The sequence below is a fragment of the Dipodomys merriami genome, unplaced genomic scaffold (genome assembly GCF_024711535.1).
Source record: "Dipodomys merriami isolate MVZ:Mamm:240054 unplaced genomic scaffold, mDipMer1.0.p SCAF_1, whole genome shotgun sequence".
Classification (NCBI taxonomy): Eukaryota; Metazoa; Chordata; class Mammalia; order Rodentia; family Heteromyidae; genus Dipodomys; species Dipodomys merriami.
Genome location: NW_027202270.1, coordinates 114,970,310 through 115,222,094, shown reverse-complemented (window position 1 = coordinate 115,222,094; position 251,785 = coordinate 114,970,310). Strand labels below are relative to the sequence as shown.

The 251,785-nt window shown below is 38.6% G+C and overlaps 3 protein-coding genes and 1 pseudogene across 6 annotated transcripts; 2 read left to right on the top strand and 2 right to left on the bottom strand.

Moving 5' to 3' along the window:
- The first annotated feature begins 19,237 nt into the window (after positions 1 to 19,237).
- Positions 19,238 to 42,002, top strand: Sav1 (salvador family WW domain containing protein 1). The gene is made up of 5 exons (XM_070027935.1): positions 19,238 to 19,625; positions 22,420 to 22,863; positions 33,687 to 33,957; positions 37,286 to 37,429; positions 40,717 to 42,002. Exons 1-5 carry the CDS (start codon positions 19,532 to 19,534, stop codon positions 40,916 to 40,918), a joined length of 1,155 nt encoding a protein of 384 aa, XP_069884036.1. The 5' UTR covers positions 19,238 to 19,531; the 3' UTR covers positions 40,919 to 42,002.
- Positions 42,003 to 43,629: 1,627 nt separating this feature from the next.
- Positions 43,630 to 121,544, bottom strand: Atl1 (atlastin GTPase 1). Of its 3 annotated transcripts, none has more exons than XM_070027912.1 (16): positions 121,488 to 121,544; positions 110,707 to 110,765; positions 107,604 to 107,768; positions 86,700 to 86,947; positions 81,686 to 81,820; positions 81,140 to 81,244; positions 78,075 to 78,125; positions 75,194 to 75,250; positions 62,909 to 63,001; positions 61,469 to 61,607; positions 55,172 to 55,299; positions 53,108 to 53,164; positions 50,808 to 50,879; positions 48,392 to 48,823; positions 47,029 to 47,043; positions 43,630 to 44,454 (listed from the first exon to the last, which is right to left on the bottom strand). In XM_070027912.1, the coding sequence occupies exons 3-16, from the start codon at positions 107,635 to 107,637 to the stop codon at positions 44,344 to 44,346; spliced, it is 1,677 nt and encodes a 558-aa protein (XP_069884013.1). In that variant the 5' UTR covers positions 107,638 to 107,768; positions 110,707 to 110,765; positions 121,488 to 121,544; the 3' UTR covers positions 43,630 to 44,343. The 3 variants fall into 3 exon arrangements, with proteins under 3 accessions (XP_069884013.1, XP_069884002.1, XP_069884023.1); XM_070027901.1 differs by having other exon boundaries at positions 121,479 to 121,497; XM_070027922.1 differs by lacking the exon at positions 47,029 to 47,043 and having other exon boundaries at positions 121,479 to 121,497.
- Positions 121,545 to 121,731: 187 nt separating this feature from the next.
- Map4k5 (mitogen-activated protein kinase kinase kinase kinase 5) lies at positions 121,732 to 228,952 on the top strand. Of its 2 annotated transcripts, none has more exons than XM_070027888.1 (32): positions 121,732 to 121,941; positions 122,176 to 122,394; positions 140,577 to 140,634; positions 154,103 to 154,193; positions 154,600 to 154,664; positions 159,992 to 160,047; positions 160,931 to 160,978; positions 161,067 to 161,109; positions 161,833 to 161,905; positions 165,086 to 165,217; positions 166,898 to 166,960; positions 170,107 to 170,188; positions 171,423 to 171,539; positions 177,544 to 177,622; positions 180,764 to 180,822; positions 182,452 to 182,519; positions 184,899 to 184,941; positions 185,437 to 185,590; positions 186,888 to 186,985; positions 187,267 to 187,308; positions 188,267 to 188,351; positions 191,072 to 191,151; positions 191,479 to 191,539; positions 197,175 to 197,289; positions 197,647 to 197,705; positions 207,317 to 207,420; positions 208,386 to 208,563; positions 213,579 to 213,647; positions 215,036 to 215,128; positions 218,789 to 218,859; positions 221,056 to 221,111; positions 223,916 to 228,952. In XM_070027888.1, exons 2-32 carry the CDS (start codon positions 122,287 to 122,289, stop codon positions 224,001 to 224,003), a joined length of 2,538 nt encoding a protein of 845 aa, XP_069883989.1. In that variant the 5' UTR covers positions 121,732 to 121,941; positions 122,176 to 122,286; the 3' UTR covers positions 224,004 to 228,952. The 2 variants fall into 2 exon arrangements, with proteins under 2 accessions (XP_069883989.1, XP_069883981.1); XM_070027880.1 differs by having other exon boundaries at positions 185,437 to 185,647.
- On the bottom strand, positions 196,371 to 196,668 carry LOC138804507 (cytochrome c-like; annotated as a pseudogene).
- Positions 228,953 to 251,785: the final 22,833 nt, after the last annotated feature.

Genomic DNA, 251,785 nt, shown 5'->3' with positions numbered 1-251,785 from the left:
AACTGGGCTATTATCTGAACTTGAACAGCTTTAGGGGTCAGAAAACTGCACATTCCAGTCTCTGGTACTCCACAGATATTCCACTACACTGGTTTGTAGTAGAAAGGGTACTTGCTTTGCAAACCAAACTTGGAACAGCAGAATGACTATGATCTAAACTTGCTAGGTGTCCTTGCAGGGGACAGGTCTTGTAACATGAAGAGAACAGCAGCACAACACTTTCAAGAACCGGGATCCCGATCAAGGGACTTGCCCTCTGAGACCAGTGGCATTTTCAATCATGTGTGGACTTGCACCAGTGCCAGGACTGAAGACCAGTAACCATTCAGTTCCACTGCTCACCCCCCTCCCCCACCCGCAGTTAAGGCACTTACTATGGACGCAGTGGAGAGGGATACCTGCTGCTCCCCTGCATTCAGGAGATGCTGAACTCTGTGACACTGGCCCAGTATGTGGCATAACTGAAGGAATGTGGAGGGGAAAAAGGGCCTCAGCCCCAGCCACTGCCTCACTCCTGGAGGCACATGGCCAGGGCTTTTAGATTTGCCTAGGAATATGAAAAATGAGAAGTTATGGGGGGACTTAGGCACTTGGCAGAAGAGAGATAAAAGTCAAACAGGAAGTACCAAAGAGATGGTCCATAAAGTGAAGGAATGAGCTAAGGAGAGCCACACAGGTGAATGAGACCACACAGAGGTCCAGTTTGGGGCTCAGGGTATTTCTAGTAAGCAGAAAATCCCCTATACTTCTATAGTTGATAATACACCATTATTAGTTTTTCTTAAGTAAAGCATGCTTTCTCCATGTCTACAACCTTTTTTTTGGGGGGGGGGCCTGTTAATGTTGGTTCCAAGAAACAGAATCTTCTTTGGGTTATTAAGTTCAGCTGGAGGGGAGGAGGGGGGCAGTAGCTGGAAAGGCGGAAGGGGGCGGGATTGGAGTCCTTTAAGATATTTGTTTCAAAGGGCAAAGGGTAGGAAATGCAGACTTTCACAAGGAATTGAAGCAGAGACCTTTGGTGCTGCCTCTTACCCTAGCTGTCCCTACCTATCATCACATTGTTCCCCTTTTTTCTACTTCTGTCTCTGCACCTGCTTCTTAGGCAGTATTTGTCTTTTCCTGCTTTTTATCGACTTCCTGTTCAAATACCAAGTAAGGCCCAACAATTACTTCCAAATTTCCACTCTTAAATTCTTTAAACATCTGACTGACCAGGCAGGGTTTTAATCCAATCAACTGTGGCCCTCCAGGGTCAGTCTTAGGGTGCAAGAAGGAAGAGCATAGGGGCTGGGAAGGTGGCTCAGTGGTAGAGCGCTTGCCTTGCATGCCTGAGGCCCTGGGTTCCATTCCTCAGCACCACATAAGCAAAAAGAAAAAAGCCGGAAGTGGCGCTGTGGCTCGAGTGGTAGAGCGCTAGCCTTGAGCTGAAGAGCTGAGGGACAGCGCCCAGGCCCCACAACCGGACCCCCCCCCCCAAAAAAAGAAGGAAGCGCATAATCCAGTAGCAATTTATTAAAGGTATCTGCAGGCAAAACCTAACAATCCAAACTTGATTTTTATATTAACCCCATGATCAAATCAGAGATGTTCTTTGATTTGTGAGATATCTTCCTTCCTCCTTGGGGCCTGTTATAGGGCCCCTTCTTTGTGCTCACAGAGGTACCTTGAGCATCCCAGGTAAAGTAGAAACACTCTGAAATTGCCCAATAGCTTACCCAAATCTCTGTTTGGCTTGTGTTGAGATCTGACTGAGGATAAAATGTTGTGATCAAGCCGGGCGCTGGTGGCTCACGCCTATAATCCTAGCTACTCAGACGACTGAGATCTGAGAATTGTGGTTCAAATCCAGCCCGGGCAGGAAAGTCTATGAGACTCTTATCTCCAATAAACCACCAGAAAACCAGAAGTGGTGCTGTGGCTCAAGGGGTAGCCTAGAGCTGAAGAGCTGAGGGACAGTGCTCAGGCCTGGAGTTCAAACCCCACAACCAACAAAATAAAAATAAAAAATAAAAACTGTTGTGATCTAACAGCTATCTTGTCATGAGGTTGAGGGTCTCATCCTAACATAGTAGAAGACAGGACTGAAAGCCCTCTGAGACCAGAGGTATTTTCAGCCATGTGTGGACTTGCACTAACTTGGCAGGACTGAAGGCCAGTAACCATTCAGTTCCTCATGCCCCCCTGCCTCATTCGGGTGTCTATTACCACCAGGGTGGGAGCGAACACCTGCTGCTTCCCTTTTTGTGCTCACTGTTTCTAAAATGGGGTCTCTTAGCAAACTGAGTCCCTTCTTATAGCCTAGTCCATTCCATCCCTTCTCCACAGCTTAGCATGCTCCCTTCCTAGGCAGCGCTAGGCCTGTGTAGTAAAGGCAATAAATAATCAACTTCCAACCCCCTTTACCTTGGGATGGCACTTCTCTGAGGCAGAAGGCAACAAGAGCCCCTTAGCGTGACCTTCAGGTCTGGGCAGTTGCAGGACCCTTATCTACTATTTAGATAGTAGACATAAATCCTAGGCTGATATGAAGCCCCTGGCCCGCACATCCACACCAGGGTCTCCGCCTCCTAGCCCTTTGTAGCCCCTCCTAAGCCTCCTAGATTATATAGGTCTCTCCAGACAATAGCTGGTGCTTCTTCTCATTCCTCCCTGGTGAGGAGTCTTGCTGGCCCTCTTTCCCCAGCAATAAACCTTTCTTTGTTCTCTGTACCTGGATGTCTGCATGGTTCTCTGGCAAAGTCTATTAATCTTAATTTTGCTAAGAGTCTCATTTCTCATAGATGTGTACTAGGACTGCAATGTATATTTTAGGCTCCCCATCATTAATGGAATCACAATGGTGTGCCATTTCATCCAGCCTCTCTCCTTTGAAATGGAGTCACATAAGCTTTTCTGTCATGGCTGGTCTAAAACTATGATTCTACCAATCTTGGCCTCCCATGTAACTTGCAATGACAGGTGTAAGCCTGTAAGTACCTGGCTTCCTTCTGGATTTTTGTGTTTGTGTGTGTGTGCATGCATGCGTGCACGCATGTGCACATATGTGTGCATGTGTGCAAGCCAGTACTGGGGTTTGAACTCAAGGTATCACACTCTTGCTTAGTTTCTACCACCTGAACCACACTTCCACTTGTGGATTTTTACTTGTTTATTTAGAGATAAGAATTTCAGGGGCTGGGAAGGTGGCTCAGTGGTAGAGTGCTTGCCTTGCATGCTCAAGGCCCTGGGTTCGATTCCTCAGCACCACATAAACAAAAAAAGAAAAAAGCCGGAAGTGGCACTGTGGCTCAAGTGGTAGAGCGCTAGCCTTGAGCTGAAGAGCTGAGGGACAGCGCCCAGGCCCAGAGTTCAGGCCCCACGACCGGACCCCCAAAAAAAAAGAATTTCACAGGCTTTTCTGCCCATGAGAAACAGGGGTGGACTGGAACCTCAACTCTCAGGTCTTAGTCTCTTGAGTAACTATGATTACAGGCATGAGCCACCAGTGCCCAGCTTCTTCTGGACATACCCTACATGGGAAAAGAAGATTTTTGTTTTAGCCACTCTTCTTGTGGGGTTTTCTTCTCATTTGCAGCCAAGCTTAATCCTAATGGAGAACAAGATTTAGTTGAATAGTGGGGTAGGATAGAGTTCTCTCGATCATCCAGATTCAAGAGAAGATGCTGCACACATGCCACTCAGGGAAGATGGGAAAACCCAAAAAAGGTAGAATTTAGTTCTGTATCTAGTTACCTGGAGATAAAAGGTAAACTTTTATACCTAAGGGGGATTGCTAGATCCAGCAGGGCAAGAAATGAAAGAATGCTGAGAGGAGCAAACAGCAACCTGCAGAGATAAAAATCTCATCAGAGGCACCAGTTTTTGTGTTTTATTTTTACATTACATTCGATGCTCTGGCCCCTGGAGTCTGTTTTTTCAAGCACTAGCAAATTGGCTGTGCTTTGATCCTGAAATAACATTTGTCTTGAGCAATAGAGCTGGACAAGTAGATATGTATTAGGAAAGTGACCTTTTATAACTGTACCAAACTGCAGTGGGTATTTGAAACTACAGGCTTTAGAAGAGAAGCCACAAAGGAAAGAGTATGATCAGGACAGAAGCACTAGATGGTTTTCTTCAGATTTACATTTTGTTCTTTACTTGGAATAGTCATTCACATTGGGATCTATTACCAGGAAGAAGTTATAGATCCCAAGAGGTTATATATCTCTCACCTTTGAGGTGAGAACACCTTTGGCTTACACCAGTAATCTCGGCAGGAGATTAATTAATTAATCTCAGGGAGACAGAGATAGGAGGATCGTGGATAAAGCACATACCAGGCAAAAGGCAAGACCCTATCTCAATGAAAATGACAGGCTTGGTTAATCATGCTTGTAATTTCAGTTATTTAGGGCAGGTTTATAAGGCTGGCTCCATGCAAAAAGACTGAGGCTCCATCTGAAAAAGAACTAAAGCAAAATGGTTTGGAAATATAACTCAAGTGGTAGAGTATTTGCCAAATGGGAGGCCCGGTACACACACACACACACACACACACACAGAACATCTTTGAAGATGTACTTTGAAAATATAGTTTAAGCATCATAAATTCTAAAGGCAAAAAATTGGTCAAAAATAACTAGTGGGTTTTCACTTTACTCCACTTCCCCTATTCAGCATCTTTTCCCATGTATTTCCTATAAGGATGAAGGATGACACTTCATTGGCTGAGAAGTTATCCCCAGAAATCTCTAAATGAGTTAAGAATGCTCTGGATTATTTGGGGTGTGTTTGTTGTTTTTGTTTTGCCTAGACTCTCCTTTCCTAACTATGAAGCCATACAACTTCACCTCACCACTACTAATTTGCCCAAGGGACTAATGGCAAGCAGGAGGCTACAGTTAGATCAGCCCAGCTGCTAGTTGTTGTTATTTACTTCTGGGTTGTACCCCTCACTGATATCCACTTCAGTCACTGTGCTCCTCCCACTACTCTTCCCTAAAGCTTTCAGTCCCACGTAATTGGTATATCCACAACATGGCAGCCTCATTTTTTCCTCCATCCTATATTGTCATCAATGATTTCACCATTTCTGAAGTCTTTATTTCAAAGATCTAGGTCTTTGCCTACCTGTCTTTCTCCACTTCTAAAACTCCTTTTCCTTCACTGAGGATCTTACTGTTTTCTTATCTGTCACCAATCCTCACACTTACTTCGTACCCTCATCTCTCTTTACTCAATTCACATTCTATCATCCGTCAGCAGAACCTCTGCCTTCAGTATAGTCCCTTGGGGCACACTCAATCCTGGCTAAACTTAAGTTTGAATTAAACCTAAACAATTGAAAATAGCTAGCAAAAACAAAAACAAAAAAGAAAAAAACTATCAGCTCTTCTGACTGGCTCACTTTAAATTTACAAACACATACCAAGTTCACCTTCAACAGAGGTCTGCTCCAGCCACGCAGGCCCCATGCAGATACCTCCCTACCTCTTGGCTAGGTTTTCACCCAGTATCTGTGTTACCTAGACAAGTAACTGGCAACCCTGGAAGCAGTCACCTCCCCTCCTGCTAGATCACATCCTGGGCTCCCCCTGGTCACACCTCCCATCTGACTGGAGGGTCCCAGGCCCTGAGGTCACGTCCAGATACAGTGCGGCCACACCTTTCTCCCATCTTGGCCACACCTCTTCCTGTCCCTGGACTAGGTAAGTCCTGCAGGGGAAGGGGCAGCAGTTCAGTAAATAAGCTTCTTTTCCTGCCTGAACACCACGTTGTGTTCTCTTCATCTGCTGCCTTATGAAACCTACCTATACGATAGAACTTACACCCATTATCCAAGATAATACATTATTCCCATTAAAAATCTCCTATAAGTCCATTTGTCTTGTTTGCTCTCAATATCTTGATTCCTTTCTCAGAAGTTACCTCCATTATCCATCACTAATTCTACCTACTTCCTTCATACCATATTTCTACTGATAACTTATAAGAACTAAGATCCAAAAGTTCCTGGACTGAGTAATTTCATCCACAAAGTCTATTACTATAAAACTGGCTTTGTATTAGGCAGACATAGTTATTTATTAGACTAGCTTTAAGAGTTCATATAATTCTACTCTCCTGCCTATACAAAGGCTTCTTTTTTGTATCATGAAATGTAACTTTCAAGTTTTCCATCTATATGAATTATACATTATTATTACATTTTTTGGCATGTATAGAGAAGGCTGTATATATCCCCTATTTCCAGTCTGATTATAAAGATGCATATGTCCAAATGGGACTAAATTAAATATGAAACAAGAAAGGCAAAACTGTAACACTAATCTCATGGTATAGACTCTAAGAGAAAAAAAATCACAGAAATACACAGAGTGGCAAGAAGGAATATTTAGTTGGAATTCAGAGTTCTCTTCAACTGAAAAGAACTTTGTGTTTTGTTCTGTGTTTAAGGATGAATATGAACTTTGTGTAATTGAAATTCCCCCTTTTGTCAACAGGGGTTTCTTTGTACAGCTCATCCATTCCTTATGTATAGAGTAGTGTTCACCTATAGTTGTCAGCAGATTTCTCAGGTAACCCTCATGAATGGTACCAGTTACTTAATCCTCAAAGCAAGCAAAAGCATTTTCAGGATCTGTACTATTTAACTTCTCACCAAACATGATGAAGAGCATGGTGAAACTGATGGGACCCAGATACTTATAGTATCTAGATATTTATCAGTAGGGTTTTTTTCCTAGTTTATCATGTAAATGTCCAGTCATGCTGTCTGGGCTCTAGTCAGTCATATTGAAGGGTTCTTTGAACTCCTGGATCTGTGACCAAATACAGCAAACACATTAGATATTGCATACTGAGGTACATCTTAGTAGTCTCGGCTTTTTGCCCTTTTGCTGGACGTGATGATGGTTAAATCCTGTTCTTCACTGTAAATCTCCTTGCCCCAGTAAGCATTATGTCCACCTTTGGTCCTTAGCTCCACCCAGACCTGAGCCCCTCCCTGCCCTGGAATTCCCACCTTACAGCTGGCCCCTCCCTCTCTCCACCCAGACCCACCTGAACTCCCATCTACCTCACTTCCTATCCCAGACCCTGCTGCTACCTAGATAGCGGAGGTCGCCTTGTGCTCTCTCTCTCCCAGGGAAATATGGCTCCTCTAATAAACCTTGTTTGTTTATTTATTTTTGGGTCCGGTCATGGGGCCTGAACTCTGGGCCTGGATGCTGTCCCTCAGCTCTTCAGTTCAAGGCTAGCGTTCTACCACTTGAGCCATAGCACCACTTCCGGCTTTTTTCTTTTTGCTTATGTGGTGCTGAGGAATCGAACCCAGGGCCTCATGCATGCAAGGCAAGTAATCTACCACTGAGCCACCTTCCCAGCCCTCTCTAACAATCTTTCTCCTGTGCCTGCCTGCCTCCGCATGGTCCCCTGGCATGGATGTGACAGATCCTTTCATTGATCCTTTCAGCCCTCAGAATATACAAGCACTGTGAGTACAGCTTTGCATTTGAGGGTACTAACTCTAAACTTAAGACAAAGAAAAACTGAGCTCAAATGTTGGCTTTGTGACTACTTAAGCTATGTAAATTTACAAAGTTAAGAGTTAACTTCTCTGACCTTGCTTTGCTGCATTTGTGTAACTGCTAGAGGTGGTTAGGGAGTCTAGTTTCACTTAAGAATTTCCTGATACCTGATAAAGCAGTAAAAATTGTTGACTTTAAACAGTCTTCACCTTCCTGTCCATATCTCCTTAATAGAAAGTACACATAAAGCACTTTTGCTCTTTAATGAAATATGGTTGTCTCAAGCAAAAGCTTTTTCATCATGGCATGCCCTTTTTAGAGTGATAGAAATATAAATTATAGTTATTCAAACAAGACCTAAGTATATTGTTTTGCCAATAACCAAATTCAAAGTCTTTAAGAAAATATTAGAATTTAATTCAAAGAAATGTTCAGAGGGTTTCACCTATAAAGATATTCATGTTTAGAATCATTTATTTAATCTTGCAAGAAGGAAATTTTCCAGTGTCCATAAAAACTTTATAGAATTTGAGCTGGGAAGGTGGCTTAGTGGTTGAGTGCCTGCCTTGCATGCATGAGGCCCTGGGTTCGGTTCCTCAGTATCACATAAGCAGAAAAAGCCAGAAGTGGCACTGTGGCTTAAGTGGTAGAGCACTTGTCTGGAACTGAAGAGCTGAGGTACAGCGCGCCCTGGCCGAGTTCAAGCCCAGCAATCAAAAAAAAAAAAAAACAAACAAACCGAAACCTATAGCATTTGCTCTTTTATTTGTACTATTCTAATTGTGGATTTTCAAATTATACTCAGTAGTGTTGGTAGTTAAAGTATTAGTTATTAATATAATCTAGTATGGCTTGGCATTTGGACAAGAGCAGTGGAATATTTATATGAAAGACATATGTGTTGGGGCTGGGAAGGTGGCTCAGTGGTAGAGGGCTTGCTTTGCATGCATGAGGCCCTAGGTTCAATTCCTCAGCACCACATAAGCAGGGGGAAAAAAAGCCGGAAGTGGTGCTATGACTCAAGTGGTAGCGCGCTAGCCTTGAGCTGAAGAGCTGAGGGACAGCACCCAGGCCCAGAGTTCAGGCCCCACAACCAGACCCCCCACCCCCCAAAAAAGAAAGACATATGTGTTACAGGTTGAAAGAAAAGAGACAGTAAAGAGAGTAGGTTGAAATTCCTTTTCTTTTCTTCTCTGTATTTTTAGTCAATGTAATCCTAAATCATAATTACCACTGAAGTTGTCACTGAAAAGATGATGATACTAGAGTTTAGAAAATTGTCCCTATTGGCAGAAATGACATTCATTTCTATGAACTAATTAATCATGGCTGAGATAATCAGGTTTTGCCTGGCAAGCAAGTCTCAACATGCTCTAAATTCAGATGAAGCTATTGTGAAAGTTTTGAACATTAAATTGTCTGGAGGCGTTAGGCTTCTGATAGAACTGTGAGTTGAAGAGAAAAGCACATCCGTGCAATACTATACTTAAATAAATATTACTACTAAGAATTTTGAATTCTCAGTATTCTATGAATTCAGAGTCTTTCAAAACATGTCATAAGGAAGATACCCATTATTTGGTTTTGGTTATGGTTTTGCTAGTCCTGGGGCTTGAACTCAGGGCCTGGACACTGTTCCTGAGCTTCTTTTGCTCAAGGACAGTGCTATACCACTGAAGCCACAGGGCCACTTTTGGCTTTTTCTGCTTATGTGGTACTGAGGAATCGAACCCCGGGCTTCATGCATGCTAGGTGTAAGGTCCACTCCTGGATGGCAACCAGACTCCACCTTCCTCGCAGCAAACTCTTCACCGAGTACCTGAGTTACCTAGGCAACTGGCACACCTGGAAGAGGTCAGATCTGCATCCGCTGAGGTCACATCTGAATTTGATGTGGCCACACCTTTCTCCGCCCATACCCTAGATCAGGCCTAGCCCAGGCCCAGAAGCCCTCTTTTCTAGCTCTTTTCTCTCTCTTTCCCAGCAATCCCAGCTCTCTTTCCCAGGCCTTTCCCCACCGCGTGGAGGACCAAGATAGCCTGGTGCCAGCCAGAACGATGAATAAACCTACCCCTTACCTGAATACCACGTGCGTGGTGCTGTTCTTACTCATTTACCTCTTTTTAAAAACCTAACACTAGGCAAGCACACCACTAAGCTACATTCCCAGCCCTCCATAGTTTTTAACTCCTTTTATTTACATTATGCTTTCCTCTTTCTTCTCTGCTAATTTCTAGGGCATTCTCTTCATCCTTTTGCAATGGTTCAGAGCTTGTTTCTGCCATGTTTCATTTTTCCTAGCAGGCTGTATTCACATTCCTTATTGTTCTCAATTTCTTTACTTCTTCCTGTACTGCAACTACAGTTTGGTCATACTTGATAATTGCTAGCGAACACATCAAACTGAAATTCCCTCTGACCACAGAATCCTGTTACTACCCTCCCATTTCCTCACTCCACTGAATTTGCTCTTTGTCTACTTTGTTATTTCTTGTTCCTGAATCTTGAACAGCAAGAGATAAATAGCATCACCAGCCAAAGGCAAAGGATTTGATATTTACTGTCCTGTTCAGACCTGCCTTGACCGAATGCATGATTCTATTTACATTTTAAAAGATACTTAGTTCTTTAATGTTAAAAGTTTGATGTGCAAGACTAGAGTATTGAATTATAATTGTGGTTAATATTTGAACTGCTGACATTACTAAGTTGAGAATCCATAATTTAAAATTCTAAGGTCAGTTTAGTCTTTTTTCTATTTAAATATATCCAATGCTTACTCATAGTTCATTTTCACTTATCTGATCAAGAGTTGTTTCATATTTTTCATGTGGTGTTAGGGAAGGAAGCTGATTTAGTGTTTACCTGGTGGTGAGCAACTAAGCTGAATGAGCCTTTGAGTGCAAGCCCTGGCATCAGCAAATAGTAAATCTAATTAATTCAAGTTTGAGTATCATATAAGCCATGCTCCCAACCCTCCAAGTTTTAGCTTTAAACTTTATTTCTTTGTTAGGGTCTGGTTTTTTGTTTGTTTTTCATGTATCTCTTTTTAGTAAGGTCCACAATGCTGTCCTCCTTGCAAATTTACCTGTTTCATTACCTGGTGTTCCCCTAGAATCTTTGTTTTCATCATCTTAAATTGTCCCAAATTGTGTAGAATTTTTTGGATCCCATCTTTTCCTAGTACCTTCCAGTGGCCTTTTGGTTCCTCTCTAGAATGACTTGGGGTCTAGGCTCACTGTATAGATATGATTCTCAAACTTTAAATAATTTGCCAGGACTTGAACTCAAAGGCTCATTCAGTTAGTTGCTCACTGCTGGCACTGAGCCACTTGAGCCAACCTTCTTGATAGGGTAAATTAGACGTTGCCAGAGAACCATGCATAGAGAACAAAGAAAGGTTTATTGCCAGGAAAGGGGCCAGCAAGACCCCTGCTCACAAGGGAGAAGTGAGAAGAAGCACGGGCTATTGTCTGAGGTGACCTATATAACCTGGAAGGTTTAGGAGGGGCTGGAAGGGCTAGGAGGTGGAGACCCTGGTGTATATGCGAGGGCCAGGGGCTCCATCATGGTGGACTAGGATTTATGGCTGCTGTCCAAATAGTAGATAAGGGGTCCTACAGCTGCCCAGACCTGAAGGTACTCTAAGGGGCTCTTGTTGCCTTATATGGTAGTAGCTGCCCCAGAGAAATGCCATCCCAAGGTAAAGGGGATTGCAGGCTGATTATTTACTGCCTTTATTAAATGGGCCTAGTGTTGCCTAGGAAGGGAACATGCCAAGCTGTGGAGAGGGGAACGAGTGTGCTACGCTATGGGTAGGAAGTTCATTTCACTAACACCTCTAGTCTTGCTTTTTGCTGGTTGTTTTAGAGATAGTCTCATAGGCTTTTTTGCCTTCCTGAGTAGCTGCTAAGATTATAGCTAGCACCCAGTTAGATTTACCACTTCTTGAGTTTTCTTTGTTCTGGTTGATTTGATTCTATGTATGTGAGAACATTATTCTCTAATTTTCTTGGAAGTATCTTCTTAATAGCTTCGTAACTCCAAGTACCTTGGATGGAATTCCAAATCAGAATTACCACCAAAGTTGTCACTGTAAAGATGAATGATACTAGAGATAAGAAATTGTAGAATATAAGGAAAATATACTGTTTGAGCCACTTCATCTTCCCATATCTTTATTTTCTGCTTGCTTTGGTTGGAATTTTAGATGGATATGGAAATTATAAAGTGGAACTAAATTTCCCTCACTTCTTGAAGGTATTCCTTGATTGTCTTATGGCAATCCATTAGATGCTACCGATGAAAAATCTGACACTTGAGCCGGGCGCTGGTGGCTCACGCCTGTAATCCTAGCTACTCAGGAGGCTGAGATCTGAGGATCGCGGTTCAAAGCCAGCCCGGGCAGGAGAGACCGTGAGACTCCTATCTCCAATAAAACCACCAGAAAACCGGAAGTGGTGCTGTAGCTCAAGTGGTAGAGCGCTCGCCTTGAGCTGAAGAGCTAAGGGACAACGCCCAGGCCCAGAGTTCAAGCCCCACGACCGACAAAAAAAAAAAAAAAAAAAAAAAAGAAAAATCTGACACTTGTATAATTTTTATTCCTTTGTAATTGCCCTTTGTTTTCATGGAAAGGTTTTAAGAACTTCCCTTGATCTTCAGGCTTCTGAAATTTCACAATGATTTAATGAGAGAAAGATCTTTTTTCCATTCATTTTGAAGGGTACTTGGGATGTTCTTTCAATTGGGAAATTCTTTTCATTTCTAGAAAAACATCTTGTAATATTTGATGAAGTCATCTCTATTTTCTGTTATTAGATCTCTTGTAAAAAGCTTATTTCTCTTACCTTTTCCTTCATCTATTTCTCATCTCATTATTTTGTTTTCAGTTGAGGTTTACTCAGTTTTAGCTTCATAATTTTATCCTGAATTTTATTTTGACGCCCTGTCTTTAATTTCCAAGAGCTCTGCATTGTTTGGTGAATTTTTTTCATAGCACCTGGATATTTTCTGGATCCAATGTTCTCTTTTAAACCTCTCTGTTGATGGTAATAAGCATTGCTATTTAAAGTACTCATCTGTACTTTGAATTATTTGTTTTCTTTGGGGGGGGTTGTTTGTTGTTTTTTCTGTCTATCTTCCTATCACTTGTGTTGTAAACTTTGTAATTTCTGGAGAATCCTTGATTGCATATTTGTATTTAAGAATGACTCAGTAAAGAGTGCATTTGCACATACTTGGGAGCGCTGGCTAAGGAAGCAGAACCTATTGCTTAGATAATTTCTCTATGACATGACTTGGCTATTTCATTGTGGAATGTGTAAAGGAATGTCAAGACATTTGCTCTAGGGCCATTTGACTTCTCCAGAAAAGAACACGATCTCTTTCCTTGAGGATAGTTGCTCAGCACCTGAGATACTCCAGACACGAGTTAAAGGTTTGAGTTTTAATTAATGCCTCTGTGCAGCTTTACTATCGTCCTTTATTGAACAGATACATAGGGGTCCTCGACCTTTCCCAGACCCTTTGCTATGCTTATCTTTACTTAAAACACAACTGTGGCCTCCTCAGTCTGGCCATGCTTTCATCTTCTGCCCACTTCACCTCACCCTTATTTCTCCTCATTTTAAAGCAGACGCTGTCTTAGCCCTTACATTTTCAATAGCCCATCTTGTGTTCTTACAATAATATGAATTTGTCCCTTCTATGTGATTTCACTATCAATTAAGCGTGATTCCTGGAGAGAGAAGAGATGGAGTTGTGTGGCTTAACTCCCATGGAAAAGGACATTTCCATTTGTTTTCCCAGATCCTTTGCATTTTCATTATATAGCTACCTTTATTTTTTTACTCTCTCATTCTTCACAATCATGTTTGCTTTAAAGCCTAACTTTTTAGCTAAGCAAGGTTAAAGTTTATTGCCTTAGAGAAAAGGGTCAAGAGAACCTTCCACAAAGCAATCAGCAACATAAGTAAGTGTGAATAAGTATCTATGAGAAATAAATAAAAGTAGACTATTATTTCAGAGACAAGAAAGATTGAGGGAAAAAAGCATAGGTTCCACCCTCAAGTAAAAGCTAGGGATGTCCCCAAAGGTCTTGAAGATGGAAGAATGTTTTTCATAGACGCAACCTGGATCTCTTGGAGATGATATTTACCAACCCCCTGAATCAGCAGGGAGTGACTACAGCAAAAGAGAAATAGTGGTGTAGTTCACTTAGCAGATTGGGTGTTGCCATGGTATTTCTGAAGATCACTTGGCTCCTGTGAGCTATAGGACTGATGCTTGTGTTTTCACATACAAATTATAGTAACACTTTTACTGAGTTCTCAAAAAAAATCTTACTGTAAGATAAGCAAAAACTGAGAATTACAAAGAACACTGAAGTTGAAAGTGATTGAAAATAAGGCCTAGCTTTGGAAGAAATATAATTCTAGGCCCTGAGAGGCAGAAACATGAAAAAATGTATAAGGACTGACTACTGAAGCCAAAAGCCAGGATTGCTACAAGTAAGGTACATCCTAGGTAGCTGTCAGGGTTTCTGAGATTCCCAAATCCAGGCAATAACATTACTAAAATCACCTTAGGCAACTAACTTACAAAGAGAAAAGACTTATTTGGCTCAGACTTTTGGAAGTGCAAAGGCACAGCCCCATATCAGCTCAATTCAGGTGAGGGAAATGGATGACAGCATGGCTTCGTTCAATGCATGTAGGAGCCAGTGCTCCTATCTCTAGCCAGATAACAAAGGAGGAGAGTACAGATGAGCAGTGTTCCACAATTCCTTCAACTCTCACAACCCCAAGGACCAAAGGACTTCCTAGTAGGCTCACCTACTAAAGGTCCCACCTTCCCATTAGCATCCCTCTACAGACCAAATTTTCAGTCATAGATCTTTGGAGGATTCTCAAACTAACGTCTAAACCACAGCAAGTACACAAGAACAAAAGCTAAACTTAGGGACAACAAATCTCCATACCTGACTTCTGTGAATCAGAACTGTGATACTAATACGTTGTTAAAATTTAGGATATGATTCATTAGATAGGAAAGGAATTTGGAAACACACATCTTAGTTGATAATATTAAGCAAACAATTTTGAGAGTGGTCTACCTTAATCCTTCTCTTGAATTACAGTTTCCACCTGAAGGTCACTGGGGAATTTACACTGTCAGGTACTAAGAGCAAAACTTTGGAGTCTTAATGAGCCAAAGAGAAATGCCTCTCCCACACCAAACTCTTTCTTAAGAGGTCCATATATATGGTTTATTTCCATTTTGGTTGACTCTCTCTTATAGTACCCTTTATTGGATAAGTCACCCTTTCCAACTCACATGCTTTTTATTTTTTCTTGGTAGTCCTGAGGTTTTGATCTCAGGGCTTAAAATAATAGGTTGTACTTTTTCATGTTTCTTCCACTTATATGGCACAAAACTCTAGGGTTAAAAGATACTTTACAATCAAATGGCCCAGAGTCTTCATTTGTAGATGAGAAAGACAGAGCTAGAAGGTAATCTGGGGTCATTCCTCTAAGAGAAATTTTGATGCTAAATTAAAATTTAAAACTAGGTGTTAACCAGGTGCTGGTGGCCCACACCTGTAATCCTAGCTACTCAGGAGGCTGAGATCTGAGGATCATGGTTCAAAGCCAGTCCAGGCAGGAAAGTCTATGAGACTCTTTTTGTGTGTGTGTGTGTGGGGGGTCCGGTCATGGGGCCTGAACTATGGGCCTGGGCACTGCCCATCAGCTCTTCAGCTCAAGGCTAGCACTCTACCACTTGAACCACAGTGCCACTTCTGGCTTTTTTCTTTTTGTTTATGTGGTGCTGAGGAATCAAACCCAGGGCTTCATGCATTCAAGGCAAGTGCTCTACCACTGAGCCACCTTCCCTTTATATTGAATAAACCTTTATATTGAATAAACCACCAGGAAACTGGAAGTGGTGCTGTGGCTCAAGTGGTAGAGCACTAGCCTTGAGCTGAAGAGCTGAGGGACAGCACCCAGGCTGAGAGTTCAAGCCCCAGGACCAACAAAAACAAAAAACCCCAACAAAACAAAAAACTAGCTGTTAAAATATAGGTCTAATAGCTCTTTTTCTCACTGAAAGTACAACTGCAAGGGGAAAAAAAAATCTCTATTATGTAATTAACATTGTTGAGGTACTGCTTGGAGACTCATAATTGCAAAATCTTAATGACTTAAAAATTCCCAAGAGTCTAGAAATTCTTAGAAAATAGATGTAAATTCAAAAGCACTAGATGTTAGGATTTGAATCCAAAGTTTTTACATTTGCTATACATTGGTATTGCTACCACTGCCTGCAGGTTGATTCTGAAATGCACATTCCTTGATAAAAAATGCAAATTATAATTGGGTGGATCACGCCTGTAATCCTAGCTACTCAGGAGGCTGAAATCTGAAGTTCAAAGCCAGCCTGAGCTGAAGAGCTGAAGGACAGCTCCCAAGCCCTAAGTTCAAGCCCCCAAACAGACTGAAAAAAAAAAAAGCAAATTATAGGTCTTTCCTTTGCTGTAATTCAAAGAATTGAAATAGCATTGAGAAAGGGAGTACTTTGTGGGGAACATGGCTGGGTATCAAAATAACTGTGTCAGGAACAGCCTAGACTCACCTTAGTGAGACTCATAATGTGCTATAGAAGAAAAACTCCCAAAATGGAAATCGAAAACTTCGGTTCTGACACTGCTCTGTTACTAACTAGGAGGGAATCTAGGGCGAAACATTTTATTTTGTGAGGTTACTACAGGTTACCCCTGAGTTCTTAGCCAGTTATATAAAAATTTTAGGATTACTTTCTTTATGAATATGAAAAGTGTCCTGTATTTCAGCCCCTAGAAAAGGCCCAGATGTGAACAGTTGTCTCCCTTAACAAGGTCCTAATATCCTCCTTTTGTTCTCTTCTGAGGTCAGCTCAGGGCAGAAATATGGCAAGCAGAAACCTGGCAGTTCTTTTGCAACCCCTTCCCTCCATCTCCTACCTTCATACGCTACCTGAAACAAAACCCCATTGTCTCTTCATTTATGTCTCCTCACTGTTCCTTCTCCATCTATACTACTAACGCTTTAGTACTTGGCTTTTACCTGAACCACCAGAGCAAATAACTGCTTTTCTAACTGTCCTCTCAGACCACAGTCTGCTTCTACTAAGCAACTTTTTTGTTTAAGATTTATACAGGGTGTGATTTCTCTTATTCTCACTCTGTAAGAGGTTTTTAAACTCATTTTAGCTGAAGAACACTAATTTAAAGCAGGATAAATGCTAGGTACACAGCCACCTTTTTTTTTTTTTGGGTCTGGTTGTGGGGTCTGAACTCTGGGCCTGGGCGCTGTCCCTCAGCTCTTCAGCTCAAGGCTAGTGCTCTACCACTTGAGCCACAATGCCACTTCTTGCTTTTTTTTTTGCTTATTTGGTGCTGAGGAATCGAACTCAGGGCCTCAGGCATGCAAGGCAAGCACTCTACCACTGAGCCACCTTCCCAGCCCCACAGCCACCCTTTTTTATCTGAACCCTTTAAATCATTCTCTCCTGCACTCACTTGGCAGTCATCTCGGGTTCCAAGAAGAACAGGAATTATCATTTATAACAAGTTTACAGAAGAGATGAAGGAAACTGTCCCAGAGGAAGAAAACAGCCAAAAGCTCAGAATAGACTACCTACCAGACAACAGTGACTTGTTCCCTCCCCTCAGGTGATAACAGTGACTTATTCCTTTCAAATGATGACAGCAATAACAACTTCCAATGATTTTTCCAGAACCTCAGCTGGCCCACTGTGATTGCTTATGTATACCTTTCTTCCCTTGTCTCCTGGTTCTTTGTCTATTTAAATCTATAACTCATGTCTCTACTCTGATGATGAAGAGGGGTTGAAGTGTTATTTGCCAACGGCATGTGTGTCACAAAATAAACCTTTCTTTGTTCTGCCCCATGTGTATTTGGCATATGAGGCAAGTGGCCAGACCCGAAAAGTGGAAGCCTTCTGGTTTTATCTCTACTGCTTTTATCCAGATCCATGCCACTGATCTCCCTGCTTTTGTCTTAGCACTTTCTTCTCAAACATCTAACATGATTGCCTTTAAACATTCAATCAACTATGTCACTCTTCTACTCCAAGTGAAATTCCTTATAATGCCCGAGGCAACTTTGCTGTTGTTACCACTGTCCTTTCCCACATCTTCCATCCTATGCTCCTTTCCCTGTTCTTCCTATCTGACATAAACACAACCCACTGCAGTGACTTTGCACTCACTTTTCTCTTTGTCTGGGACGCTCCAACTTCCTCACATGGTCACTTAACTCCTATATCACCTTCTCATGGGCCTTCACTGGCCAGGCCATTCTATGACAGACACTTCATAAAACTGTGGGCTCTGTTTTGCTTATTTTTTCCCCCGTTGGCAATTGAGAGCTCCTGTGTGTGTGTGTGTGTGTGTGTGTGTGTGTGTGTGTGTGTGTGTGAGAGAGAGAGAGAGAGACACACACACATACACACACACACGAGAGAGCTCCTGTGTGTGTGTGTGCAGTGCCTTATATAGCGGGTGCTCTATAAACATCACTGAATGAACTGTGGGAGACTTGCAGGGGGAGGGGTTGGCATCACACCTTGGGCAAAGATGGAACCAGACCACAGGAAAAACTACCTTGTTTATGGCAAAACAAAACTTGATCATTCTCCTAATCTAAGAATACACAGCTCCAGTCTTTATTAATGTGAGTTTTTTTTTTTTCTTCTCTCTTGTACTTTTTATGTCAGGAAAACATTCTTCACTAAGTCCTTCACTGGGTCACTAAGGGATAAATCACAGTTTACCAAATGTTATCTTGGGTGCCCGACATAATTTTTTGTTATCTTGGGTGCCCAACATAATTTTTTTGTTATTATTATTTTTTTTTTTCCGGTCGTGGGGCCTGAACTCTGGGCCTGGGCACTGTCCCTCAGCTCTTCAGCTCAAGGCTAGTGCTCTACCACTTGAGCCACAGCACCACTTCCGGCTTTTTTTTCTGCTTATGTGGTGCTGAGGAATCGAACCCAGAGCCTCATGCATGCAAGGCAAGCGCTCTACCACTGAGCCACCTTCCCAGCCCCTGACATAATTTTTAAAGGACAAAGTAGGGTCTGCCAGTTTTAGAGAGGACAGGACAGGAAAGTCCTCAACACTCTGCGATGGTCCCGGGGTGACAACAGGCTAACATCGTTCATCTTGAATAAACGGTGTGTCCCCCTTGTCTTCCCCTTGGTCAGAAAGGTGTGGTCCGCAGCTCCCGGGAGAGAACCGGAGGTTTCCCCAGGAGCGGCCCGGAGTCTCGGAGGTCCGGAGGAGCAGCAGCCCGGGGGGGGGGGGTCCCGGTCCTTCCAATCTATTGCCATCGGCGTTGTTCGAGACCCGCGTCCGCCCGCTCAGGGAGCGTAGAGGCCGACCTGGCCGGCCCGCCCGCACCGCGGGCAGCGGGACCCCGCCGCCTCCGCCCCAACGTCCCCCAGCAGGGAAGCCCGCGGCGGGACCCGCCGCCCCGCACTCGGGTGCTAGCTGCCCACCCCGGGACGCGCGCGCGCGCGCCGGGATCTGGGTCGGGGGAGGGGCGGCGCCCGGCGCAGCGTCGAGTTTCCCAGAATTCCCAGCGGCGCGGGGAAAGTTTACGGGACGTAGGCGGCGGCGGCGGCGGCGGCAGTAGCGGTTACTCCGCGGCCCGCGGCGCACCATGGCCCTGGCCGGATGTGTTCGGCCTCGCCTCACCGCGTCCCAGGGCACCGTCGCGGAGCGAGCCGACTTTCGGGACGGAACGGACGTGCGACCGAGTAGCGGCCGGCGCGCTTAGCGCCTTGAACATGCGGCTGTCCCTGCGGGCGACCCCGAGCTGCGGAGAAGCGGCGGCGGCGGCGGCGGCGGCGGCTCGGGAGCGAAGGCGGCGCCGGCGGAAGGTGGCGGCGGCGGCCGGCGCCTGGCGCGGAGCCCTGAGGAGGCCCCCTCGGTGCGGCCTCGGGCCTCGTCGGGAAGGATGCTGTCCCGCAAGAAGACCAAAACCGAGGTGTCCAAGCCGGCCGAGGTGCAGGGCAAATACGTGAAGAAGGAGACGTCGCCGCTGCTGCGGAGTGAGTGTCGCGCGGCGGGGCGCGCCCGCACCTGGGACGGCGCCGGGGGGTTGGGGGGGGCGGCGGGGACCCCGTCGGTGGGAGGGAGGGCGGAGGGGGGGGGCTGGGGAGCGTCTTCCTCCTGGGTTCCTGGGAAGTAGGTGTTCTTTGCTTCTTCCTGTGCTCACAAGTGTCGTTTGATCAAGCGCAAGTGGAAAGGGCGTAGGAAACGGGGTAGCACCCTTCCGCTTCACCCCTAAAAATAACAGCCACCACGGCCCCAAGTGTTCACGCCCGGCCAGACTGCGAGTAAAGGAGTCCGGGGACTCGATGGCATCCCCACTCCCCGGTGCCGCAGGAGTAAACCGCGAGGCCCGGGCACAGCCCCGGGTTCTCCGGGCCGCTCCTGACGTTCGCAAACACTGCGGGCGTCCCTCGCCCGGTGCCCCGGGGAGGGGGAAGCACGCACCGAACTCCTCGTCCGGCCGCGCACGCCGATCTGAGACCGAGACCAGCGGTGGCAGCCGACCCGAAGCCCGGGGACGCCCGTAGCTCCCAGACCGCGGGAACCCGAACCCGAACCCGAACCCAGGGTAGATTCCAGCCAGGCAGAGGATTCAACCTCGGGCTGTCTTTGCCAACTTCTGGGAAGTTACCCAGAAGTCCGTCCCCCCCCCCCCCCCCTTCACATCCCAATCAGGCGTTTACTACTTCTTCCTCCGCCAGCCTTTCGAAATGTTTTTGACTCTTGATTTTCGACCCAGATTTCTTGTCATTTTAATGTTGTAAGCGTTCGGGGTATGTGGGACGGGGAGAGCCTGATGTTTTGGTCTTGGTTCCTGCGAGCTGGGCTCTTTGTGTAAGTTTCCTTCTTGGAAGCAAGTCGTAACCTTGTGACTTAAGCATTACCTCATTTTGTAATTGGGAAGGCTGCTCGCAGAAGTTCTAGTCTTTGCCCAAGATCGCACAGAAAAAGGGGTGGAGAGCATAGTTTCCCATTATCACCACATCCTCAGCCTTCTAGGTTTATTGTAGTTTTAGTGTTTTCAACAAAGTGTATCAGACCCGTTCTGTCAGAAACTTAAAACTTTTTAAAACACTGTTTTTAACAGCTTGTTTTCTTTCTGCCCCGCATGGTTTGTTTTTTTTTAGGCATTTTTAAGTGGTAGTTGTTTTTCTGCTGCAAATAAAGTTAGTTGAAGCCATGATTGATAAATTGAATTCCTGAAAAAACATCAAATTGTTAAATTAACTGATGCATTATTTTATGTCAAGTGTTGAGTTATATTTATTCCAGTACTGTTGTTTAGTGTTGGCTGCTGAAGCTTATTATTGAGTGCCTATAGCATTACTTAAGTAAATTAATACCTATAATCTATTGTATCTGAGTTCAGTACTGCTATATCCAGAAAGCTGTTACCTTCTGTTTTGAATTGTGTGTGTGTGTGTGTGTGTGTGTGTGTGTGTGTGTGTGTGTGTGTGCATGCATGCTCATGTGTGCTTGCCTACCAATTCTGGGGCTTGAAGTCAGGCCAGGGTACTGATCCTTTGCTCTTTACGTGAAGGTTTGCATTCTACCACTTGATCCACAGCTCCACTCTCAGCTTTTTGGTATTTAATTGGAGGTAAGAGTCTCATGGGCTCTGAACTGGCTTTGAACTGTGATCCTCAGATCTTAGCTTATGGAGTAGCTAATATTACAGATATGAGCCATTGGCACCCAGTAATAATTTGTTTTTAGAGAAGCCATAGTCACAGATTTGTCATTTAAAAAAAAATCTCATTCAGTATTCATGTGCCTCTTTGAAATGAGATCTCTTAATTTTAAATTTTCATAACTAAATATTAGGCTTTCCAGTTTTTTTTTTTTGGGGGGGGGTCCGGTCGTGGGGCCTGGGCGCTGTCCCTCAACTCTTCAACTCAAGGCTAGCACTCTACCACTCGAGCCACAGTGCCACTTCTGGCTTTTTTCTTTTTGCATTATGTGGTGCTGAGGAATCGAACCCAGGACCTCGTGCATGCAAGGCAAGCGCTCTACCACTGAGCCACCTTCCCAGCCCAGGCTTTCCAGTTTTGATTACTGTATCAATGCTAGTAATTAATCCCAAAAAGTCAATTACTAACTTTAAAATCTTTTCAAAGAAATATACCTTTACATATTTAGGAAGAAGTATTTTCTATTTGAAGTTGTGTTTGTATGAAGAAGGATTTGGGGGCACTTTCTAAAGTAAAGTGAAAACAACAAAACTATTCTATATTATTGCTGATTACTATGAATTGATGTATTAGATTATTTTCACACATTAGTGTCAGGCGCTTGGGGCTTGTGCTTGTAATCCTAGAGCTACTCAGGAGGCTGAGATCTGAAGACTGCAGTTGGAAGCCAGCTTAGAAAGAAAAGTCTTTGAGACTTCTATCTTTAGTTAACCAGAAAAAAGCTATAAGTGGACATGTGGTTCAAATGGTAGAGTGAGCACAAAAACCAAGCCAGGTTCTGAAGTTCAAGTTCTAGTGTCCAGGCATGCACATACATGCACACATGCCTACACATTAATTGATGTAGTTCATTTATAAATAAGCTAATTGACGTTTCATCATATTGATTCTGGTTGAGCTTACATATAGCACATTTGTGCAAATTGTAAATTTATTTGGGAAAATCTTATTCAAAATCCTCTCTTAAATGAAAATTTGTAAGTATGTTTTCTTCAGTCCATTAGATATTTTAATTTTGGTGTGGCAGATATAAGTGAGCAACTTTAGAGAAGTATATTTAGTATTTATTAAAATGTGACTTTACTGTGTTTTATTACAGATCTCATGCCATCATTCATTCGACATGGCCCAACAATTCCAAGACGAACTGATATCTGTCTTCCAGATTCAAACTCTAATGCCTTTTCAGCTTCTGGAGATGGACTAGTATCAAGAAATCAGAGTTTCCTAAGAACTCCCATTCAAAGAACACCTCATGAAATAATGAGAAGAGAAAGCAACAGATTATCTGCACCTTCCTATCTTGCCAGGAGTCTAGCAGATGTCCCTCGGGAGTATGGCTCCTCTCAATCATTTTTAACAGAAGTTAATTTTGCTGTTGAAAATGGAGACTCCAGTTCTCGGTATTATTATTCAGATAGTTTTTTTGATGGTCAAAGAAGGCGGCCACTTGGTGATCGTGCACATGAAGACTACAGATATTATGAGTACAATCATGATCTTTTCCAAAGACTGCCACAGAATCAGGGGAGGCATGCCTCAGGTAACTTGACATTATAACTGATACCTTAGTTTATATTTATTGATTTATACATAAAAATAGTTTATACATTTATTGATAATACTTTTTCTTGGGAAACCAACAAATAATGCTAGAGTTTTTTTTTTTCTATTTTACCAGTCTTGTGTAAGCCTTTTTGTAAGTAGTTATACTGAATGACAGAATTCTTCCATTAACTCAGGTTACATAAAGTTGTCACCTACCTTAATGACATCTAGACTATTAACATTATGAGCCTTAAATGCATGGAGATTTAGTGTCTCTAATTGGATTGAATTTAGATTTAGGTTTGTTAGAATGGGAAGGTTCTTCAGAGGATTGGACTTAAACTTGGGAAAGGAAGAAAGAACAGGAAGAATTGGGTAAGCACGGTATGCTTTGGGCAACTACATTACTTAGTAATCTTGCACTATTTCTCTAAATGTAACTTTTCAGTCAGATTGATTATCAAGTGGCTAATTATGTATTGAATATGTCTTATTGGTTCTCGTAATAGACAAATGTATTAATCATCTAATTTAAAATCTGCTTTTCTGTCTGGGAAGGTGGCTCAGTGATAGAGCGCTTGCCTTGCATGCATGAGGCCCTGGGTTTGATTCCTCAGCACCACATAAGCAAAAAGAAAAAAGCCGGAAGTGGCGCTGTGACTCAAGTGTAGAGCGCTAGCCTTGAGCTGAAGAGCTGAGGGACAGCGCCCAGGCCCAGAGTTCAGGCCCCATGACTGGACCCCCCCCCCCAAAAAAAAAAAAAATCTGCTTTTCTGATCTTTTGACTTAGAGACAATTCTATGAGGAGGAGAAGAGATTAGAGGAATGTTACAGTTATGCTCTATTCCTTAAGTACTGCATTATATTAGATAAATTAACACAAACTGAAAATTAAACTTTCTTATCTGATTTTTTCTACCTATTCAATTGTAGGGTTTAAATTTGACAAGATAAATATTTCTCAAAAAGTGAGCTAGATGTCCCTTTTAGCTCATCTGATTGCAAGTAGGAACATGAGGTTTTTGACTACAAAAAACTTGAATTCATTTAGTATTGTGTCTATTATTTTCTTGGAATACTTATGTATCTAATCACAAAACCAGTATATACACAATGATCACAGGATGTCTAATGGTGGAAATTGTGGTACTAATTGTAACTATGAGAGCGAATCAGGAGAGAGATCTGTGTAAAGAGTTATTCATTCAGGAGGTAGGACTTGAACTGTGATTTGAGCTTGGAATTTAGATTACAGGGTAAAAGAAAGACATTTTAGATGGAAAATTGGGAATAGCCTGGTGAAAATAAATTAAGGACTGTGTAATGACCTAGCTTGAAGAAATAAGATGTAAGATAAAAATGGAGATTTGTGGTCCAACAACAAGCTGAAGCTTGACTTAAGCAGAAGCATTGTTGCATTTTAAGAAGGCAAGTGATTTTATGAAAGTGTTTAGAGATTCTAGCAATATTTAATATAGATAGATCCTTAGAGAAAGGAGGATTGCAGATACCTGATGATGGAGATGAAAAGGCATATCTAAGATGGTTTTTGAAAGGAAAATGACATTTATGGGTTTGGTAACAAATGCATCACTGAAGTTTTGGAATTTGGAGAATAGTGTGGAGGAGCATCTTATTTTATAAAAACTGACCTTGTGTCTTGGGACATTGAAGTAGGAAGGTTTTTGTTTTTGTTTTTTGCCATGTAGAAATACTGTAATGAAGCAGGGTGCTGGTGGCTCATGCCTGTAATCCTAGCTACTCAGGAGGCTGAGATCTGAGGATGCGATTCAAAGCCGCCCAGGCAGGAAAGGCTGTAAGGCTCTTATCTCCAATTACCTATCTGAAAGTCAGAAGTGGCAATTTTAAGTAACAATATTATTTAAAGATTATGAAAGAAAACATAAAAATCAAAATGGGAAGTATCTTGGTTTTACAAACAATACTGGATTTCTGCTTACTGTAGTAAATGCATAAATTAATTTTTGAAGAGAAGTTGGTCATCTCTGGAGAAACACAGCTTTATCTATATTTGGCAGAGGAAGAGGAAAAAACAGTTGGCTTGGTTCAATACTTAGTTCCCTTTGTCAACATCCTGATTATAACAAAGGCTGTGATGCTTAGTATCTATTACTTCAATAGAGTTCTAGGCTCTTTATCCTGTGTAAGCAGTTTAAACCTTGGAAAACATAATTTTTGAGCTTTATTTACAAATATAGAGCCCATTGCCTAGATATATGAGATTAAGTTCTTTGAAGTCCTATATTTAGTGAAAACTTGGTAGAAACAAAGTAATACTTTATCTATCTTTGAGAAATGTAGTTAATTAGCTTGTGAATGTTTTAATATATTCACAGAGATAAATAATGAAAATGGATATTTTAAGGATTGTGTTTGAATGCCATTTAATCTTTTCTGGGAGTAATTGAAATTATGGGAATGTTTTTTTTTATTATAGTTTAGAAATTAAAGTTTTTATTTTTCCATACTCATTTAGTTCAAGATTGGTAGGTTATTTGCTGTTATTGTTGGTGGTCCTAGTTTTCTTTAAAAGTTACAGTTGATCTGGTCTTCATATTACATGGTTAGTAATATACTTGTTCTTTACTCTCATACTATCTATGTGGCCTTTGGTAAAATGACTGAAACCTTTTTTTCCTTATCTCTGAATTGGTAGTGATAATACTGCTTCATAGAACCTTTTTGCTGAAAAGAACTTGAGAGGTGGTATGTGCATTTTATTGCATCATTTCTGGTGACATATGACTGATTTCTCGATGTTAAGATTGATTGGATGTATCATGTCAGCCCATCAAGTTCTCCATCAGCCCTTTGTTATTGGTTTTGGCAATGATCATTGACTAGATGATTTCATTAGGTGTTGAAAATTGTGTTACTTGAATTCGGTCATTCCTCCTCCTCCTCCTCCTCCTCCTTCTCCTCCTCCTCCTCCTCCTCCTCCTCCTCCTCCTCCTCCTCCTCCTCCTCCTCCTCCTCCTCCTCCCCCTCCCCCTCCCCCCCCTCCCCCCCTCCTCCCCCTCCTCCTCCCCCTCCCCCTCCCCCTCCCCCTCCCCCTCCTCCTCCTCCTCCTCCGTCCCCCTCCTCCTCCTTCTTTTCTCCCTCCCTCCCCTCTTTTCCTCCTCCTCCCTTCCCTCTTTCCCTCCCTCCCTCCTCCCCCACCCTCTCCTCCTCTCTCTTTCCTCTCTCTCTCTTTCTCTCTTTCTTTTCTTTTCTTTTTTTGGCTGTGGGGCCTGAACTCTGGGCCTGGGCACCGTCCCTCAACTCTTCAGCTCAAGGCTAGGGCTGTACCACTTGAGCCACAGCGCCACTTTCAGCTTTTTCTGCTTATGTGGTGCTGCAGAATTGAACCCAGGGCCTCATGCATGCAAGACAAGCACTCTACCGCTGAGCCATCATCTCTCTCTCTCACTCTCTCTCTTCCCTCTCTCTCTCTCTCTTTCTCTCTGTCTCTCTCCTCTCTCCTCTCTCTCTCTTTTCATGAGGCTTGAACTCGGGTCTTGGCACTGTCCCTGAGCTCTTTTGCTCAAGGCTAGCACCCTGTCACTTTGAGCTACAGTTCCACTTCTGGTTTCTCAGTAGTTAATTAGAGATAAGAGTCTTTGCAGGGACTTTCCTGCCTGGGCTGGCTTTTAACCATGATCCTCAGGGCTGGGAAGGTGGCTCAGTGGTAGAGCACTTGCCTTGCATGCTCGAGGCCCTGGGTTCGATTCCTCAGCACCACATAAGAAAAAAGAAGAAAGCCGGAAGTGGCGCTGTGGCTCAAGTGGTAGAGCACTAGCCTTGAGCTGCAGAGCTGAGGGACAGCACCCAGGTCCAGAGTTCAGGCCCCACGACCGGACCCCCCCCCCCCCCCCAAAAAAAAAAAAAAAAAGAACCACGATCCTCAGATCTCAGCTCCCTGAATAGATAGGATTACAGGATTGAGCCACTGGCACCCAGCATGTAACTTCTTCTTATTGGAATTATGAAAACAGTTATCTAACTAATGTAGTTAGTTTTTTTCCCCTTTATTTGCTATTTTTCAGTATAATAAAGTAGTGTCTTAGCCACTTCTAAAGGTAAGTGATGAGCTTTGTTTTGTCTGATTTTTTTGTTTTGTTTTGTTCCCAGTGCTGGTGTTTGAACTCTGAGCTTCATACATGCTCTGCTTGCTTACCAGGCTGGTGCTCTACCATTGAGCCTCCAGCCCTCCTTTTTTTTTGTCGGTCGTGGGGCTTCAACTCTGGGCCTGGGCACTGTCCCTCAGCTCTTCAGCTCAAGGCTCTATTGCTTGAGCCACAGCACCACTTCTGGTTTTCTAGTGGTTTATTGGAGATAAGAGTCTGGTCACAAAGTTTCCTCCCCGGGCTGGCTTTGAACTGTGATCCTCAGAACTCAGCCTCCTGAGTAGCTAGGATTATAGGAATGAGCCACTGGCGCCCAGCCCAGTCCTACTTTTGCTGGTTGTTTTTTGGAGATAGTCTCACAGGTATTTTTGCCCAGACTGGTTTTGAATTTTGGTCCTGTGAATTTCAGCTTTCTGAATAGCTAGGATTGATTACAGGTGGGTCCCACCAGTCCTCTGTTAGTAATGAATCTTTGTTTTGAGATAGCTTTATGTTTTGTTTTTAACTTGAAGTTTTATTTGAACTTAATCTTTTTGCTAATACCCACTTTCTGTTTTAGGATCCAGTCCAGAATACCGTATTTTATTTATCATATTTCCATAGTCTTCCTGGTCTAGGCTAATTTCTCAAGTGTTTAAAAAAATTTTTTATGACAGAGATGGTTATTATATCATTAAACATTACTATTTTCCCCTTTCCACACACTGTTCTTTGGAATGGAATTACAAACTTAACTGTAAAGAAGGACAGGTGGATTTTGCTTTACCTGCTAGAAGAGGGAATACCTATATATGTGGAATTCTTTTATGAATATCTACATATTGAGACGGTTTCCCAAGGTAAACTTGTAGATCTTAGGATTTATGTTTCAGTCAATTGCTATGGCAGTTCATTTTGATGCTTAAACTGTTCCTTTGGATATTGGAACCTCATTTTTTTTTTTTGGAACCTCATTATAATTGGCTGGTTCACTTTGATCTTTGTTTTCTAATGTGACTCAGTGATTAGAGGGTCTAGATTCCTTTTATGTATTTCTGGTTGTCAAACCTGGAATTAACCATTTATTCAAGGACCAGTGGTCCTTGAATATATGTGTACTTTTACTAAGCCTAGGTAGATTAATGCTTTCAGTCAACATGTTATCTAAGATACCAGTTTTACTTTTTGGAAACATTAATTGTGAATTTATAGTGTGATTTAAATGTAAGATTCACAGGCTTCTATTTTGTGTTCTTTGTTTTTGTGAAAACCTAAGTATAAGATATATGTGTACATAAAATTTACCATCTTAAGCTGTGTGTATGTGGTGGGGTGGGGTGAGTGGATTTGGATGTGTATCTCTGTGCATGTGCAGATACTGGGGCTTGAACTCAGGGTCCAGGTGCTGTACCTTAACCTTTTCCACTCAAGGCTGGCACTCTAGCACTTGAGACACAGCTTCACTCTGGATTTTTGGTAGTTAGCTAGAGATACGAGTCTCATGGATTATCTTGCTCAGGCTGGCTTCGAACCTCAATCCCCAGATCTCTGCCTCCTAAGTAGTTAAGATAACAGGAGAGAGCTACCAACTTTGCCCTTGAACCTGCTGCCCTCCTGCCTCTGTGTCCCAAGTAGCTGGGATTACAGGCATGAGTCTCAACACATCCAGCTTGGGTCAAGTTTTTAAAAATGTTATTACAAAAATTTGTGTTATAAAATCATGTAAGTAAAGGTTCTTGTTCTGTTGATTACTAATATGCATATAGTCATTGGTATCTAAATGTGTTACTTAATACATTCTGGCTTGTATATTCTCTTAATTTATCTCAGATTTTTTTTTTCTGCTTATGTGGTGCTGAGGATTCAAACCCAGGGCCTCATGCTTTCAAGGCAAGTGCTCTACCATTGAGCCACCTTCCCAGCCTCAGATTTCTTTACATATAGAATTATCTCAGTTCTTTCTCCTAAATTGTTTTTTAAATGGCTGTGTGGGAATTTATAATAATTTTTCTCCTTTTGTGCTAATGCTGAACTCTGGGCCTTGTGCTCTCCCTTTGCTTTTTACTGAAGGCTGGTGCTCTACCACTTAAGCTATATGTCCACTACCTCAAATATTTTAAAGTCAGTTTTCTGATAAATTAATAGATGGTTTCTAGTTTATGTGTCAGACAGATGGTATAGATTTTTTTGTGTGTCTGTGTGAGATTGTTTCTTGTTTGTGTCTTTGCTGAACTATCACCATAGGGAAAATAAAGTAAGTAGAATCTGGGGAGGTATAGCTTGGCATACGTAGTAAGAATAAATCTTGTTGAGACATTTGATAAAAGACTTAATGAGGAAGAAAGAATGAGCCAAACAGCTACCTGAAGGGAAGAATGTTTGGGGGAGGCTGAATAGAGCCAGTGACTGTAGGACTTGAGAACATCAGGAATTGGATGTGGCTGGATCAGGATGCACAAGGCCTAGAAAAATAACTTCCTTCAGGGAAGGCAATGGAAGCTCATTACAGTAAGGCTTCATATGAGAAATAAATTTTACCAAGTAATGATACAATAAAGATATCACACAAAGTGACAAGGAAAACGTTACTGGGCACAGCCTTTGTCACTAATCTATACCCTTAGTAACTAAGTAAGTGGCTTTTTTAAAGCCACTGATTGTGTTACCCTAATATTCTTGTGTGGGAGTAACCTTATATAGACTATTTCTTAAAATTAAATAAAGTAAACATAACATTTAAAAAAGATACATACATGGGGCTAGGAAGTTGGCTCAGTGGTAGAGTGCTTACCTTGCATGCATGAGGCCCTGGGTTCAATTCCTAAGCACCACATAAGTGAAAAGAAAAAAGCCGGAAGTGGCGCTGTGGCTCAAGTGGTAGAGAGCTAGCCTTGAGCTGAAGAGCTGAGGGACAGCGCCCAGGCCCAGAGTTCAGGCCCCACGACCAGACCCAAAAAACAAAACAAAACAAAACAAAAGATACATACATGGTTCTAAGTTTTGGCATACATACATACACAAATACATACATATGAACGTAATGCCAAGCAGTGTCAGAATTTGAACCCTTTGATGCTGATACTGGAGCTTGAATTCAGGCCTGGATACCATCCCTTAGCTTTCTTGCTTGGTGCTAGTGCTGTGTACCAACCACTTTAACCACAACTTCATTTCCAGCCTTTTTTGTGGCTAATTGGAGATAAGAATCTGAAACCTGCCGGGCGCTGGTGGCTCACGCCTGTAATCCTAGCTACTCAGGAGGCTGAGATCTGAGGATCGCGGTTCAAAGCCAGCCCGGGCAGGAAAGACCGTGAGACTCCTATCTCCAATAAACCACCAGAAAATCGGAAGTGGCGCTGTAGCTCAAGTGGTAGAGCGCTCGCCTTGAGCTGGAGAGCTGAGGGACAGCGCCCAGGCCCAGAGTTCAAGCCCCACGACCGACAAAAAAAAAAAAAAAAAAAGAATCTGAAACCTTTCCTGCTTTGGCTGGCTTTGAACCATGATCCTTAGATCTCAGGCTCCTGAGTAGCTAGGATTACAGGTAGGAGCTGAAACCACAAGCACCTGGCAGTTTGAACATTTTTATCAATGCCAAAAACTTGCCCTAGGCTAGCTTCTAAGCCACCCTTGGCTTCTCTTAGCCAGGGATTGTTTTTAAGTTTTGTCTTCCCAACTGTTTCATATAAATGTAATCATACATTTAAATAGCCATCTGAGCTATTTATATATACTCAGCTATTCATAGGAGGCTGAGATCTGAGAATCTTAGTTTGAAGCCAGTTCAGGCAGGAAATCCATGAGAGACTTTTATCACCAATTAACCACCAGAAAACTGGAATGGGAGCTGTAGCTTGAAGTGATAGAGTGTTAGACTTGAGCAGAAAAGTTCAAGGATCATGCCCAGGCCCTGAGTTCAAGCCCTATTACTGAGAGGAAAAAAAAAGCCATTTGAGACTGTCTTTTTTTATAAATAGCCTTTGAAATTCATCTATGTAATAATAATAAATTTGTTTTTTCCTGAAAAGATTTCTCTGTGTAGTTGTACTATAGCTTGTTTATATGTTTTGTTGAAGGCTTATTGGGTTGGCAATTAGATAATCACTACAAATATCCACATGAATTTTCATTTCTCTATGGTAATCATTTAGGAACAGGATTGCTATGCCCCTATTGCCATGTATGAGAGTTCTCAGCTCCTGTGCCTCAGAACTTAAATTGTCAGGTTTTGTTGGCTATTTTCAGAGATATATGTTGTTATTTCATATCTTAATTTTAATTTTCCTCTGAGCTAATATATCTTCTTTGCGCGGGGGGGGGGGGGGGGAGCCCTGTTAAAATATTTTGCCCATTAAAAAAGCTGTTACGCCAGTCCCAGAGTTCAAGCCCCACTACCAACCAAAAAAAAAAAAAAAGCTACTATGAAGAGGAGAAGGGGTGAGAATGCTGTGAAAAATCAATGTATAGCCTATAAAATTAAGAAAAATGAGGGGAGGGCTGGGCTGGGAGGGATGGGTGAGAAGGTTGAAAAGGGGAGGCATTGTATTCATAAACTGCTTTGTTAAATGGCAACTCTGTACAACTACTTAAAGATAATAATAGAAAAAGAAAAAGCTATTCTTCATGTTGAGTTCTGAAAATTCCTTCTACAGCCTAGATTAAAGCTCTTTCTTTAACATGTGATCTGAAGATATTTTCTCCCAATTTTAGCTCTTCTTTCTCTTTATGATATCTTTCACAGGGAAAATGATTTACATTTTGATGAAGTCCAGATTATCAATATTTTTCCTTCATGAATTTAACATTTAGCGTTGTAGTTAACATCTTTTTGACTACTCAGTAGGCTGAGGCAGAAGGATTATGAGTTCAGTCAGCCTGGGCTAAATAATGAGGCCTTGTCTCAAAAACGAATCAACCCCCACAAAAAATGCACTGCACAGGGCTGGGAAGGTGGCTCAGTGGTGGAGTGCTTGCCTTGCATGCCTGAGGCCCTGGGTTTGATTCCTCAGCACCACATAAGCAAAAAGAAGAAAGCCAGAAGTGGCGCTGTGGCTCAAGTGGTAGAGCACTAGCCTTGAGCTGAAGAGCTGAGGGACAGCGCCCAGGCCCCAGAGTTCAGGCCCCACGACTGGACCCCCCCCCCCCAAAAAAAAAAAAAAAAGCATTGCACAATCTAAGGACATAAAAGGTGTCTGTTTTATCTTTTAAAAGTTTTGCATTTAGCCGGGCGCCAGTGGCTCACACCTGTAATCCTAGCTACTCAGGAGGCTGAGATCTGAGGATGGCGGTTTGAAGCAAGCCCCAGCAAGAAACTCCATGAGACTCTTGTCTCCAAATAAACCTGAAGTGGCACTGTGGTTCAAGTGGTAGAGTGCTTGCCTTGAGCTAAAACGCTGATAGACAGCACCTAGGCCCAGAGTTCAAGCCCCGTGACCTACCAAAAAAAAAAAAGTTTCGCATTTAGATTATGACCTATTTTGAATTACTTGTATAAGAATGAAGGATGTGCTGGGCGCTGGTGGCTCACGCCTGTAATCCTAGCTACTCAGGAGGCTGAGATCTGAGGATCGCGGTTCAAAGCCAGCCCGGGCAAGAAAGACCATGAGACTCCTATCTCCAATAAACCACCAGAAAACCGGAAGTGGCGCTGTAGCTCAAGTGATTAGAGCGCTCGCCTTGAGCTGAAGAGCTGAGGGACAACGCCCAGGCCCAGAGTTCAAGCCCCACTACCAACAAAAAAAAAAAAAAAAAAGAATGAGGGATGTGAAAGTTGTGATTAAGTTTTTTGAATATAGATGTCCAATTGTTCTAATACCATTCGCTGAAAAATTGTCCTTCACCAATTTCTTTTTTCACCTTTGCAGAAATGTTTACTTCATATGTTGTGTGTTCCTGGTTTTCTTTTCCATTGATCTATTTGTCTATACCATACTAACTTGATTACTGTAGTTTAACAGGAAGCTGTGAAGTCAACTTTATTCTTTTTAAAAGAACTCGAGTTCTATTGTGTCTTGGTATACAATTTAGAGTCTGCTTGTTTATTAAAATCTAAGTCAACAAAAAGTCGTGTAATTTTGATTGAAGTTAAACCTTAAACATTAAAGATCTTTTCAGGGAAATTGACAAGTTCCCTATGTTGGGTCTTCATTCTTTTACCAGTGTTCTGTCATTTTCAGCATGTAGTTCCCTCACATTTTGTTAGATTTATATGTAAATATTTTTGGAGCTGATATGAATGGCTTATTTCAACAACTTGTTATGCCAATAACTTATTTCCAGTTGATTGATAGTATATAGCTACTTGATAATTTTTATATGTTGAGTTTATAACCTGCTATGTTGATAAGCTTACCTTGATAAACTAGGGCAAAGCCAGTTACTTTTAAAGAGATTATCAACTGGGAATCGTTTTACAAATTCATTTTTGCTTTTTTTTTAGATGAAATGTCAAATCTTAAATCTTGAATGAGGTGAGAGTTTCAGTTTTCCTTTTAGCAGTATACATAATTAAGTAGCTTTACTACTAAGTAAGTGTTTGTGTGGCCTGGTGATGGAAGTTTAAACAAACCCAAACCAACACTAATTTGAAAGTCTAGATTTCCCCTCTTTTTGTAATTAAATAAAAATAATTTTATGGGATGTTTTATCATAACCTAACAACTTTTCAGAAGAGACAACTGAATACTTGTTCTCTTTCCCTTTTTTTTCTCATTAGGTATTGGAAGAGTTGCTGCTACATCTTTAGGGAATTTAACTAGCCATGGATCTGAAGATTTACCTCTTCCTCCTGGCTGGTCTGTGGACTGGACAATGAGAGGGAGAAAATATTATATTGATCACAACACAAATACAACTCACTGGAGCCATCCTCTTGAACGAGAAGGACTCCCTCCTGGATGGGAAAGAGTTGAGTCATCAGAGTTTGGAACCTATTATGTAGATCACACGAATAAAAAGGCTCAATACAGGCATCCCTGTGCTCCTAGGTAGAATATTGACTTTATTTTCAACTTTTGTTTTGAGAGTATCTTGTGTTAAGTTTTGGACTAGTATTTTTCTTCAAAAAGAAAAGTATTTTGATCTTGGGATTTTGAATCCTTATTTCTCAAAATTTGTAACACTTACGTTCGGCTTTACTTTTAGTAATGAATGACCTCAATAATTTAAAAGCTTGAAAAGTATTTATTTCTCAATAACCTGACAAGATCATTGTCCTTATGATCAGATTCTATATTCCAAAGAATCCTTTTGTTATTGATACCCAGAAATTGAAATAAGTGAAATATTTGCCGCTTCATATTAATTCCTATAAATAATTTATGTCCACCTTCTACAAACTCAAAATATATTTATAACTATAAATCTTGGTGTTTTTATTCATCTTCAGACATGATTTCGTGTTCTCTTGCTTAGTGTCCCAGATAAGAAAGTGAAATTTGGAACTTGAACAAAAATTTGTAGAACTGTTTAATAAATATGCAGTGATTCTTTGGGCTGTTTTGATTGATAGTAGGCTTACCTGTAGATCTGGTTTGTGCTAATACTATAACAAGTTGTCATAAAAGGGTATTGAGCATTTGAAATATGAATGAAATGCTGTTAATGCTGGGCTGGGAATGTGGCTTAGTGATAGAGTGCTTGCCTAACATGCATGAAGCCCTGGGTTTGATTCCTCAGTACCACAGAAACAGCAAAAGCCTCAAGTGGCCCTGTGGCTTAAGTAATAGAGTGCTAGCCTTGAGCAAAAGAAGCTCAGGGACAGTGCCTAGGCCCTGAGTTCAAGCCCAAGCGCTGGCAAAAAAAAAGTCTAAAATATATATATTGGATTTCAAAGTAATGTAAAATTAACATAATTTAGTAATAAAGTGACAACTATTTCATGTTAACTGTATTTGGGCTTAACTGAGCTGTCAGATTAAAAATGGAAAAAATATAATCAGCATGTTGATAGATACTGCTTTGTATCAGCTATCATGCAGATTTTCATTCTAGTGAATAATTTTTCAGAATCATGAAAAAAATTAGAATTATTACCTAGAAGATTAAGCTTGATCATGATTATTTTATATATTTGGATTTATTGATTCAACACTGAAAATCAGTTTTGTCGGATGAGTCTGTGTAGTGGCACTCAATGTTCATGAACAACTGAGATTATCCTGCCTTTAAAAGAAACAAATCTCTTGTTTATGGTTTGCTGTCACCAGATAGCAGAAATCTTTGTGGTTCTAATAGCTAGATTTGAGAGTTTATTTTTCTGTTTATCATCATTAACCTTACATCATTATAGCATTTTTTTGGGGGGGGGGTGTCCAGTTGTGGGGACTGAACTCTGGGCCTGGGCTCTGTCCCTCAGCTCTTCAGCTCAAGGCTAGCGCTCTACCACTTGAGCCACAGTGCCACTTCCGGCTTTTTTCTTTTTGCTTATGTGGTGCTGAGGAATCGAGCCCAGGGCCTCAGGCATGCAAGGCAAGCGCTCTACCATTGAGCCACATTCCCAGCCCCCATTATAGCATTTTTTATGGTGTGCAAAGCACTTTTATAATTAATTTGTTTCAGCAACTGTAGGAGTTGTATATAACATAATAGCTATTTGTGTATATTATGCAGTACTTACACAGAATTCCTCTCTCTCTTCCCCTTTCTCCTTCCCATTCCCTACCTTTCCTAAACCCTTTCTCCCCCTTTTCCCCCCTTTCTCCCTCTCCCTCTGCCTGTCCCTCCTCTCTTCTTGTTCTTCCCTCTTGTTTTTTGGGTTTTTTTTGGAGCCTGTCTTGGCTTGCCTAGGTCCTGTCACTGAGCTTTTTTGCTCAAGCCTCTTGAGCCACAGCTCCTTTTCCCACTTTTTTTGGTGGTGAATTGGAGATAAGAGTCTCATGGACTTTCTTACCCAGACTGGCTTCAAGCCATGATCCTCAGATCTCAGCCTCCTGAATAGCTAGGATTATAGGCATGAATTACCTGGTAGTTATGTAGAAGTTTTGATTTAAATTAACTCTTTCAGTCCTGAGAGCCACCATTTATGGTACGAATTTATTATCCCACTTTTATAAATATGGAGTGAGGCTTAGAAAGGCAGTTTTGTTCACATTCATACAAATGCAGGCACATTGACTCCAGAGCCTCAATTTTTTTTCATCACCCTCAATTGTAGAATCAGTGATTTATTTGCCTTTGAACATAATTTAGAAAGAAAAGTGGAAGGTACAATTCAGAGCTATTGCACATTATCTTTAAATTATTCATCAGAGTAATCTAACCCTTATTTTATCCTGATTAGAAAGCAGTGATTTTTTTTTTCAGATACACCCCTTTCAGTTTTATCTTTTCAGTCTGAAATGGATCAGTTTTGCTCACCCAGAATTCAGTCTTTAACCTGTAGGTGGCTCAGTGCTTTCCTTAGTACTTTTCTGCCTCCTCCCTAAAGTCTGTTTTAAAATAGGTTCTAGTCAATTGTAGGACATCCCATTCATTCTTCTAAGCTGGTGTAGTAGTCACCCCCAGCACTTCACAATCTAGCTCCCTTTTTCAGCCAGTTAGAGGAAGAAAACATTTATTTTTTGTTTTGAGAAAATTGATCAATCTCTCCAGTCTAAACTTTCAGCTAATTACTGCCTACTGCAGAGATTCATTCTTCTAAGATTTAAGCTTCTATGAAAGGTTACAAACTAGTTTAAGCTTGAAAAGAATCGTCTAACTAATATAAGTACGTTTCAAATATGTAATCATTTAGACTTATATCTGTTATAACAACATACAAATTCTGAAGAGAAAGTAAGTAGGTTTTCCTTCTATATAGTTGACATTTTCTGGGGGGAGGAGGAAGAGTTCTGGGGTTTGAACCCAGAGCTTCTGTTCTCTAGGCAGGCTGTCTAGCATACCAGTCATGTTCCCAGCCCTTCTTTTTTTTTTTTTTTTTTCTTTTATTTTTTGAAAAAGGTTTTGCTTATTTTGAGCCCGGATTGGAGCACAATCCTATTTATACCTTTTGGATAGCTAGAATGATAGGCATACAACACCAAGCTCAACTTACTGGCTAATATGAGGTCTCTTGCTGACTTTTTTTCCCAAGCAGGTTTCACTCTATAACCTTCCTGATATCTCTCCCAAATAGCTAACATTTCAGGCATGATTCACCTGGCTCTACTTACTTTCGTACAGTAGTTTTAGGAAACCCAGGCCTTTATCATTAAAAGCTGTCTTTTAGGGGTTGAAGATGATCAATTTGGGCAAGAAGTACATTGAAAAATGTTCAAATGTTCTTCCTAATTTGCTAAGAGTTTTTTCTTACTGTGTGTCAATTCTCTCTCTTAGTGTACCTCGGTATGATCAACCACCTCCTGTCACATACCAGCCACAGCAAACTGAAAGAAACCAGTCCCTTCTGGTTCCTGCAAATCCTTACCATACTGCAGAAATACCTGACTGGCTTCAGGTTTATGCTCGAGCCCCTGTGAAGTAAGTGAACACACAGTACAAAAATTTTTAAGAGTCTCTGAACTGCCTAAGCTGAACTTAACCTTCCTTGATTATTGAAAACTTTTATGGCATACAAAGAGCATTTTCATAATTTTCTCTCAGCAACTTTATAGAAGTTACCAAGGAAGCCAACCTTGGCTTGTAGAACTGTGCTTTTCTTGTAATATTGGGCTTCTGATTAATATTTTATTTGAAGAAAGGATACCAGAGCTTATAAGATTTGAAAATTACTCATCAGAATTACTAATTCTTCAAATATCTTGTGAGCCTTCACTGTATGTGCAGGCCTCTGCTATTAGGGATATATAATAAGCTTGACCTCAAAGTGATAAAAGAATTAACTAGGTTAAGTGCTAAATATGTGGTAAAAGCAAGACACTCTAAGAGTCTAAGATGTTTTAGTTAAGAATTATTTCAAATGAATAATCAGCAATTTCAAATGAATAATAAGTAAAATCTTAAGCTATGTGAAGGATGGGTTCTGAAAAGAGTTCATATGTAACTGTTTTATCATTCTGGCTCACTTGAGTATTTTATCTCTCTATTTTCACAAGTGGAAAAATAAAGCTTTCTACAAAGTCAGCATCTACTAGTAAATTTGCAGTTATCAAGTAATTGGATAAAATTGGGAGTCCAACAGAATATGTTTACCTTGTGGTTCCATATTATGTTCTTGGTACACATATGAAGTTGGGAAGAAGAGTGTATGCCAAAGTACTAAGCCTGGTTTACACACACACACACACACACACACGCACGCACGCACGCGCGCGCGCACACACACTCTCTCTCCTCTCTCCTCTCTCTCTCTCTCTCTCTCTCTCTCTCTCTTACTTTGTTACATAGATGATCCTTTTGGAAAAATGATAAATGAATTACAAAAAGACCCATTGGGTAGGACATTATATGATCTAAAGTTTCTTATCTGCTTTGCAAATGATTTTAGGACTGTCTAGTTCTAATAGATATTAGCATAGAAAACATTTTTTTTCCCTTGACAGTACTAGGGCTTAAACTTATGGCCTTGTGTTTGTTAGCCAGATTCTCTACCTCTTAAGCCATATCCTTAGCCCTTTTTTATTTTTCTAGTCAAATCTCACATTTATGCCTGGGCAGGCTTGGGCCATAATCTTTTTTTTTTTTTTTTTTTGGTTGGTTATGGGGCTTGAACTCTGGGCTTGGGCGCTGTCCCTCAGCTCTTCAGCTCAAGGCGAGTGCTCTACCACTTCCGGTTTTTTGGTGGTTTATTAGAGATAGGAGTCTCACGGTCTCTCCTGCCCGGGCTGGCTTTGAACCGCGATCCTCAGATCTCAGCCTCCTGAGTAGCTAGGATTACAGGCGTGAGCCACCAGCACCCGGCCCATAATCTTATCTGTACTTCCAACATAGCTAGAATGACAGGCATATAACATGCCCAGATATTTTAGTTGAGATAGGTCTTGTGAACTTTTTGCTGGGCTGGCCTCAAACAGTGATCCTCCTGATCCATCACCTCCTTAAGAGCTAGATTTACAGACATAAGACACAATGCCTGAATAGAAAATTACTGAAGCTTTCTTCTTGATCCATAGTTCTGTTTTTGAATCTTTTGTTATTAACACTATCTGTGTGTTACCAGTACTTGAACTCAGGGCCTCAGGTCTCAGCTTTCTTGCTCATAGCTGATGCTTTACCATACCTCCTGTCAGGTATTTTTTAAATTGGAGATGGAACCTTGCAGTCTTCTGCCTGGAGTGGCTTTGTACAGAGATTCTCTAGGTCTCACCCTCCTAAGTAGGAATACCTATAGGCATGAGCCACCAGTACTTGACTACTGAACACTTGCAGCAGCTGCTTTAAAATTCTATTTTTATGTTTAAGCAGAAAAATTGACTTGAGAATACAGTCTTCAAATCTCTTTCATTTCAAAGGATAAGTTATTTCTGAGGTTGGTTGCCTAATCCCATTTCAACATGTGATCCACTAAGCATTGAAGGAGGACTGGAGAGGCCTTCCATGATAAATATAATCTCATGCCAGCTGCTGGTGGCTCCTGCCTTTCATCCTAGCTACTCAGGAGGCTAAGATCTGAGGATCGTGGTTCAAAGCCAGCCTGGGCAAGAAGACTCTTATCTCCACCAAACTACCAAAAACCCCAGAAATGGCACTGTGGCTTAAGTGGTAGAGAGGTAGCCTTAAGCAGAACAAACTCAGAGACAGGATCTAGGCTCAAACCTCAGGTTTTGTGTGTGCGTGTGTGTGCACAGGAGCAGAGACATACACACACACGCTCTGATTGTGAAATGTTTCATTCTCTATTCTTGTTCTTCTGGGATTTTTAATGCTAGGTACTCATCTAAGGAATGGTTAGCCTACAAATAATGTTTTCTCTTCCTTGCTTCTCCTTTTGGTTTCCTTGTTTGCAATAGTGAACATCATTCCTCAAACAGATCAGCACTAATGACACACATGACTTCATCTGTTTTCATACCTTCTCATGTGTAGGCACAGTATGTTCTGTTCTTCAGTTCCTGAAAGCGTTTATGAACCTATGAATAGCAATGAATGTTTTTCACAAATTATAGAAATTGATGTTTTATTTTCTAGCACATTAAAATAACTGATACTAAAGAGAAATAGGTACACTTGAATGATAACAGTTGTCTTCCTTCCCTAAAATACAATGTGTTTAAATCTGGGCGTGATAGTACAAACTTGTAGTCTCAGCTGCTCAGATGCACATAGCATCATCTGAGTACAGAGGTTCAAATCTAGTCTGGACAATATAGTGGAACACTAGTTTAAAAGAAGAAAGAAAAAGAGGGAAAAGTATATCAAATACCAACTTAATAAATATCTTATTTTTTTTGTTTGTCTTGAACAGTAATGGGGATTGAACTCAGCCTCTTTCTTGCTGAGCAGGCATTTTACTACTTGAGCCCCTTTTTGCATTGGCTATTTTCTCGGTAGAGTCTCAAAATTTTATGCTCAGGACAGTCTGAGCTGTGATCTTCATACTTATGCTTCACTGTGTTGTTAGGGATGACAAGTATGTGCCACTGTATCACCCACTGGTTGAGATGGACTCTAACAAGCACGGACTAGTTTCAATCCTGGACCTCCAGTTTCTGCCTCACTAGGATTATAGCCTTGACCCATCCTATATGACAATTAAGAAATACCTTAGTGATTTACTTGTACAAATTAATATTTAAAAAAGTAGATTAGTTTATTGTTATAAATATACATGCTGATGTATATGTTATGAACATTGTATTTTCAAATAGATATGACCACATTCTGAAGTGGGAACTCTTCCAGCTGGCTGACTTGGATAAATACCAGGGACTGCTAAAGTTGCTCTTCATGAAAGAACTAGAACAGATTGTTAAAATGTATGAAGCCTACAGACAGGCTCTTCTCACTGAGTTGGAAAACCGCAAACAGAGACAGCAGTGGTATGCTCAGCAACATGGCAAGAATTTTTAAGTTAACTTTTTTAAACAATTTAAAGTTTTATAAGAGCTTTAAAAGATTTTCAAATAAGCTGCAAACAAGAACTTTGTTAATAAAGGCAGCTGACTTTTTGGTAATGATAAAATTAAAAATTTACATGTTATTTTGTTATTAGAAATTTTCTTTTATTAAACAACAAATGGGTTTATCATTTTAAGAACTTTCAAATGCTGTATATTAGGAAACTGCTTTGAATTGTTTGATTAAAAATGCAGCAAGATAAGGTCATCAGATGTTCAATAGGAAATGATCACTCACAGCAGCAGTAACTTTCTAAAAAAGGAAGAATCTATGCAGTATTTTAAAATGTTTTTCATGCTTTCAAGTGGAATTACCATGGTGTAATTCAAATGCAAAACAGGATTCGGAACCTCTCTTGTGATGAATTTCTAAATGATATATGTGGGTGGCGTCCGTCTCTTCCCACTCCTCAAATTTCAGGAACCTTTGGAAGCATGTTGAGAAACTCTTTCAGGAGTGAATTTAAACATCAGGTCTTAACCTGTGTGGAGAGGTGTGTACATAACCTGTGTGGAAAGGTGTGTGCAATACTAAAGCATTGCTAACATGTCTTCCTTACTGCCAGAGCTCTTACTGAATTTCACCTGACTCTGGTGAGACAGTTCAGGGTTCCTGCTAACAGCACACTGCCTTCTGACAGACTGGGTTAAGATGCCAAAAATGACAATCAGGGAATCAATAAGAAATCTTGGTTATTAAATCAATTTTATATTGCTTTTTTATCTTAAAGAATGTCAAAAAACTTTTAAAACTATATCCTTCCTTCCCATTCTCCCCCATTTGGTTTATGCTTGCAAAGGTATTGCTTGTAATTAGCACAAATTTATACTTCTGGCCTGTAAATCTCTAGAATCCTGTGAATTTCATAGCTGTTCATTTATCTTACATATGTTGTAAATATGTAAACATACTTTTAAACTTAGTCTTCCAAAATTCAAAGCACTCCCAGTTAGATATGAGCTTGGATTATTGATAAAATGTTAAATGTTTGGTTTTATATAACAAGTTTATTAAATATATTTTTGTGGAAACTGCATGTGTGGTGTTTGAATCTATGTTTTAGACGTATTACTTTGGTTTTCCTGTTCAGAAGGCCAATCGGCCAAGGAAGCAATACAGTGAAAGAAACTAAAAATTGAGAGTGTGGTTAATGGAATTTTAGCAGTGGGAAATGGTAATTTACTGAGCTTGTGATCAAACATTTGTAAGAGGTAAGCTGCTATTTCTCAGCAACTTAAACATACTCTTCTCAATTATTTGCTCTTAGCCATTTCCTGAGAATTTAAAATGTCTGTTTTGGGCCTCTCAAGAAAGAAGCATTACTCTGTGTGTGTGTGTGTGGGGGGGTGTGTGTGTGTGTGCGTGTGCGTGTGTGTGTGTGCATGTGCGTGTGTGTGTGTGCATGTGCGCGCGCACGTGTGTGTGTGTGTGTGTGTGTGTGTGTGTGTGTAAGTCTGTGTGTGCCTGTGCAGGCAGGCGCACACCCACTAGAGCTTTAAACATAGTGCCTCCCACTTTGCTACCCACAACTGGTACTCTTAGCACTTGGCCATGCCTTCAAGTCCTACTTTTCTGTTTTCATTACCACAAACCCAGGCTTCTCTAAGAATTTTGCTTAATGAAACTTCACTAGAGATTTTAGTCACTGGAAATACGTTAAGAAGCCAGAAATAGTTCACACTTATAAGCAAGAGGCAGAGAGTATTTGGTTTGAAGCCAGCATGGGTCAAAACTTCAAGAGACCCCTGCCCCCATGTCAACCAATAAGCCAACTGTGGTGGGCAAACCTGTGGTCCTAGGTATGGTAAAAAGATTGAGGCCTCTAATGGCCCAGGATCCTAAGAAAATAACCTAAAAGCAAACTGCTGGAGATGTGGCTAATGTTGTAGAGTGTTTGCTTAGTAAGCAAAAGTCCTGAGTTCAAACTCAGTACTAGCCACTTAAAAAAGAGAGAGAAAGAGAAAGAAATACAGTATAGAATCATTGGTCTAAAAGAACTGAAGTGAGGGGGTGGAGCCAAAATGGTCTGGTTGCAGGACATCGTAGCTCAGATCATTTTTTGTGTATTAATCTGTTTATTCATCTTTTATTCTCTTTAGCTTTCTCCAATACATAATTAAGTAGATCTTTTCGACTTATGACATTCCAGTCTCTCATCACTCTTTTGGGGAGCAGATACTAGTGTGTGTGGGAAAGCCAATGGAGAGGGTGAATGATGATGAAAATGGTCAAAGTACATTATATGCTGTATAAAAATAGAATAGTGAAACCTGATGAAATTGTAGGCATGTATGGAAATGACACAGTGAAACTCTCCTTGTACAACTAATGAACACTAATAAGAGTCTTTAAAAATAAAAAGAACTGCTAGGATGCCAGGCATGGTGATGTATATCTGTAATCCTAGCAATATGAAGACTTTAAGGCTATCTTGGACTATATATAGCTAGGTTTAGGCCAGCAAGACTCTTATTTAAAAAAATAAGACCAACAACCTGGAATACATTAAAATGAGATTAGTGTGTGTTTCTTAAATGGAAACTGAAATTTGTAATGGTATCTAACGCAAATAAAATGCATCTGGAATTTTTAGAGACAAACCTTCATTATTGTGTTATCAGTACCTCCCAGACAGTTCCAAATTCAGTAAGCGTTTGTTTTAGTGTTAGGAACCAGAGTATTTTTAATAGTTCACATGTTAAAAGAATAAACTATGAGGAATACATTTCTTGTGTACGAAATGAAAAAATATACAATGCAGTGGAACTCAAATACATATACAAAATGATTTTTTGTGCATTTTATCAAGAGGTTTACATTCTATATTAAGCTATAATATAAAAGAAACTATAGAGTTTTTGGTTAAGCAACAGAAAAGCTCTTAAATGTATTTACAAATAAGAGTTTGTGTTATGTGTAAGATTATATTGATTAAATCAAGCCCCGCTGAATTGATGCTGTGCTTTAAGAAATAGTTATGTGAAATAATTTAAATTTTTTTCTGTATCTATTAAGTGAGCATATCCAAACATGGAGTTATATCACTGCATGGTTTAATTTTAACCCAGTAATAGAATTTAGTAAATCCAAGCAGATCACATGTATTGTCATCATAAATATACAAATACCTTAACTTATAACAGTATATTTAAAGACAAAGTCAGGAAAACTGTACATGTTAACAAAGATATAACCATGCACACAATCATCTGCTTATTAAACACTGAAGTAACAGAGCTAAACCATTTTGCAGTCTTCAGAGGTGTTTGGTATTTTTTTTTCTCCATTATGCTGGAAGCACTTTGAATTTTGAATGGAAACATAAATGCATATTTAACAGACAAATGGTCATGCACCTGTATTTTAAAATTTTGGGGTTAAGTTTTCTTCTTTTCTGATTGTTCAGTAGGTTCTGACTTTGGTGCAGGAAAAGCTTGATGATACAGATGTCTGTGGGTTGCTGCTGCACTGTAAAGCTTGTATAAAGCCTGAAATGTACAAAACAATGCATTAGACATAGATGTACAAATTGGTACTAGGTAAAATTGAGCATGCTGAATTTGGAATCTTTATATCATTACTCTATTTAGTAAGACATACTAATAACTATTTTCAACTCTCCAGTACATGATACCACTTTTATGGATGAATGATTTTCATGGTAAATGTTTTATTCTCAGACTGTCTCCTTTTACTTTGTATACCTTTTGGTATTGTGCCCTAAAGGGTGTGTGGACAACTCATTGTATTACCAGTTTTGATGATTTATTAAAACTGATAACTTTTTTTTTTGGGGGGGGGGGCCCGGTCGTGGGGCCTGAACTCTGGGCCTGGGCACTGTCCCTCAGTTCTTCAGCTCAAGGCTAGCGCTCTACCACTTGAGCCACAGCACTACTTCCGGCTTTTTTCTTATGTGGTGCTGAGGAATCAAACCCAGGGCCTCATGCATGCAAGGCAAGTGCTCTACCACTGGGCCACCTTCCCAGCCCGTAGAACTGATAACTTCTTTATGTCACTAGGTTCTCATGAACGGGACTGATTTTATTTTCCCTTCTTAAACCTGATGCACTTGGTTGTGCAGCTAGGTATGGGGGCTTCTATTCCCACCCGGGACCCCTTCACTGTGCATGCTTCTTGGTTTGGTGCCACTGCTTCCTTCAGATTTTCTTCACCAGAAAAACTGCTTCACAAAGCCTTTTCTTAATAAAATTATCTCTGTTTGTATCACTTTAAATGTTTGAACCATAGGAAATTTTACATCTTACTTATTGTTTAAGTGGCCAAATATATCCAAACCCCTCCCCACTGGCTAGTGTGTAAGGCTCATTCTCTCCTCTGACTTCTGCATTCTGGACATTAGTTATGATTCAGTTGTTCTGGAGTCTGTGAAAAGTCTTTGAATATATTTAAGATCTGGGCAAAAAGTTGATAGCCTATTAATAGTAATTATTCCAAGAAATTTTATGATTTTTTTCATTTGTGAGTTTGTGAAGATATCTTTTAGATATTTTTATTTGAGTATTTTTTATTGTAAAGATAGTGTAGATAGGGGTTTGTTACATGAGTACTAGTTACATGAGTAATGAGTACATTTCCCCTACTATTTTCCCCTACTATCCCTTCCCTCCCTAACTCCTCCCCCCTCCTCAAGTTGTAAAGTTCATTTTCAACATAGTGTCTTGTATGTCTCATTGTTACAGTGGGTTAATCTGTATCCTTGTTGTGAAGCTATTTTTGTGGTTTTCTTTATGCTGTTAGTACAGGTGTTACTATTCAGTTCTATGAATGCCTAGCATAATAACACTGTGGCATGCTGGTCTCGAAAGTGTTCATATCCTAATTTAATTCCAGTTCTCTTAAAGATATATTCATAAGGTTTGATTTCCAAAGTTAAAATTCACTTTTGTTTGTTCATTTATTTTTGGTGGTACTAGGGACTGAACTCAAGGTCTTGCTCTTGCGCTACTTGGTTGAGCTGCTTCTCCAACCCTTCTTTCTTTAGCTTCTCCCCCACCCCCATACCTGTCTCAGAATGCTATCATCCTGATTTGTGCCTGACCATTAGCTAGAATTACAGGTATAAGCGACCACACCTGGCCTCATTTGCTTTTTTTTTTTAATTTTTTTTAAAATTTGTTTATTTTTATTTTTTGGTCCGGTCGTGGGGCCTGAACTCTGGGCCTGGGTGCTGTCCCTCAGCTCTTCAGCTCAAGGCGAGCGCTCTACCACTTTAACCACAACGCCACTTCCGGCTTTTTTCTTTTTGCTTATGTGGTACTGAGGAATTGAACCCAGGGCCTCGAGCATGCAAGGCAAGCGCTCTACCACTGAGCCACCTTCCCAGCCCCTCATTTACTTTATAATTATAGTGAATCTGTTTTATGAGTTTTCCATGAATAACGTCTTATTGACTTATAAATATTAAATGTGTAAGTGAACATAATTCTGTTATGTGTTGCTGAGGAAAGCTGCAGAAGACCAGCTTTGTTCCCTGAAGAAAATGACTTGCATAAGATAATTTTTATCAATGTAAACAGTGATTTTCCCCTGGAAATACAGTGTGTGTCTGCACATATATAGTTGTATACATACGGGATTATGTACAGAACCTAATGACCTATTTCCCAAAGCCAGGTCTGAGGTATGTGAGAAAGTCAGAAGTCATACTGTGTGGAACCTGCATAAAGTGGTATGGGTAACTGCCACCAAAGTTCTAAACATTACAGTTATATTTAAATGCCCTTTGCAATCAAACTTTATAACTACTGGCTCTTCTCTGAAGGAGAACAGTGTATCATATCAGAGCCAAGTAATTGTGAAATTTTCTACATATTCAGGAAAAATAGTCCTTTATTATGTTCAGGTCTTCTGTATGCAGATAAATCCTTTATAATGTTTGGAATGTGTTAAGAGCCTACAATTAATTAAAATGCTAAATAGAAATAGTAGTTCCTAAAAGTTTTTAAAATCTGTATTAAGTAATCCTTAATCAGACTGCTTAGTCAGTTTGTAAAATATAGTGTTTACAAATACAGTTCTTAATTTAAAAAAATTTAACTTACCTCATTTGTACTTCCCTGTGGCAGAGGCAATTTTAAAAGGAGAAAAGAAAAGTATATATCTTGCTTTAATAATAACATTGATATTCAACTTCGTTTATAATATTAACTTGTGAACATTTAAGAACAGATACTCCTGCAGATTTTCCAGTTTAGATTATATACTTTATAAGAATTTTTTGAAGAACCTAATTCTATATTTCTGATAGGTCAGCATCATATTCTAAGAGGGATTTGAGATTTACCTTAAAGTCTGTCTTTATCCTTTTATGAGTAAAAGACTATTTCAGACAGTGAGTGGCTCAGAGAATTGTTTATACTTTGTTGCCCATGATTCTCACACTAACTTATCTCAACTGTATTTTTCAAAGGCACACGTTAAATATGTTACTTACAATTTTATTATAGCGTACATAAAAGTAGGCTTTTAATGCTGGGAGAATTATAGCAACTATTATTTGCTACTTAATGGATCAAAAAGTTCACAGGTCTTAAATCCAAAGTTCTGTGGAGAATCTCAATTTTAATTTCACTAAATTTCCCTAAATATTCATAAGTAACTCTAAACACTTCCAGAATAATGAGTTAATTATTGTTCTAGGTATAGTTATAACTGTCATTCCTATCTCTGATTGGTTATTTAAATAACATACCATACATAGTGGCCCTGACTACCTAGGATGTAACTAATTGAACCTGAGCAAGGCAGAAAACTTCCCAATGAGCAGCTCCATCCAGAAGTTGGCCACTGGCCCATGCAAAAGTCTAGCTCAAGTTTTCATGATATATACTAACATTGAGATAATGATTTAATGGTAGTAGTTCAGGTGTGGCCTGAACATAGACATAACCAGCTACATAAAAAACTCACGCTAGTAGCATTAACATTCTTAGAATAAATAGAATTAACATTCTTAGAATAAGAAAATGCACTATGCATGTCTTTTTTTTTTTTTGGTCGGTCTGGGCTTGGGCGCGCTCCCTGTGCTCTGCGGCTCAAGGCAAGCACTCTACTGCTTGAGCCACAGTGCCACTTGGAGATAAGAGTCTCACGGACTTTCCTGCCTGGGCTGGCTTTGAACCTTGATCCTCAGATCTCAGCCTCCTGAGTAGTTAGGATTACAGGTGTGAGCCACCGGTGCCCGGCTGAATGTCTTTTTTAAACATTGAAATGTTATCTAGAAAGCAGTTATGCAGGACTTTACATACTATACTGTAGCTAATTGTTCATATCTTGCTATCTTGTAAAGTCTTGACAGGGGCCTAAATCATGTTCATCTATATATTCTCAACATCTAACACAGTGCTTATTACACAGATTATGCTCAAATGTGTGCTAAAATTGAAGAAAATGAAAAGCTCCTACCTGGTCCCACAAAGCGGCGGCCACCTGGTCTATTACAGCACCCAGCTCTCGGTACTCTCCAGAGTACCGGATGTATGCCCAGGTGCACAAGGTGATCAGGGTCAGTCCCATGATCATATTACACAGGCTAGCTATGATGTCCAAACCAATGAAGCCAGTCACACCAGCAACCACATATGTGATAAAGATCACAACAAACAGTGTGGCTGGGGTGCGAGCTGCGTGGAAGATATTTTTGCTATCATTGTGCTTAATGTACTGGATGTAAAGTTCATCTATTTCACTCTCCAACTGCTGCAGGTAACGCCGGCTAAATTCTTCCCCACCCATCTTCTTCACCCCTCGGAACAGCTTCACAGATTCTTCTTTGAGCTGCAGGTGTTTGGTCTGCAGGTCAGTAGGGGCCAGAAATGGCTTGTCACCACCACAAATCTATATCAGATAAAAAAGCATTTGTTTATGCCGTGCAGAGTAAATTAACAACTGTGTGTGTGTGTGTGAGACAGACTGGCCTTGAACTCAGGGTATTCTTCCCTCAGTCTCCGAAATGCTGGGATTGCGGGGTGTGCCATCTTGCCAGGATAGCTAATTGAGTTTGGTTAGAACACATTAATAGACATAGCTACATAAGAATGCCTAACCGACTTTTCCTCTTTCTTTTTGGCAGTACCGAGATTTTGAACATAGTCCTTCCTGCTCACTAGGCAGGTGCTCATAAGAGTTTTATATTTTGCCTGAGCTAGCCTGGGCCACAATTCTACTATTTATACTTCTTGTGTAGCTGGGACAAGAAGTATGAACTGGTATGCTCAGCTTTTTTTTTTTTTTTTATATGGGGGTCTGCTAGCTTTTTGCCCAGACTGGCATGGAACTGCAGCAGGTCTTCCAATCTCTGCCTTCCAAGTAGCGAGGATTATAGGTATAAACCATCACCATACTCAGCCTCATTTTGGCCATGTAGTCATTGAAATATCTGTAGTGTAACCCATCACTCACTATTCATGTTTTTACATGATGCTTTAGAGTCTGTTTCTTTTTACAAAATGTTTAAAACAGTAAGTACGCTATGCAATACTGGCAACAGTCTTACACATCTTGTGTTTCTGCATTGCCACAGTGAGTGATTGACATGTGACTATAATGAGAAAGGAGACTGCAGGTTTGGTCAGTTGACTCCTATTACCTCCATATCTATATTAAGTGGTGGCTGGTATATTATAAGTGACTTATTAATTATTTGAATAATAAAGCCACTCTTAAATTTTTACTCCCTATTTGAAAAGGGAACAAATACTTAATCCAAATCTGCCAAGATAAGATGGGATAATATGAAGCACATATTGAGTTTCTTCACACAATTGAGTCCAAACCTAAGGAAATGTCTTATATCCCAATTTATCTAGGAAATAGTCACTGAAGTAATTTATACCAACTGAGTTTAATTTAAGACAATAATAAGTTTAAAACATTCTCAAGGCTGAGTGCTGGTGGCTCATGCCTGTAATCCCAGTTACTCAGAAGGCTGAGGTCTGAGGATCACTGTTAGAAGCCAACCCAGACAGGAAAAGTCCATGAAACTTATCTCCAATTAAGCAGCAAAAAGCTGGAAGTGGAGCTGTGGCTCAAGTGGTAAAGCACTAGCCTGAGCAGAAAAGCTCAGGGACAGCACCCAGGCTCTTGGGTTCAAGCCCCAGGCCTAGCACCAGGAAACAAAAGTTCTCAATATGAAACTGTGAAAAATATTTTTTTAGCAGCTTCACTGATTCTTCTTTGAATAGAGTCTTAAGTATTTTTTTTTCTAGAAACTACATAGAAGCAAATGTTCTTGAACCATATTTCAATCATATCATTCGCTTTGGTTGTCTGAGTTTTATATGGAGAATACTTATTGTCCTTTATATCATAAATACTATTCCATATACTATAATTTTTAGATTCTGTGACTCCATGAACTTTGGGTATAATTTTTACTTTATAACATTTTAGGTAAAAATAAAAACTACCACATTAATTAAACTTAAGGAAATGACATGGAAACATTGGGTCTTGACATTGGGCTTCTTTTATGAGGAGGTAGTGGGTGCTGTAGACTGTAAGGCGGCATGCTGAATAAAGAAGCACATTACATTACTTTAGCCACTATATCTCATAAATCCTGAGAAGAAGAATGTATTATAAATATATAAGTACAGGTAACTTATTTAAAATACCCCTAAACTTATCTATTTAATATTCTTGTTTTGAAACTATTTTAGGAACCAAAAAACATGCCTGTGATAAGTATGGGTGGAGAAAAAATAGCTCAAAGCTACCTCTGCATAAGTACATAGTGTGACCTGAAGACAGAACAAATGAGTTCCATGAAGAAATACTGGTTTTATTTAAAACATCACTTAAAGTACTATTTAATTCTTACCTCCTCCATCTTTCTGTTATATGTGTCCTTGGCAGTTGCAACAGCTGCTAAATTGTTAGCTTCTGCTGTGGCCTTTGAACAAAGTACAAATTATGTGAAATGAAGTTGTATTTACTGAAGTTCCACAGACAGTTCACATTTCACAGCATCATGTACAAGAAATGTGCAAGAAACCAGGGTCATCAAAAAAATTGAAAATGATGAGATATTTCCACTACATTTTTAAAATTAGTAAAATTTAAATTTCAAGATATATAAGCTACATATTTTGTCAAACCATAATTATTTTTTAACAAACCATCACTCTAAAATGAATTTTCATTTGTTAGACTTTTCCTAACCAAACATATTTTAGGCCTCCTCAAATACCATGTGTTGGAGGGAGTAACAAATAGAACATTTACAATATAGTGCATTTAATATATAAAAATATATCTAAGATTGTGCTAACAGAACCAATGTATCAATAATGACAAAGAACTATAAAAGTATTATAATTAGTAGTGCATATGAGAACATACCCAGGACAGAAATGCTGAGTATAATAAATGTAGATAAATTTTTAGAAGGCTCATCTCTACAGGTATCAGAGATCTAGAGACATGACAGAATCTCTGGAAATGTAAACACTGGAGAAGTCTTTCAACCAGAAGTCAACTTTCAGCCATCATTAGACCATTCACACAGGAAAGAAACCCAATGTAGGAAAATATTTTTCAGAAACCTCTGTAAATATACAGAGAAATCCTTCATGGCAAAAGTAAGCTAGGTATAATGGGAAACATTCTTCACTCTTGGGCCCTCACTGAGCCAACATTTCTCATCCTCTCATTGTGTTGAGTGGGGATGATGTACCTGAATATTGTCCAAAGGATCTGGACATTAATTACTTCCAGGCTTGACAAGTAATTAAGAGAGTGAAGTTATCGACTTATACCTGTTATAATTAGGAATGGTTTGTCAATGTAATTTTATAAACTCTTCTCAGAAATAAGAGCTCTGGCTCTTGGAGTCACAAATCCTGACAGTCTTGATTTGAGCCAAGGACATAAGAGCATTGATTTCTCCACTGAACCCCTGAAGTGTCCCACTGTATGGTCTATGCATTATAACACAAATGACTTACTATTTCCAGGTCAGGTTGAATGGAAGATCTGATGGAAGATACCACTCCTTGATTATTACAAAATGTGCACAGTAATAAAATCTTTCTCATCACCTTTTGTCCCCAAATTAGTTCGTGAAACATTCAGAGGACACACATTTAGGGATATATTTTCTTTGTAGGTGGGTACCAGTCCTCCTGCTTGAACTCTGAGCCAAGGCACTGTCCTTAAGCAGTTTTGCTCAAGGCTAAAACTCTACCACTTGAGGCACAGTTCCATTTCTTGTTTCTTTGGTGCATAAATAGAGACAAGCGATTTGAGCATTTGGTTTTGGATGAGTAGCCCCAAAATGACTTTAGTGCTTGCTGTTTTATATTGAATTAATCACTTGTGATTGATCACTCTTTGCTCATTCTGTTTTTCTTTCTTCTTCTTCCTTCTTCTTCTTCTGCTTCTGCTTCTGCTTCTTCTTCTGCTGCTTCTTCTGCTGCTTCTTCTGCTGCTTCTTCTGCTGCTTCTGCTTCTTCTGCTTCTTCTTCTTCTTTTTGGTCCGTTCGTGGGGCCTGAACTCTGGACCTGGGCACTGTCTCTCAGCTCTTCAGCTCAAGGCTAGCACTCTACCACTTGAGCCACAGCGCCACTTCTGGCTTTTTTCCTTTTGCTTATGTGGTGCTGAGGAATCGAACCCAGGGCCTCAGGCATGCAAGGCAAGCGCTCTACCACTGAGCCACCTTCCCAGCCCACATTCTGTTTTTCTGCTGAGTTATAATAAGTTTAACTATATAAGGAAAATGTTTCTCCTTTTTCAAAGCACTTCATTGTCAAATATACTTGCTTAAAATTTGGACCTGCTTTTGTTTTTTCTAATACGGTGGATCCTAATCACATTGTGTTTTTATTTTCTAAGCAAATTTAGTACCAAGAGAACAAAAAATGCTTTGGTACAAAGTGTTTGTATCGCAGCATAAGGCTTCCATGTATGTATGTGCAAAAGCATTAGATAAACACATATGGGTAAAGTTATTATGCAAATAATCTTCCAAATATTTGCATAATGATTCTAATCATTCTAATATTTTAATTTAGTAATCTATGTTGGCCAGAAGGATACATATGTGAATACAAGCAGAAAAACTCAGGTTTTGTGACAAATATAGTCTCTAAAACATCACGTCTCTTGATTACTAAATTTACCTGTAACATTGATTTAGGATGTGGTAATTCTTCACCTTGATAGATCTTTATATAGGCCTGAAAAATAAAGAAAAAGACAGTCAAGCATTCTATTAAGCATTCCTCTAATTAAGTTGTACTGTAATGTCTTGTCATTTACAAAATATCTTCAGTAACTTATCTCTTGTGTTCATGCTGTTCCCACTTCTTGAAGTGATCTTTTCTACATGGCAACTCTATCCTTCTTAAGAAAGGTTAACATAATTTCCTTTTAAACTTCCTCACGGTGGAGGGGGGAGGGGAAGGAAGGGATAGTAGGAAAAAAACAAAGGAGGGGGTAACAATGTTTGACAAGAAATGGACTCATTATCTTACTCATGTAACTGTAACCCCTCTGTACAGCATCTTTTCAATAAAATAATTTTTAAAAAAACACAACTTTTTCACATTCACCAAGTGTGCCAGTAATACTACCTACTTGGGAGGTGGAGACGGGGGTGCTGCAGTGCCAAGTCAGCCCAGGCCAAAAAAAAAAAAAAAAGACTACATCTCAACTAATGGATAGGTACAAGGGCATATACTTGTCCCAGGCTATGAAGGAAACACAGTTAATGCTGGTCTGAGCATAAAATGAGACTCCATCTTAAAAATAAAGCAATACAAAAAAAGGGCTGGTAGATATCACTCTTCTGGAAATAATCACTCTTTTTAGTTACAAAAATTTGAGCCTTGTGGATATCATAAGCTTTAAGGAACAGATTTATGTAATGGTCATGAACCCCCAATTTGTAAATTCATCTGGCATTAAAAATTCAAACTTTAGATTAATGTATCATTTGTTGATGAAGGACATGAAGATAACTGCATCACACTGAAAAATGTAAGGACAGCATTTTAAATGATACAATGTGGGGTTTTAAAAATTGATATTTTAGCTGGGTGTTGGTAGCTCACATCTGTAATCCTACTTACTCAGGAGGCTGAAATCTGAAGGTTGAGGTTCAAAGCCAGTCTGGAGAGGGAATTCCATGAGACTCTAATCTCCAATTAACCCCCAGAAAACCAGAAGTGGCACTCTGGTTCCAAGTGGTAGAACACTATAGCCTTGAGTGAAAAAGCTCAGGGACAGTGTCCAGGCCCTACGGTCAATCCTCATGACTGACTGACTAAATAAATAAATAAATAAATAAATAAATAAATAAATAAATAAGACTGCTATTTTAGTTTTACAATATTAGTTCACAAATTAAATTGAAATTCTCTGCTAAATGTGTATGTTGGTAAAAAGTGTTTGATGATAATTAAGGCTGACAGGTAAATGCAAATTTAAAATAATTATCTTGCAGATTTGCTTTTGGTAAAGAGAACAGAAAATGTAGAAGAATTTTCTTCATTAAGAAAGTATAGATGCCAGGCACTGGTGGCTCACACCTGTAATCCTAGCTACTCAGAGGGCTGAGATCTGAGGATCTCAGTTCAAAGCCAGGCCAGGCTTTGTGAGACTCTTATCTCCAATTAACCATTCAAAAACCAGAAGTGGAGCTATGGCTCAAAGAGATGATGCACTAGCCTTGAACAAAAGAGCTCAGGGACAGTGTCCAGGCCCTGAGTTCAAGCCCCACAAGCAACCAAAACAAAAAATATAGTCACTGAGTGGGATATAACTCATGCCTATAATTCCAGATACTTGGAAGGTAGAGATAGTATCACTGTCTGATTCTGGCCTGGGCAAAAAACAAGGTCCTATATGAAAAACTAATGTAAAAAGGGCTTATGACATGGCTCAAGACATGAGAGTGCTTGCCTAGCAAGTAGAAGACCCTGAGCACAAAACCTCCATTCCCTCCAAAAAATAACAAAGAATGTAGGTCATCTATGAAACACTCCTTCCTCCGGACAAAACATTTTTCCCAACTCTTACATGACATTTGACATTAAAAAATACATGTAAAATGGGACACAAATGTTACCTCTAAGGGATTTCCTCAAAAAAAATTTTTCAAACAATAAGCTTCTCTTGGGCATTTCATAACATTTAATGTCAAATCCAAGTACTCACAAGTGCTCTAGAAATAAGAGTGATACCTTAAAGTACTCCACCAGACCTCGGCAGGTGATTTTATTCCCATTGATCTCTTTAATATCTAGGCTTTCAGGACTAAGCAGCCAAGGAATGAGTATTTTCAAGTTTTTGATGAATTCATCATCTATTTCTACAAGTAAAAGAAATCCATTATTATTTTTAGAATCCTTTCCAGCCCTTCACTCTATAGAATGAAACAGCCTTAGGCCTCCTCCATTCTTCCCCAGTAGTAATGGCCACCACTTACTTTCCCATCAAGCAACTCCTGAAACCTGCCTTCCCTCAGGGTTAATAATTATCCTAGCTTCAACATCCAATTAAAGTCTCATTTCTACTCGAATTATTTATGTTGTCTTCCACCTGTACAATAGCTTTCTTGATCTCACACGTTAAACATATATTTTATAACCTTTCATATTAGCATTTCATGTAGTATGATGCCTTTAGGTTTATGGTATAAGGCAAGGAGCAAAAATGGGGAAGCCAGACATGGTGGCATACACCTGTAGTCTTAGCTACTTCGAGGCTGAAGTAGAAAAATAACATTCGACATTTCAAAATACATTTGCCTTGGGCTGGGAATGTGGCTCAATGGTAGAGTGCCTGCCTAGCAAGCACGAAGCCCTGGGTTCGATTCCTCAGTACCACATAAACAGAAAAGGCCAGAAGTAGTGCTGTGACTCAAGTGGTAGAACACTAGCCTTGAGCTGAAGAGCTGAGGGACAATGCCCAGGCCCTGAGTTTAAGCCCCAAGACTGGCAAAAAAAAAAATACAGGGCTGGGAAGGTGGCTCAGTGGTAGAGTGCTTGCCTTGCATGCATGAGGCCCTGGGTTCGATTCCTCAGCACCACATAAGCAGAAAAAGCCAGAAATGACGCTATGAGTCGAGTGCTAGAGCACTAGCCTTGAGCTGAAGAGCTGAGGGACAGTGCCCAGGCCCAGAGTTCAGGCTCCATGACCGGCCAAAACAAACAAACAAAAAAAATACATTGGCCTCAAGTAAAATGGGTCCAAGAATTCAGGGCCAGCCTGGTTAACCTAGACCCTAAATTAAAAAAAGGTGGCGGGGGGGTGGGATGGGGGAAGTGGTGGGAAATAGCTCGCTATTTACTGGCTTATAAATACATTTCCTCCAGAAAAATGTATTTAAAAAAAAGAGAAAAATGATGTTTCCTCCAGTGGTAGAACTGAGCAACATAAAATAAGAAGAAAAGTTAGTAGACAAGTACCATATTTGATGGGTATCCAGCATTATCCTCATGCAGGTCACAAAAGTAGCAGGTGAATAACATGTGAATTCAAATATAGACTGGGGTATCAGTATACAGTTGGGCCATAATGGCAGGTATCTTACAGCAAGAAAAGGCCAAAGACGCCTTATAACAAATCAGAGGCAGTTTGACTTATTTATCTGTTAATAGGTTCAAGCTTAACACTACAGACTTGGGAGAGTAACATAAAAATTTTGACACAATGATAGTTTCTTCAGGTAGTATATCAAATATATGAAAACTGCAATATATATATATGTGTATGTGTATATATATGTATGTATATATGGAAGATATGCTCAGTGAGTTGGTGTATGCAAATGTAATTATTGACTGTAATTTTTTTTAAACCTAGGTTTCAGCAAAGTTACTGAATTTTCAGACTTTGGGGTTGGTGATTTTCAAAAATCTTAAGGATAAAGATCCAAATTTAAGATTGTATTGGCATTTGCCTACCATTATGGCCCCAGTGTGCACTGATACACCAGTTTTTATTAGAGCATTCACATTTTATTCACCTGCTGCTTTTGTGACCTGCATAGGGATGATGTTGGATATTCTTCACATTTTGTTTCATGTTTGATACCAATGTGAAATTCAGTGATCAAGATTTATGGGTGGGTATTTGTCTAGCAGTTAATTCAAATTGCTTGGGTTGTTTGCATTGCTCCAACTTCCACTGGTTATTCTGCTTAGTATTGCATATAGGTTTAGTCAACCGTACTTATTATCATGGTTTGATTTTTTTTAGCCCTCCACTCCATAGAATGAAGCATCCTTAGACTTCCTCCATTCTTCCCTAGTGATAAAATGCCACCATACTTGCTGAAATGCAATGCTGGTATTTGTATTTATGTTGCCCTGTGTTCTGTTGTCTAACATGTATCTGAATTTACTGATACTAACAAGTTTGTTTTGCTGTATAATTTTATTCTTCTTTCAGAGTTAGTAGACAATTACTATCTATCTACAATGTATGAATTCTTCTTGAATTTCTGCACAAAACAATTTCTTCTTATAAGCCCACTTTAAGATCACTTTCGGGCTGGGAATGTGGCTCAGTGGTAGAGTGTTTGCCTTGCATGCATGAAGCCCTGGGTTCGATTCTTCAGTACCACATAAGCAGAAAAAAAAAGCCGGAGTGGCGCTGTGGCTCAAGTGGTAGAGTACTAGCCTTGAGCTGAAGAGCTGAGGGACAATGCCCAGGCCCAGAATTCAGGCCCCACAACCAGAAAAAAAAAAAAAAAAGATCACTTTCAAAGCATATATTTAAATCCCCCACACCTTTCCACCAGATTTCCTTATAAAATTTGAAAAGTAAGATGCACTTGAATATCTAGTCAGGCAGTAAGTAAGGTAATTATTCTTTATCTCACCAACCTATAACCATACTAGAGGTCACTGACCTCTTGCAAATATTAGTTGACCACAGTAAATGCCTGACCCATAATATCTGTAAAGAAGGTCAGCTCAATGTCCAGAGATTTGTATTAAGCAAGCTGGCCTCTGCAAGTGTTCAATAATAAAATGTGTGAGTGGATGATTATTCAGGATGATGTTATACTTTCACTACCTCCTCAATTATAATTTCCTCAAGAATAAAAGTGCTAAGCCAGTCATACAGTTACTTGTCACAATAACATTGGTACACATGCTGTTTATAAATAACTCTACAGAGCAGGTGCACTGGTGGAGTATTTCTGTGTAAGGAATTTCTCAGGATTACTCTGACAAATCATTAAAAATATGTTTTATAAATAATCACCTAGAATAGTATCTGACTATTCTACTGAAGTCTAACAAGCTGCTAAGGAAGCAGCCTCACATTTATGATGTAATTATCTGGTAGTTCTTCATGTGCACATTCTTTTTTTTTTTTTTTTGTCGGTCGTGGGGCTTGAACTCTGGGCCTGGGCGCTGTCCCTCAGCTCTTCAGCTCAAGGCGAGCGCTCTACCACTTGAGCTACAGCGCCACTTCCGGTTTTCTGGTGGTTTATTGGAGATAGGAGTCTCACGGTCTCTGCTGCCCGGGCTGGCTTTGAACCGCGATCCTCAGATCTCAGCCTCCTACTCAAGCTAGGATTACAGGCGTGAGCCACCAGCGCCCGGCTAGTGTGCACATTCTTTATATCTGCTAAGCTAGGAGAGGGTTCAATAGGCACTTGGTAAGAGCTGATTAAATATAGCATGAATGAATGTGACTTAATACTTCTGATCCTCTGGATTTCCAGTGTGTGACGCTCCTATTTTAACTGCAATTAAATTTACTCATAATGTTATAGTTTTTAGTAACACTGGAAATAATAATATAATAATTTAAATACTCTGAAGGATCACAGGCAAATTATTATTGATAATGAGCTAGAAAGTTATTTTTGTAAGTGTGTAAAGTAAATAGTATGTGAGATCCTGTTTTGTGCAATTGTTTCTTTTCGAGAGAACACCACTCAGATGCCAGTCCTTTGGAAAACAGCATGGCCAACTAATAAGACATCTTGGGTAAAAATTATATAATAAGATTCAAGGCAGGATGGAAAAACTGAGGCAAAGTAGTACATGTCTGTACACAAGACTGAATTAGCAACATATCTTACAAGGTTAAAAAGTCTTATTAAAAATGGAACTTTTAGGGCAACTGAAGCCCACTATCATTCTTCTTTCTCTCAGGCTAGCTACTTTGGCAAAACCAGAACTTGTAAGTAGCTGTAGCCAACTATGCAAGTGAATGCATGTGTAGACATGTGCGTATGTTTAGATAGAGAACAAATTAATTAAAAAACAGGATTCTATATTTGCATGATTTGTCCTAAATGTTTTGTCTGAGTTCATTCTTTGCAAAATGTCTGAGTTAATTTAAGAACTGAAGCTGTATTCTACAGTGACAGAACAAGCCAGGAGTACTTTGCTGTCCCAATAAAGAGCTATTGTTCAGGCTTGCCCCTCCTCTGCCTGTTTACAGCTTCCAATTTCAGAGAAGAGAGGCTTTATAGAAGCCCTTTCTATGTAATTTATTCAAACATCATTGAAACCTTTAGGTAATTGATAATAGCAAGGGTTCACCAGTGGGTCAGAATTCATAAGTGATAACGAAGTTGTAAGCTCTTGGCATCCATGTGTTAATATGTGCTTACTGCTATTTGTTCTGTGGGAGAAAAGACTGGAATTTTAAATGTGTAGAAGAAAAATGCTAGTGATTTCAGATAATTGGAATTCTATTTATGGTATGACTACCAGAATTAAATATATGGATATATGAAAGAAAATGACAGGGACACAGAGGAAAAACACTTTTGTTTTTCAAATCTGCAAATTGGATTTTTTTTTGTCGGTCGTGGAGCTTGAACTCAGCCTGGGCGCTATCCCTGCACTCTTCAGCTCAAGGCAAATGCTCTACTGCTTGAGCCACAGGGCCACTTCCGGTTTTCTAGTGGTTTATTGGAGATAAGAGTCTCATGGACTTTCCTGCCCGGGCTGGCTTTGAAGCATGATCCTCAGATCTCAGCCTCCTAAGTAGCTAGGATTACAGGCGTGAGCCACCAGTGCCCAGCTTAAAATTGGATATGTTATATTCTATTTCTTCCCCTCCTCCCCACTCTGCCCCTGCATCATGGGGTTAAACTCAGGGCCTGGATGCTGTCTCTGAGCTGTTTTGCTTAAGGCTGGTGCTCTACCACTTAGAGCAGAGCTCCACTTCTGATTTTCTGGTGGTTAACTGGTGTTAACAGTCTCATGGACTTTCCTGCTGGGGCTGGTTTCAAACCACAATCCTCAGATCTCAGCTTCCCGAACAGCTAGGATTATAAGCATGAGCCACCAGCACCCAGCTTACATTGTTTATTTTTAAGAGTAATTTTAGTATCTTTTGACAACAATTGTGCTTGGAATCTTGCAAAGTCACCTCCTCCCCTGACACAATGCAAAAAGGCTTGAATTTGATGGTATACTTCAGTGGTAAGCTTACAACTGAAAAATGTCTTTGTACTACTCCTATTAAGTACAGAGCACACATCTAGAGATGGGTCACTGTCTCTTAAGAAAGATTAACTTGTTTCTATAGACTCAGTTCTTTTTAAAAACAAATTGAGCTGCTTTGGATCCATGAAAGTCAACCTCTGCTAAAGAGAAATTAATGTAGTTTAAGTAGCTACTATTTGAAAAAGTTCCAATTTTTTTTGTTTTGTTTTGAGAAACTGCAACTCATCCAGAGAGTATTTCATTGTAGTGATGTTTGTAATAATTTATAATTTTTTTGTGTGTGTACTAGTCATGGGCTTTGAACTCAGTACCTAGGCACTGTCCCTGGGCTTTTGTGCTCAAGGCTAATGTAGTAATACTTGTACCACAAGCTCTACTTCTGACTCCTTGGGGGCTTAATTGGAGGTAGGAGTTTCATAGATTTTCCTGTCCTGGCTGGCTTTGAACATGATCCTCAGATCTCAGCCTACTGAGTAGGATCACAGGCATGAGCCAACAGCACCCAGCTATAATTAATTCGTTATTAGATTTATTTTTGTTCTGAGCATGAGGCATGGGCATTGTCCCCCCGAGATTCTTTTGCTCAAGGCTAGCACTCTACCACATTAGCTACAGCTCTGCTTTTGGGAAGTTTAGTAAAGTCTCACAGATGTTAAAGAACCTGAATTCAGTACTAAACTAAGTCTCTTTCAGCCTCTTGTTACACAATTCAATAAATGACATTCCAATAACACAGGCCTGTGTTATTAATATAAATAAGGAAAATTAAGCACACAGACATTAAGGAACATTGATCAACACGGGGCAAGAGGGTGAGGGGTATTGCGGGTAGGTGGACACAGGATTTGGTGTATTTTTGCAATACATATTCAATTTTCATAGACTCCCATAGTTGACTGAGGAGGAGTTCTAGCACCAACACAGAATTCTCAATTCAGACAATGTCTAACCATCAGCCTCACACCAACAGACTAACAGCCCCCCATAAGCTAAGTGGAAAAAATGATATTTGTAAAATCAGACTAAGTAATAATCATTAAAAGGCAGACGAACCTTTTAATTTTCCATCAAAGTTTGGGTTGGTAGCTACTTTTAAGCCAGGATGAGGTAGCAGAAAACAGGAAATGTTGGTGAAGCAGGAATGGATGTGCTTCCTCACATTTTGCAGTTCTTCATGCTGGTTCCCTGAGACCTGAAGTGAGCCATTCTCAAGTTGTAACATAAACTGAACAAAAGGATTCTGTAGCACATTATAAATATAATGTCCCTCAGATCTTGTAAAGATTAATAACAACAACAACATGATGGAGTGCTGTTAAAGAAAAGAATATGGCCAGGTACCAGTAGCTCATGCCTATAATCCTAGCTGTGCAGGAAACTGGATCTGAGGATCTTGCCTAAGTAAGGAAGTCCTTGGGACTCTTAATTACAATTAACCATGATGCAAAAAGGCTCAGGGATAGCACTGAAGCCCTGAGTTTAAGCCCTAGAATTGGCAGAAAGAAAGAAAAAGAAAGAAGGAAAGAAAGGAAGAAAGAAAGAAAGAAAGAAAAAAAGAGAGAAAGAAAGAAAGAGAGAGAGAGAAAGAGAGAAAGGAAGGGAGGAAGGAAGAAGAGAGAGAAAGAGAGAAAGAGAGAGAAAGGGGGGAGAGAGGGAGGGAGAGAGAGAGAAAATATCTTGGGTAAAGTTTTCTGGATAGCAGTACTTAAATATAACAAACACATGCGACACATTAAAATTAACAAGTGTCTACCTTTAAATGATGGCCTGATATTTCATAAAAATTAGTGAAGTGAATTCAAATTCAAAGCACCACGAGACACAAAGAGGTCATACAATATTCTAACTTTATTTCAAACAGCTTCCTGTCACCTGGCAGGAGCACATGTAAACTAGAAAAGCATCTGAATAGTGGGTGGTACAAGCCAAAATGCCTCCTACTCCTTTTTAGACCTGTTATTTTCAACTCTGCAGAGCAGATAAAATACTCTTAAAAGATTACGAATTTAAAAAGAGATCTCAAGAAATTTTTTAGTTCCATTTTTAAAACTTCTTAGCAGTCATTATTTGTGATACCTGTTCACTGTAAACACTTTACATATTATTGCATTATCAAATTACTATATTTTCATTAGAAAATGTTCTAAAACTAACTTAGGGGATTTCAAAATTTGTTATTTCTTTAATCCTCTTCTAAAATATGAATCTAGATATTTACATTGTTTTGAAGTGATTTAATTCTTCAAAATAAAAAGGTTTTCTTTAGGAATAGTTGGTTTTTATATATCTAACAAAAGAATGCTTTATATCACACTCACTGATATTTACAATTACATCTCTGAAAGTAATTTATTAAATACTAATCTCAGTTTGTTCATAGAGATATTACATAGATCAAATGAAATTGTGGCTATTGAATATTCAGTAACTCATCCAACAAAAAACATTTCAAATTAGTACCTGGAAATTTATGTACCTAAATATCTAACAAACCTTAAGGCGTTTTTCCAAGAATTTGGCACCACCATCAGCTCCATATGAAAATTCGTATGGAAAACTCCAGTCTCGAACCAGAAATATCAAACTCTAAAAGATAAGAAAGGAACCATAAGAGTACTTCAAAGTGCCTCCTTCTGCTTGTTATTGAAGCTAATTACCATTATCACTAGCTCTGAGTTTCACTTTATCTAAATAGCATCATTGTTCCTTAATGTGCTCACCATACAGTGGGAGGAAAAATCAAACATAATGCCTTTGATGAAAGCCCTTTGAACAATTAGCATATACTTAAAAAAAAAAAAAAAAACAAGTTCTGTCCAAAACCAGGGTAATAATGGAAGCAGAAAGTACGAAAGGAGAATGTGAAGGGGGTGAAAATGGTAGAAGTATTTTATGTATATGTGTGAAAATAGAACAACAAAGCTTGCTTTTTTTTGGTCAGTCATGGGGCTTGATCTCAGGGCCTGGGCATTGTCCCTGAGGTCTGTTGCTCAAGGCTAGCACTCTACCACTTTGAGCCACAGACCCACTTCCGGTTGTTGAGTTGTTAAATGGAGATGAATTCTCACCAGGCAATTTTCTTCCTGGGCTGGCTCTGAACTGCGATCCTCAGATCTCAGCCTCCTGAGTAGCTAGGCTCACAATGAAGCTTTCTGAGATAGATTTGGGAATGGGAGATGAGGGAGAGAAACCCAGAGCTGAGTCTGATCAAGGTACACATATGCATTTGTGGGCATGTATAACAGACTGATGCTAATTAAAAAAAATGGGGGGAATAAAAAACCTTTGATAATTTCTAAGTACTTTTCTCTATCAGATCATCCTATATCTTTAGTAAGTGCCAATAGAGAGCTGCATATGAACTGCCAAGATGAATGCACCCTCCTGAGTAATGAGAGACTTAGAAATGAGCAGCTGGCTGAATGGACCTATATAAATGTAATGAGATTTTATATGGTGTGTTCCTATGAGTCTTCCTTTTTTGTGTGCCGGTCCAGGGACTCAAACTTAGGGTCTGGGAGCTATCCCTGAAGTTTTTGTTTTGCTCAAGACTACAGCCACAACTCGCTTCTGGCTTTTTGTTGTTTATTTGGAGATAAGAGTCTCTCAAACTTTTCTGCCCAGGCTGGCTTCCAACTGTGATCCTCAGATATCAGCCTCCTGAGTAGCTAGGCTTATAGCTACTCCACTAGATAACTGAGTAGCTAAGCCACTGGTAACCAGCAAGCCTTCCCTTTTGATGACTATAACAGAAAGTATGCCTAACATACAAGATCAGCTTTGTTTCTTTTTTCTTTTTTTGCTGGTCATGGGGCCTGAACTCAGGGCCTGGGTGCTGTCCCTCAGCAATTCAGGTCAAGGATTGCACTCTACCACTTGTGCCACAGCGCCACTTCCAGCTTTTTCTGCTTATGTGGTGCTGAGGAATTGAACCCAGGGCCTCACGCATGCAAGGCAAGCACTCTAGCACTGAGCCACCTTCCCAGCCCTCAACTTTTTTTCTTGAGTTATTTGTAATTTTTTTTAGAAATGGCTCTCATATACTATTACAAAATCTTCAAATTATATAGCAAAATGCAGAGAAAAAATTTTTTTAATGTACCCAATGTCATCTGAATGCAACCAGAGATAACATTTGGCAAACAGTATGTGCACAATTGAGTAGGGCTACAGCTGAAAAAAGATTTTATAAAAATGACATTGTTTTGTCACAAAACAATTCCTCCCTGTTTAACTAGTGTCTGACCACAATAAAATGACTGTTTTTATTGTATTTGAAATAAAAAATATTACATTAACATATACTTGAAAGCTGGGTGACTGTGGCTCAAGCCTATAATCCTAGCTACTTGGGAGGGCTAAGATCAGGAGGACTGAATTATGAGACCAGTCCGAGCATACATATAAGATCCTTTTCAACCAATATCTGGGCACAGAGGTGATGATTAAATTGTAATGTCTCAGATACCCATTTTGTGAGAATTTCAGTAAAAATATAATAACTTTTTACATTTGAAAGATTTCTATTTTGAAAAAAAATGTTTCCTATAAAACAACTCTTGCAAAATAGTGGTTGATGAACCAAGATAAATGAGGCTATGTAGATTTTGCATTTTTCTTGAGACATTTTAATCTCCTTTCCATTTCAAGGAACATTTTCACTGTTTGAAGTAATAAGGACCATGTATAGAATACAAGCAAATCTGAAGTCTGACTTTTTCAAGTTAGCAACCTATAAACAGTAATCAGTAAGGTAATGCCATGTTTGCCTTTATGACCCACAAAAGTTGGAAATAAGTGAAAAGTTGGAAGTTGAAGAGTGGCGGAAGTGACTAAGCACCAGCCTTGACCAAAAAAGCCAAGCAAGAATGAGTTCCTGAGTTTTAGCCACCAATACTGGCATTGGCACACACACACACACACACACACACACACACACACACAATCTAATACACTAACCCATTCTTGCCTCTGTGACCCATAAAACTTGAAAATAATAAGTCCCAAAGGTCTGTAATTATCAGTTTGCTTTGCTTAATGAGACTACACCTTATCAGCATAGTTCTACTTAAATAAGCAATAAATCCAGCTTTGGTGTTTAATATCGGATTTTGACAGCTTTGACAATTCTGGAAGTCCCACTGAGGTATTTTTCTAATGCCCTCATTGGTAGCAATCTTTGTGCACCTAGACTGACAGATGCACTCCACCTGTCCTATTTGTCCTGTTTCTAAACTCCTGCTGTCCTTGGAGTCTGCCTCCAATCATTACCACAGCAACAATCTGACTTGGTAATTTGTTTCACTGAGTTCTGGTTAGTGATTAGTTTAGTAATCCTATGATTTTATAAACCCAACAGATCTTTCATAAGGTCACTAGGTCTAAGTCTTTGTATAGAGTAATTTGACCTTTAGTTTTAGAAATGTACTCATTTGATTAATATTGGGCTTAAATTTTGTATGAGTTTATCAGTAAATATTCCCACCATTAAAGAAAGGAGACTGTTAGGTAGATAGAAATAGAAATGAAGACGAAACACTTAGTGGACAACATGTGGTTCAAGATAATGTTTCTTGTTCTTACAGTACCCTGGACTCAAGCCCGAAATAGTACTTCTTCCCATAATGTTTAGTGTCCTATCTCAATAGTGAGGTAGTGCTTCAGGCATGACCAATCAGATCTTCTCTGTATACTCAAGCTGAGGCTGGGAAACCAACAAAAGAGCCAGGATAGCTCATACACAAGTCCTCAGGGAATCACAAAGCCTATGAAAGGAAGGTCACCTGTGGGGAACACAGGCAGCAAAAATGGCGCTGAGAGGGAGTTGAGTGGGCACAGCCCAATTTACTGTAGAGCACATGGGCAGCAAAGATGACACTGGGAGAGAGTAGAGTGGGCAGAGCCCAATTTGCCTTACAATCAGTGCGTGCTTAACTAGCTTAGGTGCATGATAGGGTGTGACCTTGACAGTGTTTGGTTCCTCTTCTTCCTTTGCCATTCCACCTGCCCTTTTTGGCTTTAAAAAGGGCTGCTCTCTGTTAATAAACGAGTTTTCTACCTGCTTCATTTGGCTCCCTGCTGTGTCTGATTGTCTTGGGGCTGAGGAAGGGTGAGGAATGAGCCAGCGCCGTACTTAACTTTCCTCAGACCCTGTCGTCTTTCGTGGGACGGAGGAAGACCCAACAGTCACCCAGGAGAAGAGATATAGAAGGAGCCTCCATACTTTAACAAACTGTGCTCCAAGCATTATTCTTCCAGCACCTGGAAGGTGCTGGAAGTGCACCCACTGTTAGCCACAGCACCACTTTTGTTTTCTGGTGGTTAATTGGATATAGGAGTCACAGGGACTTTCTTGCCCAGGCTGGCATCAAACCTCCAGTCTCCCTCTCTAGGGAGACTGCTCTCACTTTCAATAAACTTGCTGCTCTATTGCTTTACTAGCTTTACTATTCCTTGGTCTCTCAATTCTTTACGTGGCAGAGAAATGGACCCATACCCCTACATAGCATCATTTATATTTGCTGCTGGTTTTAGTTTCTCTTATTTGGCCATGAGTTCGCCCTAGCATGCATTCTCTCTCTCTCTCTCTCTCTCTCACACACACACACACACACACACACACACACGAGAGAGAGAGAGAGAGAGAGAGAGAGAGAGAGAGAGAGAGAGAGAGAGAGAGAGAGAGAAAGAAAGAGAGAGAGAGAGAGAGAGAGAGAGAGAGCGCTGGAAGTGCAGCTCAGTGGGAGAATGCTTGCTTGCTTAGCATACAACAAGGCCCTGAGTTCATTCCTTAATGCTGCAAATAGTAATAACAATCTTTTGGAGAAAAACTCACAGGGAGGAAATTAAAAACAAAAAACCTAGAAGAGGACAGATTAATCCTTTCTTATTTTTTTGGCTGGTCCTGGGGCTTGAACTCAGAGGCTGGATGCTGTCCCTGAGCTCCTTTTGCTCAAGGCTAGCACTCTACCACTTGAGCCACAATACTACTTCATGCTTTTTCTGTGATTAATTGGAGATGGACTTTCATGGACTTTCCTGCCTAGGCTGGCTTTGAACCAGATCCTCGGCTCTCAGCCTCCTGAGCAGCTGGGTTTATAGGCATGAACCACCAGCATAGACTATGGGTCCATGTCTTTAAAAGATAATACTAGAGTGAATATATAATAGCTGCACCAGCCTTTGATATACATCTTTCAAATTTGAGTTTGAAGAGTTTTCTTATGTAAATTACATGAAATTCCAAATATGTACATAACACTACTGGTGAGTATCTGTTGACCATTCACTGTTTGAAAAGCTCTGTAGAAGGTGTTCTGGGCTAAAAAATAAACTACAAAGCTGCTTTCTTTACTCTTTCTTCCCTCCCTCTCCCTCCCTCCTTTGTCCTTCCTTCCTTCTTCGCTTTCTCTTTCTCCTGCCTTCCTTCTTTCCTTCTTTCTTTCCTTCCTTCCTTCCTTCCTTCCATCTTCCTTCCCTCCCTCTCTCTCTCCCTCCCTCCCTCCCTCTTGGGGATTGAACTCCCTCCTTGGGGATTGAACTGAGGATCTGGGTGCTGTCCCTGAGGTTTTTCACTCAAGGCTAGCACCCACTGTTAGCCACAGCATCACTTTTGTTTTCTGGTGGTTAATGGGATATAGGAGTCACAGGGACTTTCTTGCCCAGGCTGGCATCAAACCTCAGTCCTTTGATCTCAGCCTCTTGAGTAGCTAGGATTACAGGCAGGAGCCACCAGTGCCTGACAATGCTACTATTTTTAAGGCTTTTATAATTAGTGAGACAGGATATGCTCATTCAAATATAAGATCACAAAATATAGTTCAGTAAGTGCCTAGGATCACACATGGGAAGCGAGGCACTGACAAGAGGCTGTGGCCTGAGTTGAGGTCAGCTCTGCAACTTCATCACGTATGACTCACTGAGCCTCAGTGGTTTAGCATGAGGAAAGCAAAAGGACGGAATAAAGGAGTAATTGTGCCAGAGTAATGAACAGCACTTAAATGATGGATATACAACATGCTTATTAGCACAGTGCCTGGCATAATGTAAGTGCTTCATAAATTGTTACTGTCACAAGTATTTCATGTCCCTCAATGTAGAAACCAAAAGAATCTTGGTCTATACCACTGATCTAATGACCATAGCCAGAGGATCATTTCTGCTTTCATACAGATCCCACATCACCTAAATTGCTCTGTGGATGGGTAGGGTAGGTGGCTTTCTCAGATCTTTGTCCTTTAATTTTTTTCTTTAATTTTCAGCCCTAGCAGGCAGTCAGTAGGCTCTCTTTTTCTCCTGGAGGTCATGTATTTCTCTGGTAATTCTTGGCAGTTCCAACTGTCACATAGATTTGCCCAAGGACATTTTTTTTCAAAGTGGCTTCAATCACTACCAAAGAATTCTGCAAGTGAGTGTTCTTAAATCATGGGAAATAATAAAGGGTCTAAAATATAACCTTAAAAAGAAACTAGAATAAATGAATTTCTAATTTTCCATATAGAAGCAGAGCCTCAATGGGAAACTGCGAGAAACAGGCATTTGACCTTATTATAGGCTGGATTATATTGCTTTCCAGCAACCTTCCCCTTTCATTTAAGGCTGACATGGACTGATTTGCTCCCTAGTAATCACATCTTCACTGAGGTGAATGTGAAGAACTGAGTTGTTACTTTTATCTCACAACGTGGATTCAAATATTTTTCCAAGTTCTAAGGTGTTGGTGGGACTGTACATGTATGAAGGTGGTTAATGAGAATGCTATGGGAGAAGAGGGGTGTAGCTCAGCAGTTTAAAAAAAATACTATGGGGGAAAACTAAGGCAAATAAACTAATGTTTAAAGTGGAATAGTATGGAGGAGAAGAAAGAGAATAACTGTAAATAGTCATCAAATACATGTTCAAGAAAGAAACTAGGCTACCAAGAAAAAGAAGTCAAGTTTGTGTGCAGGCAATTTTTTTTTGTTTCTACTTATACTTATTTCCCTATTATAGGCAAACCTTAACTTCCTAACCATCTCTACAGAGAAATTCATCTCTGCTAGCAGAACCACCACTGCTACCGATGCCTTCACCCAAGGGTGTGTGCAATGGTTCAATGAGTCTGATGTTATTCCAAGATGAACTGAAGACTTAAGATCCTTTATTCTGATTTCGTAGAACTGTTGTATGGCTCTCAAATGATGGGTATTTTAAAAAACCTTGCTCTGTATTTATCATGAAGGCCACAGATAGCAAACAACTTCAACTCGTTATTTTGTTTGTCAAACAATCTAAGTTCTGCCAGCAGTTGCATCTATCTCAGGGCTCCAGGCTCAGAGAGGTCCAAGAATTATTGGATATATTCAGACCTCTGGCTTAAAGGCCTGAGGGTTCAGGAATACTGTGGCTACTCTTTAAGTTTATGTAACAATGCACTGAGAAAAAAGTTGCTGTCTAAATAATTGACTTCAGTGAATCTTAGACTATAATATTTTAATAAGTTGGAAAATGTTTCTATTTCTGTGGCCTGTAGAATGATATGAAATGGCTGCTAGTATAGCTCATGGGAGCATTTAATGGTATAACAGAAGGACTATCTTAGAGTCTATACTCCAGCTGGGACCCAATAATAAACTTTTTGCTTATTACATGATAGAGTAAAAATCACTTCCACCACCATAGCCCAGCCTGAAGACCCAAGGGGACTTAAGTGACAAGAACCCAAGACCATACAAATGGAATATGAGCCTCTCCTGGGTCACAGATAACTTATGATGGAGTGTTAGAGGAAGACATCGTTGCTTGCAGCTGATAAAGATGTTGTATTTAAACTTCAAATAACATCTGACAATCTAAATAATACCCACAATTATTAAGAAGGATATGGAACTCAGGATGCGATTATCCAGTTCAGAGCAATGTGGGGCCAGGTATGGTTTATGAGACTCCAAATAACCAAGGAGGAAAAACTCAAAGCAGATCAAAACAGAAATAAATCTATTATGCCTGACAAGATAGTTTCATAGGTTCTTAGATCACACTAGAAATTATTATTAAGAATCCTCATAAAATTTGCTTAGCTGTTACATACAACTTTCCTCAAGCCTGTTGAAATCCTAAGGTTCCGCTAATATAAACAACCTATATTACAGAGTAGATATGTAGATGAAGGATCTTGTTCTGGATTATTACACTTAAGATTCCAGTGCTCATAATGAGCAAAACAAGTAAGAAAAGAAGTAACGATTCCCAGAGAACTCTGCATTATACCTTCAAATATATTATACTTCATAACATGCCACATTATTTAGAGCTATTTTATAAGGGCTTTCAAAGAACAATTATGCCTTGTGCTGTGACTCACACTTGTAATCCTAGCTACTCAGGAGGCTGAGATCTAAGGATCATACTTCAAGGCCAGCTTGGACAGGAAAGTCCATGAGACTCTTATCTCCAGTTAAGCACCAGAAAACTGGAAGTGGCTCTGTGGCTCAAGTGTTAGAGCTAAAGAGCTCAGGGACAGCACCCAGGCCCAGAATTCAAACCCCTCAACCATCAAACAAAACAAAAACTTGAAGAAATCTTCAGGTTCGTTGATACCAAGAAAGGAAGTAGATTTAGGAAGTAAGGTGAAGCATGACATTTTTAAGTATTAATTTTATACTAAAATTAAGTGAATTTTAATAACTTTAAAAGAATCCTTATCTTGGAAATAAAATAAAATTATAAGTAGGAACTAACAAGAAAATAAATAACTGGATTAACAGATTAATTTTAGTCTCAAAAAATTAAAAACCATGGAAAAAGGTTTTAGCACAGACTTCAATAAATGCTATAAATCAGGCCCACCTGCTCCCTTCTTTTGAGTCAGCTATAAACATTTAACAGCATACTACTGGTTTAACATATATTTTACCAATGCTCAGTATCACCAAAAGCAAAAGCAAAAATAAAAAACTCCAAAACTCTGCACACTGATAATGCTTTTAAGCTGAATTTCCTTAGCTTTTAGTTCCTTTTTATCAAACCATGACTTTAAAATACACTAACATCATTTTTTTCTCAAAATATTTATTAAGTGGCTACATAAATTTCATAGTACTGTGGCATAGTTACATTTTGCTGAAGTCACAAACACATTTTAACATTCACAACACTAACATCATTTTGTTTGCCTTTGAGTTTGGTTAAAAAAAGAATTTAACTATTCATTTGCTTGGCTAATTTCCTTTACATTTGCTATTTATTATAAACCTTGTCAGTTGTGGGGCCTGGACTCTGGGCCTGGGCGCTGTCCCTCAGTTCTTCAGCTTAAGGCTAGCATTCTACCACTTGAGTCACAGCACCATTTCCAACTTTTTCTGCTTATGTGGTGCTGAGGAATCGAACCCAGGGCCTCATGCATGTAAGGCAAGCATTCTATCACTGAGCCACCTTCCCAGCCATCATTATTATTATTATTATTATTATTATTATTATTATTATTATTATTATTATTTGTGTTGGTCCGGGGTTTAAATTTGGGACCTGGGCACTGTTCCTGAACTTTTGTGCTCAAGGGTAGGGCACGATCACTTTGAGCCACAGCAGTATTTCTGGATTTTTGGTAGTTAATTGGAGATAAGAGTCTCACAGATTTTCCTGTCCAGGCTGGTTCTGAACTGTGATCCTCAGATCTCAGCCTCTGCTTTGCCAAGCACTGTTTAAAATTTCCTCATAATTTTATCCAAATGAATATTCTTATCTTCCCAGAGAAAGGAATATAAGTGGTAACTGTTAAAAGAAAAGAAAAGCTTATCATTTAAATTTTTTCTATTATTAGTTTTTAAGATATAAGATTTTTTTAAAAAACCAAAGGTAGTATCTTTCTATCATTTATCTATGTTAACTATTTTTTCAAGAGCACTAGTTAGGCTTTTGATCTGGGTTGTCAATGTGTAAGAAGTAGTGACCCCTGCTGGTAAGAAAGTTACTTCTAGAATTTACAATGGACTTCTCAGTCTACATATGCCACTAGTCCTGGGAGTAACAGGTTACAAGAAAAATAAAAGCAGTAGCTCAACTGCAATACACCACTCCAACTATTGGCCTATGAAATAATTTAAAAAGAAAGACAACAAAGTATTATGAACCATATAGCAGATTGTAAACCAGGACTCGCTTAATTCTACCTCACTTCCACCCCTGTCCCCTTCCCTGGGGCACATGGGAGAAATTTATGATCCTTTTTGTATCACACACCATCATCTCTCTAGGAAAAGGAACCTTTCTTGCCTTACCTTATCATGTTTCTAAGGTCTCCACTCTTCATGCTTCATCTGTCCTCTCCTAGCCACCCCCACTCTAATATGTTACTCTACTCTCATTATGTAGAGGATTTTAAATAATCACAAATAGTATTGAGCTATATATTTCATACTTCTGCTTCATTTAGTATGGATTTTAGCACTATGTTCATAGTACTCCATGTACTTTTGGTTCACTGCCTTTCCAGAGTATTTTTTCACCATATTTTACATATCTGCTTTCTAGTAGCCACCACTTACCTTGCATCCAGTTTCCTGCTACTACTTAGAAATTAGTATTTAATAGATGGCAATGTGTATTTATGCTTTATACATATTCATCAATACAGCTGTTCAAAATTCATTCTTACATTGTTAATAGTCATTTATCTCAAATAATACTATTTTCTTGAAGCCTACTTCACTTAATATACCCAAACTACCTGTTTATTGTTTTTCCTTTCCTGGGCCCCTATTTTCCATTAGGAATCCACACAAATTTTTAATTTTCTGTGGAGGTGGGTGTTTTTGTTTTTTGGGTTTTTTGTGTTTTTTTTGTCAGTCATGGGGCTTGAACTCTGGGCTTGGGCGCTGTCTATGCGCTCTTCAGCTCAAGGTGAGCACTCTACCGCTTGAGCCACAGCACCACTTCTGGTTTTCTAGTGGTTTATTGGAGATAAGAGTCTCACAGTTTCCTGCCCAGGCTGACTTTGAACCATGATCCTCAGATCTCAGTCTCCTGAGTAGCTAGGATTACAGGCGTGAGCCACCAGTGCCCTGCTGATTGTTTTGGTTTTTGGTACCTGTTCTTAGGTGTGATCTCAGGGCTTGGTCACTGTCCTTGAGCTTCTTTGCTTAAAGCTAGCACTCTAGCACTTGAGCCACATCTTTTTACTTTTGGCTTTTTAATAGGTTTACTGGAGATAACAATCTCACAGTCTGCTGCCCAGGCTGGGTTTGAACTGTTCTCAGATCTCAGCTTCTTGAGTAGCTAGGATTACAGGCTTGAGCCATCAGTGCCCAGATTCTGTGGAGGTTTCTTATTGCCAATAAGGAAGTTAATGCAAGTTGCCTAACCTTGAATTATTGAAGGCATAAGACATCCGTCTTCATTTCTTTAATAATAATGTGTGTATAGTAGCCAGTTAAATAAGAAGGCCCCCCAAACTCCCTGCCTCCTGGTGTTCACATGCTTGTTTAGAACCCTTCCACACTATGTCAGAATTAGTTTACATGACTGACTGATAAAAGATGGCAGAACTGAAGATATGTTACTTCTAAAGTTTGAGACTTTTCTCCTGGTCAGTCTCTCATAACTGGATGACTTGCTCTGAAAAGAACATCCTGTGGAAGGTCCAATGTGGTACAGAGTTAAAAGGACCCATTAGAAACAGGTCCTCATTTAAGCCTTCAGAGAACTTGCCCCTGAACATCAGGAAATATTTGGAACCCAAAGCACACAAGATTCAAAACCCCAAGCTCCAGATTCTTGAGCCTCAAAAACTGTGTTTGTCACTTGATAACAACGTGTAAACAACAGAGAATTAGCAAAGCTTTTTCAAACAGTGGTATGTCAATCTGTACCTCTTCCAGGTACTGCTTTCAAGGGCTGTTAAAAGTAGTTATAGCCGGGTGCTGGTGGCTCACGCCTGTAATCCTAGCTACTCAGGAGGCTGAGATCTGAGGATCTCGATTCAAAGCCAGCCTGGGCAGGAAAGTCCATGAGACTCTTATCTCCAATAAACCACCAGAAAACTTGAAGTGGTGCTGTAGCTCAAGTGATAGAGCACTAGCTTTGAACTGAAGAGCTGAGGGACAGCGCTCAGGCCCAGAGTTCAAGCCCCACGACCGACAAAAAAAAAAAAAAAGCAGTTATATATATGTATGATTACATACATATATGTATATAATTATATAAATATACATATATAACTATGTAACTATATATATGTATATGTATATCTATTTTTGTAGTTACATCTTTGTCCTTGGTGTGCCAAGGACAGGATTACAAGCAAGCATAAAAGGGCCCAACAAGACTCAATTCAAACTCAAATGGTGCTCTGATGTTGCTTGCTGGCCCAGCAGGACTTAGCTTGTTGTTAGATTTTGTGGCAATGGAAGAGGCTAACATATTTTTTAAAAATGGGTTGCCTTCAACCACATCCCTATATCCTCTAGGTGCTCAGCTTTTGTTGGTTTGCAACCAATTTTTGTGTAGTAGGAGTCTTTGTCTTTAGCTTTCATGTTTGACAAACTCATCAATTTTCTTCTGGCTCCTATAACATCTCTAGAGTTAAGTTCATGGAAGAAAAGCTGATACTCTTACAGGAACTAGAATATCTAATATCTTTTTATTTCTCCATTTCTAATTTCTTTCCTCATCAAATTACATTAGAAAGACATTAAAATCTTCTTGAATGAAATAAAAAAACATGACCTTAACTAATTAATATCTTGGTTATAGCCTTCAGGGAAAAAAACAAACAAATAATAAAAATTTACCCTCACTCACCTGAAATGGCTTCAGAAATGTTTCTTCCATTGCCAGCCTGCCATATTCGGTGAAAAGCTGGAAGGAAAATCACACACACACACACACACACACACACACACACACACACACACACACACACACACACACACACACACACACACACACACACACACACACACACACACACACACACACACACACACACACACACACACACACACACACACACACACACACACACACACGAGCGGGGAGAAAAAAAAGAAGGTAGGAGGAAAGGAGAAAGAAGCTTTAGTATTTGTAAACTTTTACTTCTCAGCTTTATTCCATTCATTTTTCCCCTAGTTGTAACAGAATACTACATTATTAAAATTAAAATAGCCCAGGAAATTCGTATCAGATAGATAATTCAGAGTTACAGTAATTTTTTTGTCAGTTATGGGGTTTGAACTCAAGGTCTGGGCACTGTCCTTGAGCTTTTTTCACACAAGGCTAGTGTTCTACCACTTTAAGCCATGCTGCCACTTCCAATTTTCTAGTGAGTAATTGGAGGCAAGAGTCTCACAGACTTTTTCCTGGGTTGGCTTTGAACTGTGATCCTCAGATCTCAGCCTCCTGAGTAACTAGGATTACAGGCATGAGCCACCTGTGCCTGGTTTTATAGTAATTATTTTAAAATTAAGGACAGTAAGAACATATATATATATATATATATATATATATATATATATATATATAATGTTTAAATGAATACTTTCTTTGTACATGATCTATCACTAAGTTATGGCCTACCCCCTAAAATGAGTACCTTTTTTTTTTGCCAGTCCTGGGCTTGAACTAAGGGCCTGGGCACTATTCGTGAGTTTCTTTTGCTCAAGGTTAGCATTCTACCACTTGAGAGCCACAGCAGTACATCCAGCTTTTTCTGTTTGTGTGGTACTGAGGAATCAAACGAAGGGCTTCAGGCATGCTAGGCAAGCATTCTACCACTAAGCCACATGCCCAGCCCAAAAATGAGTACATTTTAAATCTAGAATGTAGGGCAATGTTTTGGTAGGGAAGAAGGAAACATTTTAAATGACCTTTCAAAGTACAACTTGCATAATACTAGAAAGCATAACTTCTTGTAAGGTATACTTACAAAGCTGTGGCCTATGAAACTTTAAAAGCCCAATAGTCTGGATTACTATAAAAGCACTAGTCATTTGGCTTGTAAAATGGAGAATCAAATATACTAACTTATTTTTTTGTTTCCAATTAAAATTATGATACACCATGAGTGTTGTGTTACCAGAAATATAAAATTTTGGAGAACACAGGCCTGAGGATGTACTGTGAAGGAGTCTCTGATCAGAATTTATCTAGACTTACTGAATGTAGTTTCCTTCAAAAACATAGGAAATGCTACTTCATGTAGAAGACTGACAAGCCACATGGCTTCTTAGAGCTGGGGAACAATGCTGGCATGTAAGAGTCCCATTGTTCTATTTCCTTTAGAATAGCACCTCTAGCACTACACCACCTTTCCTAGGGGAGCACTGGGAGTCTAGAAAGCAAAAGACAAATTGCTCAGCACCTGATTAGTGATGAAATAAAAAGTTCGGGATATGTCTAAAAGACAGCCACTCTAGTGATTAGACACCTTCATTAGAATCACATGCAAACAAAATTTGAATTTACAATCACATCTGAGAAAGGCTGGATTATTATGTGTAGGAAGATAACCTTTAAAAAAGATTGATTATTCAATATCAAAGTCCAAAATGAGTCCTTTTGTAGAAATTCCTGAACTGGCATTGAATAATGCCATGTCATTAATTTAGATAGTAGTTTGCTAGATTATGACACATGCTCAAAGAATTACTCTTACTATGGGGAAAAAACAATTATTTAGTGTATTTCCTATTTGTCGTAATAGTTAGTATGATGTACCAGAAACATATTTGTTAGCAATGCAGGATATAGACTTCAAAACATATTCCTAATATCATACATTACTGTACACTATCATTTACATTTTTTCACATTTTGTTACTTGGCTCTGATTGTTAAAATAATATTGAAAGTAAAATTTTCTATAAAATAAACAGGGGACCTATCAGAGAAACAACAGCTTTATGATTTACCCAAGAATAAGAACTATCTCTAGGAAACATCTAACTTTACTTACTTGAGACCCAAATTCTGCTTGGAGAGTGGAAAAAGCACCAAGACCAGCCAGATGACCTCATCTGAATACCTACTCTCCCATTAATTAATTATATGAGCTTTAGTAAGTCATTTATTTCTTTCATCTTTTTTTCTCATTTACAAAATATGAGGAACAAATTAGGTGACACTGAAGGCTCTTTCAGATCTAATACAGAATTCTTGGGAGATATCATCAGGTAGCCTCTGATAGTTCTTTTTTTTAATTTTTATTTTTTATTGTGAACATACTGTACAGAGGGGTTACAATTACATGGGCAAGATAATGAGTTGATAGTTCTTAGTTATAAAGTGGTCCATGGGGGGGAAGGGAAATCTACATATTACAGATACCATGGTAACCCTTAAGTTAGTTAAGTTTAAGAAAGACTTAAAGACTTCAGCATTATTTTGGTGGGCATTCCTTTTCTACTTTGATTTATCATGTACTACAAACACAGACACACAGACACACACACAGACACACACACACACACACACACACACACACACACACACACACACGACTGGTAGCAAGCAGAAACAAAGGAACATAAAACTGCATTAGAAAGACTATGTCTATATGAGACTTAAACAAGAAGCCTGAAAACAGGATAATACTAATTTGATTATATTTCTAAAATTTCCCCAAATTTCTCCTGCTTATGTTAAAAAAACTTCCAGATATACAAAATAGTGCACATATCATTACCTGGAGGTGCTGAAGATCATCCTCCTGGACATTTTGGGATAAGTTATATACCTTGATGATGAAATAAAAAGTCAAAATGTGATATTCAGCATCATCCTAAGCACTTCCTTTGTGATTCATTACCATTACCATTATTATTATTATTTACTTATTTATTTGTTTTGGTGCCCATCATAAGGTTTAAACTCAGGACCTGGGCACTGTCCCTGAGCTTTTGTGCTCAAGGCTAGTGCCCTACCATCTTGAGCCACAGCACCATTTCTGGTTTTCTGGTAGTTAATTGGAGATCAGAGTCTCACAGACTTTCTTGCCTCATCTGGCTTTGAACAGTGATCCTCAGATCTCAGCCCTTTGAGTAGCTAGGATTACAGACATGAGCTACAGACTCCTGACTCATTATTTTTATAAATATCAATTATTGTACAAATGATCTCTTTTATGTATATCTTTACAAAATGACATGTGTCTCAAGTAAAGAAAACTTGAGAGATAATAATTGTACAATGATCATTAAGTTTCAGAAATGTCAGTGCCCTGATTTGTAGTCGGATATTAAATTTATTTTACAAAACTAATTTAAAAATTACTCAGTAGAAACTTGGCACCAGTGACTCATGCCTGTAAACCTAGCTACTAAGGAGGCTGAGATGTGACATTGCAGTTGGAAGCCAGCCTATGCAGGAAAGTTCATGACACTATCTCCAATTAACCACCAAAAAGCTAGAAACAGAGCTGGGGAGTAAGAAGTTAGAACATTAGTCTTGAGAAAAACAAACAAACAAACAGAGTCAGTACCTATACCCTGACTTCAAGCCCCAGGATCAGCACAAAAAAATTAGTTAGTAAGCTCAGTGCCTGCCTAGGAAGTTTGGGAAGGCTCTGAGTTTAAACCCCAGTATCAGCCCTCTAAAAAAATTAGTCAGTGAAATGAACACTGCTCCAAGCCTACCAAAATTACACCAATCTAGATCTGAACAACCCATATGGAAAACTGGTTGTTGCTTTGGTTGTTGATTTTGTTTTTGTAGCACTGGAGATCAAACACAGGGTCTTGCATATATGAACCAAGCCCTATACCACTAAACTACATCTCTAGTCCTAATTTTTTTTTAATTTCGAGACAGGATCTTGCTAAATTGCCCAAGCTGCCCTCAAATTTGTGATCCTCCTGCCTCAATCTCATGAGAAGCTGAGATTACAGAACTGTGCCAACATAGCCAAATAGAAAACTGTGCTCTGAAAATTACCGAATTTTCACACTTCATAATTTTATCTAGGTTTATACAAAGTCCTACACCACATGGAAATTAAATAAAAATAATTTCTTAAATAATAAAATATTCATTCCTAAGAAGATTTTTTTCTTTGAAAAGATTCAATGTCACTGGGGCGCCAGTGGCTCATGCCTGTAATTCTAGCTACTCAGTAGGCTGAGATCTGAGAATTGCAGTTCAAAGCCAGCCTAGGCAAAAAGTCCCTGTGAGACTCTTACCCTCAATTAATCACTTAAAAACTGGAAGGGCACTGTGGCTCAGAATGGAAGAATGCTAGCTTTGAGCAAAAGTACCCAGGCCTTGAATTCAAGCACTATGATTGGCAAAAAAAAAACAAAAAAAAAAGAAGAAGAAGAAAAGAAAAGAAAAAAAGAAAGAAAAGAAAAAGAAAAAGATTCAATGTGTTCAGATCAAATATAAATAGTAAGTATTTATAAGCACAAATAATCTAATTCTAACTGGCATTTGTAAACGGGTTTTACTGCTAATATAAAAAAAATAGATATTAAGTCTATAAAGATTCATTCAAAAAGGTTGTTAAAAAGCATCATTCTATATAGCATTATGATTCATTTTTAAGATCCTTTAAATTTTTTTTTGTTTACTCTCCTCCTTCTATTGACCCTCAGCTGTTGTCTAACCATATGGTGCCCTGCTTCCAGCTGGCTGCTCCATTCTCAGTACTTGCAGTATCTCAGCTTTGACTTGCTCATCATGACTCCTTTGCCCTTCCTGCTCATTTAAGCCAGTTGATCAATTTAGTTTGTTCAACTGATCTGTGCTGTGTATTCCCTGACACCTCTTCCAGTTCTCTCTAGTGAACAGAAAATAGCAAAAAACAGTATTTAAAAATATTTTCTACATTCATTCCATGTTTATACTAAAAATCTCCAGGGACTTCAAGGACAATGTAAAAAGCACAGAGTAACCAAAAAAATGGTACTTTAAAGGAGGAAATAAAGGAAAACGTTACTTTCTGTACTTTATAAAAAAATTATGTGACATTTACTTTTCTAAATGTGAGAGTTCTTTAAAAATCTGAACACACACTGGGCACTGGTGGCTCACACTTGTAATCCTAGCTATTCAGGAGGCTGAGATCTGAGGATCATGGTTCAAAGCCAGCCTGGGTAGGAAAGTCTATGAGATTCTTATCTCCCCTAAACTACCAAAAAAGCCAGAAGTGGGAAGGGCTTACATTGTCCAAATAGAAATGTACTCATAGACCTGACTTACCTAATTGTAACCCCTCTGTACATCACCTTTATAATAACAATAAAAAAGAACAAAAAAAAGGCCAAAAATGGAGCTGCAGTTCAGGTGATAAGAGTGCTAACCTTGAGCAAAAGCAGCTCAGGGACAGTGCCACCGGTTCAAGCCCTAGGACTGACACATGCACAATATAACCTGAACGCACACTGTTTTTACATTGAGAAACATTTCCAGTGAATATGTAAAATTTTGTATTTGTAAATCTTGTTTCATTAAGCTTAACATATTTATCTTCATCTAGGACTCAATATTACTGAATTTATTGCAGGCTTTATTCTGCAAAAATAGCAATAATAAAACCTTTTCTGACTAAAGCAATGTGAAAATAGATCAGTAATTAGACTACAATGACAGAACCAATTCTGTTATTATACCAACACAAAAAATAGTTACATTAGGTAAGCCAAATAACATATATCTTATCATTCCTATTGTCTCATGCACTGTCACATATATGCAGAAACACATATGTTCATGAATTTAAAGAAACATCCCTGGAAACAGTTATTTTTGCCATACCTGTATTGAGCTGATCATTGTGCTAAGGGCAAACACTGTGGCCGAATCTCTCAAAGTTGATTGACTATCAAAGGTTCCCTGAGTATCCATCAATAACACTGCAACCTATAAGCAAGTACATTATTGATATTACACAGAACATCCAGAGCATTTGGGTTACCATGACATTAACACTATAGGACCTAAAGAAAACTATTATCAATGAATATTTAATAGGTTATTCCTTAAACATGCTATGAATGGCACAGAAAATATAAATATTAATGGTTACAATAATGATTTTTCACTGGTAATCCAATATAAAAAATATTGTCTTTAAAAAGAGTACAAATGTTTGCTTACTATCTGCTATTCTATTTTCTTTATGGCTGCCTACTGTGACCACAAGAATTGTAAACAGGGCTCATGCAATTGGCTGCTCCCCTCCTTTTAAGTTCCAATGTTAGATGTCCACAACTAGTCTTCAAAGAATATTTTCAAGGTAGCTGATGCAAATGAAAACTCAATTTCACTTTTAAATCACAATTTAAAAAGTTAATGTCATACCTTTTTACCATCAAGCTTATTGATAAGGAAGACTTCACTCCATATCTGGATTCCTGTGGTCTCTCGTTCAGATCCACCTCTCCATGAAAATCCAGTCAATGGTTCATTGTAATCTCCAACCCAATCAACTGATTCCTATAAATTAATAAAATCTATGATATAGAACTGAATATGTGTGAATAAGATTTTATTCATACTTTACAATTCTTATCTCTAACTCTAGTCAAAACGAAGCAATTTGATTCATTCTAAAAACACAAAGGAGTAATCATTTATTACATTTATGACATTTCATGCTGGGTCTGGAAATACAAAGATGAAAAGATATTATTCCTAAATTGAGGGAAGGGGTAATAAGGTTGATAAGAATGTACTCATTATCTTACTATGTAACCAAAACCCCTCTGTACGTCACCTTGACAATAAAAAAAGATATTATTCCTGAATATCCTAACAAGGAGATAGATTTGTATTAGCAAGCATAAATCGAGATAATAAGAAACAGAATAACTCTTGATCAAGTAAGACTTCATAGAACTATTCATTGAAGAATATTTGAGAATTTTCTGGGTGAGGAAATTTGGAGAAGACATTTAAAAAGGGAGGGAAAGAAGAAGAGAAGGAAAAATACAGGAGGCTATATCAGGATACATCCAAACGCTTTGGTTATGGGTTTGAGGGTAGCTAGTCAGGCAGCCAGATTTTAAAAAGCTTAGTAAGGTGCCTATGGCAGTTATCCTGCATAGGGAGTTAGCGATAAGTAGAGATAAATTACCGTCACAGTCTTGAACAGAAAGATATTTCTAGAAGACGTGAAGGAAGAGAAATGATAGCTAAGAAGGACAAAGGGGTACCTAATCCAGGGTCACAACAGTGGAGAGGAACAGAGGGGCACATACAAATGGGACTTGAGGGGCTGGGAAGGTGGCTCAGTGGTAGAGTGCTTGCCTTGCATGCATGAGGCCCTGGGTTCGATTCCTCAGCACCACATAAGCAAAAAAAAAAAAAAAAAAGAAAAAAAAAAAAACAAATGGGACTTGAGAAGCTAAAGGAGATGAGAATAGAAGAAATTGACAGTTGTATTGACAATCAAGTCAAACCAGACATAAAAAGTATCCCTTAGATTTAGTAATTACATAATTGTGGCCTTGGTTAATAGTAGACATACTAATTTCCAATATCTGTTACAGAGAATACATCATTAGTTTTTTTGTTTTGTTTTGTTTTGTTTTTGGGTACAGTCATGGGGCCTGAACTCTGGGCCTGGGTGCTGTCCCTCAGCTCTTCAGCTCAAGACTAATGCTCTACCACTTGAGCCACAGCACCACTTCTGGCTTTTTTCTTTTTGCTTATGTGGTGCTGAGGAATCAAACCCAGGGCCTCAGGCATGCAAGGCAAGTGTTCTACCACTGATCCACCTTCCCAGCCCTACGTCACTAGTTTTTGAAAGACCTCATTAGAAAATCCTCAACTATAAAATTTAATATTACTAAATAAAAAACTTTACTATGCAGAAGAATTTGGAAAAGTACTTGAATTAATAAAAAGTCTGTATAAACTATAAAATTCTTTTATTTGATTAATATCCTTTCTCGTTCTAAAAAGCAATTTTAGATACTTATAAAGACCTTGGTTTTGGCTCATCCCTGAATTGGTTCCACTATCTGGCCTATTCAATCTTATTTCTTCATTTCCAATACATAATTTCCACCTCACAAAAGAAGTATATCTGGGGTTGGGAAGGTGGCTCAGTGGTAGAGTGCTTGCCTTGCATGCATGAGGCCCTGAGTTTGATTCCTCAGCACCACATAAGCAGAAAAAGCTGAAAGTGGTGCTGTGGCTCAAGTGGTAGAGTGCTAGCCTTGAGCTGAAGACCTGGGGGACAGTGCCCAGGCCCAGAGTTCAGGCCCCATGACCACCACCTCCACCACCAACAACAAAAAGAAATATATCTTTCACTTAATGCAAATATTGTATAAATTCCTCGAGTCTTAGATGTCACATTCTCCCTCTCTTAATCTAGATCTTGCACATCTTCGAAGTCCATCCTAAGTCCCACTATCTCTAAAAAGCTTTCCCTAATAAATCTGCCTATTCATCTATGTCCCCTCTCTTAACTGCCTGAGAAACATAAAACTAGTATTTATGAGGTCTAAATATCTTACACATCAATTATATCACCTCAGTTATCCCAAATGGGGGTATCTAAGTGAAAAAATCTGTCTTCTTTGGTATTCTCCATATTGCTAAGACAATGCAGAGCATATAGGAAATAGTCAATAAACAGTAATTAATTAATGTAGAAATATAAATTAGTCTAATTAAATGTTCCTTGAAAGAGTCAGATGCATTTTTCAATGACTAAAGTATGATTTTTTTTGTTTGTTTTTGGTTTTTTGTTGGTCGTGGGGCTTGAACTCTGGGCTTGGGCGCTGTCCTTGCACTCTTCAGCTCAAGGCGAGCACTCTACCGCCTAAGCCACAGCGCCACTTCAGGTTTTCTAGTGGTTTCTTGGAGATAAGAGTCTCACGGACTCTCCTGCCTGGGCTGGCTTTGACTGGAGATCCTCAGAGCTCAGCCTCCTGAGTAGCTAGGATTACAGGCATCAGCCACCAGTGCCTGGCAATTATGATGTTTATGAATTGTCATGAAGATAACATTAGCTCAAGTCACAATGATCTATGTAAGATATTTTTTAAACTCTAAGCTTGAAAAATAATTTTGAAAAACAAGGAAAGAATTCACAAATAGTTATTAGTTGCGCAGTTCTAAAACTTAGCTGGCTTAATCATTTAAGCATGCATCATTTAAGCATGTCTTAAAATTACTTATTGTGTTCTTAGTATAGAATAAGCTTGGTAGTAACAATTTTCCTCTAAAAAGTACAGAGATTGTCACATTTAAACTCTAATTTTGTCTTTCTAATATGAATAATACTTATAATAGCAGAAGGAGTAGAGTTTGGTCTGTACAATTCAATGATACATGCCTTTAAGCAAATAGATTGCTTAAAATTCACTCTACGAGGTGCAGAAATAGAAGGGGGAAAAAAGAAAAGCAAATGTGGGACACTTTAATCCAAACACTCTTTAGAAGCAACACAGTATGTGTTACTGAGTATTTCCTTCCAATATTTAAAGTTAAAACTATGGCCAGGAGCTGGTGGCTCATGACTGCAGTGCAAAAACACCTGGTCAAGAAAGTCTATGAGACTCTTACCTCCAATTAGCCACCAGAAAACTGGAAGGAGCACTGTGGCTCAAAGTGGTAGAGCACTATCCTTGAGCAAAAATGCTCAGGGACAGTGCCCAGGCCCTAAGTTCAAGCCCCACAACCAACAAAAAATGTTAAATCTATGAATAAACCTAAAATCAACACTCCAAATTAGTGAAAAGTATATTAATTTTGTTCATTCTATTTTCCCATTCGTGTTGAGTAGCATATTACTGTCAGTATACTAGGAATCAGTTTTACTTATTTCAAAGTCTGCATTATTTTGAGTTCTTAATTTGAGGCTAGATAGATGTTAAAAAAACAAAATTGCTAAAAAATAAAAAAAAAAAACATTCACAAAAGATCTACCTAAAGTGGCTATCTATGATATAAATACAGAATCCAAAATGCTTTTTTTCGTAGTTTGATTTTGCAGCAGGTTCTTAGCATGTAGCTCAGGGTAGCCTCCAACTCTAAATCCTCCTGCCTCAACCTCCCAAGTAATGGATAATTGAAGTTTTAGGGGCAATGTTCAAATTTACATCTGAATTGCTCTGGGTAAAAGGACAGAAACAAATACCAAAAGTTCTCCATTCCCAACTTTTTGTTCCTCCACTCTATATTCTCCAATTTAGCTTTGTGCTTTTGGTTTATTTAGGTCCTTTAAAGTCTCATTTCTGTGTCACACTGTTTTCTCAAACACTGTGATACTTCATTTGCTCGGGCAGTAGGGTAAGGTAAGAACGGACTGGCAAAGGCTAAGAGGGAGATTCCATATCTTGATGAGGCTTGGAACTACAAAAGAACATGCATTTGTCAAAAGTCAGCAAATGTACATCTACGATTGGTGTTTCACTGTATGTAAATTCTACCTCAAAATAAACAACTAAAACTATAGATAAAATATGATCTATATTGAAATATGGGGAAATGTATTGATATCAGCAATTTATCAGCAATTTATCAAAACCCACGACAGAATGATGGATAGCTAGAAAGAAGAATGAACAGATGAGAATTATATTGTAAAGCAAGGATGCTAACATTAATGGAAGAATTTAGGTGATGGGTTCCTAGTGGTGCACTGCAAAGTTCTTTTAACATTGCTGAATATGTGGAAATTTTCACAGTAAATGTTGGAAAAAAGTTATTAAAATTAAAAACTTATGACAAAAGTTACTTGATATTTTAAACATGATAACATGCAAAGACCTTTATCATTAGGCAGGTGTATATTTTTAAGAGTGAAAAATTAAGTTATATTCTCAGTGAAATGAATTGGCTTCAGAAAAAAATTGTTCTCAAAACACTGTGACTGGAATAGTTAAATCATAACATTTATATTTAGGGCTTATAATAATAAAAATAGAAATATTAAACACTACTAAATGAAAACATAGGTGGAAGAAGTATAGAAACCAAGCCGGTTGGTAAGAAATGTACGCATTATCCTGCCCATGTAATTGTAACCCCTCTGTACAGTATGTTCACAAATAAAGTAAAAAAAAAAAAAAAAAAGAAACCAAGCCGGGCGCTGGTGGCTCACGCCTGTAATCCTAGCTACTCAGGAGGCTGAGATCTGAGGATCGCGGTTCAAAGCCAGCCCGGGCAGGAGAGACCATGAGACTCCTATTTCCAATAAACCACCAGAAAACCGGAAGTGGCGCTGTAGCTCAAGTGGTAGAGCGCTCGCCTTGAGCTGAGGGACAGCGCCCAGGCCCAGAGTTCAAGCCCCACGACCGACCAAAAAAAAAAAAAGAAGTATAGAAACCAGAAAAACTTTTCAGTACTTCTTACCTACCTGGTTATACATGTAACGCAGCATGAAGTCCATCAGGAATGACTTTCCTTTCCTAAAGGCTCCAGCAACAGATACCGCAACTACCTCCTTGTCCCTGACAGCCTCAGAGAGAAGGATCCGATTCAGTGCACTTTCATCCAACTCAAAGGAATGGTCATCTTTGACAATAAGGACCTGCACAGGTCCTGCCTTTTTCACTGGCTCTTCCTCTTCTGAGCTCCATTCATTTGTCTTTTCTGAAAATCCACCTGTTAAATAAAGCATTAACTGGTTCAGTTACTCATTCCCAAATAACATAAAATAGGTACCTCTTAACTCTCAAATGTCCAATACACTCCAGAATTGGAAATGTTTGTTCTCATATTTTAATGTCACCCACACTATATTCCACAATGGTCTCTGTGATTATATGATTGGTTTAAAGAGAATTTTCTTCTCAAGAAACTTGCTAATGCAAAGTTCTCTCTTCACTAAATGAAAAATATACAAGCAAAGAACTCTACTTTTGGAGCAAATGAACAACACAGTTTTAGTTTACACTTTCTCCATGTCCTAAAAATAAGCTTAGTTATTTTTATATAGGCTCTTTGCAATGTTCCTTTTCTTTATTGGCATATGTGAAATTGTACATAGCCAGGGGCTATATCATGACATTTCCATATGCGCATAGAATGTACTTTGATCATATTACTGCTTCATATACCCCCCTCCTCCTTATTGCTTTCCTTTTCCTTTCCACTTCCCTAACAGTCCACTTTTTACCCTTTTTTTTTTTTTTTTTTTTTTTGGTTGTGGAGTCCTTGAGCACAGCTCTAATTCCAGTTTTCTGGTGGTGGTTAATTGGAGATAAGATTCTCACAGATTTTTCCCGCTGGAGCTTGATCTGGCTTTGAACCATTTCCCTTGCATCTCAGCCTTCTGAGAAGTTAGGACTACAAGCATGAGCTACTAGTGCGTGGCCCATCTTTTATTTTTACGAACTTGCTTTGTTTTGCTTCTTTCAGCTTGACATACATCATAGAGTACAATGGAAGCACTCAGAAACCACAGGTTTTCCACTATATCAATATAGATGTGGAAATTAACATCAGTGATGGAATTTTCAACCAAGAGTTCTACCAGGGATGCTTTCTTATGTTTTTGATTTGATCTTTTCAACAAAACCTTTTATTGTTATGCATTTTTGACACACCGGGAAATTAACAAACTAATGATATATACATACATCTTGCTTTACATTATTTAGACTACTGAATTATTTATTACACACCCAAAATGTAATTGTAGTTTTTCATTATGGAAATACATGCCCATCAATACTTTCTGAATAATAATATAAAACATTCTGTGTCAAGAGACCATTGCTCTAACCATGAATCAGAGTGGCTCTTGCTGCAAAGAGAAACTGATTTTGTAAATGAAAAGTAATGGATTGTGTATTGCCATGCCACAAATGGAGGAGAAGCACCTTTGCTTACATCCCAGCTTTCCAATTTGCAAGCTATATGAGATTACTTGAGCTCCCATGGCTCACTATCTGCCATCTAACAAATGAGATTGGACTGAGAGGATAGGTCAGTGGTAGGGCACATGCTGAGTACATACAAGGCCTGGGTTCAATCCCTAGTGTATACACACACACACACACACACACTAGATACACTTAATAAACAGTGAGTGCAATTAATGTTATTGTTAGTATTTATTCATCCTTTAGTACTAGCTGTCCACCCTATTTTCAGCCACAACAAGAAGACCATTCTTTTTATCTTTTTTGTTTTGGTTTGGTTTTTGCCAGTATTGGGGCTTGAACTCAGGGCCTAGGCAATGTTCCTGAGCTTCTTTTGCTCAAGGCTAGCACTCTACCACTTAGCCACAGCACTACGTACAGCTTTATTTGTGTATGGGGTACTGAGGAATCGAACTTAGGGCTTCATGCAGGCTAGGCAAACACTCTACCACTAAGCCACATTCCCAGCCCCCTCTTTTTATCTTTGAATTACCACATTTCACTGTGATAATTCCATAGATGTGTACAGTGTACTTTGAAACAGTTCACCACCTCCATTATATTTGCATACTCCCTTCCTCCCTTCTTGAAGACTGTTGAAGCTCCCTGCCTATGGGTTAGCTCTAAATAGGTTCACATTTGATGTCAATCATAAGCCCTCGATAAATATTATTTTGCTTAGAATAATATCTTTGGAACACAAAGTTAAATCACAACTTTTTACAGGCAGAAATAATTTTTTAAGTTGGCAAAATATACATATGCAAGAATTATTCTTGAGAATATATGTAGAAATGGAACCTTTGGGTTCTCCTTCCCACCCAGAAAAGAAAAAAAAAGGTCCAATGGGTCCTCTGGAATTTATATATTCAAGAATAATAATTTTTCCTTCATACAACACATATTCATATGGAACCTGGTGCTAAGTCATCTGTAAAAAAACTGTTTCTGGGTCAGAGTTTCATATATATATATATATCAGAGAAGCTCCTTTACTGAGACTGATTGAAAGAATTTATATAAAAAAGTAAGCAAAATAAAGGAAGGAAAAATAAATGACTAAAAGCAAAATTTTAAAAATAATTATTAATTTGTGTAAAAAATGATCACTACATTCACACATTAAGAAAAAGAAGAATCTATAAAGTTTCCTGCAACTTCGTATGTTGAGTTGCTTTTAAACACTGCCTTTATTATAACAATTTGCTTTTATTATAGTAATTCTCAATTGCATCTGGGATGCATGAGAAAACACGAGGCTCTTTTCCGCTGTGGTTCAAAGAATTCCAGTGGAACTGGAAGTATGGCCATATCACTGTGGGAACATGAAATTTTCTTGAAAATATTTCCATTAACATGAGCAGTTAAGAGGCTTAATATTTTTAACCGAAGGCAGCAAAGATCTTCTCTTAGAGAATTAAAAAATATTCTAAGTCCCACTTTTCTCCTACTGAGAACCTTTTTATTTTATTTTATTTTATTTTTGGGGGGGTTTGGTCGTGGGGCCTGAACTCTGGGCCTGGGCACTATCCCTCAGCTCTTCAGCTCAAGGCTAGCGCTCTACCACCTGAGCCACAGTGCCACTTCCGGCTTATTTTTCTTTTTGCTTATGTGGTGCTGAGGAATCAAACCCAGGGCCTCAGGCATGCAAGGCCAGTGCTCTACCACTGAGCCACCTTCCCAGCCCCAGAGAAACTTTTTAAAGCATAGCTATGACTTTAAGGGTGCTCAGAAAACATCAATAGTTTTCATAAAGTTTCAATAAATACCCCAATGTACAAGTGCTTAGAACAGCATGCTCACTAAAATGCCACTGCCTTGGTACTTTTGGAGACACTGCAATTCTGACTTTATTCCTAGTTAAGATCACCAGGCACTGAGCTGGGATGAAGTGCTGTCTTCTCACAGCTTCCAGTGTGGCATAATAAACATCCCTTCTCACTGGCGGCAAACCTCTATAATCCTAGTTATTCAGAAGGCTAAGATCTGAGGATCTCAGTTCAGGGCCACCCCAGCAAGACAAATCCACTTAAGCAGAAAAACAAAAGAAGCTGGAAGTGAAGGTGTGGTTCAAGTTGAGTCACAACTGTGACCTCTCAGGCTCTAAGTTCAAATCCCAGTTCTAGCACTTACATGTACACACACATACACACACACACACACACATAAAATCAACTAATTAAAAAAAATCATGCCTATCGTGTATGTAGGGCAAGTGGCTATCTAAACCTGCAATGTGGGATTCCTGGAGTTCAGTGCTGGGTTCTAGTATGGGGTGAATTAGGTTAAAATTTCTGAAAGAAGAAACAGAATCACTTCATCAGCAGCAGACTCTACTTTGCTAGTAACTCATACTTTGATGACTTTTCTTTGTTAATAGAAAACTAAGACTAAGATGAAGCTGGCTGGTCAGACCCAGAAAAACAAAGATTTTGGCAGCTGCAGTCACTAAGTTCATAAACGTGATTATCTGTTGAAAAGCTGCTTGACTACTCTAGCAAATCCACTTCTTCACATCTGTACAAGAGTTAGATATAACCACTTTCTTTACAGTTTGCATAAAGGCAAGTTGCAAGGAGCCCATGGTAGTCTGGAGGAAAGTTAGTTTCTCTAGATAGTAAATTAAGAAATACTTTCTGGGCCTCCTTTGTAAGTAGCTACTTCCAAAAATATCTTAGAAGATATTTAGCCAAGATCAAGTAGACGGTGTTAAGGACACCAGGAAGTGGTTATGAGGCCTTTAAGATTTGTTTGTCAATTCTGTCCTTGGCACTAGGCACTTCCTTGGGAATTCCTTCTTTGTTGAGTCTGATGAACCACTCTGACAAGGAACTATTCCTTATGACTTGGAAGGAATCAACAGGTCTAGCAGGAACCATTGCCTCTGGTGCATTAACTGGTTCTGTTGCCTCTTTTCTGGAAGTATACAACTACATATTCTTAGACTAAGATTTGACATCCATAGGCATCCATTTTCATCCTTTCCTTCTTTATTTAGAAGCTATTTATACAAAGCTTCCTTCTCTTGATTCTCACCACACACACACACACACACACACACACACACACTCCCCACAAAGCTGTGCAGTGCAGGCTCGTTGGCTTTGCATTCTTTATCTTTTTTTTTTGTCGGTCAAGGAGCCTGAACTCTGGGCCTGGGCACTGTCCCTCAGCTCTTCAGCTCAAGACTAGTGCTCTACCACTTGAGCCACAGCACTGCTTCCAGCTTTTCCTGCTTATGTGGTGCTGAGGAATCGAACTCAGGGCCTCATACATGCAAGACAAGCACTCTGCCACTGAGCCACCTTCCCAGCCCAGTTTATCTTCTTTATACGAGTTCTGATGGTTCCGGACAAGACAATCCTCCTCAGTAATTATGCCAGTGGTTTCCTGGCCTCCAAAGGTCATTCAGGCATGCAGATTGCCTAAGTTTTCAGTTTCAACACCTCTGAGCTGGTTAGCCCAACATTTGGTTCAGGAATCAGGCTCAATAAGCCTGACTGGTACTTTTGGAGATGCTACAACAATGCTGACTTTATTCCTAGTTAAGATCACCAGGCACTGAGCTGGGATGAAGTGCTGTCTTCTCACAGCTTCCAGTGTGGCATAATAAACACCCCTTCTCACTGTCGGCAAACCTCTATAATCCTAGTTATTCAGAAGGCTAAGATCTGAGGATCTCAGTTCAGGGCCACCCCAGCAAGACAAATCTACTTAAGCAGAAAAACAAAAGAAGCTGGAAGTGAAGGTGTGTTTAAGCTGAGTTACAACTGTTACCTCTCGGGCTTTATGTTCTAGCACTTACATGTGCAAATACACACACACACACATACACACACACACACAATCAGGCTCAATAAGCCTAACTCCTGGAACACCAGGAATAGGAGTTTAAACTTCTATTCCTTCTTCTATCTCATTCCTAGTAATATAAATGGCAGCCAGTGAAGTACTGATAAAGCCATTTTGGATCATCCACTTATGAAATACAGTGTAATTGCAAAAAATGAGGATGCTCATTTAGAACAATTGCCCCTATCTATGATGAAAAACATCACAGTATATACAATATAATTCTGAAAAATTTTGTGACTATTTGGTATATTTGAGGAATATCAAGGAGTACAATACAAACAGCAGGTTAGAAGGTATGAGGGCTCAGAGTAGGCAAAGCAAGGGAGTTCAGATCTGAGAGGATTTGAGTCATTGTGGATATCTACAGATGCAAGAAAGACAACTTCACAGCTGCCAGGTGCTGGTGGCTTGCACCTGTAATCCTAGCTACTCAGGAGGCTGAGATCTGAGGATGCTCAAAGCCAGCCTGGGTAGGAAATCTGTGACACTTTTATCTTTAATTAACCACCAGAAAAACTGGAAGTGGGACTGTGGCTCAAAATGATAGAGCCCTAGCCTTGAGCAGAAAGCTTAGTGACAGTACCCAGGCCCTGAGTTCAATGAATGATATCCCCCTTGCCACCACCCCCCCAAAAAAGAAAGAAAACAACTTCAGTAAACATCTGGATTTGATTATCTACATTTACATATTGAGAGTGAGTTAAAAACCATGGAACATTGTTTATTTGTTTTTTTGTTTTGTTTTTCTGTGGTGTTGAAGACTGAATCCAGAGCCTCCTACATACTAGGGAAGTGCTCTACCACTAAACCACACCCCAAACACTGAACTCTCAATATTTTTCGTTTTGTTTTGTTTGTTTTGGTGATTGCACCAGGAATTGAACTCAAGAGCCTCTCATTCTCACTCAGTTCTTTAGCTCATAGCTTTTGAGCCACACCTCTAGCTAGCATTTTTTGTTGGTTAATTGGGGATAAAGTCTCTTAAACTTTTCTGCCCAGGCTGGTTTTAAATTGCTCTCCTAGATAACAGCCTCCTGAGTAGCTAGGATTACAGGTGTGAGCCACTATTAACAGCCCATATAAACTGGTAAATGAATAAATGAAATGTGGTCTACTTATATAATTAAATATTATTCAGAAGCAAAAACAAATGCAGTAGCAATACATCCTACAATGTGGATGAGTCATGTAAAAAGCCAGTCATTAAGGACTGCCTATTGTAAGACCCCACTTATATTAAAATGTTCATATTAGGCAAATACAAAGACAGAGAGTAGATTGGTGGTTATCTTGGCTGGGGGGAGGGAGAGGGATTGGGATCTCAAGGTTAAATGGCACAAAGTTTTTCTGATAATTTTAAAAATTATGATAATGGATATACAACTGAATATACTAAAATCCATTCAATTACTCACTGTACTCAGGTAAATTGTATGGAATATGAATTATACTTTGATAAAGCTGTTAAAAACTACTCAGAAAACTACTTTTGTGTTTGTATGTGTCAGTACTAAGACTTGCCCTGAGAGCCTGGGCACTAACCCTTAGCTTTTTGTTTTTTTGCTGAAGACTGGTGTTCTACCACTTGAGCCATAGCTCCACCTCCAGCTCTTTTGGAAATAGGAGTGTCATGGACTTTCTTGCTCACACTGGCTTTGAACCATCATCCTCATATCCTAGCTTCCTGAGTAGCTAGGATTACAGCATGAGTCACCAATGCCTGGTTAGAAAACTACTTTCTATAAAAGATCAAAATTAGAAATATCCATTAAAATTATCTCAAGAGCACAGACTGTTTTACTTGAAAACCTCTAATAGCAGTGGTACTCACTAGATACTATGTTGAAAATAAACTATACAATTTGTGGGTGGGTGCAGGAGGGAAAATTGGGAGAGGGTGAGGGAAGGGGTGACACTGTCTAAAAAGAAATGTACTCTTTACCTGACTTATGTAACTGCAGCCCCTCTGTACATCATCTTTATAATAATAATAAAAAAGAAAGAAAAAAATCTATAATGAAGTCCATATTTAGTACATGCTCAATAAGTACATAAATTTATTTAAAATAAATTTTAAAGCATTAAATTCCTTGGTATTATTAAGAACAAGTGTTGTGTACTTGATTCATCATTCATAACTACATAATATCTAAATAACAAGTATTATTCTTATTCATCTAACACAATAAAAAATCCTTTGGAATTTGTACCGAAAGTTTTCTGAGCATCAGTTTTATACCTTCTTAACTATGCACTGCTAAACTAAATTTAAGTTCATTTCCTGAACGTTATTCAAATCTTAAAAAGGGAAGAAGAAGGAAACATGTCAGAAGCAAGACAGAGATGGATGGAGGTTTTACTACAGATGATGCAGATGTGTGGTTCTCAGGTCAGAACCAATTTGTCCCCTCTGAGACTCGTGTTTAAATTTGATCCCCAATGTAATGTTATTAAGACATTGTGGGATATGTAAGAGGTAATTAGTTGCTCTGTATAATTAATATATGCTAAAAATAAAAATAAAATAAAAAGAAGTGGTTAGGCAATTGGTCTCTGCCCTCATGAATAGATTAATACCTTTCTGGAAGGACTGAGTTAATTCTCAGGGGAATGAGTGAACTGAGTTTGTGCTCTTGAAGGACTAATGAAAAGATTAGTTACCAAGAGAGAACATTTTTACACAGCAAAGCTGCCCCTGGTATGCTCGCCCTTTAACACAAGCTCCTTTGCCCCTCAGTTCTAATATGTTATAATACAACATCAAATGCAGACACTTGATCTTGGAAAAATATCTACTCTTCATAAATCACTCAATCTCTATGCTCTGTTCTCAGCCACTGCAAAATGGTATTCAGCTACTGAATGGAGATATGTAGAAAGGAAATCTTTAAAAGTTTAGAAGGGGGCTGGGAAGATGGCTCAGTGGTAGAGCGCTTGCCTTGCATGCCTGAGGCCCTGGGTTCGATTCCTTAGCACCACATAAAGCAAAATGAAAAAAGCCGGAAGTGGCGCTGTGGCTCAAGTGGTAGAGCGCTAGCCTTGAGCTGAAGAGCTGATTGACAGCGCCCAGGCCCAGAGTTCAGGCCCCACAACCGGAAAAAAAAAAAAAATTTAGAAGGTAAAGAACATTTTTTATATACTAGAAATGCTATAGAATGTACTGCTAATCTTCCTAAGTGTAAACTTTGTAAAAAAAAAAACTACATTCCATCATAGCATAATCTTCCTAAGTGTAAACTTTGTAAAAAAAAAAAACTACATTCCATCATAGCAAAAATTAAACCAAGAGATAATAAACTCTGAGTATATAAAAGCCACATAGAGAAAAGACGTTTTTTGTTTGGTTTTGTTGGTCGTGGGGCTTGAACTCTGGGTCTGGGCATTGTTCCTGGGTTTCTTTTGCTCAAGGATAGCAATCTACCACTTAAGCCACAGTGCCACTTCTGCCCTTTTCTGTTTATGTGTTACTGAGGAATTGAACCCAGGGCTTCATGCATGCTAGGCAAGCACTCTACCACTAAGCCATATTCCCAGCCCAGGCAGAAACTTTTTGAAGAGTCTCAGGGGTACAGCAGATACAGATTTGACAAAAGGGATTGCATCAAAATAAAACATTTCTTTCACAGCTAAAGACATACTTACTAAACTAGAAAGACAGCCAACTGATTGGGAGATCTTTATCAGCAATACATACAACAAAGCCTAATAGCCAAAATACACAAGGAGCTCAAGAAAGCAACCTCTCCCAAAGCCAATAAACCAATGGGCAAAGGAGCTAAGGAGAGACTTCTCAGAAGATTTAAGAATGGCAAAGAAACACGAGGAAATGATTAACATTCCTGGCCATAAGGGAATTGCAAATCAAAACAACTAGGAGATTCCATCTCACCCAGGTTAGATTGGCCAGTATCATGAGTTTGGACAAATGCTAATGGAGATATAAGGAAAAAGGATTCCTACTGCACTGGTAGTGGGAATGTAAACTAGTACAATCACTCTGGAAGAAGTCTGCAGGTTCCTCAAAAAACAAAACATAGACCTTCCCTATGACCCAGCCATACCACTCCTGAGCATCTACCCCATTGCAAGCCAGAATATTGCAAATTCACTTGCACATTCATCTTCACGATTCACAATAGCCAAGATAGGGAAACAGCTCAGATGCCCTACAATAGATGAGTGGATCCAAAAAATGTTGCACCTATACACAGTGGAATTTTTCATAGCCATTAGAAAGAGTAACACTATGTCATTTGTTGGAAAACGGATGGACCTAGAACAAATCATTTTAAGTGAGGTAAACCAACTTCAGAGAAACCAGTGGTCTTATATGCAGAAGCCAGAGCTAAAATACTCTAGGACTTGATAAATTATATAGGACTCTAGGCATTCACACACAGTGAGACTAAAGGGGGTACTCTTTTTTTTTTTTTAATTAGTATCTTAGATTGACAAAGAATTGAAAGACATCTGGAGTTCTTTAGCTTTTATATGAGTTGGGGGAGAAAATCACACATTTAGGACAGCAATAAGTAAAAGTGATATTAATAAATTCTTTTTTTAATTGTGAAAATACCGTACAGAGGGGTTACAATTACATGGGCAAGGTAATGAGTACATTTCTTATCAAGCATTGTTGCCTCCTCCTTTGTTTAATAAATGCTTACTTTTACATAGCACTATCAGAGTAACAGCATTCTTACACATACTTGTTCTTCTATATAGTCTTGAACTTGGCTTTCTTTGACATATAACTGAGATTCAAAGATTATAGTGCTAACTCAATAATAAGCATTTTTTAATCTGTTGATAATTTTCTTTTTTCTTTTTTCTAATTTTTTTATTGTAAAGATACTATACAGAGGGTTACAGTTACATGAGTGAGGTAATGAGTACACTTCCTCTTGAACATTGTTACCCCCTCCATTGTTTTCCCCCTACCATCCCCTCCCTCCCTCCCTTCCCCAAGGTTCTTTTTTTTTTTTGTGATTAAGTGATTACTTAATTTCCGGTAATTCACAGTATTGTGGAATAATGATGCTCGTTTAAAGTCACAAGTTCATTCTAGCTTTCCTGGAGCAAATTGTCTATCACAGTTAAAGGGGGTACTCTTGAGGGAAGTACACAAAGGCACAATGCCTATGTGCCTCTAATGTAAAATAATATTTAATGAAATTAACTCCAGGAAATGGAAAAAGAGGGTTTTTGTTGTTGTTTGTGTTTTTTCTTTTTGTCTTGTTTGTTCATTTATCTGTCTTTGGGAGGGTAAGGGGGACACAGAAATGGAGGAATAAAGGGAGAACAAATGCAGCAGTGGTAGACACTATGTTGAAAATGAACTGCACAACTTGTGGGTGGGGATGGGAAGGAAAAACTGGGAAAGGGTGACACTGTCCAAAAGAAATATACTCTTTACCTGACTTTTGTAACTGTAACCCCTCAGTGTATCACCTTCATGATAACTATTAAAATAATGATACTAATGAAGAAGAGGATTAAAAAGGACAATTCAGGTCTTGTCACAACAGTCCTGGGAGAAAGAAATCATTCAACATGATGCTTATTTATTTGAAAGAAAAAAAATCCATAAAGCATCCAATTGATATCAGGGATGTGTTTGTTTTCTTATGGCATCATGACAGCAGAGTGTGTGTGTGTGTGTGTGTGTGTGTGTGTGTAAAAAACCAACATTAATGAAAAAATACTGGAAACAATGAAAAAATTAAACACTTCTATTTCTCGCAGTTTATCCTAAGGAAACTATCAGTGCACATGTATTTATCTAAGTAAAGGTTCCTAACAAAATTATACAGTGACAAATTAGAACTAATCTAAATACCTAACATAGGATACTATAAATTGTTATAGCTATAATTATGCAAAAATATGCAGTCTCTTCATGAGGTAATGTTATAGAAAAATAACTAATGATAAGAAAATATGTTCACATATTTTAAGAAAACAAGCAGATGAAGCAGATGGAGAATATAATTCCCACTAAGAAAAACAAATAAATTTTATACATTTACAGTCACTGAAAAACATCAGTTGTTTTTTTTTTGTTTTGTTTTGTTTTTGGGTCTGGTCATAGGGCCTGAACTCTGGGCCTGGGTGCTGTCCCTCAGCTCTTCAGCTCAAGGCTAGCGCTCTACCACTTGAGCCACAGCGCCACTTCCGGCTTTTTTCTTTTTGCTTATGTGTGCTGAGGAATCGAACCCAGGGTCTCAGGCATGCAAGGCAAGTGCTCTACCACTGAGCCATTTTCCCAGCCCCCAAAACATCAGTTTTTGAAGTACCTAATTACTAAAGAATTAGTTTTTTTTTTTTTATCATATCTGAATCAGTTAATCTGAAAATGGACAGTTACTTTTCTCCTGAGTATTGTATGTATTGTGCTCAGTTCTACCTCTACCATTCTAAGCAATTCTCTGTATCACAGAGATTGGAACCACTACAGAGAACTATAGTTTATTTTCTCATAGTGAAGTTTTGGCTGAGATTTTAAAGAAAGATACTTAAGGCATTTGGAAGGCAGAGAGAGGGAAAAAAATCATTGTCTTCCAAAAGAAAAAAAAGATTTGTAAGCATATAGTGGCCATGAGGCTTGTTGCAAATAATTTAACAGAAGGACAGCAACTCATAGAACCAGATTCAGATAGTAACAAGAAGTTGTGGAAGGACTTCTGAAATGAGCACACAGTATAAGGATTTTCAGTCTCACATGAATGCTTACCATGAACATTTACTGATGAGAAAGCTTTTGAAATCAGGAGAACAAAATGACTCATTTTGTAGGTAGCACTCAGCCTCTTCCCATCCACAGCAGGCCCATAAACGAAAAGAGGCATTTTTAGACATATAAGGATGAAAGAGGTTAAATACAGTCTAAATAAATTGTATGCAACTAAGAAAATAAGACAATGGGACCTTTTGAAATTGTTCGGGAAGTCGGGATGGGAGCAAGAAGAGTGACAGAGAGAGTGAGATTGATTGGAATATATTATAAACATAGGTGGAAAAAAAATAGGTGGAAATTTAACAATAAAAATCCCTCCCTGTATAACTAAACTAATACTCAATATTGTCAAAGAAAAAGAAATAGGTATTTTCTTTTATTCATGAGTATCATTGTGGATATTTAAAATAATTAAAACTGAATAAGAAAAAAGCTACTATATATCAACATATACAGAGTATAGCAAAACAGATAGAGAAAAACCATAGCCTTAAATTCAAATATTAAAAAAGAAGAAAAACTGAAAACTTTATGAGTGTAGTATTCAACTTTTTTTTTTTTTTTTTTGTCCGTCATGGGGCTTGAACTCTGGGCTTGGGCGCTGTCCCTGTGCTCTTCAGCTCACGACAAGCACTCTACTGCTTGGGCCACAGAGCCACTTCCGGTTTACTAGTGGTTTATTGAGATGAGAGTGTCATGGACTTTCCTGCCTGGGCTGGCTTTGAACTGCGATCCTCAGATCTCAGCCTCTTGTGTAGCTAGGATTACAGGCATGAGCCACTGGTGCCCGGTGTCAACTTTAAGCTAATAGAAACACAAAATAAGACTGAAGAAAATAATAGAGATGCACAGAAACTAACAGAAAAGCAAAAGATTAAACAATAAAAATATAGGAAATGGAGTTGTGGCTCAAGTGGTAGAGTGCTAGCCTTGAGCAAAAGAGCTCTGAGTTTAAGGCCCTGAGTTCAAGCCGTTGGACTAGCATAAAATAAATAATAAATAAAACAAACAACAAAACCCCCATAAAAATATAAGGAATAAACAAATAAGAGTAGAAAATGTAAATTAGTTTTCTGAAGCTGATGAAATGAACAGATTCCAAGAAAGTTGTAAATTACTAAAGCTAACTCTATAAAAAGTAAAAACTTTTCATTGTTCTGTAACCAATACAAAAATCAAATCAACAGTTTTAGAACTCATTATCTTATATAAGCTTACACAAAGAATAGAAGAGACACCTACTCACTTTATAAATTTAATGTATTCTTGATACTTGGATGCCAAAGTCAGACAAAGTTCAAGAAAAGAATTTTACTTATAAATCTATTTTCCAGTATATTAAAAGACTAGCAGACTTAGCATTGTATTTAAAAATAAAATCTAGTATAATGATCCCAAGCTAATTCCAGGAATAAAAGATCACTTCAACATAGGAGATCTATTAATTAAACATATTAATAAATAAAAACTATCATTTCAATAAATGTAGGACGTCTGTTTAAAAGTCAATACATGCATTAAAATTCAATATCCAGTGATTATTTAAAAATATTATTCAGGAATAGAGGAGAGTAATCTTAATCTGTGGAAATATAACAACAACAAAAACCCTTATGAATTCTAGTATAGCTTGGAAGAAAACTACAGTTAATTTCAACTCAACTAGTGGAATGCCAGCAAAAGAATGGAAGAAATATTCCATGAAATGATACCGAAAAAAACACCAGAAGTAGCTAAAGTAGAATAGATTTTGAGTAAAATAGATTTTGAGTTTAAAGTGTTATAAGAAACAAAGAAGGACCTATTTTAATGAAATATATTTGTTTAAATACAATATATTCTCTTGGTATATGTGTTAGTACTGAGGTTGGAACTAAGGGCCAAGGTATTCTCCCTTAACTTTTTCACTCAAAGCTAGTATACTACCACCTGAGACACACTTCCAATACTGACTTTTTGTGGTTAATTAGATATAATTAGATATAATTAACCACAAAAAAAGGTCCATCTTATGGATTGACCTTTCTGCTTGGGCTGGCTTTGAACCAGGATCCTCAGATCTCAGCTTCCTGAGGAGCTAGGATTAGAGTCATGAGCCATTACTGCCCAAATATATAACATATATTCTTTTTTTTTTTTTTTGTCGGTCGTGGGGCTTGAACTCTGGGCCTGGATGCTGTCCCTCAGCTCTTCAGCTCAAGGCGAGCGCTCTACCACTTGAGCTACAGCGCCACTTCCGGTTTTCTGGTGGTTTATTGGAGATAGGAGTCTCACGGTCTCTCCTGCCCGGGCTGGCTTTGAACCGCGATCCTCAGATCTCAGCCTCCTGAGTAGCTAGGATTACAGGCGTGAGCCACCGGCGCCCGGCTTATAACATATATTCTTAACACAATAAGAATACATAACAATTACAAACATCAGACCATCAAAACACATGAAATAAAAATTGATAGAATTGAAAGAAGACAGACAATTCTCCAACAATAGTTAGTGATTTCAACACCCTACTTTCAATAGTGGCTAGAACAAAACTGAAGATAAGCTGTGAAACAGAGCAATACTATATATATATATATATATAAAATCATATACTAGGGCTGGGAAGGTGACTCAGTGGTAGAGTGCTTGCCTTGCATGCCTGAGGCCCTGGGTTCGATTCCTCAGCACCACATAAGCAAAAAGAAAAAAGCTGGAAGTGGCACTGTGGCTCAAATGGTAAAGCGCTAGCCTTGAGCTAAAGAGCTGAGGGACAGCGCCCTGGCCCAGAGTTCAGGCCCCACGACTAGACCCCCCCCCCAAAAAATGAAAAAATCATATATTATATATAATTATATATTATATTTATATACAATTATATTATATATATAAATATAATATATTTACACATTATGCATAATTATATATTATATAATATATGATTATATGTTATATATAATATATAATATATAGTAATATATATTATATATAATATATAATCATATATAATATATAATATATGATTATATATTATATAATATATATAATTATATAGTGTTCAATATATATATATTGAACAACACAGTCTAACCAAGCAAATGTAACAGAATTCATACATTCTACCCAACAATATAATGCTCATTCTTCTCAGCATAAATGATACTTTCTCAAGCAGATCAAATTCTGGACCACAAATTAAAGTGCAATATATCTGGAAAGAAATATTATGAAATTTATCTTCAAAATATAACAAGATAAAATTAGAAATTGGTAATAAAAAAGTCTTGAAAAAAATCACAAATTGGCCGGGCATTGGTGGCTCATGCCTATAATCCTAGCTACTCAGGAGGCTGAGATCTGAGGATTGTAGTTCAAAGCCAGCCCAGGCAGGAAAGTCCACGAGACTCTTTATCTTCAATAAACCACTCAGAAAACTGGAAGTGGCACTGTGGCTCAAGTGGGAGAGTGCTCATCTTGAGCTGAAGAGCTGAGGCATAGTGCCCAGGCCCAGAGTTCAAGCCCCACAACCAACAATAAATAAATCAATAAATCAATCAATCACAAGTTGAACAGCCAATAGAGCAAAGTAGAAAGCACAAAGGAAATCAGAAAATTAAATGCAAATCAAAACCACTATAAGACACCACACATAGCACACTCTCCTGAGTAGCTATCAGAATATTGGCAAGAGTGTTGAAAAACTGAAAAGAAAGACAAAAAGAACACTGAAAAATTGGAACCTGAGTATACTGTTGGTGAGAATGTAGAGCAATACAGATGCTGTGATAAAAAAGGCAGTTCTTCAAAAAATTAAAAATAGATTTTCCTAAATGATCCAGAAATCTACTTCTGCTTATATACTCAAAAGAATTAAAAGCAGGATTTCAAAGAGATATTTGTGTACTCATGTTCACAAAAAGACCATTTGTAATAGCTAAAATGTAAAAGCAACCTAAGTGTCCACTGACACATGAATGGGCAAGCAAAAAGTAGTATATACATATAATGATATTGTTATTTAGCTTATAAAGAAGGAAATTCTACTTTGTGATATGGCACATCTTTTTTTACAACTACATAAAGGTTAAAAAAGAAAAACCTTCAAAGAAAGAAATTCTATCTGAGCACTGGTAACTCACATCTGTAACACTAGCTACTCATGAGGCTGAGATCTGAAGATCAAGGTTCAAAGCAAGCCTGGGCAGGAAAGTCTGTGAGACTCTTATCTCCAATTAACCACCAGAAAACCAAAAGTGGCACTGCGGCTCAAATGCTAGAACACTCACCTTGAGCTGAAGAGCTCAAGGATAGCACCCAGGCCCAGCGTTCAAGCCACACTACTGATAAAAGAAGGAGGAGGAGGAGGAAGGGGGGGGCGGAGGAAATTCTGACATGTTATAATATGTATAAACCTGTAGACAATATACCAGGTGAATAAACCAATCACAAAAAGGCAAAGGCTATATCATTGCACTTATAAAACATACCTAGATTAGTCAAATCAAAGAGCAATATTAAGATAGTAAATTTTATATGTATTTTGCCAAACATTTAAACTAGGTAAGAGGATAGTTTACAATCTGGAAGGATAGTGGAAAATTTCTTAAAATACAAAAAGCACAAACCACAATGGAAACTGCAAATTAAATTAACTATATTTAAATATGTGTTTGTTAAAATATACCACAAAGAGGGCAAAGTTATGTCACACACACACACACACACACACACACACACACACACACAACGCAAAGAACTCATAAGAACAAGAAGAAAGCACTAATAAAAATAGGGAAGAGGCTGGGAATGTGGTTTAGTGGTAGAATGTTTACCTTACATGCATGAAGCCCTGGGTTCGATTCCTCAGTACCACATAAACAGAAAAAGCTGGAAGTGGAGCTGTGGTAAAATGCTAGCCTTGAGCAAAAAAAACTCAGAGACCATGCCCAGGCTTTGAGTTCAAGCCTCACAACTGGCAAAAAAGTAGGGAGGGGGAGTGGGGAAACAGCAAATAAGAATAGAGTAGGAAGTATGAACAATTAATAAATATATGCATGTGTGTTCCTACCTTACTGATAGTCAGCAAAAAGCAGGTTAAAAAGCAATGAGATATCATTTCATACATATTATAACACCAAGTATAGGTTAATCAATATTTGTTTTGGAAAAGTGAATCCTCTAGCTCTTATTTATTTCATTGTATTATAACATATAGTATTTTATTATTTAACTTTGTGTCAGTACTGGGTTTTAACCCAGGACCTTATGCTTGGTAGGCAGGCACTTTAACACCTGAGGTATACTTGTCCTTTTTTTGCGTTATTTTTTGAGATAATGTCTTACTTTTACCCGTAGGCTGGCCAGGGCTGTGATCCTCCTACTTATACTTTTCTGAGTGTAAGTTAGGTGGCTCCCAGTGGGAGAGTGCGTGCCTTGCATGCATGAGGCCCTGGGTTCGATTCCTCAGCACCACATAAGCAGAAAAAGCTGGAAGTGGCACTTTGGCTCAAGTGGTAGGGCACTAGCCTTGAGCTGAAGAGCTGAGGGACAGTGCTCAGGCCCAGAGTTCAGGCCCCATGACCGGAAAAAAAAAAACCAACAAAAAACCAAGAAAACTGTGGTCAAGGCCTAATGAAAGTACAAGACCAAATAAACTGAAAAGGACTGGGAATGATGTTCAAGTGGTAGAAAACTAGTAAGTACAAGGCCCAGAGTTTAGACACCTGCACCAAAACCCAAAAGTTTTAAACTATATATTATTTAAAAATGTATATTAAGCTGGGCACCGGTGGCTCATGCCTGTAATCCTAACCACTCAGGAGGCTGAGGATCATGGTTCAAAGCTAGCCTGGGCCAGAAAGTCTGTGAGACTCTTGTTTGCAATAAACCAATAGAAAACTGGAAGTGGTGCTGTGGCTCAAGTAGTAGCCTTAAGCTGAAGAGCTGAGGGACAGCGCCCAGACCCAGAGTTCAAGCCCCACAACCAACCAAAAACAAAAAAGTATATTAGTTTATAGAAAAATTATAAAAATGATCAGGAGAGTGAAAATACCAAACATGAAAGGAGTGAGGAGAGTGAGGAGTGGTTATCATTAAGGAAGGGCACAAAAGAATGACAGAATGTCAATAAAGTTCTATTTCTTCAGCTAGGAAATATAATGTTTTTATATGCTCTTTTGTATATAGATATGTTTCATAAGAATTTTTATGTCAAAGAAAGAACACTTTCAAACCTAAAGCCTTTTTATGAGTGTGAGTTTCTTACAATGATCACTTCTGCAATGACCACAGATCTAGTCTGGTCCTAAAGACAATAAAGCTACACAGTTTGAGAATGGGGCCAAGTTGTTACTCAGGAGTCATCAAGTAAAGCATAAGCAGATGCTGAGGCTACTTGCAGATACACAAGAATTAAATAATGTATCTGGGAAAAATATGGGGAGGCAAATGAGAAAACGTGGAGGAGTTAAATCTATAGTATATGTCATATCCTACATTAGGACCCAGGGAAATTTCATCATTAGGAGGATGAAGTATGCCAAAAATGAGGCAGTAAAAAGGGACAAGTAGTCTCATTTTAAGAAAGTGTGATGATACAGAGTGCTTGTGTAGCATGTATAAGATGTTGTGTGCACATGTATCTACACACACACACACACACACTCACACAAAAGGAAAAGAGGGAGGTAATACAAGCAATTAGAAAAGAAAAAAGAACTATTATTTTTCCAGATCGTTTTTGATCTTTCCTCAAAAACAAAGAAACCCCAAACTTCCCAATCTAAAGTTTCCACAACACTTTTTGAACAAATGGACATTATTTAGCCTAATGGTGTTTTTCTTTTCGTTTTTAAGGCAGCAAAGCTGACACTTCAATGAAATCATTATTTCTCTGAGGCATTACTGTACTGTCAATGTCTGTCAAATTGTAGAAAAGTCAAATTCCCACACAGTATCCTAAGTTCCAAGGTTGTGTTTTGAAACAAATTTAATTAACAGAAAACAAAACTTTTGTTTTTGCTAGAATGAAAGCTCCAGCCCAGCCCTGAAAGACTGCTTTCTGGGGTACTGTTTCTGATACTCATCTGTCCCCTTTTTCACACTACCACATTCTTTGCCTATTTTTCTAGTTCAAGGTGATCCAGTTTATAGAGCACTGATTTCTTATACCAGCTTACTTTTAGATAGGCTTGTTGTGACACTTTCTTTGCATGTTATTCTAGTTTCACATCTTCATCACATGGACTGTGGAGGCAATCAGTCCTAAATTTAAATCGTAGAGCTATCAGTTACAAATTACACACAGATCAAGACCAAATAGAGTTGAAGATCTGCACCTTAATTGTAGATCGTTCAAGAAACTCCTATTCCACACTTTAAAAATATTTATCTACATTTCAAAGGAAGCAAAGAAAACAGTGTTGTTAGAGTAAAAATATCTACTAAAATTAGAGTTTGATGATCTCAGAAAATAGAATCCTTTCCCCCACCCCTCTTAAATTCAACTATGACCGACCTCACTGCTCTAACTCCACATCTACAGCAATCTTTGGGTAATCTCTCAAACATTAACATTGCCCACTGGGGGCCAAAATGATCCTGTGACCTGTTATCAGAACCATCGAAGGCAGGGAGCTATGCTATCTTTTGACAAAAAAAAAAGGGGGGGGGGGAACAACCAACTGTATGCCTCATGTATGCCTCATATTCAGATAGACAATTATAGAACAGATCTCACTGACAGAACAGAACCACGCAGTTCTGAACAACTAGTGGGTGTGAGCTTTCAAAATAATAATTCACAGCTAAGGAGCAAATTATCCACCCAGCCTCCGGGCCTGAAGTATGCATGGGTTCATGTAACACAATGCCTTTCAGGGCTTTAGTTCCTGAACTGCTGATGAGTTAAGCACTGACTGCAAGAAATCCAGAACCCAACCTGCCCACACTCTGCAGAATCAGGTCTGGCACAGCGGCTGTGGGGTGGCGATTTCTCCCGCATCGCGCTTTCCCTGCGTGAGCGCCGCCCACCCATTCCCGGGTGAATCCACAGGGCCTTGCCTGCCTCTCCTTTCTCCTCCTGTCGGCCTGGTGCTGAATCATGAGCCCAATGTCTCTGAAAGGTAAAACCGAAGAACAAAGCCACCCTGGGGGCTGGTCAGAATGGGGTTGCAGGTCGGGGTGGGGCAGAAGGCCGAAAACCACAACTTTGTGTTCTCCCCTGATTTTCTCTACCTAACCCCCAAATTAAAGCAAGTATCGCAGCCCCCTCTCCCGGGCGGCCCAGGTCTGCAATGCTGAGCCTGGACTGGGCGCGCTCCGCCCCATTGTTTCGCTGAGCTGCACGCCGCCTGGGGCCCGCGCCCTGCCCGCGCCCTGCTCCGCTGCCGCCGCTGCCGCCGCCGGGCCTGCGCCGGCGGGCTCGCAGCTCCCGAGCACACAGGGCTGGGGGTTCCGCCTGCTCCAGATCCAGATGCCTCACTCTTCTCCACCAGGGCCACCACAGCCCCTTGCTCACCCTCACCGCCATCCTGACAACTGATGGCGAAAGCGGACCACACAGTGCCCACAGGCGCCTGCCGGGTGGGTGCTGTCCAAATGCTGGGCAGAGATGGCGAGGGGGTGGGGGAGAAGCGGGAGGCCCGGCCTGCACCCTGCGGGGACCCTGGCCGCCACCACCAGATTCCGGGATGCGGGTGCCACTGGGCCTTGGTGCCTGCAGTCCAGTGGCAGCTCTCCGCCGCGAACGCTGGCACCACGCAGCTCTCCACCCACTCCCAACTCCAGATTCCCCCGCAGGCTGCAAAGGCTGCCCTTCGCGACTCACCCCAACTGTTTCTGTCCCTGCGGTTCTTGGCCATGGTGGTCCGAGGCGGAGGGCGGCGAGGAGCTGTCACCGGGCTCTGTCTTCTCCAGGCCCGCAGGTGGCGGGCGGTGGGAGGCTCCGTGCCCGCCTGGGCGCAGTTGGCTCACTGAGGATGTTGCTGTGGCGCTGGTGGGAAGGAGTGGGGAGGAGAAGGGAGGAGGAAGCGGATGAACTGAGCTCAGCATCACAGCCCCAGTGCACGCCCTCCGCACCTCAGCCCACCCCCAGAGCGCGAAGACAGTGGCACACACGCACTGCAACAGTTTTGGTGGAAAACACACACAAATAAGCCGCACCCTCCCGCACACGTTCTCTAAGAATCTATCGGCATCATCCAGTGACCGAAATACACAGTCCATGGCCATGACTGCATTATTCTGGATGTCCAAATACCTGTTTCGTAGGACAGTTACACAGCACAAAACATGCTGGCAACAGAGAAACAGCCAAAGTAGTTAAAACAATCTGTATTTACCCACCAGGCATCTTTTTAAAAATACTTTAAAAGCCAGGTCATGTTAGTAAAGAATCATTTTCATCTGTGTATACTGAGTAGGTATGCATTTTTAAACTAAGCAAAATTTACATCAACAAGACTACAATAAGCTGGAGAGTCATCATGGTCTGTGACTAGTTCACTGTCTAGTGAGCAACATTTCCCTGGAGATTTGGAGTTGAGAGTCCCCAAACAAATCATACCACATGGTTTGTCTAGGTGGATTCTGGCAGTTATAAAGGTTAAAGAAAATTCTGAATGAAAAGCAAAAGGCAATACTTTTGAAAAATATTCTGTGTGTGTGTGTGTGTGTGTGTGTGTGTGTGTGTGTGGGTGGGTGGGTGTGTGTGTATGTGTGTGGTTGTGGGGCTTGAACTCTGGGCCAGGGTGCTGTCCCTCAGCTCTTCAGCTCAAGGTGAGCACTTTACCACTTGAGCCACAGCACCACTTCCGGTTTTCTGGAGTTGAGTCTCATGGACTTTTCCTGCCTGGGCTGGCTTTGAACTATGATCCTCAGATCTCAGCCTCCTGAGTAGCTAGGATTATAGGCGTGAGCCACTGGCACCCATCGATATTCTTTTTTTCTGATATCTTCCTCTCCCTGCAAACTTGGGTCTTGTCAGCTTCCTAACTTCATGCTACCCCATCTATAGATAGCTTCCCATTCTTCGTCTCACATTCCTCCTGTCACATTCCTCCTGTCCACACGCTCTACTGACCAGTTCTCCTAAGAAGATCACTGCTAGCCCCTCCTCCCTCTTTTTCTTTCTCTGTGAGGCATAAACTCGGAGCATGGGCATTTACCTTAACTTTTTCACTCAGAGCTGATACTCTACCATTTGAATCACAGCTCCACTTGTGGTTTTTTGCTGGTCAACTGGAGATAAGAGTCTTGTGGACTTTTGTGCTGGTTGGCTTTGAACTTTGACCTTCAGATCTCAGCCTCCTGCCCAGCTAGGTTTACAGGCATGAGCCACTGGTGCCAGGCTGATGACTAGCCTCTTAACCATTAGACTCACAGTCTCTGCTTATGACTCAGGGCAAGCACCTCCTCACTCTAAACTCAATGCAGTTCACTGTGATTACTTCACCATGATTCCCAAAGTCTCAACATTCAGATTCTCTCCCTCCCTCCTCCCCCCCCCCCATCAGTCATGGGGCTTGAACTCTGGGCCTGGGTACTGTCCCTCAGCCCTTCAGCTCAAGGCTAACACTCTACCACTTGAGCCACAGTGCCACTTCTGGTTTTCTGGTGGTTTATTGGAGGTAAGAGTTTCATGGACTTTCCTGTTTTGAACTGCAATCCTCAGATCTCAGCCTCCAGAGTAGCTAGGATTACAGGCATGAGCCACGGGTGTCTAGCCAGACTTATGCTCTCTTGAGAATTACCCTCCCACCAAAGATGAGAAAACCACCCCCACCAGAGATGCCTAAGGTTATCATGGTTTTCTTACTGATGCTTCAACACCAACATATTGGAAGCCAAACCCTTTCACTCAAATGCTGCCAGTTCTTATAAGTTTCATATTTCAAATTGTGGGTCTAATGACAACAGAGCTGTGAACACTGTAAATCGTTTACATTTATACTATGGTTTTAAAAGAGGCTATTTCTACCAGCAGTGTGTTGCCCAAATGCTAATGAAAGTATATACAAAGACAGAAATTATCTCACCTCTGTACCTAAAAAATACATTCATAAGACAAAACATAATGTGTGTTGCTTTCCATCTTGTATTTCTTTAACTGTGTTGTTCAGCTCAAAGTGCAGTCTTAACAATCCCATTAAAATAAAGTGAAAAGGTTCTTAAAAAGAAAAAAGGAAGAAAAGAAACAACAGAAACTTATACAGTTCAATATATAGCCCCAATTGAAAAAAAGTAAACACGCTTTATTTTGTAATTAATAAGTAGTCTGCTAATACCTTGAGACTGTAATTTTTTTAAGTAAAAACTTTAGTAAAGAACCGTACATATGGTGTTTTTATCCTATTGGCCAAGAAATGTCATCTAATCATTTTAGTATCCCTTAGTATCCTTGTGCAAATCCATTTTACATTAATGATTTTTGAAAAGATTTAAAAATAATTCAAAGTGGGCATTGCTGGCTCACATTTGTAATCCTAGTTACTTAAGAGGCTGAGATCCGAGGAACGCAGTTTGAAACTAGCCCAAGCAGGAAAGTCCATGAGATTCTTTTTTTTGGGGGGGGGGGTCTGGTTATGGGGCCTGAACTCTGGGCCTGGGCGCTGTCCCTCAGCTTTTCAGCTCAAGGCTTGCGCTCTACCACTTGAGCCATAGCACCACTTCTGGCTTTTTTTCCCCTGCTTATGTGGTGCTGAGGAATCAAATCCAGGGCCTCATCCATGCAAGGCAAGTGCTGTACCACTGAGCCACCTTCCCAGCCCCCCATGAGATTCTTATGTCCAATAAACTTCTCAGAAAAAGCCAGAAGTGGGGCACATGCTAGTCTTGAGCAAAGAAACTCAGGACAACAACCAGGCCAAGTTCAAGCCTTAGGACTGGCAAAATAATAATAATTCTATAATTTTACATTTTATAGTTAGTACCTGGCATTCTGTCTTCACACCTTTCTTTTGGAGTATCACTATGAGGTTTCATGGAATCTCTAAAAAAAATAAAAATAGTGTTGGTATTGGCCAGGTGCCTGATGGCTTATACCTAATAATCCTAGCTATTCAGCAGGCTGAGATCTGAGGATCTTGGTTGGAAACCAGCCAGGACAGGAAAGTCCATGAGACTCTTATCTCTAGTAAAAGCTATCAAAAAAAAAAAAAAAAAAACCAGAAGTGGAGCTGTGGCTCAAGGGGTAAAGTGTAGCTTTGAGCTATAAAGCTCACAGGCAGTGCCCAGGCCTTTAGTTCAAGCCCCAGGATTGGCACCAAAAAAAGAAAAAGTGTTGAGAATATTTATAAAATGATACCTGTAAAGTATGTTTCTTGTGTCAAAATATAGTGTGAGCTTAAAATGAAAAAAAAGTATTTTTTACCCTCTTCCTCCTCCTCCTTCTTTTTGTAGTACTGTACTAAAGTTTGAACTCAAGGCTTCACCCTTGCTAGGCCCGCACACTACTGCCAAGCCACACTGCTGGCTGCATTTTGTTCTGGTTATTTTAGAGGTAGTGTGTCTTCCTGCCCAACCACTCATCTGGACCTTAATCTATCACAGGTGTCCAGTGATAGCTGGGATGGTAAGTGCAGTCATCCTGGCCTAGCTACTTTTCTTGAGATGGAATCAGGTCTTTTCTGCCCAGGTTTGCCTGAAAATGCAATCAATCTTACCCATCTCCGTCTCCCATGTAGGTGTATGCCATCATGCTCAGCTATTAGTTGAAAAGGGATCTTGCAAAGGTTTCTATCTGGACTGGTTTAGAACTTTGATTCTCTCAATCTGAGGTTCTCAAGTATCAACATGTGAGCCACCAGCACCCATCCTCATTTTGTTTTTCAATTCTCAGAATCCATTTAACTAACAGGAACACCTTTGTGTCAGCTCCTGTGTCATTCTAATATGTACTAATTTGTATCTAAGCATTTCCTTGGTTTCTAGTACAAAGAAATGTTTCAGGTTTCTGAAATATTTTCCCTGCCTTCTCAAAACTAGAGTTAGCCATTTCTTCAAGAAGTTCTGGTGCCTTCTAATGAGAAAGGGATATTTAGAAACTAAGATGTGCATATTGGTTGTTCTCACTGCTGGCTGAGGTGTTGTTGTCTCTAGATTTTGTTGTTGTTGTTGGTGGTGGTCGTGGGGCTTGAACTCTGGGCCTGGGCACTGTCCCTGCGCTCTTCAGCTCAAGGCGAGCACTCTACCACTTGAGCCACTGCGCCACTTCCGGCTCTAGATTTTTTAATAAACATTACTAGAGTATATATATTTTCTTACATATACATACATTTATATACACACATAATAATATATGTATAAATGAATGCATACATATATACATATATTATTGTGTATTAAATATGTATATATTTATTTTTGAGACAGAGCATCACTGTGTGACCAAGCTGTCTTTCAAACTCAGGCATCTTCCACTTCAGCCTCCTGAGTTCTGGGATTACACACATGAATCATTATATCAGGTCCCTTTTTTTACTTTCAAGGGTATGAAATACAAATATAATGTTATTTGTTACAGATTTTTTTTACAGAATATTTTTATAGAATATTTTTGTTATTGTAAAATACTATAAATAAGCTAAATGCCATACATAAAAGAGTAGTTGAATACACTGCAATGTATATACATAATGGAATACCATTTATCTATACAGTAAGAATACAGAAGAGTTTTATGAACTGATAAAGTAATTACCATCCTATCAAATGGGGAAAATAAATCAAAGAGCTCACTAATAATACATCTTGGATATAAAAAAGAAAAATATGAGAATGAAAATATAAATATTTCTATTGATCTGTAAAAAATAAATACAGGAAGAATAAACCAGAAGCCAATGAGATTGGCTGTTAACAAAAACAACCAAACAAACAACAGCTGGAGAGTGAAAAAAACAGCTGAGGGTAGAATGGACTGTGGGTACTGATACATCCCGAAATATAACCTAACCTTTTCTTTTCTTTCTTTTCTTTTCTTTTCTTTTCCAGTCCTGGGGCTTGAACTGTAGGCCTGGGCACTGTGCCTGAACTTCTTTTGCCCAAGGCTAGTGCTCTACCACTTGGGCCACAGTGCCACTTCCAGCTTTTTCTGTTGATGTGGTACTGAGAAATCATACCCAGGGCTTCATGCATGCCAGAAGCACTCTACCACTAAGCCACATTTCCAGCCCCCATATAACCATTTTATATAACCCTGACTCAGATCTAATTGAGGTTCCCCCCAATTAGAAGTTTCTCTACAGCTTCTCCCCAACCTGCTCCTTCCCTGTATAAATAGCAATTTTGAAAAAATATATCAATTAGAATGCTTTTGGATATATCTGAAAATGGTGCAAACACAGTAAGTACACTATCCATCTAGCAATTTATTTGAAGGTATTGATTCTTTGGCGGCTAATTTATCAGCTCAACATCATCATGGACTGAGGTAGTCAGGAAGCAGATTTGGCTGTTATAAAAATTATGGTAGCTTAAGTAAGAAATATATTCATTTCTCTTTCATGCAATAATCTGAGCATAAGACATTCAAGGCTAATGTTGCTTTAAAACATCAAGAAACCTAAGTTCTTCCTGACCTTCCATCATACGATCCAAATGTCTGCTCTACCTTAGCACTAACATTTTCATATCAGCCAGATGGAAGAAGAGAAAGGGAAGAAGAGAACATACATATTTTCTCTTATGGTACAACTCAAGAACATGCACATAACATCTCTATTCAATTACAATCGACGTAACAGGTCCCACTTCATTAATAAACCTACCATGCATGCAACTAAAATTTAGGGAGTCTAATAGTAAGAAAGAAGGGAAGCTGGGTGCTGGTGGCTTACGCCTGTAATCCTAGCTACTCAGGAGGCTGAGATCTGAGGATTGCGGTTCAAAGCCAGCCCGGGCAGGAAAGACCATGAGACTCCTATCTCCAATAAACCACTAGAAAACGGGAAGTGGTAGAGCACTTGCCTTGAGCTGAAGAGCTGAGGGACAGCGCCCAGGCCCAGAGTTCAAGCCCCACGACTGACAAAAAAACAAAAAACAAAAAAAAGAAGGGAAATGGACATTGGAAAATAACCATAGATTTACCATAAGGATCAAGGTTGCACTCTGTCATTCTCAATGTTTTGGCATCTTTCCCATTGCGGGTCCCTTTCAAGGTTCCAAAATGGTATTTGCCACTCTGGTCATTAAAAGCTAAAAGCCATGCCTAGAGACAGAATAAGGTATAGCTATCTTGTGCCACAGTAAAAGCAAAGAAGGTCTACCTGGAAGCACTCCAGCAGACTTCCCCAACATCAAGGGAGAGAGGGTTATACAGATAGATGAGGCTTATAAAATACCAAACAGAAAAGACCAGAGAAGAAACACATATTATAGATAAACACATAGTATAGGTAAAACATTTTTGTTCCAGTACTAAGGCGTAGGAACCATCTCTTAGTGCTTTTACCCAAGGCTGATGCTCTATCACTTGAGCCATAGCTCCATTCACAGTTTTGAGTGGTTAAGAATCTCACACTTTGCTGCCAAGGCTCCTGCATAGCTAGTATCACAGGTGTGAGCCATCAGTGCCTTGCTTAGAGTTAACATATTAAATGTACTGAATAAATAAAGAATTTGAAAGTTTCAAGGGAGAAGATACAAGTTATGGACAATGGCAAGCCCATTAGGAAATCAATAGATTTCCTAAAACAAATTCAAAATGCAAGAAGTGGTTGAAAGGATATAATTCAATCCCTGAAAGGTAATAACTGTCAGTCTAGATTAGAGTGCCCAGCAGCTATCCTTTGTAATTGGAGGAAGAAATAAAAATCTTCCATGATAAACAAAAGCTGAAGGAATTTATGACTAATAAATCAGCACTGCAAAAGATGCTTAAGGAATCCTACACACACAAAAGAAGAAAATAAAAAACAGGAAAATACAAGAAAAAATAAACCCTACCAAAATCTAGATGACAATGGGTAAATTTCTAGATAAAATTGACCTAAAAAAATTGAACCACAGGATGTAAACCACTTAAACTGAACTATAATAAGCAATGAATTTGGCATCAATATGAATAAGAGTCTCCCAATAAAGAACAGCTCAGGGCTAGTGAATTCACTGCAAATTCTATCATACCTTTAAAAAAGAGCTAACACTAATACTCTTCAAATGTCCATGAGATAAAAAGGGAAGGAACTTTATAAAACTCATACTATGAAGTCAGTATTGTACACATTTCAAAACCAGAGACACAACAATAAAGAGAATTATAGACAAAAATAAAAATTCCCAATAAAATTTGCACAAACAAAATTCAGTAACACATTACAAAGATTATACCACACGATCAAGTTGGTTTCATACCAGAGATATAAGAATTATTTAACATACAAAAATCATTAAATGAAATATATCACATAAACAAGATCAAGAAAAATAATCACATGATCATCTCATATGATGCAGAAAAGGCCTTTGACAAAATTTAACATCCTGTTATAATAAGAGCTCTGAAGGAACTAGGAATAGAAGGAATGTAATAAAGGTTATATATGACAAACCCATAATAAACATCATATTAAGCAGGGAAAACAAATCATTTCCCTAAAGTTATGAGTGAGACAAGGTGACCACTCTCTTTACCATGTAACATGAACATGTAATATTATATATGTAATGCTATCTTTGAACCAGAGTTGGTCTCTTCTTAACTAAGAGGACAATTAACTGTACTATTCAATGTTATGCATACTGGGAGAATTTCTCTTCCTAACTATCATTCAAGGCTATACCTCTATAGAGTGGGGACATAATTCACTGGCTGGCAGCTTCAAATTAGTATAGCATATCACATAGACTAGTAATAAACCAGGCTTGAACAATTTCTTTCTCTGGTAAATGGCCATGACTTGGGGTGTGAGGGAAAGATAGCAAAGAAGTAAAGTCAGGTCTTTGTTTCATCCAGATCATCTTGGACTAGTACAGTATATACTATTTCATTTACAACAAATTCTGCAGCCCACGTACAATTTATGATTGAGTAAATTATGTAAAACCCAGTTCCTTAGTATCCTATGGTCTGGTGTTAAGACTTCACAAGGCCAAGGGCAAGCTAAGAGTGGAAAATAGCCATCAGCATATGGGGGCATATTTGTTCAGATTCTAAAACCTTGAGCAGAATTCTCAGCATTATGATTCTCCTATTGGACTTGCAAGAGATCTATTCAGGATCTTTCCTTACCATTTGGTCTGCTGAGTACTACAGCTTAAGTACAGGACAACTTGTGTCATAGCATAGTCCATCAATCAGGATGCTCTCCCCTTTCAGGTCTCATGAAAACAGTAGTTGTAGGTTACAAGGCAAATGGGTCAAAGAGAGCAAATACTGTCTTCAAATTCCCAACAGGCCAACCAAGCATGCTGCATTTTTCTTTGAGGTCAATGATGCAAGATGGAATACCAAAAACTCACTGTGTTGTTAGCAATTTCACTAATGTGGGAGGACTCTGAACTGAATTTATATCACATTTTCTGGTAAAAAGATCTTTTAGTTTTAAGTGATGGGTTCTCTTTGCATTGCCCAGGCTGGTCCTATATTCCTGGCTCAAATGATCTTCCTGCCTTAGCTTCCTAAGTAGCTGGGACTAAAGGTACAAACCAGCACACTTAAGGGCCTTTTTTTTTGGTGGTGGTAGTTGTGCTTAGCACTCTCCCACTGGAGCCACATCTTTGTTGTTGTTGTTTTTGTTTTCTTTAGTTGGTCTTCATATTGGGTCTTAGGCTTCTGGCTGCGCACCACAGTCCTCCTACCTATGCCTCCGACATAGCTAGAATTACAGTGTGAACCACCATATCTAGCTTGTTTATTGAACTAGGGTCTCATTATATTTTTTCCTGGGCTTGCTTTGAACTGCTGATCTCTACCTCCCAAGTAGCTACAATTATAGGCCTGTACCACTATACCTGAATTAAGAGTCTGAAATATCTAGAATGGTTGCTATTTCCTGCTCACCGTGTCCTATTTGTATAATGTCATCAAAATAATAGACTGTTGATTATATGTCAAGGAAACAAAGGTCCCTCCGGAATGCTATCAAAATCACATAAAAGGCAAACTGTTTCTGATTTGTTTGCTAATTGGCTTCAAGTCTGCAGCTACATTCTACATACAAGGGTTGTACTGATGTACTATAGTAGAGATCCCACACGTGGAACTATAAATATAACTAGTGTCAATGGTTAACTTTTTTAATAATCCACCAATATTATCTAAAGCTAATCTGACTACTTTCTTGGGTTTCAATTTATCTCCCAAAGGTCATGTGTTAGAAATTTATTCCCTATTGTGACAACAATGTTGGTTAGGTCACGAGGGCTGGCTCTGCCTCATAAATGGTTCAGTGACAATGTCTTGGGAATGAATGGGTTCCAGATAAAAGGATGAGTTTACCATTCTTTCCTCCTCCCCTTATAACTTTGCTTCTCTGCCTTCTGCTATGGCATGATATAACAAGGTCTCCAGTAGATGCTGACACCTTGACATGAGACTTCCAAGTCTCCAGAAGTGTGAGAAATAAATTTGTTTTCATTTTAAACTGCCCAGTCTGTGGTATTCTGCAACAGCAACACAAAAGGGATTAAGATACTACATTATTAATACTATTGCACAAACCAAACAGCTGAGTTAAAAGAAGTCTTGTGTCTTTCAGATCTTGAATGGCTGCAACTGTCTGTGTAATTGCTCTACAGATAAAATTTGATTTTATACTTGGGTACAGAGAAGGGGTTTGCTAGAGAAGTTATACTTGACCCTATCAATCATAAATGGCCTGAGTAATCTGGTATGTTTCAGTTTACTGTCATATTTGAGTGCAAGGTTTCTTCTATTCAGTGTATCTAGCTTAACATATTTTGGAACTAGGGTGGTGGTGGAAATACCCAGAATATATCTTTAGTTCTACGAGCCCTTTTTCAGTCTCTACTCTGGTCACTGGAATTCTCATAGTATGCAAAGCATGCAGGAGTTATTGTCCAGGGCCACTATCTGTTAAGGCTCCAGAAAGTAGGAGAATTTCACATTCCCTAGTTCACAAACATACAGGTAAAGAGTCATAGGCCCTTCTGGAGATAACCTCAGAGAAGGCTCACACTTTATATATGATCCCACTGAAGTATCTTCATCAAAGAAACTTACTCTGTTTCCCCACTAATTAAGAGCTTCTAGGTTTGTGAATTGGCTTAAGATTAGGATTTGGATACTATGTCTTGAATTTCCATTATATTGACTTTGGGTAGGTTCTGACCATAGGTCCTAGAATTTTTCCAATTACATATGTCAATTAGCATTTAAGTAGATTATTTCATTCATTCCTAGAGATGTGGGGATCAATAGGCCACCATCCTATTCTTGTAGTCACTTTATCCTTTATCACTTCATCTTAGGGTTATCATAGTAATTATGATGATCACATCTTTACAGATATGCCACTTAACCTCTACCAGGAACTCACTATTTTACTGTGATATAATCTCCAATCTGTCGAGGGCAGGTATTGAAGAGTTTTTCAAGAATATCTGTGATGCCTCATGATAAAGAGAAATTCTATAGGCCCTTATAGAGGTTGTATGGATGTATGAAATTGAATATGTGTCAACTTTTCGTTGCTGTGACAAAATACCTGTAAAAACAACTTGCAGGGAGAAAGAATTTATTTTGGCTCATAGTTTCAAAAGTTACACTCTATGATTGGCTGGCTCCATTGTTCTGGCCCGGAGTTAGGCAAGACATTATGGTGGAAGTGTGTGGTGAAGCACATCTGCTCTCCTCAAGGCAACTGAGAAGGAAAGAAACAGAACCAGGGGCCAGACAAAGATACACCCTTCAAAGGCATGCATTTCCTTCAACTAGGCCCCACCTTCCACAGCTGCCAGGAAAGTCCATTCTCTCCAGTTAACCACCAAAAAACCCAAAGTGGAGCTGTGGCTCAAGTCCTTGAGTAAAAGAGCTCAGATAGTTCAACCTTGGAACAGGAGAGAGAGAGAGAGAGATGGGGTGTGTGTGTGTGGTGGGGGAAGCTTAATACCATCTATTTAAAAATCCAAATCATAATTGTGGCAATATCTTCTATCAATTGATTTAAATTAACAAATCTATGTAGGTCAATTCAATCACATAAAGGTACACGATGAAACTAGTTTATTGGAAGAGTCATTGCTTAAACCATCTATTAACATTATTGTCCTTATGCTCTGTCCTGTCACATTTCAAGATTTGGATAATGTACCTTGAATCTAAACTATGCAGAAAATAAAATATTGTATAACCTTATTTTCTTTCCCGCTTAGCCTTGGTTGAAGCAATAGGTGACACTACAGTATAGGCCACAGATTATTACTTAATAATAAGAAAGGGAAATGCTATAAAACACAGGACAAACCCAACAATTTTTACATGGTTAAAAACTGTGCTAAAAACTGTTAAAAGTGCTGAAAATATTTACCTGACAGGTATTAAAATATATTAGACCCTAAAAGTACACTATAATCATTTTGGAATGAAAGACTTATTAAGCCATTTATAATTATTCTTATTCCATATCTTGTCAAATTGGGTAGCTTGTAAGTTTCTTAATAATTGTTTATTATTATATAATCTTCAAACTTGAAATTATCTGCCTAATTGTTTAAAATGTAAATTGTTTACTTGCTGTAAATTTCTTACAAGGAAATTGAATTTCCTTACCAACAAACCTATGTCACTAATCTTGTTGAAAGTAATTCAGCCAGTACTAAAAAAAAAAAAAAAAATCTTCAAATTTTTTTTGGAGTTGGTATAAAGCAAATGTTTTCCTCTTTGCATCATTTGTGGTACAAGTAAAATAATGATTTTAGCAGACACATTTTTTTAAGCCACTACACAGATTCCTGACTTTTTCCATGCTATCTTCTTCTGGGTTGATGGTCAAAGCATATGGATCTGACATTACTGGCAACATAAAACATCTGCACTCCAGGGTCTTGTTGAAGACTATGACCTCAACTTTTTATTGCCTAATTCATTTTAAATGCTGTGTTTCAAGAATAACATAGGATTGTCAGAAGAATATTTATCCTTGCCTCAAACTGGGCATCAGAATTTCCACTTTGTTAAAGGTCATGAGATATTTTTTTTCTGTCTTAGCATCAGGAAGAGATATGCCTCTCTCTTGATCAATTGGTCCATCTTTATCTTTAAAAAACAGCATAAAATCCTCTTCTTTAACCAATTTGTTGCATTGTTCTGGTTTCCTGTTTTCCCTCTTTGCAGCTCCAAAATGGTTTCCTCACTTACCTATTTTTATCTTGTGTAAAAATAATTGTGTTTTATGTATGTGTGTGTACGTGCATGAGCGTGTGCACAGCCTCAAATTCCCCATGGAATAATGCAGGTATAAATAAGAATAAATACATTTCAGACTAGAAAAAGGTCAATGCTTGTAGGCCAGGGAGGGGAAGAAACCAAAATGGATCTATGACAGTAAACAAGTACTAAGATACCAATAGAACATTTGAAGAGATTTTGAGTCATCTAAGCCAAAAGTATGTGCCCACCAAAACAAGTGCCAAGTTGCTTTGAAAGAAGGAACTGTTCTTCAACATTTTTTTTTTTCCAATTCAGCAAACACATAGGCTTTGTCTATAGAGCATGTAAGTCTGGGCTTACTTATGTTCCCTAAATAAGAGCTCTTTGTGCATGCAGTACAAAAAAAATACATATATTCCATGTCTTGGTAAGGTGTGAATTTAAGTCTTTCTATGTAATTGACTGTACTGATTTGACAATAAGGATTCTATTTCCCAAGAAAAGACTTGAATTATAATGTTCAAAGCTCCAGGTCATCTTCTCTAACTTGTTTTTTAGTGGCTCTTCAATCACTAAATGTCATGGCTTAGTGTTATCTGTCTTTTCTGTTAAAAATCTCTACCAGGCTTTAGAAATAACTTTACTAAGTACACATATTAACTGGTTAACTTAATTTCTATCTCCAAAGACCACTGGAAACAAAACTGCAAAATACCTGGTGAAGTATCAACCAAACTATTTCCCTCAACTCCTTCCTGCTTGAGCTTCCGTGTTTAAAACCACCTGTATGTGATCATTCCCTTTACAATCTTGTAAGATGCTTTACAGACGTGTTCTTGGGTGTCAGATGCAAAACCTGACCCTGTTCAAGCTGCAGATAAGGACACAGAGGTTTTACCAAGGTCTGATGTTGTATCCCAGATCACTTACTGGAGCGGTGTTTTTGTTTTTAGCTTCTATAGAACTGTTAGTCCCATTGAAAGTTGTAATACCACAGTCAAGCCCACACAGACAACAACCATGGAAACTGCCTGGGAATTGGGACTTTGAGAAATAGCTCCAAATTAAAAAAAAAAAAAAAAAAAAAAAAAGACCCACACAAGACTGGTTGTGCAGGTGTGCAGTGCAGTCTCAAACTGGTACCACTGGGAATGGTTTGTAAAACAGGAAGGTGCAGTACAGTAGGGTGTGCCCCAGCTTAGTTAACCTGGCACTCCCCCATCTCTTCCCCGGCGCCCCACGGCCAGGTTCCTTCTGGCCCAGTGCCCTCAAGGTCCCCACCCCCTACTTTTTTCCAGGTTGAGCTTAGACGGGCTGCGTTCCCCTCGCCCGCGTGCGCACCCCTCTCTACCCGTCACCCTGCAAGTTTACCTGACGAACCTGGGGGCGGTTTGTGGGGAGTCCGTGGGTCCACGAATACCAGGGAGACGGGTGCCCCCCAATCTCTCCGAGCGAGCGGGCCTAAGCCCGGCAGGCTGTTGGGGGGGGGGGGGGGTAGCCGCGGCGGCAGGACAGGGTGTCGTGCCCTCCGCAGGCCTCAGGGCGGCAGTCTGGTCCCGCGGCCGGCGCGCTCGGGCGGGCCGCTGGGCGCCGACCCACGCTGGCCGGGAACGTATGTCCCGGTGACGCAGCCCCGGGTGGGGAACGTGGTGCGGCGGCGGCGGCGGTGGCGGCAGTGGCGGCGACCTTAAGCGCCTCGGCCGATTGGAGGAGGACGCGCGGTGCAGCGGGACCCCGAACAGCAGGCCGGAGCGGGAGAGACGGACACGGGCGCCGTCGCCGGACGTCGGTTCCGGACTCGGCGCTCCACAAAGAGCGGGGCCGCCCCCCTCAGGTACCGCGGCGGCCCCGGAGAACGCGCGCGCGCGCGCGGGCGGACGAGCGGACGGCGGGCGTGGAGGCCAGACCGGGCCGTTCGCTCGCGGCCGGACGCCCGGACGCCCGGGGAGGGGGAAAGGCTGCGGCCGCCGCCACCACCACCGCGGCCGCCGCCATCCCTTTCCCGCGGGGAGTAGAGCCCGCGCTGCCGCCGACTGACTGCCGGCCTTTGCTTGTAACCCGGTTGCAGGCGGTGCTGAGGGCCGAGGCTCCATGTTGGGAAGCGGCGCCGTTCGCTGTGGTTGAGCGGGAATCGGGGCGCTGTGGGCTGAACCGGCGGGGGGCCGGGCCCGGAGCGAAGATGGAGGCCCCGCTGCGGCCTGCCGCGGACATCCTGAGGCGGAACCCGCAGCAGGACTACGAGCTGGTGCAGAGGGTCGGCAGCGGCACTTACGGCGACGTGTACAAGGTGAGGCGGGCCGGGGTGGGGACCCGAGCGGGACCAGGCTTGGTGGGGTTGTTCCATCTTGGAGGAAGCGGGCCCGGGCGACCGGCTCCCGGTGACTCGGTGTCAAGCACCCTCGGCTCCCGGAGAGCAGAACTAAACACAGTGTTGCAGACCATCGCGGGGAGTGTGTGTGCGTGTGTGTGTGTGTGTGTGTGTGTGTGTGTGTGTGTGTGTGTGTGTGTCTTGCATGGAAAAATGCCTCGTGGAAGGCAACCCAGAAGAAAACCCAGAAGAAAGCAGCAGCTTGACAGACGTTTGCATTACAAGAAAAATCAGTCTCTCCGTCGTGTTCGGATGGGGGGAGTTGGCGTGTTCAAAACGAGCCCCAGGAAACGGAGTCGCTTCACTTTATTGAATCAAACTTCAACGTTGTGTGCGAACATCATTGCCCATAGGAAGATGCGTTGCCCGGCACGACTTGTATCGTTTGTGTCTGGTTGATGATTAGGAATATAGAAGACGAGATTACGAGGGTTTTTTCCCTTCTTAAGCCATTTCCCTCTGAGATTTATGACGTCCTGCGTACGGGTGTGGATAAGAGCTGCTTTCTTTTTTTTCTTTTTGAGATTGAGTTTCTGTGTAAGTAAGTGATGAAGATCAGTTAGTTGTAATTTAGGATTTAAGAAAACATTGTAGAAAAGCAAGCTGATGTCCTAAATCAGCTTGAGTTTTTGAGGGGGTCAAGAAAAAAAGATGATGGTTTGAGGTTGCCTGATGCCTTTTGTTCTTTATTCCAAAAGGGAACATTAATGCAACTCCTATGAGTGGTAGCGAGGGGAGATTTCTTGGCTTTTGTTGTAAAAGCTTTCTGTTTTGGATCTTTAGAAATCGTCTTGTGTCAAATGAGTAATTAACCCGTAAACTCGGGTTGCTTGTAGTTTGGCACAGGTGGTAATATGAAAAGAGAACATCTTTTCTTCCACTTAATTTGCTTTGTTTAATTTCCTTCCTATTAAATATAGTAACTATTCAAGTTATTAGGACAGCTTGAGCACTGTTCGATTTTGAGTGAACTCTAACAGATAGGCTTTTTATTCCTTGAATTTTACACTAGGCACATTTGTTGTAGATGCTGGGATGTAGAATTGTGAGTAAGGGCTTAGCTTTTACTGTTGAACTCAAAATGCATAATTATAAGAGTCTTATTCTTTATGTAAATCAGAAGTAGTTAGGTCTTCATTGTTTAATCATGGATTAGCCATTTTGTGGAATGCTTCTCAAAAAAATTAAAATTCCTGTGTGCCTTCTCAGTCCCATTTTTAGTCATCTTTGTCTTATGATTCATTATGTATTCCACCACTCTAGTTCCATTCATGTAAATTATACAGTGGTCTAAATTCCAGTTCTTGCTAATTTTGTTTTTTCTCCCGCTCTACAGGACAGTTTAAAGAGAGGTTCCCCCCCCTTCTAGAAAGATCCCAGTATCTCCACCTCTTTTCTTTAGATGTGACAAAGCAATTATCTAAGTGGGATTTTTTTGTTGCCAAGGAAAGAAGTGCCTCCCTACTTTGTATACCTCTTCCACACCTCTTCAGCAGACTAGGTTGGGGATTTAGCTCAATGAAAGAGCACTTGCCTAGCAGTTGTAAGGCCCTGAGTTTGGGCCTCAGCTTTAAAAAAAATAAAAATAAAAAACTAAATTCTTCTCACTCCCACTTTTACCCCCTTCCAAAACTCCCTACCTTGGTGATTATGCACACCTACTTATGTGTATAATCATTGTACTCTGCTTCCTAAATGCATTTAAGACATTCAGGCTTCATAGTCTTTTGGTTTCTTTTGTACTAATTATTTGGGACCACCTCCCCCTCTTAATTCCACCTGTTGCTATCATTTCTTTGAAAGTCTTATTCAAATTCTCCAGCAAATCGTAGCCCCTCACTCTTATCCCATACCCTGACAAGCGTGCTATTCATTGAACATAGTAAGCAGCTTCCCACTTTGAAGCCTTTGTTCTTGCTGTTTCCTGTACTCAGAACCTTTTCCCAAACAGCAGTATGTCTTGTTTTCTTCCTCCTCTTACACCTTTCCATCACTTCCCCCTACTTTTTTCCTTTGTATTTATTCTCATCTAACATAATGTTTTACTTATTCTCCCTTAGTCAATTAACATAATGTTTTACTTATTTATCTTGGTCCATTTACTGTACCTCATGGGGACAGGGATTTTTGTCTTTGCTCACTGCTCTATCTCTAACAGCACCTAGAATTATACCTGGCATAAAGTAAGTGCTTTCTGAAAAGTTTTGACTGTGAGCAATTCAGTTCTGTGGGATCAACTTTTGACTTCACAGCAGTTAAATTAACATTTAATACTTTATTCCTGTGATGCCTTTTGTGATACCTTGCAAATATAGTGGTTTGTCTGTGTGTAAGTTTTTCTTTCCTTCTTTTGTTTTTTGGCTGTGGAACTAGGATTTGAAGCTCAGGGCCCTCCGCGTGCCACTTGAGCCATACTGACAGCCCTTTTTGCTTTAATCTTCAGGTAGAGTCTTGAACGTTTTTCCTAGGCCAGCCTCAAACTTTGATATTCCCACCTATGCCTACTGAATAGCTAAAATTACAAGTGCTCACTACCACACCTGGCTTTGTGAGATGATGTGAGGGAGTCTCAATAAATTTTTGCCTTGGCTGGCCTCAAACTGTGATCCTCCCGATCTCTAGTTCCTGAGTAACTAAGATTACAGGCATGAGCCACTGTATCCAGCTACATATGTATTTTTTATTATAAATTTCAATAATTTGCACTCCTTTGGAAAAAATTTCTGAAAACCTATAGCATTTTCATTATCAATCTAGGTCCTCTGGAATTTTGTCAATTTATACTTACTCCTTAATGTGCCTGAAATCATAAAACTTTCAGACTGTGCTGAATTTTTTAAGTTCTAGACAATTGAAGTAATTGTATGAGTGTATGATCCTAATAAGCTGGAAATCCTAGGAAGTTTTAAAGGTATTTTTAATCCACAATATAAACCTAGTGCTATAATTGCATTGAAGAATAATGAGATCATACTACATATCATTGAGGTTTTTTCTTTTAACACCTGAGATATATTACAAAGCAAGACTGTAGTCTTCAGATTCTTGTGAATTTCTATTATACTTGTAAAAACTAAAGCTCCTCTCCAAAGTTCCTGTCTTCCCTGAGAGTCCCCAGGAAAGGTAAATTCAATCTTAAGGTGACTATTCCTTGGTTGAAAAAAGAGGAGAAGTATGAGAATTCTTGTAGGAGAAAAGACTAAACCATCTAGGGCAGAGCAGAAATAGCAAAGGGAAAGAAGCATAAAAGAGAAAAGGAGTAGTAGATGATGGATAAATGACTAAATTTCATCGGAGCAAATTTTATTTATAATTAATGTAAAATTTAAAATCTGCTAACAAGAAGAGAAAACTCTATCTCCAGCAGATTTGTACACACAGAACAATTGCATCATAATAATAGTTCATAATCAATAGCATAAGACATTTGGGCAACCTTTATCCATTTTTATATCAGAAGTTATTTCCAGCCTAAATTCTAGAGAAGTTCTAAGAATTTTTTTTAACTGTTTATGGCAGTGGACAACCTGGTGTATGTTTTTAAACTTTTACTGCTTTTTCTGATTGATTGTGCAAGCATGACATGCTTCATTCCAGGAGGACAAGAATGTCTCTTGTGCAGCACTGTATTACAGCAACCAATAATTGCTTAAAAGTATATGTTGAATGACATTACTGGTAGAAAATTGCCCAGAAATCCTTAAGAATTTGATATATTTTATTTCAGGCTGTTCTTCTATTTCAAATCCAGTGTTTCCAAAATGGCTCTCATGTTTAATTTATTAAAGGTAATTATGAGATAGGACCTTTTCTGCTTGAATGGAATGGCCATTTTTTCCCTAGACATTCAATTCTTTCTAAAAATTCTATTTTTAAAGGTTTCAGTGAATGAATCTTTACTTAATTTACTTGTTTAATTTGACAAATCTAAGTGTCAAATATTTGTTATTTCCAATTTTAAAGATTTTTTTTTGTTACTATAAAATGGCAGTTTGTGTAGAAATCTTTGTCATAGATTTTTGGCATAGATGCTAAATGAGCTGGGTGGGCTGTAATGAATCCTTCCTTTATATGTGTCCTCCTTTCTCTCTCCCAGTCCAACAGTCACAATTCTGGAATGGCTTTAGGATCCCTTTGTAAAGTAACAAAGCTGAATACAGCACAACACATCTGTAACACCGTTCATTTAAGAAATATTTATTGAGTGCTGGGTATGGAGTCACAGTCATGAGAAAGAGAAAGTATACTATCAACAAGAACATATAATTTAGTTGGGAGATAAACCATGTAAACAATCATAATTTGGGAAGTGCTATAGTAAAAGAAATGGTCAGCCTATCTTTATTAGGGATAAGGGAAGGAAGAAGAAAAGAGTAGAGCAGAAAGATTAGCAGAGGAGAAGGGGGTTAAGTAGATTATTAAAAATGCAAGTTGGCTGAGTTCAAATTCCAGTATTGCCAAACAAAAAATGTGAGTTGGTTACTGGGTGGACAAGATGGAAAAAAGTATTCCAGACTGTGAGTAGTGTGTGTGAAAGCCCCTGGAGGCTAGAGAGGCTATGTTGAGTTCTGAGGGATATTTATCTGCATTCCAGGATACATGTGACTGAGCCTGGTGGGGATGTCATACATAGAGAACATAGATGAGATTTTCTGACAGGAAAGGACCAGATAATGGACTTTGTATCTTCCATTAAGGAATGTGGACTTTTTGTGTGTGTGTAGATTGAAGAAACACTTGAGGAAAGTTTGCTTTGAATAGAGAATCGATTATACAAAGTGGCTAGAAAATTGAAGACAGTTACTGGATAATCTAGAGAAGAGTTTATGTAAACCTCAGTTTTGTCAGTAGTAAAGGAGATAAAAGAAGGCATGGGTTTCAAGCATATTTAGAAAATAGTAACACCTGGTTATTGGTGGGAGATAGACAGGTAGTGATGTTATTTAGAATTTCTGGCTTAAGTGACTGCATTTGTGCTATCAATAGACCTAGATAATGTTAAGCTTCGATTGTGATTGCTGAGTAGAGGACAGGTAGATCTATCCCTGAGAGCTTTGGACTGGGAGTTAGGAGCCCTCACCACTTTAATGGAATGGGACTTGTAAAATATAGATGAAGATATTCAGGGGATTGTTTCTGAAGAGCTAAGAAAAGGCTACAGTTTAGAGGAATAGTAGATGAAAATGATATACTAAATGTATCTGAGAAGAAAAAGAGAATCCAAAGTGGTCAAACCTCCCTATCCTCTCCTATCTTTCTTCTTGTTCCTATATGCTCTGATTGAGGAGTATGGATTAATCTTTCAGAACATAAAAACCTGGTCTGTGTCCTTTTTTTTCCCCTGTAGAATGAAGCCTTAGAATCTCATGCCTTGTAAGGCTATGCCCATCCCAACACTAGCCATACTGAACTACTTCCATTGCTTGATATGAACTCTCTTCCTTTCTGTCTTTCAGTTTTTTACAGGTACTATTTCCATCCTCTGAGTTTCTGTTTAAACATTGAGTTTTTAGAGAGGCATTTTTATTGTCCCATGGAGTAGGCCATATCTGCTATATGTTTTCATGGTTCTTTGTACATTTCTTATTATAATATTCAGCATTTATCACTTACTGTTTTTGCATAGCAACCTTCTGCTAGATTCAAACTGCATAAGAAAGAGACCTTTTTTTGGGGGGGGGGCCCGGTTGTGGGGCCTGAACTCTGGGCTTGGGTGCTGTCCCTCAGCTCTTCAGCTCAAGGCTAGCACTCTACCACTTGAGCCACAGCGCCACTTCCGGCTTTTTTCTTTTTGCTTATGTGGTGCTGAGGAATCGAACCCAGGGCCTCATGCATGCAAGGCAAGCACTCTACCACAGAACTACCTTCCCAGCCCAAGAAAGAGAACTTTTAAGTCACTCAAATCAGCCAGAGTGCTCAGTACCTATATCTAAAAGGAATAAGCAACATAATGATCATGAAAGTCAGGAGTAGAACGTGTTTATTAATTCAGTTGTGAGTAGTAAATGAGAAAGTAGAGCAAATGTAGACTGTTCCTTGAAGCAGCTTAGCTATTCAGGAGAAAGAAATGAGGCAGGGAAGAATGTTTCTTCTCATGTTTCTGTTTTTTTCCTTTCAGTGAGACTGGATGATTACAGCATTCAGTTATCATTCCAAGTGACTAAGAGGAGTGCTGTGTTTAGAAAAGGAAACACACACACACACACACACACACACACAATCAAGAAAAAGAATTTAGGAAGAATTTGGAAGGAAGGTAAAAGGCAAAAATGTAGGATATTACTAGGAACAATTGTAGGAAATAAATGTATAATGTTCCCCTCTCTCTAAAGTTGAGCCTCCTTCATTAGTTCTCAGCCCATTTTCTACATATGCATGGTTAGGGTGAGGCACTGAATGGGGACTGATGAAGAAACTAATGTAAAGAGATTTGTATTTGACATCTAGCTTATATTCATAAAGGGTTTCTCAGTGACAGGCACTGGCCTCAATACATTATGTGAACAAAGTGAACAGATTACTGCCATCAAAGAACTAACATTTGGGGGACAGAGGGGACAATGAACGTAACAGATAAGCCATATATTGGAGGTTAATGATGAAGAAAGAAGAAAAAGTTTCATATGTAATAAAGTTGGAATAGAAAAGTGAGTCTGGGACTAAGCACTGGACTTGTTAAATTATAAATACACACACTTTTGAAGTTCAGAAAATTTTGATAAGTGGAAATTTTTAAATAGGTTAGAGGCAGAATTAGGAATTCCTAGATGGAGTTGGGGAGGCAGCGGGGGACTTCATAAGGATGTTCATGATAAGCCAAAAGATAAAGCAGTTAAGCCAAGTAGATATCTGAATAATCAGAAGAAATGTTTAATATTTCTATCTTGTTGAATCACCTGCGCCTGATTCAACAGCGAAATTGTGACCTTAGTGGCAGGCATTTAAGACAGAAGTATTGCTATCATTATGTCTGTTTGGTGGAGAACTCCAGGTCATTGGTTTTGTTTTTGGTTGTTTCTTTCTTTTTTTATTGTCAAGGTGACAGAGGGGTTATAGTTTCATAAGTAAGGTAATAAGTACATTTCTTGCCAAACTTGTTACCCTTTCCTACTTTGGTGGGACTTTTTTTTTTTTTTTTTTTTTTAATACTAGGGCTTGAACTCAGGTCCTCATGCTTTACTAAATGGATACTCTACCACTGAGCCATGACTGTAGCCCTTTTTGCCCTAGTTATGTTTGAGATAGAGTTCTACTTTCTGCCTAGTCATGTTCCTGGACTATAGGACTATAATCTGCCTGTTTATACCACCTACAAAGCTAGAATTACAGGCACATGCTTAGCTTGGAACCTCAACTCTCCCTATATTAGACTCCCAATTAGCTACGATAATAGGCATGAACCACTAGCACTCACTCAGCTGATGAAGTTTGTTTTTTAATGGCAGTACTGGGATTTGAACTCAAGATCTGCTTGTTAAGCAGGTGCTCTACCACTTGAGCCATCTAGGCATTGTAGTTTTTATTAACTTTCTCAGTTGCATATAGATTCCTGAGAGTCCTATGCCATTTTTTTTTTGTTTTTGGTGCTAGTGAGGGTTAAATTCAGAGCCTCATGCTTGAGGCACTTTCTACCACTTGAGTGATACCTTCAGACTTTTTTTGCTTTAGTTAATTTTGAAAGAAAGTTTCCCATTTTGCCCAGACTGGCCTGCATTGCAATCTTATTTATATTTCATACATAATCGGAAAATGCACAGCCTATAAAGTAGCCCCTAATACTTCACCTAGCCTTTTTTTTTTTTTTTTTTTTGTCAGTTGTGGGGCCTAAACTCTGGGCCTGGGAAACTGTCCCTCAGCTCTTCAGCTCAAGGCTAGTGCTCTACCACTTGAGCCACAGCACCACTTCTGGCTTTTTTCTTTTTGTTTATGTGGTGCTGAGGAATCGAACCCAGGGCCTCATGCATACAAGGCAAGCTCTGTACTACTGAGCTACCTTCCCAGCCCTTCACCTAGCTTTTTATTGGTTGAGATGGAGTCTTTTTGTCCAAGCTGGCCTTAAACCATGATCTTCCCAGTCTCCACCTTCTAAGTAATTATAGGCATGAGCCACTATCTAGTACTGTCTTTCTTTAAAGTATAGCTTTGTGAGCAAATGTTACGTAGCTATTTCTTCTGTCTCTCTTGCAGCATCATATGATCTTTATTTTTTATTCATTCATTCATTCATTTGTTTAATGCCAGTGCTGGAGCTTGAACTCAGGATGAAAGCATTATCCCTAACTCTTTCCCTCAAACTTGAAGCTCTGTCACTTGAAGCTACACCTCCACTTTTAGCTTCTTGCTGATTAATTGGAGATAAGAGTCTCAAGAAGTTCTAAATTACATTTGTAAAGCCACTGACTGTCTTTCTGAAAGCTAGAGATTATTTCAATGTCATATGAGATTAATATGAAAATAAAACATTTTATTAAGATGACCATTACTATTACATCTACTTACTGTTTATAAGTCATCTGGCTAACACCTTAGTACCTTTTTTACAATTCAGAAGTAAGCTTACTTTCTGTCTAAAAAGAGAACCTGGTTCTGGTAGTGTATGTGAAGTTCTGGACCATAGTTAGGAGCAAATTATTTTACAACTACTTGCTACTTTTATAGAAATATTGTAAAAATGAAAACAATAGAAAACAGATTTAAAGTACTTTGAGCTCGGTAAAGATAAACATAAAATAGTGTTCTCAGTCGTGTAAATATGCAGATTTTAGCTACAAAACTGCCTTATGGGCCCAGCTGCAACCTTGGACTTATTACTCTATTCCTTTGATAACCTAGGTTCAGCATTTTCACTTTTATCATCACTTCCAGTGGTTTAATGAAGGTAAAAGAATAGAATGTAGATGGGCTTTGCTTTTTTTTCAGTTTTGCTTTAAACATTTAGAAGTTTCACTTCTAAAATTTAAATTGTGCTTCTAGACCAAGAACGCAGAAGAGAAACACGAAACCTGTTAACAAGTGACACTTGTGTTTTCAGAACTTGGTTGTCAATTTGAGAATGTAGTCCAAGATCAGATAAATTGAAGTAGACACTTTACTTGGCAGTGTTGGACTATTTTGAGTATTTGTGTATGTTAGAATATTATTAGAAGGCTTTCACTTTCCAGTTATGTATTAGTTAAGTTAGAGATGAAACTCTCAAAAGGGCAAGATGAATTTAGGCCTAACAAGGTCTTTTTCTCTTGAGTAAGATAATCTCCCATTGAGATTTTGAAATGATGTAGAAAGACGGCGGATGGCCATGTCTATCCTTGTAGGTGTTTGGGCCCATGAGTCATACTGGCCCCAACCTTCCAACATTTTTATAAAAATAAAATCAGATTAAAATGACTAAGAGTGAGTAATGTTTGCATAACCTTCTCATAAGCAGTATATTATTTGTTTCTCACAGTAAGTTTATGAAGTAGGTGGAGCAGATGTATGATCATCCTAATTTTACTCAAGAAGAAACTTGGTATTGCCCTAGATTTTACTGTTAGTAGGTGGCACTACAAGGACTTGGATCCAGATTGCCTGCTGTCACAGCTTCTGCTTTTTCCATCATCTGGACCATGATGCCTTGGGATTACATTTTTCATTATTTAACACTTAAATAGCCCTTCATGTAGTCCTTAGCACATTGTAAACTTTATGCAAATTATGGTCAGATGAGGTCTGGCAGCATTACCCCTCTGCTTAGAGGTTGAAGATTTTATGAGTTCTGTTGAAATTTTGGATATATGATTACTGTTAGTTAGATTAACTGCTACATATAGACTAGATTCTGTATTGCTATTATAAATTAAACAAAATACAAATGATTTCAGGACAACAGAATCATTTCCCTTCTGCAGTTCTAACTAGTTGTGTTTGCCTCTAAGGAAAACAGGACTGCCTGAGCAGGACTTTGACTTTCAGCTGTGTCTTATGAACCCCACTGTATTACTTTGCATACTCATGAACCCCCACTTTAAGTGCCTTATGCCTTCTCCCCTTTTATTCCCTCCTCTCATCAAAATCAAATAATCTACAAGCACAATTTAATATTATTTTAAATTTTGTGAGTTAATTTTTTTTATCAACTATTATCCTTTGAGCTTTTTTAGCTCATAATTGCAGTATGTGGGAAAGATCCTTAGGTTCCTTATCAGTTATTTCTCCAGAAAATTGCCTAGTTTTCGTTCTGCAGTAGCACAGGTTCATGAGTGGAACTCACCTTCTCATGTCTACCTTTCCTTATTTTATGACCTTTTTATTTTTAAATATTTTCCCTCCTCCCACCCCATCCCCTACAAGTTGTACAGATCATTTCCAACATACTGTCTTGTGCATATTGCTGTTGCATTGGTTCCTCTCTTGTCCTTTGTCTCACCATTCTGTTGACAATGCAATTCTTAAATAATATATTGTATCTTTCAGTAAATATACATATTCACTATTTGTGTATTATTTCCTTATATAATTGCATAGCAGGTTTTTTTGGGGGGTTTTTTGGTCTATTTTTTTTTTTTTGTCGGTCATGGGGCTAGAACTCTGAGCCTGGGCGCTGTCCCTCAGCTCTTCAGCTCAAGGCGAGCGCTCTACCACTTGAGCTACAGCGCCACTTCCGGTTTCCTGGTGGTTTATTGGAGATAGGAGTCTCACGGTCTCTCCTGCCCGGGCTGGCTTTGAACCGCGATCCTCAGATCTCAGCCTCCTGAGTAGCTAGGATTACAGGCGTGAGCCACCAGCACCCGGCTGGTCTACTTTTGAAACAATCCTCAAACTCATGATCATCCTTTCTCAGCTTCCCTAGTGTTGGGATTATAGGCACATGCCCACATAGTTAGTTTTTACTCATTATGTATTTCTATACTATAAATAAGTTTGTGATTACCAAACAGATTTTCATAAATATTTAATTATTTAAAATATTTCTGGACTTAAACTTTCTAAGTTGTTTTAAAAGTTTTAGTGAGTTCTGAAAATTATTCTTTAGAAAATTGTACCTATCAGCTATGACAGAAAATTCACATCTCTATTTTTTTTTCCCCCAAAGGAGGAAAGGGCAGTACTGAGGTTTGAACTCAGGGCTCCTGGTTGCTAGGCAGGTGCTCTGTTTCTTGTTCCATGTCTTCCAGTCCTTTGTTCTCTGCTTATTTTTGAGTCTTACTTTTTGCCCAGACTGGCCTGGACCACAGTGGTCTTATCTGTCTTTTCTACTCTATGTGGAATAATAAGTATGCCCCATTATATCCAGTTTTTTTCTGTTGAGATGTTTTTGTCTTTGCTGGCCTAAAACCTTGATTTTCCAAATCTCAGCCTCCTGCACACTCAGCTATTGGTTGAGACAGGACCTCTCAAACTTTTTACTTAGGGTGACCTCAAACCTCTTGATCTTCACCTTGTGAGTGGCTAGAATTACAGATGTCTGGCTATATCTTCCTTATTCTTAAAGCCCACCTTTCCTTTTCTTTGCTTTTAAGCAAACCTCTAAATAATCAGCTCACTAGCTAATCCTTTGGAGGAACTTTTAATCTTATAAACCAAGTATTGGAAAAGAGTCTGGGCAAGTCTTTTCAGAGACAAATGAGTATCCTAACAGACTACTCAGAAGGTTTGAGTGTGACTGGAGATAAAAATCATGTGTACAGATTTTGACTTGAGGCACTGAATTTGCCTGCTTTGGTAGTGGGAGAAACCTTGCAGTACAGACTCCTGTGGGAGAGGGAACACCTGTCTAGACTTGCATAAATAACTGTGTGGAAGTCAGATGGGAAATAACCCAGTCTACCAAAATTAAGGCACTTAATTGATGAGGTGGAGGAATTGCTGAAATGAGAGAGCTAGAATAAGTGAGCTAAAAGTGTTTAAAATAAAGATCTCATAAGCCAAAAGATTGAGAAGTCAGAGTAGATGTGAATGTTGAAGCCCCAGTGAATGGTGCCTGAAGGTGCAGAGAGGAAACTGTGAGCCATGGGTTAAGTCTTAAAAGGATAAGCAAGGATGTCTTAGAGGTTAGTATATAATAACTACAGAAAATAGGGGTGATAACAATCTGTCCTCAGCTTCAAAGGAATCTTATCTTTTACCTTCTCTTCACACTCAATGTTCCTTTAATGGCATGTAATTTTACTTCTTTAATTTACTCAGGTTTTCCCCCACTTATACTTTTGTAGTGTTCTGCCACACATAATCATGTGAAGCTGGTCTCATTTTACATTTACTTTTTTCCAGAAACTTTTCCTCCACCATTTTGACTGTGCTCAGGACCCTCCTATGTTCTATTTATCATCTCTGAGAACATGTCTCACATTATAGTATGTGGCGTATTTACTGCTTACTTCTTTTTTTCTTTTAATTATTTTTATTGTTAAGATGCTGTACAGAGCGGTTACAGTTACATGAGTAAGGCAATGAGTACATTACTTGTCGCTCATTATTACCCTTTCCCTTCCTTGTTGTTGTCCCACTATTCCTTCTCTCCCTACCTCCTACACTCCTCCCCTCCCCGCTTTCCTCCTCTCCCCGGTGCTCAAGTTGTAAAGTTCATTTCCAATATACTGTCCTGTGGGTATCCTTGTTGCAATGGGTCATCCTGTGACCTTGTTTCAGCGTTTTGTTATTCCCTTTCCCCTCCCCAGATTAGACATACGTATATACAAGGTGCAGGATATCAAAATCTAGTATGTTTACAACAGAGAATATGCCATAGGGAAGAGAACATACAAAGGAAATAAGAACAACAAAAAAAAATCACGTGGTACATTTAAAACAATAACAATAAAGACATAGCTCTTGTGTCCATATCTTGGAATTCATTTCACTTAGCATCATCTTATATGGACATTTGTACATGTTTTTTGGGCTTTTTAGCTCAACTGATAAGATTATCGTATATGTATACTAATTATTGCAAATAACGGAAACTATGGGACCCTATTTTCTTCAATTAATAAGGTTTTTTTTCCAAGTCTTTCCATTTCCTAACAAATGGGGCGGTGTTGTTCTTTCTGATGGAAGCACAGAATTCCATTGTATATATGTACCACATTTTTTTGATCCACTCATCTACTGAGGGGCATTTGAAGACAATTATCAACCAAGAATAGTGTACCCAGCTAAACTCTCCCTTATAACGGAGGGAAAAATAAAAACCTTCCACAGCAAAGAAAAACTGAAACAATATGTCTCCACGAAGCCAGCCCTACAAAAGGTACTTAAAGATGTCCTACACATAAAGAACCAACTAGAACATGATGAAGGCAGAGAAACAGCCCCCAAAGAAGGTAGATAACATGACAGGAACTCTCAAACATCTCTCAGTCCTAACTCTCAATATTAATGGTCTTAACTCTCCAATCATGACATAGAATGATATAAAATCTCTAGTTGGATCAACAAAATAGGATCCATCTATCTGCTGTCTTCAAGAGACACACCTTCCCCACAAAACAAACATACTCTGAAAGTGAAAGGCTGTAATAAAATCTACCAAGCAAATGACCCCACAAACAGGCTGGAGTAACGATCTTAATTTCAGATAAAATAGACTTCAAATTAAAATTAGTGAGAAGAGATACAGATGGACACTACATACTAATAAGAGGAACTCTCCTACAGGAGTGTATAACAATTTTAAATATCTATTCACCAAATGGAGCACCACTACTTTCCCTAAAATCACACATAGATCCAAAGACATTGCTTGTTGGTGACTTTAACACACCACTTTCCCCATTGGGTAGTTAAACTTGGCAAAAACTCAACAGAGAAACAGCAGATCTAAACAACTGTTTACTTCTTAATAAACCTATAAATATAAAAGCTCTTGTTTTGTTTCATCCCAATATCAACAACAATGCCTAACATGTAGTCAGTATTCAGTAATATTTACTATCTGAATGAAACAATTGAAATAATGTACCCTCATCAAATATAGAAGGGTTTTGTTTGGTTAGGTTTTTTTGTTTGTTTTTTTGCAGTAGAGGAGTTTGAACTTGAGTCCTGTCCCTTGCTAATCAGCAGGCCAAGCTTCTATCCCTATATTTTGCTGGTTATCTTGTTTTTTTTTTTTTTTTTTTTTTGAGTCTGGTCGGGGGGCCTGAACTCTGGGCCTGGGTGCTGTCCCTCAGCTCTTCAGCTCAAGGCTAGCACTCTACCACTTGAGCCACAGCGCCACTTCCGGCTTTTTTCTTTTTTGCTTATGTGGTGCTGAGGAATCGAACCCAGGGCCTCAGGCATGCAAGGCAAGCACTCTACCACTGAGCCACCTTCCCAGCCCAATTGCTGGTTATCTTGTGATCCAGCTATATTAGGCTCTCTGAGGGTGGCTAGGATATTAAGCTTGTGCCATAGCATCCAGATTGTTATTGAAAAGGTCTTAAACATTTTTCTGCCCAAACTGGTAGTTGCTAATCTCCAAATAGTTAGGATAACTCAGGAGCCACTGGTGCCTAGCAGAATAATAATAATAGAAGTTTCCTAGCCTGGGACATTACTTACTGTTTACTACTTTTGTGGACCGGCTACTTTGCATTTTTTATGTACCATTATATGATTTAATAAACCCTTCACATTTAAAGGGAATATATGCAAAGTTTCTACTGCTCTGTTGCCTCCTGAACAGCAGTAATAGCTATACTTTGATTTGTGACTTTAAGCAGTATGCTCCTATCAATTAAAGTATTGTATGAATCCTTCTGCATAAAGAAACAGTAAAGCACAGCTGTTCTGATAAAGCTGCTTTGCATTTTTTGTTTTAGAAGTGTTATGTTGCTATTTTTGTACTGTAATTACAATTCTTAAACCTGAAAATTCATAATTCTGACCCTAAAACACAGTTTTTGATAACTAAAGATAGCTTGCAACTATTGAGACATCTGGATTTTCTATTATTATGCTAAATAATATTTTGGGAGAAAAGGGAGTTGTAAAACCCATGCCACCCCCAGTTGGCATCATAAAAGGTTTTGTAATCCTAAAAATGAAATTAAGTGGGAGTAGATTGAGGGCCCTAATAAGAAGAAAAGCAAAGTGGAATACACTTTTTTCATTTCTTTTCATGGTGACCATCTTGGCTGTCACAGCTCTTAGATGATTCTCTTTATTTGCCAATGCACTGGTTGTAAAGTTCTCTTCCACCTTCACAGCTACTATGAAGTATTGCACATTGAGTTATATTTACATGCCTGTGTTGAAAATGCACATAAGCTATGTAGACTTGTCTAGTTTTAGTTACATTAAAAACTTTATAGCAGTGAGAAGACTCACAGTTCACAAAATTGCAGCTGTATAATTTGAAATAAAAATGGCTTAATTAGGTAAAAGAAATGTAAATCAAAACAACATTGAGATTCCACCTCACTCCAGTGAGAATGGCTATAATCAGGAATAATAACAGATGCTGGAGGGGATTTGGACAGAAGGGAACCCTACTGCATTGTTGGTGGGAATGTAAACTTGTTCAGCCACTCTGGAAAGCAGTATGGAGGTTCCTCAAAAGACTCCACATAGAGCTCCCCTATGACCCAGCAATCCCACTTCTGGGCATTAATCCAAGTGATCACAAACAAAGGCCATACTAAAGCTAGCAGCACAACTATGTTTATCACAGCATTATTTACCATAGCTAAGATATGGAACCAACCCAGATCCCCTCCAGTAGATGAATGGATCAAGAAAATGTGATATATATATATATATATATATATATATATATATATATATATATATATATATACACATATCTCTATCTCTATCTATCTATCTATCTATCTCTCTATCTCTCTATCTAATGGAATTCTATGCCTCCATTGGAAAGAATGACAGTATACAGATGTACCATATTTTGTCTAACAGTTCATCTACTGAGGGATGCCAGGTTTTGGCAGTGATGCATAGACTGTTACTAGCACTTGTATGCAGACTTTTGTGTAGACATGGTTGCTGAATCGTATGGTTAAACAATGTTAGTTTTTTGTTTTGTTTTGTTTTATGCTGTTACTGGGCCTTGAACTCAGGGTCTTGTGCTCTGACTTTTTTTTTTTTTTTTTTTTTGCTCAAGGCTGGCACTCTTCCACTTGAGCCACAACTCCTTTTCTGGCTTTTTGCTGGTGAGTTGGAGATAAGAATCTTACAGATTTGTCTACCTTGACTGGTTTCCAACTGAGATCCTCTGATCTCAACTTCCCTAGTAGCTAGGATTACAGGTGTGAACCACTGGTACCAGGTCTATGTTTAGTTTTGTAATAGACTGACAAACTGTTAGCACTCTGTATTATAGACATAAGCCACCAATGCTCAGCCAAGCAATTTTTGTTGTTGTTGTTTTTGTTGTTATTAAGGGCAAGAAAGGAAGAGAATATAGAATGATATGAAACTCTGCTGATCTCTATTCCTAATTTCCCTAAATGTGATCTTGGTGGGAAAAGGCCAGTTATGGATGGGAATAGGAGTTAAAATGAATGTTTTCTTTTCTTGAAAACCTTCTCTCTCTTCTTTCCCCTTTTTCCTTCTCCCCATCTGTCATTCACATACAGTCTCATGCATGCATATGAAAGATATAGATGGGAAAAGTACAAATGCTGAAAGGTTAACTTTTATCTTTGGATCTTTAAAATAATTTAATTTTTCTTTCTTTCCTTTTTTTTTTTTTTGGCCAGGTATAGGGCTTGAATCAAGGCCTTGCCCTTTTTCTTGCTCAGCCTTGTAGCCTTCAACCACTAGAGCAACTCCAACCTAGCTTTTTGCTGGTTACTTGAAACTGGAGTCTTAGACTTTTTTACTAAGGCTGGCTTCAAGCCATGATTCTCAGATCATAGCCTCCTGTGATCTGAGCTAAGATTAAAGGTGTGAGCTACCAGCACCCAGCTAGATATTATTTTCCTATGATTAGGTTTATAATACAAATAAAAACTATGGGATTTTTTTTGTCTGTATGGAAATTTTATTTGTTGGCCTTAAACTCAAAGTTGATTTACATATCAGTTTTCAAACTCAAGTGATCCGCCCATCTCAGGAGGTTAGGACTACAAGCTTGTACCACCACACTCTTTTATTTATTTATTTTGTTCCAGTCCTGGGGCTTGAACTCAGGGCCTGAGTACTATCCCTAATATTTTGTGCTTAAGTAGGCTACTGTTCTACTACTTTGAGCCACAGCACCATTTCTGGCTTTTTGGCAGTTAATTGGAGATAAGAGTCTCATGGCTTTTCCTGCCCACATTAGCTTTGAACCTCATCCTCAGATCTTAGTCTTCTGAGTAGGTTTGCAGGTGTGAGCCACCAATGCCCAGACTTCTAATTGATAATGATAATTGTACATATTTATGTACAATATTTATGAAATAACATGATATTTTGATACTGTATATGTTATCTACTGTTTAAGTTAGGGTAAACATATCTACTCAAACATTTGTCATTTTTTGGTTAAAACCAAGTTCAGCCTGCCGTTGCTGCTGGTGGCTCATGCATGTAATCCTAGCTACTTAGGAGACTGAGAACTGACAATCAATGTTCAAAGCCAACATGTGTAGCAAAGTTCCTGAGACTCATACCCAATTAACCATCAAAGAGCCAGAAGTAGAATTGTGGCTCAAGTAGAAACAGCGCTAGCCTCAAGTAGAAACAGAAAACATTCAAGGACAGCACCCAGGCCCTAAGTTCAAGCCCCAGGACTGGTACAAAAAGAAAAGAAGATTCATAGTTAGAGCTTTTTAAAAGATAGATACAACAATTGTACAATAGAACACAAGAGCTTAACGCTCGTCTATCCAGTTATAGGTTCCTCCTATTTTTGTTGAAAAAATAAGTATAAAGAAAGGACTTGTAGAAATTATGCCAAAAAATTTTATCAACAGCTCATCAACCTTAAACTACTGTATAAATTACTCCTAAATACAAGTAGTAGGACTAAAGGTAATTAAAAAATAATAATTTTGTGGCTTGTCTCTTTTCCTTCAGTAGGAAAGTAAATATATTTATTTTATTTAAAATTTTGTTACAAGTTGATAAGTAATTAATACATGATACCAAGTTATATTTCTGTAGTTAACTAACTTAAATTCTTGTTTTTATATTTTTAGGCCAGAAATGTCCATACAGGAGAGTTAGCTGCGATAAAAATCATCAAGTTGGAGCCTGGTATGTATTTGAGGCCGAGTGGGGGGAGTGGGGATAGGCAGGGAGAGGAGGAAGGGATGCTAGGCATCAAACCTTAACCTAGTATGTATTAAAACTGTCAAGACAATTTTTGAACAATTTTCTTGTATCTTAAATACAGGATTTAAGCCAGGTGCCCAGTGGCTCACACCTGTAATTCTAGCTACTCAGGAAGCAGAGATCTGAGGGTCATGGTTCAAAGTCAGCCTGGGCAGTTTGAAAGTCTGTTGAAACTGTTTATCTCCAGTTAACTACCAGAAAACCCTAAGTGGTGGTGTGACTCAAAGTGGTAGAGCACCATCAATGAGCAAAAGAGCTCAGGGACAGCATAGGCCCTGAGGTCAAGCCCCTGACTGACAAATAAATAAATAAATACATAAATACATAAATAAATGCTTTTTCCATCATTCTTCCCTATCCATTTTTCAAATAAGTATTTATATTTTCTTACAGTTGAAATTCCTTCCAAAGTTTAAATGCTTCTCTATCAAGAATCATTTTATGGGGATGGGAGGGAAAAACTGGGAGAGAGCAAGGGAAGGGGAGACATTGTCCAAAAAGAACTATATTTTTTATTTGACTTATGTAACTGTAACCCACTGTACATAAACTTTATAATAACAATGGAAAAAATGTAAAAAAGAATTATTTTAAGGAGTTTGAAAGAGATGTAGGTGTATTCTTTTTCAAATAGTTAGACAGTTTCCCAAAACCATTACTACAAATTACATCTTTTATTAACAGATTTGAAATAGCTTAATTGTCATAACTAAATTTCTGTTTAAACATGGCTTTTGTGTCCTATTCTTAGTGATTCCTCCTCCCTCTCCACACCCCAAGTTCCTAGGTTCAATACTATTCTGGTTTTGATAGCTGTAACTTTTTATCACATATTATGAGTTACCATTGCTTTTATTTATCAGATGTTTGTGCTCATATGATTTTCAGTAGAACATTATTTTTATACACAAAAAAGGCACTTATGAGAGTAATTTAGGTTTTGTTTTGTCCCCCCCCTTTTTTTCAAGCCAAAGTAGATAGTGCTTTTTACTCTTTGGAAAAAAAACTGGAAATGTTTAGGTCAAAAGTACGATGATTTGCCAGTGAACTTTCCCATCATTCAGTTTACTTTTTTTTTTTATAAGTTCATTTTATTTTATTTTTTTATTGTGATTAAGTGATTACATACTTTCCCAAATTTCACAGTATTGTGGAATAATGATGCTCATTTAAAGTCACAAGCTCATCCTAATTTTCCTGGAGCAAATTGTCTATCACGGTCTATAACATATAACAGTGTACACCTATACACCATACATGTGATCAGCAGCATGGGGATATTTAGTAGTGGTTTGACCAGATGAGTAGAAGTTCTTTGTTTCTTAAGTCCTGTTAATTTTGTCGTATCACCTAACATTTTGGATTTAACATCCACTTATCAGGGAGGCCATGTACCATTTGTCTCTTTGCTCTTGGCTTACCTCGCTCAACATGATTTCTTCTAGCTCCATCCATTTCCCTGCAAATGCCATTATTTTGTCATTTCTAATGGCTGCATAATATTCCATTGTGTATAGATACCACAATTTTTGGATCCATTCATCTGTGGTGGGGCATCTGGGTTGTTTCCATATCCTAGCTATTGTGAACAGTGCTGCAATAAACATGGAGGTGCACATGTCCTTCTATATTGGTTCCTGTTGTTCAGGGTAGATGCCTAGAAGTGGTATGACTGGGTCATAAGGGAGGTCAATCTTTAGCTTTCTGAGGACCCGCCAGACTGCTTTCCAAAGTGGTTGTATAAGTGTACATTCCCACCAGCAGTGTAATAGGGTTCCTCTTTCTCCATATCCCCTCCAGCATTTGTCGTTGGCTAATTTGTGGATGTGGGACATTCTGTCTCTGGGGTAAGGTGGTATCTCAGGGTTGTCTTTATTTGCATTTCCTTCACCACCAGGGATGATGAACATTTCCTCATGTGTTTCTTTGCCATTATTATTTCTTCATCTGAGAAGTCCCTCTTTAGTTCCCTTGCCCATTTAGTAATTGGTTTGTTAGGTTTGGGAGGGATTAGTTTCTTGAGTTCCCTGTATATACTGGATGTTAACCCCTTGTCTGATATATTGCTGGTAAATATTTTTTCCCAATTGGTTGTCTTTCTAGCTTGGTTGCAATAGATTTAGCTGTGCAGGAGCTTTTTATTTTAAGGTAGTCCCATTTGTCGAGTCTCTCTCCAATTTGTTGTGACCCTGGGACTCTGTTCAGGAAGTTCCTTCCTGTGCCTATTAGTTCAAGTGTCTCTCCTACTCTGTCCTGCAGTAGTTTCAGAGATTCAGGTTTAATGTTAAGGTCTTTAATCCATTTTGAGTTGATGTTGGTGCATGGTGATAGGCTGGGGTCCACTTTTAGTTTTCTGCATGTGGCTGCCCAGTTTTCCCAGCACCAGCGGTTGAAGAGGCTGTGTTTCTTCCATTGTATGTCTTTGGCTCCTTTGTCGAATATCAGCTGACTGTAGGCCTGTGGATTTATTTCTGGATCTTCTATTCTGTTCCATTGGTCTTCGGGTCTGTTTTTGTGCCAGTACCATGCTGTCTTTGTTATTATAGCTCTGTAGTAGAGTTTGAAGTTCGGCATGGATAGCCCTCCCATGTTGTCTTTATTCCCTAGAATTGTTTTGGCTATTCTAGGTCTTTTGTTGTTCCATACGAATTTTTGGACTGTTTTCTGTATTTCAGTGATGTATGTCATTGGGATTTTAATAGGAATTGCATTGAATTTGTATATTAATTTTGGCAGTATTACCATTTTCACTATATTAAGTCTGCCTATCCAAGAGCATGGGAGGTCTTTCCATTTCCTAGTGTCTTCTGCAATTTCTTTCTTTAACTTTTTATAGTTTTCATTAAATAGTTCTTTTACATCTTTGGTTAGGTTAATTCCTAATATTTTATTTTTGGGGAGGTTATTGTGAATGGGGTTGCTCCCTTTATTTCCCTCTCTTCTTGTACATTGTCAGTTACAGGAAGGCAACTGATTTTTGTGGGTTTATTTTGTATCCTGCTACTTTGCCGAAGTGATTTATGATTTCTAAGAGTTTGGGGATGGAGTTTTTGGGATCATGAAAGTATAGTATCATGTCATCTGCAAAAAGGGATAGTTTAACTTCTTCTTTCCCTATGCGGATCCCTTTACTGTCTTTTTCTTGCCTTATTGCCCTGGCTAAGGGTTCCAGGACTATACTGAAGAGGAGTGGAGACAGTGGGCATCCTTGCCTTGTTCCTGATTTTAGGAGAATTGGTTGTGGTTTTTCCCCATTGAGTATAATATTGGCTATTGGTCTGTCATAAATGACTTTTATTGTTTTAAGAAATGTTCCTTCTATTACTATTTCTCCAGAGCTTTTAGCATGAATGAATGTTGAATTTTGTCAAAGGCCTTTTCTGCATCTGTGGCGATAATCATGTGATTCTTGACCTTGGCTCTGTTGATGTGTTGGATTACATTTATTGGCTTACATATGTTAAACCACCCTGCATCTCTGGGATGAAGCCTACCTGGTCATAGTATATGAGTTTTTTTAATGTGTTTCTGGATTCTGTTAGCTAGGATCTTGTTAAGGATCTTTCCATCTGTGTTCATCAAGGAAATTGGCCTGTAATTCTCTTTTTTGGATGGGTCTTTGCCTAGTTTGGGGATGAGTGTGATAAAGGCTTCGTAGAATGAGTTTGGGATAGCTCCCTCCTTCTCTGTTTCTCTGAAGAGCTTGAGGAGTATGGGTATTAGTTCTTGTTTAAAGGTCTTATAGAATTCTGCTGTGAATCCATCTGGTCCTGGGCTTTTTTTTGTTGGAAGACTTTTGATAGCTTCCTGTATCTCATTATAGGATATTGGCTTATTTAATTGGTTAACTTCTTCTTTGCTCAGTTTGGGCAACTTGTATTTCTCTAAAAATGCATCCATTTCTACCAGGTTTTCTTCCTTTAGAGAGTATAACTTTTGAAAGTAGTCCGTTAAGATTGTTTGGATATCTTGGGTACATGTTGCGATTTTTCCCGTGGCATCCCTAATCCTGTTAGTATGGGTTTCCTCTCTTCTTTTTTTAATTAATCTTGCCAACGGTCCATCAATTTTATTTATTTTTTCAAAGAACCAGCTTTTTGTTTGGTTAATTTTGGCTATAATTTTCTGATTTTCTAATTGGTTAATCTCTGCTCTTAATTTGGTTATCTGGCTCCGTCTAGTAACTTTAGGTTCCATTTTTTCTTGTTTTTCTAGCTGTTTTAATTGTAACATGAGATTATTGACTTGGTCTGTTTCTATTTTCTTGATGTGGGTACTGAGGGCAATAAATTTGCCCCTCAGGCAGTTTAGATACTTTAAGAATATCTGGAGATAGCTGTTTCAGAAGTGATTTCTTACCCACCCTCCCTCTCTCCCATCCTTCTTTCCTTTATTTTGTCATTTCTCTTTTTCTTCTTTTCTTTCTTCTTTCTTTTCTTGGTGATACTAGGGTTTGAAATGAGAGCCTTGCACTTGCTGTTTACTATCTGAGCCACCAGCCCTTTGCGCTGTTTTAGTTATTTTTTGGATAGGATCTTCTATTTATGGTTGCACTTGTCTAGACCACAATCCTGCTCCTTATACCTTCTGAATAACTGGGATACAGGTGCACATCATTATACCTAGCTAATGGACTGAGATGGAGTATCTAACTTTTTTTTTGCCTGGGCTAACCCTGGACCATGATCTTCCCAGTCTCCACATTTCAAGTAGCTAGGATGTGAGCCACTGTACCCAACTCAAAAGTGAATTTTTAAATGTTTTTTATTTTTTTGTCAGTCATGGGGCTTGAACTCTGGAACTGAGCACTGTCCCTGAGCTCTTTATCTCAGGGCTAAGTGCTCTACCACTTTTTGCCACAGCACCACTTTCGGTTTTCTGGTGGTTAACTGGAAATAAGAGTCTCATGGACTTCCCTGCCCAGGCTGGCTTTGAACTGCGATTCTCAGATCTCAGCTTCCTGAGTAGCTACGATAATTATTTGCCAATATGACTTAGAAAATGCCTATGTCTGGCAAAGTATAAACAAGCCTTATTTATTTATTTATTAGTAAATGAAATCCCAGCTATAGACTGAGTACTTTCTCCATTATAGTTAAAATAGGGTTTATGGTCATTTAAATTTTGTTAAAGATACACAACTTGCAGTTTTATGAAATTAGAGACAAAATTTGCTAAAACAGATTGCTTTTAAGGCTCTTCCTAATCCTATTAATACTAAGTAAGCCTTAGGGTTAAGAATAAGAGTAAAAATAGATTGATACATGGATTTAAAAACGGAACTGTAGGGCTGAGAAGGTTGGTAGAGAGCTTGCCTTGCATGCATGAGGCCCTGAGTTCAATTCCTCAGCACCATATAAGCAGAATAAAAAAAGCCGGAAGTGGTGCTGTGGCTCAAGTGGTAGAGTGCTAGCCTTGAGCTGAAGAGCTGAGGGACAGCGCCCAGGCCCGAGTTCAGGACCCACGACTGGAACCCCCCCCCCCAAAATGGAACTGTACAACTTGTAAATGGTGACAGGAGGTAAAACTGGGAGAGCCAGGGAAGGGGTAACATTGTCCAAAAAGAAATATATTCATGACTGACTTACATAACTACTACCCATCTATATATTACCTTTTCTTTGGGGGGGGGGGTCCTGTTGTGGGGCCTGAACTCTGGCCTGGGCCTGGGCCTGGACTCTGTCCCTCAGCTCTTCAGCTCAAGGCTAGTGCTCTACCACTTGAGCCACAGCACCACTTCCGGCTTTTTTCTTTTGCTTATGTGGTGCTGAGGAATCGAACCCAGGGCCTCATGAATGCAAGGCAAGCACTCTACCACTGAACCACCTTCCCAGCCCCGATACATTACCTTTATAATAACAATTAAAATTTTTTTTCAAATGCATGGATTTGGGACCTTTTTTTTTTTTTTGCCAGTCCTGGGGCTTGAACTTAGGGCCTTGGCACTGTCTCTGAGCTTTTTTGCTCAAAGCTAGTGCACTACTACTTGATCCACAACTCCCCTTCTGGCTTTTTGGTGCTTAATTTGAGACAGGAATCTCATGGACTCTCTTTTCTGGGTTGGCTTTTTGTACTGTAATCTTCAGATCTCAGCTTCCTGAATAGCTAGGTTATAGGCATGAGCCACACGCATCCAGCATGGGCTTGGTTTTCTATACACAAAAATAGTTGTAACAGAGAGTGCAATCCAACAGTCTTATATTCTTGTTGTTTTTTTTCTGTATACTGGCAAATACTGTTTTCAGGAATAATTTTACCATTTCTGTTTTATAGTTGATATTTATTAAAGACAGGTAGCAACTTATAAATGGTGACATAAATAGAACATGACTTACTAGTCATCAGCATTGAAAGTAGTTCAGTAATGCTAGCATTGTTGAATTTTAGCCTTATTTTTCATTTTCTTTGGTAGTCCTTAGGAATGTCCTACAAAAATAGGCAGAAACTGTGATGCTGCATGCCACCGAGTTTTTGTTTTATGCCTAAGTTTGGCCTCCTATCTAATTTACAGGTGTTATGGCTCTGGAAATCTAGCTAGTTTATCATCAGAATCTTATTTTCCAGTCTCTTCCTTCATTCTTTATGTGATGGAAGAACACATTATTTTTAATTTAGGCAAGTTACAGTTTGTTAGATGTTGTGAACCTTGCTTATATATAGGGAAACATTGTAATATATTTTTGTTCATTTGCGTATTTTTTAATGCTAAATTGGAAATATTCAGGCTGTAGGCCAGTAGTTTTAAAGAAGTTAAATGTATTTTTCCTAACTTACAGAATTTCAAAATAAGTAGAAATCTTTAAATATCTTTGAATAGATGTTTAAAAGTTTTTTATACTTCCAGGAAATACTATTTCCTGGAACTATAAGCAGAAAAAGTAGAGTAAATGGAAAAAAGTGAAGGAGTATAAGAAGATTTTTTTTTATTGTAAAGGTAATATACAGACGGGTTAGACTTACATATGCTTGTATATAATATATAAAGATTTAACAAAGTTTTCCTTGTATTGACCACTTGGCCAAATAGAAAAAATGTTAGGTGGTATATTCTCACTTTTCAGAAACTATTTAAAAATTGTCTTGATTTTTAAAAACGAATCTATAAAGTGAAATATTTGAACCCTGTCTTCCTTGTTTGAACATTTCAAGTCTGAATTGGTGGGTTAATTTGAGGATACAAATGTACGTCAAAAATTTTATTTTACTGGTTTTAAACAATAGATACAGAAAACTAATGGAAGTTAGATAGAAATTTGTGCAATAAAAATAAATAAAAATTATTTTTAATGGCCAAGGCATTCTATTTCTCAACTTGATTCTGATTTGAAGATACTTTTTGTTACTGTAGTAAAAAGTGATGACCTTTAATGTCAGATTGTAAATTGATGTTCAGCCTCAGATTCTAGATGAGTAAGCTTAAAACTGAAATAAATTTCTGAATTTTTGGAATCTGAGTATCCCAAAGAAAATGATAGAAAAATGAATTTTATTGAAATAATATTTTATTGTAATCTACATTCATTTTTTTCAGTGGAAAATAATCTTTTAAACTAGCGCATTAATTATACAAAGAGGGACGTCATTGTTATATTTCCACACATATTTATAATATAGTCCAACCATTCTCACCCTCTCTACCTCCTCCTCCTTTTTTACCCTTGTAGTACTGAAGAGTGAATCCAACAGCTAGAGCACTTTCTATGCAAGTTCTTTAATAACTTGAGTCACAACCCCCTCAATCCTTAAGTTTTTTTCTTTGTTTTTGAAATATCTTCTTGCCTCTCTGCCTTCTAGGTAGCTAGGATTATAGGTTTGTACTATCACAAACAGATACTCCTATTTCTTCATTACCATTTTCTCAAAACAGTCAAATTCACAGAATTGTGAATAGTGCCACAAAGCAGTGTGGCACTATGTTTTTCATAGATATGTGAAACTTAGCAGATGAAATATTGAGTAGGGTCATTTTAAGTAGGATCATACAGTATCTATGCCTTTCTAAATTTTGTGTGCGTGTATACTGATACTAGATCTTGAACTCTGAGACCTAGCTTTTTTTTCTCAAAGGTGGTGCTCTATCACTTGATCCATAGTTCTCCTTCCAGATTTTTGGTGTTTAATTGGAGAAAAGGGTCTTGTGGACTTTGCTGTGTAGGCTGGCTTTGAATAGAACTCAGACTCCTGAGTAGCTAGAATTACAGATGTGAGCCACTGGTATCCAGCTGAGTATACTTTTTTTTATTGCTTGAGATGGAGTCACAAAGGTTTTGCTGAGGCTGACCTTCAATTTCCCAATCACCACCTCTGGAGTAGTTAGGATTACAGATATCAGTGGCTATTTTGTATATATATAAGTATAGTAGGGGAACCTAATGGTTAAGGCGATAGATACCTCATTGTGGCTTTGGTTTTTTCTCTGATTAGCAACTTTCCATGTGCATATTGGTCATTTGTATATCATCTTTTATGAAATGTATACAAATCCTCTGCCTATTTTAATTTAATTTTTTATAGTAGTGTTCATTGACCTCTGGGTCTTATGGCATATACCCTGTCACTTGAGCCATCCCCCTAGTTCTCTTTGCCTATATTAAAAAAAAATCAAGTTACTTGATTTTTTTAGTTGTTGATTTACATGGGTGTTTTAATTTTTTTAATATATTCCAGATATTAACTCCTATCAGATTTAGTGTTTACAGATATTTTCACCTGTTTCTCAGGTTATTTTTGCATTCTGTTGATTGGTCCTCAGATGAACATAAATTTTAAAATTTGCTGTAGTCTCATTTGTTCATTTTTGCTTTTGTTACATGTACTTTTGGTGTCACATCCAAAAATTTTTTTCAAATGCAACATCAAGATGCTTTTTCTAGAATTTATTCAGAGTTTGAGAGGTTAGGGTCTTACGTGTAGGTTTCTTTTTAACTGACTTTGAGTCAATTTTATATGTGATTTAAGTAAAGTTCTATCTTCATTCTTTTCTATGTGGATATCTACTCTTCTCAACACTATTGTTGTTGCTGCTTTTAATACATTGTCCTTTCTCTATTTTTTTTGTCGGTCATGGGGCCTGAACTCTGGGCCTGAGCACTGTCCCTCAGCTTTTCTGCTCAAGGTTAGCACCTTACCACTTGAGCCAAAGCGCCACTTCCAGCTTTTTCTGCTTATGTGGTTCTGAGGAATCGAACCAGGGCCTCATGCATGCAAGGCAAGCACTCTACCACTGAGCCACCTTCCCAGCCCCACGTTGTCCTTCCTCTAATGGCCTTTTTATTCTTGTTGAAGAGTATTTGATCACATACATGAGGCTTTATTTCTGTGTTTTCTATTCTATTGCCCTGTGTGTCTGTCTTCATGATAGTTGCACCCTGTTCTGATTACTATGGCTTCTAGTAAAATTTGAAATCAGGAAGACTGAGTCCTCTAACTTTGTTCATCTTCAAGATTGTCTTGGCAAATTTCAAAATGATTCTTTTTTGTAGAAACAAAATATGCCATTGGAATTTTGATGGAGATTATGTGAGATTGGAGAATTGACATCTCAATAATATTAAACCTTCTAGTACATGAACATTAAATGTCTCTGTTTACTTGTGTCTTTAATTTCTTTTGACAGTGTCTTATAGTTTTTGATGAACAAGTCTTAAACCTCCTTGGTTCATTTTATTTCTGGGTATTTTATTTCTTTGGTGCAACCATAAATGAAATTTTCTTAATTTTCTTTTCTTGTTGTTCTTTGTTAGTGTGTAGAATATGTTTGATTTTATATACTGATTTTAATCGTCTATAATTTGTTGAGTTTGGATGAAATCTTTAGGATTTTCAACATTTAAGATCATTCACCTATGAGCATAAATTCATTTGTTATTTAGAAATTGGATTCCTTTTAGATTATTTTTAATGGCATTAACAATGAGTACAAACTGTTGTTAACTGAAAATAGTCTGTGAAACTGTGGCATACAAGTCCAGTTTGTATATAGGATACGAGGAATCTAATTTATATACTCACATGATTCACCAACATTTTTATTTTTATTCAGCTTGTCTGCATATGCTAATTGGAGAGTTAATATTATCTACCATTAGGATTATTATTGAAATATAAACCCTTCATTGTAGAGATGTGGTCATTTACTGCAACTGTATTGTTTGATTCTTTGCTAGTTTTTTTTTTTTTATTCTTCTAATGAAATTTATTTTTCTCTGATTATTTTTTTTCTCTTTTGGTGGATAGTAATTTTGAATGGTTTCTGAAGTGCTGATTTTATGGTTATGAATTGCTTTAACTTATGCTTATCATAGGAGATCTTTATTTCTCCTTTGATATTTAAAGTATAGCTTTACTGTATTATGGTAATCTTAGTTGGTAGATGATTTTGTTTTGTTTTGTTTTTGTTGGTCATGGGGCTCGAACTCTGGGCTTGATCCCTGTGCCTGCGCTCCTAAGCTCAAGGCGAGTGCTCTATCATTTGAGCTGTCTGGTCATTATTGGAGATAAGAGTCTCACAGACTTTACTGCCCAGTCTGCCTTTGAACTGCGACCCTCAGAACTCAGCTTGCTGAGTAGCTAGGATTGCAGGCATGAGCCACTGGCGCCTGCAGCAGATAGTTGTTTTTTTTTCTGTTTGGTTTTGGTCCCCCGGCCTTTAGGATTACTGCTACTGCTCTGCTGTTACTCTGATAGGTAACTTGTCATTTTTCTCTTAAGTCTTTCAGTATGCTTTCTTTGTTCTGTTCTCTTTGTATTTATAATTTGATATTAGAACTTCTTTTCTGTTCATGAATATTTGGGGTTCTAAATGCCTCCTGTACTTGGACGTCCATTTCTTTTTTTCAATTTGGAAAATTTTCTGCTATAACTGTACTGAATAGTTTTTTGTAGAGTTGTCTCTCAGTTGTATCCCAGAGTTCAATCTCTTCAGTGAAATTTTCCTCCCAGTTTGCTGAAATTTTTTCTGTCTTCAGTTAATTCCTTTACTTAAATTATCTGTTTATTTGAATCTTGAAATCATTGGTCATTTTAAAAATTAGACTTTTGAATCTGTTGAGGTGGACATCTGTTTTTTTTTGTTTTTTTTTGTCGGTCGTGGGGCTTGAACTCTGGGCTTGGGCGCTGTCCCTCAGCTCTTCAGCTCAAGGCCAGCGCTCTACCACTTGAGCTACAGCGCCACTTGTGGTTTTCTGGTGGTTTATTGGAGATAGGAGTCTCACGGTCTCTCCTGCCCGGGCTGGCTTTGAACTGCGATCCTCAGATCTCAGCCTCCTGAGTAGCTAGGATTACAGGCGTGAGCTACCAGCGCCCAGCTGGACATCTGGTTTTATGTAGGGGTCTTAGTGAGTAGCCTTGTCTTGAAGATTCACTTCCCAATGCCTCTTATAGAGGAGAAAACAACACTGCCATAATAGCAGGTACAGAAATAAAAGTACAGACAACTACTGCACCACCAGTAACAGTACAAAAAGAAATGGTAAAAGGACTATAGAATAAACCATTTAATATTAACTATGGTAAAAGTAATTACAATAATGAATAAAATAAAAAGAGGGCAGGGAAAGGGAGAAACAAAAAAGAAACAAGGTTAAAAAATAGCTTGAATATAGCAGCCCATCTGTAATCCTAATACTTAAGAGGCTGAATTGCGAGGATAACTGTTCTAAACTAGCCCAAGTATACACCAGAGTTGGAGTATTTCCTGCCTTTTTCTGCCTCTATTTTCTGTGAACTGTTTTTTCCCTTCTTTCTTGATTCTTGATGTTCTTCTTTTCCATCCTCAAAATATTGTTTCTCTTTTGTTATTTGCAAAAACCTTTGAATCTACCATTCTGCCCTGGATATCTTTCTGAGCACCACTAATTTTAAATCTTGAGGTGCTTCCCAAAGACTACTATTGGAAACTTTATATATCAGTTATATATCTATACATATATATATATATATAGATAGATAGATAGATAACTTATAATGTTATAAGTACTTATAATTATGTCCTAGTAAAGAAAACCTATTGGTTTCTTAACATATGGTAATGTTGCTATTGTATTTATTCTATCAAATGTTCTAAATGTACTATGGTAATAACCTCTTTCTGCAAACATTTCTAACTGAAAGAATTCACTAGTCAAAAAAAAAATGGGAGTATAAAAATCTGCCACAAAAATAGCCAGCAACTTGATATTACTGAAATATAGGAAATATTTAGAAACAGCAGATAACAAATGAAAGACTTGAATGAATCCAGATACTTAACAGATTAAACTAGGTCACAAGAGTTCAACTGCTGAAATTCCTGTGCATTTCTGCAGCAGGACTCGAATCCATGTTTGTCTAATCAGTGTATTAATATTACTTCTTTTTTCTGAAATAAACACTACTTTGATGTAAAACAGTTGGTGGTAACAGTATCCTTATAATTATCAAAAAACTCACATAAAAATGTTATTTTTATAAAACTTTGTTCTACTTAACTCATTAGTGAAAGACAAATTGAAAGTACAGATTGAAAAAATAATGCAACCACGTGCCAGTGGCTCACAGTTATAATCATAGCTTTTCAAGTGGCTGAGATCTGAGGATCATAGTTTGAAACTTAGCCTGGGCAAGAAAGCCCATGAGACTCTTATCTTCAATTAACTCTTCCCCTCTCCACCCCCGCACCCCTGTCACAAAGACAGAAGCAGAGCTGTGGCACTACTAGTCTTGAGCAACAAAAAGTTCAGGGACAGCACCTAGGCATTACTATTTTTTTTAAAGGTACCCAGTTTAGCTTAGGGCCTTGTTCTTGCTAGGCAAGATTAGCATTAGTTATTTTTCAAATAGTATGGTGTTTTTTTGTCCAGGCTGGCTTTGGACTTCAGTCATCTTCATACCTATGCCTCCCCTGTGGATTGAATAGGCACTACCATATCTAACTTGTTCTTTGAAATACGATCTCTAACTTTTTGCCTAGCTAACCTTGTACCACAGTCCTCTGACCTCTGCCTCCCAAGTAGATGGATTATCACACCCAGCTGCATGTCTTTTGAAATACTCTTTCTATGTACATATGTACCCAAATGATTATATAAAAATCATTTTTCTTAATATACTGTGAACATATTTTCATATCAAAACACATAGCATAAATTATTTATTCTTTCATAAACCATATGGTAGTAAACATCTTATCTCTGTGCATATCTCCTTAAGAAAAAGAAACTTGGAAGCAATTGAGATTCAGAGTTCTGTACATTTTTAAGGTTTTAGGTTTTATAGAAAGAATATATCAATTAATAGTCCCATCTAAGTATTGAGAATGACTAACTTCTCATCTCTAGCTAATAGTTTTCCTTTCTTCTGGTATATCTTGAGTAACATAATAACCAACTTATTTTTTGTTTTTGTTTTTCAGGTGATGATTTTTCTTTGATTCAGCAAGAAATATTTATGGTTAAAGAATGTAAGCATTGCAACATTGTTGCCTACTTTGGGAGCTATCTCAGGTAATAAATAAGAAGCCCCATATGCCCTCTATATTTTTATAATTTCTTTGCTATTATTCTCCTCTTTATATAAGTGTACTTATATTTTGACATAAAGCTTATCCAAAGCTGAATAATATCTGAAGGTTTCTGACAACTGTACATATGTGGTCATACTTTAAATGGCAACCTTAATGAAGCATTATGGATGATTCTAAGGAAGTGTTTAATTTAGACACTGATCTCGTTCTACTCCATTTACAGAGGGGCATGCCAGCTGCTGTGCTTGCATTACTGTGCTTGAATGTGTATTGGAGAGGGCTACTAGATGCTTCCCTTCCACTCTGTAGTGCCAAGAGGAAGCAACAGAATCCCTTCAGCAGTTGAGAACTACCAGCTAACATATTTCCTTTCTCTCTCATGTTAGTCGGGAAAAGCTGTGGATTTGTATGGAATACTGTGGTGGTGGATCACTTCAAGATATTTACCATGGTACTGTGAATTTGGTTTTATAATTTAAAACTTACTTTGATTTTGATGATTGTTGTTTAACATCTTCCAATTAATAGGTAAATTAACAGTTCTGTTGCCAGAGTACTGCGTAATAGAAATATAGGGGGTTGTGGCAAGTGATGGTGGTGATTATTTAATTGTGTTTGTCTTAGCCTAAACTAGGAAACCCCTAAGTATGTCTGAGTCTAAATTATACTTTTTAGATATAGTCTTAAGAATGCTTATCTACAAAGGAAACTGCCTAAACTTTCTTGCAAATAAGAATTGAAATGCAAAGGACTAGCTCACATAAAGGAAATTGTGCAGCTATTTTATCTTAATAATTTAAACAGTAAGCAGAAAGCAGTTTAATTGTGATTTAATAATTTCTCGTAGGCTGGGGCTGGGAAGGTGGCTCAGTGGAAGAGTGCTTGCCTTGCATGCATGAGGCCCTGGGTTCGATTCCTCAGCACCACATAAGCAGAAAAAGCTGGAAGTGGCACTGTGGCTCAAGTGGTAGAGCGCTAGCCTTGAGCTGAAGAGCTGAGGGACAGCGCCCAGGCCAAGTTCAGGCCCCACGACTGGCAAAAAAAAAATAATAATAATAATTTCTCAAAAGAAATTAGAGTATTTTACTTAGCAGTTTATTAATTTAGTCTTTTTTGTTGTTGTTGAATTTGCCTTTTTTTTTTTTTTTTGGTGCCAGTAGTGGGGTATGAACTCAGGGCCTGGGATGTCCCTTAACTGTTTTCTGCTGAAGGCTGGTGCTCACTTCTAGCTTTTTACATTGATTAATTGGATAGGGTGTCTCACGGACTCTCCTGACTAGGCAGGCTTTGAAGTGTGACTCTCAGCTCTCAGCTTCCTATTTAGCTAGGACAGCAGGCATGAACCACCAGCATCCTGCTTCCATTTAACTTTTTATAATATTTAGATTTATTTATTTATTTTTTGGTCTGGTCGTGGGGCCTGAACTCTGGGCCTGGGTGCTATCCCTCAGCTCTTCAGCCCAAGGCTAGCACTCTACCACTTGAACCACAACGCTACTTCCGGCTTTTTCTTTTTGCTTATGTGGTGCTGGGGAATCGAACCCAAGGCCTCAGGCATACAAGGCAAGCGCTCTACCACTGAGCCACCTTCCCAACCCTTTATAGTATTTAGAAATAGTCTTAGTTTAGACTACACAGTTTCGCTTCTAATTTGTTGTGTTGTTGGCAATTTCTAGAATTTATGAGAGTTGAGTATGGATTCCTATAATTTTTCCTTACTCAATATAGATATAGGATAGTAAAATATCCATTGTAACTGTATTATATAGTTTATTAAGAATTATGTAAGTGTTTTAAAAATATTTCTGTGCTGAAATCTTTGTATTGGAAGTAATATCAAATTTTAGTTATGTCACAATAAATGTAAAAACAACTGCTGTTCCAGTTGAAGTATCTTGTATCTTGTAATGATCAGTTTCATACAATTATAGTTAAAACAGCACACTTTACCTAGAATTCAGAATCCAGTGCTGCACTTCCAAAGATGAAGTAGCTTCACGTTTACTTAATTGGATATATCTCCTCAAAAATATGTATAACAAAGCCGGGTGCCGTTGGCTCTCACCTGTAATCCTAGCTACTCAGGAGGCTGAGATCTGAGGATTACAGTGTAAAGCCAGCCCAGGCAGGAATCTCTGTGAGACCCTTATCTCCAGTTAACCACCAGAAAACCTGAAGTGGCGCTGTGGCTCAAGTAGTAGAGTGCTCACCTTGAGCTGAAGAGCTGAGGGACAGCACCCAGGTCCAGAGTTCAAGTCCCATGACTAACTCTCCTCCTACCCCCCCCCAAAAAATGTATAACATAGTTGGTTATACTTAGGATTTTAAAATAATATTTATAAATTTTATTAAATATTTTAAAATATTTTACAAGTATATATATAAATGCATATCAATATAAAAGATATATAACAAATTGATATGTCATTATTTCTTGGGGAAGAAAAGTTGGGCTCAGATGTAAAATTCTGTTATAAAAATGTATTGAGCTGGGTGCTGGTGGCTCACGCCTTTAATCCTAGCTACTCAGAAGGCTGAGATCTGAGGATTGCTTTTCAAAGCCAGCCCAGGCAGGAAAGACCGTGAGACTCCTATCTCCAATAAGCCACCAGAAAACCGGAAGTGGTACTGTAGTTCAATTAGTAGAGCGCTCACCTTGAGCTGAAGATCTGAGGGACAGTGTCCAGGCCCAGAGTTCAAGCCCCATGACTGACCAAAAAAAAAGAAAAAAATGTATTGATAGCTGGACGCCGGTGGCTCTTGCCTGAAATCCGAGCTACTTAGGAGCTTGAGATCTGAGGATCACAGTTCAAAGCCAGCCCAGGCAAGACAGTCCATGGGACTCTTATCTCCAATGAACAACTAGAAAACCAGAAGTGGCACTTTGGCTCAAACTGTAGATTGCTCTCCTTGAGCTGAAGAGTGCCAGGACAGTGCCCAAGCCAAGTTCAAGCCCCAGGACCGACAAAAAGAAAGTATTGATATATCATTCAGTAATATTGCAATTATCTAATTTAGTCAGGACAAATAACCCATAACAGAAAAAGGCCTTATTAATCACTATCTCTTTATTTAAAAGCAATTTTTTTTAGCATATAGATATAACTACTGAGGCTAAGCATGTTAGCATATGCTTGTAATCCTAGCTACTCAGGAGGAATAGTGGCTCAAGGCCTGCCCAATCAAAAAGTTAGTGAGACCCTATCTCAACAAATAAGCTGAGAACAATGGTTTATGTCTATAATTCCAGCTCCATGGAGGTATACTTAGCAGGAGTAAAGTCCAAGGCTGGCCCAGGCAAAAATATAAGATCCAATCTGAAATTCAGAGAATTGGGAGTTTTTATTCAATAGGAGTTTTTTGTTTGTTTTTGTTATTGGTTTAGTAGTACTGGAGAGAGCCTCATGATGCTTGCTAGTCAGATCTTCTGCCCCTTGACCATGCCCTCAGGCTTTAGTTTTATTGGTCATTTTCAGATAGAGTCTTGATTTGTGCCCAGGTTGGCCTGGGCTATGATCTTCCTACTTGTGCTTCCTATCTCTGGAGATAGCAGTCACAGGCTCTGCACTAGGATAATGGGCATACAACATTATGCCCAGTCATTGTTTTAAGTGTGGTTTTGTAAACTTATATGCCCAGGCTGGCCTCAAACCACAGTCTTCGAATATCTGCCTCCCAAGTAGCCAGGATTATTAGCTTCAACTACTGTGCCCAGCGTCAATTATAATTTTTATCCACTTAACATTTTTACAAAATGAGGACTCTTAAAATATAGATAAAATTAAGGCTAGCACTCTTACTAGTTAAACCACAGCTTCATTTCAAGCTTTTCTGGTGTTTAATTGGAGATAAGAGTCCCACAGACTTTCCTGCCTGGGCTGGCTTTGAACTGTGATCCTCAGGTCTCAGCCTCCTGAGTAGTTAGGATTACAGGCATGAGCCATTGGCACCTGCCTAAAACCTGATTTTTTTTTTAGGTAAATCTAAGAAATGTCTATGCCTTTAGTGCATTCAAAAACATAGTAATCATGTAAATTGGATGCTGTTAATAAAGTAACTTCTTTTACTGCTATTCTGATTTCCTAAATCAAAATTTTGTGAGCTGGGATGTAGCATAGCGGCAATGAGCCTGCCTAACAAGGGTAATATCCTAGGTTTTATCTCCAGTATCAGAAAAGAAAAGACAAAAAAAATTGTGTTGATGAGTAGGGTATAGACAGCCAGTGATTAAAACATGAATGAATTTTTTTGTGCATAGGTTACATATTGAGTTTCACTGTCTGCAAACACCACCTAGATTTTCTCTTCAGTCACTAAAGTAATAATTCCAGAGCTTCTTGTTTGGGCACTAGAATATACAGGATTTATAATCAAATTTGGAGATAAATCTGTTTTCCAGAAATAGAGTGATAGATTTCATAAGATGAGGCTTTCAGAAGAAAGCATAATACTGAAAAGAGACTATCTTGACATTTAAAAAAATGTATAATATTTTTCACTATGTTTCAACAGCCAGTCTTTTTATGGTTCCCTGTAAATATATGTTAATTAGTTGCATATTAGCTTTATAGTTCTTGGTTTTCTTTCTGAAAATTATTCAGGATTGAGTTCATGCTTCTTGGTTTCTATAGAATTTCCTGTGGTACTTAGTACTGAGCTTTACACAGAATAGGTTCTTTGTTTTACTTTTTTTAAAATAATTTTTTATTGAGATTAAATGATAACATAAATTTCACAAATTTCATAGCATTGTGGAATAGTGATACTTAAAGTCACAAACACATTTTACACTTCACAAGGCAAATTGTCATTATCATGGTCTATAATGTTTGTGAATTCTTTGAGCTTTGACAGTACAACTATTTCTTCCACATCAGGTGATATGTACATTTCTTTCCTTTTGCTTAGTGTAAGCTGTTCCCTCTTTCCCTTTCATTCCCTCCCTCAGGAGCTTTGTTTTTCAATACTTAAGGTTGCTATGGAATAAATCTCTTTAAAGTTTGGGTTTTTTTTTTTTGGGTCCGGTCGTGGGGCCTGAACTCTGGGCCTGGGCGCTGTCCCTCAGCTCTTCAGCTCAAGGCTAGCGCTCTACCACTTGAGCCACAGCGCCACTTCCGGCTTTTTTTGTTTTTGCTTATGTGGTGCTAAGGAATCGAACCCAGGGCCTCAGGCATGCAAGGCAAGTGCTCTACCACTGAGCCACCTTCCCAGCCCCCTCTTTAAAGTTTTTAAAGTACACTTTGAAATTCTCAGTATATTCTGTTTTTGTTTACTAATATTTGGTTTTTCTTATTGTGGTTGTAGGGATTGAACCCAGTGCCTCATGCAAGCTAGACAAGTGCTTTACCACTTGAGCTATACCTTCAGCTCTTTTATTTTACAAAAATAACATATACTCCTGATCAGAAGGGAAGTTGTCTAATGACACATATAAAGTTGCATATAGTTTGTCATTTAAAAAGTAGATTGTATGCCGGGCGCCGGAGGCTCATGCCTATAATCCTAGCTACTCAGGAGGCTGAGATCTGAGGATCTCGATTCAAAGCCAGCCCGGGCAGGAAAGTTTGTGAGACTCTTATCTCCAATAAACCACTAGAAAACCAGAAGTGGCGCTGTGGCTCAAGCAGTAGAGCGCTCGCCTTTAGCTGAAGAGCGCAGGGACAGCACCCAAGCCCAGAGTTCAAGCCCCATGACTGACCAAAAAAAATTTTTTTTAAAGTAGATTGTATTTTAATTTGTTAGATTCAAACTTAGTATGGTCTTTTTCTTTCTTTCTAGTTACTGGACCCTTATCAGAATTGCAAATAGCCTATGTGTGCAGAGAAACCTTACAGGTACTACAATTGTTTATGTACATAGTCAACCCCATTAGAAAGGCAGTTTCACACTTGATAACTGTAAAATGGTTACTTGCCCAAAAGAGAATAATAAATTCATAACCTTTCTCCTAAGGTCTAGTATTTTAATTCTGTAAAGCTAGTTATTTTTTCATGAATAAGTTATAAGAATCCTTGTAAGCAGATGGTTACACCATGGTATAAGGTGGTCATAAGTGATAGTGTTGATTGCTGATAGACACAGTGATCAAGTGTAATAGTCTATGTCATCTAGTTCTCACTTGCTACAAATGAAGAGAAGTTATGACTATACACTGACAAATAAATACAGTAGAAGGGATATAAACACCTACATACTGCTAGAGAAATTAAAGACCTAAATACTATACTGTATTCATAATTAGAAGATTTCATACTATTAAAGTATTAGTTCTTCCCACATTACAGATTGACTGAAATCCCAATCAGAATCTAAGCAAGCTTTCTTTTTGGTTTGTTTTTTTTTTTAAAGAAATAGACAAGTTGATTATAACTTCCTGTGCAAATGCAAAGCCAAACAAATTTGAAACCTGATGTTTAAGAGAGAAAGCCAATCAGGGCTTCCTGGAAAGAAGAAAAGAATTATAAATGGGCACAAGAGAAGGAAACTTTTGAGGGTGATGAGTTTGTTCATTATCTTAACTATGGGGTTAGTCTTCTAATAAGTGCTTACCAGAAAGTGAATTTAAAAGCTTTGTGATAGAATTAGCATTAATAAAAAGAGACTCATCTTGTTTTACCTAAAAAACACTGTCTAGTTTTTTTCTTATTCAATTAGAACTTATATAGAAATTTTTAAAATTTACAGTTTTTCTAATATATACTATTTTTTAAATTTCAGGGTCTTGCCTATTTGCATACTAAGGGTAAAATGCATAGAGATATCAAAGTAAGTTCATTTTATATTCTTATATTGCTAATTCTTTTGCAAGAAATGTTATGATGCTAGTTTAATAGCATTTGTAATTTTGTTTCAGGGTGCAAATATTTTATTGACAGACCATGGTGATGTAAAATTAGGTATGTTATTTCAAGCTCCTGAAACTTTTTCCAAAAATACTTTATTAAACTGTTAAATGAAAATTAACCTTATGCAGGTTTCATATTTATATTGAATCATGATAATTCTGATCATTGACAGAGTTAATTTTACTACAGTGATTCAACTTAAGGAAATTATTTTAGTTTTATTCATAGAAATATTAACCATATTATAGCACAAAAATACAAACATAAATCTCAATCAACAGCTAAATTCAATAAAAATATCTAGAATATATGCAAATAAAATATTTTAGTGTGTCATGGGCAAAAATGAACTATACGCATTTTAAATTTGTTTATAACTGTGCTTAATAAAAAGCAATGTAAAAGTTTATGCATAATTTTTTAAACTTTGTTTAAAAAAGCACCAAAATATCTAATATTTTGTCAGGATTAAAGGAATTTGGGTATTTTCCCCATGTGTTTTTTTTCCCCCATACTAACTTCAGTGTGCATATAATTAAAATATTTTATTACCTTGTTCCTAATAAAGTACATTTTGATTCTAGTAAAATGTCATGAAGTTCTTTCATTTTAATGAGTATGTTATGAACTAAGCAAGAAGAGATTTGGGTATTTATGCACATTTCTCTGACATTGATATCCGAATTATTAACAATGTTATCCCTAAGTGTGAATCTTAGAAATGCTAGTTGTACTGAAAATAAATATTTTCTGTTCTATTTTTTTCCTCACCAGCGGATTTTGGTGTTGCTGCAAAAATAACAGCTACCATTGCAAAGAGAAAATCTTTCATTGGCACTCCTTACTGGTAAGACATTATCATGATTGACTGGTTCATTTTCATTTCTTCATGCTTAGTGATCAGTCTTGGTATTTGGTAATACAAATGAGCCTTGAAAGCCAAGAGATTTTTGCATTCTCCTTGATAGTATTCTTGTTTTATTTAGATTAAGAAACTGGAGGGGCTGGGAAGGTGACTCAGTGGTAGAGCACTTGCCTTGCATGCATGAGGCCCTGGGTTCGATTCCTCAGCACCACATAAGGAAAAAGAAAAAAGCCAGAAGTGGTGCTGTGGCTCAAGTGGTAGAGCACTTGCCTTGAGCTGAAGAGCTGAGGGACAGCGCCCAGGCCCAGAGTTCAGGCCCCACGACTGGGAAAAAAAAAAAGAAAGAAACTGGAGATTATAGTTTCATTATTCAGTTTCCCATATTAAAGTACTAATAAATTCTATTGTCCTAGGGCTTGCTTAGATTGAGAGGACTCACAGGTATGAAATTTTCAATGGAAAGACTTCTTGACAGATAGGGTTGTGCACCTATCATCCAGCCCTTGGTCTGGGACAGGAGGACCACAAGTTGAAGCCAGTTGAGCTACATACTGAAACTTTATCTGAAAGATTAAAAAAAAAAAAAAAAAAAGAGCCAGGTACTGGTAGCTCACATCTATAATCCTAGCCACTCAAGAGGCTGAGATCTGAAGATTATGGTTCAAAGCCAGCCTGACAGGAAAGTCCATGAGATATCTCCAATTAAACACCAGAAAAGCTTGAAATGAAGCTGTGGCTTAACTAGTAGAGCAAAATAGCTCAAAAGACAGCACCTAGGCCCTAGGTTCAAGCCTCAAGACGGGTCGTCCCCAAAGGATGAAAAGTTGACTTGTAATGCATCCGACCCAGTAATTGACAACACATTCCTTTTAAGATACTGACTTCATTATTGATAGATGGCTGCAATATGATAAAAAGCTTCTTATTAAACTATGTAAAGTAACAGTGAAAAAAAAAGGTGGAATCTAATTTGGGGTGAAGGTTCTTTAATATGGAGTGTTTGAATAATTTATTATTTGGAAAGTATTTTTAAAATAGTAGCCTTATTTCTCATAACTAATGTCAAGATACATTCTGTATGGACGTAGTTAAATAGAAAAGCAAAAAAAAAAATTGATTTCTTAATCACACACTCTGGCTTCATCTATGACAGCCTGACTTGACTGAAGCTCAGGTTCCCACTAAGCTAGAAAACACAGAATAGTTTTAGTCAAGTTCAAGTTCCAATTATTCACCATCTCATTGGAATGGGCAGAAGAAATGAGGTTAATTTGCATTTTCAGTCATCTGACTAACTGGTAATTATTTTCTTCTCTTTATTATTATACCCACTATTGTATATATAGCACTTGAATAGTGTCTGTATATTTACATATTAGCATTTGTAGTAAGCGTATTTTATATCTTCAACTTATACTTAAGTTGAGATGATAGAGACTAAGTGCATATAAAAGCAACTTATGCTATATATGTTTTAATAGAAATGTAAACTAATTAATTTTAGAATAATAAATGTTAAAACAAATTTCCCAAGTGGTATCCTTTGCACCTTATAACTTCAGATGCTATAATTGACTCCCAAATAGATAACACCAACCCTGCTGCTAAGTTCACCTCCTTCTTTGGTGTATTCAACAGTTGACAGCAGATCCCCCTCAGGATTCATATGCATCTCATCTATAGATCAGTATCTTAAATCAGCCCCTTTCTTTCTGTTCACTCTGCTGACTCTGCCCACAGCCTTTGAAAAGCCTTTATTTTTTTTCCTTTAGTTTTTTGTTCATTTGTTTCTGTTTTGTTTGGGTTTAGGAATTTCTTTGAGAAAGACTGTCTGTGTAGCTTCAAACTCAAGGTACTTTATCCTCAACCCTTTGAGTGTAAGGACAACAGACATGTACTATTATACCTTGTATTTTTAAAATAGTCTTCTAATTCTTCTGGCTGCCTAGTTTTACCTCCCCTACATAATAATTCAGATTATTGTTTGCTACCACATTTAAATCTTCTGTTGGTCTACATCATTTTACAAGGAAGAATAGACTTGTTTAATTCAATAAATCAATGATAGTCTAGTCTCTCTGTTTAGGTCATTTACCGCATACATTCTCTAGACCCTCTAAACCATCTATTGTGAAGGATAATTTTACTTTCATTTCCTACTTACAACATTCACATGTTTTAAAATTTTTATTTTATTGTAAAGGTGATGTACAGAGAGGTTACAGTTACATAAGTAACGTAATGAGTACATTTCTTGTCTAACATTTTTACGCCCTCCTCTTTTCTTCCCACTTTACCCCTCTCATCTATCTTCCCCCCCCCCCAAAGCTGTAAAGTTCACACATACACTTTTATAAAACAAAATAAAGTTACTAAAAATTGATCATGCATTTGGACAAAGTGAGCACTTAATCTTTTTGTCACTGCTGGTAGCCCACAGTGTATGACCAGATTGTAGTTTGTGGATCCCACATGAGTAGCATGTTCTCAGTTCCCCACTTGTTCCCCATGTGTTCCTTCTTTCTTCTTTCTTTTCTTCATGTGTACTGATGTCCTCTGAGGCATTCATATTCTTTAATCCCCTCAGCTTCCTGCTGATCTTTCATTATGTGTTATCTCCTTGGGACCTTTTCTTTGAACTTCACAGGGTTTTAGGTGTTCTTGTTCATTCCTATATTGCATTGACTCACCTAACACAAACTAAAGTAAGATAAGATTTTTCTCCAAGTCCCAGTATTCAGAAGAGGAAATTCGAAAAGTTTAATGAGTTTTAAAAGAATGACATGTAACTGGGTACCGGTTGCTCATACCTGTAATCCTAGCTACTCAGAAAGCTGAGATCTGAGGATCATAGTTCGAAGCCAGCCTGAGCAGAAAAGTCCCTGTAAGACTCTTTATCTCCAGTTAACAGCTCAAAAACTGAAAGTAGCACTGTGGCTCAAGTGGAAAGAACGCTAGCCTTGAGCACAAAGAGGCTCAGGGACAGGGCCAAGGCCCTGAGTTTAAGCCCCACAATTGACAAAAAAAAGAAAAAGAGTGGTATGTGATGTTTGTTTTAAGTTTTTCCTAGTGTTCTTTCCTAGTGAACACTCTCTTGCCTCCTTCCCTCCATTGGGAGAATTTTTTAATGGATTATGTATAATTTTCATTTGTTCCTTTTAGGATGGCCCCAGAAGTTGCAGCAGTGGAGAAGAATGGTGGCTACAACCAACTCTGTGATATCTGGGCAGTAGGAATAACAGCAATTGAACTTGGGGAGCTTCAACCACCAATGTTTGATCTTCATCCAATGAGGTGTTCTCATTATTCATGCTTTTGCATTTAAGAATAAACTGGGGGAAAGTGAAATACTGGTAACTCTGGGGTGGCATGTTTTTGAAAAGTATATCAAAATAGTAAACGTGTTAAAATGGATTAGTCTAACCTAAAACCTGCTTAGTTCATATTGGTGCTACTATAAAACATGGAGTGAGTTGTCTATAGTGTTTGCAACTTTCCCTTGAAACAAATATCCCTTAGTAATCATTATTATGCCATTATTATTAAACAAGTCTTTTGAAGTCTTTATATTTATTTTTCCACCAATTGATCTTCTTTATATGAAATTATAAGTGGTAGAACACACTTGCTTTTTAAAAATATTCTTTTCTTTCTTTTACTTTATCTACACCTACCTGTGCTTACTATAATTGTCATTTATGATTTAAAATATGTCTTCCAGAAAAAAATACATTTGAGGGCTTTAGAAAAGATTTCTGATAATTTGAAGGAAAACAGATTGAGTTAAAATTTAAGCTTTAAAATGGTATTTTTTAAAAAATGAAAACCAACAGACTAAAAACAAGGAAACATGCTTTTCTAATGTAAAATTGACCACAAAGAATGTGTACTGAATAGGCAGAAAAGAGATTATTTATAAAGAAACATACAGAAAAGTGGAAGTTGAATCATATCAACTATTATCTGGGATGCTAACAGGTAGACCTTTAGGAAAATAATGTTACTAGTCAGAGGCAGTACAAATGTTTCAGTGATAGCAATATTTATGTACGTATCCTAAGGATTATCCATTTGAGACTCTGGGGGAATTATGTATCTACTAATGGGGTATTCAATTATTTAGCAGTTGGGGCAGCAGTTATATCTGTGTAAGCCAAAGGAACATGGAAAAAACAATTGGTAATAAAAAACAATGCAACATTGCTAAATATAATCATATAATAGTTAATAAGCATTTGGATAAGGCTAAAAAAAGTTTTTTAAACAGTATCTTAAAATGGTAAGAATGGATATTTTTTTCTCTCAATTCATTTTCCTGTGAATTATTTTCTTTTTTAGAAAAAGAAGATGTGTTTGGTATTAAGTATGATGAGAAGGGATTTTGTAACAAATACTGAAATAGAGCATTTTAGAAATTCCTTAATTCTTCCATTTTTCTATCCTGTAGTCCATAGAAAAGTAGGACAAAATTCATAGACAAAGTTACCTCTTCTTGTGGATTGACTTATTTATAGTGAGAGACTATGGAACATTATTGTCCAAATAAAATTAATTAAAAGAAATTAATATTATTTGCCTATATACTCAAAATAATGTTAGAAGCAAGTCTTTAATTAAACATATAACCTAACCTATGTTAGTGTAATATATCATTTCTGTTATAAAATAGTACATAATTTTTTAATGTGTTTCAGATATCATACTACTTACATAGATTATTTATGGTAATAAAACTTTAACATTTGGTAGTTTTATTTTGTGAATACAAACTTGTTTGAAGTTTAAAAATTTGTGTTGCTAGGAAAATTTCCATAGGCCATCAAAACTATAAAAAAATGTAGTTTTATATCAATTTTTTTTCCGGACCTACATTTGAAAAAGTCTTAAAAATTTATTACAGAATATTTATTCTGATTGTAAGGTACAGTAAAATGGTATTTCAGTATTGTCCTTTAACTGAAATTTTTATTTTAGGGCTCTCTTCTTAATGTCAAAAAGTAATTTTCAGCCTCCAAAACTAAAGGACAAAACAAAATGGTGAGTTATAGAAAACATGATTTTACCTGATTTTACAGAATTTTCTGTTAAAAGGGACATAGGGTTCAGTTCCCTTATTTTATAGATAATAAAAATAAAGCACAGATAATAAAAATAAAGCACAGAAACAGTTTGCCCAGTGTTGTTGCCCAGAGATATTTCAAGGATCTAGGTTTTTCTTTTCTTTTCTTTTTGGTGCCAAGGTTTGAACTCAGGGCCTTGCAATTGCTAGGCAGCTACTGTATCACATAAACCACTCTCCTAGCTCTTTAATTCCTATTGGTTATTTTTGAGATAGGGTCTCAGTTTATACCCTAGCTGACTTTAGTCCTCCTATCTGTGCTTTTCTGTGTCACATCATAGTAACAGGTACATGTCACTATGCCCAACCATTGTGCTTTCCAAAGCTAGAAAATGGGTGTATGCCACTGCACCTAGCCATTAATTAGGATGAATTCTCAAGAACTTTATTTGCCCAAATTGTCTTCACTGTAATTCCCTAATTTCTGTCTCCCAAGTAGCTAGGACTGGGCCTTAACACCTGGAAAATCTCAATCATTTCCTTAACTTGGCATTTTCACTGAAGAAATGTTATGAAGGTAGGCTTTGGAATAATACATGAAGATTTTAGAAATTCATCCTTTTTTTCTACATCCTTTTAATTACATAGTGACTTTAATGGGCGCTGATATTTGAAAATATTTTCCAGTTAATCTTTATTAGACTTGAGCCAGTAGCCCACACCTGTAATCTTAACTACACAGGTGATAGAGATGGAGTGGATGGATCATGGTTTGAGGCCAGCCTGGGCAAAAAGTTCTTAAGTCCCCCTTCTTAACCAATAGCTAGGTGTTTCATATAGTGTTTCATGCCCTTCATCCCTGCTACATCAGAGGCTAACATCAAGAAGATCACAGATTTAGGCCAGCCTAGACTTATCTCAATAGTAAAGTTTAGATATGGTGAGTTTGTGCCTGTCATGCTGTTTATTCAGGAAACATAGATAGAAGTGTCTTCCAGGCTAGTCCATGTGAAGAGAGCAACATTCTGTCTCAGAAATAACCAGATCAGAAAGCCCTGAGTTCAGTTGGTTTATTTTTTTAATCTCTATCTTCCTTTTATAGTAATCAAAAGGGTTATTACTTTGATTTTAATATCTTCTCTTCTTCGTCATTATAGTACATAAGGATATCATCAATTGGATGGTAAAAATTGAAATTTATTTTTCTGCTAATACCTTCTCTGTACATTTTACAAAATAAACCACACAAAACATCCAAATTCCTAAATTCTCTTTAGGATATGCAACCCTCCAAACTCTGAATGTGTTACTTTTTTTTTTTTTTTTGGTGAGAAATCTAAGTGGCTCTTCCCCTAAATTGACTCTGAACTGCTTTGAGTGTTGTATGTCTGGGGCTATGTTTTATTTGTAATCTAGGCCATGCTTTGGATGAGGGAGAGAAAAACTACACGAATTATACTCTGGAAACAAAGAAGTTTATATCCTACTGCTAAGTTAAATTGTTTTGTGTTGGCACTAGTCTTTTCATATTCCTTATTGCTCTAAGTTCCTGGCCTTCTGAAACTGGAGGGCTTCATGGCATGAATGGTTGAATATTTATCCAGGAACATGTGACTATTATTCAGTCAGATTCCAGAGCACTTATTAACAGTCAGAGAGTTGTTGCCAGTCTCTGATTTTATCTAACTTTGTGTGATGTCTGTCACAGACCACCAGCTGCATGCAACACAGTTGTTTTTTCTTTAAAATCTGCTATTTTGTCATGCTAATCTCTACGGTTACTTAGTTTATTTGGTTCTTGTCCAGTATCATTCCAATGGAATCTTGGTAATGGGAGAAATATCCCTCTTAATAATCAAAACATGATTCTTTTAATTTATATCTTTTCCTTTTACATTTTAGTTCAGGTAGCAGGAAAGACTTTCCAACTGCCAAAAATCATTCCTCTTACTTGCCTTTTTTACTAAGAAATACAGTAGCTTTTTTAGGATTTAAGCTCTGTACATGAACTCTCTTATATTACCCTCCTTGTCATCTATGCCATCCAACTCTTTTCATATAGCAAAACACAAAAACGCTATATAAATTAGGCAATAAGGAAAGGATGAAAGTATGTTTGACCGGGTGTGGTGGCTGATGCCTACAATCCCAAGTATAGGGGAGGCATTTAGGAGGTTCAGAGACTTAAGGCCAGCCCCAGGCATAGAAGTGTAAGACCTGAGATGGGCTCTGGTGGCTCACACCTGTAATCCTAACTACACTCAGGAGTCTGAAATCTGATCATCAAGGTTTGAAGCCAGCCCAGGTAGAAAAGTCCATGAGACTGTCATCTCCAGTAAACTACTTAGGAAAAGTTGAAAGTGGAGTGCTAGCCTTGAGAGGCTCAGGACAGTGCCCAGGCCCTGAATTCAAGCCCTGTGACCGGTTTAAAAAAAAAAAAAAAAGTTGGGAGGTGTGGCTTATAGCATAGAGCTCTCATGTCTGCCAAACCAAAGGCTCTTGAGTTCAAACCCTGGTAATACCAAAAAAGAAAAGAGAAAAGAAAGACATTTTGACTCCTAGGTAGTAAGTAGAGAAGAAGATCATAAATTGTATAATTGACACTGAAAACCTGTTTCTAATTTTAGTGTAATTTTTTTTTTTTTTTTGTCGGTTGTGGGGCTTGAACTCTGGGCCTGGACACTGTCCCTCAGCTCTTCAGCTCAAGGCGAGCGCTCTACCACTTGAGCTACAGCGCCACTTCCGGTTTTCTGGTGGTTTATTGGAGATAGGAGTCTCACAGTCTCTCCTGCCCGGGCTGGCTTTGAACCGCGATCCTCAGATCTCAGCCTCCTGAGTAGCTAGGATTACAGGCGTGAGCCACCGGCGCCCGGCTTTTAGTGTAATTTTTAAGGTGTCATATTTCTGTTCTGTCATTAATCAGATTTATCTTACAAAGCAATACTGACACAGATGTTTCTAAGGAATATACCATGCTTCAGGTTTCAGTTTTTTTGTTTGTATAAAACTAAGAGTGCTAAGAAAACATTTCAGTCTTTCTAACTGCTCCAAAGTTAATTTTATTTGGTAATACCAAAAAACTAATATTAATGAAATATTTTTGTACATCTCTTTTTGTTTGAAGGTCATCAACATTCCATAATTTTGTCAAAATAGCACTAACTAAAAACCCAAAAAAAAGACCAACTGCGGAAAGACTGCTGACTGTAAGTCATTGGAATTGTAAAGGGATTTCTTGTAGTCACATTGTACTTAGATATATCACTAGAGCGAAAATATTTAGTTGTTTTTTTTTTTTACTATAAAAATGTTAGTAATCTCTTATGATAGCAAATTTTCTGTAAAGTCCACAGAATACATTTTTTTTGCTTTTAAAGACTATACCATCTGTGTGACAGCTACTCTGCCATTGATTGTAGCTCCAACAGAGCCATTGATAATATGCATACTATACCTAGCTGTAATTTTAATACTCAGTAAAACGTACTCACAAAAAAAGAGGCAGTGTACAGATTTTACCAGTGGGCTATAGTTTGGACCTCTGCCATAGAAAAAACTTAAAAAATATTATCTAAAATTAATTGCTTTTCTTCATTTCTTATGTAAATTTGCAGTATGCACTGTATGTGTTATATATGTGTAAAATACCTCTGTGAGAAAAACTTAATGATTACAACAACCTAAGAAAACTTTTCCATTTAACTGTAAATGTATACTAATGTATACATGCCTTTTTTCTTTTTTTTTTGGTCCGGTTGTGGGGCCTGAACTCGGCCTGGGTGCTGTCCCTCAGCTCTTCAGCTCAAGGCTAGCACTCTACCACTTGAGCCACAGTGCCACTTCCGGCTTTTTTTTTCTGCTTATATGGTGCTGAGGAATCAAACCCAGGGCCTCATGCATGCAAGGCAAGTGCTCTACCACTGAGCCAACTTCCCAGCCCCTACATGCCTTTTTTCTTACTTGAATTATTGGCCAAACCACAGAATGCATTTGCATAACAGTAGAATGATATATGAGTAATAAACACAATTGGCATGGCTGAAGTTATTGTTTTAAAATCTAACACCAGAAATGTTTGTTTGTTTGTTTTTGGGTCCGGTCGTGGGGCCTGAACTCTGGGCCTGGGCGCTGTCTCTCAGCTCTTCAGCTCAAGGCTAGTGCTTTACCACTTGAGCCATAGCACCACTTCCAGCTTTTTTCTTTTTGCTTATGTGGTGCTGAGGAATCAGGGCCTCGGGCATGCAAGGCAAGCGCTCTACCACTGAGCCACCTTCCCAGCCCCCCAGAAATGTTTTTTTTTAATAGCAGTAATAAATCTCAGTATACTTATATTAATAAACTCTCATGTTTGTCTCTGCTAGTTCCAGAAGAAAAAGAACAAATTATATTTTGTATAAAGTAGGTATATTTCTGATTTTTCTGTGTCTCCTTTTCACTTAGCATACTTTTGTTGGGCAGCCAGGTCTCTCAAGGGCCCTGGCTGTTGAACTGCTGGATAAAGTGAACAATCCAGACAACCATGCACATTACACTGAAGGAGATGATGATGACTTTGAGGTAATGAAGTGTTTACAACCTAATCTTTGAAAATAAATGTTTAATGTAGCTTCAGAGCTTCCATTCTGATATACTCTTTCAACTTAGTTAAAATAGATTTACCTTCAAAGATCAGTGAGAACAATGAGAACTGCATGTATCTTACATATAATTATCAATTTATGTTTTATTATACTGGTATAATACTCATAGCCTGTTGGTAGAATTAGGATTGATTCTCCTTAATGAGACCTCTTTTATTTTCCAAATTTGTTTGTGTAAAGTTGGGTGTTTTTATTTTTGTCTTGTTTCCTTTGTTTTGTAATGCTGGGGTTTAAACTTAGAGCCTTGTGCTTGCTATGAAGGACCTCTACCACTTTTGAGCCATTTATCCACCACCACCCCTTTTTGCTTTAGTTATTTTTTAGGTGGGGTCTTGCATTTTTGCTGAGGAATGATTCCTACTTACAGCCCCCCAAAGTAGCTGAAATTATAGTTACTATTACACCAGTTTATTGATTAAAATAGGATCTCATTAACTTTTTTTGACTAGGCTAGCCTCAGAATCACAATCCTCTGAATCTCTACCTTCCAGTTACTACTCTTCCTGGCTGCCTGAAGTTTGGGAGTTAAAAGTTTTGGAGAGTTGTTTGTTTGGGGGTCTTTCTATGTCATTTTGGGGGCTTGAACTCAAAGCCTTGAGCTCTCACTCACATTGCTTGCTCACACCTGGAGTTTTGCCATGTGAGCTTACCTTTTTGATAGTTAATTGGAGATAAGGTCTCAAGAATTTTTCTCTTTGAACTAGCTTTGAACCATGACCTTTCAATGTCATCCTCCTGAGTAGATAGGATGTGAGCCACTAGAGCCTGAAGTTTTGAAGTTTTGAAAGGTAGCTGAAGTATAAATATGCTTCATTCCACATACCCTTGAAATCCAGAGGATACTTTCTTCTTCTGAAACCTTAGCTTTTAGTAACAGTTTGATTTTCCTATGAAGGACACCTTGGTTGTAAGAAGTAGACATTTTAAGACTATTTGAACTAAGAAAAAAATGCCTAGGACACATGTGCACATTAATTTTCTCGAAGACTCATTTGAAATCCAGTTACTCATTTTTATGGTTTATCAATTTATGACTATGAACAAAATACAACTAATTTTAAGGATCCAACTTGAAATATTCAGTAGAAAGTTTTATTATTACTGTTGCTTATATAATAATATTGCACTATTTCCTAACTGTGCTTATTCTCAGTAAATAACTATAGAATTAATTTTGAATGTATTACATATAACAACGCAAGGTGAAAATCAGGAATGAGGGTCTTCCTGTTATAAAATTAAGTTTTTTTCCAATGTCTTTCCTGTGTTTCTTTCTTTCCTCTTATAATTCCTTTTTTAAATTTTCTGTGTTTTTCTGAATCAGTCTCTTCATTTCCCTTTTTGTTGTTATTTCCCTTTATATTTCTATCTTTATTTTTGGCAAAAATATATAACTAAAGCTTATGTGTTAATTTATTTGTTTAGGAAAGGAAATGTTAAATTTGGTGTTTTTAAGCTTTATATTATACTTTATAATTATTGTGCATGCTAACTAGCACCCATTTAGTACTCTTCATGTGCCAAATACCTTTCTGTTCACCTGATAATCAAATGTCCTTTGTAGTAGGTACAATTGCTAATGTCCTCATTTTACAAATGAACAAGTAGGTGACAAAGAATAGAATTTACTAAAAAATTTTACAAACTACTTGTTCAAAATCATATGGGTAGTAAGTAGCAGAACCAGAGGCAAACTAACTCCAAAGGTCACTCTCTGGCTTCATATGCCATCATTTTTATTTTAAATGTTTAAGTAGTCATTAGAAAGGCTTTAAAAACTAATCTTAGTTTCCCCAATGCCTTGTATACAGTATAACCCTCTTAAATGAATATTTTATTAAATGTTAACTTTCATGTAAAAACTTAAAAAATCATATATAGATATTTTTTCTATTTGTCACTATTTATAGGCTCAAACATTATTAAAACTTATAGCATAAATGAAGACTTAGATGACATTACTCACCAATTGTGCAAATATGAAAACCCCTCTATTATTCCGTATATAGCCTTTCAAGGTACCCCAAATTCTTCCTATTTTCTGAATTCTGTTTCTGTTGAATGATGCTCCCATTCTTTTTAGTCCTTCAAAAACCTTCTACCAGGTAATGGTGTTACAGTGCACTACCTGTCACTATGCCAGCCTTCATAGAGCTGGTAGTATAGTCACAAAGTTCAGAAATATCAACAAGGTGTGATAACTTTTGTGGAATTGGAAGTATAGGGTGCTGTGGGGGCATATTATAGGATAGGAAAGAACTCACTGCAGAGGTGATAATTAAGCTATGAATCTGAAGATAAATTAAAGGAAGGAAGAAGAGTAAGTGCTCTGAGCAAAGGAAATAATTACACACTGATAGGAGAGAAAGTTGTGTACTTGTGAAAGTACACTTCCTTGCAGAAAGCAAGAAAGAAAGTGATAGAACATGAAATTATAAAGCTAGACACTGGCTATCATTTTTAGGCTTTCACTTACTGGCAGTAGGAAGCAATTAGAGGTAAAGGAGTGATAATCAGATGTGCCACCTCCTCATCCTCCTCCTCCTCCTCTTCCTCCTCCTCCTCCTCTCTTCTCTCTCCTCTCTTTTGCGCTCTCTCTCTCTGTCTTTCTCTCTCTCTCTGTCTCTGTCTCTCTCTCTCTCTCCTTTCTTGTCAGTTGTGGGGCTTGAATTCAGGGCCTGCATGCTGTCCCTGAGCTCTTGAAGAGCTCAAGGCTAGTACTCTACCACTTTGATCCACAGAGCCACTTCTGGCTTTCTGGTGGTTAATTCGAGATAAGAGTCTCATGAACTTTCCTGCCTGGGCTGGCTTAGAATCTTGATCCTCTTGATTAGCGAGGATTACAGGCATGAGCCACTAGTGCTCAGCCAGATGTGCATTTTTTTTGGGGGGGGGTCGGTTGTAGGGCCTGAACTCTGGGCCTGGGCACTGTCCCTCATCTCTTCAGCTCAAGGCTAGTGCTCTACCACTTGAACCACAGTGCCACTTCTGGTTTTTTTCTGAGGAATGGAACCCAGTGCCTCATGCATGCAAGGCAAGCACTCTACCACTGAGCTACCTTGCCAGCCCCCAAATGTGCATTCTTAAATAGAATGGTGAGTCTTGTACTAAAATCCTATTAAAGGACTACTGAAATTTCCAGGAGGAGGAAAATGGTAGTTTAAATAAAAGTGCTAGAGCAATAATGATGAAAAGTTGATAAATTCGAGAATTATCTCAGAGAATTGACTATTGAAGACTTGAGATTGAGTGATAACAAGACTATAAGATATATAACTGAGGTACGAAAAATAGAATAAAATCAAGTTTGAGGAGAAAAACTTTCATTTATACTGATGAAGATGATACATAAGATTTCAGTTGGAGAAGACAAAGATGTGGTTGGAGCTTGGGGAGAAATTCTTGAATTGCAAATAAAGAGGTGAGAGTGGAATCAACTAGGCAAAGGAGCTCAGTAGAAACACTGAAGGAAAGGAAAGTTAAAGGTAATCTTTGGATATAGGTGGTTGTGTTTGATGGCTTTTCAAGAATAATTTGCAGGGCTGGGAAGTTGGCTCAGTGGTAGAATGCTTGCCTCACATGTATGAGGTCCTGGGTTCGATTCCCCAGCACCACATAAGCAGAAAAAAGCCGGAAGTAGAGCTGTGGCTCAAGTGGTAGAGTGCTAGCCTTGAGTTGAAGAGCTGAGGGACAGCACACAGGCCCAGAGGTCAGCCCCCACGACTGACAAATAAAAATAAAAAATAGAAAAAGAATAATTTGCAAATGGTACAGAAGAGTTGAGAGGACCAAAAGATAAACCGTGATTTGTTAGATTTAGTTGTGAGGGGATGGTAAGATTAAACATTAGCTAGAGGAGAATGTGTTGGAAAGGGATGTATTGATTGCTTGATCATATTTTATGTGTGCAGAGGAAACTTGAATAGGATTAAATGCTTATGAAACAGTGTGATAGTAAAGATACAAGAAAAACAAGATCACTAAGCAGATATGGAGGTCTAGGGAATGATGAGGAACTTGATTTTTGATAAAGTAAAACTTCTTACTTCAGAAGAGGATGATAGTATAGCATTGACTTCTTTTTCTCTTTGTTATGTGGCAGTGTGTCTCCTGACCGTGTTAAAAGAATGCAGAGAAATGTCAAATAGAAATTGAGAATAAATGGGTTGGATGACTTAGCGGTGTAAGAGCTCAAATGAAATGAATTTTCAGTGTGTTATACTGTGCAGTTTGCCCCAGTAATGATTGATATGGCAGATGTAAATCAGAGGTATCTGATTGAGTTGGTCCAGGGTTAGCATTTTGCTGTGATACTGTAGTGAACAGTGAAAGGAAATTCAGAATATTTTCAAGAGATTGCTTAAAGTTGAAATAGCAGACAAAAACTTAATAGGGAGAAAAGTAAAGATAGGAGAGAGAGAGAGAGGAGATGCTCTTAGTGAGTAGTAGATCAGTGAGCTTGATATTACAGTAGGTACATTAAACTAGTATAATTCAATTGAGAGAGTAAGCTATAAGGATGTTAAGTAGAGAGCTTTGGAGTATCAAGTTGTATATCATAGCTGATGATGCTGTTAGTGCATTGAAGTATGAGGAATTTTTTAAATCCAGAATTATGGGCTCACTTCAGCTTGTGAAGTCTTTTGGCATGGCCAGATACAATTGCTCATACCTGTAAACCTAGCTCATACCTGTAAACCTAACTTGAGAGGAAGAATCACAATTCCAAGCTAGCTGGGGCAAAAAAATAACAAGACCCTATTTCAACCAATACAGTCTGGTTGTTGTCTTACATGCCTATCATCCCAGCTATGCAGGAAGTATAAATGGGAGGATCAAAGTCCAGGCCAGCCCAAGCATAAACCTGAGACCCTATTCAAAATTATAACTAAAGCAAAAATAACTGGAGTCATGGCTCCAGTGGTAGAGTGCCTATCTAACAAATTCAAGGCTCAAAGTTCAAACGCCAGTACTACCAAGAAAATAAATAAATAAGTCTCTTAGTATGATGGCTGTATTGTGGTAGAGGAAAAACCAGAAAGAAATACTACTTTCAGAGCCATCGGTGAGTTTTGAAATTTGACATACAGAGATTGAGTGAAAGGCACCAGCTTTGAAGGAGCAGGAAGAGTATATAGTTAGATGGAAAAACTATGTTTGCTTGCAGTAATTTTTTCTCTATATACTATTTCCCTCCATGCTCTCTTGTGTACTTAACCATTGCCCTTAAATCCGACTCTGGTGATACTACTTGTTTGCCATAAAATCTGCAAAAACTTCCTTTTGCTGAGAGCTCTCACTGACATTCAGAGGCTCTATGATCTGACTCACCCTTAGCCAATCTTTCCAGCTTTGTTATCTCCTCACCTAACCTTCACTGCACCCAAATAGTAACCCACGTCTGCTGCCTGCACACATTCCATAGTTTCCTTTTCTTCATTGCATCACTTCATAATCTTTCTATAGCTTGTGTTTCTCCCACATGGCTGCATAGCTGTGTTTCAAGGCACCTTTAGATTATATCATTCATTCAGAACTTCTGTACACCTTTTGGTCAGCACAGGAGTTTCTCCCTCCCCTGGAATTTAGTAGGAATCTATTATCTTCTTAATAAATGGCACTGATCATTCTCTAATTTTGTAAATATTTATATATTGTATCTTCTGTAACTATAAACTCTCTGAGGATAAGATTTGTCCCTGACTTTGCTGAATCAATCCCTTCAGCATTTTGCGTAATAAGTGAATAAATGTGTAAAGTATCTTAGTGTTCATTGTATTTATTTTGTTTTTCCTGTGATTCACCTTTTTAGTAGCTAAATCATTTGTCAATTAGTTTTCATTTAATTTAAAGGAGAAAGTTTAACCTTTCAACTTTGTCATTGAATTTTTTAAGTGTGTGTATTATGCTTATATTCACAGCCCCATGCAATCATTCGTCATACCATTAGATCTACAAACAGAAATGCCAGAGCTGAACGGACAGCTTCAGAAATAAATTGTATGTGTTTGGTATACATTTTTCATTGGTGGCTTTGGAGGGTTGAGCTGGGTATTCTTGTATTATTGTTAAGTTACAAAATCTCAGACTAATTGAGACTACATACTATATCAGAATATCTTTAATATGGGTTGCTTTTCTGGTTTTGTTGGAATTCCCTTAGTTTATCATTTGTAATTAGTTTTGAATTACCTGATAGAGGAGCTTGATCCTTCCAAATCTATTTTCCACTTTCTCTAGAGTTTTCAACAAGACTTTTTCTCTGGGTAAACTCAAGTATCTTTTCTGGTATTATGGGCTCTCCAGTTGCTCAGTGTCCTTTTAGCTGTTTTCTAACTACTATTTCTACCTTACATGCCTTGATTTACTCTTAATATACAGCCAGAGATTTAATTCATTGAACAACTTTCTTATTTTTGGCACTTTGTCCTTCAGATTCCCACTACTTAATCAGCTCCAAGTTCCACTCTTTGTTTCCTTCAGTGAGAGAGACTTCTTTGGGATTTGCTTTCTTGTGACCTACTTTGAGAAGCTTCCCAGGCAAAAAAATTAGGATTAATGTGGATCTTACCACAGCGGATTTCCCTTCTCTTAACAATCATAGTCCTGTTGTTTCTGCTGTTCCCTTGTTCCAACATAGTTGGCTCATTTAGTTTACTCTCTCTTTCCTCTCTGTGTCTCTCTCTCCCTGTGTCTCTCTCTCCCTCCCTCTCTTAATTGGTTGCATAAGGACAGATCAGTTTTGTTTTGTTTTGTTTTTTTAATTTCAGAATGGTTAGAACAGGGTCATCTTCTGGAGACTAATGAGAATATATTACAGAATGGACCAAAGACTCATCCAAATGCAATAGCAGGATTTTTCTTTTAAAAAGGTCAATTGGGTATTCAGTTTACACACAGAGTTGAAGGCATGAGCAGCATTCTGTGTTGTAAAGCATGGTTATAATAATTTTAGGCCAGTCAAAAGCAATCTTTTTTAAGGATACCTTTCCTTGTTTGTTTTGATGTATTAAATGTTTATCTTATTTAAATTAAATCTCATTTTCTTTTCAGTATTATCAGTTGATAACTTACCATGCCTTTAAGTCTTTCAATTTACTAGCTATAAAAGTCTAATTATTAAAAAGTGTTACTTTATTTGTATATTTATGCCTTTTTTGTAATGTATCTCCATACCTCCCTGCAGTATTCTAGTGTGACTGTAAAAAATATTAGTTCATCTCTGATAAGAGTGAAACGGTTCCATATGAATTGTAGTTTTTTAATTAAAATGTTATTACCTGAAGTTAAACAAATTATTAATTACTTTAATGAAGTCTTTTTTTCCCCCAATACTGGGGTCAGAATTTAAGACTTTGCACTTTCTGGGCAGGCACTCTGCTATTGAGCCCTGCCTTCAGCCCTTCTCCTATGTGTTTTTGTACTTTGTTTTTCCTTCCTTCCTTCCTTCCTTCCTTCCTTCCTTCCTTCCTTCCTTCCTTCCTTCCTTCCTTCTTTCCTTCCTTTTTTTTTTTGAGATAGGTCTCACTTCCCTACTAGATGTGCACCTGAGTGTCTATCTGCCTGTTTTAGGTGTCCTGCTGTAGCTACAGTAACAGGTTCGTGCCACCATGCTCATCTTCTGTAGAGATGGACTGCCATGGACTTTTTGATTATAACTGGCTTAGAACCACAGTCCTCCCAGTCCCAGCCTCACACATACCTAAAAGAATATGCACACACCATTGATACCTTGCTTATATTATTGTTTAAAGTGGGTACTGCATTTTAATGGAATGTCTTCCAATCTTTTATTGACACCTTTTTTTTCACTTGTAGAATTGCATGATTTATTTTTTTCTTTTTTAATTAATAAGTTTTTTTTATTGTGAAAGTACCATACAGAGGGGTTACAATTACATGAGCAAGGTAATGAGTACATTTCTTATCAAGCGTTGTTGCCTCCTCCTTTGTTGTCCCTTACCATCCTTATTGACACTTAAAAAAAATTTTTTTTAGCCGGGCGCTGGTGGCTCACGCCTGTAATCCTAGCTACTCAGGAGGCTGAGATCTGAGGATCGCGGTTCAAAGCCAGCCCGGGCAGGAGAGACTGTGAGACTCCTATCTCCAATAAACCACCAGAAAACCGGAAGTGGGGCTGTAGCTCAAGTGGTAGAGCGCTCGCTTTGAGCTGAAGAGCTGAGGGACAGCGCCCAGGCCCAGAGTTCAAGCCCCACTACCGACAAAAAAAAAAAAAAAAAAAAAAAAAAAAAAAAAAAATTTTTTAATTTATGTGGCACTGAAGCCTCATTCATGCTAGACAAGCACTCTACCACTAAGCCACATTCCTAGCCCTATGATTTATCTTTTTTGCTCAATATAATGAAGTATGTCAGTACTTTGCATTGCTTTTTAGAAATCTTGTTTTTAGAAATTGCTACAAATCTTATTTGAAAGCATTTTTCTAAATGCTGTTTGTTTGCTGAAATTATATTTCAGAATCTTACATTTCTAATTCAGATGTGAATGTTAGGGACAAAGTTTTGACCTTAGTCACATTAAGTTTTAGAATTTTAAAATTCTTATACCTTATAAGTAGGTACTAACCTATCTTTTTATCTATTTTAGAATATTTTATATAAAAAGTTACTCTTTGAATGTTCTGAAATGAATCTGACAAGGACAAAATACTCAGAATATAATAATAAATTACTGAACACCACTGCAACATTTAATTTGCCACTAATCATTTATTCTTCTTACGTAATATAGAGATAATTTTCTTAAGTTCTTGTCTTCTATAAAGTTTTATCCTGAATTAGTCTCAAAACAGAATCTGAGCTATAGAGAAATTTTTCTGAAGTGATTCCATTGGCATCTACATCAAATGAATTTTTTTATCTTGTTTACATCAAATGTACTTTTTCATGGCCAGATTTAAATGAGGAATTAGGCATATATGTTAGAAATAGTCCAGATTTTTACTTTCTTTTGGTCAGCATAAAGAAAGGAGTTTCTTTAGAGTTAAAAAATAAAAATATTTTGTCTCCTGTTTCTTGTCTTTTCTCTCCCCACTCCCACCAATATACAAACCTCTTATTATATTTCTGAGATTAACCATTTAAGATACTGAGTTTATAATATTTGTTTTGTATTTTGTAGTTGATAGATTACAATTTGAACCTCCCCTAAGGAAAGAAACTGAAGCACGGGATGAAATGGTAAGAACAATGGCTTCTATAGTATTTTCATATTGAAATTTTAGAAAACTTAGAATATTAAGGTATTAAGTTCACACTAAAATTTGAAAAAGTTGATAATGACATTTATTTGGACTGTAGTATAATATTATACTACTTCAAACGTTCATTTCTTTCCTCTTGAGTCTTTTGAAAGATTTATATGTAGGTATTAAACATTGCATTGGATATTCAGCTTTAAGCTCTCAAGATCTTGTATCAATTTGGTTAGTTTGTGGTAAATAAAGTTTTGCATTTCCTTACTATTTTGTGGGCTTGAGTTCTGGGCCTCCCTCTCTGGCTTTTTCATGCAAGACTGGCATTCTGCAACTTAAGCCACACCCCACTTCTGGCTTTTTGCTAGTTAATTAGAGATAAGAATCTTGGGACCTTGTCTTCCTGGGCTAGATTTAGATCATGATCCTTGATCCTTGGATCTCAGTCTTCTTAGATCTGAGTAGCTAGTATTACAGCCATGAATCCCTAGTGTCTTCTTGCATTTTATCTGTGGAGTTGAGGAGGTAGCTTGGTGTCAGAGCCCTTGCCTTGCATCCACAAAGCCCTGGGTGCTATTCCCAGAAAACAGACCAAAAAGTGTCAGTTACTTGTTAACCCTTATCCAAACATTTATTGATAAGATAATGTTACAGTTGGCCTAGAAGTTTTCTTCCTATTTTTACCCCGTTTTTTTCTTATGAGGAGTGAAGTCAAGGCCTCACATTTGCTAGGCAGATAGTCTACCACTTAAGCCATAACTTCAGTCCTTTATACATTGTATACATTTTATACATTTAAGATGAGGTCTCCACTCATGCCCAACACACCACTCCCACCCTCACCCCCAGACTTTGATCCTCCTACCTGTGTCACTAGGGAAGATAGACACATGCCTTTGTGCCCAAACATTGTGCTTCCTCATATCTGGGATAACAGGCTCATAGGCTCATGCTACCACATCCAGCCTTTGCTTGAAAAGGAGGTTCAAGAGCTTTTTTTTGCTCAGAGTGACCTTGAACCATGAGCTCTCAATCCCTGCCTCCCAAGTGGGTAGGATTATAGGCTTGAGCCTGATTTTATTTTTGATTAATAAAAGACAGTTTTTAGAATATCGTGTTAATGAATTTCCTCATTCTTAACATTTGGATGTAGTGTTCTTCTTACTGTATGTGTTTCTGTTTTATTCTCCATGGTGTAATGATACAAATCATTCAGCTTTTGCTTTAGAACATACTGCCATATTGGTAAAGAGAGCTTGATACACACACACACACACACACACACACACACACACACACACACACACACACACACACACACACACACACACACACACACACACACACACACACACACACACACACACACACACACACACACACACACACACACACACACACACACACACGTAGTATGTTTGTGGAATTTCTTAAATTTATGTTAACTGATTTATATCAAATGGCAAAGCAAATCTAACTGGAGATTTAAAAATCTAATTCACAGTCATGAAAATGGAGTTCTTCTTATAAAATATCTGTAAGCAAATAAAACGGCAAGCATTAACATTTATTATTATGAAAATAACACTTAAAACTATATTTTTAACCTTTACAGGGAATATCATCAGATTCAAACTTTATATTACAGTGGAATCCTTTTGTTGATGGTTCAAATACTGGCAAGTAAGTTGGTTTTGAAATTAGTAACTGTATTTTACTTAGGCTAATAATTACTTTATTTCACGTGGTTATTCTATTACTTACAGAACACTATTGGTTGAAAGGGGTAATTTATCTTGCTAAGCTTTGATTTTTATTCCTAAAAATAGTTGTTATCCTAGCTACTCAAGAAACTGAGATATGGAGGACTGTAGTTCAAGGACACCCTGAGTAGAAAGATCCACTAGACACGATATCCAAAACAAACCAGCAAAAAAGCAGGGCTGAAAGCATGACTAAAGTAAAAGAGTGCCAGCCTAGCAAGCACTGATTTCAACATCAGTTCTCTAAAAAATAAAATAAAAGTTGTCATTGTAAAGCTTCTGACTTGTTTTATCGTCATAAAGCATCATGTACTTACCATTAAGGTTGTTATGTTTGCTTTAATCAGAACATACTATGTGCAATAATATTATAGAAAAAGATGAACTGCCAGCCGTCATGGGGGGAAAAAACTGTGGTCAGCCCCAATTCTTCCTTCAGTAATTAAGCAAGGAAGCTGGCCTCAATGAATTGTTACTTACCTGTTTGTGCCTTCCAAGCTATTCATTTTAGGTCTTATAGATCTGGAGCCTATGAGCCAAATCTGTTTCTTGCCTATTTTTGTGTAGCCCATGTACTAATAATGTAATTTCCTACCAGGAGCTATTGAGTCATACCTGTTAATTGCAAACTATTGGGAGGGTGAGGATGGATCAGTTCTAGGCCAGTGTGGGCAAAATAGTCCAAAAGAGTCCATCTCATCACAGGAAATGTGAACATAGTGGTAGGCACCTGTCATCTCAGCAGGCACCTGTCATCTCAGCAGTGACAAGGAGAGAATCCTAAAATATGTGGATTGCTGTCCAGGTACCTGCCCAGACAGGAAATGAAAAAACTGCACAGCCAAATGCTAGTGGCTCATGCCTCTAATCCTTGCTACACAGGAGGCTGAGATCTCAGAGAATCATGGTTTAAAGCCAACCCAGATAGGAAACTCCATGAGACTCTTATCTCCAAGTAACCAGCAGAAAAAACAGAACTGGAGCTGTGGCTCAAAATGATAGAGAGCTAACCTTGAGCCAAAGAGCTCAGGGATAACACCCCAGCACTGAATTCAAGTCCTACAACAAACAACAACAAAAAGAACTACATAAAATAGGGCGGCTGGAATTTGGGCTCAGTGGTAGAGCAAGTGTGAAGCTATGAATTCAAATTTTATAGTACCTCAAAAAAAAAAAGTATTTACCTTTTCTAATAGTTGGGGAAATGTTCTTCTGTGAAATTCAAATTTCACTGTCCATAAATAAAAGTTTATTAGAATGCAGTCATGCTTATTTTCTTTAGGTATTATTTATAACTGCCTTCACACAACATCTGCAGAGTTGTATGCCATGTAATACTTAAAATACTTATTTTCTGGCCCTTTATAAAAATGTTGCCAATCCCTATTATTGAGATTAGAATCTCTGTGTGTTAACAGTATGCTATATCTGTGCTTCTGAAACTTTAATATATCTAACTCTCCAATATGTTTTTGATCCAGAGTTCTTGTTAAAATGCAAATTCTGATTCATAGGCCTCATGTGCTCATTTATGAAAGTTATCAAGTGATACTCTTACTTTTTTGTGTAAAAATCTACTTTTATATATTTAGTTTCCATTAATTTATGTTCTTGAGGGGTACAACATTACACTAATTCTGTGTATCCAGTAACCTTAGCAGAAAGGTTGCTCAAAATCTGGCACTGTTAGCCAGGCACTGGTGGCTCACTCCTGTAATCCTAGCTACTCAGGAAGCTAATATCTGAGGATCCAGGTTCAAAGCCATCCCAGGCAGGAAAGTCTGTGAGACTCTTCTCTCCAATAAACCACTCAGAAAACTGGAACTGGCGCTATGGCTCAAGTGGTAGAGCGCTTGCCTTGAGCTGAAGAACTGAGGGATAATTCCCAGGCCCAGAGTTCAAGCCCCACAACTGAACAAAAAAACAACAACAACAAAAAACTTGGCACTATTTCCACTAGCAGGATTACCTTCCCCTTAGATTACTCTACTTTTGATCTCTGTGCTACCACGTGTTACTATAGTAGTTTTTGCTTTACACACATCGCGCATCACTTGTCCAAGTAAAATTCAGTTTCATCTTGGGCACAAATGCTTTCAGTTTTAGGAAGAGCTGTGTGCTCCCTTTGATTCTTCCTTTCCTTCCTTTATGGGTGGCATTGGAATTTAAAGTCAGGGCTTCACACTTGCTAGGCTGCTACATGAGCCATACTCCCATTTTTAGTGCATTTTAAGTTTATCTTTATTTTATGTTACAGTTATTTATCACCATCTAAGTTATATTTATCTCTGTGTATTAGATCAACCTCAAAACGTGCAATACCACCTCCCCTACCTCCTAAGGTGAGCTGCTTAAAGACTTTTAACAATGAATTCTTGTTTCAGTAACATTTTTCAAATGATTTTGACTTTGTTCACAATTGTCTTTAGTATATTTTAGATAAATACTGTTTTCTTCAGGAAGATGAAAATGTAAACTGTAGGAAGGAAAATTTTGTAACAAAGATTATGTTTAGTAGGTATTAGAAAAATTATTATTCATTTGAGAAAATACTTGACTACATGGAGGAAAGGCAAAACCATTTATGATACTTGTCTGTTACTATATTTGACCTCATTAGAACTATTCTTCATTAAATAATGGATTATTTATTATCAGTTTGGATGTGGAAGATTTTTATAAATCGCATGTGAAGTTCATAATTAGGTTGGTAGAGTAACTCAGTGCTTGCTTGTTTTATTAACTTAACACAGAAAAAAAAAAACCAGGGATAGCCTTTACCTCTAAAGGGTTTTGATACCTACTGATATTTAAAAGTATTTTCTTGTCTTGTACAGCCAAGAATAAATAGTTACCCTGAGGACAACTTCCCAGATGAAGAAAAATCATCAACTGTAAAACGTTGCCCTGATTCAGAGAACAGAGCTCCTCAGGTTCTCAGAAGACAGAGTAGCCCAAGTTGTGGTCCTGTAGCAGATACATCCTCTATGGGTATGGCTGGCAGTGTCAGAAGCCCTGGAGTGCATACGACTAGATACTGTGATCTGGGTAAATCAATTAGAGTGAAAAGAAAGACATTTTGTTCCTGTGCTAAAGGATTTTTTTTTCTTTAGTTTCTTTGGTTCCTATGAATGGTTTGAAGCTTTGCAAATGTTCTTTGTAAATTGAAGTCCACGTGGAGGGCTATAAATAGATTCATTTCACTTCAACTCTAATAATCGCCTAGAAAGTATTATAAAATCTAGAAAATGAATGTGTTACTGCTCTCAAGGGTCTTGGGAATTATGGAAGTGTGTGTGTGTGTGTGTGTGTGTGTGTGTGTGTGTGTGTGTGTGTGTGTGTGTGTGTGTGTGTGTGTGTGTGTGTGTGTGTGTGTGTGTGTGTGTGTGTGTGTGTGTGTGTGTGTGTGTGTGTACACATACAGCTGGGTTAGCTATAGTGGTATACACCTATAATCTCAGCAGTTGGGAGAATGAGGCAGGAGGAGTAGAAGGTTGCATAGCTAGTTCAAGGCCAGCCTGAGATCATCTCTATAAGACAGTTTCTAAAATAATAAATGTATTTAATGGAAGATTTGAGCTTTCTGAGGGAGATAAGGGAGGGCTCTTGTAGGATACTAAAGGGCTTAAACCAATGCTCAGGAAAATAAGAATGAGTAAATACATTGAAGCAGGAAAATCTGACTTGTATTTGCAGTACAGCCTAACATGGTGTATGATACTGTGTCAATAGATTGGATTTCATTTTTCTTTGCAATGTAGAAAGATGTATTCATTATTGTCATAGATTAAGAACACTTCTGAGCCAGGTGTGGTTGCTCACACATGTAATCCTAGCTACATAAAAAGCAGAGATGAAGAATATCACAGTTTGAGGCAAGCCTGGGCAAAAAGCTTGTGAGATTCCCATCTTAACCAATAAAATCTGGGCATAGTAGTATCAGCTACATAGAAGCATAAGTGGGAAGATTGCTTACCTAGACAGCCTAGGCATAAATGTAAGAACCTATTTTTTAAAAACTAAGTAAAAGAAAAAGGACTGGCGGTCTAGTTTAAGTAGTCATACCTGTGAGGCCCCAAATTAAAGCCCTAGTACCAAGAACACTGCAGTGGATGCAGTGCAATCTCTGTAGAATCTAGAGAAAGACACAAACAATAAATTTACCCACAGTAGAATATATTCTCTTAAGGAACCACCAAAAGAAAGGAAGTAGTGGGGTGAAGGGGCATTTACTTTTTTAAGACTGTGCTTATTTGTGTGACCAACCTTTAATCATGATTCTCTTTAGGAAATGGTGATGGTATTTCAAAACTGATTAGTGAAAATACAGAAGGATCAGCACAGGTGCCACAGTTACCAAGAAAAAAAGACAAGAGAGACTTCCCTGTAAGTACAACACACATTTGACAATTAGTTGAAGCTGTCATAGAGAGGAAATAGTCTTTTTAATTTTAGATGCAGATAGCCTGTTGTCCAACTGTTCCAGAAGCTGAGCACAGGGGGACTGACGGCCTGAAAGCCTAAACATTTGGAGGCAGCCTGGGCAGCACAGAAGTCTTCACCTTTTTTTTTTTTTTAGCTTAAATTTAAATAACTGAATTTTTTTCTTTTATTTTTTGAAAAGATTAAGAAGACTTCCATTATTAATAACTTTATTTTTCCCACAGAAACCAGCTATTAATGGTCTTCCACCCACCCCAAAAGTACTGGTAAGGAATATTTTCATGTGAACTATTAGCCATGTTTTAAAAATTGCTTTAGAAACAATAAGTATATTAGCTAGTAAGTATCTAGAGCCACTAAAAGAAAGGCTGTTATAAAATACAAACTTATTAAATGCATTTGTAGATCAAATCATATCCTCTAATTTGAGTGAATTGATTAGAATTAGAAAGCAAGACAAGTATAGTGGTATATGTCTCTAATCCCATTACTTGTGAGGCTAAAACAGAAAGATTCTGAGTTCAAGGCCAACCTAGGCCAACCTCAAAAAAAAATTAGACAGTGTTATACTTTTTATAAATACTGGAAGTTAGATTCTCAGATTCACTTATAAAGGCTAGTTTAATTTTAATATGATGATATCAATATGTGCCCACTTCTATATGTAAGTTTAAAGCCATTTTCTCACTGGACTATGTACAATAGAAAGCAAAACATGTTAATCCTGTTACTTGCCCCCTTCAAGGAGTTATCTGTAACATGTTTCAAACAATCATATGAATGGGATGCTTTATAAATTGTACCTTTTTATTCTGTAGAAGATGTAGTGATTTGTTATCACTATTCTGTAGTTTACACTGTAGTTTTAATTACTACAATGTTATCAGAAAAAGAATCTATTGTTTTATATTAATTGTGTTTCTTTTTTTAATTATTTGTTTTATATAATTGTGTTTCTAAAGAAAAGTAAACTTAAAATTCCAGGAATATGTCATTGAATGTATAGATGTTTGATAAATTTTATATTTTACTCATAAACTAGTAGAATATAAAAGATTATGACTCTCTTAGTAGAAGGAATTAAATTATGTTAAAATACATATTTTGTTTTGAGGAAAAACCATAAATATATACAAATAAGAGTAAGTTTGACATTTTTGATTTTCTAAGCATATTTAAAATGGTCTAATCAAGGAAGTCAACATTTCTTTCTTTAAAAATAAGATGGGAGCATGTTTTTCAAAAGTTTTTGATGGCTGCCCTTTGAAAATTAATTGTGCAACTTCTTGGATACATCCTGATACAAAAGGTAAGATTTCTGAACTTCATATATTTCTCATATAAGATATTTGTTATGGAAAAAGCTCCTAATATTAGTCAATGAACTGAGGCTGTTTACTTTAAAGGTAGATAGGTTTTTGTTTAAAAGTATTAGATTGAAATATGAGAATATGGGAACTATTCTTATTTAAAGGAGACTAAAGAAACTCCACAACTAATTGCATTCTTGGTTTCGAATTAAGTTGCTAGGATGATTTATAATTTCAACAAGGTCTAGAGATTACATAATAGTGTTGTTTTGGTGTTGGTGTTCTATGGTTATATAAGACTTTTTCAAAAACGAATACACATTGAAATATTGAGGAGTTAAAGGGACTTCATGCTCATAGCTCTCCTTATATTGTCCTGAAAATAAAATAGATGTAGAGGAGAGAGAAAGAAAAATCATGAAAAAATAGCAAATGTGTCCAGCATTGATGGAATCTTACCTTAAGACTACCCAGGAATTGTTTATATTACTCAACATTTTTGTAAATCTGAAATAATACCAGAATAACTTTCATTTTTAATTGAGACCACATACACACACATGTATGTACACACAATAAAGAACAAACCCAGGACCTTGTATATTCTAGGAATTTACTCTACGACTCAGGTAAATTCCCAGCCCTAGACTATATTTTTAAATTGAGGTGCATGCACAATGAGAAGTACAAAATGTCATGTCAAAACCAGCTTTACAATGTCGGTGTGGGGGGGGGAGGGGGGTATAATTGGGTGGGGGGAGGGGGGTAAAATTGGGTGGGGGGAGGGGGGAGGCGGGGAAGGGAAGTGAAGGGTAAACAAAGGAGGAGGCTGCAATGCTTGGTAAGAAATGTATGCATTATCCTGCCCATGTAATTGTAGCCCCTCTGTACAGTATGTTCTCAAATAAAATAAAATACAATTAAAAAAAAAATTGAGGTGCATGATATATAGAGACAAAAATGGGGAATCATATAGTCTTTAATTTAATTTAATTTAATATGACTTGGAAATATGTTTAACACTTGTAATTTTCAGCATTATCATTTGTAATAAGAAAGGAAGCCTATTTGTTCATCTGACACTTAGCAGGGGTAGTAGGTTCAGGAAGTGTTTGTTTCTGCTTCAATACAATAAAGAAAAGTCAAAATGATCTGCTTTAAATGCCACTATTACAAAGCACAATTGAAAAAATCTTTTTCAACAATTAAATTTTTTTTTGTTTAGAACTTTTTATTTGGTATAACTTAACACTTAAAATTTACAAAAATACTGCAAGAACCTCAGACCCAGAATCACCAGTTATTTTGCCTATTTATTTACTTTTTTCTATCCACATAAACATTTTCTCTGAATACTTAAGCAATTTGGAAAGCTCATACTCCTCTACTTGAATTGTTCTACCATTGAGCTACAGATTCTGGTACCAAGAATCATTTCTTAGGCTGGGGTATTCAGTGGCAGTCTTTGCCTAGCCTATGAGAGGTCTTGAATTCAACTTCTAACAATATGGGGGTGGATGGGGAATTATACCACAGTACAGTTAATAAAGATTAGAGCCAAATGTAGTAACCTGTAATCCTAGCCCTTGACATAACAGGAGTCTGTCTTTTAAAAAAAATTGTCCCAACAGTGTTGTTTCTGTTTCTCTAATCCATTACATGTTATACTTAACCATGAATTCATATGCTCCATCACTTTTTTTTTTTTTTTGCCAGTCCTGGGGCTTAAACTATGGGTATGCATACTGTTCCATTTTCAAGTCTGGCTCTCTACCACTCAGGAGGCTATGATCTCAGAATTGAGGTTTGAAGCCAGCCTGGGCAGGAAAGTCCATGAGATTTATCTCCAATTAATCACAGAAGAAGCTAGAAGAAGAGTTGAGATCTCAGCTTCCTGAGTAGCTAGGATTATAGGCATTGAGCCATTGGTACCTGGCTACTCTTTATTTTTTTAATGTTTATTTATTTATTTGTTTATTTTCATTTGTTTAATTTCTTTTTTAATTTTTTTATTGCCAAAGTGATGTACAGAGGGGTTACAGTTATATAAGTAAGGTAATAAGTACATTTCTTGTCAAACTTGTTACCCCTTCCCTTTGACATTTTTACATTTTAAATTATTTTTATTTTACATTGTTTACATTTTAAATTATTCCTCATTTTTAAGCAGCAGTGGCAGGTCCTGTGTCGTTTTGTTTGAAGTATCCAAATCTGTGTGTGCGCACGCGCGTGCACACCTCTGGATTTATCTTTTACTTTTCTTGCCTTAGAATAGGAGTTAATTTTTCTCCAAGAAACTCTGGTGCGTTTTAAGAAGATTGTATTTACATAAAACTAACATCTAAACACTAGGTGTATTTGTTGATTGTTGTGTGTCCTGATATATAATTTATATTTACTATATAGTTTCTTTGTTGGACTGTTTGCAGTATCTTGCAAAAAAAATCCATCACTATAATAAAATATTAGGATATGATAATTATATTGAAGGGGCAAACAGAATAGTAAAGTGAGTGTGAGTTATCCAACAAAACATATCTGCTTTGAAAACATGAAAGATATTGGGGAAAGGTGATATGGCATGAAGTTTAGAAAATGGTTCTACATTGGATGGGTGGGTACATGGATTCAAATTCTTAATGTAAGAATGTAAAATATTATTTTAGTGAGTAATTTCAGGAAATGATAGTAAGTTCTGGTAATTGGTGAACTGTTTCAGATCAGTACATTATTTTTGGAACTGAAGATGGTATTTACACATTGAATCTCAATGAGCTACATGAAGCAACTATGGAACAGGTAATGAAACACTTCAATTCAGAAAATCAGTTGGGCAAATTTTTTAAATAGCTTAATTTTATCAATTTCAATTTTATTGGTAAATATTTAAAGGGGTAACATTGTACTGACCTTATTCATGTCAAAATATTTCCTGAAAATCAGAAAATATTTTTGTAACAGTTGATTTTTGTTTTATGCTGTTTGGTGGTAGAAAGCAAACCCAAGGAAGGCCAGGAAAGCACTGCAGCACAGAGCCACACTATTTTAGAGTGTTGGAATTTGTAGATAAAGGATTTTAAGAGCAGAACATGGAAATATTTAACTATCTTCCTCTTTTTTCTTTAGCTATTCCCACGGAAGTGTACTTGGCTATATGTTATCAATAATACTTTAATGTCATTATCAGGTATGTATCACTTAAAATCGCAGATAAGTAGAGAAATGTTATTTTAGTAGATATTGTATTAAAATATCATTCTGAGGAATTTGTAAGTAACTTTAAGACTTAGGGATGTTTTCTACTTATTTGGGAAAACTTTGAGAAAGGATCTTGTTTTTTGTGAAGTCCATTGCTCCCAGCATCTGACTACTGAGAGAGTAGTATAGTGATTAACATCTGAGCCAGATCCCTTCCACTCAGCCTCTTTAGTCACCTATAATTCTTGCCTGCCATATAGTATTGACAATTGAAGAAGAAAGAGGATTGAGGCTGGGCACTGGTGGCTCAGGCCTGTAATCCTAGCTATTCAGGGGACCCAAATTGGAGGATCAAGGTTTGAATACATTTAAGCAGTAAAATGCTATAAATGGAGGTGTGGCTGGAGTGGTAGAACACCAGCCTTGAGAGAAGAAGGGACAACATTCAGGCCCAGAGTTCAAGCCCCAGTACCAGCACTTGCATACATTGAGTGCACGTACACACACACACACACACACACACACACACACACACACACACACACACACACGCATGCACACACGCGCGCACACACACACACACTTTGTTGTTGGGTTTTTTTCTGTGATTTTGAGCAAGTCACTTGCCCTTTCTTAGCCTCAAATGAAAGATGTCAAATGAAGTTGATGGGGTAATAAAAATAGTTTCATAAAGTTGTCAGAGAGCTAAATGATGATTCCATTAAATGATGATTCCAGTGTAACTTATTCTAATTTTGGTTATTGTAGTTTTTGTTTTTTTAGTGATTGTTGGCAGTGAATAAGTGGATGGGTTGCAGTATTTCCATACTTTTTTATTTTCATGTATCAGTGTTTTAGATTTGAATAGCTACCTTAGAGATGTACTGAATGCTTTCATTCTAAGAGTAAAGTACCAAGATAATGATTATTTTTCTCTAGTGTAGATTCTTCAGGAATACATGTACTTGAGCTAATAACAAGGTCTTCCTAAAAGAACATGCTTTTTCTGCATAAATGATTTCTAAAAAACTGGGGTCCTTAAAAAAACGAGTATTTAATCTCTTTGAGCTTAATTATATGTCCCTAAAATCATTTTAAATTTTGTTTACCAATTTGTGTGTGTGTGTGTGTTTGTTTGATTGATTATTTGAACTCAAGTCCTTGTACTGGCTAGGCAGATGCTTTATAACTTGGGCCATGCTCTCAAGCCCTTAAGTTATTTGTTATGTAGAGTCTTGCTTTTTCCTTGGGGCCAGCCTAGACTAAAATCTTCGCACATATGCCATCCTAGTAGCTGGAACACCACTGTACTCAGCTTCTTTGTTGGATGGGTATCTCAGTGTCTTGGTAACTTTTTGCCTGGGATGGTCTTGACCTAAATTCCTCCTGATCTTCTCAAGTAGCTGCAATATAGATGTGTACTACCATGCCGGGCCACAGAAAGTATTGTTACTCTATGGAAAGAAATTTAATCCAATTCTATTTGAGCTAACAATTCTGAATTTTGCACATTCTTTTTGCTGCTTTTATCTGTAGTCATCATTATTCTCACAAATATATATTACTTTTATATATTTATAAATTAACTAAAAGAATACAGGGAACAGCCTATAACTACTTTCTGTGTTGTAGTTTAAATGATTGATGGAACTAAAAATAGGTTGGTAGCTCAACATACTGACTGTATGCTTAGTTTCCGAGCTAGCTGGGAGCTCACTATGTGCATAAGGGGACTGAATAAAGAAGAAAAGTGTAGTATTAGAATATCTCTATTCTGAGAAAACAATTTTTCCAAGATAAGACTATGTGTAAGTACTGTTTTTTATTGTTATATTAATAAGCCCTAAATAATGAGGAATCATAAGATAGTATTTGTAATAACCGGTGGAGCCCCGATAATCAGCAGGGCCCAATAATCAGTGTGGCCCAGTGGCCCGTCCCACTGGAGGGGGCAGAACTTTGAGAGGCTGCCGGTCACTGCCCCCAGCAGGGAGGGGGGCCTGCTGCTGGAGGGTGAGGAGTCAGGCCCCACATGTGTGATCATGTGTGATTGGACAGTGGGCAGCTTGGGGAAGGGGCATGAATGGCAGTTGACCAGTTGGGTGGGGAAGGGGTGCAACCTATATATAGGCTGCAGGTTCGGAGCAGTGGAAGCAAGTTGGCAAATTGAAAGCGAAAGCAGGGGAAAGAAGGTACAAGGCTACCAGGAAGACCTGGAAGCTAATTGAAAGAAAGCAGTAGGGGAACTATGGCAACAGAATACCAGGAAGACGGGGCTGGGAAAGTGGCTCAGTGGTAGAACGCTTGCCTTGCATGCATGAGGCCCTGGGTTCGATTCCTAAGCACCACATAAGCAAAAGAAAAACGCTGGAAGTGGCGCTGTGGCTCAAGTGTGCTAGCCTTGAGCCAAAGAGCTGAGGGACAGCGCCCAGGCCCAGAGTTCAGGCCCGACAACCAAACCCCCCCCCCCCAAAAAAAAATACCTGGCAACGAGAAGAACATTAAGTTGTCCAGATTTAATCGAGGCTTTTCTGAATTCTCAAGAAGCTACCAACAAATCTGAAGGTAGTACAGCAACGGAGGATAGCAAAGCTAGTTATAATCCAACGGGCCCTTGCTAAGGGTCTAGAGCCTGAACCAATAATTGGTGCCACAGGAAATGAAGAATTGATGTTCCTCATGAAGTGGAAAGATTCAGATGAAGCTAATTTGGTGCTGGCAAAGATACTATTGTTAAATGTCCTCAGATTGTAATTGAGGATTTTTTGTTGTTTTTAGATACGTAAATATTCCCTATCCTGCTGAAAAATTGAACATTAGTAAGTCCAATCATATGACAGGAAAGGGGGGGAAAAAATGACTTTTTTTTTTTTTTTTTTTTTTTTGTCGGTTGTGGGCCTGGGCACTGTCCCTGAGCTCTTCAGCTTAAGGCTAGCACTCTACCACTTGAGCCACAATGCCACTTCCAGATTTTCCTGCTTATGTGGTGCTGCATGCAAGGCAAGCACTCTACCACTGAGCCACTGTCCCACCCCCAACAGTATTATTTTTTAAGATCATATACTTCATTGTTACCTGTAACTTACAGATGGGTTTATTGGCTTTATCTCTGAACTCCATCCATTGCTATTTGCAAGCCCTGTGGAATGCTCAACACCATGACTTTGAGAAGAACAGGTATGCAGTAGTGTTGCTGCATCCCACAACAGGACAGCTCTGCCCCTAGCTTCCCACTGTGACTTTTTCTGTTATGGGCATTTATTGAGTAACCATGTTTTAACTGTCATCAACACTCAGTTTTAGAAACCTTGGTTCCACCAGAAGAGCCTCCTGCCCATGGGATAGAATTTGTTGGTTCAGAGAACCTGTATGCTCACTTCTCTTCCCATGTCCTCGCACTTTCCTCCTTCCAACACCATGGCTTCTCCAGTACAGAAGGAGCCTCAGAGCCCGTGCTCTAACACCACAGAGGCAACCCAAGTCATATCATTACTTCATAGTGTGACTTCAGGAAAATGCTTAATCTTTCCCCACCTCCATTTTCTTTGTGTCAAAATCCTAGCGTAGATCGTGGATAGCTATTGGGGATTCAGGAAACGTCGCCTTCTTTCTCATATCTTTTTTTTTTGTCAGAATACTGTACAGAGGAGTTACAATTACATGGGCAAGATAACCAGTACATTTCTTATCAAGCATTGTTGCCTCCTCTTTGTTTCCCCTTCCTATCCCTTCCCATACTCCCCCCACCCATCTCCCCCCACCTGATCCTCCCCCCCCCCCAAGTTGTAAAGTTCGTTTTTCCTCTCACATTTCTTGAAAGCAAATATCATGGGGCCTCTGGGAGTTCTTTTGCTATAAAGAATACTGACTTTCTGGAGTAATTAGTATATTGTACAGGATTGCTTTGTGAAATGTACAAATGATACTGCCTATGCAGCCTTGTTTTATTTCCTCTGGTTTGTACTATTGTTAAAAAACATTGTATTATAGAACTATTCAGATATTTTAAATATAAAGATGTACTGTTTCCATAATATAGATGTATGGAATATATTTAGATAATAGACACATTACTTGAAAAGTTTTACGTTGACAAACCGACAGAAGTCTAGGTCAATTAGCAAATGTTGTAACCCAGTGAGCCGTAAATTGATGGCATGCACCAAGAACAGGATAAGGATGTAAAAATGGAAACCAGTCTCCAAAAAGTGTACACTTTAAACTTTCTCAACTGCTGCATATATGTGACCTGAGCTCTCCTTCTCCATCCCCTTCATTCTGCCCCCTAAAATATAAATTTAATTTCTAAAATATAACTGATTTTAAAGGAGAAGATTCTCTTGTGGTTTTAGTTAGGGAGTAATCTTTCAGCAAAAAAAGTGTGGTTTTTGCAAACAAAAGTAGACTCTCTCTCTCCTAGGAGGGTGGGGGGCGACCCACAGCCTGGCACCATGGCCATGATGGCCTTTTAAGTCTTAGATCAGGGTAGAGTCACACCTTCCTGAGTTTCACCACCAAGTTTAGTAACAGGATTCTACATCCCTGCCCAGTACTCCCTGAGAAGTGCCTGATGATGCTGATGTGCTTAACAGACACAAGAACAATCTTCATTATAATTGTATAAAGCCATAAATGTACATAATCTTTTTTTAAAAGATCATATTCACTTAACTACAAGCCAGTTTTACTTAAATCAAGACCATCCAAAAATATTCTGCCAGGCATTCATGATCTGAAATCTGATATTAGAAATCAGTTGAATTATGGTATACTTAAAAAGCCATGAGACATTTCTTTTGCAATAAATAAGGCAGTGGCTATTACTCATTTGTAGCTTTTTTGAAATAAGCTATCAAATCAAATCTGCCCTTTCTCCCTTCTTAATGCCAGCAAAGATCATTTTTGTTCCAGGGATGTACTTTTGGGATTCTCCAAGTACTCCCATCAGTGATCCTCTCTATGTGATGCCTTTGTTCTTGTTGGAATCTGTGTAAGTGAATCCACATGCTTGACCTGTCTTCCCACCAAACAGACCATGGAGATTAAGCCCAGTCTAATGGTGTGGCACTGGGCACACTAATGAACAAAAATCTTCTTGCCTTTCTCAACATCACCCATTTTGCATTCACTCTTTCATCGCTATCACAGAAGGATAACAGTTCCAAAGCCAGACACCCGCTCTCTGTAATTGATTTTTATGAACAGTGTAATTTGGGATCCTTCCTCAGAAGACAATGCTCAGTGATAAATACATATACATGTTTGTGTGTATATATATATATATATATATATATATATATATATTTGTGTGTACCTACATATGTATACATTTACATATATTTACATGGTTCTTATGTTAATAGTTTGAAATAACTACAGTCTAATCAAAGTTGATATGTTTTGAAAACAATTATCACTCAAGATTTTTTTACCTATTGCATTCAAAAACAGTATTAACAGTTTGGTGTGTTGTTTTTTTTTTTTGCATGTTTTTCTGTTTTGCTTGGTCTCTGAATATTACTGGACTCTTCATTTTAGAAGGTAATCATTAATTTTTTGACTTGAAAATTATATTCCTCTGCTGTAAATGATGCTAATAAAGATAACATGTTTCTCTTTTACAGGAAAAACTTTTCAACTCTACTCTCATAATCTTATTGCTTTGTTTGAACAAGCCAAAAAGCCAGGCCTTGCTGCCCATATTCAAACTCATAGGTTTCCAGACCGCATATTGCCAAGGTACAAAATACCATTTGATTCTAATGAGAGTGAAGGGAATTAGTGTTTCTTTGTATATCAGTTAGATAAAAAAGCCCTTATTTTTCTTAATTTTCAAGGTAATTTACACTAAATTACATGTTTCTAAATTTAATTATTCACAAGTATTCATAAAAGTGTATTCATAAAAGTATTTATAAAAGTTTGATAATGTAGATTATCAGGCCCTACCTCAATCCTGTAAAATCAGATAGTCTGAAATCAAGGTCCAACTAGTGTTTTTAGAACTCCTTTCTGTCCCAGTTCTGATACATCTGGTTCATAGATCACACTACAACCATTACAATACAGTACATTTGTGTTGTCTCATGTTTTCAGAAAGTTCGCTTTAACAACAAAGATTCCTGATACGAAAGGCTGCCACAAATGTTGTATAGGTAAGTAAATGCTATTTCTCAAACTGGGCAATTAGAATTTCTAACACTTTTTTCCTTTTTTTAAAAATAATTTTTTATTGAGATTAAGTGATTACATAAATTTCACAAATTTCACAGTATTGTGGGATAGTGATACTTAAAGTCACAAACATGTTAATCTTCACAAGGCAAATTGTCATTATCATGTTCTATAAAGTTTGTGAATTCTATGAGCTTTGACAATACAACTATTTCTTCCACATTGGGTGATATGTACATTTCTTTCCTTTTGCTTAATGTAAGCTGTTCCCTCTTTCCCATTCATTCTCTCCCTCCCATCATTGTCCTTGAGTTACTTAATTTATTTTCATCAATGTCCAGTGCAGCTGAATGGGCCCTTTCGCTGTATTTTTTCCCGATTCCCTCTGATTCTGTGCCCTCCTCCTAGCTTCCCTCAGATGTGCACAAATATATGGCATATATGAGGTCAAGAACATGGATTCATTTAGAAATGATAGGACAAATTAAGAAGATGTCCTTTGTTTCTTGAGTCCTATTTACTTTGTCATATCTCCTTGAATTTTGGATTTAACATCCCCATATCAGGGAGACCATGTGCTATTTGTCTCTTTGTTCTTGGCTTGCCTCGTCAAAATAATTTTTTCTAGTTCCATTCATTTCCTTGTGAATGCCATTATTTTGTCCTTTCTAATGGCTGCATAATAGTCCATTGTATATAGGTGCCCAATTTTTGGATCCATTCATCTGTAGTGGGGCATATGGGTTGTTTCTATATCTTAGCTATTGTGAACAGTGCTGCAATAAACATGGAGGTGCATGTGTTCTGATTCCTGTTGCTCAGGGTAGATACAAGTGGTATGGCTGGGTCAAAGGTGAGGTCTATATTTAGCTTTCTGAGATACTTCCAGACTGGTTTCCAAAGTGGTTGTATTAGTGTACATTCCCACCAGCAATGCAATAGGATTCTTCTTTGTATCCCCTCCAACATTGGTCATGAGCTGAATTTAGAATGTGGGCCATTCTGACTGGGGTAAGGTGGTATCTCAGGGTTGTTTTTATTTGCATTTCCTTTACAGCCAGGGATGATGAACATTGCCTTGTGTTTCTTTGCCATTTTTATCTCTTCTGAGAAGTCTGTCTTTAGTTCCTTTGCCCATTTAATGATTGGTTTGTTAGATTCAGAAGGGATTCATTTCTTGACTTCCCTGTATATAATGGGTATTAGGCCTTTGTCTAATATCTGGTAAGTATTTTTTTCCCAATTGGTTGGCTATCTTTCTAGTTTGATAGCTATGTCTTTAGCTGTGCAGAAACTTTTTATTATAAGATAATCCTACCTGTCGAGTCTCGCTTCAATTTGTGACCCTGGGACTCTGTTCAGGAAGTTTCTGCCTGTGCCTATAAGTTCATGTGTCTCTCCTACTCTGTCCTGTAGTAGTTTCAGAGATTCAGGTTTGATGTTAAGGTCTTTAATCCATTTTGAGTTGATGGTAGTGCATGGTGACAGGCTGGGGTCCACTTTTAGTTTTCTGCATGTGTCTACCCAGTTTTCTCAGTACCAATAGTTGAAGAGGCTATGTTTCTTCCACTAATATCTTTGACTCTTTATTTTTGTTGGTCATGGGGCCTGAACTCTGGATGTGGGCGCTGTCCCTCAGCTCTTCAGCTCAAGGCTAGTGCTCTACCACTTGAGCCACAGTACCATTTCCAGCTTTTTCTGCTTATGTGGTGCTGAGAAATCAAACCCAGGACCTCATGCATACAAGGCAAGCCCTCTACCACTGCGTCACCTTCCCAGCCCTGTCTTTGGCTCTTTTGTCAAATATTAGCTGACTATAAGTATGTGATTTTATTTTTGGATCTTCTAATCTGTTCCATTGGTCTTCGGGTCTGTTTTGGGGCCACGACCAAGCTGTCTTTGTTATTATGGCTCGATATTAGAGCTTGAAATCTGGTTTTGTGATCCCTCCTGCATTGTTTCTTTTGCCTGGACTTTGATGGGAATTTCATTGAATTTGTTTATCACTTTTAGTGTATGACCATTTTCACAATATTGATTCTACCTATCCAAGAACACGGAAGATCTTTCAATTTCCTAATGTCCTCTTTGATTTCTTTCTTTAGGCTTTTATAGTTTTCATTAAATAAGTCCTTTACATCTTTGGTTAGGTTAATTCCTAGATTTTTTTTGAGGTTACTGTGAATGGGGTTGTTTCCCTGATTTCCCTTTCTGCTTGTACATTGTTGGTGTACAAAAAGGCAATTGATTTTTGTGAGTTAATTTTGTATCCTGCTACTTTGCTGAAGTAGTTTATAAGTTCTAGGAGTTTGGGAGTGGAGTTTTTAGGGGTTGTTAAGGTATAATATCATGTCATCTGCAAATAGTAATAGTTTAATTTCTTCCTTCTCTATGTGGATCCCTGTAATGTCCTTTTCTTGCCTTACTGTTCTGGCTAAGGGTTACAGAGAAGCGTGGGTATCCTTGCCTTGTTCCTGATTTTAGGAGAATTGGTTGTAGTTTTTCCCCATTCAGTATATATTGGCTATTGGTCTGTCGTATATGGCTTTTATAGTTTTAAGGAATGTTCCTTCTATCCCTGTTTTCTCCAGAGCTTTTAACATGAATGGGTGTTGTATTTTATCAAAAGCCTTTTCTGCATCAATGGAGGTAATCATGTGGTTCTTGACCTTGGATCTGTTGATGTGTTGGATTATATTAATTGATTTACGTATGTTAAACTATCCCTGCATCTCTGGGATGAGCCTACTTGATCATAATTATATGTTTTTTTTGTATGCTTCTGGATTCCATTAGCTAAAACTTTATTGAGGACCCTTACATCTGTATTCATCAAAGAGATTGGTCTGTAGTTCTCTTTTTTTGTTGGATCTTTGCCTGGTTTGGGGATGAATGTGATCTTGGCTTCATAGAATGAGTTTGGGATTTCTTCCTCTGTTTCTCTTTCATTGAAATGCTTGAGGAGTATGGATGTTACTTCCTCCCTAAAGGTCTTCTAGAATTCCGTAGTGAGTCCATCTGGGCCTGTGCTTTTCCTGATTGGAAGACTTCTGATTACTTTCCTCGATCTCTTTGTAAGTTATTGGCTTATTTAATTGATTTATTTCTTCTTGGTTCAAGTTGGGCAATTTGTAGTTCTCTAAAACTTCATCCATTTCTGCTAGGATTTTCTTCCTTAGTGAGTATAGATTCTGGAAATGGATTCTTATGATTGTTTGGGTTTCTTGGATGTTTGTTGTAATTTTTCCTGTGGCATCCCTGATCTTAATGGTTTGGGTCACCTCTTCTTTTTTTAGTTAATATTACCAGAGGTCCATCAATTTTATTTTTTTCAAAAAAACAGCTTTTTGGTTTAATAGTGTTATTTATAGTTTTATTAGTCTATCTCATTAATTTCAGCTCTTATTTTGGTTATCTCCCTCTATCTAGTAACATTGGGTTCAATTTTTTTCTTGCTTTTCTAGCAGTTTTAGTTGCATCATGAGATTATTTACTCAGTCTATCTCTATTTTCTTGATGTGTGCACTGAGGGGAATACATTTGCCCCTCAGGACAGCTTTTGCCGTGTCCCACAGGTTTCTTTGTAATGTATATTCATTTTCATTGAATTTTAGGAACTTTTTAATTTCTTGATTAATTTCTTCTGTGACCCAGGTGTTGCTCAGAAGTGTGAAGTTCAGTTTCCATGTATTTGAGTAATTTCTACAGAATGCTTTGTTATTGAGAACTAGCTTGATTCTACTATGGTCGGATAGAACACAAGGGATTATGTCGATCATCTTGTATTTGCTTATATTCTTTGTGTGAACTGTTGTATGATCTATTTTGGGGGAAGTTCCATGGGCTGCTGAGAAGAATATTCTGGCTGGGTTGTTGTTGTGTGGAAAACTCTGAAGATGACTATTAAGTCCATTTGAGAGATGATATCGTTTAATCTTCTGGTTGGTAGACCTGTCCTTTGGTCAGAGCTGAGTATTAAAGTCTCCTAGCATTATATTTGGATCTATTTTTTTCTGTAAGTCTGAGAGTATTTGCTCAATGTGTGTGGGTGCTCCAATGTTTGGAGAGTATAAGTTGATAATGGTGATATCCTCTTCATGGATTTTTCCCTGTATTAATATGTAGTGTCCTTCTTTGTCTTTTTGTATTGATTTTAATGAAAAGTTTATTTTGTCACATATCAGAATGGCAACTCCTGCCTTCTTGCTGGGAGTATTTGCATAGTAGATCTTCCTCCATCCCTTCATTCGGAGTTTGTTTTCATCTTTGGCTGTGAGATGGATCTCTTGAAGACATCAAATGGATGGATCTTTTATTCTGGTCCAATCTGCAGTTCTTTTTCTTTTGATGGGTGAATTGAGTCCATAAATATTTATGGTTATGCAGAGGTGCATTGTGTTTGCTGTCATTTTCCTGCTTCCTACGTTTTTCTTCTTTCCTACTGTGCTTACTAAGTTAGTCTAATGATACTGTCTGATGTGGATCCCTGATCTTGATTGTTTTCTTCAGATTGTATTCCCCCGCTTAATATTCTTTGTAGTGCTGGCTTATTGTTTATGAATTCATTTAGTTTTTCTTTACTATCAAAAATTTTAGTTTCCCTGTCGAATGCGAATGCTAGCTTTGATGGATATAGCAGTCTGGCTTGGCAGTTATTGGTTCTCAGGGCCTGGATGGTACTTTTTCAGGCTTTCCTTGCATTCAGAATCTGTGTGGAGGGCTGGGAAGGTGGCTCAGTGGTAGAGCGCTTGCCTTACATGCCTGAGGCCCTGGGTTCGATTCCTCACCACCACATAAGCAAAATGAAAAAAGCCGGAAGTGGCGCTATGGCTCAAGTGGTAGAGCACTAGCCTTGAGCTGAAGAGCTGAGGGACAGCGCCCAGGCCCAGAGTTCAGACCCCACGACCAGACCCAAAAAAACAAAACAAAAAAAAATAGAATCTGTGTGGAGAGATCTGCAGTGATACTGACTTTTTTCCCATTATAGTGTAGCTCCTTCTTTGCTTTTGCCACATGCAAGATTATTTCTTTGTTACACAGATCTAGTGTTTTTACTATGATGTTCCTAGAATTGTTCCTCCTGAGATCCTGTTTGCTAGGTGTTCTGTGTGCTTCTGTTACATAGGTGAGATTTTTCTCTTTTAAGATTGGGGAAATTTTCAGTGATAATCTTATTGAATAAGTGTTACATCCCTCTATTCTGATATTTCTCACCTTTGTTGACCCCAGTTATACAAAGGTTAAATTTCTTGGCATTGTCTACTTGTTCTTGGACTTCCCTTTGGCATATTTTGAGTGTTTTTTCCATATCTGTGACTTTTTTTTCCAGTTGCTGCATTTTGTCTTCAGTACTTGATATTCTATTTTCCATTTCATTCACTCTTAACTATGGATTTCATTGTGATTTGCATGGAGAAAACTGAACCATTTGTGATTTCTTTTGTTGTTGGTGGTGGTCATGGAACTTGAACTCTGGGCCTGGGCACTGTCCCTCAGCTCTTCGGCTTAAGGCAAGCACTCTGCCTTAAGCACTCTGGTTTTCTGGTTGTTAACTGGAGATAAGATTCTCACAGGCTTTCCTGCCTGGCTGGCTTTGAACTGTGATCCTCAGATCTCAGTCTCCTGAGCAGCTAGGATTACAGGCAGGAGCCACCAGTCCCCAGCTTTATTTATGACTTGTATGTCAGTTCTCAAAGTGGTAAGTTCATCTTACGAGGTGTGTACTGCATGTATTCTTGAGTGCATCTCTTTTTTTGAAATCCTGGCTCTCTTGATATTTCATCCCTTTGTTCTTTAAGTTTCTGATCCATTTCTCTCTTTAATTCATGGGTCATTGCCTGTATGAACTCCTGGATGTAGCCTTTGTCTTCCATTTCTTTTTCACTCTCACTGGAGTTCTTTCCTGGGTGGCTGCTGGCCTTTGGAGATGGTTTGCTTTCTTGGCTGTTGATGAATCTCGTAATTTTTCGCTGTGATTTTCCTCATAGGGATTCAGGGATTATTAGAGTCAGATCCTAAACTCTTCACTGGTTTGGTCAATAGGTAGCTGCCTTTGCTTGGTATTTGGTGGTTCCTGGGTCAGTTGTTGAAGCTTGCTCTCTGTCCTGGGATGGCTGAGAGGGACTTTACCTGGTCTCCGTTCTGTTGGGAGGAGGGGCCAACCTCCAGCTGCTAGTCTGACCCAGGTAGAGCTCACACTTGATAGATTCTGGTGGGCAGACACACTCCACCCTCTGCTGAGGCATTTGCTCAGTTCCTGACTTCAGCCAGGGACAGGTGGTTTAGACAGCTCGGGCTCCTACCTGGGGCACATACATGCAGCTCATTCAGCCACCTGCTGGAGCTCACACACAATTTCCAACTTCAGCCAGGGACTGGCGGCCTAAGCTGCCTGATCTCCTTCCTGGTGCACACAGGTATAGTTTGTTTCACAGGCGGTTGTAGCCCACAAGCACAGTTCCCAACTTTAGCCTGGGACTGGCAGCTCAGGCCGCTTGGACTCCCTCCCAGGGGCACCCAGGTGGAGCTCCTTCCACAGCCAGTTGTAGCCTGCTCACAGTTTCTGACTTCAGCCAGGGATCCATAGCCTAGGTTGCTTGAGCCCTCTCCCAAGGGCGCTCCGAGCCAAACATGGTGGGCTGGGTGGACTCCACCAGCTGCTGGAACCTATGTGCAGTTCACAACTTCAGCCAGGTACCCTGGGTTTAAGTTGTTCGAGCTCCTGCCTAAGGCACACAGGTGGGGCTCCTGCCACTGAACCCACACGCGGTTCTTGACTTCAGAATGGGACTCAGGGACCTGAACTTCTGGGTCTGCCTTCTGGGGCACACTCTTAGGGCTCTTTCCGCCACTGGCTTCTGGAGCCTGCAAGCAGTTCCCAACTTCAGTCAAGGACCAGCCGTGTAGGTTGTTGGATCTCTGGTCCAGGGGTACTCTTGGTCAAGCCTGGCAGCTGGGTTGTACTCCACTCAGCTGGGGTGCTTTCACAATTCCTAGTTTCTGTGGGACCAGTAGCCCACACAGGAGGAGGAGGAGTCCAGGTCAAACCCTGGGGGTTACCACCAGTGCTGGTCTCCCACGGCAAGGGGGGTGAGGGGAGTGTCCCCCGTGGAGTACTCTTTAGGGCTGTCCTGCGCTCTGGCAGATCCCTGTATCTGTGTGCTGTAGACCACTGGTCACTACAGCATTCTTTTGGCGAAGATTATGGGATGAGCAGGGTGGTGGTGGGAGCTCCGGTTCTGGGTTACACAATACCTTATTTCGTCTCTGTTTTCACTGTCGGGGTCGCGCGCCATGGGAGTTTTCTCACTGGAGTTTTTTTGACAACTGTGGCTTTGAGGTTCCAGGCAGCCACAGCAAGAGGTCAGGGAAGGGTCTTCACACTTTTCCATCTTTGTGCAGGTTTTGAGGGTTTTTTCTATATTTTTTCAGTTCCTGTATTTCTCTATTTATTCGTCTTTTTGCTGTTGTCAATCTCTTAGGGGAACTGAGCTTTGGAACTTGAACTCTCTTATTTAGTTGGAGAGAGCTATGGTGTTTCCCTATTGTTTCATCGCCATCTTGGATTGTTTGCTAAACACTTAAGTTATTTGAAGAGTCTTATAGAATAAATAGGAAGAAAGGACAATTTTTAAATAGGTTAGAGGCCACTGAAGGACAACAAACAATGTGTAGGGACAGAAATAGTTAACAGGCTTAAGGTTTTCTCAGAGTCTAGTGTTCCTATAGTTTTTAACCATAATTCTTGAAGCCATATTTCTGATAGTATCTCAGTATTCCTTTGCTTAACCCTAACACTTGCAAGTTAGTGCTAGCCCATTGTGAATGCTATTATAGGAGTTTATTCAACTATGAATTAGCACAGTCCATATAAAACCATTCTCACCTCAACAATCAATTATAAATTAGGGTAGGACCCCCAAAACTACCTTCAAATTCAAAAATTACTAGAAGAAATCACAAAACTTACTGAATGCAGTTATGTTCATGATTACTACTAGAAAACATATGAGTTAAAATTGGTCAAGGGAAGAAGAACGTAGGAAAAAGAACATAATATTGAACATGGAGCTTGTGTTGTCCGCTAATTAAACCCCTCCATTTGCAGTATTGGTAAGTGGGATTACACACAAGAATTGCCAGTAGGAAAGATGATTTGAGGTCTAGTGTCAAGAGTTTTTACTGGGTCCCCATTATGAAGGTGTGATTGATTATATACAACTAATCTTGGTATACAACCTGGGGCAACTAATGCAGCATGACCCAAAGCCCCACCCAAAGTCACATTGATGGTTTCTCTGGCATGACTAGCCCTCCATAAAACTATCTGATATTCCCAGCCTTACCCATACAAAGATGTTACCATCAAACATAGCTTTCCAGAGGCTTAGAGATTGTTTCTCAGGGGACAAATGATAGAGGACAAACCTTCTGAAGAAGGTTAAAGTCTTTACTACCTAATTTTCTTCTTTCACTAACCATTATTGACACTAATTATGTCAAGAAAGTTACAGAATCTAGAACAAGCTATGGGTCCATGTCTTCAATTCTTGAGTTCTAAATTTTTTTGTGAATCTACACATTGATAATCATACTCCATAAATGTTCAAAAGTATCGTCAAATAATCTCTAGAACAAAATATAAGTGTGGGATAGTCATATGTCACTCAACAATGGAAATCCATTCTGAGAAATGTATCTTTAGGCAATTTCATATGGTCCTTACACAGACTAAGAGTTACAATGTCACAAGCAGTCTTATGGGACTTTTGTAGTTTATGCAGGCCATCATTCACTGAGTGTTATTTAGCATATACTTTGAAACACTGTGAGCACTTTCCTAAAGAGAATCATGTATATGTGTATGATCAGATTCCTAAGATGTATGACTTGAAAAGATCTATCAGCTTACAATCTTTAGAAACTTCTATATAATACCATAGAATTAGTGCTTTCATCATCAATGCATGTTAGTGATAAGGGAGACAAATTATATAGAAGGAGCTAACTAATTTGTAATTTTGTGGATTTGAATCAAGGAAGCTTAAGAAGAATTAATGCATACTTACACAGTGAGTTATTTTATCATGCCTTAAGTAGGTAATTGAAGACTTCTATGCCAAAATTAAATCATGTATTTCTATTATCCTTAGACCGTCTTGTCAGAATTTATTCTTTTCGTTTCCTTAAGAGCAAAACTTTTAGTGCCAAAAGTGTCTGTTTAAATTCTTTGCATATTAAGATTATTTAGAAGTAAATTATATAATTTATAATTGATATAAGAAAGTAAAATGATAAGAAATAAACATCATTGTTCTCTGGTTTCTTCCCCTTTTTTTCATCCTAGTTCACCAAGATAGTGATTTTTCTTTGTCAACCAAATAATACTTCATAATTTCTTCTTCCATCTGTATTTTGATATTAATAGCAAACCACAGTCAATTTGTTTTTCCTCATTTATTTTAGCACAGACTTTTTTAGAAAAAGCTAATTTAGCATTGAAATGATGATAACTCAGTTGTTGCTGCTGACTAAACTGTTTTCATGTAAAGGTATTCAGCATGTGCTTTCATTTTTATGTCTTTTTTTCCAGTCAGAAACCCTTACACAGGTCACAAATACCTCTGTGGAGCTTTACAGTCTGGAATTGTTCTACTTCAATGGTATGAGCCAATGCAGAAATTCATGTTGATAAAGGTATGCATTACGTGTTGAAATTTTTCTTCTTTAGAAAACATTAGTATGTATCTGAAGTAAACTTTTTTGTGTGTGCCAATAAATCATGGGGCTTGAATTCAGGGCCTGCACTCTGTCCCTGAGCTTTTCTCACTCAAGGCTAGTGCTCTACCACTTGGCTACAGCCCCACTTTTGGCTTTTTTGGTAGTTTATTAGAGATAGGAGTCTCATGAACTTTCCTGTCCAGGCTGGCTTCAAACCACAGCCCTTAGATCTCAGCCTCCTGAATAGCTAGGATTATAGGTATGAGCCACCAGGACCTAACTTTGAAGTAAACATTTAAAACCCCACTTCTGCTACTTAGGGTAGGCACACTTCTGTTAGTAATAGCTATATATTTTGTTTAGGGGGTTTTATGTTCTTGATAATATTCCCTCTTTATATTGTTCTTGCTTAGTATATTAGAACCATCACATCCATAATATTCATCTATCTGGGACTATAAAACTCATTGTATGGAACTTTTGTCCTTAGCATGACAAAGACCTGGAGTTAGGTCTTTACAGAATGGATAAACCGGGGGCTGGGAATGTGGCTTAGTGTTAGAGTGCTTACCTAGCATTCATGAAGCTCTGGGTTCAGTACCACATAAACAGAAAAAGCCAAAAATGGATAAGTCAGTGGGTTTTTTTTTTTGGGGGGGGGTTCCAGTCATGAGGCCTGAACTCTGGGCCTGGCCGCTGTCCCTCAGCTCTTCAGCTCAAGGCTAGCACTCTACCACTTGAGCCATAGTGCCACTTTGGCTTTTTTCTTTTTGCATATGTGGTGCTGAGGAATCGAACCCAGGGCCTCATGCATGCAAGGCAAGTGCTCTACCACTGAGCCACCTTCCCAGCCCCAGTCAGTTTGCTTTATTCAGAAATGTGAATGGGAAAATTCTTCCTAAATTTTATTCTGTTGTTTTTTGTTTTTTGTTTTTTTGCAGCACTTTGATTTTCCTTTACCAAGTCCTTTGAACGTTTTTGAAATGTTGGTGATACCAGAACAGGAATACCCCATGGTCTGTGTAGCTATTAGTAAAGGCACTGAAGTGAATCAAGTAGTTCAGTTTGAGACAATCAATTTGAATTCTGCATCTTCATGGTTTACAGAAATTGGTGCAGGTAAGTGTTTTTTTACTTTAGGTTAGAATGCTGATGCTTTTGCATTTAAAAGAAGCATATTCAAATGGTGTGGACTCTTAATACTCAGAACATAGTTTCCCTATAAGTTCATAGTTTATGATACTTTTGTCAGAGGAACTTTGATACAAATTATTTTACCAAGGAAAACTTAAATTCCTGGCATTTAAAATGGTTACTTGTGTGCCGGGAGCCAGTGACTCACACCTGTAATCCTAGCTACTCAGAAGGCTGACATCTGAGGACCTCAATTCAGAGCCAGGCCAAGCAGAAAAGTCCCTGTGAGACTCTTTATCTCCAATTAGCCACTCAAAACCCAGAAGTAAAGCTGTGGCTCAAAGTGGTAGAGGCCTAGCCTTGAGCAAAAGAGCTCAGAAACAGCACTAAGGCCTTGAGTTCTAGCCCTACAACCAACAAAATGAACAAATAAAAGAGTTAGTTGTTTGTGTTTGGACTTACTAATAAATAATGTTTTCTAAAATAGTCAACTTTTTACCAGCTTCTTAAGCATATAAATTTATCTTATTTACCTTTTTAACTATCCTATTTTATCCCTTCTCTCTTTCCCCTTCACCAGTTAAAATCATGGAGTATGCTCTTCAGATTTGAGAAGTTTCTGAGATATAAGCCTTCAAGCTTTTCCATTTAAATATTTATTTTACTTTCTACAAATAGTTAGTCTAGGGGTTTATTAATCCAAGGCTCCAAAAAGATTGGAAAGTTTTTCTCAAATTTTAAATTTGGAAATATCAGTCAAGAATTTTTTTTTCTTTTTTGGGAGTCAACCCACCTAGGGCCTGGGTGCTTTCCCTGAGCCTTTTTGCCCAAGACAGATACCATTTAAGCCACATCTTCATTGCTGGATTTTTGGTGGTTAATTGGAGATAACCTGCCCCAACTGGTTTTAAACCACCATCTTCTGATCAACCTCCTGAGTAGTAAGGATTATAGGTCTGACCCACTGGTACGGGCTAAGAGTGTTTTGGGATGTGTGTGTATGTGTGTGTGTGTGTGTGTGTGTGTGTGTGTGTGTGGTGTGTGTGTGTGTGTGTGTGTGTGTGCACGCTTGCGAGCGTGTGCCATTCTAAAGCTTGGGTGCTGAGCTTTTTTTGTTCAAGGGTAGCACTCACTTCACCCACAGCTTTACTTCTGGCTTTTTGGTAGTTAATTGAAGATAAGAGTCTTACAGCCTTTCCTGCTCAGGCTGTCTTTAAACCACAATCCTGGAATCTCAGTTTCCTGTGTAGCTAGGATTACAGATGTAAATTACTAGTGCCCAGCTGTAAGGACATTTTTTAATGAAAAAAAATCCCAACTTCACTAGTCATCAAGTGCAAATCAATACTATAATGAAATAGCACCCCAGTTAGAATAGCTATTATCAGAAAAACTAAAAAACACAAAAATTCTGTGAAGGGAACAGAGAAAGGGAGCTCTTATACACGATTGATTGTGATGTAAATTAGTATAGCCAATGTAAGTTAATTATGGGCATTATAGAAAATGCTATGGAGATTTTTCAAAAAAAACTACAGCAAACCAGGTGCTGATGGCTCACACTTGTAATCCTAGCTACTCAGGAGGCTGGGATCTGAGGATTACTGTTCAAAGCCAGCCTGGGCAGGAAAGTCTGTAAGGACTCATGTCCAATTCACCAGAAAACCAGAAGTGGCACTGTGGCTCATGTGATAGAGTACTTGCCTTGAGCTGAAGAGCTCAGGGACAGCGCCTAGGCCTAGAGTTCAAGACTCACGACCAACCAACCAAAAAACAAACAAACAAAAAAAACTATAGCAAGAACTACTATGTGATCCAGCAATTTCACTGTTTGATATAAATCCAAAGTACATGATATCTGTACTTATATGTTTATTGCAGCATTACCTGTAGTAGTCAAATTTAGAATCAAACTAATTATACATCAATGAATGAACAAGTAAAGAAAATGTGGTATATATACAGAGCTATATTTTGAGACTGTAAAGAAAAAGAAAAAAAATTTTAAAAAGAAATGAGCAACATTGGGCTGGGAAGGTGGCTCAGTGGTAGAGTGCTTGCCTTGCATGCATGAAGCCCTGGGTTCAATTCCTGAGCACCACATAAACAGAAAAAGCCAGAAGTGGCACTGTGGCTCGAGTGGTAGAGCACTAACCTTGAGCTGAAGAGCTGAGGGACAGTGCCCAGGCCCAGAGTTCAGGCCCAACAACTGACAAAAAAAAAAAAGAAAAGAAAAAGAAAAAGAAATGAGCAACATGGATGAAACTAGAGGCCTTTATATTAAGTGAAATTATTCAGGCACAAAAAGACTTAGGTCACATGTTTCACTTACTTGTAGAAGGATTGTCATATAATGTGGCAAAGAAGTCTGTTGCAAGTGTTTTAAGTTTGATGCTTCTTATTGAACAGCTTAGCTTTTCATCACTTGCAGGCTAAATAATATATTTTTATGTATCGCAGATATTAAAGCTAATACAAAATCCATATTAATGTCACTTTCCAAGTAAGAATCAGTGAAGTCCTTATTTCACAGCAGGATCTTTGGGTGCAATCATTTGTTATGGTTTCCTATTTAGGGGGTTATAAACACTACCACTGTGGCTAATTCCAGACTACCAGCCTGATTTCATGTGCTAAAAATGTCTCAACCCAGTACAAGTCCAGTGTGCACAGTTCCAGTGTGCACTGGACTATGATGACTCTATTACAGCCATCTGCCTAAACTCACCATTCTCTTTATTCTTTAATGGCTTTGTTGAGTTGGATGCTTGTCCTTCTGCTATTGCTGAAAGATATGTAAAATTACATTGCTTTATTAGCATGAGAATAAACAGTCAAGTGAAAAATCTCTCCCTGTTATATAGTTACTACTCAAAAAGAGCTACAGATCAATTTATTTTAGAACAAACCAAAAATGAAAACCAAGATATTTTTAATTAAGAGCCCCAACTCTCTTATAAGGAGGGGTTTGGTTACTATAGAGTAGGTGGTCATTATCTAGTATACATTTGTAACCACCTTCTTCTGTGTAATATATGAGGAGGTTATATTCCTCAGGGTTAGACATTTATTGAGTCCTCATCTGGGTTGGGGGTCAGGGGTTCATGTTAGTGTTTAGTTGTTTAATACTTAAGGTGTCCTATTTTAACCACTTTTAACATAGTCTAGACTAACATTAAAATAGGCCAAAAATGATTTCCTGAGGAGAGGCGGGACTCTGACTGTCTGACTCAAATCACTCTCATGCAGAAGTGAAGCAGCAGTTCCAGCCAGCCTTTTATCTTTACTAGCAGCTTCATTTTCACAAGTGACTGCTGGTGCAGATTCCAACGATGTTCACCATTGAAACAAGAAGCTGTGCCTTCTAGTGATAAATCTATTATATTAAAATGAGCTCCTGTTGAGAGATTCCTATTCTGATACCCTTTTAAGACTTAATTCTGATTCATTATTGCATCTAGTCAGTTCTTACCAATATTTGTTGAATGAATGTATGAACATAAACTAGCTAAGAAAAAATACTTATTATTGTCAAAGAAACAGTTTAATAGATATTCTTTATTATATATTGTTTTTGATAGTCTAAACACCCAAAATATTATACAAACTTCCATTTTTACTGAATGTATAATTTTCAGGAGAAAAGATTTTTATACTTCCCAGAGTTATCATTAAGGATATAAGAAATCAGATTCTGCTGAAACATTTAGGCAATCTTAATGCTTAAAATTGTTTTACTGAAAATGCTTTACAAAGTGTTATCTCTGTTAGCTGATGTTAAGACACATCCTTTGAATATCAACAAAGCAAAGAGTTGTGGTCTGCAAAGATATTCATTATGCTATTTAGTGTCCTCTTTTTTTTTTTTGCCATTCAACAAAGCAGTTTAACTCACTTGTACCTTTTCCATCAATAAATGGGAAATTTCTTTTGCTCATAGTTATATTCATTCTGTTCTATTTTGAATCACTGGCTTCTTTTTAGTTCATAGATGCTGTGACTCACCTAGCTGATCTGAATTTGAAAAATGTAGAATAATATCTAGTATGTCATGTCTTGCTATCATCTCTGTATTTACCCTTTGCTTCACTTCATATCTTTTTTTATAATTCAAACCTTCTTAGAACTAAGGTATTAATTATGAGCTGGGTGCAGTGGCTCAAGCCTGTAACACTAACTACTTGAGAAGCAAGAGATTTAGGGATCATGGTTCAAGGCCAGCCTGGGCATGGTGGGATATGCCTATCATCTCAGCGGCTGGGCACAGTGGCCTTTACCTGTCATCCCCATGACATAGGGAAGTACAAGTAGGCTGCTTAAAGGCTGACCCAGGTGAGACCCTGCCTCAAAAATGACAAATACAAAAAGGGGCCGGAACCAGGTGCTAGTGGACCATGCCTATAATCCTAGCTACTCAGGAGGCCGAGATCTAAGGATCTTGATTCAGAGCCAGACCAGGCAGGAAAATCCATGAGACTCTTAGCTCCAATTAACCGCCAAAAAGCTGGAAGTGGCTCTGTGGTAGAGCACTATCCTTGACCATAAAAGCTCTGGGCCAGTGTGCAGACCTTGAGTTCAAGCCTCAGGACTGACACAAACAAGGGAGATGCCTTGGTAGAGTACCTGCCTAGCTAGCAGAAGGCCCTGAGTTTGATCTCTAGTACTTAAGAAAAAAAAAAAAAAGGTAATTCTGAAGGTTTTGTTGTTGTTTCATCTCCCCCATCCTCTATCTTTTTTGTGCTGGTAATGAGACTTGATCTCAAAGACTGGTGCTGCTGTTTGGCTTTTTTTTCTCAAGGTTGGTACTCTACCTCTTGAGACACACCTCCACTTTCTAATTAATGAATTTTATAGCTCAGTTATCTGTATTAGGACTTAAATTTATTTCCCCCTTTTTTTAAGTAGCAGGATGAAAGTTAATTTATGTTACATTCAAAGACTGTGATTACGTTTTAGTTTGTTAAAACATTGTATAACTATACCTTTCTTTTCCCTTTTAGGTAGCCAACAATTAGATTCCATTCATGTAACACAGTTGGAGAGAGATACTGTTTTAGTGTGTTTAGACAGTAAGTATTATTTTACAGGTTTTTTTTAATACTAATACTTCTTGATAAAATCTTTAATGGCTTCTATTTTTCCAAGTGGCCTGGTTTTATTGAAAAAAAAAAAATTAAATATGCCGGGCACTGGTAGCTCACACCTGTAATCCGAGCTAAGAAATGAGGATCGCGGTTAAAAGCCAGCCCAGGCAGGAAAGTCCATGAAACTCTTTATCTCCAATAAACCACCAGAAAACCAGAAGTGGCACTGTGGCCCAAGTGGTAGAGCACTAGCCTTGAGCTGAATAGCTGAGGGACAGCGCTCAGGCTCGGAGTTGAAGCCCCACAACTGACAACAACAACAAAAAAAACCTTGGGGTAAAATCTGTAGAAATAGCTCACTTTAACTATAAAAATAAAAGATTTTATTGCTACAGTCTGTAAAGTCATGTAACATGAATGTTTAGAGTCAGAGTAAATTACTAGCATTCTTCTAGGTTTGACTTCTCTACCTGCTGTGAGTCATTTGATGCAGGGAAAGGTGTTTTGGTAGAAATGTGTTATACTGTGAACAGTTGAGAGACATAAAAACCTTTAGATCTTGCACAGGAAGCATTCTGCTTCTTAAAATTCAGCATATTTTTTATGGAATGAATCATACAAGACAAAATAAAATTCATCATCATTGATCTGAAGGGAGTTAAGACAATAGTCTAAAAAAGCAACACAAAGACGGTCTTCCAGTCAGAGCCAAGATGATGAAATTCAAGAACAGTAGACAAAGGGAGATAGGTTGTTTTGTGCTCCCCATGTCCATTCCAGAGCCCCTTGCCCTGGAGAGTACGGTTGGTGCCCTGTTGCAAATGATACTCACTATATATTTGTGTAATTTGTAAGGAAAAATCAATTCATTGCCACAAGGCACCAAAGTTGCCTCTTGAAAACAATAAATATTCTTTTAAAAAAAATGAAAAAGTGTTCAGTGTGTACTGCTAATAAGCAAAAAATAATGGTAATAAAATTGTCATCTACCAGAAGAGACACTCTTATAGCTTGTTTTTCAAAACATTAATGAAGCCAAGCATCAATGGCTCACTCCTGTAATCCTTCTGTAATCTCAGGAGGATGAGATCTAAAGATTGCAGTTTGAAGCCAGCCCAGGTAGAGAAGTCCATAAGACTCCCATCTCAAATAAACTACTCAGAAAAAGCTGGAAGTAATACTATGGCTCAAGTGGTAGAGCACTAGCCTCAAGCACAAAGAGAACAAGGACGGTGCCCATGCTCTGAGTTCAGACCCCAGGACCAGCAAAAATAAAGAAAAATAAATAAGTAAAACAATTATTTATATCATACATTCATTTTAGGGAATTTGAATATCTGGTCTTGACTTTTGGGTTTTTTGTTTGTTTTAAGAATTTGTAAAAATTGTAAATCTACAAGGAAAACTAAAATCAAGTAAGAAACTGGCCTCTGAGCTAAGTTTTGATTTTCGCATTGAATCTGTAGGTAAGTACCTCTTTCTTATTGTTGAGTTTAAATACTTAGGATGTTTTGGTCATTCTGTAGAATAGAATGTTAGCTCTAAAGAGAGTTACTAGAGCTGCATAGCTTCATTGAAGTTTCTGTGGTGATAGAACTGTTCTGTCTGTGTTCTTAAATACAATAGCCATTAAACACATATTGCTGGTAAACATCAGAAACATAGCTAGTACTACAGATTACTTTTTAATTTCTAGTTAAATTTTTATGTGAGTAATTCTATGTCAGTACCTACCATATTGGGAATACAAGGCTAATCATAGTATTTTTTTTTAATATTTAAAACTTAGAATAGTGTCAGGGCACTGGTGGTTCACACCTGTAATCCTACCTACTGAAGAAGCTGAGTTTTGAGGATCACAGTTCAAAGCTAGCCCAGGCAGGAAAGTCCTTGACAATCTTATCTCCAATTAACTACCAGAAAACCAGAAATGGAGCTGTGGCTCAAAGTGGTAGAGCACAAGCCTGGAGATCAGAGACAGTTCCCAAGCCTTGAGTTCAAGCCCTAGGATCAACCAAAAAAAAATCTTAAAATAATTTATGTTTATCTTTCCCATTGCTGCATCGCTAATTATACTTTTCTCAGTTCTTTATAAACCATAAGGTGTTTGTTTGGTATGAAAATAGTTTTAGATATGGTCAAATTCTTTGCCATATAATATTCTATTTAGTGTATGTTAATGTGCTTTTTTTGTTATTGGTACTAAGTAGTTGTAAAAAGCATTACAATTTTATGTCAGGTTATCAGTATAATTCTTCCTGATCAATATCACCCCTTCCTCATTCTTCCCCATTTTACCCCTCCTATCCCTATCCTCAAGTTACATAGTTCATTTTTTACATAATGTACACTGAATATAATGACTACATTTGCTCACTCTTCCATTCCTGGTCCCCCTTCCCTGGCTCACCCCCAAAACATGTTTCCACTTCCTAGTATTCGTTTTGATAAATAGTACTTTCATTGTTCGAGGGAGTTACACTTTTAGATTCCTGCCATAAGTATACTCTCCTTTGTCAGTTAGTACATAAACGCATTGAGCCATGTATATGTTATACATAATTGTATTTTAGATTCAGCTTCCACGTGTGAGAGAAAGTATTAACCATTTTTGCATTTAGATCTGGTTATAGATGAATAACAACTTTACCAAAGTTTAGAAACTAAATATGCTATTTAATTGGCTTTTTTTATCAGTATTTACACTGCAAAACTCACTAGTTTTCTAATTTAAAAAACCATTAAAATATATTAGTTTTTACATATTTCTTAGGACATAACAATAATATTTTCCCCACGAGTGATAGAACTTGTGAGAAAAATATGGCTAAAAACACTTTGGACACCGAGCACCGGTGGCTCACGCCTGTAATCCTAGCTACTCCGGAGGCTGAGATCTGAGGATCGCGGTTCAAAGCCAAGCTGGGCAGGAAACTCCGTGAGACTCTTGTCTCCAATAAACCACCAGAAAACCGGAAGTGGTGCTGTGGCTGAAGCAGTAAAGCGCTCACCTTGAGCTGAAGAGTTTATGGACAATGCCCAAGCCGAGTTCAAGCCCCACAACCAACACACACACACACACACACACACACACACACACACACACACACACACACACACACACACACACACACACACACACACACACACACACACACACACACACACACACACACACACACACACACACACACACACACACACACACACACACACACACACACACACACACACACACTTTGGACAATTGATGATATATCCACCCTAAATCAAAGAAAGGGGTTAAAAAAAAGTTGGAGCTCCATTCCTGTCATCCTAGATACTCTGGAGGCTAAGATCTGAGGATCATGGTTCAAAGCCAGCCCAGCACTGTGGCTCAAGTGATAGAGCATTAGCTTTGAGCACAGAGGGGCTCAGGGGCAGTGCACAGGCCCTGAGTTCAAGCCCCAGGACCAGAGGGAAAAATGGCTCTTTTTATTTAGGCATCTAAACCATATTTGTCTTATAATTACATTTTTGTATGCTTCTTGTGTGTGCACCAGTACTGGAAAACTTAGAGCCTTGCACTCCACTCAGATTTTTGGGGAATAAGAGTTTCTCAAATTTGTCTGCACAGTCTATCTTTGAATCACAGTTCTCTGATCTCAGCCTCCTGAGAAGCTAGGATTATAGGGTTGAGTCACCAGCACCTGACTCACTATTTTTTTCCCTACTTAGAAATTTTTGGTTTTAAAAAATGAGTTTCTCAGAGCTGCAGTTTTGCAGCTCAGTGGAAGAGCACATGAGGCTCTGGGTTCAGTCCATAGCACCATATTTGAGCGTCTGTATATAACATCTGATAGAAACATACCTTGCTTATGATTGGAAAGTTTAACTTGTTCTAGCAGAAAGTCTAAACAGAATTCTGGAAGCTACTTTCATCTTTTACTCCTTTTTGTACTTTTCGATTTAATGTCTTTGAAAGAGTCTAGCATATAGGTCGTTTTTGTTTTAATTGTGATGTACTAACATATCAAATTTGCATATATGCCAAATTATGTAGGAAGTTTTCATTTTTATATGAAAGTTTGTTCCTCCTTGGCTAACATCACTTCTTGCTGCTAAATCTTGAAATGGTTACAGTGATCCTCTTGGACAAAGTCCCTTAAAAAAATAAAACTGGTAACTCAGTTTTTCATTTATCACAATTAAGGAAACACAGGTGATTTGTCATCATCAAGTGCATTTATTTTTATTGAACTGAAGTACATTCCCAGAACTTTTTTTTTTTTTTTTGCCCCTTCAGGGGCTTGAACTCAGAGCCTGGGTGCTGCCTGAGCTTTTGTGCTCAAGGCTAGTGCTCTACCACTTGAGCTACAACTCCACTTCCTGCTTATTGAGGGTTAATTTGAGGTAAAAATCTCATGGACTTTCCTGCTGGGCTGGCTTCAAACTGCAGTTCTCAGATCTCAGACTCTTGAGTAGCTAGGATAACAGGCATGAGCCACCACTACCCAGCTGCTTCTCAAAACATTCTTACATTCTAACTTCATACTTGGTATTCTATTAAGTTTAGTGGTAATTTTTAATAATTTTCCCTCACTATCTTTCTGTTTCTACTTTCTTAATTCTACTTTCTTAATACCTAACATTATAATTGGTTAAATACTAAAATTATTGTATAAGAATTGACTCAAATCTTTAATATTCAGTGAGTGATTAAATTTTGGATTGTAAAGGCAGGTTTGCTTTAAAAATTAATTTTAGTATAAAGAAAATATAAACAAAAGGATGTTTGCTTATAGCTCCTTAAAGTTTAATCCAAAACCCCAGCTGTGTTTTTACTTTATTTAAGACATATGAAAGAGAAATTAATAAACCAGTACTCAATTAATCATATGTCAAGCCTATATCTAAATGATACTTGTTGCATACATCTTTAAAAACTTGTTCAACCCTGCCTCAGGATATTACTTGAGTTTAGACATGTCTTAGCCACAAAAAAATGTTGGGAAATAATGGTCTAGACAGTGGAATTTTGCCCTAAGCACTAGAATAGCCTTATGTTATCTTTATTAAAAAGAGTTAAGGGAAATTTACAGTGACATGCACTGTGGTTTACTTTAGTTCTCACTTATCATTTTTAGTATGCCTTCAAGACAGCGTGTTAGCTTTTTGGAAACATGGGATGCAGGGTAAGAGCTTCAAGTCAGATGAGGTAAGTTTTCTCAACTTCCATGACTCCTGCCAAGTGAATATTGAAACATTTCATTTTATGCTTTTTGGATTTTTTTTTAACTCTGGGGCTTGAACTCTGGGCCTGGGCACTGTCCCTCAGCTCTTCAGCTCAAGGCTAGTGCTCTACCACTTGAGCCACAGCGCCACTTCTGGCCTTTTCTGTTTACGTAGTGCTGAGGAATTGAACCAGGGCTTCATGCATGGGAGGCAAGCACTGTCCACTGAGCCATCTTCACGGTCCCATTTTATGTATTTTCTTTCTGAAGCTACATTACCATCTTTGGTACCTTTAGTGCTCTAAACTAATTGAACTAATGTTCAATTTGGTTTTATATTTTTAGATACTTAGTACCCACAAGTAGTTATACAACATATTTACATACTTTCATTTCTGTAATTTGCAATTTGTAAATATGGTTATGACCTTGTTAAACTTATAAATTTAATGAGCACTCTCCATAATATATAAATGCATAGCTGCTTCTAAAATATACTTTAAATGATAAATTAATATTTGTTGGATCATAGAACTAAAGAAAAACTAAGGAAATAAGTTCAATAAGTTTTTAGGAGGTTTTTAGCAAGTATCAACTACATTGATGACACTGTTATTGTAAATGCATAATACCAATTATGTTCTAGGCTGTTTATAAATATTCATTTATGGGTCAAAATAATCCAATGGAATAGATATTCTTCATACTACTATTTTTTTTTACAATTTCAGAGTGGATAATAACTTGTCTAGAGTCATAGTTAAGTGGCAGAGCCTAGGTTTTGAAAATTAAAAAATACATATTTGAAGCTGAGATAAGCAGGATACATTTCATTCCAGAGATGGGATTCAGTTCTAGCCTTCTAGCCTTGAGGGGTGAATTCCTGGTTTAACAGAGCCATTTCCTATTTGTGTAATTTTTCTATATCATAGTCCCACAAATTTGTGGACTTATCGTAAAGTTTAGAATCTTGTTCTACTGAATATGCCTTTATTTTTATTCATACTTATTTATATGTGAATAAATATTTCTCTCTCCAGGAAAAAGTAACTGTCTTTGAAATGGGAATTTATCTAAGTTAATAACCACATTATAAGTCACCAGGTCCCTGCATTTGATAAAATCTACAATCCTACTTAATTCTATAAGGTCAATTGTTCTTAAATGCTATTTTCATTCTTGTTGTCTTTTTATCAGAAATATACAGAAAATAACCTGTTTGTCATCAGATCAAAATCCTATTTCCTCACTACATTGGTTCACTCATTGGTTGGTGGTGCTGGGAATTGAACCCATGACTTTGAACTAGGAAGGCCCTCTGCCACCTACCTAAACTCCTAGCCACTTACCTACTTTTACCATAGCTTGCTCACCTCTTTCTTTCTGTTCTCAACTTTCAGTTAGACCTAGTTTAAGTCTTAAACCTTTTCTTACATTAATAGTCAGTCACTCTAATCTATGATTTGGTCCGAACTTAATACCATGAAAAGTAACTTCATCTAATATAACAGCTAACTTGTATTTTGAGTCACATTTATTAATTCTGTCTTCCTAGCTAGACAACCAGGCTGTGTTAGTTTGATTACCTTCAAAAGGTTACTTCACAAAGAACCCAACTACAGATAGTTTATTTGGGAATAAATTTCAGAAAACAGGTGATGAAATGAAGAATATAACATGAAGGAGAAGGAATAAAAACATTCATAACCTATTCCCACACTGTGCACAACCAGGGACCACTTGGCAATGTTGCAGAATACACCAAGTGCTCTCCCATCCATCTCTGTGAAGGGTTGCTCAGGATGCACTTCATTGCTGAGGCCCTGCTGTATCATTTCAGAAAACAGCAAGAAATATAATAGATAGCAATTTATCCCATTTATCTCACCTTGTGCAAGTTACTTGACCTCTCTGAGCCTTAGATTCTTTTTCAATAACCTGATAATTATAATGCGTATCACAAAGAATTCTTCTAAGGGAAATGCCTGACTGGTACCAGATGTTCCATAAATAGCCATTCTACGAATAGGCACTCATAGAAGAAACTTACTGAAATGTATATCATTTGAGGAATTGAGTCTATTATTTATTCTATTTAATAATTGCTCCATCTGAATGAGTTTTAAATTGTTACTTAAGCAATCTGTGGTTACATGTGACTAAAAAGTTTTCTTTCATAGGTTACCCAAGAGATTTCAGACGAAACAAGAGTTTTTCGCTTATTGGGATCAGACAGGTAATAAATAGTTTGGTTGTACTAATGAAGAGATTGTATGTTTCCAGTCAATACAATATAAGGATCTTCATGCCAGAGATAGTTATACTCAGCCAAGACAAAAGTTGGGAATATAGGTGTTTATGTCCCTAGAACCATGAAAGAAATCCCAAGCCCTTTGTACTCATTCTTCCCGGTGAATTGCCTTCTCTTAATTATGCATTTCCTTTGTCAGTTCCTCAGCTCATTCTAATCTAAAGGAATTTGTGTAGTATCTCTGTGAACAAAATAAAAGACAAGTCTTAAAATTGTGCCATAATAAGAAAAAATAGTTAATTTTGTTTCTAAAATCTACATTGTATTCTACCTCTGTAACTAATAAAATGCTCATTTTTCCTGTTTTCCCATCAAAAATGGAACTGCAGCAAAATTGGCTATGGCAATAGGCATCAGTTATAAGACATAGGTTGAAGACACCATAATGATTTAAATATAATTAAATATTGAGGAAGATGGGATAGAAATGGAATCATGATTATTCAAAAGATGTTTTTAATAAGTTTTATAAGGATAAAAAGGGATTTTAAATAAGGATGACTACCTTAGTTATTAAAAAAAAGTTTACAGCAGGGCTGGGAAGGTAGCTGGCTGAGTGGTAGAGTGCTTGCCTTGCATGCATGAAGCCCTGGGTTTGATTCCTTAGCACCATGTTAAGCAGAAAAAGCCAGAAGTGGCACTGTGGCTCAAGTTGGTAGAGTGCTAGCCTTGAGCTGAAGAGCTGAGGGACAGTGCCCAGGCCCAGAGTTCAGGCCCCACGACCAACCAAAAAAAAAAAAAAGAAAGAAAGAAAAGATGACAACATAGTAAGCATTCCAGCAAAAAAGAAAGAAAGAAAAATAATTTAAAGACAACTGGGTAAAGGAGTCCAAAACGAGTGAGATACTCTGATGCAGAAAGGAATTATGGATCCTCCAGTGGTCCTGATGCCAACAGTATTTTAATTAGACACAACCTGAGAGAATTCTGCCTATATAAGGGTTGCTGTCAGAAGCTAATTTTCCATTACTTGTTTTAGTTTTCTCCTTGGTTGTTCATTTCCTTCTTAGTCTGCAGTGTCTTACTACTCAAAGTTTGCTCCTAAAACTATCTTTTTCAGACCATTGCCATGTTCTTTTATCTTCTTGACTATTTCCTTGATTTTAAGATTTATATCTTAGCTGAAAGTCTTTGTCTTAATTTTTAAAGTGATTGAGCTGGGTGCCAGTGGCTCATGCCTGTAATCCTAGCTACTCAGGAGGCTGAGATCTGAGGATCACAGTTCAAAGCCATCCCAGGCAGGAAAGTCCATGAAACTCTTTTTTCCAATTAACCACCAGAAAAACTGGAAGAGGTACCATGGTTCAAATGGTACAGTGCTAGCCTTGAACTGAAGAGCTCAGGGACAGTGCCCAGGTCCAGAGTTCAAGCCCTACAATAGATAAATAAATAAGTGATTGAAATTTGTTGTTTTTAAATATACATAAAAATCACTGAATATATCAAAATACTAATAGTGGTTAGCTCTAGGTAGTTACATTATAACTGTTTTCCCCTTTTCTGTAACACATAATATGAAGTATATTTTTACTACTCGTTATAAACGTATTGGTATGCTAGTTGTAGAAAATTCATATACTAGCCGGATGATAGTGGCTCATGCCTAGCTACTCAGGAGGCTGAGATCTGACGATCACAGCTGGAAGCCAGCCAAGGGCAGGAAAGTCCATTTTTATCTCCAATAAACTACTCAGAAAAGGCCAGAAGTGGCATTGTGGCTCAAGTGGTAGAGCACTAGCCTTGGACACAGAGAGGCCTACGGACAGGACAGCACCCAGGCCCTAAGTTCAAGCCCCACGACCAGAAAAAAAAAAATGTACTATCCAGAAAATTTGTATACTACAGAAAGATAAAATATTATAGGTACAGCCGGGCGCCGGTGGCTCACGCCTGTAATCCTAGCTACTCAGGAGGCTGAGATCTGAGGATCGCGGTTCAAAGCCAGCCCGGGCAGGAGAGACCGTGAGACTCCTATCTCCAATAAACCACCAGAAAACCGGAAGTGGCGCTGTAGCTCAAGTGGTAGAGCGCTCGCCTTGAGCTGAAGAGCTGAGGGACAGCGTCCAGGCCCAGAGTTCAAGCCCCACGACCGACAAAAAAAAAAAAAAAAAAAAAAAAAAAAAAAAAAAATATTATAGGTACAGTATGTCTTCCCATCGCTTTCTAGGCTTTCTTCTGTACCTATTTTCATATAGCTCTGAAACTCCTCTTTACAATCATAATGTTATGGGATGGCACTTGATTGATATTTTTTCTTTGCATCAGATCTCTGACTTGTACTTTGTTCAACAGGCAAAGGAGAAGGGTCCAATTTTCAAACATTTATTTTCAAATACATTGAAGAACAATTATGGATGAATGACTCTTAGGTTTTGTTTTATTCTCTCAGCCCTTCTACCCCTTACCATTAGAGTAAATTCCTGAAGCATTGCTGTATCTACTGTTGGCAAATATACATAAGTACATTGGTTGTTAGTAAAGATGAGTAGATGAGTAATGCATAAAGATGATGATGAGACTCTCCCCAAGTAGTATAGTGTTTTACATTTAATAATCACTATTCAGTTATGCTTTAAGTATAAAGTATAATAATGAAATTTTGTATTTCTGATGTTTATGTACTTCTGTGAGAAAGAAGACCAATATTATTTACTGGTTTAATGTTGAAATTTGAAGCATGAAATCTGTTTTTACTCTTAAGAAAGCCTTTTGTTTTGGTTTAATTGCAGGGTTGTCGTTTTGGAAAGTAGGCCAACAGAAAATCCTACTGCACACAGCAATCTCTACATCCTGGCTGGACATGAAAATAGTTACTGAGCAACAAAAACCAATCTTAAGTGACAGGAAAATGAATCTGTTCCACTGAAAGCAAAAATGTTTTAAGGAAATTCATTAGACGGCAGTATGATTTGCTTTAACTGTTATGGGTTATATCTCAGATGATCTGTACATTAGGGTAGAATTCAATATTTTCTGTAGCTGGAAACAGCTAGTCTATCTCTTGCCACTGTGTGGTGGTTATATCAAGTTTGCTTAATAAAAGCTATGAGACGAATAGTCCTCTAGTTCCAGGAAACAGTCTTTTTTTAAAGAAATTAATAATGTTTGTAACAAGGGTGCCATGGTATTTTTAAATAACTCATGTGATTATCTGGAAAGATTTAGTGACCATTCTATCATTTTATACCATGCCTTATTCCTTCTTAATGAACACATGGATATAGAAATGATTTGACAAGCCTTTCACTTTCCATTGGCCATTCTGTATGTTTGTGTAAAATAGAATATTTAATCCTTATTTATTAATCTCTTGCTGGAGTGGTGTGATATATCTAACTTTTAGAAAAGGAAGGTTGCAGAGCAGCTTAAAGTTTTTATAATGTATAAAATTTTTCTTTATCTTTTCAGACTAGTGCTTTAGGAGTTAGAGGCAGGCTGTGTAAGAATTCAACACATAGGCAATTTTCATTTAACAAAGTATTTTATAGTACAGTTTGATGCAAGATTGCCTTAAAGGAGAGTTTTGTATTTTCAGTTACAAATAGTTGTAAAGGTCATGCAAAAAATATTAATGATGGTTGAAATATTCTTAGAAAGGTCTGAGTATGTCTAAGTATGGTATGACTACCATGTGTATGTATTCTTGACAAGCAGTATAATGTACCTGTGACTTTTTTTTGCATTGGGGATAATGCATAAGAAATAATCTTCATATATATTATCATCCCTAATGTAGAGGAGAAAAGTATTTAACTGCCCTTATAATGTATTTTACTTATACTATGCCAGAGGGAAACTGTAAAGCAATTATACTTGTAATCTTGGGGTTTTCATATATGTGAGAGTATTCATTTTGAATAGGTTTAAGGGAGGGAAAAGACTTTAAATGGAATCTCCTGATGGGATAGTATAAATAAGTATTGTTGAAACCAGTATTCCAAAAAGAAGAAAGCATAGGGCCATTTTTTCAGTTTCTTTTGCTATTGTGAGTATTCAAAAAGTGTTATGGTACCTTTTCTTGTCTTAATGCATTTATTAAGAACAATTAGCATTGAGATGACAAACAGCAGCAAAACTGTAATTCTCCCTAGCTCCTTGGGAGGAAAGCAGTGTAGCTATCTCATTCATCCTTTAGCAATTCTGTAAAATAAGTATTATTGTCCCCATGTTTCAGACAAGGAAGTAAGGGTTTTAAGGAGGTTAGTGACTTGCCCAATTCATACAGGTTAGTGATTGAGCCAGACCATGAGTCTTCTGACTCTGTTCTTTTCACTATGCAATATGCAAACAATAAAACATTGTACAATTGAACTACCAAGTATTTGTTCTTTTAAAATGTTAATATGGGGCTGGGAAGGTGGCTCTGTAGTAGAGTGCTTGCTTTGCATGCATAAGGCCCTGGGTTCACTTCCTCAGCACCACAAAAGCAGAAAAGGCTGGAAGTGGCGCTTGGCACAAATGGTAGAGTGCTATCCTTGAGCTGAAGAGCTGAGGGACAGCGCCCAGGCCCAGAGTTCAGGTCCCACAACTGACATTAGTCAGCTTAACATAGGAAATATGTTAAGTGAATCTTCTATATTAAGGTATAAACTGCTTAGCCAGATAACACTACACTGAATGTAATAGTTGATATGCCTCACATACACATGCACATCTTTAGTCTTGTGCTGTTAAAAAAATGAATACAGCCAGGCACCCATGGCTCATGCCTGTAATCTTAGCTACTCAGGAGGCTGAGATCTGAGGATCACAGTTCCAAGCCAGCTCGGGCAGAAAAGTCCGTGAGACTTTTATCTCCAATAAACCACTAGAAAACCAGAAGTGGCACTGTGGCTCAAGAAGTGCCTTGAGCTGAAGAGCCAGGGACAGAGCCCAAGCCCAGAGTTCAAGCCCCACGACCGACCAAAAAAAAAAAAAAAAATGAATACATAACTAAAGTTAAAAGGAATCTGAGGAAGGTCTCTACATGAGAAAGAGAAAACAATTCAGCAGTAAAGAACTCTTAAGGGAAGAAGAGCTTCCAGAAAACAAAGTATCTTGGAAAATAATATAAATAATTCAATTGGAAGGAAGGTCTGCAGTATAAAGTTGAAGGTTCTCAAAAAAAAAGAGAAGTAAATACACATATTGAAAAATAAATGTAAAGAAAATTAATGGCCTAGACGGCCCAACACCCAATTTCCAAGCATTCTAAACCAAAAATGCAGCATGAAGAGAAGAATTAGAAGCTTTCAGAAAAAAGAAGAAATCCAGTACTAAGGAACATCGGAGTCTAGATTGAGAGAGAGCACAATGGGGAAAAGCCATTTCATAAAACACATGAAATTTCAAGGACCCTGAGGTGAAACAGTTCATGTTTCCAGAAAAAAAAGGGCAGGCAGGTCAGATGCCAGGGAATAAGAAATAGATTAACTTGTAGTTTCTACAGAAGTAATAGTTTAAAACTAATAAAGGAATTTTTTTTAATAAAGGAAATTTTTAACCAACATTCTGTGTCTACTGAAGGTAAGGGTAAATAGAGACAGTCTTAGTCCTTGTTTGCTTTATCTCCTATACACCCTTTTTCAAGAAGTAGAAGGGTAGTTTCAGTGGTAAACACTAGCCTTGAGTGAAGAAGCCAAGCAGGGCATGAAGCCCTAAATTCAAGCCCTAGGACTGGCAGAATTAAGTAAGTAAACGGTAAATGTATAAACCAAAATGAAGTCCTGGGACACAAAAAACAGGATTCAGCACAGGGCAGAGATGAAGGGAAATCCTCACATGCTGACTATGGGATGTCCACTGCTGACCACTGCCACGAGAATATATTGAAGCATATAAAGAATATCCTGGGCAATACTTTTTCAGGATGACTAGTGTATCTCATTAGCATAAGAGTTACACAACAGTCGATGAGAAGTTCCTCCTAAATGCCTTAGAAAAGAACATAATAAAGATTATTTTAGGGATTCCAGAAATCACAGAGATTCCAGAAGAGATAATTGAGGGACAAGATATGAAGATGGGAAATAGAGAAAAATAAACATAATGGTGCTTTCTTGAGGTCATTATGCAAACAGTGGGATCCGGAATCCACCAAGTCCTCTTAAGAAGCTATTTACTCCCACATTTTATCTCCAGAAAGACAAGTAGCTTTATCTACTGACTCACTCCTACTGATCTCCATGAACTTGGAGCAGAGTTGGCACATGGGACAACTGGGCTGTGAGAGAAATCTCTAAGGCAAAAAAGATGAAAGGATGAGATGAACTTGCACTGATGGATTAGTACGTTAAGTAACAGAAATCAAAGATGGGGAGGAACGTACAAAGAAATTTTAAAATGACATGGTATAAATATGTTAGAAACAATAGCAAGAAAGAAAAAACCACTTGTGTCCCTATCTTGGGGTTCATTTCGCTCAACATTATCTTCTCTGGTCATATGTACATGTAGCTTAACCCATTTTCACTGTATTTGATTCCCATGCCCTGAATCTTGTATATACACTTCTCTAATTGGGGGAGGGGAAGGGAAAAAAACAAAGTGCTTAAATAGAGATACAGGTTGACTCAGTAACAATGAGATGTACAGACACTATGTTGAAAAACAAACTTTACAATTTAGGGCGGGGAGTGTAGTTGTGGAGGTGGGAGGGAAGCGATGGTAAGGGAAAAACAAAGGAGGTAACAATGCTTGATAGGAAATGTACTCATTACCTTGCTCATGTAACTGTAACCCCTCTGTACAGTATTTTTACAATAAAAATGTATTTTAAAAAAATCAAAGGTGGATGGAGATGGTTTCCAAGGCCCCAGGATTCAATCAGGGATGATTTTTATTTGAAGGAAAATTTTAAGATTTAAATCAACAACTGACAGCTCTTAGAAAACAAAACACAAAGAGTGGGACCAACTAGTGGTTGAATGGCATGTGAACAGTGATATTCTAGTCAAAATTACAACATAATTGTGTCAAGACAAGACATGAGGTAGAAAAGTTACCCAAATCCTCATTTTCTGTACTGAAAACAAAATTTATTAAAAATGCTTTTAAAGTACTAAGAATGTGGCTTGTAGTTAGAGTGCTTGCCTAGTATGCATGAGGCCCTAGTTTTGATTCCTTGGTAGCACATAACAACAAATTAATAAAAGGGGGAAAAAACAAGCTTTTAAAGCTAGGTGCCAGTGGCTCGTATCTGTAATCCTAGCTACTCTGCAGGCTGAGGATCATGGTTTGAAGCCAGTCCAGGCTTCAAAGAGTCATAAGACTTTCCTTCAATTAACTACCAGAAGAAAAAAAGGCAAATAGATCTGTGGCTCAAGTAATAAGAATGCAGTACCCTTGAGCAAAGAAGCTCAGAGACAGTACCCAGGCCTAGGTCCTGATTTCAAGTCCCAAGGCTAACATTAAAAAAAAAAAAAAAAAAGAGCTAGATGCCATTGACTCATTCCTGTAATCCTAGTTATTCAGGATGCCAAGGCCTAGTGGATCACAGTTCAGAACAAGCCCAGGCAGAAAAGTCTGTATGATTCTATCTCCAATAAACCAGAATAAAAGAAAAAAATTACATCAAGCTAAGAAGCTTCTGCACAACATGAAATAAATCAACAAAGGATAATTTATGGAATATGGGAAAATATTTCTAAACTATACATCAGAAATATATGAAGAAGCTGGGTGCCAGTGGCCCACACCTATAACCCTACCTACTCAAGAGGCTGAGGATTGCAGCTCAAAGCCAGCCCAGACAGGAAAGTCCAAGAGATTCTTATCTCCAGTTAACCACCAGAAAACTGGGAGTGGCACTGTGGCTCCAAGTGCTCGAATACTAGCTAGCTTTGAGTGCAAAAGTTCAGGGGATAGTAGGAGGAGAAAAAGGAGTGGGTAACCATGTTCAACAAGAAATGTACTCATTACCTTACTCATGTAACTGTAACCCCTCTGTACAGCATCTTTACAATAAAATTTAAAAAAAAAAAAAATCCTTTAGGGACAGAGCCCAGGCCCTGAGATCAAGCCCTATGACCAAGCAAAAAATATGTGTGTGTTATATGGGCTATCTTCAGTTTTTCATACCTATAATCCAGCTGTTTGGGGAGATGGATTAGCAGAAGGATCATGATTTGAGGCCAGATGAGGCAATAAATAAGGAATCCTCGCCCCTCTACCATCTCATTCAATAAGTTGAGCATGGTGGTTTACATCTGTTGTCTGAACCAATCAGTACATAGTCTAGGCTAACCTGGAACATGAAACATGAGATCCTATCCAAAATACAAAGCAGAAAAACTGGAGGTAAGACTCAAATGGTAGAGTGCCTGCCTAGGGAAGCATAGGGCTCTGAATTCAAACTCCATTAACACCCAAAGAAGAAACAAGAATGTAGCTCAGGAAGTGGCGCTGTAGCTCAAGTGGTAGAGCGCTCGCCTTGAGCTGAAGAGCTGAGGGACAGCGCCCAAGCCCAGAGTTCAAGCCCCACGACCGACCAAAAATAAAAAGTGAGACAAAGAAAGAAATGAATCTATGGGTGGGGGGAGGAGGGAGGCTGGGAAGGGAGGTGAAGGGTAAACAAAGGAGGAGGCTGCAATGCTTGGTAAGAAATGTATGCATTATCCTGCCCATGTAATTGTAGCCCCTCTGTACAGTATGTTCTCAAATTAAATTAAATTAAATTAAAAAATAAAAAGTGCTTGAGGTGTGGTTCAGTGGGTAGCACATGCATGAGGCCTAGCATATGTGTTCTCTCTCTCTCTCTCTCTCTCTCTCTATATATATATATATATATACATATACATATACACATTTGCACATTTACACATACATGTATTTATATTGACATACATATATAGCTTTTGTATATGTAGTTTTTTGGTTTTGGGTTGTTTTTTTTTTTTTGGTCGGTCGTGGGGCCTGAACTCTGGGCCTGAGCGCTGTCCCTCAGCTCTTCAGCTCAAGGCGAGCACTCTATCACAAGCTACAGCACCACTTCCAGTTTTCTAGTGGTTTATTGGAGATAAGTCTCACGGACCTTCCTGCCCTGGCTGGCTTTGAACCGTGATACTCGAATCTCAGCCTTCTGAGTAGCTAGGATTACAGGCGTGAGCCACTGGCACCCGGCTTTGTAAATGTAGTTTTTATGTATTTGTTTACCATATACAAATACATGTTCAAATATGCATATTCATATATAGTAAGTATATAACTTCTGTCATTTCCAATATGGATGAACTCGAAGGATATAAGTGAAATAAGCCAGATACAGAAAGAGTACACAATTTCATTTCCTGCAGAATCTAGAAAACTGGAGTCACCATAGTAGAATAGAAGGTACCAGGGGCTAAGACTGAGGCTAAGGAAATACTGATCTAAGAATATAAAACTTCAGCTCTATAGGAGACATTTTGGGGGAGTGGGGTGCTGGTGGCTTTTAACTCACAGCTAGTGCTCTAACTTGAGCCACATCTCCAGTCTAGCTTTCTTGCTGGTTAATTGGAGATAGAGCCTTGAGGACTTTTCTGCCTAGACTGGCTTCCAACTATGATCCTCAGATCTTAGCTCCTGAGTAGCTAGGATTGCAGGTATGAGCCACCAGCACCTAGCCAGATAGGAAATTTTCAGAAACTTAATAACAGAGAAAAAAAAATCTGCTAAAGGAAAAAAAAAAAAAAGGAGGGCCTGGGAAGGTGGCTCAGTGGTAGAGCGCTTGCCTTGCATGCATGAGGCCCTGGGTTTGATGGGTTTGATTCCTCAGCACCACATAAGCAAAAAGAAAAAAGCCGGAAGTGGCGTTGTGGCTCAAGTGGTAGAGCGCTAGCCTTGAGCTGAAGAGCTGAGGGGCAGCGCCCAGGCCCAGAGTTCAGGCCCCATGACGGGACCAAAAAAAGAAAAAAGAAAGAAATTAAATGTCTCCAAGTAACAAACTTTGGCAAGATCTTGGTTCTTTATGTATATACATACATTTGATTTTTAAGTGTTAAAGATAATTAAATATTTCCTTATATGATCAGAAGAATGTAAAAAAAAGATGCTAAATCTTCATAGAACTGCAAACATCACTGAAAGAAATTAGACTGAAATAAATGGCAGATGGTACTCTGTCACTGAGAAAACTCACTATATAGAAACACCAGATTCTGTGTGATGTCAGCAGATACTTTGTGGACATTTATTTGTGGATTCTTAAATCAGGCCAAGAATATCAAGGCAATCTTGAAAAACCTGGGAGTCTTTGGCTACCAAATTTCAAGTGATTATAAACTGAGACCTTAGTTAAGATCGTGTGACAATGGCACAAAAATAATGGAATACAATGAAAAGTCAAAGAAAAGCCAGGCACAGAATCTTAACCCTGTTATCAACTTGCAAGGTAGAGATCAGGAGATCACAGTTCAAGGGCAGCCCACATCAAAGTCCTTGTCAACCAATGTCTGGACAAGATGATGTGCACCTATTATCACAGCTGTGTGGGAAGCACAATGGCTGGATGCCGTGCAGAAGCATGGAGAATGCAGTGCAGACCAGCCTGGGCCGAAAGGAAGATCCTCCTCTAAAATAACCAAGGCCAAAGGGCTAGAGGCCTGGCGCAAGTTGCAGAGCCCCTACCCTGCAAGCAAAGGCCTTGAGTTCAATGCTCAGCTCTTCAACAACAACAAAAGTCAAAAAAGTAGACAGTCACTGCATATATATATATGACTTTATTATGCTGACATGGAACAAAAGATAATCTTTCAATAAATTATATTCAACATTTTGTTGAAAATAAGGGAAAAATCCAATGAGTTGTGATGAGTCACATTATAACAAGGAACATATAGCCTATAAATATTAAATATGAAATTATTACACTTTTAAAGGAAAAACTGGGAGGCTGGGTACAGGTTGGTTGTGCCTGTAGTCATAGCTAATCAGGAGGCTGAGATCTGAGGATCACAGTTTGAAGCCACACTGGGCAGGAAAGTTTGTGAGACTCTTACCTCTAAGTAATTACCATAAAGCCAAATGTGGAGAGCACTAATCTTCAGCAAAGAAGCTCAGCAACAGCACCCAGGTCCTGAGTTCAAGCCCCAGGAACCACACACACACACACACATACACACACACACACATACACACACACACACACACATACACACACACACACACACATACACACACACACACACACACACACACACATACACACAATTGAGAAAGACAAAAATAGCTCAGAAAAAAATAATGTAAGCCTGTACTTCAAGCTCAGAAAAACAAGAAGCCAAACTCAAAAGCAATATATGAAAAATAAAGATCAGAGCAAAAATCAATGACTAAAAAGAACAATATAAAGAATCAGTGAGGGCTGGGAAGGTGGCTCAGTGGTAGAGCGCTTGCCTTGCATGCCTGAGGCCCTGGGTTCGATTCCTCAGCACCACATAAGAAAAAAGAAAAAAGCTGGAAGTGGCACTGTGGCTCAAGTGGTAGGGTGCTAGCCTTGAGCTGAAGAGCTGAGGGACAGCGCCCAGGCCCAGAGTTCAGGCCCCACCACCGGATCCAAAAAAAAAAAAAAAAGGATCAATGAACCAGGCACTGGTAGCTCATGCTTATAATCCTAGCTACTCGAGAGTCAGATTTAAGAATTGCAGTTTGAAGCCAATCCAGCAGGAAAATCCATGAGACTCTTCAATTAACCACTCAAAAACCAGAAGTGGAGCTGTGGCTCAAAGTGGTAAAGCACTAGCCTTGAGCAAAAGAAGCTCAAAGACAGTACCCACGCCCTGAGTTCAATCCCCAGACAGGACCAGAAAAAAAAAAAAAAGAAACAGAGTTGCTTTCTTTAAATGATAAATAAGAGTGACAAACCTTTATCCAAGCCAACCAGAAGGAAAAGAAAGGAGACTCAATAAATTGGGGATGAGAAAGGGGATATTGCAATAAATATTAACGAAACTCAGAACAGTTTTAGGATAACTTTGAAAAATTATATTCTAGTAAATTGGAAAAGCTAGATGAAAATGATACATAAAAGCTACCAAAAAGCCGGGCGCTGCTGGCTCATGCCTGTAATCCTAGCTACTCAGGAGACTGAGATCTGAAGATCATGGTTCAAAGCCAGCCAGGGCAGGAAAATCCGTGAGACTCTTTTTTTTTTTCAGGTAAGGGGTAGGTTTATTCAGTAGACCTGCTGGGACCAGGCAAGGGTGGCACTCCACGTGGCTGGGAAAGGCCTGGGAATGAGAGAGAGCTGGGAAAGAGAGGAAAGAGCTAGAAAAGAGCAGAAAGAGGGGTAAGAACAGCAGCAGTCACGTGGTATACAGGTAAGAGGTAGGTTTATTCAGTAGACCTGATGGGACCAGGCAAGGTTGGCACCCCACGTGGCTGGGAAAAGCCTGGGAATGAGAGCTGGGAAGAGAGGAAAAAGAGAGAAAAGAGCCATAAAAGAGCAGAGAGAGGGGTAAGAACAGTAGCACTCACATGGTATTCAGGTAAGGGGTAGACCTGCTGGGACCAGGCAAGGTTGGCACTCCACGTGGCTGGGAAAGAGAGAGAGCAAGAAAAGAACAGAGAGAGAGCTAGAATAGAACAGAGAGAGCTAGAATAGAACAGAGAGAGCAAGAAAAGAGCAGCAAGAGCAAGAGAGCAAGAGCAAGAGAGCAAGAGCAAGAGCAAGAGCAAGAGCAAGAGCAAGAGCAAGAGCAAGAGCAAGAGCAAGAGCAAGAGCAAGAGCAAGAGCAAGAGCAAGAGCAAGAGCAAGAGCAAGAGCACGTCTGGGCCTGGGTTAGGCCTTATGTAGGGTATGGGCGGGGAAAGGTGTGGCCACATCAAATTCAGATGTGACCTCTTCCAGATATCCCAGTTGCCTAGGTAACGCAGGTACTGGGTGGAGACTTTGCTGCGAGGAGGGTGGAGTCTGCTGGCCATCCAGGAGCGGACCTTACATTCTAGCCTTTTAATAATCATGAAATAGGGCGAGGATTCTCTCTGGCTACTTCCTGCTGACAAGGGGCGTCGACAATAGGGATAAAAGGCTGGAATTTGGTCTCCTCCCAGAGAAGGCAGTGAGCAGCAGCTGTCCCTTGGTGGCGTGAGTCCTTAGATGAAATCTGGAGAAGTCTCATGAGCATTGAGGGGCTAGAAAAAAAATACTAGAGAGCAAATAAATGGCAAGAGGAAGGACTTGGGGCTGAAAATGTTGGTAGAAATGTCCCTAGTTACTTCTGACATCTGGCGACTAGGTAGAGAAGTCAGGTGACAAAGGCAAGAATATAAATTCCTGTTCAGTTAATAGGTAGACAGGTATAGACATTGGCTGGGTAGGCTTCTTACTTCTACTGACCTCCCGGCTCAGGTTAATTTTGAAAGGGCAGGCACAAAGTAGCTGATGTGACATCATCTCCTCTTACTCCTCCCTCTCCATGTTCCCTTGTTCCCCAGACTGGCTGAGTCTAGGCGCTCATTGCAGGGATGGCTTGTCCCAGTTGGTATTCAAGATTTGAACTCAAGGCCTGGGCACTGTCCCTGAGCACTTCTGCTCAAGGCTAGCACTGAACCACTTTGAGTTATAGTACCACTAGTATTCAAGGAGGTTTGAACTCAAGGCCTGGGCACTGTCCCTGAGCACTTCTGCTCAAGGCTAGTGTTCTACCATGTTGAGTTACAATAGCACTTCCAGTGTTCAAGGAGGTTTGAACTCAAGGCCTGGGCACTGTCCCTGAGCATTTCTGCTCAAGGCTAGCACTGAACCACTTTGAGTTATAGTACCACTTGCAGAGTTTAGCTGGGAGACGGAGTATTAGGGATTTTTTAGCCCGAGATAGCTTTGAACTGAAATCTTTGCCACAAAAGCCCTTTATTATTTCCAATTAAGGCAACAAGGAGATCAAGTAGAATAAGTAGAGCTTATCTGGTTCTTATCAAGAATTGCCAACAAATATTCTGAAATGACAAAACTCATTAGATGTGATGAGAATTTTAGCACAGATATGCCCAGTATTTTAGAACCACGTAGTCAGTAGTAGAATACACAACACAAACAAAAAAGGCAAAACTTAAAACCTAAAATTTCGACAACGTTTAGACATCTTTGCTAACAAAGCATATCAGATGGTTGGGCCTCCATTACCAGGGCCTGTGAAAAGAGCAACTTGTTAGCAAGGCACCTTAGAATAGATGCAGTAGTAAACTTAGTGGAAGGTTAAGGGTCAGATGGGACCAAACCCTTAACCCACCATGTGGCCAACATGGCGAATTTCTGAAAGAATGCAAAGAAACCCTGAACAAATAGATCAAGCCTACATTGGCTAGCCTTTGAGAGGGAACCTAGAGGGGGGTCCCTGGGACCCAGCCTGCGTCGCACTCTTCAAGGCACAAGCCAAAAAGTTGTAGAAAAGAGAAAGGGAGAGATAGGGAAAGTTGGACATGAATGGCAGAGAGAGAGCAAAGAGAGCCCGAAAGTAAACAGACTTCTGATCATTTACCATTGCAGTAGCAAAAACTGTGTACTTCTGAGAATGGCATAAAAATGAGGCTCTCTGGCTTTCCAGGGAGCGCAGGAGACATTTCAAAGGGGTTTCACGGCTCAGGCGTGATTCGTAGCACCCCATTACATGAGTAGAGTCAGTCTGGTGAGTGAAGGAGAGCTGACCAGGCAGAAGCGGCGTCCCGACTTCCCCCAGAGCCCTCTAGAGAGAAATGGCCAAGCCCCCAAAGCCAAGCGTCCTCAGCTTCAGAGGTGACCGCCTTTCAGCTAAAGGCCGTAGGAGCTCTCTGGCATGGCGCCACGTCTGGACAGAGACTGAGTGACAGAGAGCCGTAGAGTAGTTTCACTCACCAGAGTAGTGTGGACGTGGATGTGAAGGCAGCAATGGTATCGATGCGTTGATTCCGCCGCAGACAGACTGGTTCGCAAAAGGCCGTCAGAACTGCGGGTATTCCTCAGAGCAAAAAGGGAAGAACAAAAAAAAGAAAAAAGAGGAAAAAACAGAGAAATCCCAGCTATCCTGACTTTAAGCCTTTATCCGAGTCATGGCACCATTTATGTTAGGTTTTTAAAAAGAGGTAGTTGAATAAGAACAGCACCAGCACGCACGTGGTATTCAGGTAAGGGGTAGGTTTATTCAGTAGACCTGCTGGGACCAGGCAAGGGTGGCACTCCACGTGGCTGGGAAAAGCCTGGGAATGAGAGAGAGCTGGGAAGAGAGGAAAGAGCCAGAAAAGAGCAGAAAGAGGGGTAAGAACAGCAGCACTCACGTGGTATTCAGGTAAGAGGTAGGTTTATTCAGTAGACCTGATGGGACCAGGCAAGGTTGGCACCCCATGTGGCTGGGAAAAGCCTGGGAATGAGAGAGAGCTGGGAAGAGAGGAAAGAGAGAGAAAAGAGCCAGAAAAGAGCAGAGAGAGGGGTAAGAACAGTAGCACTCACGTGGTATTCAGGTAAGGGGTAGACCTGCTGGGACCAGGCAAGGTTGGCACTCCACGTGGCTGGGAAAGAGAGAGAGCAAGAAAAGAACAGAGAGAGAGATAGAATAAAACAGAGAGAGCAAGAAGAGAGCAGCAAGAGCAAGAACAAGAGCAAGAGCAAGAGCCCATGAGACTCATCTCCAGTAAACCACCAGAAAACCAGAAGTGGCGCTGTAGCTCGAGTGGTAGAGCACTCGCCTTGAGCCGAAGAGCACAGGGACAGCGCCCAAGCCCAGAGTTCAAGCCCCACGACCGACAAAAAAAAAAAAAAAAGCTACCAGAATTGGCAAGAGGATATAAGCCACCTAAACAAATCAATAAAAAACATTAAAATTGGAACAATAATGGCCTCTCAAAGAAATACACAGGTTTGGACAGATTTACTACCAAATTCTACCAGAAGAACACCAAATGTGCCCCAAACTATACTATGAAATATGTAAAGAAGGAATGCTACCAAACTCTCTCAGAATAACATCCATTCCAAATCCATGACAAAAAATTATAGCCCAAATTACTAGACACAAAGATTATTTTAAATGCAAACCAAACTTAACAACACATTAAGAAAATCATTGCAGGAGTGAAAAACTGGGAGAGAGGGAGGGAAGGGGTGGCATTGTCCAAAAAGAAACATATTCTGTTTAACTGTATACAGTAATCCCTCCGTACATCACCTTTACAATCACATTTTTAACTTAAAAATACACAAAAAGAGGAAAATCATCATAATCAAGTTGGTTTCATTCCAGAGATGCAAGGATAATTTGACATATACAAATCAATAAACTTAGTACAACACAAACAGAATAAAGGACAAAATTACACCATCAACTTAATAAATACAGAAATAAACCTTTGATAGGATTCAACATTCCATCCCGATGAAAGTTCTAAAGAAACTAGAAATAAAACAAGTGTGTTTCAATGAAATAAATCTACACAATAAGCTGATAGCCAACATTATACTAAATGGAGACAAAACTGGAACCATACCCTCTAAAGTCAAGGAGACATGGGTATTAATTCTCTCCACTTTCACCCAATTCAGTCCTTGAACTCCTAACCAGAGTAATAACACAGAAGAAAGAAAAATAATACAAAAAAGGAAAAGAAGTCAAATATCTATTTTCAGATGATAACCTGTACTTAAAAGATCCTAATGACTGTACCAAAAAACTCCTAGATCTGATACACATTTTTGACAAAATAGTCTATAAAATAAGCATACAACAAAAATTCAGTAGTTTTTTTATATACCAACAATGAACAAACTGAGAAAGAAATAAAACAGTCACAATTAAAACAGCCTCAAAAAAATAAAATAGAATAAATTTAACTAAAAGGAGGTGAATGTCTTCTATAAAACACTGACAAAGGAAATTGAAGTTGATGCTAGAAGATAGGACTTGTTATGCTCATGGATTTACAATTAACATTGAAAAATGTCTATGATCAACAAAAACAATCTACAAATTCAATGCAGTTACCATAAAATCTCCAAGGTCATTTTTCATAGAAATAGAAAAATTAACCCTAAAATTCATATAGAGACCCAAAAGACCCAAAATAGTCAAAGCAATACTGAATAAAAAGAGCAATGCTGGAAGTATCACAATACTTGACTTCAAATTATACTATAATTATAGTATTAGTAACAGCACTGACACAATTGGTTAATGGAGACACATTGGTTAATGGAAAAGAACAGACAATCCAGAACTAAGCCCATACAGCTACAGCTATTGAGTTTAGGCAAAAGGGTCAAAAACATGTTGGAGAAAAGACAGCCACTTCAACAATAATGTTGGGAAAACTGTATGATTATGTAGAAACATCTCACCCTGTATGAAATTTATTGAAATGGTTCAAAGATCTAAACGTAATTTCAAAGACCTGAAATTCTGAATCTACCAGAGGAAAACATACTAAAAAACCTTGAAGATAAAAGCCTAAGTAACACCTTTCTGTATAGGGCTTCAACTGCTCAGGAAATAAGAGCAAGAATTGGCAAAAGGAATTGCAAACATTTTTTAAAATTGCACAGAAAAGGAAACATGATCAGAATCAGGAGAAAAATACATACCAGCTAGTCATCAAATAAAGGACTAAAATCCAGAATACACAAAAGCAAAAAAAAAAAAAAAGAACTAGTGATCCAATTTTAAAAATGGGTAAATGAATAGGTAATTTTCAAAAGTGTGAATCATCAATAGATAATATGAAGGTTCAAAATTCTTAGCCATAAAGGAAATGCAAAGAAAACAACATTGAGATTCTATCTCACCTCAGTCAGAATGGCTATACCCAGAAAATAACAAATTCTGGAGAGGATGCTGGAGAAAAGGATTGCCACTGTGTAAATTCATGCAACCACTATGGAAAACACTATGGAAGTTCTTCAAAAATAGGCCTGGCATTGCTGGCTATAAGCCTTGGTATTTAGAAGGCTGAGATTGAGATGATTGTCGTTTTAGGCCAGGCTGAGCAGAACGTTCAGTTATGGACTGAGACGTCAGGGGGTGTCATGTGCCTGCTAGCAACAACATAAAGCCTGAAATATGTGGATTGTAGCTCAGTTGTGTCCCTACACAGGAAGCAGGATCTTATCTCAAAAATACCTAAAACATCAAGAAAGGGCTGGAGGCATGTTTCAGCAGTAGAGTGCCTGCCTGGCAAGCATGAGGCCTTAAGTTCAAACCCCAGTACCACCAAAAGAACAAACTAAAACTAAATAATCACATCACATTCTGCTATACCACTCCTTTGAATATATAAGTCATATAAATAATGCTTGTGGATAGCCCCTTTCAAAGGCTTCTGAATTGTACTTTCTTAGAGTTTCAGATTCCTAGGGAAAATAATCTGCTATGCCTGGCTTTGTCTAATCCTTTGACCAGAGAAAATGAGTTATCTTAAAAGACAGTCTCACTGAGATAATTATGCAAATCCAAATGAATGGATGTTGAGCTTTTACTAGAAAGAGAAATGGATGGTGAGCTAGAAAAAGCAACAGATATTTAGATAGCTATAATCCACCATTTGATCAAGCTTTCAAAACAGAACCACTCAGCAACTGTGAGGAAATGTTTTATTAAATCATTATGATAATCAACCATACTCTCTTTCCTCAGTAATTTTGATGAATGTAAGGTCTAGCACAATCTAGTATGACACTTAAATTTGGGTAGATGACTTCATCCTGGTCATACTTCTCAGATCTGTCTTCCTGAATTAGTTGCTCTGCTGTGATGAGACTAAAGTACACGAGAGTCCTAAGCACCTGCCTGCAGCCCAGCCATTTCATATTTAAATACTGTGTATAAATCATGAACTCTGCTAAATAAATCATGCTGCTAAGTATATAATTATTTCTCCATTTGTGGTTCTGAAAAAATCACTATGGATAACAATGTCCACTTAAATCCCTTTAAGCCAATTCTAAAATCTCCTTCCCAGAATCCCACAACTTCATATACATCGTCTATTAAGCTATTGCCACAGCCGAACACCAGTGGCTCACACCTGTAATTCTAGCTACTCAGGAGGCTGAGATCTGACAATTGTGGAATCTTCCATGGGAAAGTCCGTGGGAATTTTCCCACCAATTAACTACCAGAAAACTGGAAGTGGAAATGTGGCTCAAAGTGATGGAGCATTTGCCTTGATTGGATGGTCAGGGTCAGTATCCAGTCCCTGAGTTCAAGCACCCTACAACTTGCTTCCCCTCCCCCAAAAGAGTGTCGCCACATTCTTTTAGAACTTAAGAATAAGGCGCAAAGCCAGGCACTGGGGGATGTCTATAATCTTAACTACTCAAGAGGCTGAGATCTGAAGATCAGTGTTAGAAGCCAGCTCAAGCAGGAAAGTCTGTGAGACTACAATTACCCAGCCAAAGGCCAGAAGAAGAGCTGTGGCTCAAATGATGAACACCAATCTTGAGCAAAAAAGCTAACGGGCAGTACCCAGTCCTTGAGTTCAAGCCCTAATACAAGCGTGTGCGTGTGTGTGCGTGCACACACACACACACACACACACACAAAGCACAATGCTCCAGATCCAATCTAAGAGTTCCTGTCACATCAGGAGCCACTTGTATAGTAAATATACCAAACATTGAGTCAGTAATGAGGAAATTTATTCATGGGTATAACTAAGAAAGTTTTCTTTGGTTCTTAAGAGTCTATCTTCTGTAAAATGCAGATTTTGTAAATACCCTCCTTTTCTTGAAAAATGAAGAAAGTAGTGTGAGTATATTTTCTACGTGTATTGAGCTAACTATACCAAAGTCTAGGCAAAATAAATAGATAAACCACACAAGTATTTTAATAGAAAGACTTCATATAGGAAATGATTCCACGATTCAAAGACTTTAAAAACAATACAAATAAGCTACTGAGATACATCAGGTAACAATTGTAGGAGATCTCATCCACCCATAGGATTAGAGAAGTGAAAAGGGAAAGAGTGCTGAAGCCTGGGGGCTCTGAGGAGAGGCCTACACCCCCTGAGCTCCGGCAAGTTCTGCTGCCTGGCTGCAGACAGCTCCTTGGAGCTTGCTGGGAAAGTCTGGAGAAGACATCCTCAGACCTGGAGGGAAGGGAATCCCAGGCTGGGGCTGAGACCTCTGGCAATGGGTGGTAAGGCTGGCTCTGAAAGGGCAGAAAGAAGCTGGGGGTACATCCACAATTACAAAACATCAGTAAACAAAGAAGACGTGTGTTTCTCTTCTACCCATTTTCTTTTTGTCTCTACTTGGTGGAAGTAGTTTGTAGACTTCAGCCCCAGCATAACAACAGAACTAGGTGGGTTGATTTGGAATTACAAAATGTTAGATGTGTAATATTTCTAAAGACAATGTTTGGCCTTGATTGTTATGCTGGGTTCACTTTAAACACAATTCCTACAGAAGGGTTAACCTGCCCCCAAAACAATGTAAATGATAGGAATGTCGTCTTATATATGTCATTATATCCCTGTCAATTAACTTTGTTTTCTATCATCTATGAAGTTGACATTTTTAAAGTATTAAGGAAAAGTATAATGATTTATATCCTTTGACTCTGGCTCTTTACTTAAATAGTTGTTTTTTAGGAAGATTTAGTAACACTCATGATATCTATTGGCAATTAGTATCTTATATTCAATCACTTTCTCTTGGTTTTTCCACATGAATCTCTGTTCTTGCAGTACCAAGTTATAGCAACACCAACTTAGAAATTTAGACATATTTCTTTTTTTTTTCTTTTTTTTGAGGGGGGGGTCTAGTCGTGGGGCCTGATCTCTGAGCCTGGGCACTGTCCCTCAGCTCTTCAGCTCAAGGCTAGTGCTCTACTACTTGAGCCACAGCGCCACTTCCAGCTTTTTTTTTTTTTTGCTTATGTGGTGGTGAGGAATTGAACCCAGGGCCTCATGCATGCAAGGCAAGCTCTCTACCACTGAGCCACCTTCCCAGCCCCTAGACATATTTCTTTTTTTTTTTTAATTTAATTTAATTTTATTTGAGAACATACTGTACAGAGGGGTTACAATTACATGGGCAGGATAATGCATACATTTCTTACCAAGCATTGCAGCCTCCTCCTTTGTTTACCCTTCACCTCCCTTCCCAGCCTCCCCCAGACATATTTCTTAAAATAATAAAATGTTATCTAATCAACTGTGATTAACCAAAACACAGTTACTCAGTGAACTTTTTCATCATAGTTCCAAAGAAATAAGTAAATGTGCTTAAATTGTTCTCAAACTTTTAGGAAACCAGGCACAAGTGTATGTGCCTGTAGCTCCAGCTACTCAGGAGGCTTAGCAATCCTGAGGCCAGGAGGTTTATGAGGCCAGCCTGGTCAACATAGTAAGAACTTGTGTTAAAAAAAAAAAAAAAAAAAAATCTAGCCAGGGGCTGGGAAGGTGGCTCAGTGGTAGAGCGCTTGCCTTGCATGCATGAGGCCCTGGGTTCGATTCCTCAGCACCACATAAGCAGAAAAAAAAAAAGCTGGAAGTGGTGCTGTGGCTCAAGTGGTAGTGTGCTAGCCTTGAGCTGAAGAGCTGAGGGACAGTGCCCAGGCCCAGAGTTCAGGCCCCATGACTGGACCCAAAAAGAAAAAAAAGAAAAAAAAAATCTAGCCAAAGGGATGGGAAGGGATGGGAAGGGGAAACAAAGGAGGAGGCTACAATGCTTGAAAAGAAATGCACTCATTATCTTGCCCATGTAATTGTAACCCCTCTGTACAGTATTTTCACAATAAAAAAAAAATAAAAATTAAAAAAAAATCTAGCCAGCCAGGCACTGGTGGCTCCTGCCTGTAATCCTAGCTACTCAGGAGGCTGAGATCTGAGGATCATAGTTCAAAGCCAGCCTGGGCAGGAAAGTCTGTGAGACTCTTTTTTTTTTTTTTTTTTTTTTGTCGGTCGTGGGGCTTGAACTCTGGGCCTGGGCGCTGTCCCTCAGCTCTTCAGCTCAAGGCGAGCGCTCTACCACTTGAGCTACAGCGCCACTTCCGGTTTTCTGGTGGTTTATTGGAGATAGGAGTCTCACGGTCTTTCCTGCCCTGGCTGGCTTTGAACAGCGATTCTCAGATCTCAGCCTCCTGAGTAGCTAGGATTACAGGCGAGAGCCACCAGCGCCCAGCTCTGTGAGACTCTTATCTCCAATTAACCACTAGAAAACTAGAAGTGGCGCTGTGGCTCAAGTGGTAGAACGCTCACCTTGAGCTGAAGAGCTCAGGGACGGTGCCCAGGCCAAGAGTTCAAGGCCCACAACCAGGAAAAAAGATCTAGCCAAGTGCTGGTGGCTCATATCTGTAATCCTAGCTATTCAGGAGGCTGACATCTGAGGATCACAGTTTGAAGCTGGCCTGGGCAGGAAAGTCCATGATACTATTATCTCCAGTTAACCACCAGAAAACTGGACATGGAACTGGGGCTCAAAGTAGTAGAGCACTAGCCTTGAACACAAAAGCTCAGGCATAGCACCCAGTCCCTGAGTTCAATCCCCATGACCAACAAAAAAAGAAAAGATCAAATAAAAGAATGCCTTTGGGTTTTAGTTTTTAATCTAAGGGTATTTCTCATTAAAAGAGCACCATGAGGTTGGAGGTATAGTTCAGGTGGTACAGCACCAACCAACCAATGAGCAAGAGCATCAGATACCAAATTTGACTCTCAGAATTAGATGAAGAAGATGAGGGGGAGGGGGATGAGGAGGAGGAGGAGGAGGAGGAGGAAGGGAGGAAGAAGAAGAAGAAGGAGAAGAAGAAGGAGAAGAAGAAGGAGAAGAAGAAGGAGAAGAAGAAGGAGAAGAAGAAGAAGAAGAAGAAGAAGAAGAAGAAGAAGAAGAAGAAGAAGAAGAAGAAGAAGAAGAAGAAGAAGAAGAAGAAGAAGAAGAAAGAAGAGAGGAGGAGGAGGAGGAGCAGGAGGAGGAGGAGGAGGAGGAGGAGGAACATGCCCATAAATCCCAGGTACTCAGGAAATGGAGGTCAGAAGGATTAAGTTTTTGAGGCCACCGCAGGCAAAACCTTTAGTGAGCAACTCCCCAACACACCAAACTCAATAAAATAAGCCTTGTGCATGATTATCATCCCAGCTACATTAGAGGTATATGTATATAGTCCAAAGCTAACCCAGGAAAAAAGTAAGACTTTATCTAAAAAATAATGGCTCAAGTGGTAAAATACTTACCTAGCACGGCCCCAAGCTCAGCCCTAGGATCACCAAAGTAAAATAAAGTAAAAGCATTCCACACGTTCCTATCAATCACCTACTCTAGGTAGGGCAGTATACTTTGGACAGGATACAAACACAAGAGAAGTAAGGTCAGAGCTCTTTATGAGCCCTGAGTCCATGCAATGGCACAAAATTAACTTGAACTGCACATTAGAAGAAATCGCTCTAGTGCTGGGCAGACTGGCAGCCTGGTAGAGATGCGTTCCAGCTGGGAATCTGGTGAGATGATTATGATTTGGTATGTGACCTGGGTCTTAAAGATATTCCACTTTTTCAGAAGGCTTTGCCAATATCCTCTAACCAGCCTTAATATTGATTCTTTTTTCTTTTTCTTTTTTGCCAGTCCTGGGGCTTGAACTCAGGGTCTGGCCACTGTCCCTGAGCTTCTTTTTGCTCAAGGCTAGCGCTCTACCACTTGAGTAAGCAGCACCTGTCTCCTTTAAAAAAAAGTCTGTTAATGGAATGTAAAATCGATACATAAAATCAAACAAGGCAAACTCATGACAATGCATTTTTATAAATGACAACAAATTTTCATAAAGGGAACCATTGTTTAGAAGTAAACACCTTGGAATTACCATCCAACTCAAAACATAAAACGTTACCTTTCACATCGGAAGGCAGTGTTCCCTTGTGCCAGTGCCCCATTGATGGGAATTTTTTTTTCCTGCAATGACTTTCATTGTTGCTTTGCAAAGAGTTTAACACCAAATTGTGCTTCCCCGGACATTGCAGTGTAGTTTTGCCCATCAATGCACAATTTTTTTTCTTTTTGCAAATCCTGGGGCTTGAACTCAGGGCCTGGGCGCTGTCCCTGAGCTTCTTTTGCTCAAGGCTAGTGCTCTACCATTTGAACCACAGCACCACTTATGCATTTTTCTGTTTATGTGGTACTAAGGAATCAAACCCAAAGCTTCATGTATGCTAGACAAGCACTCAAGCACTAAGCCACATTCCCAGCCAAAGCCTTAATATTTATTGACTACACTATAGCTCACATCATATTAAAAGCTTCTTATCTTCCCTATTTGGAATATTTGGTGTGTATGTGTGTATGTGTGCGTGTGCATGGATGAACATGTGTAAGTTAGAGCTGTACACATGCCATATTCCTTTATCAAATGCTCTACTTATTTTAAGATTGTAATTCTATGAATCAGATCACAGAAAACTTGAGGAAACATTTTTAAATTATTGGTCCTTCCATTTACCCCTCTCCAAAATTATACAAAATTTAAAGTAATTCGTTATAGTGCTGAGGAATGAATCCAGAGCTGCACTCATACTATCAGATGCCTACAGGAAGCAGTATACAAAGACACATGCATCTCCATATTTATTGCAGCACTGCTCACAATAGCCAAGATTTAGAAACAACCCAGATGCCCCACTACTGATGAGTGGATCCAAAAATTGTGGTACCTATATACAATGGAATATTATGCAGCCATTAGAGAGGACAAAATAATAGCATTCACAGGGAAATGGATGGAACTCTTAGAGCAGATTTTTTTAAATTTTTATTTATTTATTTAGTCAGTTGTGGGGGCTGAGCTCTGGGTCTGGGCGCTGTCCCTCACCTCTTCAGTTCAAGGATAGCGCCCTATCACTTGAGCCATAGCACTACTTCCAGCTTTTCTCTGCTTATGTGGTACTGAAGAATCGAACTCAGGGCCTCATGCCTGCGAGGCAAGCACTCTACCACTGAGCCAACTTCCCAGCCAAGAGAAGATTATTTTGAGCAAAGTAAACCAAGAACAAAGAGACAAATGGCACTTGGTCTCCCTGATATGTGGATGCTAAAGCCAAAATACAAGAAGATATGGCAAACAGGACTCAAGAAACAAAAGACAGCCACCCATTTTGTCATATCATTGCTAAATGACTCCATGTTCTAGACCATATATATGGTAGATATATGCACGCAACAGAGGGAAGCCAGGAGGAGGAACAGAATAAGTGGGAACAGCCCACACTAAGCAAAAGGAAAGAAATGTAAATATCACCTGATGCGGAAAAAATAACTTGTATTGTCAAAGCTCATAGAATTCACAAACAGTATAGACCATGATAATGAAAATTTGCCTTGTGAAAATTAAAATATGTTTGTGACTCTAAGTATCATTATTCCACAATACTGTGAAATTTATGTAATCACCTAATCTCAATTAAAGGGAAAAAAAGTGAGAGAAGGGATGGGTTAGGAGAGATGGGTGACAATGTTGTCAGACACTTTGTACTCATATCTGTTTTGTAGAATGGGAACTTCTTTGTACAACTACTTAAAGATACTTAAAAATTGTAATAAAAAAGAAAACAACTTGTAACTTAACATCTGATGCCTTACTTTTTGCTTCATTAAGACTTAGCCCACTATTCTAATTTTTTTTATTTTTTGTCAGTCATGGAGCTTGAACTCAGGGCCTGGGAGCTGTCCCTGAGCTTTTTTGCTCAAGGTTAGTGCTCTACCACTTTGAACCAGAGCACCACTTCTGGTTTTCTTCTGGGGGTTAACTGGAGATAAGTCTCACAGACTTTCCTGCTGGGCTGACTTTGAACCTTGATCCTCGAATCTCGGCCTCCTGAGTACTAGGATTACAGGTGTGAGCCACCAATACCTGGCTCATTCTAATTATTCTTTTGTGTTCCCCTGTCTGAGAACAAGAATAGTGTGCTAATTCAACTTTGCATCTACTCTTTGTTATAGGAAAGAGTTACTCAATAATTAATTAATCAATTTCCATTAACATTATTACTAGGAGCACAAACAAGAACACAGAATCTTTTCCCCGGGAGTTTAGACCTTGCTTGTGGGACTTTGCAGGACTGATGTCTCAATTTAAATACTGTCTTCTTTGGATTTTCTGAATATTCTTCTGTGGATTAAATTAAGGAAATGAATACATGTGAGTAAACAATGCACTACAGCCTTCTTTTTCACCAGAACAAGCATTTTTATTTTATTTTGCACTTTTATTTTATTAAAATTTAGCCAGGTGCCAGTACCTGTAATCCTGTTTATTATTCAGGTGGCTGAGATCTGAAGATCACATTTCAAAGACAACCCAGGCAGACAAATGTAAGAAACTCTTATTTCTAATTAACCAGCAAAAAAACTGGAATTGGAGGTATAGCTCTAATAAAGAACCAGCCTTAGCCAGGCATTAGTGGCTCATGCCTGTAATCCTAGCTACTCAGGAGGCAGAGATCTGAGGATCATGGTTCAAAGCCAGCCTAGGCAGGAAAGTCAGTGAGATCTTATTTCCAATAAACCACCAGAAAACTGGAAGTGGTGCTGTGGCTCAAGTGGTAGAGCGCTAGCCTTGAGCTGAAGAGTGCAGGGACAGAGCCCAAGCCCAGAGTTCAAGCCCCACAACTGACAACAACAACAAAAAGGCACCAGCTTTGAGTGAAAAAGCCAAACGAGAGCATGAGTTCAAAATAAAATGAAATATTAAAAATATATTCACCATGTAGTCCAGTGATCTCAGTTCTGGATATAGTTTCCAAAGAACTGGAAGCACTCATAAAAAATATTAAAACAATCAGAACTGGGCTGGGAAGGTGGCTCAGTGGTAGAGTGCTTGCCTTGCATGCCTGAGGCCCTGGTTCCATTCCTCAGCACCACATAAACAGAAAAGGCCGGAAGTGGCGCTGTGGCTCAAAGTGTTAGAGCGCTAGCCTTGAGCTGAAGAGCTGAGGGGACAGCGCCCAGGCCCAGAGTTCAGGCTCCACAACTGACCCCCCCCCCAAAAAATCAGAACTGTAAGAAGAGAAAGCACAAAGATGGCTACCAGAGCTGGGGTCAGGAGTAGCAGGGCATAGCGACTGTAGTTATCAGTTCTGCAAGATAGAAAGGTTGTAGAGAAATATTGTGCAACAATGTGAATATATTTACTAGAACTAGGGAACTGTGCATCCCAAAATGGTTCCAATGGAAAAGTTGATGTAACATTTTTTTTACTATGATTTTTTTAATGGAATAATTTCAAAGCAAAGCAGAGGGGGGGGTGGGAAATCCCTGGATGCATTTCTAAAGGAATCTGCACAAAAAAGATATCTCACTTTATACCAAATGAAGTAAAAAGAATTTTAGTGAGGTGCTAGAGGATGAACTCAGGGCTTTGTATTTGCTAAGCAAGTACTCCACCACTTCAGCCACATTCCCAATTCTCTTTGCCATGGATATTTTTCAAATACAGTCTCACATTTATGTACCTGAACCACAGTCTTCTTATTGGTACTTTCTACATAGTTAGAATGATATGTGTGTACCACTGCACCCAGAGTTTTATTAGTTAAGATGGGGTTCTTGTGCCCAGGCTAGACTCAAACCACAATCTCTTGATCGTAGTCTCCTAAGCAACTGGAATTACAGATGTGAGCCACTGAAAAACAGAGCCTGGATAAACCCTTTCGTTATCATGACTTGGAGCCAGGAACTGTCTGGCCAGGAATTTTACCAAGACCTTTATTCTCTCCCTTTATGTGGGACTTAGATGATGAGCAATTTGTGAATCATTTGCTAAACCCCAGACCTTTTTTTGAGGGCCAGAAAAGGCAGTCTTGAGAGTGGACCCTGTTAACAGTGTCTGTTGCCCTAGCAACCAGAAACCATTGCTTGCTGCCTGTCTCAGTCCTAGAAGTCCTTTTAAAAAGGACTGGCTACCAGATATAAAGCATAATAAGAATTTAAAGAGGAAAACCACATGCAAAAGAACTAAGGTCATTGCCTATTTGCTTGTTGGCTGGCCCACATGTAAAGTCAGGTAAGATAGGCTCTTTTTATTACTCAGATGGACTCCCCAGTATTTACACTGCCTCACCAGCCAGGTCAGAATAAGGAAGGTAGAATGGTATTCCAGGCCTACATCTGTAATGTGTCAGCATTACATTCCTGACTGCTCAGAAAGACCTTGGCTAGCACCTGGCTTCTCTTTGGGTGGCTGTATATTGGGACCAGACCAGTGGGTGCGCCCAAAGATCAGCTCCCTGGATGTCAAGTACCAGAACCAACCGTTCTTAGGGTTCTTAGCTGCTCCCTTTCTTTATATGTCTGTGATAGCCAGGCTTTGGAAAGAGGAGAAGCAGGTTTTGAAACCTGACTTTAGCCCCTTGACTACCGTGATCAGCCTCTTGAGCCTCCAGCCTCTTCTTCTATAAAACAGGGCCGTTAATAATAATTAATTGATAATAATATAATAATAAATATTATTGAATAAAATATAATAAAACAGGGCCATTATAATAATAATAATAATTAGTAATTAATGGGCTAACAAATCTAGGACTGGCGTAAAAGAGAGAATTGTGAATATTAAACCTGAAGCCCAAGTTCCCGTAATGGTAGTTATTAATATTATTTGTAGCCAGGTGCTGGTGGCTCACACTTGTAATCCTAGCTACTTAGGGGGGCTGAGATCTGAAGATTGTGGTTCAAAGCCAAACTGGGCAGGAAAGTCCAGGAACTTCTTGCCTACAATTAACCCCCCCTAAGAAGCTGGAGAGGGAGCTGGGGCTCAAGTGGTGGAGAGCTAGCCTTGAGCAAAAAAGTTCAGGGACTGTGCCTAAGCCCTGAGTTCAAACCCTAGGACCTGCACACACACACACACACACACACACAACATTTTTATATAAATAAATTATGTACAAATTATATATGTGTATATATAAAATGTGTGTGTGTGTGACTGGAAGCAATTTCCTTTCTAAATCTACTTACAATAGGGAAAATGAATAAATTCAAGCAGAATCTCAAGCTAATGTAGAATGTCATGCTCCAAGGTCAACTCCCTCGTCCTTACAGGAAGCATAGTCGGAGAAAAAATACTTCCTTTCAGCACTGAGACACAGGAAGGGTCCTGCCCACCACTGCAGAACTGCCTCTCTCCAGTGCTCTAGCTTCTCACAGATCAGACCACTGGGCCACCAGGAGAAGGCCATGTACAGTGTAAGAGCAAGACTCATCTTCTAAGCATCTAAGAACAAAGCTTAAAAGGAAGGGCAATATGTTGTACACCATAAATACTTCAAATCAACTTCCAGTGTCCTGTTAATTAACTGAAAAATTCTGGCAAGTACCCCAGGTATTATGATTACCCAACAGAAGCCAAGGTCCTAGAACCCAAATGTCTATGTCCTAGTGCTGACTTCACAACCCATGAGCTGGGTGTCCTTACATCTGCCTGATCTTTTTTTACTCGGTGTTCTCATCTGAATCCTCAGGATAATATTGCCTACAATATGTGTGAAGTTCATACATATTGTGTCTCGAAGTAAGCACTCGTTATTGCTGCTACTGTACAGGCAATGGGGATTGCCATGCAACCATTGAACAACCAGAAGAAGATTGTGATTCCTACCTGGCGCTCTTTTTGCTTCCATGTGTTCCTCTACTGAATGTTTATTATTTCCATGAATGACTGAAATACCACAGTACTGTGTGTTCTACTTCAGGGCTCAGAACTATTCTAATTACACAGTGCTGCAGAGAAATGACCTCTGTAAGGAAAAATTACATGGTTTCCCTGTTCTTTGCACTTGCTTAAGACAAAAAAAAAAAAAAATCCAAATCCTTTCTCAGCTTCCCAAAAACTCCACTCTCCAGGAGTTACTTATATTTTGATATCAAAGCCAGCTACTAACTTGCTAACTGAATGGCCTATCGAATGGACAGTATAGGCCCATTATATTTTCTCTTTTGTGCTACCGGCTGACAGCAGCTTGTTTGTCTCCTTTTGGAAGTTGTTCCCTCAAGTTTTGCTCCAACTTCCCCCAAACAACTTGGAGCCACAAGTTTCTCTGGCTTTCCGGTTCACTGCCTACTTAGCCCTGGCACATTGGCTGCTCCTTCTCTAACTAGCACTAGGCTTGGCACTAATCCAGAAGCCTTGGGTACTGAACCTTGTGGAGACCATAAAGTTAATTTTCCAGCCCAACTATCTTTAACCTGATATGAACTTTGCAAAAGGTAGCTTCTGGAAAAAGTCACACTGTTTTTTCTTGCTTTATTTCAATGTGTGTGTGTGTGTAGCATTTTTTTTTTAATTGTCAGAAAGTAGCATTTACAGGCTGGGAATGTGGTTTAGTGGTAGAGTACCTGTCTAGCATGCATGAAGCCCTGGGTTCGATTTTTCAGTATCACATAAACAGAAAACGCCAGAAGTGGTGCTGAGACTCAAGTGTTAGAATGCTAGCTTTGAGCACAGATAGGCTCAGGGAAGTGCCCAAGCTCTGAGTTCAAGCCCCAGGACTGGAGAGAGAGAGAGAGAAAGAGAGAGAGAGAGAGAGAGAGAGAGAGAGAGAGAGAGAGAGAGAGAGAGAGAGAGAGAGAGAGAGAGAGAGAGAGAGAGAGATTGAGAGAGACAGACAGACAGACAGACAGACAGACAGACAGACAGACAGAGACAGAGACAGGGAAGGAAGGAAGGAAGGAAGGAAGGAAAACTTATCAACATAGA

What these genes read in the sequence shown, in the direction of transcription:
- Sav1 (XM_070027935.1), top strand. Translation starts at nt 19,532, where the DNA reads ATGCTGTCCCGCAAGAAGACCAAAACCGAGGTGTCCAAGCCGGCCGAG. An exon ending in GACGTCGCCGCTGCTGCGGA is followed by an intron (nt 19,626 to 22,419) that starts GTGAGTGTCGCG and finishes GTTTTATTACAG; the next exon opens with ATCTCATGCCATCATTCATT. An exon ending in TATGCTCGAGCCCCTGTGAA is followed by an intron (nt 37,430 to 40,716) that starts GTAAGTGAACAC and finishes ATTTTCAAATAG; the next exon opens with ATATGACCACATTCTGAAGT.
- Atl1 (XM_070027912.1), bottom strand. Translation starts at nt 107,637, where the DNA reads ATGGCCAAGAACCGCAGGGACAGAAACAGTTGGG. An exon ending in CATTTCTGAAGCCATTTCAG is followed by an intron (nt 63,002 to 75,193) that starts GTGAGTGAGGGT and finishes CTTATCTTTTAG; the next exon opens with AGTTTGATATTTCTGGTTCG. An exon ending in ATAACAGAAAGATGGAGGAG is followed by an intron (nt 48,824 to 50,807) that starts GTAAGAATTAAA and finishes TATCTGATATAG; the next exon opens with ATTTGTGGTGGTGACAAGCC.
- Map4k5 (XM_070027880.1), top strand. Translation starts at nt 122,287, where the DNA reads ATGGAGGCCCCGCTGCGGCCTGCCGCGGACATCCTGAGGCGGAACCCG. An exon ending in ACTTCAAGATATTTACCATG is followed by an intron (nt 154,665 to 159,991) that starts GTACTGTGAATT and finishes CTTTCTTTCTAG; the next exon opens with TTACTGGACCCTTATCAGAA. An exon ending in TGTTTTAGTGTGTTTAGACA is followed by an intron (nt 213,648 to 215,035) that starts GTAAGTATTATT and finishes GTTTGTTTTAAG; the next exon opens with AATTTGTAAAAATTGTAAAT.